Below are 288,358 nucleotides of genomic sequence, written 5' to 3'. Positions count from 1 at the left end.
TCAACGCTGTGTTAGTGCAGTCGTGTTTCTATACTTCTTTGCAAATTTAGTTACTTAGTTAGCCTACTGACTATGTGCAATGCCGCAAAGCAGTTGTTATTTAACAAGCTTGGTCATTAGTTTTCAATGAAAAAATTAACGTGAAAGAATTAAATCGAACGTTGTAAGCCAATAATGACAATGAACAGTGAACACAAACATTTGAAAGACCTGGTCAAGACATGGTGCAATCTTTTAGCTTCATTGTTAGCTGTCCAGGCAAATGATAAGGTTTTATCAAAGTTGACAGATTAGATAATCGTGCCATACCACTCGTATGCATGATTAGCACTCCGGAATACCAATTAGCTCAGTTTTTTTTACATTTATTATAATACCTTGCATACCAAGCACTTACATGCTTCACTCAACTAATCACTTCATGAAAAATTTAGAACATTTTAAATGTCTTCTGAATAAGGTTATTGTCAGTTGAACGTTCCGTAGAAACGATTGCTTGTATTGCTCATCACATTTTTATTATAAATTAATGAAATCGACCAAATAGTCCAAGACCGCCCACTATATTGATAAAAAATATTTTTTATCCAGGATATATTTAGCTATTTGGACACATTGAAGCAAACATCTTTCAACGATCTACTCATTAAACTAAAAATGCTTTTGTGTCTGGATTGGTGCTTTCTAGAAATCTAAATTAAAAATATTCCGCTAACTCACCATCCCCACCTATCGGTCACATTTTCTAACAAAGAAATAGAATCGTTTGCTTGTTTTTTCTGCTTGCATAAACCTATCTATACATTATTGACCGGTGGAAAAGAACTCTATGTTATGTAGCCTATCACAACATCATCCCAATAAACAAAAAGTATTTTAGTGTAGATTTCTAGTGTTGTCCCAATTTGAAACAACGCTTCAGTAAATCGATTAATTGGTGGATATTGGGAATCTTTATACTCGGAAAGAGAAAACTTTTTGGAGAGCTTAATCCCGTTTGACGATGACGGTGTTTGGCTTGAAAAACAGTCATTTGGTTCACTCTCAGTAAAAATTCCAATTGTTTTCTTGATTGTTTTTAGTTTCAGCAATATTTTTCCAACCCGTTCTCCGTAGACTCCTGCATAACGCAAAATAAGGTGCTTAACTGTCGTGCCAGCTGTGTCGACCAAACTTCCTTTTCCTTGTTTGGATGCATTTCGCGATCACTGCTGACACAGTTGGCTACCCATATGTTCCTAGGCCTGTAGGCCATCTTTGTCGTTTACATGCCAGTAGCCTACTTTTAGCTTGTCTAGTAAATATGATCTGTAGTTTCTAAAATTCGTTTGGTTGCATTCTAAATAAAGGATCCTTGTTTAATTATTCTTTCTTAATAACTTCGATCATCGAGAAACTGGAACAAAGATTGAAAGACCGTCCACTTTATCAATTACTTAGGTATAGCTTGTATTGATATCATCTTCGGTGGCGGTGCCTAGTTACAGTATATTCATCATTACAAATATTACCATAAAATTAGATCTTGTGCATGCACGATTGCACGTGTTAAACCATGATGGTTTTGCTACCTTTTCCTTTTGTTCATTTTGTTACTGTATTTTATTTCCATAGTATCGTTTCTTTTGCGTTTCTTTTGCGTTGCAAAAAAAAGAAAAATAAATTGAGTTGAATGTTTCACTACTTCATGGGATACTTGAAAGTGTCTCTCTCTGATTATATGAAACCTGGGGATTTCCGCCAACCATCGTAACATTTTTACTCCCTTTCCTTTCGTCCAATGTCCAAACGCCCAAAAGCACCGCTTTCGTCAAATGTACGCTCCTGTGTCCGGGATAGATGAATAACAGCCTTTGGTGATTTTTTCAGCCAGTCCAACTGCTTTTAATAATATGAGTTACTTCTGTTAGAAAATCGTCTGTGCTCACTGAAGTCTCCAGGAACTGAAATTCATCTTTCTTGACATGGTATACGTTGGAGACTGGAGTTTAATGTTGTTCTCGGTAGTCGATCCCGTCTAAACTGTCATTGTCTTGATGGTTTTCTGCTGAACAAGCGGAATAATTTCGTTTTTTCCTGGTGTATCTGGAATTTGTGGCTTGAGTGAGCATTGAACACACGATCATCAGCATAAACAGAAAACATTCGATAAATCATCGTTCCCAGATTTATAAATATGGATCCTTTCAAAAAAGAGATTTATCATAAGCATCAGAATGACCTCATAGATCACAGAGAGGATTGGAGAAGTAAATTAATCTTTTGTAACGGCTTTGCTTCGATACCGTTCTGGTTTCTTTTTTGTTTGTTTTTTGTTCTCTGCTTTGTGTTCGGTAGATGATTGTGAGTGAGGAGCTTTGGTCTTTGCTGATTGGCGTTTGAGAAAATAAATGATAAGATAACGACGCTAACTCCGGGTAAATTTTCAGGTCAACCGTTAATCTTCTTCAATAAAAGTCAAAAACTTCAGATCAACATTTACAAAAGCAAGCTTTAACATAACTTCCAGCTTACAAAAAAATATTTTTTAAAGTTTTGAACTCAAAGTTTATTTTATTCAACACCAATCCACCCCTGCTGACGCAAGACATCCACTTTATCAGTAACATTTGGTAGTGAAGATATCTAAATACATGCTTGGATATAAGAAATAAAATGCGCATACAATGATTATAATCGAAATAACACAGTAAACTCTGTTGAGACAGAGCGATCTTCCTGGCATCAGCACTACCTGACTACTCACGACAGAACAGCGAGCATCGCTTTCGCTAACCATACCGGTGTAGCCTCCACATTAGCCATCGAGACTTTTCTAAAAACATCTGTTTCTCGGCAGTCAAGTGCAGCAGGAATTCACAGCGACAGCGATAAACTCTAGTACCTTAGCTTCTATTATCATTACGTCACACAAGCCTCAGTGGGGCTTGTGACCTAATCCTAGCCCTGTCTGCGTTTTTAATAATCCTTAAACGTTCATAAACTTTAGCGGTTAGTCTACTTACTTTAAAATAGTAATTAATAAGTTAATTACAGTAACAAACAATTACTTTAAAACAGATAGTTTGGGTAGTAGTAAACATACAACTACATACTACGTATGCTACATTTAAGACAAGATAAGAGCCGCAAATGGACCAAATAAATCGAAACATATTTGATGTTACTAATTGTTACAATTATCCTTCGAAGTCGTAATTAACGGCATGCAAACGTAGCAACGTACTATCATCATTCTGTCTGCTTGCGTGACGTGCTGGTAGATTTAGCTTGGTGTTGCTTTGATAAGATTATGACGTCAGTATTTATTTACAGTATTTATTGTGATGATGGTCTACAGCATGTAGATTGTGTAAACGTTTAAATAAACAGTAACAAGTGCCAAGTTAAGTCATTTACTTTAACAACATCATCTGTTCTACAGCAAACGGCAAAAAAACGATTGCAATATCGCTGTCTTAGTTCTTGATTCAAGTCCATTGTCGCGCTTTGTGCTCAGAATCGGCGCAGTAAGCTGCTAGTGGCAATATTATAAGCCCGACAAAGCTGTTTATTTTTGTCAATTGTTTTCACGGTCCAGACCAGATATAGGCTACATGCTACATGAGTGTTTTAATGATGAAGAACTCAGATTAATTTGTAGTTATTGAGAAGGGTAATCCTTTAGAAAACTCTGTTTCTTAACCAGAGTAGACGTTGTTCAAGCATGTTTGGCAAATGGAGCAGGGAATTATAGATACCGTACTTCAATTCAATTTATTTTATCGTTGTCAGAAAATATCAGTAATGATAAAGTTACAAATAATTAACGGGAACAAGACCAACAAAAGGAAAAGGTGGCAAAAGCACAGAAGTCTAAATCGTGCATATGATGCAGATTTAAATGTTACGTAGATAAAAGTAAATTAAGCACCGCCACCAAACCTAACAGTTTAAAATAGATATAGTAGTTGAAAGAACCAGTTGGCACCACATGCCTAAAGCAACTGGAGGTGTGCCAGTTGATGAAGCCATGCGGGGACGACTGAACCTTACAACCAACACAAAAAAGAAATATGAAAAACACGAGCATTTAAAATGGACGTACGGTCATCATCATCATCATCATTTTCAGCCTGTGAGAGCCCACTGCAGTGCGTAAGCCTTCCCCTTTTTATGCCAATTTACATGATTATGTGCTAGTTGGTATCAATTGGTTGTATTGCATTGTTTGTCAATGTTGTCCCTCCATCTCACTTTTGGTTTTCCTTCCTTTCTTTTGGTTTCTCGTGGTGTCCATGTTGTTAATTTTTTAGTCCATCTGTTGTCCTGATATCTTGCTATATGACCTGCCCAGGACTTCTGACCATCATATCAAAAACAATACACGTCAACATAGCAAAGGTCGAGAAAAAGGTAGAAGCGACGAAACGCGAACGTTAATTTGATTTGATTAAACGTTAATTTCGTTTGATTTCTGATCCATTCGGCACTCTTTTTATCTCGCCATGTTAAACCCATCATGATTCGTTCATGTGCTCTCTGCATAGTTCTTGATTTAAGTGTTAATTTCTTTGTAAGGTTCCAAGTTTCTGCACCATATGTGGCAGTTGGAAGGATGCATTGATCGTAGACTTGTTTCTTGAGAGAAAGAGGCAGTTTTGACTTAAATATCGAACTTGCTCTTCCGAAGGCTTGCCATCCAAGTGATATTCTTCTTTTGGTTTCATCTTCTTTATTATAGTTGGTTGTAATTTTTTGGCCAAGATATATATAGTAAGGTGGGCCGTCGGAAACAGATCGCTTAGCAACTCGAGTTTCTTAGGAGGTTTGTCGAGTAAATGGCGAAATCGAAAACCATTTTTTAATTGAACGCCAGGAAGACGGCGCACAACTGGGACCTAATCGGTAAATCACCCCATTCCAGGGATATTGACAGGGTTGCCATAACGTCCTTATTTCTAAGATTTGTCCTTATTTTGAAGAACTCTATCTTAGAAAATATTACTGTCCTTATTGCTAGGAAATGTCCTTCTTTTTGACTTGAGTCCTTATTTTGTCTTATTTTCAACAATTAGTGAATAAACTTAGTGGAATGACAGCCAAATCCCTACTACAGTAAAAGTAAACCTAGACCTGAGTTGTCTTGAGATGCACAAAGTATTTTTTTACGAACAATGAGTTGCTGGAACACATTGTTTCTGGCAAACAATATGGCATGTGATATATAATGGCTCGTATAAATGCTGAGGTTTGTTCAAAAACGTTTGTTTTACTTTGTATGAAAATTTAATTTTTCTGTTGTCCTTATTTTGGGGTTCATGTCGATGGCAACCCTAGATATTGCAGTGGCGTATATTCAGAGTTTGTGTGCCGCACACCCATCAAACATGGTTGATTCATCAATCATCATACAGTTAAACATGCAAGTAGGCTACTTGGTAGTCTATATAAATGGTGAAGGCAGGGTATACAAGTAGCCTAAGTACTTGGTAGCCTATATAAAAGGTGATGGCAGGGTATACAAGTAAGTAGGCTTCTTGGTAGCCTATATAAAAGGTGAAGGTTTGGTATGCAAGTAAGTAGGCTACTTGGTGATGATGAAGGCGTATACAAGTACGATAGCCTAAGATGATGAAGGCGTATACAAGTACGGTAGCCTAAGTACTTGGTAGCCTACATAAAAGGTGATGGCAGGGTATGCAAGTAAGTAGGCTACTTGGTAGCCTATATAAAAGGTGAAGGCATGGTATGAGCATTGCAGGTAAGGTAGATATAAAAGTGAAGGCAAGGTAATATGGACTACTCACAGTATTCAGGTATCAGGTATATATTAGTGCTCAGAGAAGGCAAACAGGTAGGGTATTGGCCTACTGACTGAAGCAAGTATAATTGGGTTCTGTTTCAGTGAAAAGTTTATTCACAATAGTGGAGGGAAATTTAAAACAAAATTCGCAATTTATTACAGGTATTCAGTACAGTAATTCGTAGTGGTGGCGGTAGCCTACGTCGAATTTTACATTGATTGATTGAATACAAGTAATCAGTAGGCTACCGGTGGCAGTTTACCAATTAATTGCAGTTAATTGGTCTGCAATAGTTATAACATGGCCGCATATACTCGATCTGCTGATCCGGTGTTCGGCTTTGCCAAAGAAATGAATGAACTGGTTCTTCCCACCAGTGGTGACGTTCTCCGATATTGCGCCCAAGTGAAAGAACAATACAAAATCATGAAGAAGAAGGACACCGGAGATTGCAAGAAGGAAATGGGGCTGCGCGAAATGGCGGAAGCAGTGGCGACTAAGATAACAAGCATCTACAATTTCGCCACAGTGGCGATCATTACGCGTGAGGGAGTGATCAAGAAGATTCTGAAGCAATGGGCCATGGTTAAGATGAAGAATAAAATCCCCACGGCGAGAAAGACGGCTGAATGGAAAGCTTCAATGAAGGCCAGGCTTTGCCTCGACACTCTTTTCGACGTCGTTGACGACAAATCGCTGCATTCACGCGAGGTTGATTTTGTTAAAGACCAACGCGGAGCACGCATTGGTTTCATTGGAAACGTCGATTGGAAGGCGGAAAAATCTGAGAAGAAGAGGGACGAGCGGAAGGAGCAATTGCTTTTGAGAGAGAAGCGAGAAAAAGAGCGGGAAGAACGCGAAGAATGTACTCAAGACTCGGATGACGACAATACAGAAGAAACTCCTAGAAGGCGCTTCCCTTCAGAGTGCTCGATCGGCAGAGAAGAAATCCAAGAAGAGCAGGAGCGATGTACTTTCGATCTTCGTACAGTTGCGCGTGAGGCGGAAAGGTATGGAACTTCGAGTAGAGCAGCAGCTGCCCTCGCCACCGCAACATTACTGGACACAAAAGATGATTTCAATCGGATGATGGTAGTGGATAAAAACAAGCTCGTTCGTGCACGAAAACGGCTTCGTTTAGAGATGAATCACTTTGCTTCAATTTCGCTCGGCACAATAGTTGAAGGCCTTTACTTTGACGGCAGAAAGGATAAAGCCCTTACATTGAATGGCATAACTGGCTATCGTCAAAAATCAATCGAAGACCACTACGTGATGCTGAAATACCCAGGAGGTGAATATATCGACCACGTTTCCATTCAAGGGCGTTCAACTGGAAACAACATTGCCAAAACGATGTTGGCTGCTCTTGAAGTCAAGGGAATTGACGTGAAAGGCATTCAGGTCGTTGGCTGCGACGGAACTGCCGTCAATACAGGTAAGCACACAGGAGCCATCACCAGCATTGAGCAACATATCGGGAGTGCGGTACAATGGTCGATTTGCCAGTTTCACCTCAACGAACTCCCGCTTCGGCATCTCTTCGGCGAGTTGGACGGAAAATCATCAGGACCGCAAACCTTCAAAGGATTTATCGGCCGTGTCGTCGCTAATGATAAGTACAAAATGGGAGAATTTGCAGTCGTCGAGTTCGAGAAGATAAAATCCAACCTGACAGAAGTCGATGAGGTGATGGATATTAGCGGCGATCAAAAGTATCTGCTCGATATCGTGTTGGTCATCGAGGGAAGTCTGCCTCCAGAAAGCATTCGATTCCGTGATCCAGGAAAACAGGGTCATGCACGATGGCTTACTCTCGCTTCAAGGATATGCCGACTTTATATCTCGGAGCCAGAAACAACAGAGGCGCTGATAGAAATGACGAAGTACATCGTTAAAGTTTACGCTCCCATGTGGTTTACTATCAAGCGAAACAATAAGATTCACTTCGCTGCTCAGTCTTTCCTTCGGTTGGTTAAGCTGACTCGCTATCTGACAGGCCAATTAAAAAAAGTCGTCGACAGTTGCCTACAGACAAACGCCTTCGCTGCGCATCCGGAGAATGTAGTGTTGGCTCTTCTGCATGACGAGTCTAAGCCAATGCGTAAGCTCGCAGTTCATCGGATCCAGAAAGCAAGGGACGATTACACGGGTGGGATACGTCGTTTCGAAATTCCCAAAATAAACTTTGAGTACACAGACTTGACAACAAAGTCGTTGCTCCGGTGGAGCGAGCAGAAGCTCACTGAGCCACCAATTTTACGCGATTTCAGCATCCAACAGCTCACAGAGCTTTTCGTCGAGACCGATTTTCCTACATCGATTGACAGTTTTCCGTGCTGCACACAAGCAGTTGAGCGCGCAATCAAACTCGTCACCGAAGTGAGCGATGAAGTCATCGGCCATGACCGCAGACATGAACTCATTCTGACGCGAACTGCTGCTCGCTCACAGCGTTCACGTTTTGAGTCAAAGAAAGATTACGTTCTGTGATTGTTTTTGACTGTGTTTACGTCGTTTTGTGTATTTTTTACTTTTTTAATTACCGCACTTTTTATTTTTTTTTGGAAAAAAAAAAACGTTTTTTATTGTATTTAGGTGATATTGATTTTTTTTGTGCGGCGTCTTCCCGCCGCCCAATCTAAAAAAAATTTTTAGATTAATTGTTTGTGACCTAAGCCTCCTATCTGAGCCGAGTTGCTAAGTGATTTGACAAAAAAAGTGCATTGACGGCCCACCCTAATATATAGTGATCAACTTTTTCGATAGTCGCTCCGTCCAAAAGAATATTGCTGCCGATGTCTGCCAGTTTGTTAAGCATAACTAACTTTCGTTTTGTTAAAGACGTACGGTAGTGACGGTAATACAGAAAAACGTACAGTAGTGAGCTTATAATACAAAAAACTATGTACAGTGTTTTATTTTAAATAAAGTAAAGTGGAGTGTTCGCAGCAACAACAGTGGTATGGTTTTAAAATAGGAATCGATAACTGATGGGTTCAGGAATTTACATTAATTATCATTTTAGAATGATATTGCACGAAAACAACTATGGTATGGTCAATTATTAGTTTAGTACTTTAGTTGATATTTGAATCACAATGGTCCTATTTAGATTGGTTTTGAAACTTTCAAGCTTAAGGTTCTCATTCAGTAAATCAATCTTGTATTCTAAGTAGCTTTTTAGATTAACGTAACAATTAACGAAGGCAACATTTTATTTTCTTATTTATTTAAATGTATCATACAAGAATGCCCATATTCGAATCAGAAAAGAAACAGCACAAAGAAAGTATAAAAATAAGAGGCATACAAACAGCAGCAACGTAAAAGCATTCAAAATAAAATTACGAGCTCATTTTGATCAGACAACCAACCAGTAAAAGTTAACGTTATCAAACGATGAATACCCGGTATTGATATCTTTCAGTCATGGCAGCCATCAAGACTAGGTAACAGCATACCGGTACATAGTATTATATATTGTAATGAAGATGATAATTTGATTTACGATGGCAGTCGGACCTCGTCAGGGAGGCAACAATAGAGTTTGAAGATAAATCGCATCTTTCAACAAAAGAAAAAACATATTTCCGAAGTAATGCATCAAATGTTATAATGTTCACAAGACTTGATGTTCACGTACGCTATAATGTTTAGGCAAATTGTGTTTAATTCTAAATGTGTTATTGAAGGCAACACGCAGGCGATTAATGTCACGTTGATGATAATTTTCCGACAGATGACATGCATACATTGGAGTACATATGAACGGAATAGAACATTTTTAATATCACTGGAGCACTTGCAAAATTTTGATTTTGATTTGTTGGCAGAACAGTAGATTGATCGCACTTGTCGCTTTATATCCTTGTCGTCACACATTGCCCTGTCAAGAAAAACACCCAAATATTTTACACTATCTACGAATTTCATCGCACTTCCATTGAGCCGTACAATTGGATGCAAATTTAACTTTAAGTGATTGGTTTGGAAATAACAATCTAAACAATATATCAACTATAACAACTATACTGTAAATCAACAAAAAGGATCTATTCAATTATGCGATATATTGTGATATAAAGGTATAAAAGTCTTAGGTTTTTTGTGTTGAAAGAACTTACTCGTTTTACTTAACGACGCGATCGCGGATTGGATAAACGTAAACAAGTTGGTAAATTGCGCTCAGTATAGCGTACCTAGGGTATGGCAGGCATGGCTCGAGCCATGGGCGCCACATTGCTAGGGGCGCAAATATAGAAGCTTCAAGCTTCAATTTCGGTAGAAAATTTGTTTTGTACCTACCACAGACACACAAAGACAAGTAAAAGAGCCTGATTTAACATATATAACATACTAACATTAACGTTTATTTTTTACACTTATAGAATAAAAATACAATAAAACAAATTTTGACACCATACAGAAGCCACACTTAGCACACGTAGACACAAGCACACGTACAGTATATAGACACCACTTGGTCTGTAAGGATCTACTGTTTGCAAAAATTATAGCTGTGCCATGAAAAAAAAACATACTGTAAAATCTAGATTACATGGAAGTTTGAAAAGGAACAGTGGCTTACATTCGCCTAAGCTAAAATAGATATACAAAGGTCAATAATATAGTTTCGGGAGAGAGTTTGTTACCACAGACAAGGCACAGCAACTAAACAAAGTTGAGCATCATAAAAATATATTTCTTATTAGTTTGAACAGTATAAAAATAATTTAAACAATATTGTTGCCATGTCTTCATCTGGACTGTTTCTACTGCGCATGAACTGCATGATCGGCGCGTCCATTGGACGAACTAGGCATCCGCCTAGAGAGTAACCTTTAAGAGGCCGCAGAGCTTTATTACAGAGTAACTTATTTGAATATCATAAACAGATGACTGACAATAACTCAAGTGGTTGGTTCACGTCGTAAGGAGAGACGAAGATTATGACGGAAAAAGAATGAAACAATTGAGAGTCGGTAAAAGAAAGTGAGGAAGACCGAAAATAATATGGAGAGATTTTGTGACAAAAATATGGAAACAGTGCGAGTGAAGAAGGAAGATGCTGCTGACAGAGTGATGTAGATGACTGCAATCTGCACCGACAACCCCACTTGAAGTGGGAATAAAGCCAGAAAAAAAAGAAATTGTTCCCTTAGCTAGCGCAATACATAAAAATGTTGAGTAAAGGAGCGCAGTAGTGGAAGCTTGCCTAGGGTGCAAAATGGTATAAATGGCTGCTCTAACTATAGGCTAACAAAAACATTGATAACTGGATTTACATTTACCACTTAGAAAAATTAAATCTTTTTTTTATCCATTCGCTCGCCGTTTAAATCCATTCGCTCGTGGTTTCGTATTCATAAGTCACAAATTTCTAAGAGTCATCGAGGAAAATTCTCTGATTCAATATTTTAAATAAATATTTGTTATTATTCTACTTGAGACCTGCCAAGATGAAGTATTTCAGAAGGGCTTCTTAAAATAGAAGCATACTTTCTTATTACTGTTCACTCAAGCTATGTCTACTGTAAAAGTTAAACAATCTTTTATTTCAAAACAAAGCACACAGCCTTTCTCATTCTCTCAGCCGGCGCCAGATTAATCAACAGATGGATTTTTCTGAAATTTAGTGAATGTTTTATCGCTTAGACAATTTATCACTTTAAAATTATAGCGAAATGATTTCAAGTTGCATTCTCAGTAGAATTATTATAAAGGAGAAACAAGCACATATTTGAAAAGTTGTTCTTGTATCAAGTGATTGATTTATTGCTTAAACACTGATTAGTGATTACGTGGCTAAAATCGTGTTTACAAGTATCTTTAATGATATATAAGAGTCTTATTTTTGTGAAGCATTGAGGATTATATAAAAGCATGTGTTACTGGAGATCATTATCAGAGGTTATTTATATCACACATTGCAACGTATGGTAGTTTATCTAAATTCTTCCGAGATACAATGTGATTAGATTGAAATTTACTTCATTAGATTAAACAGTGTACATATCCTTGAATAGTGAGATTATAAAAAGTTATAAAATAGTTTAAATCAATCCAACCTACTCGAATTTTTTTTAGACTGAAATTACTTTAGATCCAGTCAAATACTTTGTGTCAGAATCAAAAGTGAAAATCGTGTTACTAGGATCTAAAAATGACAGACTTCGTCCATCCCTTAGTCACAATTTTGTTAAAGATAATATAAAGTGGAAAGCTACAACTTCACCGTGGTAGACGTAGTCTGAAAAAGTGGCACGATTTCACAAATTTCAAAAAAGGTTCATGAAAACGTCATTTTATAACGTCATTCAGTTATTTAAATATTGAAAATATAGAAGTTAGCTCTTTATTCTATTGAAACGAAAAGATTGCCACAGAAGTGTACTGATTCCTGCTTTTATAGAATGAATTAAGGCCAATGATAAAATTGATAGAAGTCTACAATAAGAAGTTTTGAATCAAGAAGTGTGATTTTTAAACTTAAGATTGCAGCCTAATATAGTTTAAAACATTTACAGCTTAAAAAACGATAACTTTAGAAATTTTGTTGCAGCGACCTATTCAGAAACTGATATTATTTATTTATTTATTGCTACTTTCAATCATGAAAACTGAGCTATTTCTGGTCTGGTTTTGCATTTTTGTTGCCAGATGCTCCTCACAAAACAGTAAAGGTACGTACAGCATTTGCAGTAATGCTATTGGAATACTTTGCAAGTGTTACTGTATACTTTTACGCTTTACATTGCAATTTAAGTAGGCTGTAGTTGGTAAATTTAAACGTAATGTAGGCAACTTTAACTGCTTAGTGTAGTTAAGTGTGACAAGTGTCTATCATTAAATCTGAATAACTTTCACTGCATACAAGTACGCTACATCGTTTTTATACATATGGTTCAACCAGCCTTATCGTACAATCAAATAGTTTTTTACTATATGATTCCAGTGTTTTATATGTGTTAGTGGCCTTAATAGTAAGCATAGCAGCGTTAAATTTTTGTCGTAAATGTAAGCGTTAATAATTATTTGAAGCGTTAAAACCTATCTACTTACGCATTGAGTAACTATGGCAGCCGCAATTGTGTATCTACGTACTGTGAATATAATTTCAACTGCTCATTGCAAACATAGATCTTGCACAGGTCTCTGTTTTGAAAGTTAATCTAGAATTCAATGTCGCTTCAGGTTGTGCTTGTGATGTTCCTTGGTTTAGGAGGACAGGATGCAAACAGGGACGTTACTTAGAGCGTGATGCCTGCATCCAAAGTGGATGCTGTCATCGGCAAGATACATACATTTTTAACGTTCCACCATGTTTTGAAAAAACTGGTAAGTTAATGATGAAGAGTAGAAAGCTTTCAATACAAAATTAGACAATTAAATTTAAATGCAATGAAGTAGATGATGACCAACCGTAAAAATTGTTGCTACTGTTATTTAAACTTCTAATGTACGAAAGCTAAACAATCATAATGAAATCGAAGTTATAAATTCGGTAGAAAGCAAAATTGTGTTTGTTTGTTGTTTCGAAGTCTAATCTCATTGTTGGATGGAAAGTGCAAAATAATGACATAGTTAATTGTAGGGCAGATAAACAATACCAAAGCGAACATTATATTTACTAGGTTATTATTGTCATCATTGACAGTTAATAATAACAATAATATCTTGATTGTCACGTTCTGGTGTAGCCTGTAACTCTTAATTTGTAGAACCAGTTAAAATCTGTCCTTTTGATTCAATAAGAAGTTTAAAAGTCTCAGATCAATTTCCCTTCTAAAGTTTGATTGAAACGCGTCTTCTAAAATCTAAAAGTTGAAATTAAAAATTAATTTGTTTGTTTGTACTACATTTTAGAAACCGATGATAATCTCAAATAATTCTTCACTTCAAGTTGTCTGTCATCACTTATGTGACCATGATTGGTCATAAAAATAACTCTTGTTACTAAAAATGGTGTAACACTTTGCTTAGTCAGAAGCGTGTCACAACGTGAGAGCCTAAGCTTCACAGGTTTTTTTGTTTTTGTTGTGATGGTCAGATATAAAAATAAGTTGAACTGATTTGGCCTCCCTAAAAATAGCTTGAAGTAAATACAATCGCCACAAAAACTGAAACCGAAATAGCTAAAAATATACTCGACCTACTAGCCTACTGTTTTACGGTACGTGACAAAATTGGCTTACGTTTAGTTAAAATAAAACTCTTAGCTGTTCTTTGAAAACATGTTCCTTCAGTACAAAACAAAAATACATATTTATTAATCAAAAACAATGAAAACTATTAATACTACAAAAAGTGCTCAATGCTAAGCAAAAAGGCAAAGCAGAGCGAATTTAATCAAATATAGTTATTACTATCTGAAGTAATAACTATATTTGATTTATTTATTAATCAGAGATATAATTTTATTTGTTGAAGCGTAATACAAAATTATATTTTTTTCGGACACAAAAATAATTATAAATTCAAGACAAATGTACGACTAGTCCAATTGATGTCAAGTTATCTTGTTGTGTATCGCGATTTCGAATAATAAATTCTCTTCAGCACAACTTTATAACAGGCATAGTAAAATCTTCAGTAGGTCAGTTTAAGAATGCAGCAGTTAAGTTTAGAAAGAAATCAACAATAGTGTTTTTCGGTTGCTAAGAAACAAATGAATTTAGTCTGCGAGCAGTAGTGACAATATTATGTAAATTATGAAGTAAATCTATATAAATAATAATAAGTAAATCAATATTATGTAAATCACTTTTGTGCGAGGATGGCTTGCCTCCCCAGAATCCCTCCCTGGCGTTGTCACTCCGTTTTACTAATGTATGACTTAATTCCCTTCATAATTTACATAATATTGTCACTACTGCTCGCAGACTAAATTCATTTGTTTCTTAGCAACCGAAAAACACTATTGTTGATTTCTTTCTAAACTTAACTGCTGCATTCTTAAACTGACCTACTGAAGATTTTACTATGCCTGTTATAAAGTTGTGCTGAAGAGAATTTATTATTCGAAATCGCGATACACAACAAGATAACTTGACATCAATTGGACTAGTCGTACATTTGTCTTGAATTTATAATTATTTGGCAGTGCATCCTATGGATCCGTAATTGGGCCTCTCTCTTGCATCAGCTTGCTGGGCGTGCAGTTGTTCTCTTGCGTTATATTGCCTTTTTCATTATTTTTACAAAAATAATTGTTTGATAATAACATAAATTTCTAAATTTTAAAAGCGACATTTGATAAAAACGATGTGATAAAAGGGAATAACACGCATGTAAACATATTTGCTGAACTACAAGGAAAAACATAAAAACTTAAAATTAGTCAATTTTCTTTTTTTATCTAGGCGTGTGCCCGAAGAGTGAATGCCAACTTCAACAGCCTGTCGAGGTCTGTTTCCCTGGAGTGCACAACCGTTTCATCTCAAGAAGAATGTGTGAAAATCAAGGATGTTGTTTCAACAGAAAGTGGAAAAACATCTGCTTGAAATCAGCTGATGGTAAAATTTTATCTGAAAACATTCTGCAAGTAATATTCATCACAAAATATTTATGTTTTGCACTTTAGAATAACATGGTTGTTTATAACCACGGCACGTGATTTTGCTGCCAGCAAATATATGATATCACGCAAAACACATATAGTTGACTCAAAACATTGAAGATAAAAATATCACAAAGTTAATATTGTTATAATTGCAGTGGAAGAAAAAAAGCCAAATTCGGAAATGCCACAAGACTTACCAAAGACCACTCAGATGACAGAGCCTGCTGATAAGCCATTCCAAAACTGTTTGTCCGAACAGCCGTGCAGAGATGGTCGCATTTCCGAGTATGAATTGCTATTGACTATGATCATTTTTAAACTAATCTTACCCTGCCAATTGTAAACAGATTTGTGAAAATGTCAAATTTGGATGAGAATAGAAATCCGGAAAAGATTTAGGCCAGCTTACTGCACCTGTTTTAGATTTAATCATAAATATTTCACGCTAAATGTCGCCTTTTCTTATAGCTATTTTACATAAGTAGCTGGTTAGTTTTATATGTATTTTGTACATAAATTTAGTTGAAATTTTCATCCGTCTTATGATACAATTGTTAACTAGGCTAACCTTTTTTTGCTTATTTAGCTATTTACATGTATGATAAATATGCAAAGACCGAATGAATGTTACTGTTTTTGCAGAAAGCAATGCCTAAGATTGGAGTGCTGCTGGGATGACGATTACACCAAAAACAAAACTCAAAGATGTTTCAAAGCAAACAACAAAAACACGGGCAACCCAGGTAACAAGGATACCTCTTTCGAGCATGCTTGAACAAATATTTTTAATAGCTTTCTTCCAAGAGTATGTCGCACGTTATTGGGTGGGATGACGTGTGATTTCTTCATTTCTATTTGAGTGTCAAGCATTTTCCTTTTCGCTCACAATTTTTCTCACAGGTTTATTTCCAGAAAATTGTCAATTTATCAACTAGGTCTTTCTACAATTGAAGAAGATAAATAATAATTACAATGCGTGTTGAGTCAGCAAACAATCTTAACAACTATGGAAATGACATTTACAAATGATTTAGGAACCCTTCAAAACAAAATTGAATACTGCAGCGTAGTGAAATGCAGTATTATGTTGTTACAACTGTAGTTGTTAGCTTCGCAGAAAAAACAACCACTGATACTCGGTAAATTGCAGACTTCGCCATCAAAGGAGAAAGTGCTATTCAATCACGTCAAAAAAATTATTGGCAATTAACTTTTAATGAATAAATAAACAAACCTTGGAATTATGTTTCGTGTTGTAAAACAAAATAAGCATATAAATCATTTTGTCACGATTTTGAGATGATGACTTTTAAGAACCATTTTCAAGGTCGCAAAACTTAAAAATATTGGTCTTGAAGGATCTGACATATCTTCGCTCCTATAGTTTACTTAATTTCTAAACACAAATGATTTACTATAATGACGTAAATGAAATCGATTATCTGTTTAAAGATGATTTAAACGAAATGTTTACTAACTTCTCTGAATTCACGATCATCAGTTCACTTGTAAAAACTTGAAACAAAATGAAGGAATATAAAAACTTTGTTTTAAAATCTCACACAGGGTCTCCGAACATGAATTACTTGCATGTTTCCAAATTAATGGAAATTTTTTGAGTTGATAATACTTGAACCTTAATAACTTCACTACATCTTTGTAGTGATAAAACTTTCAAGTTGGTCAAGGTGGACTCCTTGGACAAGGTGTGAAGGGAGGCCTTGCCTAACTGGCACCCAATTTCGAACAAGAACGTGCCGCTATGAGGAAGGAAAAAAGTAAGTTCTTATTACATAAAGCAACACACGTCTGGCTACAATTTCAGCTGCTACTTTGCAGCTTTAAAAAAATTTTCACCATATAATATACCTTTCGTTATATTTCCAATTTAACACTTCCTTCTTTACAAAAAATCATACTGTGGAGAATAAAGTATTTTTCGATATGTATAGCCTGCCTTCAGCTGTGACAAGATATTGTACGAAATAATCTGTCTTTATTTTAACGTTTTACTTGTTTGGAAAATGAACAAGCACAAAATAATTATACTTACAATAAATTATAATTTGTTTCTTGTTTAAAGATGCGGAGGAGCTGAAGCTCAACGGCGATTATGTCAGACGCCGTGTGGTCGTGATTATTCCTGGACATCTTGGGCTTCTGTAAGCGCTTGCGTGAGTTCAGAACCTCGATGCAAAGTCGGCACGAGAAGACAGCAGAGAAAATGCGTTGATAGAAATTTTAGAATTGTTCAAAGTGGCCGATGTGAAGATGGAAAGAGTAAAAGAGTAAGTAAATTTTTTTTAATAACAGCAAAACAATTAATTGCAAGTGCTCATTCGGTGTAATGAAAGACAATTAAGAATTCAGCTGAAACATACTTGCTATTCAATATTAAAAAAGACTTTTGTTTCGACCTTGCAATCACATGTACAAAATTTGTATTTGGATCACGTGTTCTCACTAAAACATTGTTTGTTCTGAAAAAGTTTACAACTTTCCATTTCAACATTGGTTTGACCTCATAAGGCTCATAGCGTGGTAGAACGACGAGAATGTGCTTCATTACAAACAATAATACAAAATTTACAGACTGCAAACTTTATTAATCTTAGTGGTTACTGTATAACAAAAAAATAATAATATGGTGAATTTTGAGTGTAGTCGTCTGTTTCAGACTGTGAGATGCAACACTCATCTTTGCTCGTCTTTTTCTGCTTTTACATTTCAACCATGCTCCTCTTCATGTGGCAAAGGAATAAAAATCGGATCAAGAGTCTGCAACAGCGTGGCCAGAAATTTGCCCTCAAAATGTTTACGCACAATTCAACAATGCGAAATCAATAAACATTGCGGTAAGTTTTTCTTTGCTACTAAATCAAAAAGAACTTGTGGGTTGTTGACTTTATAAGCCATATTTTACTTATTGAATTGAACTGCTCTACAGAAGCAGATTTCAGGAAGCATATAAGCTACTTTTATCAAGATTCTTATTTGGCATATTTTATGCGTGCATTTCACTTGTGTAGCAAATTATACGTATTTATGCAGCGATTAAAAAGAGAAGCTAATTTATTTTTTACGCCATAGATATGCTGTTTTACAATTTTAATGACTGACGCAATTACATGTAGGCTACAGTAGGCATAAAAAAACTTTACTAAATAGCTTTCAGTTACTAAATAGTAAAACGTTTTCACTAAATTCTGCATTAAAAGTTACAATGCAAAATACTATAAATGTTTCTGTGGTGTGCCATTTTTGCTTCTTACCTGCTTCACCACTCTTGATAAAGTCAGTCGAGCTGACTGACGAAACGTCAAAAATAAAGCTGGTTATCATTTCTAGCATCTTGGTAGCCTGGTTTGCGATTACCAGAAGAACGTAAAAATCATTTTCTAATTTTTTTGACATTTAAAAGCTTTTTCTTCAATAGAACAAAAAGCATCTTGGAGCGAGTGGTCCACAGATGGTGAATGCAGCAGTCCTGAACCTGACTGCCTTGCGGGAACTAGGACTGAAGTTAGGTCTTGCCAGGACGCTGATGGCCATCTTATTGATTTTGACCAATGTCCAGGTGGAAAAAATGAATCAAAAAGGGTATGTGGTATTGCTTAATTTGCATGGTAGTAAAACTTTCTATTTATAAATTAACAGTCACAGGCAAAAACTATGGTCGAAGATTAAACTTGTTATTGCACAAACTGCTACTTCAATTGTTAAATCAAGTATTAGATTTCTGACAGGGCTCTTATTTGTAACAAAAATGTTTATTTATCTAAAATTAAAACTTTTTGAAATTTAGTTTTGTTAGGCCTAACAAAAATTACAATAAAAGACTTAGCCTATCATAAAAATTATACATGCGCGAAGCCTTGAAGTATGCGAAACTGGCGGGATCAAGCTTCCAAAAAAGTTATCTCTTATTCCGTGGATAAAGATTCTCACCATCAATAAAACAATAAATCAACGATAAAACAACTTGCCCTTGTCCTGTAGCCAAAGACATGTTTTAATGTTTTAACCAACAATGGTTTACAAATGCTTGGCATCAAATACAAACTTAAAACGTGCAAAAAGTAATTTAAAGGGCAGAGTTTTTATGTTGCCCCTAAAATTTTGGATCGCATTTAGATTTCTAAAACATTGTTGCAAGTATGTATGTACGTGATGTTATGCGTTCATGCAATGCCTGATCATGCAGTCTCGGTTAAACATGTGCTCGATGATTGAAACTTTCCTTTCGGTTATCTTGAGGAAGTTATGTTACATTTGCCATGTTTTACAGACAACAATCTGCAACGAGCACTTGTGTAAAGACTTTACACCGTTCATATTCAACTCGTGCTCAACAACGTGTGGTGATGGGATGCGGATTGGGAAACGTCAATGTATCAACGGAAATCATGGGAATCTGCCTTTAAAGTGTATGCAAGTGACAGAGCGGTGCGCACAAGACTCGTGTCGTAAGTGGTTTTGTTTGTGCATTAAAACCGCCCAACGTTGTGATTAGCTAACAAAGCGAGCAAAAAAAGCATTAGACACTTGTACTCGAGAAAGGCTTTATCTCATATCGTGAAAAAGTTTACATTTTTTTCTGATATTGAAACCTCAGCAGTTTCACCACAGAAACAAGAAAAATAAAGTTTTTTCTTTACTTTCTTCAGTTGTAGGCTATAATGCATATTTCTTTGTTTTATGTAAAATTAATTTACAGCTATTTTTAACAACTTTATCCAAAAATTCCAACACAACCTAAGAGTATCAATGTAAATGCTATTCAGTTAAGTTGACAATCAAAATCACTTTACTTATCAGGTGATTAATCAACGGCCACTTTCTCAGCTGATTTTAAACTATGTTTTCTAGAGTTTAATTAACGCAAACTTTTTGTAGATCACTTTTGTAAACAATAATTTATTTTCTAGCTGAGACAAATCCATTGGATATCATTTTTGTTGTGGACGCATCAGCTTCACTTGGAGAAAGAAATTTTAAACTAATCACTAACTGGTTAGCTTCGTTGTCACTTCTTCTTGATATCCATGATAAAAATGAACAAGTCGGCCTGGTGAGACGCACGACTATTACTTTACTTTTAACGATACAAAGATAGGCGAATTAGTTCTCATCTTTTTCTGGCAGCAGTTTAATTATTATGTTTCAAACCCATTGGTGTTCTTAAGTGCTGTAGATTAGTTTTTTTTAATTTGTACAAAGTCTACCACATGAAATGTTCTCGGCTCTCGTTTGGTTAACTTGCATGGAACGATACTCCAAGAAAGAACTTTAGTAGACTATCGTTTATATGTAAATTGTTTCATTTAAAAGCCTGATTGGCGTGCTACTATCCATTGAATATGCATATTGCCGAGTTAGTTTGATTCAGTACGTTTTTTCAGCAATATTGCATCATTAGTTTCTATTTTGGTGAATGGTTTTTGACAAGTATTTAATCATATACAACTGCATTTCCAGGTGCGGTATGGTACTTCAACTAATACAATATTTCCTTTGGGAGCCCATCAGGATAGTAATGAGTTAGCAACTTCTATCAAATCAACAAAAGTAAGAAGTTATATTTTTTGTAAAGGAACTTTCAAACACATTTCAGAATGAGATGAAATATTAACTTGCAAAAATGCACTTAAACATTAAAAACAAGTTAATCTTAAATTTTCTGTTGTAGATGTCACATAATGTATTATAAATTAGAGAGGATTAGTTGTCGACCTGTCATGATTTGTTGGGAAATATTTCATTGACCAGAGTACAAAAAAGGTGTTGACCAGGATTTGTTATATCAACTTCTTGCCATTAAGCCTTAACGGTTGAGCTAATAGCCAAGCAATACTACGACAAGCCACAGTTGCGTTATTCAATCATGTACCTGATAATATGCAATTTTTCTTTTTTTAACAATTTTTATTTTTCCCATCAGTTTGAAGGTGGTGGAAGTGGAATATCACAAGCAGTTTTGATGACAACTTTCAGAGACTTTCAAGTTTCAGCAAGCAAATATCCTGACTCTAAAAGACGGATGGTCCTTATACACGAAGGAGATGTATCCAATGAAACGTAAGTCTTCTCTGCAGTGTCAAAAGAAAAGCAAAAGAAATTTGCATAATAATTTTTGAGTATAGCCTACAGTGAATGCAGGTCTCTTGATCAATCTGCACAATAGTATTTCTATACTTACTTTACGCAGATTCTTATTCGGAAAACACGTTTGTTTCAGATTATTGAGAAAAGCTGTCAAAGAAGCAGACGCAAGAGATATCGATATAATCTTTGTGAGCTTGTTCCCTGAAGGAAATGTTGTAGATCTATTCCTTTCTCTCGGTAAAGTCTTACTAATCGATGCCATGAACGACTTATCTACCTATACTCTGCCTTTATTGGAACTTGTTCGATCATGTAAGTTTGTATTTTGGAATTTGCAAATGAAGCACACATCGTGTTGCATTTTTGTTATTATTATTAATTTTATATTTGTCCTTGAAAAAAATACATTTGATGTTTTATATGCTAGCCGCTAGACTGCTTTTGACAAAGATAAAAATTTGCAAACATCTTATGTAATTATCATTAAGGCTACCGTACAGATTTTTGTGCTCAAATGCGACAAGATTTCAAATTAAAATGATATTTTTCATTGGATTTGCAGAATGTGGTTTGAAAGATTTTCCTCGTGTGGAATCGTGGACAGCTACTTGTGCAGACTTTCACTGTGATGCAGATTCATTGCTGCTTTGTACTATCGTGTGAAAAATATGACTATTGAGTCCTTTAAAAGTTGTTAACTTTCTTCAATAAATTTACACAGAGCGTTGTTCAACTATTTCTATAATGTATAATTATTTTTAACTGGTGACACAGTATTATTATTACTTTTTTTTTTTTTTTTTTTGTGTGACACAATATTAATGACACAGTATTAATTTTTGTGTTGATGGAAAGTGACTTTTTGCTTTAGCAGGGCCTGAGTTTTTAAATAACCGGCAGAATATTTATTGCTTTTCTTTTTTGTGCAAAGCTAATGATGCAGCTTCACAATATTGCACAAATGCGTGTTTAAAGAATCACTACTCAAGATTTCACTAATATTTATTTATATCCTGTGAATCTATACCTTTGTCTGTGATGATGTTTCTGTTCGTATTATATTTATGCGTCACTACCAAACTATTTAAAGTAAAGTAATTTAGAATAATTTAATATAATTTATTTAAGATCCAGCAGTCTGTTTGTTTTGTGCTGTGTACAAAAGAAGTCTCATCAGTTTCAAAGCGATAGTCTATGCCTTGGATAGCGTACAATTCGTCTTGTAGTTGTTGCAACTTTGCAGCAAAGTGTGGCTATTCATACAGCGTATGCCAAAATTGAAAACTAAACTCGATCTAAGTTCAATAGACTCACTAATTCAAACCATACAAATATAAAGACATAAACTGCATGTGTAGAGACAATCTGTGAACACTTATAGCACAAAAAGCTAACAAGGCTACAGTTAAGAAGCATGACGCATGGCCTGAAGAAGTCATTCATATCAGACTAATACGAAAAATTGCAGATAACCACACGAGTCGTATATCCAGCGACAGTTTAATTCTTTTCATAATAAGTAAGTTGCGTTCTTTAAAAAAAAAAGTAGGCTAATTCATTGTTGCGTTCAACAAATTTAAGATCGAAGAATCTTATTATCTTAAATTTCTTACAAGACATGCTTCATCATTGAATGGTGGTTGCATACTTCATTCTTCAATTAACTACCTTTAGACCAGTGGTTCTTAAACTGGGGGGGCGCGCCCCCTTTGGGGGGCGTGTGAGGCTCACAAGAGAGGCGCAAGAAATTGAAAAACTGTGCATGAGTTATGACTAAACATGTCTTCACAACTACGCTGGACAGTCGATTGTTGAAGATGAAACTTTGTGTTAGCCTACATTGGCACAGTGTTTGTAGAGCGTGTTGTTGTCACTTCTCACGTTCTTTGTGATGTTTTAGACGTTGCTAAATGTTTGCGCGACACCTTAATTCTCGTAACACAACGGCTTTCTGACACAGCAGCCTCGAGCTTTAGTTGTAATAATAATGGCAACGACTGATCAACAAGTAACAGAGGCTAGAAGTACAACAGTATCCCCAACTCTACAATAATAGGCTACCTTGCGTAAACTATTTTTTTAATTTTAGCATTGATTTAATTAGGTTTATTTTTAATTAATCAGTTCTATTGACATAAAATGAGTGAGGAAATAGAGAAAGTATGACAAAAATTATTTGAAGTTTGGCTTTATGGATGCCATCGTAAATGGCCAAGTTGTACCACAATGCGTCATATGTTTTTAAAACCTGAGCAACGACGGTTTGAGACCAATTCGATCGCAGCGTCATCTTGAAAAAAAAACACCTTGACCACCAAAGTAAACCTTTAGCTTTTTTCCAATGCAAGAAAGACTATTTAAAAAAAATTGGCATCGTCGCGTTGGCCTATACCTCGTGGACATTTTCGAAGCCCTTAATAGTTTAAATCTGCTCCAGCAGGGCAGGAATACTAATTGCATCAAAGACTATGAGACCATCCATGCTTTTATAACAAAACTGGGGCTGTGGCATCGTCGAGTTCAAAAAGGAAACGCAGCTTCATTTTCCAACCTTGATACTGTCCTTGAGAAAAAACAAATTGAACTGAAGGGCGAGCTTAAGTTCGAAGTGGAGTGCCACGTTTAACTTTGGAAGCAAGAATTTGAACGCTATTTTCCAGACTTTGGTGACACCGAACTTTTAGAATGGCAGATGAAAAAGAATCCCTTTTGTCCAAATGAGAAAATTCTTCCCGACAATTTACAAGAGGAGTTCTTGAAACTAAAATGACATTCTACTGCAAGGGACAACCTTGAAGCAATGCCACTAACAGATTTCTGGGAAAAATGTGAAGCTGATCTGAGATGTGCATTATCTGCTACTAATCCCCAAATTAAACATTTGGTATCCAAAAAAAGTTACATCCTTCGCATTAAATGCAACTTACCTGGAAATGAATTGGTGTTCTGCTTAATGTTTTTTGATTTTGAAACAAGGTGGGGCGCGAATTTTGTTAGAATTGTAAAAGGGAAGCGTGTCTCAAAAAGTTTAACAACCACTGCTTTGGACGGCTGTTGAGGTTTTATAACACTCGCCTCAGTTTAGAACAAATACCCAAGCGGTGGAGAAAAAGCAAAGAAAGCCGACGTTATTTAAACCAGGGAAAGGCGCAGCTAATCCTAAGCGTTTTCGGTACTTGTCCGTACTATTTTATGAAGTTGTTAGATAGGTTATTGCTAAATCGACTGCAGCTGTTTATTGAAGACTAATATAGTTTGGTTATAATTGTAAATTAGAACAAACAGAAAAATGGTATGCCACAAGGAAGAGTTCTTGCTCCCATATCGGCCCAAGGGACAATGAACTACAAATGTCCTAACTGTCTGAAAGCATATTGCAGAAGAACCATCAGTGCGTGCTAGCTTCAAAAAAATCAAATACGGTAGCCTACCTGTTTCACTATAGATTCTGCTGCTTTGTCATCCGATGAAAAAGTTCCTTCCCAGTGTTGGAATGCTCAGTACAGGCCAAGAAAATCAATTTTTACTGAATCAAAGCTTCTACTTTACCAAGGGATGTCTCAAATTAACAAATACCAACTCAAAGCGTGTGCGTTGTGAAATCCGCCACATATCACATATCAGTCTCAGAAAAAATGATCGTGTTGTTTCGATTCACTGCGTGCACGTACCTAACTGACGGACGGCAGCAGTGTTAGGGTTAATCCTTTGGCCGCTCTATTTTTTAAAAGAATTGTTCCACGTGTTGTCTAATTTAGGGTGAAAGAGCTGATTAAAAAATTAATTCCAATAGAAATCAGATGTGCGATGGTTAAGAATGAACAAGAAAAGTTTAAGAGTCATACCACGATGACTTCAGTTTGTCCAGCTTTAGTCCAGATTTCTTTCGGTTTTCAAAAGCATTTTTAATACTGTTTTTCTACTTACTCTAATTGACAAGTAAGTCGATGATATACTGTATGAAGAAAACCAATTTTTCTCTTGCATAGCTTATATTTTATGGTTTTGAATCCTGAGATAAGCAGACATTCTCTTAGAAATAAATTATGAAATATAGTATTAATATTTTTAATTGATTAGTTAAATAACATGTTGTGCAAACAAGTCACCGATTTTGACAGAGTATACACTACATTAAAAAAGTAGCTTTAGCCTACGGATAGTTTTTGAGTTCATTTTCTATTGTTTTACAGTTTATTATAACAGTTTGCCAGGTTTTGCTATCGATGATTTCACACAAACAGTAGGTAAATATTTTTTTCTTTTTTACTCTGTAGGCTATTTGATTGATTAGATCTTTATTCTCGAACTGGAAATACTTCTATGAGAGCTTAATCCTGGCAGGCTTGCATGCTTGCAGAGGCTTTGAACTACTGACGAAAGCCCGGTCACTGAAAATGGCAGAGCGAACTTTCCAATTGTTGTTGAAGTGTTGTCTGTGAATTATTTCATCCACTTGGTGCTGCTGAATGGAGAGCAGTCCTTGAAATGCCTTACTCAAACGCACACTCATGGCGGCGAACCACTGCCACTTGATCTTGAAGCTTCTTCGTCCATGAAGGTAATTTGATGAGGGGCACAACAAATAAATAAAACAATAACATTTTATTTTTGAATAATAATATGATCATTCAATCTTTTTTTTCGACATCATCCTTTTATTAAAACTCTTTGGAAATCAAGCATTTCTCAATAGCTGAAACATTTCTCGCTATCTATTACAATACTGTAACTAGCATCATAGTTCTGTTCACACAGAAAAGGGCAGAACTTAATTTCATCCAAATCAAGTGTATTAAAGCCTGAGATTAAGTCAGACACTATAGTTTTGAAATTTGAGTTCAGTTGTTGAATTCATCAGCCAATAATATACAAGTTGTTACAAAAATTATATTATTGACAACAAATATGCTACTAGAAACTATGAAGATTGAAGAAAAAGGACCAATTGTTACTCTTTGCAGTACGATCGTTCACAATTTTCATGCTCCTTGTCGTTAAGGTCATTGATTTTTTTTTTGAATTGCAGTAGACTAATTCTAAAAAATTAAAAAAACTCATTTCTTCTGTTCAGATATACGATGACCATTTTCGATTCTGCAAAACAGTGTAAAAGTATTGTCAGTGTGATCCAATAGTTGCACATATTTCCTATAATTATATAAAACAACAAGGTTGCCTGTCGTGTGATATACTGATAGTTCAGTTCACCTGGCTCATTTCAATGCTTGGCCGTGCAGTATGATATAGTGATATGAAAGTATTCTCTATAATTTAATTCTATTAAAAGCCTACGTATCGGTACAAGCATTAAATATATGTTTCAGTTAGTTTTGCAGGCCTACATGAAAATCAATGAAACATTATAATTAAAGTGTGTTCAAGTAATACTCTAATGAAACCTCTAGAGTTCACGACTGAAATTCCGAGTTAAAGCAAATGACAGGAGCTGGATTCGAACCCACGCCTCCCCTCCATAGGAGACTGCAACCTGAACATAGCTCCTTAGACCACTCGGTCACCCTGCCTGCTGATTTTATTGTACATTGACTTTCAATTGAAAAAATATCTTCTTCCTGAATAACCAGTCTTTCATTTTCCAGTGCGATTTTGCATTTGTCTTTCTTGTCTTTTAGACGTCATGTCATTAATGTACTTCCTTTCCCAATGCTGCAACAGCGGTTATTCCTGTTGTCTGGATTTTGTTCTTTCTTCGCAACATTTGAATGCATGATTTTCATAAATATGACGTTTATTACAAATACTATATCATCTATAAAGCAAAGCCATGCCTTTAGGCTACACACAGAAAGAAAACGTTTTTCAGATTGGTGGTAGTTTTTGGTAAAATAAAGCAAATAATAAAAAAAAGTTGGAAATAATTGATTTCACTTTCTCTATCTGTTCATTATATTATTGCTATCCATTAAATATTGGTCGATTTTATGTTTTCTCTCAATAAATAATTTTTAGCTCTTTTTATGCGCTTTTACGCAGGATTATTATAAATCTCAAGTTTTTACTGAAAAACATGTTTAAAGTTTTAGCTTCTTGTACAAAGTTTTTTACCTTTCTTCGTAAGCCAATGCTCTATTTCGTCTTTTTACAGCTCTTTGCTTCACGTACATGTCCACCAGTATCAATATCATGGTAGTCAGAAAGATAACAACAAAGGCTGTGATCTGGTCAGAGTTTTTATAAGTTAAATCGAGCTCAATGGAACCACAACATGCACTGTTTAAATATTTTATGCTTTCTTTCATTGAGTAAAGCATGGCTTTTGCCACTGAAAACCACTGTATCGTTTTGAGTACGGTGATACCGACAAGAGATTTTAACTTTTACAGTCGATTAAACAGCAGTGCAAAGTACAAGCTTATTGGAGAAATACAGTGCAATAAACTACTAACTTTAGCTATGCTGCTGGTCTGATACCACATCAATATGATCTTAGTCCGAAGCAAGGCTAGATAGCATGGGAGTGATGTCTCGGAAAACTCTACACTCGTGCACCTGTTCAAAAAGGGTGTCAATTTATCAATACTAAAATGCTAACATCCTTCATTTAAGATGACATTCGGTGATCACTGGTCATAAACATTTTTAAACTTTAACCTTTTGCGCATTGGGCATCTATTGCTCATTTGCAGTTTAGTTTATTACAAGAGGTATTGACTCAGATGTGGTTTTGCTTAATTTGCCCAACGGATCCGGCTGATTTATTTTAAATAGAGTCATTGGCTATAGCAAAATTGTTTTCTTGTTTTGACAAAAAAATCAATGTCTAATATCTGCAATGCAATATGCCCATCATCATAATGTTTATCAATTTTGGTTTAAACAACAATAAAAATACTAGCCTATAGCCTACATGTCACTTACTTTTCATACAGTCGATGTATTATCTCCTTTTGACTTCGAAAAACATTTTTTTGCAATCCTAGACCTTCCAAATCTTCCTCATTCAGGACACTCCATTGTACTTCCAATATGTTAGCCAAGTTGAACAAAGCCTAGAAATTTGAAAGTGTGAATTTTCCTGTATTTTAAACTAAAGCAAATCAATTGCAGTAAATCGTTTCATGAAAACGTGCAACATGTTAAATAAAGCAAATCAAATCATTCAAATCAACATGACTTTACTTGAGGATCATTAAGCTCTGCTGCATGTTTATAGTAAGTGAGCGACTTTCGGAAATCTTTTTTTCCACCATGTCCGTAGTAGTAAAAATCTCCCATTTTGTTCAAAGCTGAATAACATAAGTAACCCTTTAACCAAATCAGCTTTAAACAATTATAGTCAAATTAGTTATGGATTGCAGGAATCTTCGTTTTCATACCAAGAGATAGGCTACTTTCGGAAACTTGGCCTTGACCGTTTCACATGCTCAGAAAGGCTCAGGACCATTAGATAGGCCCGGGGACAGCGATTAATGCGAGGGCTGTTTGAAAACAACTATTTGTAGTCGAAACAAAACAAAATATCACAAAATCAAATTTAATTCGAAATGAATCGAAAGCGATTCAAGACACAGAATTTTATTTCGAAACGAGCAAATATAAATTTTTCTCAATACAGTACGCTATTTTACTTCAAAAATATTGTAAATTTTCAATTTGTCGTGTATATGGTGTAAACGTAGCCTATAACAAATTCGATCGATTGAGCTCAGAGCTCAGAGAGTTGTGATCAACACGGAATGTGCTCACAAACAATTTAGAATAGTTTAAGGAAGGTTTGTGGGTCATATTCCCAATTTGGAGGGATGATGCATCAACGTGGGCATCAATTGCTCACCCATAAAAAATGGGAAAGTCAAATAAGTTTTCGTATTTTCGGATTTTATGTGAAGTAGTTTATAATGAGGATTACAACGAAATGTAGGTCGTTATTGTTACCAAGTTAGGCTATATTATCTTTAACGGATCAGCTAAGACAGCAATAGGCTTCAGCCTGTTTTCTGTCAGATACACAACAATGAAAATTAGCAATTTCTTGATCGATGTAGATTGGGCAATCGTTTGTTTATTGACCACATTTCTTTAGCCTGTTAACGACAACAATGTAAGCTTTAACAAAATGTAGTTTGTTATGTAAGATATCCTAGTTTACATTTGGTAGATATATACTAACCGTATGGGTGAGGATCTCTCACTCTAGAGCTAATGTTCCAGTTTTTCCAAATGCATTCTTCTTTAATAAAATGAAGCAAATGGTTCTAAATATGCAAAACATACAAAGTTGATTCAAGCATTTTTAAACAATCTAATTTCGCTGTTCTAAAAAAAGAATAGACAAAGCAAGTGTTTTCTCAAAATTTAAATCAAAGATATCTTGAAGTGTTACTTTGTAAAACAAGAGAAATATAAAAAAGACCCTAATAATTAATTCTTGTGCATGGAAATGGGTGGCGCATCTTAATAAAGCCGAAAGAATAAAACATTCGGCATTATGTAAACGAAGATGACTATACCGCAGCAACGATATTTCGTGTTAGTCTATTTGCTGATTTTCATACTTCCAAAAGAAGAAAAGGTTAAAGCAGTTAAGCTGCAAAATATAGTGCAAGTTTGACAATATTACGACAAGAAATTTCTAGGAGCACTGTAGGAACCCTGCATGGGCACTGGGCAGTGTGTGACACCCGTGTCCGACAGCGCCTACATTTTGAAAGCATTTTTGTATTGCCATTACAAAAATACTGCTTATCGCACAACGTAAAGTAAACTATCAATAAATAGCACAAAAACAGTACTAACAAATTTCGTAAAAAAAAACATTATTATTGACAAGATTCTGAAAAAAAAAATCCAAAAATTCAGAAAAGCTGGGCAGTGTTGGGCTACCTCTCCTTCATAGGCTACTGCACTGATGAGTCCATTTAGGCTAAAACGGTGTATCACTTTCTGCAGTTATGTATAACCTGCATATGTAGGCTATTATATTTTCAAAGCGAATGAATTAACTTGATATATTTCACAACTAATAATCAAAGTTTGAACATTACAAGGCATTTTACGCTACAATGCCAACGTGGCTTTCCATGGTGATTCAAAAACCATAAACAAGTAAACCTGTATCCCCCTCCTCATGAAAATGAACAATAATTATAAAAAAAGGTATTGAGCTTACTGCTTCTCCCTCACACAGGAATGCGGTGTTGTATTGTGCTACTTCAAACCCAGTATCACCAATTGACATGTACATAAAAAGAGCTTTGAACCTGCGAAGACAACTTAATTCATGCCAAATATATTTGAACAATATCACTGCTTTTCATACTTGATTGTGAAAAGGTTAGATTTATTTCTATTGCTTCTTTTTTAACGGATTTAAGTTTGACTAGTCATTAAAATGTGATCAAGCAGCATTTCATTTGCAAAAAGCTAACATCAAGAAAATGCACCTTATTTTTAGTTGAAAGGTTTCTTACAAACAATTTCACTATTTAGACAAATTGCAAAATATTGGAAGTTGATGTGGCTTTTGAAAGAAATTGTAATGACGCTTACCATTGTTTTTTCCTATATGCTTGTAGTCCTTCCCGTACCAGTTCTCCCATGGCTGGATTTTTCTCTGATAGATATTGCGCCCACCTTCACAAAACTTTATTTTGTAATATGGACTCGTATTAATGTAATAGTATTTACATTTTCCGCACCGGTTTATCTTTAGAAAGCAAGAATATAGTAGGCTAATTTAAAGTTTGATAAATTGGACATCCAGCCTTAAGACTAGCACCATTATGACTACCGATCAGCTGCAAATATTGAGAGCCCTTATTTGATAGCTTCCTTGGTTGGTTGGTTTTTGAATCTTTATCCTCGGACTGACAAAGCCTTGATAAGTTATTCCTGGTAGTTTTGCATACTTGTAGAGGCTCTTGACGCAAGGCCAGTTACCGAGATTGGCAGAGTGAAGTTTTCCGATTGTTGAAGTCTTCTTGCCATAGAATTATTCCCTTCACTAGGTGCCGCTGAATGGAGAGCAGTCCTGAAATGCGTTGCAAGCGCACACCTCGAGAGCCAAACTAGCGCCACGTGATCTTGATCCGGGCACGTAAAAATTCTTATTTGATATTGTTAACTATTAAAACATTTTTGGTATTTTTGTTTTCGTTTTTAAGAAGATTCATACAGTAATATTTGGTAACTTCCAGTTGCATATTCTATTTTCAAAGTTAAATTAATAGCAGAAGACGACTTTATCTTTTACTTCTTTTTTTACTAATCTGTTACAAATTGCAAAATATAACTACGTTTATGTATCTCTGTAATCTTACTGAACAGCATCAAACGCGTTTCTTTGAAGATACTTGTGAATTCCAGTTGCCGTCAAGTAAGCAATGTTCAAACCAGCTGCGAGTTGTCCGGCAACCGCGGCTTGAAAATACTTGGAGAATGCCATTTTCTAAAATTATTTCAACACCATTGCATTCAAGTCCTGATAAATTCTTTTGCATAACCTAACGCATTGTAAAATAACGCAATACCAGCAGCCTACATTAGCTAGCGAGGAAATGATTAAACTATAAACAAAATTATAATATTGCTGTAGGATAATTTTTTATTTCTGTTTATAGCTTCCAGTAACTTATAACTTTAACATCTTGATCAACGGTTTATCCAGTGACGCCGGCAGAGGGGGGGCAGGCGGGGCAGCTGCCCCCCAATGTTTTGGGCATCATCTTTTTAATTTTTTTATATTAATGCATATTGTTGTTACTTTTTTAATATTTGGATCCCAACCTGAAGTCAAATCAACTTGCAAGGGGGGGGGGAGGGGGTAAAAACTTTCTCTTTTATTTTAAACTTGCTCTTCTCGCTGCTGTTATTATTACGATTTTGTGATTCTTTTCACGTACTTCGCCTGCTTTCTGTCATGTAACAATTTCTACCGGCTGTTCAGCAGATTGGCTCTTGCTTGGTTCTTGAGTGGTGGCAGTGCATACAGCAGTGGGTCATTCAATGTTTCAAGGATATAATGTAGATGTAACTCAACGAAGTCTACTAAAGTAATATAGTAAGTAACCAGTGATTTGATGACTATCTCTGGCTGGAGTAGGCCTATTCAGAAACTAAGGATGCCACATTTTGCTTTCCCTGTCGAGTTTTCAACAGCTTGGTATATGTTATAGTCCTGTTAATAGTAGTTGAAGTTTATTCTGTTAAACTGCAATTATGCTCCACCGGTGTTAAATGATTTTTTATTCCTAATATTTCTTTATCCTATCCACGAAGATTTCATGCGCAATATAAGGACGATAAAGTTTAAAACACAAAATGAACGAACAATTATATTAGCCTATATACCTATATTAGGATGCAAAAAATGGAGTTTCGTCAGTATGACGAAATAATGCAACTAAAGTCAACATGTTCCTACGTTTATTGGACGCTAAAATACGTTTTACTTGCGTGACCCAAAGTGCCATGACGAAACTTTTTCAACGTAAGCAAATTTAATGAGAGAAATGAAAGTAAAAAGATGGCTTTTTGTTTTTTTTTCCCCAAAATTCATCAAGGTAATCACGGACCCCCAAATGCTTTCTCACGGACCCCAAGGGGTCCGCGGACCCCAGGTTGGGAACCATTGATCTAGATTAACGTCTAAACAGCTATTCGTTATGCAAAACTTGAATATATCAGAAATAAAGTAACTTCATTGTCTCAAAGCTTTTTGTTTGACACTCATCAAGATGTATGACGTCTATGACGTTACATTTTCTAAACTTTGGGTTGACTTTAAAGCATAAAAGTTGGTGACTTACAGCAGTGACATCGCTTTTTGGATCAACCATAAGGAGAAAATTGATAAATAATAAAACTGTAATAATCTCGCAAAAAAAGCAATCAACCTATGTCTCTAAAACAAAGTTTGCCTGATTTTAAACGAAACTGCATTAAAAGAGCAAGTTTTGCCAATACCAAACATTCAAATATCTCAGCCTGGAATTAGCAACAAAAAAACATAGAGACTTGGCTTTATTTCCGAAAAATACCGAAAAAAACATGATCTTATCCTTTTGCTTTGCCACCGAACAGCACCATTTTACAGGCATATTCATACCCATAATTTTGTTGAAAATGCTCTCAGAATGAACCAAACTGAAAGTAATTTTTCAAATTTTTTTCAGTTTGGTGTCAACACCCCGTCAACATCCCTCTTTCAAAGTTTCTGACTACGCTACTGTCTTGCACTGTCAATACCTTGCCCCCCCCCCCTCCCCCATTGTTGAAGGTCTGGCGGCGCCACTGGGTTTATCATGTGCCATTTTACTGCTCAAACATTTAGATTGTTTTATTCACTAAAATAAAATAACAAACTGTTGAGTTGAGTGATTTTTAGAAAGACAGTAAAGAAAAAGTAGCCTAATAACAAAGCTTGTTGTTGGTTCTTACCAAATCGCGTTCTTTATCGGGAAATTTACCGGCATGGTGTAAATGCCCAAGGTTATAAACAGAATCTATGCTACCCAACTTCTCAGCTCTTTCAAAGTAATCTTTTGCCTTAACATAATTTGGTTCTTCTGAGAGGTAATACCTATTGAATAAAAAAAAAACTTTTGGTTTACAATTACTCTAAATTCTCTTCGAATTCGTACCCTCTACAATTTCAAACAGACAGTTTTCCATAAACTTACCAAGAAGTTAGTTCTTGGTATGCTACGTTGTAGACGAAACTGCACAATGTAGACTAGTGTAAAGTAGTAGAATAGTGCGTGTGCCATAATTTATTTTTGCAGTCACACAACATTTACAACAAATTAACAGATCTCTCTGCAATATAATAAACAAGGAACAAAACCAAAACTTTTCAGCAAATATAAACAGAGCTTATTTTCACTCGCTCAAAACTTTCTTAATAAACATGTTGTTCTCACCACCCAAGAGAGTTGAAAGCGGCTGGGTTTTCCGCTTCGGCAGCTTGATGCAATATTGCGAGTGCTTTTTTGGTATCTGCTTCAGTGCCTTGCCCCTATGCACAAAATAAACACGTCACAGAAAAGATTTGTAACATTTTTGACAACAACCTAAATTCTGTCCAAAATTAACTAAAGGTCCTTTGCAAACATTATGTTTTGTTTGAATTTTAAAATCTTGGCATTTTTCACAAATGATGACAAAAACTAAAATGAAAGCTATGATTTTTAACACTGAAAATGATAGTAATATTCTAGCAGAAAAGCAAAAGTTATTCATATAATATGTTACTTAGCATGCAGCACTAGGCCTATTACTCAGTGAGATCCTTGATAGCCTTTTGGAGTGTTCTTTTTTTTTAAAGGTTTTTCCCCGTGCTCTGCAGTGGGCACAAATAAACCTACATTTAAGACTAAGGGACGTTCCGTTGATGCGAATGCACAGGACTGTCCTGAACTGCCTTGCTTATGGTTCCATCTCTTTTAAAATTACAAAGATCTAATCTCATATAAAAGAATTGTTTCAATGCCTAATACTGCTGAGGAATGATTAAGAGGGATGGCAAGAAGAATACTTTACCTCACGAACAAAATAAACACATTACAGAGTGAAGTGTAATGAATGCACATGATTGTATAGGCTACTTACAACAGATGATCACATTTTCTACACACATGTGGCTTATACTTGAATTTACAATTGACAGCATACATTTTTGTTTAGGAAATACCCTTCAGGACCTAGCAACATATTCCTTTTGATAAAATAAAAATACTAAAAATTGATACCTCAAACATTAGAACCACATCAAAACAGTAATGACTTTCGGACAGGCCCTAAGTAATATTGAAACTTCAATTGTTCTTGGCATTTCAAAGAAAAAAGAGCCGTAATATGCAATCACCTGATGGGCTACAGTGATATGGCTTGTAGTAACAGTTTACTAAAGCTGTTAAAAGATTGAGCAGTCAAACTGAATAATGATTTACAAACAGAAACAGATTACCTTCAACAGCACAACTCCGTAATCATGCAAAGCCTGGGGATCACCATCTTTTGCTGCTTCCTCAAAGTATTTGAAGGCTGCATTTAAATTTCTTTGCAAACCCTGTTGTCCCCAATATAATAGGCTCGCCATGTTTTTCTACAGCAACAAAGCATTTAAAGATTTAGTCAAATTAGTCTGAGTACAACTGAAGAAACGTAACGGTTAAAAATACGAACATTTGTCATTATTCAAAAATACAAAAATATCTCTTTTTTGGTGCTCAAGGATCAGCAAACAATAATTTCGGCTACCATTTGTTTCATCGCTCCTTTATCGGCTATGCCTAAAACAATGACACGCAGCATTAGGCTATTAACTGTCTTTTTGTTTGGTGATTGCTTTATATTCCATTGTATAATGATAACACTATAAATAAAAATAGCTTGCTTTTTATTGTGTTTGCACTTATTGATCTAATTGCGCAACTTGACATGGTGTTCAGAATGAACAACACCTCCTGATTGGAACACAACATTGGACTGCAGACTAACAATCAACCGGTCTCACATAGACAGCAGACCGAAGTCTTACCTGATAGGCTATTTTTGTATTATTATAAGTTATAGGCCTAGTTGTTCTGCTGTATCTCAAAATTTGCCTTTTACCTTCGTTCAGAATTAGGCCAATGATAGGTGACCGACTTATTTAATTGTGGATCCTTTTTCGAAGATGTATGTGTAGGCCACTACAGATTTCTAAACTTCTTATAGTTGTCTGAGTTATAAGCTTGGGAAATTGCACCCACGTTCATACATAGGCTACTCGTATTTAAACGCTAAATAGTTACCGAATTAAACAAAAGAAATTGCTTGAACTTAAAATGATAGGCTACATGAAAATTGGTTTTTGAAAAATCAAGATTTGCCGAGAGTAGGCTACAGCTACATTATAACACAAATAATAACAATCACGGTACGGTATACGCAAACGTGAACAAATTCAATAATTAGGCTGCTGTTGCCTTTCAAGTGCACCAAACACAGAAGTGTGGCCTGGTTTCCAATAAATTGTTAACATATCACACCCGGCCTACAGTTGCCTAGATTGGCTATTGATAAACACTTTCAAGTTGTTCTTTCTGTAATGTGCAAAACAAAAAGTTGCATGTTATTGGTGCTGAAAAATCAGCAGTTCCAATGTTATATTTTCAAGTCATAAACTCATATAAACTCTACTTGTGCTGAATGGACGCCTCTGGTCGCTTGATGTTTCATCCAATGAAAAACATTGTCTCCTTCAGATAGTTGTTGTTTCATTAGATTTTCATCGGTTAATCTAACAGAATTAACTGAAGCCTATAAACATAAAAACTACGTTTGCAAGCAGATAAGCACTGCAACTATATAAGATAACCATGTTCTTCTTGACATTGTAACCTACACATGCATGTAAGGACGCTTTACACACAGAGGCGTGCAACATACGGCCCGCGGCCAAAGCACGGCCCGCGGTACCCATTTACGTGCCCCGCACATTCTTCATCAAGTAGCCCATTATTTTTAAATACTTTTCACTGTTAGATCGGAGGATGTTGTTATTTGTTAACATATTTCCTCATTTCAAGCAAAACTACAACTCTTTGATCTCAGTTGAGCAAAGCATCCCTGACTCACTTTCCTTGTCTGGAAAGTATAGAAGCGTTCAAATTCAAGACTGTGAAAAATATGTTGGAATGGTTGAAAAGTTAACTTCGGCATTTGAAACTCGCTTTGAAGGTTTTCGAAAACACAATGCCGACTTTCAACTTTTTGCTCATCCATTTGACCTGGTTGTGGAGAATATTCCATCCAGCTATCAAATAGAAATACTAGAATTGCAAGCAAACGTCGATCTCAAACGAGCCTACAATGAAAATGATTTGCTTACTTTTTACACAAGCTTCGTGTATGGAAATTACACAAATCTAGAAAATCACGCGAGAAAAATTATCTCTCTTTGCGGAAGCACATACTGCTTTGAACAGTTCTTTTCAAAAATGAAGCTGTTCAAGACAAAATGCAGGAATCAGCTTACAGATGAGCACTTGTCAAATCAACTTCGAGTTGCCACTTCTTCCGTCAAAGCTGACATTGGCAAGATCTCTGGACAGAGAAGATATCAGACATCTCATACTCACTTAATGTGTAACTTGATTGTGTGTAGCCTACTTTTCCATTAAATAAATTGTTCATATAAATTCATGTGTTATTCGATAGACTGGCCCTCAGCATCACTATAATTGTACGTTGTGGCCCATTGCGATAAACAGTTGCACGCCCCTACACAGCAAAATCAGACAACTATGTGTTTCTAGGCAACCGATTGTAGCAAAAATTGACAGCGATAGACACCGTGTTTCGCCCATGAGGCTGGGCTCGTTAGTATTGCACCACTAAGTTATGACACAAGGGTATTCGACCTGCGCCTTTACCAGTCAGTTTAACTCTTATCCTTGTACTAAATGTAATTGAAGAGCAGGAAACGATCAATCAAAAGTTTACAAACAGGTAACATTGATAAAAGTTACTTTAAAGTTAATTTTCAGTTTCCTCAACTTAAATTTCCAATATATTTTTAAGTTTCAAACAAAACGTGGCCACAATATGTTAAAGTTATGTTAAATGAATTAATTGTCGGTAAGCGTAGTTATCATACCATTTCTTCGTGATGTTCCACAAGAGCTTGCTGTGTCTTGTGAGCCACATTGTAGTAATAATCTATAAATAGATATTGCGTGGCGTTACTACAAAGTTAACTTCATTCTTCTAAAGCAATGAAACCCTATTTATTGCCTAATTTTGAAGCTATTTTGCAAACTTATGATGAGCAGCACAATCTAATCAGCCATCGACTTTTCGTATAGAGGGTCAACACCATCAAAAACTTTTTTGTTTATAGCTTACAGCCTAGATATCATATAAACTAATCATCACAACCGGATTAACATTATTTTATCAAATAAAAACAACAATAAATCGAACATTTTAACGTTGAACATTGCTTTCCTTAGAAATAAATAGTTTAATTAGTATAATTACGTTTGAAGAAGAAATAACAATTAGAACTCACACACAGTGAAAGTTTAAAGCTCTGTTCATGAGTTGAAAAAAAGTCTAAAAAAGCGTTATCAATTGAAGAGTTCAATTGTTTCGATCTTAAGGATTTTATTGATCAAGAACTGCATTTTTTCAAATAAACTACACAAAAAGTGATCTTGATCTTCAAAATCATGATCTTAATTTTCAAGATTGTATTGTTTTATTAACCTGATCTAGATCTTCAAGATCATATATTCTTGGTGATTTTGATCTTCAAGACCACGATCTTAATTTTCAAGATTATATTGTTTTAGTGACCTGATCTTGATCTTCAAGATCACCAAAACTGGTGACGTGGCATATGCTGTATGTCGTTGTTTAAAAAACGATGTGATCTTCGATGTAACTCACATAAAGATAACTCAATATCCACGGGAAATCCAGCAATACCGTGGAGATGATTGTAAGCGATTGCTTTAAGACAAGTCATGTCTCCCTGGTGTGCGCCTGTCAGAAGGTAGAATCGAGCCTGAAATATCAAGCTCTCTATATTTTCAACTGGAAATTCTTTAGTAGATTGTCTTTCATGAAATTTTTGAATTATTTTTCATGAATATGTCCATTATGAAGAATACCGTATTCTAAAAACTCCACAAGAAGTGAATGAAGCTATCAAGATACTCAAATTCTTATACTGATATTATTCTTCCAAAACCACAGAAAAACTTTAATAATTTGAAGGTTTGTTTTGTGTTCTATGGTCTTTCAGTAAAATATCAAACAACTCGTGTAGCGGCCTCACATTCCTCTGTAGGCTAATGCTGAAAACACATTTTCTTGACTACTCACTCACTAAAATAGTTCAATTTAATTATTAGCCATTGTAGGTGAGTAAGGTTTGTGTTTACTTCGAACTATTGCATTATTTTTGTACACATTGTACGCCTTAAATCCGCTACTAAAACCCCGCGTGTCCAATACCCCCGACGAACAATAAATTGAGATTGAGCGGCGAAGCGAGCAAGAAAAGTTTGCAAAAATATAGAAAAATAACTTTCAAGTAGGTTACCCAATCTGGGATTCGCTACAGAGTAATAGTTAGAGAAATCTTGTTCAATATTAATATTGTATGGTAGGCTGTAGGCTGCCTACATTTTCCTTCTATATGCACGAATGTCCTCCAAAACTACAACCCAATCGTGAAACCAGCTGTGTAGGTTATCGGTTAAACTTTTGAATACTCGATAATCCCATACGCGGTTATTCATTGCAACATAGTGTTTGATGAAATCATTAAATGTTAGACAGTCCATACACCATTTCAAGCCAAATACTTAGAAAATACTATTATGCAGCAACACAGAAAATTAACCACGTTCATACGCTTACCTTTATTAAATTTGTTTCGATGCCAATGCCATTTTTGAATATCGAATAAAGAAAGAAATAAGACAAGGGATAGCCAAGATATGCGGATGTTTCGAGAAGTTTTATTGTGGTGGTCAGGTTAGTTCGAGGTCCAGATGCTTCCTGAAATCAAACTGAGGTTTGAATGTTTTGAAACATTTTGAATCATCCCAATAAGGATATCAACGTGATCTCCATCTGGTTTATAAGAAAACAATTGAAATTTCAAGTGTTTTCTTATATCCTTTTAAAACTTGTAAGAAAGTTATGTGACAACGGAATATTGCTTTTCATCAATGTTTAAACACTTCACAAACAGACAACATGCCCATGGACAAGTCGTGAATTTGTGTGAGATAGGCCTACAAACTAACTAGCAACCACCGAAAACATGCTTTTTTAAATCTTTGTTATTGTACAATGTTCATGTTATATTGTTAAGTGTAACCAATTAAAAATCTTGCCAGAAGCAAACATTTGTAAGATCTATATCGGCTATCAGAATTTGATACAGATTAAGCAAACTACCAGATAAACATATTGCATTTGGAGACTTACAAGATTTTTTAGAACTTTTTTATACGTTGCTTCACCAGCTACAAAAGCAATGTCTTTTGATTTCACCAGAGCAGATAAGTCTTTCAATATTGTTTCAATGTTTTGCAGTCTGTAAAAAATTCACAGTTTGATCCGAAATTAGAAGTTACTGTCACAACAAACGCGACAAAAGAAGAACGAACATCTTTGTATTAAATTTTGTAATCATAGATATACTATTAATAACTGAAGATGGGAAGTGTGAACATGAAATTCTAAAACGGATAGAAATTGCAAGAACTATATTTGGAAAAATGAAAAATGTTTTAATCAATCAAAGTTTAAATTTATCAATTCGTCAACGAATATTAAAATGCTATGTCTGGTCAACCCTTTTATACAACTCTGAAACTTGGACAGTGTCACAAAAAATGGAAAAATGGATCGATGCCTTCGAGCTCTGGTCATACAAGCAAATGTTAAAAATTTCATGGAAACAAAAGATCACTAACGATGAAGTATTATCCAAATTTAATTCAAGCAAAATTCTATTACAAATAGTCAAAAGAAGAAAATTAAAGTATTTTGAACACACAATAAGGCAAAACTCGTTACAAAGATCATTAATAGAAGGGAAGATAAACGGTAAAAGAAACAAAGGTAGACCAAGAATGATTTGGACATCAAACATCACTAAATGGACAAAATTAAGTTATGAAAATGCAGTACAAACAGCTCATGGTCGAGAACAATGGCTCATTGTATCCAACCGTCAATACGAGGAAGGAACGTACTGATGATGAGATATAATACGGTAGCCTATGTGCTCATAACTGCTCAATGGAGACTGCACAAATGAATTGCCAAATGTAGGCTATACAACAAAGAAACAAGCCACATCTGAAACTGCTGGTATAGTCGGCTTTAAATGACAACGATCGCACTGATGAACACTTACTTTTGTCCCTCAAACGGTGATGAACTGTTTTATTTTGATCAAAAAGAACGAGCAGGGCCTCTGAGAGAAATTTTCATTAGAGCTACGAAGAGTCATTCCGGGCCCCCCTCTCACTCTGGGCCCCTTTGTCTTGGGCAAAAAGTGGGATGTTTGCTTAGACGTATTGCACACCACACAACATTTCACTGCAGAATTGGACATCTGTGCGCAATAATAGTTTGAGGCTGCAATAAAACTGTTATTTTGTATTGTGTAATCATGTGATCTGACCCTCGCTAATTTGTGTATCCTGCATTGAATTCGTGTGTCAGTTGTTGATGGTGCTGTACTGCTGTTGAGAGGTGTCGCTTATTGTACATCTTTAATGTAAAATTTGTAAATTCAATTTTTTATTTCTCTTAGATGTAGCTTATAAATATTCCTGAAGAGGACACTATGTGATGTCGAAAACGTTGGATTTAATAGTTTTTTTCATGTTTTTTTGTGTGTTTAATGTTAAATCCGTTAAAGTTACTGAGTGTTATATGTATCTGGAACAAGCCAAGCTCTCTACCAAGACTCAAACATAACATCTTGTTAAAACATAATCAAGTTAATTATCTGACCAATCCTAACCTTTCTTCATTAACTTTTGCATTCACCACATGCCCAGCACTAGCAGAGGTGAACAAGAGAAGTCACTTTTTTTGACTCCGGCTCCGGTCCTGCTCCGAAAGTATTCTCCGGCTTCTGCTCCAACTCCGAAATTCATTTTGAAGTGAAATAAGCGTGAAACTACCTTTGTCAAATAGTTTTAAAAAAACAAAAAACACCCGGGTTTTTTGTCTGGGTTTTTCTCAAACCTGCTTTTGCTACACTATGCCACTTCCCCCCCCCCCCAGGACAGGAGAATAACTAACTTTTATGATTCAAGTTAGGGTGCTTTTAACAGAACATTTTTGCATATAAAGCATTAAATTACCACTTTGGGCCCCTAATTTGCTCGCAAAGCACTCGATGACCTTTCTGGGCCCTTTTTCTAGATTACGGGCCCCCTAAGACTAAATAATAACAACTTTTATGCTTGAAATCAGTCGTTTAGGATGGTTTTAACCAAACATTTTTGCGTGTAAACTATAAAACCACAATTTTGGGCCCCAAACAAACACAGGCCTGGGCCCTCAAGGGTACGCCGTACCCTCCGTACCCCCCTCTCATAGGCCCTGCGAACGAGTACAAAATAATTGACATGGCGAGAACACAAGAAACATAGCCAGGTCAGACACTTTAACACTAGAATGCCCGGAAGTTCGATTTACCTACAATGCCCGAAGGAGTGATTTTGACTCCATGTAATTTTTTGCCTAACAGATATTGCGAATTTGGGTCTTGATAGCATTTTTGACTGTAGTTTATTTACATTGTGGTTATTTATGGTTGTTGTATTTAGGGGAGTAGTCAGGGGGGCAATTACTCCTCCCGAAATATTTTAAGCAAACATTTTACCTTCTGTTACAGTATCATTTGATAAAATTTCACCATGGATTTAGGCTGAAAGTAAGCTACTCTCAGAAAGCGCAGTTTTTAATGCATTTTAATAAAGAAATTCTGAGTGCAGTTTCCCAAACCTCCCTAAGTGCTCTGTTTTTTTTTTCAACTCGTAGCCGGGTTCATTGACATTTGCATTAATACTTATTTGCCCTCCCTCCCTCGAAGGTTTGTGCTGGCTACGCCCCTGATCACATCCAAGGAATGAAATGGCTTGAAATAAAAACCAAAGCGAAATGACAAATACTGTATAACGAAAATACTAAAAAGTCCCAAATGGACAATGGACATCTACATCTACATTTGCTTGCAAAGAGCTGTTCATCTAAACTAATGGAAGCCCAGGGTTTGTAACATGAATGTTGTTCTCTACAAGCCTATTCCATACCACTGAAAAGAAAGCAAATTTGTTTGTTTGCTGCCTTTGTGACCGATCAGCCTTGTTCAAGCGGAGGAAACGTAGTATTTCACCAAAACAGTTTCTTGATATAGCTTGCTTGCACAGCGGCAGACCCCATTTTTCCTTCCAAACAGTGTGCATGTCGTTTGCTCCTGCTACCCTCCTTGCATACATAACCGCAATGAATGCGAGCAACTCAAATTTGTAGAGAACTTAGAATTTCAGAAATTTCCCGCTCAGTATAAGCTGATCAATTTAAATATTATTTAAACTCAAACAGAATAACTAAGCAGGAGCACTTTCTACCTAGGTTGCCTTGTGACACATCGCCACTAGAAGAGCTAGATTCATCATGTGGTGGAATTAAATCAACTTCCAAACCAAGACCATTCATTTCTTTTTCATCCCTGTATTCAGACACATCCTCGTGAATATCATTTAGCAAAAATAAAACCTCTCGTGCTGTGTGACAATGTTTTGCGCTCATAGCGGACTTGGAAGGTGACTATACACTACAATGCACGCAAGAAGTTTAGAAGTATTTCAAATTTCAGGAGTTTTATTCGATAACTCAATTCTGTGACGAAATATTAGATCTACACAGTGCTATTATTCTAACATGCAGGTACGGCATGTTAGCCTTACCTGCTCTTTTTGATACTCACTATCTTTGCCTGACGTTTATTGCAATTTTACAAACAAATTCCTATAAGAAGTCAAAATGACTCCCTCGTGCATCCGAGGTACAGTAAATGTAGAAATAACTTTGTTTATGTTTTACGTACGCGCTTGTCATTCACACACAGTAATAAGCCTTAAAAATGATTAAAAGTTATGGAAGGGATAACCCTTGAAACAAGCAGGTGAGAAGATATGGGTAAGTAAAGCACCCAGAGGAGTCATTTGGACTCCATTGGGCATTCTAGTGTTAAAGAACCAGCCTGTCACACCCCGCGGCTGTGGGGAGCGGCTTGATTTTGGGGTGGCAATACACCCGGAATGGAAGTCCATCAGCTTAGGTTGCAGGTTTTTGGTATGAACTTGCAAAAGGTTGATTCTGCATAGTTTTGTTATATTCTTAAAGTTATACTTCTATCATTATCTGTAATTCTTATCATTAGGACTTGAACTACAGATAGTCGATAGAAGTATAAATTTAAGGATATATCTGTGTCATAAATGTTTAAAGTTGTTAAAATCTTTCACATTTCCTATGTTTATTCTGCCTCTGTAAATAAGATATCTCAATTCAATAAATTTTAAAAGTCTTTGGCAGAGAGTTTGCTTTGTTGAACTATGGAGAAATAAAACAGAGTAACCTTAGCGGGTTTAACATAGCCTACGTTTTTACACACAAAAAATATAGCATATTTAAAATAAACTCAAACGTTTTCGGCACTTACGTGTGTCCTCATCACGAATTGAATCTGCAATATACATAAAATGAAAAATCGTAAGATACATTTGACTTTGCACTACAACTGTAACGTCACTCTGGACTGAAACGCACAAACTGGACAAATGACATGGAAGCCTTAGGAATCAAACGTAACAATCCATCTCTCAACCGGCAGTTATTTGCCTGTGGCTAATCGTTCCTTTTGTGTGTGTTCTAATTGTTTGTCCAATGCCTGTAGTTTACACCTCATGTGATCTGTTTCCCACCGCATTTACTCGTAATTCCTGTATCATTTGTTCAGTTTCTGCTTTTCAGTCCAGAATGTCGTTACAGTTGTAGTGCAAAGTCAAATTTATCTTACGATTTTTCATTGTATGTATATTGCAGATCAAATTCCTGATGAGGACACACGTAGGCCTAAGTGTCGAAAAAGTTTGAGTTTATTTTAATGATGTTATATTTTTTGTGTATAAAAAGTATGTTAGATATTATAAAATTTTATAATTTTCAACACAAATATGTCAAAACTGAAATTAACAAGTCCACGAAACCTACTTTGTAGGGAGTTCAGTATTTTCCAATGAACATTGAGCTGTTAAATCTTTAGCTGTTCTTCGTTTATCTTTTATAATCTCCAAAAAATGTGCTTCACAAACACCTTAAGAAAATTAGATTGCAAGTTTAAAAGAGAACAACGATCACATTTTGACGAAATGACATCCAATGGCAACACAGATGTGGAGTTGTGGACTATATAGAGTTTTCAAAGTCCTTCATCTTTCTATTCATTCCAATTGCTACTTCCTAATAAAATTCGCCTTCGAATGTTCGAAATTGCCGAAAAAAATGGAAAAAATGCATAAAAAAGTTGAACTATGATATGGTCGTTCAACCTAGAATTATATAATTTTGAATCCAGCCCAAAAACAGATAACTAATGTCAAACTCAACTTTTCAAAAATTCCGAAAGATTAAAGATATAATGCAAATTCGGTAAAAATCTTTGCATTTTTGGCGTCACTTCTATCTTTTTATTTGATAAATTGCCACTCCTCAGACAACAATGCTTCTGACTACATTTCGACTTCATTTTCCTTAAAAAGTCAAAATCTAGAATTCCTCTTCTTTTATATTCTTTGTCGGCGCGTTGTAGTTTCTGAAATTAATCTTCCATGTCCTTTAATTTCACGAAAATGAGAACTTTTGTCCGATTTTTCCAACTTATAGTATAAGTTGGGAAAATCGGACAATACTACTCCTCCAAGCTTTAACACAACTTAAAGTAAGCTTAGCAGTGGCTGTGCGGCAAAGTAACCTATATTGAGAAAGTATGAAGTAAAACAAAAAATAAGCATTCTCGTGACACAAAGCTATTGTTAGGAACTGCAACTCAACTGCAAACGGAAATTTTGTCTCAAAAAGTGTTTGTTACTAAATGTTACCATTTCTTTACCAGGAATGCAGGTATAGCAGATTTTGTACCGATAGCTCAATTGGTTAGCGCGTCACTTCTGGAACGAAGAAACTTCAAGATCAATAGCGGCGCTGGTTCGACTCTCGGGGTGTGCGCTTGAGCAACGCACGTTAAGGGCTGCTCTCCATTCAGCGGCATCTAATGGATGGAATAATTCCCCGACAACAAGCCTTCAACAATCGGAAACTTCACTTTGTCAATCTCGGTGACCGGCCCTGCGTCAGTGATTCAAAGCCTCTACAAGTATGCAAAACTGCCAGGATTAAGCTCTCCAAGAAGCTTTCCCAGTCCGAGGACAAAAATTCAATCAATCAATCAATTAGCCTTACAAACTGTTATACCAAAGCTGTAAAAAGCGTGAGTTCGATTTTGATACATCAATTTTGATTTGTGGCTAACGTAGGGCTATGCTTTCTTACAAACTGGTAACACAAACAGGCAGGTGGAGGCCAGCCTGTCATGCTTTGTTACATTCTTAATAAAAGTTAATGTAATAAAGGAAAACAGAAGTTGCTTAACTCATCGCAAGCAAGGCGGGGAGACTGTGTAATTTCCACAAAAGCTCCATTATTCCTAAAACTTCTTGATCTCATTAAACTTAAATCCGATCCTAATGCTGATCTTAAGAGCTTGTTGAAATGAAGATTGTAAACCAGACATTGAAGGCATTGATATCAAATATTTTTGATTTCTACGCATATATTTACTTTCTTGTTTTGCCGCAGAGTGTTTGTAGAATTTCCAGCGTTTCTTTACTGAATTTTTTAAACTTCTTTGACGTCCTTTGAAAAATTTGAGAAACTTGTTGGTCATCATCGGCAGCTGCTCTTCTGGAAACTTAATCTAAAACAAACAATTAGCCTACAAGTGGTTTTGTCAAAAAGATGAAAATAAGTTAGCCTACAACAAAATGTCTGTAAACATCTTAAAACGTACTCTTTCCATGTATACTGCTTTATTTCTGCAGAACTTTGCAAATGATATTATCGCATTGAAACTTGGAAAGTTATGGATTCCGCCAATCGCAAAATGACCATCAGTCTCTTTGTATTGAACCGGTTTGTGAAACCTGTAATCAATATTGTGGCTTTTAGTGCTTTGTTGTATTGTTGAAATCGTTTTATGAAAACGTATACAACAAAAATAACAAAAAATATTTGCGTAAAGATGAGCAGTAGCTTGAAATGTTCCTCTTAGAATCAGAAATTTCGAACATTCGAAGAATACAGAAAATAAATATTTCTTTTACAGACCATAAGTGGTTGTCTATATCTACAAGCAGACAAAATGGTGTAATTATGATTAACGTAGGTCTGCTATTGCATACTGATGATACTACACTCATAGTACACGACCAAAACAACCCAAAGGGCTACAGCTCTAGTGAGCGTCGTTCCTCATAATCGTAAATTGAGTGTAAGTGTAAGTTAATACCACAAGCCTAGTAGGCCATGCATTTTTTGATGAATGAAACTGTCACAATCAATGTGCAAGGCCTCGCGATGGACTGCTTTGTGTCTTCAACGAGCGTGCTGTTTTGATTGTAAAATTCTTATGCTATAGGTTATCATCGGTTATTGACCTGAAGTAACCCTCGATTGCGAGATCTCTATTATGTAATGTGTTTCCAGAGCATTCGGGGCATTCATTCAGAACAAATCTGGATTGTTCTGTTGTTTTTCACAATTGCCGAGTGACGTTTGTCATGACGTCATAAGGATGTTTATCAGTAGATCTGTGATTGCGAAATCTTTATTATGTAACGTATTTTCTAGAACCTTTTACTCCTACGTGACTATCTAGAAGCTTCTTTAAACCTGCTATAAATAGTGGTGTGAATTGATTATTATTATGATGAGTTGATTATTATGATGAGTTGGTGATGAGAGATCATTGTTGTAGTAGTAGCAGTTGTTAATAGACGCAAAGATTATTGTTGATCGAGAGTTGAAGTATTGAATACGAGTAAAGCAAAGTTGATGCTAATATAATTTCTGATTGAAATTAGAATCGTATGAGAAGCTGTGAGTGGATCACGTTAGACTCGATCAAAAGCCGCAAGCGTTGGAATCTATTGCTGTTTACTGTTACTTTGATTAATTGCTGGGAGTGGTGAACCATTCGTTGGAGTCCTTCAAGCGTTTTCATATATATCATTTCACTAATAGAACTATCTGTGAATTTAATTGACTGCTTTTCGGTTTAACCCATTAAACTACGTCATTGAACTTTTCCAAGTCTTTTTTCTGGTAAGAGATAGAAAGAAATCGTTACAGAAACAAAATTAAACTTATCTGAACTTTGACAATAAAAGTTACTTTTCCTAAATCCAAATTTATTTTACTTACTCAGCTGTAAAGTACAGTGTTTCTGAATAATCCTTTCCATACATCAGAGTCAAATTTGTCTGAAACAATAAAACACTGATACTGATAGCAATCCTTTTTGTTGGAGGCTGCAAAACAATTTCATTTGAAGGTCAGTTTACTTTTAAAAGGTCATCTAACGCAACAGCGATAAGATTATTTTTTTGCATCATTATTTGCTTCAATTATTCTGCAGTAGTCGTCTAGTAGTAAATCAAAAATCTCAATAATTTTTGAACTGTTTTACAATAATTGACTTATTTGCTTTTAAAATGTATGATCAATGTTTTTAGTTATTATTAGGCTGCTTGCAAAGCAAGTGTTCTATACTTTACTCTCTTAGTTTAACGTTGCATTCCAAGTTACTAATGATGGCTATCCCTTGTCTTCGAAGATGTTGGTTATTGCAATAAAAATATTTTTCGAAGACGCCTGTGCGTAGATTGATTAACTTGGACTTGATGGCGCACGCTCAACAAGCACACATAAACTTGACAAGGCCATCTTTGTCCAAATCAGCTTTGTCCAATGGCCAGGCAAGCCAAGACGATTGGAGCTGGTGACATGTTGCAGCCTTCATTCGACTTCACAGTCGTTGAGCTTGATTGACTTCATCTGCCTGTTTCGCCATTGAGGACTTGGATACTTTGGACTACGTTTTGTCTGGCCTCTATCTTTCAACCAACCTGGCACGGTGACCCTTCTGGGAGCAGTTAGCTCCCGCCAGTAGGCTACAGCTCTAGAGGTCACCGAAGAAAGGATACTCTCTCACCACGTTAAGGTAGTAAATTACTAATACGACCAACGTCATAGTGACAAAGATTGATAATAAATTGCCACAAACCAAAAAAAATTCTGAGGCATTGGCATTGGTAGGCTAATGATCTGAGGCGTTGGGGCAAAGCATTTTGTTAGACCATTGTAGCTACCAACTTTAACCTTGAATTTTTGCAAATCATTGCATATGTCTTGACCAGCGTTTTAGTTTCACGTAGCTTATTATATATTTTCGATCCATTTCACTTCCGACGAAGGCTGTGTCAATTTTGCTCTATCTGCTTTTGACGACACACGTCAGCACAGAAATGAATAAACCTGATTTCAACTACGCTCTTCTGGCAACCATTCTACAAGTAGTTTAGTTTAGCCAGCCAAACCTATGATTGCACAGTTGTCTTGTGAATGCACCACTTTTGACTTTTTCTTCTGAAGTTTTTGGTAACACTGCAGGTACATGTTTAGCTGTTTAGATTAAAAGCTTCACTGTCCAATTTAACCATCTTTCTAAACTGTTACAAGCGTCATTCGGAAACAGTGTGATCCAACTTGTTATTAGCACCAGCACAACAAATGAACAGGGATTTATCTACACTTGCTGCATTAAACAAAAGTAGTCGCTGAAATAATACTGTTAATGCATCCAATCTTAAAAGATCCCAAGACAAAACGAATATTGTGGCTGATATTTTTTAAATCAATAAAATCTATTAATCTTGACTGGTGAGAGAACACAACTTTCACAAGACTCGTCTAACGTTACAAGAAAATATCACGAGCTTTCAGTCTGATTGGTGTATAGTATACTGTATGGTACTTCCTCATCTCCAAAATTTGAGTTCATAATTCGAGAAAAACTCGCCTCCTTCAAGTAAACGTTTCGTCGAAACAAGAAAGAAAATACAGAAGTTTGCAACATGTATTGATTATTGACATAATGGAAATGAAACTTAACAACTGTGCAGGTTGATTCTTCTGTTGCCGACGTGCAGTTGTTGAGTGGGACATATTTTGCAGTGTTCACAGTAAAAGAAGGTCTTTTAACTTTTTTAGTAAAACTTTACAACCCTTTGATTTGTTATTTTGCATTTTTTGTTATATTTTATTATTTGTTACCTTTGCATTGTTATAAAGTCAAATACGCATCCATCGACTCCGAAACGATTTAGAAGTCAAAGTCGCATATTTACGATATAAATTTACAACTCCTGTGTAGGCTAAGCCCAACATAGCCTACTGTAAATAATTTAAAGCTGAGTTGAAGCATGAGCGATAATGCAAAACAGCATAGACTATCGTTGACAAACTATTGCAAATTACTGCAACATTTGCATAGGCCTAGGCTTATTAATTTATTCCTGGAGAAAGTTGGAGAGTTTATTCTTTGCTCAAATGATGGAAAGAAAAAAATAGTTAATTTGATGCTTTCACGTCCAACTTTTGAACATGTCCAAACTTTTGTATGCACTGTATGCATAGTTATTAAAAAATAAGGCTCCACCAGCTGACTTTGGGACAAGGCCCAAAATAGTGCTCACACGGCACTGTTCACATATCACAAATCCATGCCAATGTAAAATAATTCAACTCAACATCTACATTCTAACCCAAGCACAAGTTTTTTTTATCGACAAGCATTCCCTCAAATGGTTTTGCATTTGCATTCAACAGCGGGTGATTATTTTGACATACCTGTGGCTCTTCTTTTCGGGGAATTCGTAAAACAAAACTTTCCTGTTATAAACCGAAACTTAACACAGGCATGCTCAGTGTAACTGTATCTGTTCTTTTCGACACTTTATCAAATTCTGTAGACTTGCGTTTTCACAAATAATGTTAAATCTGTCGCGCTACTAATACTTTAAATTTAGCATAAGCTCCCCATGTTAAAAAATATGGCACATTTTTACATTTGTTTGTGTCCCACCCCAACGTAAGATCATTGTAATAACATTTATCATTAACTCCACTTTTTAATTTTCTTAACACGACTTAGCCTATGAAATTATTGTGCTGCCACTGAAGGTTTATGAAACTCGCAAAAGTGATGTTTTTTTATAAACGAATACACATTTAACCAAACTAAATCTACAGAAACCTCTTCACGTTAGAGTCACTGAGTCACAGACCTTCGATATCAACAGCTCATTCAATCTAAGACCTTCACTTTTTTCTAGCATACAAAACCTAATAAATCAAAGAAAAGCATAATTATTGAAGAAAATGTTATATTATACAATAGCCTACGTTGCTCTGCTTTTCCCTAAATCGGTATATCATCATTTGTGATCATCATTATTTTGGCTTTCTTGCACTTTCTCCTTACCTATCGATGTCATGTGATAGGCCTACTTAAATGGCTTTTGCTTGCATTGTGTGATCTTCTAGCAAGTTCACACTATCGAATTCCTTTATTTTTTTCTAAATGCGGCGGCCTACTATCTTACTGATTAATTATTTGAAAATCCGTTGCCGTCAAGACAACTTAGAAAATTGACCAATGAAGCAAACAAGCGAATATCTTTTCTGTTGCATGATTGTAGCCGATTTTCTTACAGCTTTTTGTGAGTGGACATGGACAAATTAATTATCAAAAGGCTATCCTATCTAGATCTGCTACTGCTGCAAGCAAAAAATACAAACAACTTTTCTTTTTGGATAGTTTGTGCAGTAATGGTTAGTACATACCAATGTATTAGTTTGTACAAGATGAAGATGGACCCACTGTTTGAGAGGAACTGTCCATGGTGTCATATGAACATAAGACATCTGGTCGTTCAAGCGCACTTGGATGAAAACATTTCCTACATTGATTGTATACATTTCTACATAAGAGGAGCTCCAAGTAATCGAATTGTGTTAAGATAGTTTTATATAGTAGTAAGTACGGTCTAAGAGTACTTTTATTCATTTTAAATCAAATTAAATTAGCCCAGTTTGATCTGAGTTCCCCATCTTTTTACACAAACCTAAAAAACACCATGGATAATGCTATACAGATATGGAATACCTTTGTTATACGATTAACCAAGCCATATTTACTTTTTATCTGCAGGCTATAAGAAATGTGAAATCTTTGAAGCTACAACGAAACAAACAGTCAAACTCTTGATGAGCTCTGCTTAGTACCGAACTCACTTAAGTGAAAGCAGTAAGAATTGAAAGTAGTAGCCTACCAAGTTTTCATGCCAGCGCATGTGTAGCCTATACGTTTGCAATAAACGGATGTTAAACTGAGATGGTTTTACAAAAGCCTCGCTGCATAAACTTTGGAAAAAAACGTTTGTCTGATTTTTTAAGCTGAAGATTTTAAAAGTGGATAGATAAGATATAAATTTCACATAAGGACTTAAAAATTTTAAAAATGGCATCCACAAATCAACTTTATGCAACGAAGACTAAAATGCCTGATCAAGTAGGCTATATAAAGTTTCTGGAACGTTCTTAAACTGGTAAGCTACGGATGGGAATGTCGACAACAGTTAATTTTTATAAATGGTATTTTAAGGATTGCATTTGCATTTTTTCTAAAGAAATGATTTTTTCTTGCCTCATGTGATCAAACGTCATTGAAGAAACAAACCTTGCGCGTTGATGCCGACCATTGGTGTTTCAAATACATCAGTATCATCAATGTGAAAGAAAAATGTACAGAAATTTGACTTTTTGCAATTGGAAAAAATATACGCTTCCATAGACAATGAAAACCTTTGAAAAATACATTTACATATTACATTTCATTCATTCCAAATAAATACTCAAAATGAGAATACAAAATTGCATAGGCTACTATACTACTATTGCATAAAAACTAAATACTAGGCTATATCGCAAGAGCTTATTTTCGCTACCGGTCTTGATTCTAAACTGTAGCAAACCGGAACTTAAACCTGGTTGATCGCACATTACCTCAGTTTGTTTGTTTTTTTCTGCCTTTTTAACTCTGCGTTGTAGAAAGGTCGGTAGCCGTGAATGACTCCGTATGGTTCTTCGGACATCACAATGGGAAATCCAACGATTGTGGAGCATTCTAAAAACGTCCCAATTTTAAATAACTACTTTCATTTCAGCCACAATAACCGAAAATTTAATTAAAAAGGAGTTATTTACTTTGGAACTTTTGGCTAATTGTTGGATTTGGCACTTCTTCTGTGTGTGAACCTTTCTATGCCAGAGCACGAGTAAAAGCCTCTGCTTATTATCACATATTTCGTCAATGCACATTTTGTAATTAATTTGCTACTTTTCAACAAATGATATCTATCTCATTTTTATGCAAAACTATTGTGAATACGACACTTAACCTTAAGTAAGATACCCAAGTTGACAACTGGCCAAAAATTTGCAAGTTAAAGTAAGCACTAGCAAAATGGCTTGTGCGAAATATCTTTGCTTATATCATACAGTAAACACAATGAGTCGATGATACTTTTAACGGTGTTTAAAGTAGGCCTAACCTCAACTTTTCTGACCCCTCTCCCTTACTTTCTAAAAAGTGAACTAAAGAAAATCAACTAGTAAACGCAATTGAAAAAATCTTTGCAATCACAGATGCTTGTGCTATTTCTAGCAACTGAACCAAAAACCATGGACAAACACACGGCAAGTCCTGAAAAACATATGAAAGTGTGCATGGGCACTTTGCTTCAGCAAGTCCTTTTTCTTAAAAAAGAGTTTTCTGCTACAAGCACTGAACCGCGCAAGCAATCTCGGACAAAACTTTGGACTTTTTTAGGATAAAATTTTGGGTGTCTATTAGTGGCCAGCACTTTTTTAGAATTTTTTTCCAAAATTGATGTAAAAGATAAAAAATGTACCAGTTGATCAAAGTTTTCAAAAGCGTTCAAAGCAACCCCAGTTTACAGTATAAAAATATATTAGAGTTATCAACTCAAACTAAAAGTCCAAAAACTTTTTGTTTTTTTAACCTTAAAAAATAAAATTTAATCCAATACAAGTTAGCTGCCGTATGTTATTTGTTTACAATAACGTTTACCAAACAGGTTTTCTGTGTAACATAACAAAAAAAGAATCCTGCTTGCTTTTAGTCTCCCTGCCGCTTTTATGTAGGGTCCTCCCTTACTTGCATTGCTAAAATAATTTTAGAAACTTGCACAAATAGCCGCCTTAGTTTCAAGTGAAGGAAATGGTAATTTAGAAAAGCATAGACTTACAATGGAGCAAGTATTTTAGCCAAGCTTGCTTGTCTTTTGTGCATTGGAACACTGAGAAACCAAATAGGTGTACACTGTACAGTCTTTAACACCAAACTTGAGTGCTTGACCGTGACAAAAATAACAAAAAACAAATCACTAAGAGTAAAAAGCTCGATTTTGGTCTTGAAAATATATAAAAAGTGTGTGACACTGTGATTGTGGTACACATAGCTATGAAAATTAGCGTATAATATTACATAAACAGATGACTGACAATAACTTAATAGGATTGAATAGAATTCTACAAAACAAATACAATGCACTAACAGACTATCAACATCATACATACAAACGTTTTCAGCTAGAACTCTTTTTCCTCATCAAGAAATAATTAATACATCTAAACAAAGAAACTAAAATCATAAATGTCATTGCTAATTACATTTTTTCGGACTCCTAACCTACAGTAATTATCTTCCAATCAAAAAAGAATTATTTATCAAACTCCTTATCTTTGGCCACACAAGGTATATTTTTATATAAAAATAAATTACGCAAACAAATCGATTGCCTAACTATGGAGTCTCCACTAAGTCCTACCATTGCGAATATTTTCTTGGCACATATTGATAGGGGGGTGTGTTATTTGACGAATTTCACGATGGCAACGTGGTACGGTGCTTAAAATATGTGGAGTAGTATCCAAATCCGAAATATGAAAACAATTATTATATTGGACCACCCTAACCCCCATGTACATGCCCCCTAAAAAGGGGGTATCCATAAATTCACCAAAATATGAGTTTTTAAGCCTTTTCACCAAACGACGTGTATTTTAAGAAAAATGTGAACACTATAATATAAACGACGACTTTTTAGAGTACATGTAACATGTACTCTAAAAGGTCGTCGTTTATATTATAGTGTTCACATTTTTCTTAAATTTTTGATGCTTTTGTATCTGCTTTACGCGGATCCCCGATTGACTTTACGTTGATACGGGTTTAAAGTAATCGCCCCTTTTTTTAAATAAATAGACGTGTATTTTGACGGTATTTATGGTGCTCCCACAGGGGTTTTTGGAGTCTGTGAGTTCAAATATGGCATTAGAAATTACCTCCAAAAATCCAATATAATGGTAATCCAATATGGCGGCCAAAATGGCGCTTAGAATGGGAACTTTCGTAAAGTTCAACCAAACATAGTCATGTAATATGTCGAATTATAGGTTTTCGGGGGCGTAGAATACGAATTCATGATTATTTCAAACGAGAAATAAGCTGATAACAACATATTTTCAAACTTATGACGTATATGTAATTTAGTATAAAACACAGTATTTAGCTCTTTGTTAGATTCATGCCGTCAAGAACAGAATTTAAATCAGTCGTGGTAACATCCGCTTTGCAACTCAAATTACTCAGGTAAGCTTTCAGATTGGCTCCATAAACAGAAGATGGCAACTTTTTATTGCCTTTCAATAAACGAAAAATGTCACTTTGTTTTGGAACTGAAAGTGCAGTGTCACGGGCGTATCTGACCTCGAGGTATAACGCTTCTGTTTCTCAATCTCTGTTATATTACTATTTAGAATCTCATCCACATCAGAGTCCTTCGTAAAAGGACCGCCTTGTTTTTTCAGTTCGTTTGAATCATTATTTCGTCTTTTATCAAGTGCTACATTAGCTATTTCTTTGTCGGCGAGGCCCTGTTGTTGCAAATGCTTCTGTTGCTCATCCCAGGCTTTCATTATGACGGGAATCGTAAACTTTGCAATGTTGCCATATTCTCGGAATGAACCATAAGATTTTAATTCTATCAAGTCCTGTAATTTGGCCTTTACTTGAACAGTCGACGCACACTTTAAGTTCTTGGCGCCTCGTTGTTTGAGTTCATAATTTATGAATCCTACCGCCCGTTCTGAATCCAGATTGTGTATAGGGGCACTTTCTAGTTTTTCCGAATCCATTCTTGTCAGAGCAATCTCCGATACCTCATCTGAAAGTCCAAATCCAAATATGTCTCCTTTCTGGCGTTGGAAACCATCCGCTAGTTTTGGTAATAACATGGTAAGAACCTCACTTCAGGACGTGTGTCTTCAATTGCTTTACTAAGTAACGTTTGGATATATTGGCTGTATGTTGTCTGGTTGAAGCGTTCCAGGGAAATGAAGTTGCATGCAGGCTGTTCGAGATTGAGCAAAGCCTGAGCATCGGTTTCACGAAGGTTTTTATTCAGTGTTTGGAAAGCTTCTATTAGCTTTGAATACTTAGTAGTTTTTGCCGTAGTGAGGGATAGAAAAGGTTCTACCAGATGCAATTCAATCAGTGCTCCTACAACGTACATTACTCTCATGAAATCTACTTCTAGAAAACATCTTACAATACAAGCGAGCTGGTTTGTTACTTGCTCAAATTTTTGTAGAAATCTATTCACGTCTTGAAGATGGTGAACAACTACAGCGCAAGTGAGTGTCAACCGATTAAATCTTTCATCTTTTAAACATACGGAAAGATTCTTTTTCGGCGCTATGAAGATATCAAAATCCACTGCTCTGTTTCAAGGCTTAGGCTATGATTGAAGTCGTGGTTTAGTGGTTTACGAGCCTTGTTATGCAATCGAGTGCTTGCTCGGTCACACTTGAATGTGTATTACTTGCTTCAACGAGGAATTTTGAATAGATTTTGTCCTTTCCAAGAGCGTTCTCTATCTCTGCCCATAACCTCGCGATTATTCTATTGAACATCAATGTTGGATGCACATTACAAACGAGGTGATCAGGGATGTGCCCAGTCTCAAGTCTTTCAGCTACAAGTTTCTCTACCTCTAGATTGTGCGAAGTCTGATCAGTAAGAATGAAGTCAAGTTTTTCAAACAGAAGTTTGGTGCTGACTCCACTAGCAGCTGATAACACATTTAACACAGCAATTTTCAGTTCTGCTAGGTTTTCACGAGTCTCGGATGCAATTGGCAGTGTTGGTAGTGGTCGAAACATGCCATTTACCGTTACAACCTGAACTGACAAGGACCCAGCTCCTTGCTTTTTTGATCAGTCATCTGCGTACGTAACTGCAGATTTTTCATCGCTGTCCATCATCAGTTTTACGATTTTATCTAACGCCAAAGCTTCTAAAGTTTGCCCCACCTGTTTCACGTTGCGATTATCAGGCAACGTATCTCTGTCTATTTCATCGGGAGACTCATCATGAAGTTTCCATTTTCGACCAAAAACCTTATTGCCGATGGTCACAACGGCCGCTGCCACCTGTGTTTCTGACATGTGGTTGACGCTTTTTAATTTGTCCATTGCCTCGTAAGTCTCTGGACGCACTTTTTGTTCACCTAAACGGATGTGACGATACTGCGCTGGCATGTCATCATGTTCATCAGATATACTGAGACCAAAATTGAGCTTTCGTTTCTTTCTCTGTCCTCTTGAAACTTCCTCGGAATCACTTACTTCATACTCGCTTCGGTTTTCTTCAGCTGATTGTTCGGAGGAGCCACTTATCTCTGCTTTCTCTTCCAAGTATGATTTTTCTAAAGCAGCCGTCTGGCGCGATCTGTCGATACTCTGCATTTCCTGAGGATATTGAAAAACACAATGCAAAATAACAAGCATAACTCATCAGTATGAACATATATAAATACTCAGGTATATTCATTGCGCATGCCAGGAAAGAATAAGCCTACTTTTGGGATCAAATTCGTATTCTACGCCCTCGAAAACTTATAATTTGACATATCACACAACTATGTTTGGTCAAAATTTACAAAAGTACCCATTCCAAGCCCCATTTTGACCGCCATATTGAAATACCGCCATATTGAAAATTCTTAGGAATTTTCTAATGTCATATTTGAACACACAGATCCCGAAAAGCCACATATGAGTAAGATAAATACCAACAAAACGCAAGTATAGTGGGTGAAAAGGCCAACAATCTCATATTTTTCTGAAAATAGGAGTACCTTATATTCAGGGGGCATGTACATGGGGGTTAGGGGGATCGTATGTCGAAGTTTGATAAATATTCTAGATTTTGATACTGCTCCACAAATTTTTAGCAGCGTACGGTATGAATCGACAATTAACCGTATCTGTCACTGCTTCCTTTTGGCGTCAAGAGGTACTGGCCGAGACCATCAGGTCTACATCTCTCTTATTGCTAATTACTCCGTCGGCTTATATCAAATAACAACGGGAAAAAGTATGCCGTTGGTCAAAAACCTTATCTATCACTTCAATCAATTTATTTCGCAAAATATATTCGTGATTGTGTATTTTAGGTAGAAAAGGTGATAAAGACTCGGTTTTTGACCTATTTTCGCCATTTCTTGGTCAAATTTCTCAGTTGACATTTTATTTTGAAAGTCCTCTTGCATAGAACACAGAATTTCATCAATTTTGTTTTTCCGTTTTTGTGCAAACAGTATTCCATGCACTTTTTGCACTACAAAGCAATTTACGTAAATAATAAATTACCTTCCTAATTGATGTCTGCCAGCAAAGAATGACTCATATCGCGTCAAAGACCAACTCTCACCCAGACAGCAAAATCGACGTTGAATCAATGTAAAAATGACGGATTTTGCTGCCTGGGTAGTGAATGGAATTTTAGCTCCGTCGTGTTATGACTGACAGACACAAAATGAAACCGCACGCTAATAGTAAACTGTCAATCAAGCTATTGAATATCAGGAAATTTCTTGCATCTTATAACTGGCTGTGACAAAAGGTTTATTGTGAACTTCGCAATTATCCGATACCAACATAATCGGGATTAAAAGTTGGGGCAAGAAAAAAAAAGTAAAAGTCAAGAAGTCTCAGGTTTCTAGCGTCACTGCTTCTATGTGAAATTACTGAATTAGCAGAGGGCGAGACCATAAGGTCTACGCCAGTAACAAATACGGTTAACACACCCCCCTAATATTGAAACAAAAATTATTGAACAGTCAAAAGATTTCTATTAGAAACTTTACCTCAGTTATGTGGATGATATTTTTAATGATGATAAAATTAGTGTTCAATTTTTTTATTGTTTTAAATACTCAGCATAAAAATATAAAATTCACCCTGGAAAAAGCTAGGGAAATTATACCATTTCTAGACGTAGACCTACATAAAATGAAAATTCGTTCGATACCTAGGTTTGGCGAAAATCAAACACTGAATTTTATTAAATTTCAACATTGTTTGTCCTATTAAATGAAAACTTGGCTTAATTTTAGGTTTACTTAACCGCGAGCGTTATATTTTCTCAAACAAATATCACTACTACATGAATGAAATCACCAAAATTAAATCTATGCTGTGTGCCAATGGATGTCTCCGGCATTTCTTTGATAAGGTTTTACATTTTAATTCAAAATCATCAAATATTGACGTCGGAGATTTCCATAACTCTGTATCCATACTTTTTCTAGGTGAAGAATTAATTGTACATGCTAAAAAAAATTATCAAAACTCTTTGAATGTAAATGCAACATCGACATTGTCCCTCTATTCCAGTGCTTCCCAACCGGTGGGTCGCGACCCATTGGTGGGTTGCGAAGTTATTTCAGGTGGGTCACAAAGCATTTCTAAATGTTACTGAATGTTAAAATTTTCTAAAAATACCGACGTTACTATGGATCTCACAAGCCGCAGTTTGGTCTTGAACAGTAGCCTACTGTGCCTTCGCTATCGCTACTCTTATCTTCACTTCATTTGTCAATGCTTATCTCCAGAACTGGCGACTGAAACTCAGCGAAACCAAAACAGTGGCAGCAGCTTTCCACCTCCACAATCGGGAACCTGATCGTGAGCTACACGTCCAGAACAACAGAAAATCTCTGTCCTTCTGCCCCGAACCAAGATATCTTGGTTCGGGCAGAAGACAGATCGATCACATACTGTGATTGCTGACACTGGACAGATTGCTCACATGCCGCCAACATTTGGTGTCACTGCGCAAGAAACTAACATCCCGCGCTGCGCTAATCAAGCGCCTGGCAGGCTCTAGCTGGGGGGCGAAGACTGACACTTTGCATATAGCAGTGTTTACTGCCACAACATCGACACTGCTATAAACAGCGCCCTGCGCACAGTGACCGGATGCCTGCGTCCCACGTCATTGGACACTCTCCCCATTCTCGCTGGCATCCAACCCGCTGAGCTTCGTCGCGAAGAAGCCACCCTGTCCCTCGGTCGACGGGCACTGGAACCTAACCACCTTCTCCACCACAAGATCTATGCTCTCCCAAACGAGCTGCCCGTCGACTGAAATCAACACCCATTCGTGCCAGCCGCTCAACTTCTGCCAACCACGCTGAGATATCCACCAAAGCAGCGGCTAAAATCAAGAAAGCCATTTGTACGCGCTGCACAAGACCTTCTAGCAGCCTCTGGTGGAAGCCTTAGCAAACAGTGGTGCCACGCGGCATGGTGTAAACAATGGTCAAGCAGCACATCCCGACTTCGCCAAGTATTTACATCCCCGCCCGAGAACCAGCTGGGCCATGGCCTCTCTAGACTTGCCTCATCAAGGCGTAACCGTTTACTCACTAGTGTTGGACGCTATGGTGCAGACATGTTGCGCTGGGGCTTAGCAGAGAGTGCTGCTTGTGAGTGTGGTGAAATGCAGACGGCAGCCCACATTATCAAGGATTGCCGGCTATACAATCCACCTCATGGTAGGGAAGGCCTAGTTTCTATCGATGACACCAGGCAGTGACTAACCAACGGATGCCCTGACATATAGCGACACACGAGAGAAGAACTTCTGATCAACGAAGCTGATGTACAAGACATCTCTGCGGCTACTTGGGCGGACCATAAATGGAATTCTGAATGGAAGTCAAGCGCCACCAGACTCTATTCGTTCATCCCCATCGACCTTAAACTACCAAGACAGGCATGGGTGCGCCCCAACCGTCTCCGTACGGGCGTCGGGCTTTTCCGCTCAACCATGCACAATGGGGAATGGCCTCTTCCTCCTCATGTGAATGTGGTGCCGAGGAACAGACCGCAGACCACATCGTCAATGACTGTTCCATCTTCAAGCCACCTAACGGAGTGGACGGTCTGCGTGTCATGGATGATGAAACCAAAGACTGGCTGCTCTCTAGTAGCTTTCCAGTGTAATAGTAGTAGTAGTAGTAGGCATCCTTCCATCTTTTTAGATGATGGTAGCACTCTGGGTACGGCAGCTTCTCATGTGGCTCTGAAGTCCAATCCTGGCGTGGCAGTCTCGTCCACAGTTTGGACATATGAAATCAAAGGAGTTCTGAGGCTGCTGTCTCTCTTTTCTTCTTTGTCTCCTTTGCTCTAGTTGCTTCCTTCGCCTCGACTGACCCTTTGCTAGACCCACACTGACTTCGTAGCGCCATCTGTTGCCGTTTGCTGCGATCAGTTCCCAGCTGGCAGGGTCTATGTCAGTTAGCTTCAGGTCGCGTTTGCAAACGTCTCTGTAACGCAATGCAGGTCGTCCTACTGGGCGTTTCCCTGTGGCAAGTTCACTGTACAGAATGTCCTTTAGAATGCGCCCATCCTTCATTCTGGAAACATGCCCCAACCAGCGTAGACGTCGCTGGCAGAGGAGAAGGTGCATGCTCAGAGAGCAAGAACGTTCCAAAACAGTGGTGTTGGGTATTCTGACCTTCCAGGAAATACCAAGAATGCGCCTCAAGCAACGAAGGTGAAAGCTTTCAAGGCGGTTTTCTTGTCTGGCATAAGTGGTCCAGGACTCACTACCGTACAGCAGAGTACTAAGAACACATGCACGGTACACTTTGAGTTTTGTGTTAAGTGTCAAAAGATTATTGTCCCACACTCTCGCCCCGAGTTGAGTCATCACTTCTGCAGCCTTGGCTATCCGTCTGTCGATTTCCTTATCTAAGGACAGGTTGCTGTTGACCGTTGAACCAAGGTAGGTGAAGTGGTCTGTCACTTCGAGCACTTCTGGTCCTATGGTGATGACAGGTGGCTTGGGGACATCTTGGCCCATGACTACTGTTTTCTTGATACTGATGGTCAGTGCGAATTCCCTACAGGCGTGTGCAAACTGGTTGAGCAACTGCTGCAGCTCGTGCTCGACGTGTGCTGACAGTGCTGCGTCGTCGGCAAATAACAGTTCTCTGATCAGCACTGTACGAACCTTTGTCTTGGCTCTCAGTCGGGCCAGGTTGAACAGTTTCCATCACTGCGGGTGTGTAGGTGGACTCCTTGTGTGGAGTGACCGAATGCAAAGTTCAGCAACAGAGAGAAGAAAATCCCAAACAAAGTCGGCGCAAGGACACATCCTTGTTTCACACCAGATCGAATTGCGAAGGGTTCAGTGGTCTCCCCGTCGTAGCTGACCACACCCTGCATGTCCTTGTGGAAGGAGATGATGATGCTAAGCAGCTGTGGGGGACAGCCAATCTTCTGCAGTAGCTGAAACAAGTCTCTCCTGCTGACAAGGTCAAAAGCCTTCGTCGGGTCAATAAAGGCGATGTATAACGGCCTCTGCTGCTCACGGCACTTCTCTTGAAGCTGTCGTACGGAGAAAATCATGTCTGTTGTGGACCTCTGGGCGCGGAACCCGCACTGAGATTCAGGGTAGACCCTGTCGGCCAATACCTGAAGGCGCCCAAGGACCACTTTGGCAAAGACTTTTCCCACGATGCTAAGCAGAGAGATGCCTCTGTAGCTGTTGCAATCAGTGCGATCCCCCTTGTTCTTGTACAGAGTAATGATCTTGGAGTTGCGCATGGACTGCGGTACTTGGCCCTCTTTCCAACAAAGACGCAGTAACTCGTGCAGTGATTTTAGCAGGACAGGTTTCCCACACTTTATGACCTCAGCTGGAATGTTATCCTCTCCCGGTGCTTTCCCACTTTGCATAGAGTCAATGGCTTTACTCAGTTCTTCTAAAGTAGGTTCTGCATCAAGCTCTGCGATAACAGGTAGATCTTCAATGTTGTCTAGCACGTCTTGAGAGACTGAGTTTTCTGTTAAATATAGTCCCAGGTAATGTTCCACCCAGCGTGCCATCTGCTTGTCCTTGTCTGTAAGGATCTCGCCAGTCGATGCTTTAAGGGGGGCACACTTTTTGATTGGTTTTCCTGTTGCTTGTTTGATGCCCTCATACATTTTTCTTATGTTGCCACTGTCTGATGCAAACTGAATACGTTCTGACAGCAGATTCCAATGGTTGTTTGCACAGAATGTAGTCTGGGAACATTGTGAATCTTGGGTGGTGAAAGGATAGACCCTCGGCCCCAGAGGCTCACACGACGACGACTTCATTTGTTGACTTTCCATTTTCATGAACTGTGCACCCTGTTTTTTATTAGGTCGGTAAATTATTGCATTATCTTTACGTAACAATTATGCAACAATGTAACAAATATGTAACAATTAGATGTGTTGTGTCGCGTTAACTATTTTAGTACATACGCCAGTAGTAAAGATGCCATAATAAAGATGTCTTATCTCATTGTGGGTCGCACAATAAAACTTGCATTAAAAGTGGGTCGCGAACTGAAAAAGGTTGGGAAGCACTGCAGTCTATTCTATACAAAACCTTTAAAAATTAGTAGATATTTTTTGCTGAAATCTCCCATTCTTCAATCTCTTCGTTTCAACATTGTTTATAAATTCACTTGTTCGTGTGACACAAATCCGACATACATAGGTATGTCCACAAGACATTTGTCTACAAGAGCAAAAGAACACCTTAATTTGGTAGATATCAACAAACACAGTGCAATTAAAGACTACAAATGTGACTGCAGTATCTGTTGTGACGTCAATTTTACAGCAAAGTCATTTGAAATAATTCAAAACTGTCAATCAGAATGTGAAACCAAAATTCAAGAAGCACTTCAAATAAAACAGCGCAAACTTCAACAAGCAGTCATTCGCTGGAGAGGCATCTTTCTTATTGAAATAATATTAAATTACCTTTGCTTCCTTGAGCCAGGACATGCAAACCATCTCAGCTTATCTCCAGAACTGGCGACTGAAACTCAGCGAAACCAAAACTGTGGCGGCAGCTTTCCACCTACACAATCGGGAAGCTGATCGTGAGCTACATGTCCACAACAACGGAAAACCTCTGTCCTTCTGCCCCGAGCCAAGGTATCTTGGGGTGACACTAGACAGATCGCTCACATACCGCCACCATTTGGTGTCACTGCGCAAGAAACTGACAGCCCGCGCTGCACTACTGAAGCGCCTGGCAAGCTCTAGCTGGGGGGCGAGGGCTGACACTTTGCGAATAGCAGCCTTAGCCCTTGTCTACTATTCTGCAGAGTACTGTGCACCTGTCTGGTGCCGCAGTGCTCACTGCCACAACATCGACACTGCCATAAACAGCGCCCTGCGCACAGTGACCGGATGCCTGCGTCCCACACCATTGGACAATCTCCCCATTCTCGCTGGCATCCAACCTGCTGAGCTTCGTCGCGAAGAAGCCACTCTGTCCCTCAGTCGACGGGCACTGGAGCCTAACCATCTTCTCCACCATAAGATCTCTGCCTTCCCAAACGGGCACCCCCGCCGACTGAAATCAAGACACCCATTCGTGCCAGCCGCTCGGCTTCTGATCAACGAAGCTGATGAACAAGACATCTCTGCGGCTACTTGGGCGGACCATAAATGGAATTCTGAATGGAGGTCAAGCACCACCAGACTCCATTCATTCATCCCCGACGCCGACACACGCCCCATCGGCCTGACACTACCAAGGCAGGCATGGGTGCGCCCCAACCGTCTCCGTACGGGCGTCGGGCTTTTCCGCTCAACCATGCACCAATGGGGAATGGCTTCTTCCTCCTCATGTGAATGTGGTGCCGAGGAACAGACCGCAGACCACATCATCAATGACTGTACCACCTTCAAGCCACCTAACGGAGTGGAAGGTCTGCACGTCATGGATGATGAAACTAAAAACTGGCTGCTCTATAGCAGTCTTCCAGTGTAGTCCGGGAACATCGTGAATCTGGGGTGGTAAAAGGATAGACCCTCGGCCCCAGAAGCTCAGCTCAGACGACGACGACGACCTTTGCTTCATGTCATAACTGCTTCCCCGGACTGTCTTTAGTTGCCGCTCGCTAGCCTTGCAGTCTTGTTTTGTGATTACACTTCGATCAGTATAGCCTACGTTACAACAAAATGTTAACACATTTGGTAGGCTATCATTCTGTTCTTAAGTTGTGTGTGTGCTTAGCTCAGTGCGTATTGTAGTTATTTGTTCAGTCACTTATCATTACGCCTACCAATATTTACAGTTATTTGTTTAGATGTAGTAGGTAGTCTATTTCCTGATGAGAGCATAGAGTTTTTTTCCGAAAAAGTTTGAATTCATTACGTTGTTAGTCTGATAGTGCATTGTATTTGTTTTAAATAATGCTATTCAGTCGTATTAAGTTATTGTCAGTCATCTGTATAATGGTATAGTAAAATAACTTCTCTCCCAAAGGTATAATATTACATAAAGAACAAACCATCTTCGACAGAACACTTCAGCTCTTCTCCTTTTGCAAGTGTAGATAATAATTCCTTTTTCCACGTCTGGCACTCCTCCTTTACAATTGCGGGACGTTGAGAAATAGGGAGCAGTTTTAACGGAAGGATCAACTTGAGATCTGTCCTATTGGTAAAAGATTTAGCAAAGCCAAACATGATCACAGATCAATTAAATCTTTGTTTTAAAAAAAAATGTAACTCTAAGATAGTGGAGATGCTTGATAGGTCTGCTTTGAAAACAGTTTTGAATTGAACTGAATAGAAATCAAACCGCATGCAATTTTATTAAACATCATTGGCTCTTATTTGTGCGGCACATGGTAGCCTGTATCAGCACTCAGAGATTATAGTGGGCTGGGTGATCTGTCTAACTGCAAAAAAAACTACGTAGGCTACGGCACAAGAAAGAACACCAAACAATATTTAGTAAGTGACAGTTTTTACAGTAAGGCTAACACAAATTAATAAAAAAGTTAAATTTATTGCTAAAAGACATGTTTCCATTTCTTGGAGTTTTTTAATTCTATTGCTGTTTCAAAGGATTCACTGTAATCTCATCGCGGTAATTTCATCGCAGTAATTTCATCGCAGTAATTTCATCACATAGTAGCCTAATTACATCGGTTACATTGTCATCGCATTGTAATTACATCGCAAGACACCACATCGTCAGTAATTTAATCGTCTTCGTCAACGTCCACCCTAACCCTAACGTCCACCCACCCTAACCCTAACTTCGGAGGGAACCAGCTACTAGACGGTTTGATTAATCTTTCGCCCCTACGCCCAGGTCGGACGATCGATTTGCACGTCAGAATCGCTACGGCCCTCCATCAGAGTTTCCTCCGGCTTCGGCCTGCCCAGGCGTAGTTCACAATCTTTCGGGTCCCGACGACCGTGCTCTTGCCGGAGCCGGCCCTTTCAGGGCGCGGCCCTGCCGGCGGTGCTCCCGTCGCCCCGCAGCTGGTAGCCTACGCAGCTCTCATACTGCGATGTAATTACCTGACGATGTGATATACTGCGATGTAATTACCATGCGATGAATTTACCACGATGATATTACCACGATGAAATTACTGCGATGAAATTACTGGACACCGTTTCAAGGCAACGCCTGTCTGGAATTGGTATATGCGCGTAAAGCAAATTTAAAGCATGCTTTGCCTTCAAAATAAATTAGCCGAATACTGTTTTTTTTAGTACTTTCACGTTTTACCTTTCGTATAAAATATGCAATCTACTTCTTGTGATATTCTTCAATGACTTTACCATCCTCCAATCGGTTGGAGAAACCATGAGGGCCTGTCAAAGCAAAGCAAATTAATTTCTAAAAACACAAGAGATCAGCTTAACAACTAACTATCCACAAAGCGAGTCACGCAGTAGATTCACTATCAATGCACAAGTAAGCGTTAGCCTACACGTAAAAACAATAAGTACATTAGGTTTACCTTGAGGAGAATATCGTTTAAAGTTGATACTTTTTTAATCATTCCGCTTTGACGGTGCAAGAATCTCCTTGGGAGTGTTAGATTAATTGTTTTGAAAACAATGTCTGGAGTGTAAAAACACTTCCAATATCTTGTGAACTTAATTTGAGGATCATTTATTAACAAAGGGTTTAATGAATTTCTAAACACTCGGTCGTCATCTTCGTAGCCATCAATCATGATTGTTATAATCAGAGGGCGATTGCACTGATATTTTACCTGCAATAGAAACCTTTGACTGAGTATACTTTTGTGGTATTTTTTTTTATTTTATTAAAACAAATAGTTTTTGCACGGAGTGAAGTCGGGGGCGTTTTTTGTTTCCTTTGTCATATCAATTCGTGCTATCAGATTATTTGCTAATTTTCGTCACATAATCCCAGATCTACATCAACAACTTGAAAACAACATCACTCTTCGAAGGCAACTGCTTAGTGCAGGGGTTCCCAAACTGGGGTACATGTACCCCCAGAGGTACATTTTGACTTTTCAAGGGGTACATTAGATTATTTAAGTATGAGAATATTCTTTCCATAACTTCTAATCTGCCTTAAAATATTTTTTATCACCTGATGATGTTAATAATTTGAAGACCTGAGATTAAGAACTCCTTAGTAAGTCACACTTTCACCCGTGCAGTAGAAGCTTTAACTACAACTACAGTGACTACCAAGTTTACCTGACTTATTGTGTCCAATCACAGCACACAAGACAAAACAGCTGATTGATTGCTATGAGAAGCATACTGTAATTACAAAGGCTAGCCTGCACTGCAGGCTGGGACAAGGATGCAAGAGGAACTGATTGAACTCCAACATGATGGCTTTGCATGCGATGTGTACTCTGAGAGAAATTTAAGTGATTTTTGGTTTACGATGTGCAAGTCGTACAAAAAGATTGCGGAACCTGCTATTCATGCATTGTTGTTGTTTCCATCAACATGGTTGTGTGAGTCAACATTTTCAGTGCTGCTTGGAATCAAATCAAAGAACAGTTTACAGCTCAAAACACCTGAACATAATCTTCGTTGTGCTGTTGCTAATGTGTCACCTCGTATTATTGAGCTTGTTGCTAAAAAGCAGGCTCATCCATCACATTAGTTAGGATTGCTGGGCTTATTCAGCCGATATATATATTGTTTGTTTGATTGATTGTAGTGTTTGTTTAACCTTGGATTACATTGTTATGAATAACTTTGTGTGCTTTGATTGGTACAAAATATCATGTATGCAGTCTTCTAATGCAGCTCTACTATTAATTTGTTGCAATGCCGTATCTAAACTTTCTTAAGCCAAAAATATGACAAAATTTTGGGGGTACACGAGCGAATCTATAAATTGACCAAAGGGTACCGATGAACAGAAAGTTTGGGAACCCCTGGCTTAGTGCTTAACCCAGGCAAACTCTAAAGAGGCAATTAAAATATTGACGAATGTAAACAGTAGGCCTATAGCCTATTGCGTAAGCCTAGCTACCTTCAATACTGTGCCTGCAGTAAGTGTTAGTTCAGGGTTTTCGACTGTTAAAAAGTTGCGTACGGGCTCCGATGGAGATGTGCTGCCAGAAGCCAAAGTCTAAAAAATATAACAAAAATTGCGGTTACATTATATTGCTGTTAGAGTAGCCTTTATCAAACTCATGTTAGTGTTTGTTAGACAAAGTGAGGCTACTGCTTCATGTGTTGTTCAAGTTGGCGAAAGCATTCGCGTGACACTGGTTGCCTAATGTTCAGATTTCCATTGAACAAAATCGTGATCGTAAAATAAAACAAACAATAAACATGTCCGTTGTTGATTTCTATGGTGACGTGTCCCAATCCTATACAACGTCACTCCCGGATGTAACACAAAATACAGTTTTTAAATTTTATGCCTTTAAGCTGCAGGAAGCTTAACAGTGTCACCTTATGTAATGTCTGTTTTATTTATGTTTACGATGGCTGTGTCCATTTTTAACTTCGTGTCATTGTTCAACCCACATCTCGTGTACAAAGTGCATTGTTTTTACCGCAATTTATCCTTTGCGCAAGGCTTCTAAAAAGCAGTGGTGGAGACATAAAATAATTAGTACTTGACAACAGAGCCATTGCACTTGTAGAGAGGATGTTGTAGAGAGAGTCAAAAACGCATTCTCAAGAACCGATTAAACCAGTTTCCATTAAAATAGTGGCCACTCGAAACCTCGAAGTATTCATATGAACCACCAATAGGTTGCATTATTATATGATCCAACAGACAAATATAGTTTCCAATTTTAAATACACCATTGGACTTCATTTTCAAATTGATAGTTGATTGCTTGTTGCACCACCTGACCAATAGGAACCAGCATTTTGACTAAAAACTTTAGTTTGTAGTCTGTAGTTGTGACTGAATCATAACATTTTATTTCCAACCAAGACCTAATATGGTTTCAAGCTGTGACTGGTTTGTAGCCTACTAATAGGCTACCAACTAGCACAAGTTAGGCTACGAACCTTCATGCAAATGGTCTTTTTATAAACTGAGGTTTTGTATATCGATAAATTTGAAACAGATAAAATCATACAAGGATACGGTATTGATCGTACTACAGTAATATAAAGAAATGAATTAGCTGTTGCAAACGTTTTTGGCTATGCAACATGTTAGCCAATGTCAAGCATCAGAACAACTGATTTGCACATATACGAAACGTTAGTAATAATTACTAACGTTTCGTAGGCCTATATGTGCAAATCAGTCGTTTTAAGGACGATAAAAGAAGTAAACTAGAAATTAGTTTATTTCTTTTATCGTCCTTAAAACGACGTGTCTTGGTTGGATTATCTGCTTACGGCTCAACAAAGTTGCCTCTTTCCAAAGTAGGGGAGAGTGGGGCTAGTCGGAAAGATTTTTTTTTAAAGTGAAATTTAAAACAATTGGTGCATAACCTGACAACTTGAAGCGGCTTAAATTATCACCTATTGTGTCCTCTATCATACAACCAAAAATAAGTATTGAGTCAATTAAGCTTTTAATTAAAAATTTAAAATAAACAAACATACAATTGATTTTTCAACTAACCCCATGCCTGGGGTTAGTTGAAAAACGTCAGTTTGATGCCCACCAATGAACTGGATACTATTTTTTCAACCAACAAACATTTACATGGGGTTGTAAGCAAATATGTTAACTTGCTTTAAAATCAAAATGCAATGAATTCTACATCAAATCATCGTAAAAACATTTTTTAATAAACGCATTGTTAAAACTTGTGATGCCGCATATATAGCACTTTCCAAGTTATTCAAATTAAAATTTTACAATGTATGTCTGCTTAAAACAAGTACATTGGAGCTTATACTACTTATTATCATACCACGACGATATACTCGTATCATACTACATAGTCATACCGTTATCAAAACGTTTTCCAACTAACCCCACCCACTATTTTCCAACTAGCCCCATTAACATATGACAAACTATTTTCTTAAAATATTGAAACATGGTGCGTTGGACTAAAGTTTGTTTATTCCTTAGTGTTGTAGAACACCTACAGGTGACACACACCAAAAAACTTCTGCCTATCTTTAACAATATCGACGCATAAGATGTTTTTCAATACGCCAAAAATTTTACTTTGAAACTAAGAAAATACAAAATTGTCAGCCAAACAAGTATAACTTGACTTAACAAATCGAAACTAACATGGATTATGTGTTTTTATAAACTACTTCACATGTTGGCAGTAAATATTTAAAAAAGTTATCGAGAGTTAAAAAAATGACCATTTTTCAACTAACCCCGCCTTCCAACTAACCCCACTCTCCCCTACTTGATTTTGATCAGACCTCAACTGGAATTGCTACAAATGAACCACAGTGTTTTTTAAAGTTTGTCAGAACATTACAAAACTAAACATCGAAAAAGAAACTAAACAAACTAACAGACAGCAGATACGCAAAAATTGAATATCCTATGTGTTAGGGGTCTTTATTATCAACTCAGTGCACCGTATCTCTGCCACATCATTGTAATTTGTATTCATTCGGTTGTTTGAGAAGATCTTGCATCATGAACACAAATCTTGTTTCGCGGTTTCGAAATTACGGTAATTATATTCCAACATGAAGTTGCAGTCCTTCTGGAATTTTTAAACAGATTACAAATGTCCCACAAAGGTTTGCAAGCTATAGGGGAAGGGAAGGTAATTTGATACGGAAGGTAATTTGATACACCCCCCCTACAGAAATGTACAAAAAATATTAGACAAAAATATTGTCATTAGGTGGAAGATCTGTGAAAATAATGCCTACAAAACTTGCACCATGCAGCTAACTCGTGCTTTTATGGCATAAAATTGTAAAAGCCTGTTTTTTGAGTATTTTCGTAAAATTTTTAACTCATGATTATTTTCGTCTGGAAAATTAAAGAAAAGCTCCTGAAAGATGAAACCAAACTCATTTGACAGTTCATTGATAAGGCTTCAAGGGCTTGTCACGTTTTTTCTGCAATGTGCATCCAAGCATACAAAAATCAGAACTTTATAACTTTTTTTGAAAAAGGTAAATTGATACATGTGGAGAAGGTAAATTGATACAGTATATTAAACTCTTTTTTGTGACTGTAATAAATGTTGTCATTGATCTAGTTGATTTAAATAAGTTATTCTTTATTAACAAGACCTGCTACTTTGGAAAACAACAATTATATGGGCTTTCGTAGGCTTACACGCTATCTGCTTTCAAAAAATGAGAAAAGCGCAAAGCACCCCCCTTGAATAAGAACTCCAGCCAATGATCTTTTCCATGTCCATCCCGCTGCAGAAGCTTCGCCGCACACATGGTCCTCAACAGTCATCCTTGCACCCAAGCACGCCAACCACATATTAAATTTTCATTTATTGCTTTGTTGTCTAAAGGGATTTCTGTATTAGTTTTACTGTATCAAATTACCTTCCGGGTGTATCAATTTACCTTCCGTGGAAGGTAAATTGATACATTTGAGTGACGTTTTTAAAATTTCAATTAAAAAAAAAGTAACAAAAATAGAAAAGTGAAAATGTTTTTAAAAAGTGTGTAAGGGATCAGACTTTCATTTCAGCTTAAAATCAATAGTTTGTGTCACGTAATTTTCAGTTAACAGGCAAAAATGTTAAAAGTGTATCAAATTACCTTCCCTTCCCTAACAACTTGGCTCGATTAGCATGCTAAGTGTATAAGAAGTTATTTCTGAGGAATTAGTCTAGCTTAGTAAGCACAGGCTGTCCAGAAATGTTAATTTTAACGTAGATCTATTGTTTTACCATCATTATGTTTCCTACTAGCAACCTTATAGCCTACAATAGTGTAGACTAATTTTGTCAGCAAACTCATTGTAGAATCAATATTTTCTATTTTTACCTGATGATTTAAAATGGATTTCCAAACGAGAAAGAGAAGCATTGACCAAATATCAAGAAAACGTCGAAAAGTTTTCATTTCCTGAGTTTCTTGTTTAACTCAGACCTGTTCACATCAAACACCTTTTCCAAAGTTTATTAAACTTTAGCTTTTGCTCTGTAACAAACTTGATAACCTTTTTTACAGCTTTACGACAGCATGCTGTGACAATATTTTTACAGTAGCCTATCTCTCTTTTGTCTCTGTTAATCAAGTGATGAGGAAACACTGACGTGGAATACCGTTGCCTTTCCTAGAATGGAAGTCCCAGTTAAGAAACAAAGCTACAGCCTAGGCTACAGTATTGGAGGCTATGCTCGTTAGCAACTGGGGCATTTTTCACTCGATTTTAGTTTTGAATCGGAAAACATTACATTGTTTACATTGGGCTTTTTCTTTTCTCTTGGGACATTTTCATAACAACAATGTAATTCCAAATTGAAGAACTATGGAGGAATGGCACTCATTATGTCTCTGCCTCTAAAAAATAGATAGCTAGCTTTGCTTGCTCCAGTGTAGCTTACCTAAAATTTGTTCATCTAACATTATATTTTAAATGCTTTTTTTTAATTCTGATTCTGGAATTCATTTTATTGAAATTTTAGAATATCAACTCGACTGATCTACAAAGAAAAACGCTTTTTTGAGTTGCTTTCACTAAACGGCCTTGGGGAAATTCAAAGGCGCTGAATCCAAAAATGAATCCGGTTTTTCTCTATCACATCAAGTTTCCTTGCAATTTTTGAATTTAATTTTCCATAAGCTTTTTTACACCGATGACGTCATCAAATTATTTGCACTTAACCTTCTCGTAAAAAAAGCTTAATTTTAATCTGTCATTGCATCTTTTTTGTGACTGATATACTTTAGAAAAATCATTAGTCAAAAAGAAATTGGTTCCATCGATGCAAATTTGTTTAGTTTTGGATCCATATTTTTAATTTTTTTCTGCATTTTCGCTAAATGGCAAAATAAACGTATTTGTTAGAAAGATTACTTCATGTTGATTCAGTGTTGCTAAATGTTATTCAGCAAAAAAACTTTTAAATTAATCAGAATTTGGGTTTTATTAGCTTGAAAATTGTAGAAATACCATCGAAAATGTCATTGTTATTTCAAATATTTGCTCTTCAAAGATGCATGGGCGTGTGGATTTTTTTTAAAATAATTGTGCGAAACTGTGTATAGGCTACCGTTAGCAGGGGCTTCGAGAGGGGGAGAAGTCGGGCAACTTTCTCCCTTAGCATAACACTGTAAAGGAAAAACGAGCAGTTTTTCATTTTGTCACTTTAGAGGAGCCCATATTTACTAGCCTACTAGGCCTACAATAAAAATGTACCAACTTAAAAATAAACAAATTTTTTAATGAAATGCGTAGTTCCAAGTATTTTTCGATTAATGTAGGTGCTACTTCAATTCAAGAATAAATCATTCTCGTATTAATTAAGGTGCGGTAGGCCTAGGTAATGTTAAACTGCTTCAAGACATAAAATCTGATTAAGCTTAATGACTTCTGTATCACTGAACCGTTTCTGTTGTTTTAACTTGAAAACTGGTGCTGCTTTGGCTAAGCGTGTAGCCTGCTATTTTTGCTTGACCAACTTAACCTTGACTTCAAAAACTGCGTTGGCCGAGTAGCCTATATGATAATGGAACCAACATGTCTGGAAGGGGAAAGATGTTCATGCAAGATTAAAGGAAGGAAAACCTTTCGGCCTATTTTCTGCTTATGGGTGTCACTACGAAAATCTAGTTGGAGTTGATGGTGTGCAGTTGGGATTTGTAGAACAAGTTTAGACAAGTTGTAGCCAATAATAATGCCATTTTGGATGAGTTTGGTTTTGAATCTTTATCCTCGGACTGACAAAGCCTTGATAGGTTATTCCTGGTATTCGCATATTTGCAGAGGCTCTTGACGCAGGGTCGGTTACCGAGATTGGCAGAGTGAAGTTTTCCTATTGTTGAAGTGTTGTTGCCAGGGAATTATTCCATTCACTAGGTCAGCGTTTCTTTCTAACTCTAGACTCTAGCATCCGCTTCTGACTCTAGCACCCCTGTAAACAGGCCTGACCAGTCTAGCACCCCCTAACTATTGTTGACATACGACTACTACAGTGCCGACCAAAAGTTTAGTAGAGGTCGAAATTTTGACATGCCTTCAGATCGCTGGGGATATATTTTGTAATGAAGTCTCTTGTTGTTTAACAAATTGTGCAGTTGTTTTAACGAAGTTGATTCAGGATTTGGTATTTGACTTTCATTCACCAACAGAAATTCAATTATAATTATATGTAAGTGAATCAACTCTCTTAAAACAACAGCACAGTTTGTTAGGCGACAATAAAAAAACAAAATATACCGCCAGCGATCAAAAAGCATGTCAAAATTTCGGCCCCGCCATTAAACTTTGGCCTGCACTATTGAAAGGAAAGCGATGTACAAATTGATCAGTTTGTTTATGCTTTAAAACTACTGTCGTCATTGGTGATAAAAGAAATAGGAAAACCCGACAATAGTGAAAAAACATGGACAAACTTAAGCATACTTAAAGGGGTATTAAAGGAAAAACCTGACTTGGCGATTTTCCACGTTCTTTGTGTTTAACATGCTACCATAAAACGATTTTCAATAAAATTTTGCCCCATTGCGGTCTGACCACCATTGTGGGCGTGCTTTTGTCAGAGCTTTCAAAACGAGATTGGCCTGAGCAACGAAGCGTGCGACTGTAAAGAACGTCATAAAGTCTACGTCATAAAGTCTAGCAATCAACCGATCACGCAATAATTGTTACTGCGGGCGATTTGACTGTAGGCTATGTATGTATTTACATCAAAACAGCACATTTTAACATCAAAACAGCAGACAGTTTGCTCAAAACATCAGATGTGGTAACGTGGCTTTTGTTATTGCTGGACTTTATGACGTATTCTTGAGCTGTGTTTGCACGTTTTGGTCATTTTGAAAAAAATGAAAATAAATGAAACACTGGACTTTGGGCCTTGCCAGCGCCATTGAAAACAAATTTTTTTGGGTAATTGTTTTTGAAATGTATTCTTGAATGTTCAGTTTACTCATTTTAATGCTTAATTCCGGTTTGAAATTTTCCTTTAGTATGCCTTTAAGTTTCCCAGCTGGGTAACTAGTTACACATGTATCAATGGGATTTTTGTTGTTGCTTAAGTGTGACCAATTTCGCTATTCCAGGCTTCGTGTTGGTCAAAGCCACTCTCATATCGTGGAGCAACCCATGTTGAAGGCGATTCCTTTGTTTTTATTTGGAGCATGGTGGAAAACGCATTTTCACACGGGTAGGTTGTCGGAAATGGAATGATCAATTCCAGTGTTGCTCGTGCCAATGCAGAATATGCTGTCAACTGTTCACACCAGAAATCAGCAAGCGGAAGGACGAGATTTTGTCCAACAACTCTGATCAGGGATTCATAGTATAGGGATCGCCACTCGGCTGAAAATCCGACAATCGGAGTGTAAAAGTGTTGCCAGATAATTTATATATTTTTAGAACAAAATATTATTTTGGCATTTTAAAGAGTAGTGATCGCCCAAAACTTGTCCGTTTAAAACTAACCTGAAGTTTAAAGTTGCACAAGATTGAGTTAAAGTAATTTGTAGTTGTGTAACTTTGCAATAAGAATGTTCTAAATTTATGTACCAAACTTAAATAAAACTTGCAGGTGTAAAAAAATTATTAGAAACCAATTAAGAACAAAAAAATTGAGAAAATTAAAATACACCTCAGGAATAAAGAGCTTCATGTTTTAAGTGTTGAGGCCGGTAATTATTTTTCAAGTAGGCTTAATATGTTTTATGTACAAGAGAGGGTAAATTTGCCAAAAATATGATAGTTTGATAAGTGAACAAAAAAAATTGCTTTAGATTAGTTTTAGAATATTTATTTACGGGCAAGTTTTGGGCAACTACTACTTTAAAAATGCCAAAATAATATTTTTTTTTTAAATATAAAAACTGTCTGGCAACACTTTTACACTCCGGTTGTCGGATATTCAACCGAGTTGGCGATCCCTATAGTATGAATCCCTGACTCTGATGCACCTGCATGTCGATCAGCTCCTCTTTTAGTCTATTATCATCACTCACGTCTGCCAAGAAGGGCTGCTGTATCCACTCTGGATACGAGTGATTTGTGGGCATGTATTATGCCATGGTTAGCGCGTTGGGCTCGCAGTCGAGAGCCTGTATGTTCGACTCCAGCCACCCGAAGTTGCTGTTGTTTCTCTGGGCAAGAAACTTTACGATAATTGCCTCTACCCAGTGATCGATTTCGAGTAATGGGTAGTACCAAATTTAAGTCATAAGTAGATTAGACAACCGGAAACAGACATTGCCGTCGGCTGCAGCGTGGGTCAGGTGTACGTCGGAAGGCGTACACCGATGCATAGCGCTCAAGTCCGCTTTCCCGCAATGCAGGATAAAGATGAACAAACAAACAAACAAATGGTGGTTTCTAGAAGCGAGAGGTGAGCAACAATATTACAACAAAGCACCCACTAGGTACGTTCGCACAATCTACTACTCAGGATCAATTTGCGTACTTGGCTGGGAGATGATTACAATAACAGCAAATCATGTTGACTACTTCGAAACAGCAATCATTGATATGACAACTGCTGATACTGACAGAAAGATGAAAAAATGCAGAAAAGTAAAATGGCATTTTTTTGGTATTAAACTGCATTGTATTTAGCACCCCGGTTAAGAAACGCTGCACTTATAGTCCAGTCAAATTAGGTTTTGACCCAGAAAAAAATAGTAGGCCTACAAAGCTGAAATTTTGCCACAAGCATCAACACATAGTCTGAAACAAAATATCAAAAATCCGCATAATTCCACCTTGGGCAAAAAAAATTATGGCAATTTCGAAAAAACAAGGAAATTTATAAAAAAAATTATCAATAATGACCGAATGGCAACATAGGCATGTGACATATCCATTATTTTTTACTGCTAATTCTGTTTTATTGATTCTAAGTTTCTCTTTCAATAAGATTGTTTTGAATAAGAGTAAGTTGAGTAGGCTAATATTCTATTTGAGGTTTGATCTGTTAAATGTATACTGGAACTGCCAAGATTACGTCGCTAGAAACTACAGGATCATCGTCTTGTCTTAGAATCACTGCAGTTACTGCTTCACTTGTCGCAACAATGTACATCTTTAGACCAAAGCCACTTCACCTACAGTATAAAAAAATTATTGTAAAGCACACTTGTCTTGAAATTGTGCTTGTGCTTTTAAACCAGTTAAAACTTGTAAGTAGGCCTATACCGTAATTTATAGAGAGTGCTAAAAAAAAATGTTATTATAGGCTATAGGCCTAACTACACTACTCGAAATCTATTCCTTTTTGCAGGCTGTGATATGGCAGGCGCAATAAAGCAGAATGAGAAATGCATCATCTGTTTTCAAGGATTTGAGGAAGAGTGCCAAGAATATGGAAAACGGCAGCAAGTTCGAGATAAGGGTAAAAGGACCATGTTACATTTCGCTCATCTCCGCTGTGATGACAGAATGGTCGAAGAATTAGAGACAGAAACCGGTGTTTTTGTGCATGATAAATGCCGTCGAAACTACACTGACAGGAAAAGGATTAGAAGAATCACTGCATCCGATGAAGGAGGAACTTCCAAGAAATGGAGACGATCGCATACGTCTGGTTTTGACTGGAAGCGTGAATGCTTCTTTTGTGGAAAAAGTGCTAACTACGATCGGAAGCATCCAGATCGTAACACTCAAGTTCATGAGGTAACAACTATTCCTTTTCGAAAGAGAATCCTTGAAGCATGTGAAAAGCGATCTGACCCATGGGCGGCAGACGTTCAAATTCACCTAGATGATTGTTTAGATTTGGTTGCAGTAGAAGCCATTTACCATAATAATTGTCAGTTGAAGTTTTCTTGTGGAAAATCACCAGATGCAGCTTTTCTGTCACCTTCAGGCCGTCCAACTGATGTTGTAATGGTTGACCACTTCAACGCTTTGTGTAACTGGCTTGAAAATTATGGGGATTCAGAACTATACACATTGGCAGAAATACGTGACAAAATGATTGAACTGGCGGGAAGCTCCAATGTGTATTCGGTTAAAAGACTAAAACAAAAACTTGAAGTACATTTCGGTAATCACATTTATTTTGCTGAGCTGGATGGAAAGGAAAATGTTGTTTGTTTTCGCAACATGGCCAATTACATCTTGCACCGTTCCTGGTATTCTGAGCAAAAGGAGAATATTGAAGATGATGCAAGAAGAATTGTTAAAGCAGCTGCCAAGTTAATTCGTGCACAACTTCAGAATACCACAAATTATGCAGACATGTATCCAAGTGATGATGACATTCAGAACACTGATAAGGGCTTGAAGCTATACTACCACCTCTGCTATTACTTATGCTGCAGGCCCTGGTTCCTAATGTCAAACAACAGATCAGTATAGGTCAGTGTATCATAAAAGCTGCAAAACTACGGTCATTTTTACCTCCTGTACTGTTTGGATTTGGTGTGGAGGCGGATCATATGTTTGGCTCCAGGTGGCTCATTGACGAACTCTTCAGACTGGGATTCTCCGTATTGTACAGTGAAGTTAACCGTTTCAGGCAAGTTTTACTACACAAATGATAAATCTGTTTGCAGCGACAGGCCAAAACAATTGTGCCAAATCTAGTCGACTGTATCTACAGCTAATGCACGATCTTCCTAAAAGTCATCAATGGCTGTACAATCAATTTATAGCTCATGGACATCATACTGTTAGAAGGTCTGACAAATTTTGGTGTGGCATCTCCACAGACCTTGCGATAGAACAGATCTTGATGAGAACCCTAAAAAGCCGAGGTGGACTGACACGGGGACGTGGATTTACAGAAGCAGTTAGGATTTTATGGATCTATTGTATGCACCGGTGTGCTGGAATCCATCATTCCATGAGTGATTTTATTGAACTGCACGTGGCCACCAGTGAACAACACGCTGAAATGGGAGTCAGCAGAATTAAACGTGATTCTGAAGACATTAGCAAAATGATCACGTGGTTACAGAATCACAACCCATTCGATGACACTGACCCGGCTCTACGATCCTTGTCATCTGCACAAGCATCAGATGAGAAAGACGGCATTAATTGCGACATTGTGGAAGACAGTGGAATCATGATGCAAAAGAAAATGGGCAACAAGTCTTACACGGAAATGTCCTTTAAGCGAGCTGACCAAGTAAGGACTCTGGAGAATCTTCGAAAAGGAACAAAAATTGCAGATGACACCATACACATAGATCCGATGCTGCTGTTTTCCAGATTGTTGATTCAAGTTGAAAGGAGTGACAATATTAAGTCCCTTTTTGCTTATGAATTAGCTCCTATACCAACTTCTCTATTCAAGGATGACATGATGAGAAAAGGAATGAAATCATCACTTGCCTCCGTTCTAAAAGAGGATGTGCCACCAGTAGAGCTTTCCGAGTTAACAGATGCCAAATTTGTTATAGATGGAGACGCATTATTACATCGTGTCTATTGGAAAGCAGCTTCTTCATACAAGGAAGTTGTAAGTCAGTATGTGAGATATATGAAAAATAATTATGGAGGGGGTTCTACTGTTGTCTTTGATGGATACGCAGCTTCAACGAAGGATCACGAGCACAGCCGTAGAGAAGGTGGACGAACAGCTGCTTACACAAAGATTGCAGAACATCTCATCGTTCCAGATAACCAGCAGGCTTTTCTAAAAAATGACTCAAACAAGACTCAGTTCATAGCACTGTTGATGAAAGGTCTGGAACAAGATGATCATGATGTGTACCAAAGTGACAATAATGCAGACACCATGATAGCGAAACAAGCATTAACACTCTCTACTGCCGGACATCACACAGTGGTTGTTTCAGATGACACTGACATTCTTGTATTGCTCAGTCACCACTGGGATGGGCGGGATACACTACATGATATTTTTTTTTTTCGCACGCAACAAAAAAGTCGAAGGTTGGTTTGCAGATGTTCCGAATTCGTGACATTGCGGAAAGCATAGGTCAACAAATAGTAAAAAACATCTTATGTCTGCATGCATGGAGTGGTTGTGACACCACCTCGGCTACATTTGGACATGGCAAAGTGGCACTCCTGAAACATCTAAAAAGTAAAGAGGAGATCAGATCAATAAGCCAGATTTTCTATTCAACAAACGCTAACGTAGAAGAAATTTCAACTGCAGGTCAGAAGTTGTTTGTTTTAATGTATGGTGGTAAGGACGAGAAACTCTGTGAGCTACGATACAATCGCTACATGTCTGCAGTAGCATCTTTAACTGTTGGTGTTCGTCCAGAGAAGTTACCGCCAACAGAATGTGCTGCCAAGTATCATGCACAGCGGGTGCATCTACAGGTCTTGCAAGGGAAGCATCCTATTCCTGCTACGGTCATCAATCCTGAAAACTGGGGATGGAAGATTGTATGTGGAAAATACTTTCCTATCATGACGGACATGGAACCAGCACCTCCAGAGTTGTTGAACATTATTAGGTGTAAATGCAAGAAAGGGTGCAATGCAGCATGTTCCTGCAAGAGGAATGGACTGAAATGTGTTTCAGCCTGTACCTTTTGCACAGGAATATGTAAAAATATTGAGCCTCTTTCACTTGAATCAGAAGAATGCGAAAACACTACTACTCCTGTTGAAATACACAGAAATATATTTGATATCTTTAATGTGTAAGACGAAAATATTTGCTGTCCTATTAGTTTAATGTATTGGCTTTTTATGTTGAAAGGACTATACCTCGTTGAAATAACTTCATTTTGACCTAAATTTATCCTTATTGTATTTGCCTCATCATTAGCTTTAATTTCATATATCACTTGCCTATATTGCCATTCAGTCATTTTTGATAACTTTTTTATAAATTTTGTTTTTTTCAAAAATCCCATAATTTTTTTTGCCCAAGGTGGATTTTTGCGGATTTTTGATATTTTGTTTCAGACCATGCACTGATGCTTGTGCCAAAATTTTAGCTTTGTACTATTTTTTCCGGGTTTTCCAGGTTTTTTGGTTAATTTGATTGGACAATAAGTGCCGCTGAATGGAGAGCAGTCCTGAAATGCGTTGCTCAAGCACACACCCCGAAAATCGAACCAGCGCCGCGTGATCTTGAGCCGGGCGCGTAACCACTGAGCTAACGAGACGGAGAGTTGGTACTTTTAAAAAAAAAGCTAGACTGCAAACTTGAGCTGTAAACCAGAACGCACCATAAATCATTGATTGCCACTTTCGAAACAATTTTCTAAAATATTTTGTTGCTTTGAGAATTGTTTACGTGAACCGGTAGGCCTATCTCGAACGGCTGCGAGTTGAAGACGTGCTTTTAGCACATAGAGTCGGCTGCATAGCCGAGTGGTGAGAACACTGGAACGGCAATCGAAAGAGCGCCGATTCGACACCGCTCAAGAGCATGCGGCTGTGTTTGTGGCAGGACACTTAAAGGCATGCCTGAAGGTGGACACGAAGATTGGCTTCCTTGCCTTACAGTCCACTTAATCTAAATCTTCAACTACCGGGTGTAAGCCTGGATAAGACAAACAAACAAACAGCACATAGAAATTTGTAAAGAATATTGTTATTTACGCTCCACCATGACTCAACACCTATCGAACAGCGCATGCATAACTTATTGTGCATCAACTCAGACTATGCAAAACCTTTATTATTTGATGATGTGATCCGTAACTTTGCATTGCAAAAGGTCCGGAATGGATTAAAGGCTTTGTTGAGCTATTTTCATTGCCTGTAGGCGTATTGTGTGCAAAAAGTTACCAGCTATAACGATTTTGATTCGCATTTGAATGGAACCATTAGCCTACTGGCACCCAGGTTTGTTATGGGAAGGAGACCATTATCATCGACTTAAAAACGGCTCTTCCAGGACACAACAATAGGTAGCATAGCAGCTAACAGGATCATCAGCAAGCACGCTCGCACTTCCCAAACACTACATAGGTGTACAACTGTAGGGGGAGTGCCCAACAGTGCCCCGGGTGCCTACAGTGCCCCTCCCTTCGTTTTTCGCAATCCGTGACAAATTATTCACTCAACTGTACATTACCATGGTTACGTGGTCCGTAGAAGCTGCTGAAACTAAGTTAGGCAGAAATAAGTCATTGCTTGTTGTTGGCAGAAATGAAAGTTTGTTTTAGGGGGTAAAAAGTAAATTTTCAGAACTTTATAACTTTTTTTGTTGCAGTTTTTACGATGGCTTCAGGGATGCTTCACAAGTTTTTCATGCTTGGTCAGTCACTAGACTAGGTTTCAGTAATAACGTTTCAGATCGTAGGCCTCGTTAAAAAAAAAATGACGCCATCTTATCTTGTAGGCCCGTGATTCCAACAGTGCCCCACCCTGAGGTCTCCTACAGTGCCCCGGTGGAGCACTGTTGGAAGCCATAAAATTTTATTAATCAATATGCAGTGCCAAAATGATTATCAACATTTTATGTTATATCAACAATATTATAGGTGTTGCAGAGTTTTTGGTAGCCTGTGTTTCTAAGTTTCGGCTGTGGAAGAAGCTTCGTGCCTGAACTATATGTAGGCTAGGCCTATTGTTTAGTAATTTTGTCTGTCAAATTTGGTTATTTTGCTCCATAAACCAAGCCATTTCTTGTGAACCACATGCCAATATAGGCCTACCAAAATGTGTTGTGTCTGTATCTTGTGTTAATCATACCTTCCATATAGCCAAATCAATGATGTCTTTAATCTCCTGCATTGATTGATTGAATTTTTATCCTCGGACTGGGAAAGCTTCTTGCAGAGCTTAATCCTGGCAGTTTCGCATACTTGTAGACCGTAGAGGCTTTGCATCACTGACGCAGGCCCGGTCGCGAAATTTGTTTTCCCACGAGATTTCTGTTTCATTGATTTTAGTCACTCTAAAAGTAAGATTTTCCGAAAGTGTTTTGAGAGATTGGTTGATTCAGATTGCGAAATAACTATTTGCTAATGAAATTCTGCAATGATAATAAAATATAAGCTTTCCCTAACCCTACTTTTTTTGAAAAGCTCTTGTGCACCGCAAAACTTAATGTAAAGAAAAAAAAAGTTTAACTTCGACGGGCGTCGAACCCTCGTTCTCACGATCACTAGGCAGGGTATGAAGCCACTGAGCCAACCGTGCCAACGAGAAAATGTTGCATTCACACGGTTTTAATACAAACTTTTACCAAAATATGTAAATGAGACAGAAATCTCGTGGGAAAAAATTTTTCGCGGCCCGGTCACCGAGATTGACAGAGTGAAGTTTCCGATTGTTGAAGTCTTGTTGCCGGTGAACTATTCCATCCATTAGATGCCGCTGAATGGAGAGCAGTCCTTAACGTGCGTTGCTCAAGCGCACACCCCGAGAGTCGAACCAGCGCCGCTTGATCTTGAAGCTTCTTCGTTCCAGAAGTGACGCGCTAACCAATTGAGCTATCGGGGCTATTATTGCATGTTCTTTCACTGATTGACTGTTGAATAAACACCTTCCTTATTGCAATTGGTAGTTAGGGTTAGGTCATAACATCAAAGCTTTTAAAAAAGTAATTAGGCTACAGCAATTTGGGCTGTTCTAGTGTTCTATAAACTACAGCTCAGTGTGTTCGCATGGTTCCTTGGAACCTATTCGCATTATTTCGTTTAAGCGCAGTCACCACGACGGGCAGATAGCGTGTTCTACATGTTATGATAATTGTTGCTGTTATATTTTTGGTCTGTGATAATTGTGTAGCATATGTAGCCTACCACTTTTAAAAGGTTTTGTCTTGACCTGACCAGCTCAGTGACATCCATCATGTAAAACAATACCGGTACTAACACAAGTTTCATACATAGGGTAATCATTGCAAAAAAAGTGGCTCAACATTGCAACTAAAGACACCAATTACTTTGATAGGGGCACTGTTGGATCCTACCCGGGGCATTGTTGGATACCATATCCAACAATGCCCCACTTTGACAGGTGATTTTTAACGCCTGATTATGAAGTTTGTGTAAAACTTTTAAACTTTTTTTTATGTTGAAATACTAAAGAAAAGGAGGAATTTTCATAATAGAAAAAAAAAATTTGAAAAAAATCTTTTTTTTGATGTCTAAACCTCAATTTTCCAAAAAGCGGGGCACTGTTGGACACTCTCCCCTACATAGGTGGGGTAGCCTACTCTCAATAGCTCTGGATGCCAACACTGCGAATTCAACATTCAGGACGTCGATCACCTGATCAAGGATCGCTCAACCACCAAAATCAGTGGCGGATATGGAGCAGAAGGCTACATGCATGTGGCAACTTTTTTAAACACTGGTTGAAGCGCGCAAGCGCCAACGGCCCCGCATATGAGATGTGCACACACACCATACGACTCTAGACCTACAAGTTTTTTTAGTTAAAATAGTAAGCAACAATGGCAATTTTGTCGCATGTGTGGGCTACTCAAGTGATCTTTGTTGATTTCATATAGCTAAAACAGTGTTTCTCAACCTTTTTTGGCCCACACCCCCTCCATGAACTGGCAAAATTTTACCGCCCCCAACAAAAACGATTAATTACGAAAAGCGAAAAAAAAATACTATTAATACTACAAAAAGTGCTCAATGCCAAGCAAAAAGCCAAGCAGAGGGAATTAGCCTACATCAAATATAGTTATTATTCCATAAAAACCTCTACAGCTTGTTTCACCCTAAAAAGGAGATCATCAGAAGGTCCTTATTCAAATAGACTTCCATTTCTATTTGAATAAGGACCTTTTGATGATCACCCTTTAATCAAAACGCCCCCCTTTAAGCCGAGGTAATCATACTGCCCCCTTGCCAAATCAAAACGCTCCCCGGGGGGCGGTACCGCCCCCGTTGAGAACCACTGAGCTAGAAAGATGTTTTTTCATATCGAAATGTTTATTAAAATCTAAACTTTGAAACAGTGGTTCCCAACCTTTTTTTGGCTGTTACCCTAATCTCCACCCTGAAGTGAGCCAATTACCCCCACGATCAATTTTCAAAAACAAAAATTTTTATTGCTATGTATTTCAAAGGGCTAACTATGACAATCAAAATGCAATACAATACTGAATACAAGATAACAATGCGTGGTAAACATTAAATGCGAAGGTCAGGCCTGGACTTCAGGCGCCAGCTTTGTGATCCTGGGCTTTGTGGTAGGCTACTGAGGACAATTCTTGGGTCGCTTTCGACATCCTGGCGATTGCGCTTCTTTGTCTTCCTTCCCAAGACAGTTAAAAATCCTTGTTCACAGCGAGACGTTGTTGAAAAAAATGTCAGGATATTTAATGCCCGTGTCGCTAATGTTGGTGCGTCCTGGAGTCTGCTAAACCAGAAGGTTTCTAAGCCTTTCCCATTGAAATCAAGGTTCAACGCTTGGTTCATTCGGAGAGTGATAAATTCTTCTTTGGCCGAAAAGTCGTCATCATCCACCTGGCTGTCATCACATGTGTAGGGCTCAGTGCACCATTGAAAACTAGCCGTGTTCAAATTCGGAAAGTAGTTGTCCATCTTCTTGGCTAGCTGGCCTAAGTGGTCAGCTATGTCCTTCTTCAACGCCGCTGTCAACTCAAGTCCATTGCCTCCGAGATACATGTCAAACGTCTAAAACTGTGCTTCTTCCAGCTCGCTTGTTCCACAATTTAACCTTTGCGATAAATGCTGCTCCGGCTACTTTGGTGTCGATCACAGTTACATTCTTGCCTTGAATTAAAAGATTGCCTTTGTTCGATTCACCAAAGATATCAGTCAGGTAGCACAGCTGGGAAATCCACTGTTGGTTAGAGAAGTATTCAGTCAAGTCAGACTTCTTTTCTATCAGAAAAACATGGACAGCCTCACGAAGTTCGACCAGGCGGGTTATCCTTTGCCATGAGACAGCCATCGTACTTCTGTGTGGTACAGTAATACTTCGTATATTTCTCCCATCTTCTTGCACAATTCCTTGTAAAGACGACTGTTCCATTCCTTCGCTTTTATAAAGTTTACAACCTCCGGTCTCGTTACCCGCCGAAAACAGGCAAATTACCCCCCGGGGGTAATTTACCCCCAGGTTGGGAAACACTGCTTTAAAAGAATTCAATTTCACGCTGAGGAAAGTAAGCCAAGTTCAGCTGAAGACACATAATGCAAGGCATGATAAAAATTCGTTGCTTTTATTTTTTCTGAAAATTGTTTTTTTTGGGCCCATTTTTCTATTGTTTCCCGACCAGTCCTGATTTCTCTCGGAGGCCCTGACCGTTAGTTGCGTTATATGTTCTGCAACTCAGTTTTACAATCCAATATTTTTTTTGTGCATCAGCTTCGTCTCTACTATAATCAGTAGACGTGCAACTTTGTTTTTTGCAAAAGTTCACAACAAGTAAGCTGCATAGCCTACTTCTAAACTTAGGCTAATGTGCCCTGTCCCATTGTAGATTATTGTCGAACAAAACAAAGTCGAAAACTGGTTTATCGCAATTTTTAAAAGTTAACCCTTACGAGGTTGGGCTCCCTGGAGTCTTGCTCAGTTTGGGGGGGGCTGTCGATTCTTCTTATGCTTTAGGAGTGATATCTCTGTTATTTTTTAAGGTACGGCTTCAAACTTTGGGATTCACTTTGTAAAATTATTCACGCTGAGCATATCCGAAAATTAAACCTATGTGAATTTTAGAACTGCTCATAGACGTTGAAATGTTGAGGTGACTTATGACTTTTGGATTATTTTGCGATTAAAGCAATTGTAGCGTGAGTTTACACATTATTTTTTGGTAGAGTAATCAAGAACATGCATTGCCATGTTGTGATTAAATTTTTTTTACATAATCTCAATTTGAATCTATATTTTTCATGCAAAATAATAACTTTTCCCACGCTCAAAATAAAGCTCGCTTCTTGACTAAAAGAACAATGCTTCATCAATTACATGCAGTAATGAGATTTCTGAACGCGTGTCACACCAATTTGGATTATGATCTTGTGACCTCGGTTCCAAGAACAGCAACTCCTACGCTTTATTAACAAATTTAGACCAGCTGAAGAAGCAGGGTGGCGTTTATCAAATACTATTATGTAATCCACGAAACGAATGGAAGATCATGCAACAAAAAAAGCGGTTTAAATGCAATGTATTCATATGTATTCATATGTTTAAATGCAATGTATTCATAAGCTCTCTAAGATTCATATGCCACACACTAAAATCCAAACAATATTTAGATTTATTCAAAGTAGTATTTATTATGCGTCAAATCATTGTGAACCTGGAGAAATACTTTACAAAGAATTAGCTGCCTTTTTTCTTTTTGCCTAATGGGCGTTTATGCGATAAAAATGTCAGTTTGGCAGCAAAATATTGATAAGTATTTTGATTTGGTTACAGCAATACCGGACTGCAGCAATTGGCACAAGGCTCTTGCAGCAACGTTTTTCAACTTGATTCAATGGTAAAGCAACCTGTGTTCTGTCAGGTTATGTACACACAAATTCAGAAATATTTAAGAATATGCAATGAGGCACATTGAAATTACAAGTGGCTGCACATTTACAGTTCGATAATACGAGAAATTGAATACAACGCTAATACAATCATTTCGACGTGGATTCAACATTGCAAGACGATGTAAACATGCGCGGGTTTGCAATTAGATTACTTCTCTTCTGTCCTTGTTTGTATAAAAGTCATAAAATCAGTCGTTGTATCCGTGCTAAAATTCAGTTATGCTCAAACCGCATTATATTGATATTTTCTAAATAGAAAATGGATTTATAAAATATGAATACAATACTGTTTCAGCATATAGAAATGCTGAATTTTACATCGAGTATTACGATTAGTTTTATGACCCACTTTTTATACAAAAAAGGATAGATGATTTTGATAAGCAATCTAATTGCAAAACCGCACATGTTTACAAGTATTCAACGTCTTGATATGTTGAATCAACGTAAAAATAGCTATCTGTCTAATAAAAGGAAAAAAGGAAAATCTCTCATTGAGCTCCGCGTTTTATTTAGGCTGTGGTTGAAGCCAAAGTTTATAAAACCGCAATCATTCAAATAGTTTATTCTGCGCAAAAGCAAACTTGACATACTCGTATGGAATGTGCAGGGCATAAAGGCTTTTCACAGCATTGACATTGGCCACGGTTTTTTGGTAGTTTACTTTTTTGTGGCTTTGGCACCTTCTCAATAAGCAAACGCAGTAGTTGTCCACCGTGGGGACTTCGCTTTGCACGTGAATGAACCAACCCATCCTTTGGTCGATGATATCGGTGCCACCCTTTGTGAAGTCGTAAAGCTTATACAAGCCTGGCTTCTTTTTGCCGTCATCCTTGGTAATCCCCAATAGAGGTTGCATGGTCGTCAACATCAACACATTCCGCATGCCAGAATTCTTCGTTTTTACTACATAAGAATGTAGGCTGAGATCAGCCTCACTCGTCTGCCAATAAATTTCGTACGAAGATTTCTCCCTACCACTCACTTGCTTCACTTCCAGGGGTATTCCTCTACGTATAGCGTTGAGGGTTCCAGCTGACGTTATACCCCTGTCAAGCAACCACTGCGCGAGTGGTATGGAAGTGTAAAAGCGGTCATACAAAATATTCCGACCTTGAAGGTCACCGTGTTGTTCCAGGCTCATCACCATTCCTTTTACCAGTTCTTCTGTTCCACGAACGTAAAAATTAAATGGCTCTTCCTTCGGTTTACCTGAATAGACCGATGCCGCAAATGTGTATGGGAATCTGCTGGCGTTTACCGACTTGAACAGAAGGCCATATTTCGCAGGCTTGTTTGGATTATATTGCTTGAAGGCAATTTGTGTCCTCATGGGGTATAGCGTTTTGTCCAACGACAAGTAGTCACCTGGAATGACATGTTTTCCGCAGTTTTCGTTAAACATTTCGAAAACGACTCGAAATGCGGCCAACCGGTCATTCTTCCAACGTTGCGGCCTAGTATTTTGGTCGTCGAACGAAATGTTCGAAAATAAAAATTTAAAGCGGTTCTTGCTCATTGTTGCACTAAACACGGGATGTCCTTGGAGTTGATTGAACAATACATCCGTGGAATGACCAGCCTGTCCTAAAAGCCCCCGAAAATACTCCAATTCAACAAAGGCCAGCATCTCCTCGTTGTTGGTTGGGCCAAAATAGCAGTACCTGCTGTCATCTAAAATTCTCTCTGGCAATTGAGAAATGAGTGTGGCAATTTTTCTATTTGTTTCTTGAACAATAATGTTCAAAATTTTTAAAGAAAAAAAAAATAGTTCCCATGCTTGCCGAGGGGTCTTGGCTTCTTTGGCTTCTCCTCTAACACCAATCGGGCCAGATATAATGTTAGCCCGGCCCCTTCTCCCATTGTGCACCGGTCTCGCATTAGACCAAGTAATGCTGACGCCGCCCTCTTGTCTGTTCTTTGGCTTTTCTACAAAAGTTGTATAAGACTTCAGTGTGTCAGGAAAACTCAACAGCATCGTAGTTGTTCATGTCGAGATAGGAATCTATGCTGTTCACCAGTCTTTTCGATGTTATAATCCGTCCTGATGGCGCAAACTCCGGTTGAACATCGCCCATGGAAGGTAACTGGTCGTCAATCTCGATCGGAATCGCTGTTGCGGAAGTTGACGGAGAAGAATCCGCTTCTTCATCTGAATCGGAGTGCCATAAATCCTCCAAATCATCCGCCAGGCTTTCGTCGTCAGAATCCAGTAAAACATGTTGCAATATTTCTTCAGCACTGAATCCTTGCCTTGCCATGTTTTATTTAAAAGTGAAAAGGACGTAATTTTTTTAATAATGGCGTTGAAATACTAAAGAAAATGTATAATGAAACAAATTGTTAGTCCCATAGAAACTAGTTAGAAAAAAACTGTTACACAGAATTATAAAAATCGAGAATAAATCAAAACTTTGCAATATAATAAATTGTCAGACCGTTGTTAAAAATTGTGAAGTGCACTTTACATATTTACTGATGATGAAACTATATGAATGCTATGGTTATCTATGGTGATTCAGATTATCTTTTTGAGCAATGCTTCACGTTTATGATAAACTACACGTAGAAGGGAAATCCAACAGGCGTTTGCACAATATCGTCGTTTAGCGACGTAGATTCGACGAAAGCGGCGTAATAATTAGTAGGCCTACCTGGTATCAATATTGGCTGTTTCTGCAATGTTGCGTTATGACCATGAACGCCACGTGGCTTGAAAAACAACATTATAACGCTGAATGAAACCATGCGCATGAAACTGATATAATCTATCTAATAAAATTATCTCTGATGTAAATTCAACGATTGGGCAATGGTATGTCTCAACAAAATTACCAAATATTCCATCATTTTGACGGCTAGAATGCATTGTTGAACCTAAACCGAAAAATATAGATGCGCTGTTCATTCATAATTTTTGATATTTGTTTATATGTTTAGTGAAAATAAGCTGTCATTCTTGTTATTATATTGAAAACGAAAAGAGCAGTTTGCAAAACGTCTATATTACCATGAATGCGGTTTCATCTATTTTGATTGTCCCTTGCTGTAGGCCTACTCAGGCAAGTTGTAATTATCACAATCTAACTTTTCCAAACTGTAAGCACTATATCTCGATGCGCATTTGTGTATTGTGAGAAAATTTTGATGGTGTCCAAAAATCAAATACTATTTACAAAATAACTCGGTCTCTTACAATATCCTCATATGTCACATCAACAAATACTTTCCTGACTTACCAATAGGCCTAACTAAGGTAATAAAGAAACATTCTACTAATAGTCCAGTCGTTGAAGCGAAAAAAAGGGCCGAACCTTGACTTAATTGGTGTAAAGCTGAAACTTTGCACATTGTTTCAGTTGATTATGCACATTGACCAAAAAAAAATCCCCGTGAAAATCTTTTGGTGAAAAAAAGTTATCCGCCTTTTTTGAAAATCCGCCATTTTTTTCTCAAATTGGCGGAAAAACAAAATTTGAATATTTTTTCGAAGTATCGTCATACTATGGCTTCTTTAAAATATGATATTATCATTGTCACAATTAATAAGCAAGTAGGTACTCAACAACAGCTATATTTGACTTTAAACGAAGTGACATTAACAAAATATTATATAATAGCCTGCCGGTACGATAATGTATAATAGTTTCAAAAACGATAATTTTGTTCACTTACAGTCAGGTAAATATATGGTTTGACCCTAAAAAATTGCTACAAAAGGTTTTCTAAAGTTTTTTTTCTAGTATATTTCATCAAGAATAATATATTAAAAATATAGGAGCATCAGAGCACTGGAAAGTTGTCATTTTCAAGATGGCCGCCAAAACAGTATAATGACAATAATTCACTTAATATTCATGCTAGACCTCTAATTCTGGCGTCTATCCCTAGGTTTAAGGTGGTAAGGAATTCAATAAGACAATTCAAAATGAAATTAACTAATTAGTTTAATGGAAAGACTTATATGAAAAAAAAACAATAGTGAAACACTGGCAGTACAAGAATCGCACACCACTTATTAAGTTATTTACATTCAGTTGCTTAATAAGTCCTGGTCATCATTTTCATCCAGTATAATGACTGATTGTACGTATTGTCACAGGCATCAAGTAGCACTGTCCACATGCTGAGGTACAGAGTAGATTATTCTGCCTACAGCTACACCTGGCAGTGCTACAGGCAGTTGTGCAGTTGCAGTGGATAATCTATAAGAGGGAATCTGGGGCCGCATTCATGTCCGACTCTGTTGTCACAAACTGACTGCATTTCAGTTTCCAACCCCACCCGTAAGTTTCCATATCACTCTTCTGTCCTAGCCAGACCATTATTTGGTAGTAAACCCTTAGACGATGAAATTTTGTCGATGACTCAGTAGGTGGTAGGCGTTCTGGTGTCACAAATGATTGGGAAGAGACTACTTGTTTTCTTAGTACTCTGTAGTGCAATGACGAGAGGGAATCCGTCCGCGTGCCCCCAAAATCACAGCCATCGCTTGACAATCTTTGTTCACAATGGATGCTGCTGTCTGCTTTGGAAGAAGGAGGTAATTGGCACAGTCTTTCAGAATAGCATCACCCTTTACCAGCTTGTGAAAGACAGATTTCTTACCCACACCAAGGTCTTGATGTTGTGTCATATCCGGTGTAGGCATGTAGAAAAAGTAACTGGGAACATAATTCTTCACCCATCACCGTTTTCAGTTCGTTTATATGATACACTTTGTCAGCATTTTCCTTGTCGGAACGGAAATATAGATCTCTGTTTACTTGTTGCGCATAATGAAGAAGCAGGACCAACAGAGCTGTGTCTTCTCTAATCAACGTTGTCGAGTGTGACACTGCATTAAGAACAGTAGCCTTCACAATCGGAACATCAGCATCCCCTGGGGCATTGATCACTTCGCAGCCTTTAGACTACCCCGAAATGTTTTACTAATCAAGTCGATCATTTTTTCGTTTGTTTATGTTCATGTACATTAACGTTATCCTCGGCCACACCATTCACAATATTGCTCAGGGTTTGATCTTGAGAAAAAGGTAGGCTACATAACCAGACGGTGATGTCTTCTGCGCTTCATTGGCAAAGCGGAGTTTCATGATTTCAATCCTAGTCTTCTTTGTGATGTTGAGTTGTGATATGTTGTGCCTTGGAATTACACGGTTTGCTTTCTGACCCAGTGTCAAGGCAGCAATCATTCCCATCCCGTGGAAAGTCCCCTTCCTATCCAGGGTGAAAATATTATGATCAACATAATCAGCTGCAAATAACATTGTACTTTCGAGTAGGTCTATGTTCTCTAGAACAATGGATTCTGACGCTACACAATCAGCTGCATTCTTTTCAAACCTCAGGACTTCTGCGTAAGAAGAACGATATCCCATACTGTGTAAACTGTAAAGTATTAACAAGAAATCTCGACCTGTACAAATGATGTCCTTGAACAGCAAGACCAATTTGCAATGGTGCAATCACCGCTCGTGGTCTGACAACTTGGCCAATAGGCCTACTTGCAACCTTTTGCTTGGTGTCTTTTCCTACTAATAAGGAACTCAACAAAGTTTCAGGCAAGTGGGCTACATTAGAGCAGGACCGAGATTGAGTCTCGGTTGCGTAGCCGAGTGGTGAAAACGTCTGCGCGACGTTCGAAAGGACGTGGGTTCGACACCGCTCCAAAGCACGCGGCTGTGTCTCGGCAAAGACACTTAATGGCAAGCCAAAATAAGGGGAGCAGCTGACTCGAAGACTATGTGTCACTTCGCTGCTTCCTGTCGTCTGTTGTATCGCATCTGTGATCGCAGTGTTACTGTATGTTATGTATCGCAATGGGGGCAAATAAAACACGATTATTATTATTGAGTGCGTCTGTGCTTGGATACTTGGATAGTGATCATTAACAGATGGAACACCATTTTTGATGAGCTTTGCCGCAGTTTTAATTATTTCTCTCCTTTGTGACTCTTCATTATCCTCATGCCTTGTTTTTAGGAAATGAGATCGCAGGATTTCGGATGTCTTCTCTCTCATAGTGACAATGCAATGAAGGCCCTGACCTTCATTTACATAAATAGACTCACCGCACTATTTCTATAATTGGGTCTTCAGATATTTTGATCCATAAGGAAGGCAATCATCATTTGCTAAAAACTCCTTCATTTTAGATCTGAGGTCTGATATCGTTAACTGTTCTTCATCATTCTGTTCAACATGGGAACACATTTTTAGAGATGCCTGGTCCTGTTCCTCATCCTTCGGTCGCCCAAATTTTCGACGTTTTGCCTCAGGTACTCCGCTGCATTGCAAGGGTACGATCCATATATAAAAGTAACACTACAAGAATGATGGTATAAACAGTCTGCAGAATGCTAATCGCTACCGTAGTATTCAATACGACCTTTCACGGCGCATGACCAATCGTCAGAACGTCTCTCACAACACTCTAATATAGCCCTTGCAAAAACATCTGTTTTAACAAAACTAAAGCCAGGTCTAGTATCCGTGAGAACTCGAGTCCCACAAAACAAACAATGAGTCTTACTGTGGAAATTGCCATCAAGAATTCGAACACTTCGTTTCCTCGTGACACAGGACCCACTTTCCTCTCTGTTCTTCTTAAGCTGTACATCGATTGGCTTAGTAGGCCTATAACGTTTACGACAGTCTATGTGTACTTTTCGACCAGCTGTCGCAACAGTGTTGTCCCCTCTATTAGTATTGGCAGCATTAATTCCATCAGCACCCTTTTGACGCAGTATACTGGAGGCTTCGGAAGCTTGAATTTCCTTGTCACAGATCGTAATTTCTTTGCAGGCATTTTCCCTGAACTCTTTTTCCGTGTATCCGTAAACTTCCTCCGGCAATCACGGCGGACCAATGCTTTACCAATGTGAAATACTTGCAGTATGAAATTTACTTTTAAATGAGCACCAACACTAACAATAATTTCACAAAAATTGAATAATTCAGTATTTGTACATCCGCCATTTTGAAAAAAATGGCGGAATTTCGAAAAAAGCGGATAACTTTTTTTCACCAAAAAATTTTCACTGGGATTTTTTTTTGGTCATTGTACACAATGAAAAGAACCAATGTACAAAATTTCAGCTTTACACCAATTAAGTCAAGGTAAAACCCTTCAACGACTGGACTATAACGGACAGTTCAGTGATAAAAAAAATCCAAAAGTTTGATATTTCTTGCAAATGCAAACAATATAAGTTTTTCATAAAAAGATGAAGTTCAATAGCATTACAAGAATTCCATCACCATAATTCAAAAAGAACCTTTCCATTACTTGGGTTGACCCTTGCGATTACCCCGCATATGGGTTATGTTATGTACCACTATAGTTCACCGTACTGCCGATTGCCTAAAGCATGAAAAAAGTTGCATCTGTCTGCGGTTATAAGTTATATTTTTTTCTAAATTCAACTAAAACAGCTATTCGCATTATGAAACAGTTGGATAAGTGCCATAAATCAAACTATGGAATAAGTTTGTTTCTCTATAAAAACGCCTGCCTGCAAAATGATACCATGTTCATAAAAATTACTAGATGTACATAACGCAATATACTTTATGATATTATATTTTCTGATTATACATTTCCAGTCCTTGTCACAGACTGCATAATGCTTACTCATTCACTTTCAATGTAACTGAAAGTAGTTGTTAGATAAAACCTATATATCACACGCGCTATCAAGTAAAAGCGTTCTATTTTACATTGATTGGATTGGCTCAATATGAGATGGCTACTTCTAAACTACACTTATGAAGGCAGAGTCTGCAATTACTTGAATTTTTGCAGGTGTTACCTACAATAAATAATGCGATTAATCGAATACAATTCTCACACAACTCGTGAATATGTCTAGTCAATCAGCGCTGACATAATGCTGGATGATGCATTATTGTTTATTGAATAAATTAGTAAATATGCGTAACTTCATTTGTTTGTTATTGTGAGACGAAACTAGGAAGAATGGAAATAGAAATGGATAAAATAAAGGTATTTTTATTCAATGTAAACGCGCTGCCGCGTGTCATTATCTAACTAAAATATCTCTCGCCGCTAGCCTATGTCGATTCATCGTTTTCTGACGTCACGTCCATTCGATAATAAACGATTTCTTTCATGCATTCTCAGTTCAGTTTGGCAGTTACCCGCCTTTCCGTCGATTCAACGTTGCAAGACGTCGCATAAGTTCATTTCTTTAGTTTGGTAAACGGAGATAAGATTTCATTGTGACATTGCTATGCAAACTTATATTTCACATGAGACAACTTGACAAGTAAATACACAAGTTTTCACAATTTATGACGAGTTATAGCACATGGAAATGTTACGCTACAATTGCTTTGCGAGGTACTGCATCGCGGTTTAGTTTATCAGTGACAGTGAACCTGGTACAAGAAGCCTCGAATATATTGATTCAACTAAGCTGCATCACGTATAAACGTGGTGGAACGATCGTCCTTTTCACAAAAGCGTGATGTTCTGGTTTATCCTACACAAATGAGAAGCGTATTGCATTTCAAATCTTTACATGTCGACTTGGAAATAAATGTTTACAAGTATATGTGAGAAGCTTTGGGAACATCGACGCCTTTTCTGCTTTTGATAGTGTGTCGGACAAAAGGAAAGATTTGAAACCAAAATCATAATATGTTACAGAGCAGCTTCTATAGTAGGCAATAACGTTGTAGCCTATGCTTTGTTTGATTGAAAGGACATAATTGTCTGCGAAAAACTATTCTCGCTCTAGATGCATTGGCACCAAGTCTTATGTTTAATTTTACGCAATTTCAACCGCAAGCGACGGTAACTCATCGTATCAAAGTTGAAGCTTTTCTTGTATCGACGTCGCTTATAAGCCTTGGTGAGAACAAAAGGTCCACGCATACTGTCAATTTCCTTCACGCTGTGAAGCAGTTAGGATTAACGAGACATGGGCCAAATTAATTACTTTCATCCAGCTGGTGGGAAAATTTTGAACAATAGAATATGAAATATTTCAGAGGATGTGCTGAGAAATGCCTTATATCTCTCAATTTATAACCTTTATTCGCTCAAAATTTCAGCTCAATAGAGGTGAATGAAAGTTAGGAAAAGTCAAGAAATCTCATAGTCGCAGCCTCAGTGGTTTTAGAGATACAACTGTTGATGCAAAAAAGTTGAATTGACAGCCCCCCCCCAACCTTCAAACAGTTAAAGCTTTGGTAGAGAGTTTGCTTTGTTGAACCATAGAGAAATAAAACATAGTAACTTTAGCGGGTTTAACATACTTTATTTTACACAAAATATAACATATAATTAAATAAAATGAACTCAAACGTTTTCGACACGTACGTGTGTCCTCATCAGAAATTAAATCTGCAATACATAAAATAAAAAATCGTAAGATAAATTTGACTATATGCACTGTAACTGTAACGACACTCTGGACTGAAAGTTTTTAAAAGTTGTAGCCTATGTTGAGTAGTAGGCTAGGCAGAGATGTACGTATACGCCGCAAATTCAACTTTGTTTGTGCTATACGCTTTCGGCCACATTTTTTTGGATAGTTGTTGCTTGAGGCTACGCCGTAAATTTTTTGCAGTTTTTTTAGCGCATAGCGTCAACGCATACTTTTTAATGTTTTTTCTTCGCTACAACACGCCAATACCTTCCAGCGCTGCAGTTGAAGAATGTTTTCAATGGGCAAAGACAGTCTATGGACATATTGAAACCATAACGCAGCAAAATGTCAGATGAACACTTTCAGATGCTTGTGTTTCCTCGTGGAATTTCAAAACAAAACTTGTTTGTTTCGAGTGGTTTATAGCCTGTAAATGTTTGGCACCTAGCAAACAAAAGGAGTTTACGCTAGTGTATGCGCTGACGCCGCCAACTTTTTTTACAAGTTACGTTGACGCATACGGCGTATGGTTTTTCGAACGTTTGCGTTTACGCTGACGGAGTCAATATTTTTTGTATGCGCGTACATCACTGCTAAAATGTGCAGAGCATAGCCTACTTGAAGACTAGTCAAAAAATGACAAGTTTAACAAGACATAAAAGTCTTCTTTTTGACCTCCGTAAAGCCATAAAAAATAAATTTAAAATATGCAGTAAAATTATGGTTATATTTAATCTCTGTATTTATTTATTATATCAACGCTATATTTTTTACATTTTTGTATTATTTATCAGCCATTTTATGTATCAAAACTTAGTTTCGTAGCCTAATTTTTGACATAGCGAAATTGTTGCTAGAAGCCGATTACAAAATTGTGACAAAGTTGAGTTCTAAACTTCTTTCACTTTTGTTAGCGAAAACACAATTCCCACGAGATTAACTGCATAATTGCCAGTCCACTTGTTATGGTTCAATAATTTTTCTGAACAATAGCCTACATTGCAACACATCTGATCAAGCAGAGCGAATATTTGACGTCGTCACCTATTTTCTTCCAACTGCTGACGCAAAATCCAGTGGTGGGGTTAATCCCTCTTCTATTTCACGCTGATTAATTTTTTACTAGTTTTGCAGAGAATTTTGCGAGTAGGGTGTCAAAAAACTGCTGAAAATTAAAAAACTATGACGTAATACACAAAAATATCATTATATTACTAAACCAAAGATAAATAACCTTTAGGAAAAGTCACAAAAATTCAGTTAATTTGAGCCAATAGCTTTTATGTAATCAATGGAAGTTTTAGGTATGGACGGAACTCATTTACCCGTCAGTCCGAATAGGGATAATGCAACCAACATGTAGTGCCAGGTGACGAGTTGTAAAGTGGGGCCATGTGTTTAAGCTACTGAAGATTAGAAAAACGGCGGGGGCACGGCCTACTACAACACGGCCAAATATGTTGCTATTTGGGAAAAATTCTAAGAGTCTTAATTGTTACAATCAAAGCCATGACAAACCGGTCATTTTCCCACTTACAGAAGTATGTAAAATAAGTAGGCTAATATTTGAATCTAGACATGTTTTTGGCTTGTTTTGCCGGAGATTAGATATGTAGGCTATGTTAAGCAAAATTTATAAGATACAATAATAATGCAGAATATGTAAGACTTTCCAACTGCCCTGGAAGTAGTCTCATCATACAGTCGTTAGGTTTTTTGTGTAGCAGGATCTTTCACCAATTTTGCTTGCAAAAGTAAACTTGGCAAAAAATGAAACAAACTAAAATTTAAATTGGCACATCAAATGAACAGCTTTCAACATAGAATCCACAAAAAAATCCTTGATATTTTAAATGCAACATTCAATTGCACTAAACGCAACACACCAAACGATACTACCTCCTGGGTGCAGTTGGAAAGTCTTACATATTACATTATTATTGCGTAAACCATGCTCAACATACACGCCTAATCTCTAGTTAAACAAGCCAAACATATGTCTAGGTGCAAATGTTAGGCTACTTGTTTTGCTTACTTCTGGAAATGGGAAGATGACAGGTTTGTCATAGCTATGATTGTAAAAATTCAGACTCTTAGAAATTTCCTCATATAGCAACATATTTGGCCGTGTTCTAGTAGGTCATGGCGGGGGGCCTGGCGAACTTTCTCAGAAAATTTTTAAAAAAATGCATTTAATTTGGTGCATTCTAAGCGTATTTTCATCTTTAAATTGTAGCCTAATGAAAAGTTAAGATAAAATTTTGTGTGAGCCAGATATCATCACGAAGAGGCGAGCCGTTTAAGGCTCACGAGCCATGGATTCTCGACTCCTGGTCTGATAACTCCACTCATCAACTTAGAAGTGTACCGTACCAAAATACAGGCAACAAAACGTTCAACTTAGGTAAACAATTAAAGGCTGACTTGACTTTAATCTAGATTCATAGATCGGTCTGTCTCCCAATTACCGTAAATAAACCATCAAATTGAATCTTTCTTGCATCTTTCAAAAAAACTACTTTCAGTAAGCTATTTGATGTAGGCTACCGGTAGCCTAATATTACGATGAAATTATAGTCAATGTTTTTCCAGTAGGCCTACCATCATCACGATAACAACTGGACATTTTCTCCCAAATAAATGCATTAGTAAGATAGAAGGTTTCCGATGCTAAAACAGAAACCTCATATAGCCTACGCTTACCAGTAGGCTAGTCTATCCAGCAGGATTTCAAAATTTTATCCATGAAGAAATGTAGGCTATCCTAATGAATATCTGAAATAAGCTTTCTTATAATTCGTCCGCCCGGTTAGATCAGTGGTTTCGCGTCCGGCTCAAGATCACCCGGCGCTGGTTCGACTCTCGGGGTGTGCGCTTGGGCAACGCATTCAGAACTGCTCTCCAATCAGCGGCACTTAGTGAATGGAATAATTCCCTGGCAACAACACTTCAACAATTGGAAAACTTCCCTCTGCCAATCTCGGTGACCGGCCCTGCGTCAAGAGCCTCTATACCTGCAAGTATGCGAAACTACCAGGCTTTGTCAGTCTGAGAATAAAGATTCAAAAACCAACCTAAGCTTACATCTGCTTACAAATTGCATTTTCTGCAGATACTGAATCAGGAGCGCCGGGACGATTTTTGACTAGAGGGGCAGGATTATAATAAAAGGGCACTTTTGTTGCCGAAAGGACAATTTTTTTTCAAGTTTAAAGATAAGATATAGGCTAGCGTCCCAGCGATAATGCTCATCCATCAGCTCATTATTGAGTAGGGGAAGGTTTGGTTAGTTGAGCCGGGTAACGGTTGATCCATCCGGTTTTATCGCAACGTCGTGGATGATTAGTCAACCGTTTCATAACGAAAATATGGAAAAACGTGAAGTCCATCAGCACATGTAGTTTTAGGGATTTTCTACAAGCAGAAAAATTGTGAAGCAGTTAAATGTAAAATGGTAGGTAAAAGTAGTTTTGAGAAAAATAAGAAATGTGTTATTTTTTTCTACGATGTTTCATCGTTGTCTTAATGGAAATACTGGGATAGGTGAGGGTAACTTACCCAGCAAACATTGATTGCTGGGCCAGCATCGGCTATATGCTGGGTATGTTGGCACAAGGTCGGCAATTTCGTCCAACATTTTGCCAACAATACGCCAACAATTTCAATACATCTTATTAAGCGTTGAAAAAGGTCTCAAAGATTTTATTTCAGGTTTATTTGTTTTAAACTTGAAAAATACTAACACAAACCTCTTTTCATGTGGTATTGCTTCTAAACACAGTTGTGTGATTGGTTAACATCGGTCAGAAGCATTGCCAACGTTGTGCCAATTCAAAACAATTTTGGTGTTTTCTTTCAAATTATGCAAATGTATGCCATCATTTTGCTACAATTTAAAATTTTAATAATAGGCTATCAATGCTGTTATTATTTTCTGATACCGTACAAGTATATTATGAATATTTAAGACCAGCATTGGTCAGAAGAGTAGCCAATGCTTTGCCAACAAAGTACTTTCATTTCAGTTTGTTTATGCCAAACTGAGCAGAGGTCTAGAAAAAGGTAGGAGTAACAAAACGCGAACGCGATAACGTGCTTGATACCGAAACAGTTTAAAGTTTCCATTAGCCTACACGTTTCCACAAAATAAACAATTGCAACGTTGGCTATATGCTGGATGTGAGGGCACAAGGTCGGCAATTTCGTCCAACATTGCCAACAATTTCAATACTTCTTATTAAGCGTTCAAAAAGGTCTCAAAGATTTTAGTTCAGGTTTATTTGTTTCAAACTTGAAAAATACTAACACAAACATCTTTTCATGTGGTATTGCTTCAAAACACAGTTGTGTGATTGGTTAACATCGGTCAGAAGCATTGCCAACGTTGTGCCAATTCATAGCAATTTCGGTGTTTTCTTTCAAATTATGCAAATGTATGCCATCATTTTGCTACAATTTTAATAATATGCTATCAATGCTGTTATTATTTTCTGATACCGTACAAGTATATTATGAATATTTAAGACCAGCGTTGGTCAGAAGAGTAGCCAATGCTTTGCCAACAAAGTACTTTCATTTCAGTTTGTTTATGCCAAACTGAGCAGAGGTCTAGAAAAAGGTAGGAGCAACAAAACGCGAACGCGATAACGTGCTTGATACCGAAACAGTTTAAAGTTTCCATTAGCCTACACGTTTCCACAAAATAAACAATTGCAACGTTGGCTATATGCTGGATGTGAGGGCACAAGGTCGGCAATTTCGTCCAACATTGCCAACAAGTTCAATACTTCTTATTAAGCGTTGAAAAAGGTTTCAAAGATTTTATTTCAGGTTTAAGCTTATTTGTTTTAAACTTGAAAAATACTAACACAAACCTCTTTTTATGTGGTATTGCTTCTAAACACAGTTGTGTGATTGGTTAACATCGGTCAGAAGCATTGCCAACGTTGTGCCAATTCAAAACAATTTTGGTGTTTTCTTTCAAATTAAGCAAATGTATGCCATCATTTTGCTACAATTTAAAATTTTAATAATAGGCTATCAATGCTGTCATTATTTTCTGATACCGTACAAGTATATTATGAATATTTAAGACCAGCGTTGGTCAGAAGTGTAGCCAATGCTTTTATTACTTATTTCCATTTTTAAAAATATCAATAGCCTACAAACCTTTTTTATGCGGTTTTGTTTAAAAATATGTTTCTGTGAGCAAGCATCGGTTAGAAATGTTGCCAACGTTGTGCCAGTTGAACAACTATTCTAAAGTTTTCTTTCAATTTATGCAAATGTACACCATCATTTGCTACAGACCAGGCCAGTGAGAAGATAATTTGGGCCCGGTACCAATGAGATCTTTGGTCCTCTAAACAGTTTTAAAAATAACGCACTACATCTAAATATACGCGGTAGTTTGTTTGTTTTTCCGGACACCTTGAAGAAGTTACGGGCTCCTAACATTATCCAGGGCCCGAGTTCAAAAGTACTCCCTGAACTCCCCTGACACCGCTACTGGTGGGCAATTCCCAGCTTCAGGAGCAGTCATGTTGCGTCGAAATCTCTCCTCAATTTCTTGAAGCGAGATTTCACAAAACGATTGCTACTTTTACTTTCAACGATCCGGCAAATCGTTTTTCTCCTCCCGCGGTGCATAGAAAAACACTGCAGGCACAATAATTGTTGTGAAAACTTCATTATGACGTCACTACTTAAACTTTGACTGGGCAATATGACGTGTTGAAGTGAAATAGGCAACAAAGCTTTAGAATGCGGCGATGTGTTATATCAACGTGAGGAGATGCAATTTAGCAGAAGAACTTGGTTTGTTTTGATGAAGGAAGACAAAGGCCATGACTTAATCCTTTGCTAAAGGGATTATGACGTCACTCGATTCACTTCGACTGTTCAAGCATGGCGGTTGTGCGCAATACACAATTACGTGTAGAGCCGGAGAGGCGAAAGCACAATGCTTATGTGAACAGCGCTAAGAGGAATTTTCGCTTCTTGCATCGAAAATATAAAAAATCGAATTCAATTGAGATATTAGTTTTAGAAATGATCAATTAGAAATGAGCCAAAAGAAGTTTTAGAAATGATCAAAATGAAACTATAGGAATGACTTACGACAATGTTTATGAAAACCTGGTAAGTGAATGTCTTTTATTCATTGAACCTGAAATAATTGTGTAAAGTCGTGTTTGTCACTAGGCTACGTTTACACAATTTAAAGAAAGTTATAAAACTCAATTTAGAGAAAGTTATAAAACTCAATGACCAATGGAAAACTTTCATATGAAATATTCTCGTGACAAATTTAGTGCCAGTGCTCCTAGATGAGTGCTAAGAAGATATCAGCAAAGTAGCAGAGCTTGTGATGTCCCACAACATGTGTAGGGTTTTGCTCAATCTTTGATTTTGCTGCTCTGGCAGTGTTTGCCTGACTGCTTGAATGTGTTTGTATTTTTATGTCGTGTGGATAGGTCTGTGATGGTTGTAGAGTATTTGCAAATGTAGCTTTCATTGCCGTCAACTGAATAATAATAATAATAACATGTTTTATTTTGCGCCCATTGCGACAACATAGCCTACGCCCTACAGTAGCCTACACTGCGACCTACATACGCAACACACAACTGGAATCCCAAATAAAACTTTAAACGTTGGCTGTCATTTGTAACAGTCGAAAATTTCTGTAACAAGTGCTGAAGCTTTCTAATATGATGGATGAAACCCCTGTCATTACATTCGATTTACATTTTGCAGGTGGCAAATTTAAGTTAAGTTGTTGGCAAAAATGCAAGCGATTGTATCAGTGGACTTATTCCAACTATTATTATCGAACACAACACAGTTCAAGTCATGTAGAGAACAAAGAAAGAAAAAAAAAAACATTGTGAAGTCTAAGCACTCGTTCGATTGTTTAAAGAAGAATCTGAAAAAGGTTGTTCTTGGTGAGTACGGATAAATGTTTCTACTACGACTAAATGATTATGTCATAACTATGCCATTTTGCTCTTTTGATTAATGTATGATGTAATTGTGAAGAGTATTGAGTAATGTACGAAAATGTTTTAGTGGTGTACTCGCATTGATGTGAACAACGAACATGGTGGTTAGTAGGCTATGTCGGCATTATATGCTGATTTAACACTTCTTTTTTTACTTTCATGATTAGACATGGTGATGGCGCACGACAAAGCTGCTGCCGTGCAGCAAATTGATAAAGAGTTTCAGAGTGATTTCGAAATTAGAAGGACAGGCAAGGTGGCCGAAAACGGCAAAAACTAACTTTTGGTGAGCTTGTTGTATGTTTGAAAGACAACTGCGAATGTGTTGCTTTAGTTGTTGAATAACTATCTGTACACGCAATTAGAATGTATTGGAACTTGATTATCGCTCTGCGTGGCGCAGAATCGAATGATAAGTTTTTTGTCACGCACGTTGGAGAGAGGGATATTACCATGGATATTACATTGATATTGCAGATTGTCAATTAACTTCGTATTATCCTGGACAACAACTGATCAAAATCCTACACTGTTGCCAAACAGCCCTCTTAAATTAAATATTTTTGTTTCATTCACAGGAATTCAGAATGATAAAGATACGCAAGAAAAAGCTGCTGATGTGCAATGAATATCCATCTGTCAATACGATTTGATGTAGCTTGTTTCTAATAAATGTGAAAATATAAGAAGCTCGGCTGTTACTTTGCTTTGTCACAAAGGGAGTAGTGTTGCTTATAAATCCGTGTTGCTGCTGTTCTTTCGCCCAAGGATTAGCTAGGTTCAACAATAAACTTTTGGTGATGAGCGAGGTTTAGGTACAGAGACGTTTGGCAAATGTAAATGCCAATGCTGTTCAGATGTTTTATGCACCAGCTTGCTTCGCATGGCCAACCTTGGTCAAAGCGCGGCATCACAATAGTCAATAGGTCAGATGAAGCAGCGTCATGGTGCATAAAAGTCAACCAGAATTTAGGCGCCAGATGAAGCAAAATGGTGCACAAGCCATCTTGCCAACGCTGGCCAAATACAGATGCCAACGTTGGCAAGATGAAGCAAAATGGTGCATAAAACATTTTGCCAATGTTGGCAAGATACAGAAGCCAACGTTGGCTAGATGCAGAAGTCGACGTTGGCTAGATGCAGACGCCAACGGTGGCAAGATGCAGACGCCAACGCTGGCCAGATGCATCCAAATGGTGCATAAAACATTTTGCCAATGTTGGCAAGATGCAGAAGCCAATGTTGGCTAGATGCAGAAGCCAAGGTTGGCAAGATGCAGAAGCCAGCGTTGGCAAGATGCAGACGCCAACGCTGGCCAGATGCATCCAAATGGTGCATAAAACATTTTGCCAATGTTGGCAAGATGCAGAAGCCAACGTTGGCCAGATGCAGTAGCCAGCGTTGGCAAGATGCATAATCCAACGTTGGCAAGATGCAGAAGCCAACGTTGGCAAGATGCAGTAGCCAGCGTTGGCAAGATGCATAATCCAATGTTGGCAAGATGCAGAAGCCAACGGTGGCAAGATGCAGACGCCAACGCTGGCCAGATGCATCCAAATGGTGCATAAAACATCTTGCCAACGTTGGCGTCTGCATCTTGCCAATGTTGCGGCCAACTTCTTGCCAATGTTGCCCCAACAATCAATGTTTACTGGGTACTCTTTGTTTTAGTAGTTCTCGTTGCTTGATTAGCCAGTTGGTTCTTGGCAATTTTTCATGAATTTTGAAAATGGCGGCGATGTTAACAGTTGAGCCACTTGCAATGTTCACGGTTGAGCCATGCCTTTATCATAAGGATTGTAGTTTATGAGCCGATGGTCCTTACGTACTGCCCTAATTTTGTTGTACCGTAGGCTACTGTAATTGATGCGTAGAACTGGTGTCCTAGCTGGGGGCGGTCCACTGCCCCCCTTAAACTTCCATAAGAGTAGTTTTTTCTGTAATGCGCCAGTTTGAGGGTAATTTTTTTAGCACTCCCCCCCTTATATTTTTCTCGATAGCAACGCCACTGGTTGCTTATGTTCGTTTTCTTCACAAATCTCGCGAAATCGTTTCAGAAAGGTAAAAGCACCTTCGTGCAAAGTTTCCTATTCAATGATTCTCAGTGTTTTCAGAAATATAAATTTCTGTTCGTTCAGTGTTCACTGTTCTTTCATTTTAAGACACTAGACACAATACACAGTTTAAACTTTTTTTGATTGTTTATTTGCAAGATGTTCAAGAGAAGAGTTTATTGTGTTTGATGCAGATTGAGCTCTGTTTTGGGATATCTTTTGGAAGTGAAATAATGGTGGATCAACCGTGAACAACGGGTGGCTCAACCGTGAAATTTAGGGTATCACTTGAGCCGGCTAAATTTCAATTTTAAAAAGCCGATAAATGATATAAATCGGGGTCAGTCGCAAACACAAACATGTTCACAAGAACCGCATAAGACTGAAATTTATCATGATGGATTCGGATTTTTGGTAAAGTTTGTCGTTAAATTCTTATTGCAGAAAAATCGATTTCTGGCTCAACTAACTAGACCTTCCCCTAATAGCCTAATACAAGTGTCCGGTATATAAAGAACAATGGCACGGAAGGGCATCATGCTAGCCTATATGTTATAATGATGTAACCTTCTGTGATGAACTTACAGAATTTAGTGTCGTGAATAAGTTATTATTTTGAGGCAAAAATGTAACAGTATACAGTAGAACTCGGTTAATCCGGATTCGATTTGACCGGCGATTCCATCCGGATTAGGCGAAGATCCGGATTAACCGATGACGGTTTTTATCAAGCCTGACGTTACCTAGATAGAAGGGTATCGGTAAAAATCACCAAAATTGAACGCATTAGTGTGGTCATCTGTCAATTCCGAGACGCGCGATCACCATATTAGCGATAGAATTCTTTTGAAATGCAGTAGCCTATGCATGTAAAACAATTGTATTTGTAGACTCTGCATCTAACGCAAGAACACACTGGCAAAAGTTATATCTTCAGACATGCGGGTCAGAATAATCTGTAGTCACTCAAAACTTTTGAAAACAGTTACAGAAGACGAGTTTCTTCGGAAAACTTACAAAAAATCAAACAAAGTCTTCTATTGGAAAAACATCACCGACATCCTGCCGAAAATTCCACCGACATCTTTTCAAGTTTAACAGTACGAGTTTGGGCATTTGCGCACGAATTTTGCGTTAGGAGGGATTACTGTTCATGAAAAGAAAAAATCCGCAATAATTTATTGCGGCACATTAACGGAACAATAGATAAGAAATTTCTCGCAATAAGCCACGTTACTTTTTAGCATAAAATGGCAAAACTGTCGGGCAAATCCGGATTAAGCGATAGAGAAAGCGCAACTTTTGTCCGGAATAGGCGAAGATCCGGATTAAATAATCCGGATAATCCGAAGCTGTTTCTTAAGAAAAAGATGACAAATCATTTGTACTTCCAGTTTCATCCGGATTAACCGAGTTCTACTGTAATTATTAATGAAGCTAAAAGCGAATTGCAGAAATTGTTACTCCTTCCACAGGTGCCTAGACTCGCTAGCCTGGTCCCCGCGACCTAAGCTGGTGGACCTCCTTCCCGGGGCATCCCTATCCCAAAATCACGCCGCTACCCGGGGGGTATGGCAGACCGGTTCTTTGACCTGGCTTGAGTTCTTCTCGCCGTGTCAATTATTGTGAACTCGTGCGTTGTCAATCCAATAAAAGTTCATCACCGCAAGCTTCTAGAGAAGCCGACAGCAACATCTTTCTCTCGTGCGTTTCTACCGAATAAAAAAAATCCAAAATGCGAAAATTTGCAAAGAAAATGTTGAGTTTGTTTGGGCATATTTGTGTGAGCGGACGTTCTCAATACGGTATAAACTCAAACAAGAACCGCTTAAGATCAAACCCGAACAACTGCCAACTACTGTACTTGATAATTTGCTTGTCTACCACTAACCAGACCCCGCGTATTGAAATCAAGAGGTCAACTTCACCCTTCACATTGACACAACTGTGTTTTACAAAACTTCTGAATGTTTTAATTTATGATGGAGAAGCAGACATCTTATATAGACTAACTTGCGAAGACATGCGATGAGTTTGTTTCCAATCTACAACACAATCGCGAACCTTACATTACACCATAAACAGAGATATTATTTATTTGGTTAAATTGTAGCTTTAAGTGGAAAGTCAAATCTCAAGAATTTTTATCAGAATTAGCCAAGTCAAAAATCAAGAGAAAGTAACTGGCACCATGAACTCGTGTGCTCGAGCGCTTACCATTTGATTGTCAAGAAACTGCACTTGTAAATGTTTTGTAAAGGCATCACTTTCAGGACTTTCTACTGATTTTAGCTTCAAACTAGTTTTTTGTGGAACCATATTTAAGTTGGGAACAGCACGAGACAAAGATGACATACAACCAATGGTGGTAAGCATTGATTCAGCTGCATTGCGTTTAGCTTCCTTCTTATTTCTACCATTACCAGTGACTGATTTACTGTTTAAAGTACATTCAAAAACAAACTTAGTTTCAGGAATAGTCTTTCCTACTTCTTGTTCTACAAGAATATATTTGGGCTCGTCAATCTTTTGCGCCTGTGCTATTTGCAACAAGCGGCTCACCGGATGGAGATTAGGTGGTGTAGTAACAACAGTTTGTGAGATGTTAATTGACTGGTTATCTCGTCGCTTCTTTCCTTTTACACGAGGGGGTAAGTCTTTCATGTTTTCTAAGACACGAGCAGCTACGTTTTGCTTTGCAGCTTTTTTGGAAGAAGCAGAGTCAACTGCTTGAAAATAAGGACGCTCCTTGTCCAGTTCACCGTCCTTGTAAAATCCAACAGTGACTTCCAATGTATAATGTTTCAAATGTGGTGGACCTGATTCTTCTGCCAATTTAAACACCACGTTCATGTCTCTTGGTAAGGATTCTTCATACAATATGCTCACGTAAGACTTGCGAAATTCAGTCTCACTGTTATTTTGGACAGCAGCAGGTTTCGGTACAACAGGCTGACTTTCAAGAAAGGTGATGGCATGTCGGGCGGCATCATGACGTGCTGCTTGCTGAGTGGGGCCTTCCCCATAGAATTTGTCCTCTCCCACAGTAGCGCAAACAGTGAATCGACATGGACTTTCATAATACTTATGATGCATAGAATGCCGAGAGCTCTTAATTATGTTGTCGTGACTTCCAAGATGCCAAGAATGCTGTACTGAATGCATGGTATGTAGTGAATTAAGATTAAACTGTTGTCTGACGTCTTGTGAAATGTATCTTGATCCAAGAAACTGTTGCTGCTGAGCATTCCAGTGAGTATTGCGAGTAGGAACGTATTTCTTTGCAACAACAGTGTACATCACTTTCTTTCCACGAACCATCGCCATGCCATTCAGTTTTACTGTTGCTGTAAGAGCATTTTGGTTGACAACGGGTATCTTTTTTGACCTATTTTCAGGTGGTGGTGGCAATGCGGTACCTTTTAAAGCCCCTTCTGCTGCATTGCGTTTAGCTTCTTTTTTTGTGGTTCCAGACCCAATCCAAACTTCACCTCCTATATGCAACGACATTGTGAATCGTTTAGTCTTGTAATGGCCCTCTTCTTTATCTAGCCGGTATTCATGTTTCAGTTTATTGTGATTAGCAAGCTGGTTGATACACCACATTGGCGTCTTAAAGTTATCTTCGGTGCTCTTTTCTGAATCTTTGACATGCATCTCATTATCAGAAATCATTTTGTGTACAAAGCAAGTCCTTTACAGTGCCTAAAAAGCGGAGCACTTCTTTTAGGTGCAGACAGTTAGGTGCCTGCCAAATAGGTGTGCACATTGTGGCGTCAGGATATTTAGGTAAGGCGCATGGTCATTTAGGTGCTATTCCCAGTAAAATCTATTTCACTACACTACGTGCTTGATGATAATACTGCAGTAGTGGCGTCTGGCGTATGCAAGATTTTTATTTAAAAACTGCCCATTTGCTAATTATAACCAGCAGGGTTGGCCAAGGAGGTTTCCCCCACTTTAGTTTTACCCGGGTAAAACCCTGGGGGAAACTGGGAAAAACCTTTTGGGGGAAACTGGAAAAAACTGGGGGAAACCGGGAAAAATTTGAGTTGTTAAAATTTGCAAATGTGAATGAAATAATGATTACTCCTCATAGTTAATGTTTATTACCATCATATTTTGAATGAACCTATAAAATTTCCTGTGCTCATCCTCACAAAAAAAGAAAAATACTGTGATTTACAAATAGATAGGTCCAATCATTTGCTTACATAGATGAACAATTGAACATAGCAGTATGCAGTGTTGTACGTTGACGCCGTCAATTTGACGGCGTCATTTGACGGAGTCAACTTTGTGTTGACGCTGAGGCTAGCGCCGTCAATTTATTTTTCAGTTGACGGAAGTGATAGCGCCGTCAACTATTTTGCCGATTTTAAGCGTCAAGCGCTATGCGTCATTTTTTATTTTTATGGAAAAAAAATGAAAAATCTTGTTTCACAATTAGAGTTTCACCTATGGTTTCACAATGTATTCTGGCCAGCGCAACTCATCCGAATTACCGGCTTTTGCGTTGGTTGGAATGGCTCCCTGGAATACACGCGGAAGAAGTTCGCCAAATGGTGATCAGTCTAGGGCCATTTTTATTTTAACCTAAAAAAAAATTTTTTTGACTTTATTTTTATCAAATTTTGACTTTATTTTGACCTAACGAAATTGCTTATTTGTAAAGGTCACATTTCTTCCTTGAATTGATACTAGTTATCCAAACATAATGTTTTGTCGATTTCAGACCCAAACGTAATATTTTGTCGAAAAGTCAAGGTTTTTATGGATTATAAAAAGTGCGTCGTGTTTTTCGGCGATAGGAAAATCTCCACAAATCTGTCTAACTTTTGCTGAAGACGATTTAGCTTGGCTATTCCTAAAATCCAAACTGTTGATTTTCGAAAAGACTACGTTTGTGAAGATGGAGCTTTTTATAAAAAATATTTAAATACGTAACAATGAATAAACAATGGGCAATTTGCGATAAAAGGTACTGCTGATCCGTCAGCATTGTGACATATTTCCTGCTTTTATGGGTTAATATGGTTTAATTGTGTCGCAGTTCCTGATTTACAATGTTTCCACGAGGATTTTGACAAAAATTACTTTCAAGAAACACAAAAAGTTTGTCAAAAGCCATAATTTGACAAATTTTGACTTTATTGTCAATTTTGACTTTATTTTGACCTATAAACTTCTTAGAAACAGTCCCCTAGGTGCTAAAAATAACTTTATTCTTGGATTCGTGGATAGACGAGGTCCTTAAAAATTTTTGACTTTATTGAGTTTTGCGGGCCCTAGTGATCACCCATGTATTGAGAACGAGAGATCAGAGACAGAAAGCGAAAAATCTATGATCGGCTTCGCGGAACGTTGAAGATACTTTATTTCAAGAGCTTTATGCCTCTGAAAAGAGCGATGTTGGTGCAGTGAACCTGGTTAAAAGATTTATACATGCTAAACTATCACAGCACGTTAGGAACAATGATACCTTTCCGAGTAAACGTTTTCAATTTATTTTTGAAATACAACACACCAATACCAACCAGCGTTGCTGTGGAACGCATGTTTTCACTTGGAAAGGACAATAGCCTAGGCTATGCGTCCCAAACGCAGCAAATTGTCAGACAAACGTTTTGAAATGCTTGCTTTTTCTGTAAGGAAATAACTAATAGGCTAAGCAGCTAATTACAATACAGTCTCAAAACATAATATCTGCTCTTTATTTTTAGCTATTGTTAGCCTAAACTTGGTTGAAATATTTCCGTTTTATGAGACGCTGGCAAAAAATAGCGCTAGAAATTAGCGCTGACGCTGACGCCGTCAATTTCTTTAAGAGCTTACGCAGTACTTTACGCCGTAAAGTTTTTAGGCAATTCGCGCTGACGCCGTCAACTTATTTCAATGACGCGTACAACACTGGCAGTATGTTATCAAGTCAGATGCTCCCCTGTGACTAACATGCAGTCAGCGAACAAAATTGTAAACATTGAACAACAAAAGCCAAAAAAAGAAAAGATTAAGAGCCGGTATAATCTCAGTCATTGATAACATGTCAACAGTCTTCATTGTCCACATTGAACAGCTCTTCATCTGGGGTTTCAGATTCTTTCCATCCAAAGTGTCTATAAACAATTTAGCATGGCCAAAAAAAATGGAAATTTTTTATTTTTATTTGCACACCCTCTCATTTGAGGAGGATTCATGAAAAAATGACACTGTGAAAATTTGAAGTGAATCCGACAAGAGGAAGTGCTCTCCCACCGACATCTAAATTTGCTTTCTTTGGCATAATTCATCAAAATTCTTTGAATATGTGACGTAATTCTTTTTTGACTTATCTACATTGCAGTTGCATTTTTGTGTTAACCATTGTTTTACTCTGAATTTATGATATAATAAGTGTTTCCACGTGCAGAAAAACAGAAATAATGCACAAAATAGATCACATTAACAAGCGTTTGGTATGAAATTAAATGCACTGAACTTTAGCTAAAACCGCATAAAAGTACGTTCACCAGTCACGATCGCAACGCTTCAGGTGACAACACATTGCCCAGAAAAAGCAAAAGAAATGTTTGTAAAGAGTCAAGCCATTGATTTTATTTAATGGAGCTGTTGGCATGTTGGCTTTTACTTGCACTTGTTGGAAGCAGCTTTCTGTGGTGCTCGATCACCTGATAGAGGAGCTGGCGCTGTTGTTCATTTTCCGTAAGGACTTCATTGAAGTCAGTAGCTAATTTAACTGCCCAGTGCGGCAGTGCCCGCTCTGCACAATCATTGACGACTTTGAGATCATGGCATGCAAGAAATAGCAGCCTTCGATTACATGCCTGCTGCATGACAGTGATAGCTTCAGTGTGGATTCCCGTATTGCTTGATGTCGTGTCAAAACAAAGTGCAGCTAAGTGCTCTGCTACAACTCGTGTATGAATTCCACTACTTTTTGGCCCATTGGTGATCCCGTTCCAACAGGCAGCTTCGGAATGCCAAGCAGTATCTCAACATGCATACCAGAAACTACAATGGCCAAAGATTCGCACTTTGTGTCATTGGCATTAGTCAAATGTTTACCATGAAAATGAACAACAAGTGGAACTGTAACTGTTGGTTTAAATTTTTGCAGCACCGCAGCTGCCAGGTTTTCACGTGAGTTGTTTCGAGCATTCATGACAGAGGAATGTGACATTGTCAATTCATTTATATCAATTCCAGCTGCAGCAAGAGCAGGAGTGACGATCATCATTGCTTGACGACTTGATGTTATAGTTCTGTTCAGTGCTGCATTAAACAGTGGATTATCGATAATGCAGCGTTTTGGTAATGGCTGCTCCTACTGGGTTTTCTTTTGTTTTGGTGAAATTTGGATTTACGGTGCAAACAGTGGGTCACTGGAAGAATCTTCATCATCTGCTAATCATTTTCAGATGAGAAAGCAGCAGCACTTGATGGTACTGGATCAATGCGATTTCTATTGCGTCTCTGTTCATCATCTTTGCGCTTTTTATACTTTGCAGCAGCTTGCCGATGCATTGGGTCCTCTGTTGTCATCAGTATCTGTCATGCACCACCTTGGTCTATCAAAAACTGGCAGTCTTTTGGTATTGTTATGCGGCATTCCCAGTTAGCATGTGCAATATCAAATAATGCACTTAAGCTCTGGGTGAAGTCAGCTTCTGAGGTCAGCTGGGAAGCTGAATTTCGCCTCCCTTTGTGCTTTGATTCTCCTATATGCTCTTGATGGATGCGTTTTAGTTTGGTAACAACGTGAGTCTTTGCAGTGGTAGCGATATTAGCTTTCACTCACAAGAACTGTACTGCAAGCAAGTGGCAGTGTAACCTTATTGATCTTCATCTCGTAGAACCACACCCCATTCAGGCAGCTGACATAGCCCCTCAAGGGAGTCAACACTAGAGAGTGGGTGTACATTTGTTGACTCTCTTGAGGGCCATGTCAGCTGCCTGTATGGGGTGTGGTTCTTCGCTGTCTACTACGAGATGAAGGTCAATAAGATTACACTGCCACTTGCATGCAGTACAGTTGTAGATGAAGTAATATTAACTACTACCATCTATGCCACTTTTTGGTTTGCAGCACCATCAATATCTGCCCCTACAAATGACCTAGCAATGTTACAGCTCACAGAGGATTATAAAGAGGTTGACAATGCAATTTCTCAAGTGGCAGAAAAAAGTTGAGGTTCCGCTTGTGGTACATCAGTGAGGATCTTGCTGCACTGCCTTTATTCAGTGATAATAACACAGATGATGAAAAGAAGGCAATCGTTAAAGCTCTTAAGAAAGGGGTCTGCTACTATTCGGTGAGTCCGATTCGGTGAGAGCCTTTTTCAGTGAGAGCCTTTTTCGGTGAGAGCCCTATTCGGTGAGTTTTTTTTTTAAATTATTGCGCGCCGTAGCCTAATTATCATTGCCGTTAGAGGATAGGGGTTGGGGGATAGGGGTTAGGGGTTTTTTTTTTTAATTTTTGTTTGCTAAACCCTAATTAAAACCCCTAACCCCCAAACCCCTAACCCAAACCCCCAAACTCCTAACCCAAACCCCCCTAAACCCCCAACCCAAACCCCCAAACCCCAAAAACCCCCAACCCCCTAACCTCTATCCCCTAACCCCTAATCCCCCAACCCCTAACCCTATAACGGCAATGATAATTAGGCTACGGCGCGCAATAATTTAAAAAAAAAAACTCACCGAATAGGGCTCTCACCGAAAAAGGCTCTCACCGAAAAAGGCTCTCACCGAATCGGACTCACCGAATCGGGCCATTCCGTAAGAAAGACCCATTTCCCGAAGATGTTCGTCGTGATGCCCAAACAAAATTGTCAAGTTTAAACGTCTCTCTTTGGCACAGTTTGTAACACAGCGTTCACTTAACCTTTTCGAGTCACTGCTTCTGTTGACACATGGCGAGATCGTGATGATTATTAAGAAGCATGCAAAGTTTGGCGTCATCTCAAAGCCGTCAATGATTGTGCAGAGCGGGCAGTCAAATTAGCTACTGATTTCAATGAAGTCCATACAAAAAATGAACAACAGCGCCAGCTCCTCTATCAAGTGGTCAAGCACCACAGAAAGCTGCTTCCAACAAGTGCAATAAAGTCAACCAATGGCTTGACTCTTTACAAACATTTCTCTTGCAATTTCTGGGCAACGTGTTGTCACCTGAAGCGTTGCGATCGTGACTGGTGAACGTACTTTTATGCGGTTTTAGCTAAAGCTCAGTGCATTTAATTTCATTCCAAACGCTTGTTAATGTGATCTATTTTGTGTATTATTTCTGTTTTTTCTGCATGTGGAAACACTTATTGTATCATAAATTCAGAGTAAAACAATGGTTTACACAAAAATGCAACTGCAATGTAGATAAGTCAAAAAAGAATTACGCCACATATTCAAGGAATTTTGACGAATTATGCCAAGGAAAGCAAACTTTGAGGTCGGTGGGAGAGCACTTCCTCTTGTCGGATTCACTTCAAATTTTCACAGTGTCATTTTTTCATGAATCCTCCTCAAATGAGAGGGTGTGCAAACAAAAATAAAAAATTTCTATTTTTTTTGGCCACCCTAATAAACATGCACTAATTTGGCAACCCTCTCATTGCCCAGTCTATTTTGCATTGTATTTTGCTATATTGCTTTGTGTGGATTAAAGCCATGCTACTGAATAAGGATTCTATTCCAGCACTGGATGGTGGGCATGATGATATTGCCATCATCAATGAACAAAACTTCTTTACTGGCTCATTGTTTGCAACTTTTCTTATGTATTGCAAATATTTAAGTGATAAAGCTTTGGTAGAGAGTTTGCTTTGTTGAACCATAGAGAAATAAAAAATAGTAACTTTAGCAGGTTTAGCATACTTTATTTCACACAAAATATAACATAATTAAATAAAAATAAACTCAAACGTTTTCGACACGTACGTGTGTCCTCATCAGTGTATCTTCATCAGTCCTGATGTCTCATCAGTCCTCTGATGTTTGAGTTTATTTTTATCGAAAACGTTTGAGTTTATTTTTATTTAATTATGTTATATTTTGTGTGAAATAAAGTATGCTAAACCCGCTAAAGTTACTATGTTTTATTTCTCAATATTTAAGTGGTGACAATTTTTTCATTGATTTGATAAAAAAGATGTTTGGAAAAATAGATGTATCTTTAGTTTCATATCCTGCCAGTACGAGAATGAAATTGTCATCTTTTTCAAAAACAAAGTTGCGTGGAGTTTCTTGCTCATCTGCAGACAAAGTCATATATTTTTGAAACTGATCAACATTTTCTCCTTCATTTTTCTTCCCACTTTTCTCCTTCCATGAGAGTAGCACACTAGACATCGTTTTTGAGGCTTGTCTTTTTTTTCTGTGGGAGGAAGCCTTTTAGGAAAGTGCTTACCACTGAGGGACTCGGAAGGCTATGTGGACGACATCTACTGCTTTCCTACAAGTGCTGGAAGATATCAGTTGGTTTGCAAGCTGCAATTTAAACTGAAGCAATTAGTCACAACAGCACAACACTGACTGGCGTGGTGTTTGAGCTGGAGGTAGACAATCTGAATTCAATAAGAAATTACTATTGGTAGCTTGGTACTGCCAGCAGGCAGCAGACAGTGAGTCAGTACGCATTGAGAGAGTGTCAAAAGAAAAACCTGAAATATCACTCTGTGATGATCCGGAGCTTTATCTATTTTATCTAAGTATTGATGCAATTCACATGGAAAATGTCAACAGATAAACAGCTGGCTAGTCATTATATTGCCTAAGAAACTCCACAAACAACACATTTAGAAGTTTTGAGGGTTTCCCCAGTTTTCCCTTGTTTTACCCGGGGGAAACTGGGAAATACCTCCCAGAGGTTTTACCCAACCAACCCTGATAACCAGCAACTTATTGTATGAGATTAGCCTACCATACTCATTACTCAGCTTGTATTGACGATATTTTGTTACTTTGTAACAGCTAGGTTACTCAATACTCATTTGAATAGATTTTGTATCTAATTAAGTACCGTACATAATTCGACACACCTAGTAGCACCTAAATATCCTGATGCCACAGTGCGCACACCTATTTGGCAAGTGTACCTAACTGTCTACACCCAAAAGACATGGACCCTTAAAAAGTTAAGCCATAACAAATTAACATTTTAAGCCACTAATTAAGAGAGCAGCAGCAGTCTCAATTTTCCAATAAAAAAAAATTATGAAAACAAAACCTTATAATGTATACAGGCCACAGGGTTATCAATAATTAACGTTATAACTTCAAACAACTGTATTTAACATCAATACTTAGCGTTACAGTGTTAATAAATTGAATATTTCTCGATTTCATATTTTTTAGACCTAAATCTTATAGGCCATGAATGAAAATTTGAATAAAAGAATAGCTATTGTTAGGGTTGTAAAGGGGTGGAAAGTTTCCTGGAATTTTGAAGGACCCGAAAATATTGGGAAATTTTTATTTGGCATTTATTATGTTTAAAAAATTTGTTAAATATTTCATCAATTAGAAAAAAATATCAAAAACCTATCTTAAGCATTTCTTATTTTCTTTAATTATTCTTAACACTAATTTGGTGTTAATTAAGAATGAGGCTTATTATGCATACTTTTTCAATATTTAAAAAAATACTGATCATATTTGGGAACACTCACACCAAGGTCCGCAATAGGCTCGCAAATGAAAGGGTGGAAAAACTAGTATCAGTCCGGTCAAACTTGGCATTGTTTGAGCCCTGTGAAGACAAGTCAACTCAAATTGAAGTTGACTCTGAAGTCGATGATGCTGCCAGAACAGTCATTAGTACGGTCAGAGATAGGTGTGATCTTGATCTTCAAGATCACTTTTTTTTGGTGATCTTGATCTAAGATCACTTTTTTTTGTGTGATCTTGATCTTGAAAAATAATAAGATCAAGATCATTTTAAAATTGAAGTTTACTTACTAAATAGAGGCATTTTTTTAGAACTCGTACTGTACAAAGTAGTTAGTGGCAACTACTAACATTAAGCAACTGTTAATATGATATGTGTCCAACAAAAGACGATTTAAATTCTCCATCTAATCTGGTCAGTGTTGCCATTTCAAAATAGAAAAACTTTTCTGTGTTGGTCATAATAAAGAAGTCAACTTGCGTGTACTTTATGTTGACGTATAATAAAAAAGATTTAACTTTGTTCACAATTTCCATGTGTGAATTTTAAAAAAATGTTTGCTTTCTTTGGCCCAATTTTAGATGTTTTAAAAGGGTAGAATGGCGGTGTTAAAAAATCTGGACTCCAGCCGACTTTGGTCATGTAAAGTGGCTTATTGCAGCAAATCAACCAGACCAAGACTTGTTTAGGGTCTGAGTATGGAGCGGTTTGTCTGACCGCAAACCTCTGAACTTTTTTAAAGTATCAAGGTTGCCAGATGGATAAATGGTGCAATAAACATTGACATAATACAGTGAAAGTTAACACTACTTAGTAACACGTATAAAAACTTCCACATGAACCAGACAAAAATTTGGTAAAAATGATGCAGTTCAAAAATTTATTTATTATAAATAAAAAGTATAAAACTAATTGCAAATTTTGCGACTTTTTCAGTACTACTGTAATTAACCTTGGCCTTGGGTGTGACGTTGCGCAAACTACGTCAACAATTGATAGGCCTAATAGCAACAGTCACTAACTTATTACAATTCTTAGGCCAGCGATCAAGTAGTTAAAAGTATAGTAATTATTTTTTGCAACATCATTGATCAAAAACTTCATTTTTTTTTCAAGTACACAAAAAGTGATCTTGAAAGTGATCTTGATCTTCAAGATCACGATCTTGATCTTCAAGATCACGATCTTGATCTTCAAGATCACGATCTTGATCTTCAAGATCACGTAGTTTGGTGATCTTGAACTTCAAGATCACCTATACCAGGTGATCTTGACCTTCAAGATCACCAATACTGGTGATCTTGTAAATCTCTGAGTACGGTACATCATCTGAAGAAGCCGAGCAAGAGGAGATGCTAACCAGCTGCAACTAGAACAACGACTTTGTAACTGACTCAGTATTGTTTTTCTTTGTAAAAAACAGATTGGTGATGATTCATTTTTGGAGTTATTAAACTAAACCATGTGTTTGTATGTTCTTAAGTATTTTAGTTATACATAGTACTTTTATTAAGCCATTATTTTCCTGTTTCAACATCAAATTAAGATTGGTTTGAATGTTTCCGAAAATTCCCCAAAATTCCCGTTAATTCCCAAAATTTCCATGGAAAGTTTCAGCTCTGAAAATTCCCGGGAATTTTGCAACCCTAGCTATTGTAGAGCTCTTCAAATCGTGCAAGTCAAGGAGTGATATTTGCATTTTGCAAGGACTTAAAAATTAACAGAAAGTTGGTCTGGAGAAATCTCAAAAGGCACAAAGAAACTGGAAACGTCAAAAATCTACCTGGCCAAGGTCGCCCTCGAAGCGCCAGAATTTCAAAATTGATTAAAGCAACCAGAAAAAAGGTGCAAAGAAATCCCAAGAGATTCATTCAAAAACTGGCAAAGGAGGCGAATGTGAACTATGGAACCATGTTCACAGTTTTCAAGAAGGATTTGAAGATGAGCCCATTCAAAAACATAAAGAAACAGTTGCTAAATGCCAATACCATTGGGAAACGTCTCTTCAGAGCCAGAATTCTGCTCTCACACATTGAAGGAGGCATGCTGCCAATCCTTATGATCAGCGATGAAAAGAAATTTGATGTCTAGCATCATTTTAACAGTCAGAATGATTGTGTTTGGTCAAGAGATGGTGACGTGGAACCTCGGGTAGTCACTCGGAGACAAGGGGCGGCATCAGTGATGGTGTGGACCACAGTCAACGAATCAGGAAGGAATTCATTGACTTTTGTGGACCAAGCAGGCCTGGAAACAACTTTTTTTTCCGGTAGCCAAACGTGTCCGAATGAAGCAAGCTGTTCGGCGGCCAATCACAAGCACATGGCGGCCATCGGAACTTCGACACGCATCAACATACAGTCTTTAAAATTAGCACATTTTTATTTCGGCAGAAACGTTGCCGAGGTCAAACGACAAAAGTTGAAATTGCCTCGGCGATTGCTGTGAACGTTTATTACAAAACAATTGTATCAAAACATGTAAAACGAGAAGCGAAAAATATACTAGAGTAGTCTATCACGACCGCACTGTTTGATTTTTTATGATTGTGATGTAATACCAAAAGTAGCGATAAAGCGAGCAACAAGATACGCACGTCGCACGCTGTTACGGTAATTCACGTTAAATAACTCACGGGCGGAAAAGTAAGTTAATTTTGGGTTGTTTCAACGTTCGAGTCAGCACAAATCGATTTAATTTTCCGGGGGGTTATATTGCATAACAAGTTAACAACAATGCCAATTAAAAAATTTACGTTTGTTTTACATTAATTCCACATCTAACATCGTTGAATTATCATAAAATAACGTTAATTGCTCAACCAGGTACCGATAACAAATTAATAGCTCCCTGCGAGAAGATTGCCTCGATTTACGTACGGTATATATACACTAACATAATTTCGGCACAATTGGGATACTGCAAACAACAAAAAGTATGTTTGATAAAGAACTAGCTTCCAGAATCGGAATCATCAGGTGCTGTATCAGAGCACGAGGTTGTCGCGTCATCACTGAAATCGGACACATCAAGAGGCTCATCGCTTGGCTGTAAATCCACATCGTCTTCGCCGTTTGCAATGAAGCGTCCACGTTTTATGGCTTTGATACCAATCCACACGCTTTTTCGTAGAGCTCCATCAGGGTGTTGACTAAGGAACAAATCTATGGCTGTGCCATACCGACTGGGAAGAATGTCTAACCCTAACTTGCAAGCGCTCGTGTGGCCTCGGCATTTTTATTGCCGGCGCTAATGCGATATGTGTATATAATATACACTCTTCAAAAAAGTTTGTATAAGCTTTAACCTCACAAAAATAAATTCGATTGTCAAGATATTTACACAGTCAATAAAGGTGTCTGACGTTTTTTTCGTAAACAGTTGTTCGTAAAGCAATTGTTCGTAAGCAATTGTTCGTAAAACAATTATTCGTAAAATTAATTCTTCGTAAAACAATTCTTCCTAAAGCATTTTTTCGTGCATGCAGTTGAAATTTGATGTATACGAAGAAATGCTTTACGAAGAATTGTTTTACGAATTTCATTTTACGAAAAACAGTTTACGAACAATTGTTTTACGAACAATTGCTTACGAACAATTGCTTTACGAACAATTGCTTACGAACAATTTGCCTATAACCGTCAATAAACATTGACCTTGGCCATATTCTCTGAAAATGTTGTCTTATTTTGATATAAACTGAAGAAATGAGAGCAAAAAAGAAAAAAATGTCTAATAGGTCCTGCATCTCCCCTACTACAAAAAAATAGTAAAATTCAGTTTTTTGCTTATAACTATTTTTCAAGCAGTCCTAGAATAAAAAGTGTTCTTAGAGCAGATATAAACATGCCACTTCTGCAGCTTCTGATATATCATAACGTTCTTTTTTTTTTATCTTCAGTGGTTTTTGAAATATGACAATTTTTATGAAAATGGGCCATAGAAACGCCCAGCGCGACCGTGTGACGTCATTATTTTCAATTTTTTTTCACGTTTGTGTTTGTAAAAGTCCACTACAAAATTTCAGAAAGTTAAGGAAAAATCCCTGAACCTTGCCATTTTTTGGCACAGCCTAATGTACACACTGTGTGCAGCAGCATAGATTTAGTTTAATGCATACCGGTACAGTTTATTCTCGCGGGCTTGAGCTTGACACATTTGCATTAAAAGAGAGAAGTGAAAGTAAAAAGATCGCTTTTCGTTTTTTTTCTCCAAAATTCATCAAGGTAATCACGGACCCCTAAATGCTTTATAATCACGGACCCCTAAATGCCCCCCAACCCCAGGTTGTAAACCACTGCTCTAACCGGAAGCACTAGTTAGGCAACCATAAACTGTATTTGCTGTGAAAAAATGGCGACTGGCAGAGCACAACGCGTGTCGTGAGGAAGTAAAATGTGTTTTGGCATGGTTTGTTATAAGAGATGGAAAAGTAGCTACCACATTCGTTAGCATATGCGAATTTGTTGGTAGCTTTGTTTCTATCTTAGACATTGAGACAGTATTTGTTGGTAACAAAAGCAACTTTTACCTAAAACTTGACAGGTTTCAGCAAAGATGTTATTTTTTAAAGGCTATACTTTGGGGCAAAGAGGGACAGCTGTATTAGGGCAAAGTGGGAAAGTGCATTAGGGCAGCATGAGACTCTAGAAGTCTTGACTGTATCTGTGGTTCTTCTGTTGATTGAATTTTTGTTTATAACTCTTTTAGCCTTCAAGATTGTAAAATATTTATCAGCATTCATTTATATTGTACCGGTAAGCCTACACAATTTAATTCTGACAATGGTTCGTCGCTATGACAGAAAAAATGAAATAGGTAAATGGACGGATAGGCTATCAATATTAAGAATGCAATAAAAGATGTGAAAATCAAGAAGTTGTCTTTGAGAGAAGCGGCTAAACAGTACCAAATCATGCAAAAATGAAATATCAGCAAAAATGAAAATGACAATAAAAAAAAAATCTTTTTTGATTTGTACTATAACAGTAGAAAGATTCCGCTTGATCTTCGAACCAAATATGCTGACCAACTAAGGCTTTCGTTTAAAAAAGAAATTAACTAAATCCAACCATCACTGTTGCTGAAATTACGTTTTTACGAAAAGTCTCCTGCTTTGCCCCGTCTTCCCCTAATGTTAACAATTCAGGCATAGACAGTGTGTATTGTGATTTATGGGGTGCTTTGACTGCTTTCTAATCCTTGGTGATTATAAGTGGCAAAGTACTTTATTCACAAGGCCGCTTGCGTAAAATTTTCTTGGAACTTCATGGCGGACAAATGCGGCCGACGGAAGGACGAGACCCGGTGGACAAAATGTCGGTTTTTGTAGGTTAATTTTTAAGTAATAAACATATAGTATTATACAGTAAACACGATGATTATAGTAATCGCGATGGCCGCCTTCAGTTTCGAGGCCTGCCAAGGAGTAAAATTGAACCAAGAAAACTACTGAAATGATATTCTTGAGGGTTCATTGTTGCCTTGGGCATCATTTCCAAGGAAGAATGGCTTCCTTCATCCCCAGACCTGAACCCTTTAGACTTTGGCATCTGGTCTTACCTGGAGAGCAAGGTTTTGACTAAACACCACCAAAGTTTGGAAGTGCTGAAGGCTAATCTGAGAAAAGAATGGACATAAATACCTCAAAGAGTTATTCATGACTCTTGCAGGTCCTCATTGAAGCGTCTCCGACTTGTCATCGATGCAAATGGCAGACACTTTGAGTAAAACTTGTTTTTCTTAAATATATATATATTTATTTATTGGGTCTGCTACTATTTGGTGAGTCCGATTCGGTGAGAGCCTTTTTCGGAGAGTTCCCTATTTGGTGATTTTTTGAATTTGTTTTTGAAAATTATCGGGTACCGTAGCCTAATTATCATTGCCGCTTTTATATCGTTTTAACGTTGCTAAACGTTGAAATAAGACCCTAACCCTACCCCCTAACCCAAAAACAGTACATAATGATAATTAGGCTACGGTACCTGATAATTTAAAAAAAAAATCACCGAATAGGGCTCTCACCGAAAAAGGCTCTTACCGAATTGGACTCACCGAAACGGGCTATTCCGTTATTTATTAGACAATATAGTATGTTTATTACTCAAAAATTGTCTACCATTTGTTAAATACAGTTGTTTGAAGTTGTAACGTTAATTATTGATGACCCTGTAGGCCTGTATACTGTATAGCCATTTAAGATATCATAGATATTTCACAACATTGACTTGAGTCTTAACGCTGTGCAGCTTTAATAACTATACAGTATTATATATATCACATTTCAACAGTTATCAGATTTGCAATAAAATTCGCTGTTCTGTGACATAGTTGAGCATTAAGTGGGACAAACATTATTTCTTGCAATCTAGCCAATTACTGGAGCATGGTTGCTTTTGGTGGAACAATATTTTACAATGCATTTAAAGAAGGATTCAATTGAACTTCCATGTTTTGCAAAACTATTGCATTATCTGTATATTATATGTTATAGGAGTGGTTTAATCAACAATGTTAATAAACAGAGAGCAAATTATAAAAAAAAACATAGCCTATATATGAGACTGCTTTGAGTAAAGGTAAAGGTGAGTCCCATACTTGAATCCAAGCATTGTAGTCGGGTCAATATATGGTCAAAAATTCCTACAAAAGGTTAATATATGGTCAAAAATTCCTACAAAAGGTTTTCCAACGGTTTTTTGTAGTATTTATCATCAAGAATAATATATTAAAAATCTAGGAGAATCAGAGCACCAAAAAGTTGTCATTTTCAAGATGGCCGCCAAAACAGTATAATCACAATAATTCACATAATATTAGGATTATTAGCAGTGGGCTATAAATGGGCAATTTTTTGTTTTGCTTTAGGAACAGATTTTTGTATTCCATTTAGCCTATCTCAACATAAAATGACAAAATTTTTGGTCGGAGTTCCAAGAAAAAAGTGTGCAGAGCAAAAATTCAAAATGGCCGCCATTTTCCGCAAAAAAATCACGTTTTTAGCCATAACTTGGTCATTTTGGGGTATTTTTACTTGGTTGTGGTGTCTTACCCTATGTTTGTGAGATCAGGCAATCTGTTTAAGCAATAATAAGTAGGCTTTAGTATTTACATGTATAGTTATAATATAGTTTGACAAAATTACCCACTTTTTTAAACTTATTTTGTGGTTTTAATTTCGATAAAAACCACGAAATAAGTAATTAATTCTCTAATTCTGGCGTCTATATTTAGGTTTTAGGTGGTAAGGAATTCATTAAAACAATTCAAAATGAAATTTACTCATTAGTTTAATGGAAAGACTTATATGAAACAAAACCAATAGTGAAACACTGGCAGCATAAGAGTCACACACCACTTATTAAGTTCTTTACATTCAGTTGCTTAATAAGTCCTGATCATCATCTTCATCCAGTAATGACTGATTGTAGGTTTTGTCACAGGCATCAAGTTGCCACTGTCTAAATGCTGAGGTACAGGGTAGATTATTCCGCCCACAGCTACACCTGGCAGTGCTACAGGCAGTTGTGCAGTTGCAGTGGATAATCTTCAAGAGGGCATCTGGGGCCGCATTCATGTCCGACTCTGTTGGCACAAACTGACTGCCTTCCAGTTTCCAACCCCACCCGCAAGTTTCCATATCACTCTCCTGTCCTAACCACACCATTATTTGGTAGTAAACCCTTAGACAGTGCAATTTTGTTGATGGCTCAGTAGGTGGTAGGCGTTCTGGTGTCACAAATGATTGGGAAGAGACTACTTTTTTTCTTAGTACTCTGTAGCGCAATGACGAGAGGGAATCCTATGACGTAGTGTTGAGTTTTTGGTGGAGTGTCTCCTATGGATTCACGAATTTCCCGAACTGCCTTGGTTGCATAGTCTGTGATAGCATTCGCAAGTTGAGGCTTATCAGGCTTCCGAAATCCGAAGCACTTTCCTTGTTTCAAACAGTGCTGGAGGGAACGGGCTCAGTTCATACTTCAAGATATCTTCGAGAGCTAAAACCCCTAGTTGTGAAACAACTAGGAAACGTTGAAAAAGCAAACCTTGGTCAATCGTTCTTTCAGGTGTCACCTTCACTAATGAGATGTTTCCAAATGTCTTGGCTTTATCCTTCCGCTTAAAAGATATTGAGAAAACAAACTGTCCAATCATTTTGTCCATAATGTTCCTTCCGACTGATTCGAATTCATGTACATTAACGTCATCCTCGGCCACAACACCATTCACAATATTCCTTAGGGTTTGATCCTGAGAAAAAGGTACATAACCAGCCAGTGATGTCTTGAGCATTTCAAGATCAGAACTGTCTCTCTGAACCCTAGCCTGTGTTGCTTCCTTGTGTTGTTCGCTTGTTGTGTAGAAGAGTTTATTGAATTCCTGCATGGCATAGTTGTACTCAGACGTGACTGGAGTCGACATTGTCCACTAGCATCGCTGTTCTTCTGTCATGCCGGTTCCACGCGTTAAACCTCCCGACGTCTTCAGTGACCTCATCAAGCTCCGTTCAATAACTAGGTCTGAGCTGAGACCAGCCCAAAACTGATTCGAGCGATGGATAACATGGTACCTTTGTTGAAACCTTTGAGATAACTCTGGGTGTCGGTTCGAGAGTTGGTCCATTTCTTGGATGTAATAGAGAGCAGGTTTCAGATAATTGAAGTGCCCTGCAGCCGCGAATACTGGTAGACAGTCAGAAACTGCACGAAGGTGCATCTGCCATTTGCCTGTCCTGTCCGCTTCGATTAGTGCTCGCGCTACCCCAACCATAGACTGATAGCACAACTACAGTTGACTGCTCTTAGATCTTCCACGCAACTCAGCTTTCTCTTTTGTGACTCTTCATCATCCTCCTGCCTTGTTTTTAGGTAATGAAATCGGAGGATTTCAGATGGTTTCTCTCTCATGGTGACAATGCCAAGAAGACCCTGACCTTCAGCTATATGAATTGATTCACCGTATTGTTTCTGTAATTGGGTTTTCAGATATTGTGATCCATAAGGAAGACAATCATCATTTGCTAAAAACTCCTTCATTTTAGATCTGAGGTCTGATATCGTTAACTGTTCTTCATCATTCTGTTCAAGATGTGAACACATCTTTAGATATGCCTAGTCCTGTTCCTCATCCTTCGGTCGCCCAGATTTTCGACGTTTTGCCACAATACTCTGCCGCATTACAAAGTTACGTTAAATCCATATATAAAATTAACACTACAAGAATGATGGTATAAACAGTCTGCAGCATGCAAATCGCCACCGTAATATTCAACACGACCTTTCACGGCGAATGACCAATTGTCGGAACGTCTCTCACAACACTCTAATGTACAGTAGTTTGTGCCAACAGAGTCGGACATGAATGCGGTCCCAGATGCCCTCTTGAAGATTATCCACTGCAACTGCACAACTGCCTGTAGCACTGCCAGGTGTAGCTGTAGGCGGAATAATCTACCCTGTACCTCAACATGTGGACAGTGCCAACTTGATGCCTGTGACAATACCTACAATCAGTCATTACTGGATGAAGATGATGATCAGGACTTATTAAGCAACTAAATGTAAAGAACTTAATAAGTGGTGTGTGACTCTTATGCTGACAGTGTTTCACTATTGGTTTTGTTTCATATAAGACTTTCCATTAAACTAATGAGTTAATTTCATTTTGAATTGTTTTGATGAATTCCTCACCACCTAAAACCAAAAGATAGACGCCAGAATTAGAGAATTAACTACTTATTTCGTGGTTTTATATCGAAATACAAACCACGAAATAAGTTTAAAAATGTGGTAATTTTGTCAAACTATATTATAACTCTACACATAAAAGCTATAGCCTACTTATTATTGCTTAAACAGATTACGTGATCTCACAAACATAGGGTAAGACACCACAACCAAGTAAAAATACCCCAAAATGACCAAGTTATGGCTAAAAACGTGATTTTTTTGCGGAAAATGGCGGCCATTTTGAATTTTTGCTCTGCACACTTTTTTCTTGGAACTCAGACCAAAAATTTTGTCATTTTATGTTGAGATAGGCTAAATGAAATACAAAAATCTGTTTCTAAAGCAAAACAAAAAATTGCCCATTTATAGCCCACTGCTAATAATTCTAATATTATGTGAATTATTGTGATTATACTGTTTTGGCGGCCATCTTGAAAATGACAACTTTCCGGTGCTCTGATTCTCCTAGATTTTTAATATATTATTCTTGATGATAAATACTACAAAAAACCATTGAAAAACCTTTTGTAGGAATTTTTTTGAAGTTCAAACCATATATTTCATATATTGAGCCGACTATTGGGGGATGAGAAGATAAGGTTCTCATTATACTAAGCTATCGGCACTAATGAGAGTGGGGTGGCCAGTTCCTTTCTCTCGGCCGCCTTTACTTCAGCAATTACGCACACCCAATTTATTACATGGGTAAAGGTGAGCGGTGTTTGTCAACAACCCGCATAAGCCGGGAGTCGAACCAGGATTGCATGATTGGAAAGCGAGCGCCTTATCCACTGCGCTATCCCACCGCTACTGCTTTGAGTACATGGACCAAATTGTGGCAGAAAAATCTTGTAGTGAACCCACATTAACTAACCGTACCTCAGCTTGTAATAAAATTGTCCTGCATGAGACTTGGCAAAGTCTAACAACAAAACAATTGCTTGTGAGATAATGAGCTTTAGCTGTCTGACAGCTGATGAAGCATGAACAAAATATGCACAAAAATACTAAGTTCACCTTACTAAACTTGGTAACAAACATAGTCTCAACAAATGCTTGTAAATGGTCATTATTTACAGGGTGGCCCTGCAAAGTGTGGACTGAATTTCATATTAAATTTAAACACATTTCCCGACTACTAGTTTATTTGTATTTATTACAGATTTATAGTATAATCATGTCCTTGAAGACTAACTCCACTTCCTCGTAGTAAGGATTGGGAAACGCTGGGGCAAAGCTCTAGGCCAACGGAGCTCTGGCACTAACAATGGCCTGTGCTAGTCAATTTAAAACAATGTAAAAGCAGTGGAAATTGCGGTCAGACTTTTGCCGCGAATGAAGTTCCTCGCATGTTTGCGCAATTTACTTGATTTATAGCACTGGGCTACGAGTGGCAGAGTGGAGACAAACGGCGCGGCTGGACACTTTTGCTCGTTTAACGGCGAATCAACGTTGTTTAACGTTGCATAAATGTAACAATGGCAATAACTGACGAAAACTAATCGCTTAATTAGTAGGTCTAGTAGGGCCTATCATATGGCGACAAAACCTTGCGAATAAGGCAAGTAGGCTAGTATCAGAAGATGGCAGATGGTTACAGAAATTTTGGGACTTAAAATTACATTAAATTTTTTTTTAAATTCCTGAAATGGCCCGCCCGCCCGGGACTCGGCGCCGGTGGTTGTGTGCCATAAAAAGTATACTGCACTTAAGGATAACATGTTTGCTGTACAGTATAACCAATGTCATATTGCAGTGTTGCAGCCCATGTTGAGAAGATTGTTGCGTGCATAATACATCCTAAAATATATAAGACAACTAAGTCCTCTTTGAGACAGACAGGACTACACTTTTCAGATTGGAAAAGCTTGTTGACTCTGTTTAGCTCTTCTTCAACATTTATGGTTCCATACAACTCTTTCTACTTTTGCTGTCAGACAACACTATGTGAAAACCAGTTATAGGTTTCTGAAACCATAAATTCAACATTGCGTGGTAAGGTTTTCAGAGCGTTCTCTTCACTACATTCTCTCCTTTTAACAAGCTTTAACAATCTCATGTTGCTTTGAGACACATTACCGTACTCAAACCAGCCCAAAAACTGCAACCTTCGAAAAAATCCCTCAACTCAAGACGAAAACCAGCCCAACTAGAGTTGCCAGAGGTTAATATAAAAAAGAGCCCAAGCTTATGCAAAAAGTAGCCCAAAAGGAGCCCAGTTTTTGGGGGGGTTCTAAAATAGAGCCCAAAATGGAGCTCAAGCAAAGAGAGGCTATTATACAAAATTCTTCAAGAGCGCTTGAACATCAGTCCCAAAATATAAGTGTTTTTCCAGTTCTTCACATCTTTCAGACATATTGGCAACCATGCATTCACTCAACTGTTTGTTAAAATAACTACAAACAATTACCGGTACCTAAACACAAAAAGTGGTTTTATTGCTTTTTGTGATGAGCTAACGCATCAAGAGTGTTCCCCTCAAAACTATCAACAGTTTGATAACCCACCAAGGTCGATCAACGTAGAAACTATCTTTATGTCTTGTTTTTTTTTTTACTCATATAAAATGTTAAAAAATAATTCACTAGCCTTTTTTCTCATTTTTCTACATTTGTAAAAAATTTATTAAGGTGTTGCGACTATGCCATAACTGATTGTGCTGCTTTGGCATCATTCATTCATTCAATTTATTTTTCTTTGTCGGAAAAAAAAACAGCAATGATAAAGTTACTAATAGTTCACGGGAACAAACCAACAAAAGGAAACGGCGGCAAAACCACAGAAGTTTAAAACGTGCATGCGATGTAATATTAAAGCATACGTCGATGAAAGTAAAGTTAAGCACGGCCACCAAACCAAACAGTTTAAAATAGATAAATTAGTTGAAAGAATCAGTTGGCTCCACATACCTAAAGCAACTGGAGGTGTGACGGTTGATGTAGCCATGCGGGGACGACTGAATCTTACAACCAATACAAAAAAAAAAAAAAAAACACACGAGCATTTAATAAATGTATGTTATAGCGTCCGTGTTTTGTCGCTTTTACCTTTTTTTAGACCCCGGCTATGTTTGACATTTATTCTTTTTCGTTGTGATGGTCAGAAATAAAAACAAATTGAACTGATGTCCACTGCATTTTTATGAAAACCTCGATCACTTAAGTTGCCAAGATTGCCAGATATAAAAGCCTAAACATGCACATTTTTGAAAATTGGCATCTTTATACCAAATTGGTAACCCTGCCTGACTGAGGCCTCCAAAAACGTTGCTCCTCAATGAAATAACTACGAATTAGGTAAAAATCTTAAACATGATATACAATTTTTACATAAAAATTTATATTATATTTTTAAAAAAAGTAGCCCAATTGTGCACCATCCAAAAAAGCGCGCCCAACGCGAATTTTTGGCGCCTGGAGAAATCAAAAGTAGCCCTAAAAACCGTAAGGTTGGCAACCTTGCTGATTAGAGTTTTCGCAAACATTTTAAAATTTTACACTTGAATTAATCATTGCATACGCAAACACGAAAAAAAACAAGCCCAAACTGTTAGGATTATTATTTATTTGCGTCAGACAAAGCTGTCCATATCCAAAACAAAATAATGAGTCACTGGTATAGTTTTTCTGAACTGTGTTGCCGCTACTACGATCACAAATGCAACACAATAGGAAGGAGCGAAGATATATTTAGCCTAGTGTTCTAGTCAGCTGCTACCCTTATTTTAGCATGCCATTAAGTATCTTTGCCGAGATACAGCCGCAAACTCTAGAGCGGTATCGAACAGACGTCCTTAACGAAAGAATCGTTCTCACCACTCATGTTTGATATTGTTTAATACCTTTTATTTGTGAAAACTGAGGGAAAAGAACTACACGTGTGCTCTCTACCAGTGCATAAGTTGAACTGATCAAACTTAACATAAACACGTTGCAGTCAGCGCAAGAATGTAGCTTCGGGAAAATCGGACATTCCTCGCGCTGATTGCAACAAGCAGTGCTTCCAGCATATTATTGAAAATACTACAACACCTCCCCCTTAAGTTCAATGACACTACAAAATACAACACCAAAATTAATACATTCCATCAGGCAGGTTAAGGCCAACTCGGATCCTCAATGAGTCGATTCGGTCTCTTAACCTGTCTGCGTGATCGAGCAGGTAGGGGAGACCGGGGAGGGTTGTTACAATTTTCAGTAAATCTAAGATTTCTCTTTCAATATTTGTACAAAGTTGCTGAAAATTTTATGTAATCTTGCCACATCACCAGTTGTTATAAATACAACTTCAAAATTTAACAAAGTTATGTTTACAGGAAAATATTTGCATTAATATATCAATGAGTCAGTTGTAACAAGTCACCCCAGTATCGAGGTGACTTGTTACACAGATGGGGTAAAATGTTACAATTTCAAATAGGCTGTTCTATTAACTAATTTTTCTTACTAAAATACCTAAAACTGATGGAATACGTTGACACAACATTCTTGAATTTATTGAACATCCAAATTTAATAGAAAAAAATCATGAACAAACAAATAACATCATTATTGACAATGCATTGTCACCAGGATTGCAAACACATGGTCTCCATTCAACCATTCATGGTATTTGGCCTCAATAAGGCACCCTTTATTAGTTTTTGGCATGTTTAGGCACAGATACAGCAACAACAGATATTAGTAGAAGTTAAAAATGTAATCAACTATTCTAAATAATACAAAATTTGTTATTTAAGTACCACATTAAGTACTTTTTCCAGTTGGGATGAGCAAGCATTACACTGTGTAACAACTCACCCCAATAGTACTTGGCTGAATAAGATCAACATATGTCAAACATGTGACACTCAGCTTTAAAATATTTATAATGAATCAAAGGTATTGCACTTCAAGTCTGATTTAACTTTGAAGCCAGTTAAATATCACTCATAATTTTGTAGCAATAACATTTTCTTTGACAAAGCAAAAATTTACTTTTCATACCCTAAAACAGTTTTTCATCAATAATTTTCTACTGCAGCCTTCAAAATGGCTGAAGCTTCGTTTGCACATGGAAACTAAAAACCTGAATAAAACAACTTAATTCCAGCGGTTGATGTGAACTAATTTAAAAGTTAAAAGGACTGTAACAACCCTCCCTTGTAACAGATCTCCCCGGTCTCCCCTAAGTCCACGTTGACACTAGCGGAAGGTCTGACATTGTCCGGCGGCTCGATGGGCCAGGGGATAGACGCAGATATTCTCCGTCGAATGAATCTGCGGTTTCTAATTAACAATCAGCCGCTAGCAGTTTTAACAGTGTATTTCCGGTAGTCGTCCACAGCGACTATTTTCCCATAAATGTCCCACAGTCCGGTGTTCGAATTTTGTACTGCGACGTGAGTTCCGATCGGGAATTCAGGAAGACGATGAGCACGATTGTCGTAGTAGGCTTTGGTGTCTTCAATGGACATCTCTTTTCGCGTTTCAGCTTGTTGCATCTCGCTCTTCCATTTATGAGAGAAGGCCCGATGATGTATTGGAAGGGTGTCTTGAGTCGGTCGTCCGTACAGTTTCTGAGCAGGTGACAATCCGTCCTTCCTGCATGGCGTATTTCGATACTGCATCAAAGCTTTTGCTAGTTGATCTTCGTCGAGGTAGCGATGCGTCCATGAACGACGAATTAACCTTTTCATGCTCTTTACGGTTGCTTCAACATTTTCATTAGATTGCGGATATGTTGGAGTAGAAGTACGATGCCGCACTCTCCATTCATGAAGAAATTTGAAGAATTTCTCAGACTTGAATTGGGGTCCGTTGTCAGACCAAATAACATCTGGTATTGCAGTGCGAGTAAAATAATCACGTAAAGCTTTGATGATCACAATAGACGTAGTGTTATGCCTCATGAAATAAATTGACGGCCAGTCTGTAAAACAATCTACCATAATTAGATAGTGTTGTACATTAAATTTAGCTAAGTCAATCGCTAGGTCCTGAAAAGGGCGAATGGGTTGATTTCTCAACACCATTGGCTCTTTGCACAACGAGGGGAGGTCATCTTGACATTTTTGATACGATAAAATTACGGTTTCAATGTCATGGTCTATGCCAGGCCAATAAACGGCCAAACGAGCGCGTTCCCTGGTACGGGTAACGCCTTGGTGAGATTCGTGTAAATTAGCAAGTATCTCACTTCTAAGTTTTTTCGGAATGAATAATCGACCACCATACACAATAAAGTCATTGTCAACTGATAATTCATGTCGTATCTTCCAAAAGGGTTTTAACGTATTAGATTAGACAATTGAGATTTATAATTGGGAAATCCATCGACGATGATCTCCTTTAGTTGGCGATAACATTGGTCGTTTGATGCGACTTCTTTGAGATTGACAAGCCTTAAATTTAAATCTATGCAATCGTTGAGTTCTGCAAACCTGTGCGTAGATTGGATACCGTTTTCTGCTATTTCATCATCTGGTGTAGGGTTCGACACGGGGCTTCGAGACAGGGCGTCAGCGGCTTGATTCGATGCACCTTTTTGCCAGTGAGCAGTGAAGTTGTATTCCATGACCTTCATCCTCATGCGCTGTAACCGTGGATTCTCGATTTCGTCTAAACGCTTGTTAGTCTGAGCGTAAAACGTATTGACCTGGAATAAATTGCGACCTTAACAAATTAGGTATCGTTGGAAAGCTTAACTCCTCTAGATTAAGATTTTCACTCTCCTCCAATCAGAGACCCTTGGCAAAAAAAGTTATGGCCGTTTTTGAAGCAGCACCTTGCGCTACTAGTGGCGAAACTGTATTTTTCCTTTTGCACAAGTTTTTAGGCTCATTTTTAACTTTTTTCCCTATGTGTATAAGAAAGAGACAACTCACATTTGATAAAATATTATTTATATTTAAAAGACGTCACTCTGACGTCATCAAATTAAAATTGCTTACCTATTACTCTCACCCCATTGATAATTGCAGATCTAATACATTTGTTCTAAAAAATCGTTTTTAGACATAACGGAGCTTCATATAATGATTCAAGGGGGCATTTTGACCCCAGGTCCGGTTTAATGACGAAACTAAACGCTACAAGTGGCTAGAGTATATTATGGGCATTATACAAAAAATGCGAAAATTTTTAAAACTTTACTTCAATAATTATGCCGTGGAGTGTTTTTGTTTTATTATGTTTATCCTGCATTGCGGGAAAGCGGACTTGAGCGCTATGCATCGGTGTACGCCTTCCGACGTACACCTGACCCACGCTGCAGCCGACTGCAAGGTCTGTTTCCGGTTGTCTACTCTACTTATGACTTAAATTTGGTACTACTCGAAATCGATCACTGGGTAGAGGCAATTATCGTAAAGTTTCTTGCCCAGAGAAACAACAGCAAGTGCGGGTGGCTGGAGTCGAACATGCAGGCTCTCGACTGCGAGCCCAACGCGCTAACCACTCGGCCACTGCCCAAGGCGTGTAACTATTCTTCTTGTCGACGGTGAAAATTCGACTCACACTGCTAGTGGATATGCCATGTCTGAGGAGTACAGCTAAACTATCCAGTGGAATCTTTCGGGTAGCCCAAATTTGGGCAATAGGCTACACAAAAATAATATTTATTTGCATCAGACAAAGCTGTCAATATACAAAACAAAGAAAGAATACACAAACTGCAAATGCACAAAATCTCACTAAATAGGCTATCTAATGTTACAAGTTTACAGACAATGGTACGGTAGTGTTGCAAGTTAGAAGAACTGAAAGTATTCAGAACGATAAAAACAATCAGATGACATGGCAGCCATCAAAACTAGATATCAGCATACATAGAAAAATTATTATAATGAAAACGATAATTTGATATACGATGGCAATCGGACCTCATCAGGGAGGCAACAATAGAGTTAGACGATACTTCGCATCTTCCAACAAAAGAAAAAACATATTTCCGAAGTAATGCATCAAATGTTATAATGTTGCACAAGACTTGATGTTCACGTACGCTATAATGTTTAGGCAAATTGTGTATAATTCTAAATGCATTATTGAAGGCAACACGCAGGCGATTAATGTTACGTTGATGATAATTTTCCCACAGATGACATGCATACATTGGAGTACAATATGAACGGAATAGAACATTTTTAATATCACTGAAGCACTTGTAAAATTTTGATTTTAATTTGTTGGCAAAACAGATCATTTATTGAAACATGATCAAAATGTCGCAATCCTCAGGGCAGTCTTCTTGTACACAACTGAGATTGCAACAAGTTTCCTCACGACACTCTCCACATGCTGTTACGCACTTTAAGCCATGTTTTCTGCAGCTGCAAGACATTGTACCACATTGATTTTTTGTTCCTTCTTTGCATTTGCATCGTACAACGTTCAATAGCCATTCTGGTGGCGGATCTAAATTGGCCTTTATTGGCATAACTGCACCTGCTGCGTCAGCTTTCCATCCCCATTGTGCGAGATCCAAGATTTCAGTGTCAAGATGCTTCCACTGACATACCTGAAGCAACAGTTTTATATCAACTTAGATAAATCAAATCTTGCTGCCATAAAATTTTTGATTTGTAGTACACCACATGTTTATGCTAGTCATATTATAACGCAAGTTGTTTTGCTATAACTTGCATCTTTTCCTTACAGCAGTTTAATAGCGCAATTTGCTGTAATATTTTGAAGTTACCGACAATAAACAATTCTTGAAAAATATCTTCAAGTGGTATAATCTATAGAGCAAAGACGCTTTTATACTAAATGATTGTGTTACAATGTGTTACAATTATGTAATATTGTGTTACAATACCATTAGGCTACGCACTATTATTTCACCTGCAAATGTACTCTGAAGGAATGAAAACGAATTGCAGCTTCGGTGGGTGGCAATCTATCAGGATGAACAGTGGAAGCTGTTGCAACCATCTGCATGTACTAATTGTACTTGACGTACCGTAGTTGGCCAAGTGAATCGGCAGGTTTTGCACTAAAGCTTGATGGATCAACAAAATATAGTATTACTATCGGTGAATCTCATTCAGACTGGTAGGCTACTCAGCAACATTTTCATTTCTTCTTATTTAATTAACTGTGCAGTGTGCACCAATACAGTCCCAGTAACTAACCTTTTCAATAACAAATCTCTTCCAGCATCAGCTATTTGCTCACGTGTAGAATCTAATCTCCCAAATACATCAGCAGATTGTTGAAATTCTTCCTTCTTCAGGTAATTGAAAATCTTTAGCTTTCCTAAGCAACAAGACAGATGACATAATTAATCATTGTCACCAAATAATGTGTGCATACACTCCATACATTGGCATTCCAAATAAAAGTATTACAATATTAGAATAATATTGAGTGGATTTGGTAATGACTGCCATCTGAATTCTTGCATATCTTTTAAAAGCTGATCAGAAAATGGTAAAAATGTACTTTCAGACAAGCATGGTAAGCAGTTCAGGAATATATAAAACACTGTAACAAATACTATATATAAAACACTGAAAGCAAGATTAAAATGTACTGCTACCAAAGCTGATTAATTATATTGGTACCTTGTTGATATATTGCAGAAGTTGTATCACATCCACTCCAAGCATGAGCAAACAGCAAGTAATTTTTGACACACCTCATGCACCTTACAACTACTTTCGCTCTCTTCTTTTTCTGTTAGATATTGATAAAGATGACTGTCACCAATGTTTTGTGCATAGCTGATTAATGTCTTCAGTCCACCTCGTTTCACTTCTTGTAGCTTCGATAAATTATGAGATTGGCATTTGATGCATAAACTTTTATTATAAAAAGCTTGATTCTTCTTCTTCTCTCGTATTGTCGCTATATGTCAGGGCATCCGTTGGTTAGCCACTGCCTGGTGTCGTCATCGATGGAAATTAGGCCTTCCATACCATGGGGTGGTCTATATAGCCGGCAATCCTTGATAATGTGGGCTGCCGTCTGCATTTCGCCACACTCACAAGCAGCACTCTCTGCCAAGCCCCAGCGCAACATGTCTGCACCATAGCGTCCAACACCAGTGAGAAAACGGTTATGCCTTGATGAGGCAAGTCTAGAGAGGCCATGTCCCAGCTGGTTTTCGGACGGGGATCTGAATACTTGGCGAAGTGGGTACGTGCTGCTTAACCATTGTTCACACCATGCCGCATGGCACCACTGTTTGCTAGGGCTTCCACCAGAGGCTGCCAGAAGGTCTTGTGCAGCGCGTACAAAAGCTTGATTGTTGTTGATTCTGATTTTCCATTATTCAATGATTCTGATTTTCCATTATTCAATTATCTCCATAACATCTGAAAACTAGTCTATCAATTCTAACTGTTTAATAAACTAAGCTATACAACTTAGAAATCATTACCGGTATTTCATAAAAATCTTTAAAGCTGTAAAGAGAGAAAACTAACATCAGACCTGGGAAAAAAATGGCCACACAGAACATTTGCTCTTTCAAACTTAATCTATATCTGAATATGTTATTGCATGGATATCACTAGAAGCTACCAGGTCTCAATAAACACCCTTCCTTTGTCAGTTTGTGCACCAGTGCACTGGTAACAGTGACCTACTACTACTACCATACTGCATTCATTGGTACAAATACTTCACACCTGCATGCAATGCCATTTAAAATCCAAGATGTTAAATGAAAGAGAACTCAACTAAAAGAACAACAGGAAACTCAAAAATTTAACATAAGCTAGAGATGATAAGACATGCTGCATGTAAAAAACATTTAGACCTGTTTCCTTTAACTTTCATCATAGCCCGGCATACCGTACTGTACACAATTATAGGCCTAGTGTACCTGTGTATCGCCTGCTGCCCGGTACCGTATCTAACGTTTTGACTTCTGTTGCAAACCAAATTAAATGAATAACCTGACACAACTTACGGTACCGATGATGATGTTCTTGCAAATAGTTCCCAAAACAAATTAAACTACTGTAGGCTTGCCTGGTACGGTACTCAGTTCTGTGATATTTAGGCTAGTACTGCAGCCAGTGCAGAGTGGTAGATCAAGAATCTTTGCTGTACCAAACCTACTCAGTACTGCCTAGTTACTTACAAACCTCATGGCTATTTTTTTTTTCTTTTTGCGCAACGCTCAGAGTTCAAGATGGATACCACTACATGGCTAATAAGCTGGTCAGTGGTCACCGGAGCAACTTCGACTTTTTGTAAAATACGGTACTGCCGCCGGGGTGGAAGCTGACTTGGTGACCTCATAAGGTCTTTCGCTTCCTTCCTCTCTCACTTTTATGTAATGTACCAATGTATTTGTCGTGATAATTTGAGAAAAAAAATAAACTGCAAGAAATTTGTGGCATTTTTTTATCGCCCAGGTGACACCCAGCATTTCTTTTTCGACTGTGGCATACCTAGTTTCTGTATCCGTCAGAAAGCGCGATCCGGCTTGAACCGTACGCCAGGTGCTGTCACTGCATTGTTGAAGTAAAAGGCCCAGACCGCTGTTCGAGCTGTCAGTCTGTAATCGCGTTGGTTTGTTAATGTCGTAAAAAGCAAGAAGAGGGATTTTAGACAACGCTTTTCTCGCTTGTTTAAAACTTTCAGTAAATTCCGGAGTCCAGATAAATTCATTTTTACTGCTAAGCAGGGGTCTTAAAGGGAATAAGTACTTGCTTACAGTTTTGCTGTTGCTAGACAACTGGTTAGCGAGACCAAAAAACGAACGTAAGTCAGTGACGTTAGCAGGTATTGGGAAGTCACTAAGTGCATTACACAAGGAGCTATCAATTTTATAGCCTTCCTGGGATAGTTCGAATCCAGCAAACTTAATGCGTTGTTAACAAAATTTAAACTTTTCCTTATGAAGAGAGATCCCTCGTTCTGCACATCTTTGAAAATATTTTCTTACTTTATTGATGTGATCGGTTACGTTAGAGTCAAATATAATAACATCATCTACTATCTTTCGACAGTTGTCTAATCCAGAGAAAGCTTCAACCATTCTTCGATTATAATGTTCAGAGATTGAGCAAATACCAAATGGGGCACGTAGAAATTTGTACCGGCCAAATGGAGTGATGAAGGTCGTTGGCAGTTGGCTATTGTTTTCTAAAGGACACTGGTAGTAACCCTTTAAAGCATCAAATGTTGTCAAAAAACGTGCTTGTTCTGCATCAATGTCGGCTACAGCCGGCGAGGAAGATGTATAACGTTCACGTCGCACAATTTATTTAACTTGGAGAAATCAACGCACAATCTAATATTATCCGAATTCTTTTTTGGTGCGACCACGATAGGTGCACACCATTCTGTAGGTTCCGTCACGGCCTTTATTATTATTATTGTTGTGTGCGACGCGAACACAACAGGTGCGGTAGTTAATTGCGCCGGTGACGTCACGATTTTCCTAATCCACCCGGCAGGACTGAGCACTGTTAAAGCACGCCAACTTGAAGAAATCACTCGGTTTCCAATGACTGCTTCGCAGCAATGAAGTTTATACGGTTTTTCTGTCAAGAAATAACACAACATAAAACACTAGTCACAATTCAGCAAGCACAACAGTCGAACTGATAAACGTACCAAATTTGTTGACAAACAGTTCTCAATCCACTGTACGGTACACAAGTTCCACAGGTTGGCCAATGACGCACTGAATAAATAAATTCGCGATGTTACCTTACACAATTAGTACGTACCGTACAACCATTACGCTAGACCAACATTAAAAACAAAAAAACGTGGCAGTTCACATGGCCTAGTTAAGATCGGTTTACGAGAATTAATTTCCATTAGGCTGACAAATTATTGGTCAATAATTCAGTAGTAAACATGAATCCACAATTCACGACACAAATCAATTGATCATACAATTCAGAATAACAAACATACCGGTAGTATGACCGGATCAGTAATGCCAAATGATGCACTTGTACGCGAAGGATTCTATAGTGATTGACTCTGCAATATTTAAGTTTGAAGTATTAGCCTAACAACAATTTACGCACATCAGAGATACGTTACGTTTGTTTACGGTAGACAGTCAACATTCAGTTATACAAAACATTATTACATCACAAGTACGCTCACCAGTAAGTTGAACTTTGAGAGATAGCAAGCTGCAAATATGGAATTCAGCCTACACGCAAATAAGTATTACTGTACCATAGCAGTTGTCAAACTTAAGTCCTGTAGAAATACATAACAGAGAAGCAGCTAACAAAGCATAAACATCAATCAATCAACTTTCAGTCACAAACTACAGTAACTAACAAGTTCGGCTGGCTGGCAAACTAGCAGCAAAAACGAAAACGTCTCGAAAGTTCCATAGACAATCTCGTGGTGAGTGTTGCCATTTGCAAACAGCGATAACAATGAAGGGGAAACGACGCTAGGTGGCGAATACACAAATCAACGGGAGTAATGCAGTAAAACGAAAGGCAGGCTTTTCTAAGACCTGTTGAAAATCTAACAATTATTATTATTATTTATTTGCGTCAAACAAAGTTGTCCATATCCAAAACAAAAACAACGAAATAATACACAAACTGAAAATGCACAAAGATCACAGAGAGCCACCTTGGATGCCGTCGGTTTAAAAGCTCACTAAATGGGCTATCTACTGTTACAAATTTATATACAATGAGCGTTGGAAGAATTGAAAGTATTCAGAGCGATAAAAACAATCAGATGACATCAGGTCTGATATAAAGCGATTGGAGGAGTGAATGCAACGGTTGATAAACGAAAAGCCTTGAGATTCCAAAAGCTCTAACTCTTCTTTTAATTTATCTCTATAAGCATAAGGCACCACCCTAGGGGTACTCACACAAAATGGTTGCGCTTGGTCCATTAAGTCGATGTGAAATTCTTCTCCTTTCATTACACGGATCTTTCCATCGAAGACGGTTGGAAATTCTTCGACCAAGTCGTCCAGTGTAGTGCTTGTCGTTGCTTTCCGTGATACACTATTAATCTGCTTAAGATAAAACGATGGGAGAATTCGTAAAGTTTTAGCTGTTCTCCACGAGATTAACATGCCGCCTGGAATAGAAGGAAAAATGTGTAAAATGTCTTCAGTAGTTACCTCACCCAGCGTCAGCTGTACTTTGAGCTGGCCAATCTCCTTCAGTGTTGATCCATCGACTGTGTATATAGTTCTTGGTGATGTTCCGTGCATGCCATGTCAGTTGGACCAGGGCACCAAACCCACCATCTCACATTTTGATGAAACTTGGTTATCTGGTAGAACTTTTGGCACTGATCACGAAAAACTAAATTTTTTGATAATCGGACAAGTATCGACGAAGTTATGACCTTTCAAAGTTGGCCATTTTGGTGGTCACTCAAGCGGAACAAAATCAAGTCAAATTGAGGGGGTTATTTCCATGCAGCATAACTCTTGTGTTAAACCCTTACAAACTAGGCGAGATGCAGCAAATGTCATCAGCAAACATAATATGGTTATCAAACATCAGCAAACATAATATTAAAGAAAATTTTATTAATATTTCCATTCAAAAGTTCTCAAAACGACTAAAATAACGATGATCAGCTGGTTCCGTCGCCATCCGAAACCTCCTCTCACTCTTTTTCCTATTCTCGCCTTTCCGTCACTTGATTTTTATTCTTGCCATTTTGGTAATTGGACGTGAGTGAGTTAGTTTTCAGGGTACGAAATGAGGGTACCAAAACCAAGTGTACGAATTACAGGTTGCACCCATAATAGGGCTAGCTAGGCTGTGTATACGACACGTATAATTGTACCGTATGGTGTACAGTGTACACAGTCAGACTGAGTCAGTATCATAAATAGGCCTAGTATCTTAAAGTTTTTCATCAGTCTCAGATGATTGTGAAGACGTTACTGACAAGGAGAAAAAAGAGATAGCCTCGCCTTATAGAGTTGAACAAGTTAGCGCATCAAGGAAAACCGAACTAAACACAAAATTAAATTTGTTAATCGATGGATAATAATTCGTTACTGCACATTTACCACCTGTATATTTTCGGTGTTAGGGATAAGTTAAAGAGTCCGTGTGGGAAAGATGAGAGTGGTAATTCGTAAATGATGTCCAGGACTCCAGGTGATAAATATCCCAGAACCGACTAACTGACAAGCGGTTTTTTGGCTAGACAGTGAACAAAGGAAGTAAACCATGTTATTGTAAAATATGTGCTGCTTTTGTGTAGCCTACTGTTCTAATTAAACAACGTTGCTTCGACATACCGTTGCTACTGAAAAAAATCAAGCTAATCTTTGTAATTTATTCAGCAACTTTATCTTATCAGATTGGGTTTGTCAACTAAATCAGCCATGCTAGGTACTGCCTGCAAGGTTTTGTTTTTTTGTAGCGATTTAAATACTGTACCACTTCTTCAATTTACTGATTTTCTGTTCTTTCAGGTTAAAACATAACTTAGGTGAGATTAAAATAACTTTAAAGTTGTATTGGCACTTTTTTTACGGTAGGTAACTATAACGTCAAAAATAACCTCGCCTATAAAGGAAATTTTGAAGGATTTCCGACTGAGAAAAAAGGGATTTTTCAGGATAAAAAAGGAAACTGAAGAGGATTTATCAATTGTCAAAAGTGGAAGCACTGCAGGAGTCTCAAAATTTCTACACTAACGCAACTGTTTTCTGCTGTGGGAAGTTTCACAGGCGTTTTTCTTTAAGTTTATTTTTGCGTGTCATGTGAGCGACAGTGAATTTTCCTTGGGTCTTTTCTTTCTTACTGTGATACCAAAATTTAACAAATTTTGTTGCATCTTGCTGTAATAGCCTACTCGTATAATATAATTTAGTAACCAACCTTGCCGTATCATTATTACTCGGAGATCAAAGCCAGACATTGTGACGTAAAACTTGAACTAAATTGCGTGTGATTAGTGTGGAGTCTGTAGACCAGGGGTTCCCAACCTTTTTATGTTCTCGTACCACTTAGCCACCACGGATTGTCAACACGTACCACTATTTTCAAAACAACTAATTTGATCCAATGTTAAATTATTTGCAAGATGATGAATCTGGATGTAAAGTCAGCGAAAGTAGCAAAATTACCAACAAAATATCACAAAGTCCATTACACCACACAGCACAGAACGCATCAGAATAACAAAGAAAAAGACACAACTAAACACAAACACAATACAACTAAATTTAATGAGATTTTTGTTATTGTTTATCTTTCACCAGTTGATCGATGCGTGGCATAACTTTGCTAATAGCACATCTGAAGTCATGTCCAGGGGCACTTAGTCGGTTTCGATTTTTTAATTTGATGTTCTGAGAATAGAAAATCCCTGCTGTTCGCATTCCCTAGTAGTTGTGGAACAGCGTGGGAAGCTAGCGTTGGGTATGAAGAAGCCATACTAAGCCAGAAGTTTATTGCAGAACATTCTTTGCGTTGTTTTTTTGCTGTCTGGTCCTCCTGGATGTCTATCAGTTCTTCTTGTTCCCCTGTACCGACAGGTAGGTCGGCTGGGTCCACTGAGAAAGGATCTGTGATGTATGGGCAGCTTGTGGTATCTGGAAAGTAATGCTGCAATTCAGCAGTTAGCAGCGAGAGGTGCTGGGTAATTTCTCTGGAAAAGTCATCACTGATTTCCATTTCAAGGGCTGACAAAAATTTAAACATACCATAGCGCTTTTTTTCCACCTTTTTCCTCCATAATTCCATCTTTCGGATAAAAGCTCCCAGTTTTAAAACAAAGTCTACGACCGTGCAGTTTTGCCCTTGAAATGACAGATTTAAATGATTGAAAGCTTCAAATATATCTGACAAATAAGCCAATCTTGCAATGAATTCCTCGTCCTCCTGATCGTTTTGAAATTCATGGTCTTTCTGTTGGAAAAATAAAAGTAATTCATTCCTCATTTCAAAAAGACGCTTAATTGTATTTTTTCGAGAGAGCCAGCGCACTTCTGTGTGATAGAGGAGATAAGTGTGGTCTGAGCCGAGATCTTCACAAAGAACCTTAAACAATCGAGTATTTAAAGCTGATGTTTTAACAAAATTACGATTTTGACTACCCTGTTCAGTGTTCAAGCACATCAACAACTTTGCAGGAAGAACCTTCATTCCTCATTTCAAAAAGACGCTTAATTGTATTTTTTCGAGAGAGCCAGCGCACTTCTGTGTGATAGAGGAGATAAGTGTGGTCTGAGCCGAGATCTTCACAAAGAACCTTAAACAATCGAGTATTTAAAGCTGATGTTTTAACAAAATTACGATTTTGACTACCCTGTTCAGTGTTCAAGCACATCAACAACTTTGCAGGAAGAACCTTTGTGCAAAGAGCAAACCTGTGTATGAAACAGTGAACACTTATGACGCGAGGTGACACAGCTTTGACATGGGCTTGAAATCCAGACTTTCTACCGAGCATAGAGGGAGCCCCATCTGTCGTATATCCGACAAGATTTCCCCAATCCAGGTCATTTTCCTTGAAAAAATTATCCAAAGAGTTGAAAATATCTTTTCCTTTTGATGTAGTTGACACCTCATGATTCAACAATAATTCCGTTTTTACAGCATCGTTCTGTGCAAAACGGACGTAGACAAGCAGTTGGCAGCAGTTTGTGACATCTGTGGATTCATTAAGTTGTAAGGCAAATCCAAACTTCGAATCTCCTACTCCTGCAATCACTTGGTCAGTGATATCAATTGACATTTCCTCGATGCGTCGTTTCACAGTATTGTTAGAAAGCGATACACTATCTAACTTTGCCACTGAATCTTCTCCAATCAAATTTCTGACTAATATCTTTGCTGCTGACAAAACAAGTGACTCCGCAATGACATGAGATTTTTTGTTTTGGGCCACCAGAAGAGATACTTCATAGGATGCCTTCACAATTCCGGCATTATTTCGGTAAAACTGGCCTGTGTGATCCATGCACTGTCGCTTCACGTTCTCCCCAAGTCGCTCAAAATAACTCTTATTTCGATTCATCTTATCTGCATGATTGGACTCAAGATGCCGCAAACTTAGTTTCAAAGCTTCATTTGAAAGGGTTTTCATACAAATCACGCACTGAGGTGAGCTATCTCCACGATGTTGAATAGCAATAAAGCCATACTTAATATAATCTGCGCTATACTTTCGCTTCGACATTTTCAAATATTTAGACAAAAATGTAATGCTGTTCAGAATTCAGCCACTACACGTCGAAAAACCAACATCAGAATAAACGCAATTCTGCAATTGCACAGACCACATTGCACACGTAATAGTTTCGTCACAGACACCATTCACTTTATTTGACAATACTACTAGCCTACATATCGCATGCAACGGAGAGCTGCTCGCGTACCACCTGAAAAGCTCCCGCGTACCACTAGTGGTACGCGTACCATCGGTTGGGAACCCCTGCAGACTGTAGCGAAGCACCTGTACTCCTATCGATTCTTAGCGAAAAATTCACCTTTGTTACGCTGATTCAATGTCATCAATCGTTGAAGCAATGTAATGTTAAGGGGAAAAATGGCGTTTCGCTCCCAGACTATATTGCGAATGAAATGAAAATGCAACGAATCAAATGTAAACTCTTTTAGAAAATCATAAATCAAGCATCGTTTGAGCAATCTGCATTGGCCTTGCATGTGTAATATTGGAAATGTGCCTTCAAACTTGTAATTCTTTTGAGAACTTGCCTTTTTAAGTTTGTACCTTGTGTTTCGCATTTTTCCCTACGCGTTTTCTATGACCTCTTGATTGGCGGCTGTTAACCCTTTAAGGGACAATGGTACATATGTGTAGTGTGTACCATAATAATTTTGGACTTATGCAACCAAAATAAACATTTTTTTTTTAATTTTACGTTTTGATGGTATTCTGCTACATTGATTGTTCAATATAAAATTAGAATTTTGAAACTCTGGATCATTTTTCAAACATTTCATAGGTTGGTTTTTGAGCAGTTAGCGCAGTACCACGGTGACATCTATTCACTGTATGTTTGTGGAAACTACAAGCAGCAGTTTGCTCTATTTCATTCCGAAACATAACGGATAGTTGTTGTATTGTAATATATAAACGTTTTTACCATAGTTGAAAATATTTTAGTATTGAAAAAAATCATATAAATTTTATGGTACATATGTGTACCATTGTCTCTTAGGGGAAATATCAGATAACTGTTCAGATCTTATTGAGGTGCCTGTAGGCAGTGTGTTTTCGTGTTGTTGCTGATTTGAAGCTCTATACTATTATCAACTGTTAATAGCCTATAATGTACATATATGCAAACATTGCACCAGAAAAACACTCAAACAGAACAAACAATATACGTGTCGAGTGTAATGTCCACCTGTGCTATGTAAATGGTAGAAATTGCTTCTCATTGTACCATGAGTGTGGCTAACTTTCAGGGTTGGTTGGGTAAAACCTCTGGAAGGTTTTTCCCAGTTTCCCCCGGGTAAAACTGGGGGAAACCGGGTAAAACTGGGGGAAACTGGGTAAAACTGGGGGAAACAGGGAAAAACCCTCAAAACTTCTAAATGTGTTGTTTGTGGAGTTTCTTATGCAATATAATGACTAGCCAGCTGTTTATCTGTTTCAGAACGATAACGTGAATCTCATGACATTTTCCATCTGAATTGCATCATACTTGTCTAAAATAGATGAAGCTCCGGATCATCACAGAGTGATATTTCAGGTTTTTCTTTTGACACTCTCTCAATGTGTACTGATTCAGTGTCTGCTGGCAGTACCAAGCTACCAATTGTAATTTCTTATTGAATTCAGATGGTCTACCTCCAGCACAAAGACCACACCAGTCAGTGTAGTGCTGTTGTGACTAATTGCTTCAGTTTAAATTGTAGCTTGCAAACCAACTGATATCTTCCAGCACTTGTCGGAAAGCAGTAGATGTCGTCCACATAGCCTTCCCAGTCCGAGTCCCTCAGTGGCAAGCACTTTCCTAAAAGGCTTCCTCCCACAGAAAAAAAGCCTCAAAAACGATGTCTAGTGTGCCAATCTCATGGAAGGAGAAAAGTGAAAAGAAAAATGAAGGAGAAAATGTTGATCAGTTTCAAAAATATATGACTGTCTACAGATGAGCAAGAAACTGCACGCAACTTTGTTTTTGAAAAAGATGACAATTTCATTCTTGTACTGGCAGGATATGAAACTAAGGAATTAAGGATACATCTATTTTTCCAAACATCTCTTTTATCAAATCAATGAAAAAATTGTCACCACTTAAATATTGGCAATACATAAGAAAAGTTGCAAACAATGAGCCAGTAAAGAAGTTTTGTTCATTGATGATGGCAATATCATCATGTCCACCATCCAGTGCTGGCATAGAACCCTTGTTCAGTAGCATGGCTTTAATCCACACAAAGCAAAGAAATAGACTGGGCAATGAGAGGGTTGCCAAATTAGTGCATGTTTATAGACACTTTGGATGGAAAGAATCTGAAACCCCAGATGAAGAGCTGTTCAATGTGGACAATGAAGACTGTTGACATGTTATCAATGACTGAGATTATACCGGCTCTTAATCTTTTCTTTCTTTGGCTTTTGTTGTTCAACGTTTACAATTTTGGTCGCTGACTGCATGTTAGGCACAGGGGAGCATCTGACCTGATAACATACTGGTTCACCTATGTAAACTAATGATTGGACCTATCTATTATTAGATATTAGTAAATCACAGTACTTTTCTTTTTTTTAGGATGAGCACAGGAAATCTTATAGGTTCATTCAAAATATGATCTTCAAAAATTTCTTATTTTTATTTATTTATGTTTTCTTATCAATTGTTATTTGCGAGTACGGTATGCAGGGTTCGATCTTAGCACTGGTCCTCTGGCCAATGTCTAGTGCAAGTTCCCCACGGACCAGTACGGATCGTTTCGCACTGGTCCGACTGTCCAGTGCGAAACTATCATCGTATTATGTCGTTTGATCGTTTAAAGTGCATGGTTCTCGTTTGCGCTTCTCTTCAAACAACAAAACACGTGATCCGTGCATGTTAAACCGTAAGAAAAATGCAATCGCAACATCAGGTGTTAAATCGTAAGAAAAAAACAATCGCAACATCACGTGACGGTGTTAAATCGTAAGAAACAGGGTAATTGCAACAACACGTGAGCTCCGGTAACCTAGTAGCTACAGTACTCAAGAGATTTGATGGATAAAAATGTTAAGATTGTGCTAGAGAGCATGTGAGTGATGAGACATCAAATTAACTTAATGCAAGGCCAAACAAACACACATCGGATTCCGATTATGACCCCGTGATCGTCCCGTCATCAGATTCCGATTATGACCCATCATCGGATTCAGAAATTGAAGAAGAGCCCCAAGTAGATTTGAAGACTCAACGTAGATTGAATGTCTTGCCTAGATAATCTTTTGTTACTGTTATTGCCATTGTATATTTCCATGTTATTGCCACCATTCATTATTGTCGTTTTAAGGTGGTTTTCCCTGGGTTGGCCTCGTGCTTCCCACGACAATCTTGTTTTTATCAGTAAACGGGACGGACTAGTGCGATCTCGTGCGGACCAGTGTAAATGGTTAGCCACTGGTCCGATTGGCCAGTGCGAAAAAAAGTTAAGGTCGAACCCTGGTATGTTAATGTTTTTCTCTGTAGTACCATGTGTAGTTGTGTACTGGACCAGAATACAATATTATTATTATTATTATGATGGTAATAAACATTAACTATGAGGAGTAAGCATTATTTCATTCACATTTGCAAATTTTAACAACTGAAGTTTTTCCCAGTTTCCCCCAAAAGGTTTTTCCCAGTTTCCCCCGGGGTTTTACCCGGGTAAAACTAAAGTGGGGGAAACCTCCTTGGCCAACCCTGGTTGTGACTAAGTGCTTCAGTTTAAATTGCAGCTTGCAAACCAACTGATATCTTCGAGCACTTGTCGGAAAGCAGTAGATGTCGTCCACATAGCCTTCCCAGTCCGAGTCCCTCAGTGGTAAGCACTTTCCTAAAAGGCTTCCTACCACAGAAAAAAAAAAGAAAAGCCTCAAAAACCATGTCTAGTGTGCTACTCTCATGGAAGGAGAAAAGTGAGAAGAAAAATGAAGGAGAAAATGTTGATCAGTTTCAAAAATATATGACTTTGTCTGCAGATGAACAAGAAACTGCACGCAACTATGTTTTTGAAAAAGATGACAATTTCATTCTCGTACTGGCAGGATATGAAACTAAGGATACTGGTACATCTATTTTTCCAAACATCTCTTTTATCAAATCAATGAAAAAATTGTCACCCCTTAAATATTGGCAATACATAAGAAAAGTTACAAACAATCAAGCCAGTAAAGAAGTTTTGTTCATTGATGATGGCAATATCATCATGTCCACCATCCAATGCTGGAATAGAACCCTTGTTTAGTAGTATGGCTTTAATCCACACAAAGCAAAGAAATAGACTGGGCAATGAGAGGGTTGCCAAATTAGTGCATGTTTATAAACACTTTGGATGGAAAGAATCTGAAACCCCAGATAAAGAGCTGTTCAATGTGGACAATGAAGACTGTTGACATGTTATCAATGACTGAGATTATACCGGCTCTTAATCTTTTCTTTCTTTGGCTTTTGTTGTTCAATGTTTACAATTTTGGTCGCTGACTGCATGTTAGGCACAGGGGAGCATCTGACTTGATAACATACTGGTATAACATACTGGTCATCCATGTAAACTAATGATTGGACCTATCTATTATTAGATATTAGTAAATCACAGTATTTTTCTTTTTTTTTTTTTAGGATGAGCACAGGAAATCTTATAGGTTCATTTAAAATATGATGGTAATAAACATTAACTATGAGAAGTAATCATTATTTCATTCACATTTGCAAATTTTAACAACTCAAGTTTTTCCCAGTTTCCCCCAGTTTTTCCCAGTTTCCCCCAAAAGGTTTTTCCCAGTTTCCCCCAGGGTTTTACCCGGGTAAAACTAAAGTGGGGGAAACCTCCTTGGCCAACCCTGCTAACTTTACTGAACTGTCACCATTAAACTTGGAAGTTGTTTCTGTATGAATGTGGTAATTTCTGATTTCCATCATCAAGTTATTTTGCATGGAAACAACATTTTCATAGAAAAAGGGGTGAATATGGGGCTGAGTTGACCCCAATATGTGTTGAATGCAATGTCCACCTGTGCTATGTAAATGGTAGAAATTGCTTCTCATTGTACCATGGGTCCATGAGTGTGGCTAACTTTACTGAACTGTCACCATCATACTTGGAAGATGTTTCTGTATGATTGTGGTAATTTATGATTTCCATCATCAGGTTATTTTGCATGGAAACAACATTTTCATAATAAAAGAGGTAAATATGGGGCTGGGTTGACCCCCAACATACCTAACATTGAATCGTTGTGTGGGTAAAATCTTTAAAATCACAAGATTGTAAAGCGATAGTGCTTATGAAAAACAATAAGCCTCCTAATATGGAACAACTATAATCAAAAGACTTATATATCAATAAAATTTCCCCTAAGTGACAATGGTACACATATGTACACTGTACAGTACCATACCGTTTTATAATAAACAAACAAACAAATTTAAAAAAAAAATCTTAAATTCAATTTAAGTTGCCATTTTAAACTACAAAACATATTTATTTGGAAAAAAACTGTCTTAGAAATATTATATCCCTTAAAGGGTTAAATACGCTTTCCTGACAGCGTTGTGTCTTTTTCGAATTCGAGTTCCAATATTAAGTCGAGCTATGTGGGCGTTTACGTTGCTAGTTTGTGTTGAAGTCTGAGTACATGTTGATGATGATAATTATGATGCAACAGTTGGCTTGCAAGCTAGAAGTTCAACAACCCCAGCCAAGCACGACAGTGCCCGAACTAAATTAGAAGTGGAAGTATGACTTGGCTTTTGGCCAAGCCCACACAAAAGGAAACAGGTTGTGTCTAGTCTTTCGCGGTAAAAAAATGGTAAAAAGATAAATAAAATTTTAGTGCAACAAAAACTTGCCCTACTAATGAGTAATACACATTGACTGGAAGTTGGCTGAGTTATGCTGTTTTTTTTTTTCTTTAAGTGGTTCAAAGTGCACATGTTTTCACTGTTGTGTTTTGAATTGACCATGGCTTACAGTGTAAGCCTTACACAAAAGGTGGGTAGAGAATGATATTAAGTTTATTGTATCTCTGCAATTTTTTTACAGTACTTCCAAAAAGCGCACAAAATTGATGACCCCCAAAAGAGGCTAAGCCTGTCTGCCACGTCTCGCTTGGTGACAAGGAAGTTTGAAGTGAACATCTCGGAGTGTTTGTTTCATCTTGCCCATCTCAGTACTGGAGCCCGCCATGAATGCCCAATATACTGGCAGAAGTAAGTGTACTGTAGCGTAATACCATAAGAAGAGGTGTTTCGTTGTGAAAAAAAGCTGTGAAATGCAAACTCTATTGGGTATGAAATGAAAATGTAACGAATCAAATGTTAACTCTTTTAGAAAATCGAAAATCAAGCATCGTTTGAGCAATCTGCATTGGCCTTTCAATCGTTTTAGTGCCGCAGCTATGTGGGCGTTTACGTTGCTAGTTTATGTTGAAGTGAGTACATGTTGAGATTCAAATAAAGTTATTTGTTTGTTTTGCATGAAACAGGAGACGAAAAAGTTTACTAAAAGGTATACTGTAAATGGAATGACAATGTTTTGAAAATGGAATGCAAATACTAACTTAATCAATAATCATACACTTGAAAATATACCTGTTGAAAGTGAAATCATTTATGTTTTTTAATAAATTTAAAAGTTGCTGACATCCGTAAACAGCCCTTGAAAAATAGTTACGGAGAGACGTTTGATTTAAGTTTTTGACTTGGACATTGCTCTCTTTTCACTACAATATCGCGACTTATCACCTGCTTTCAATTCGCTGTAAAACGCCGGTTTTCGTGTTGCAGATAAAACAAAAGAAGCGCATATTCCCCGCCTTTGATCGGGTTTCTATGGCAACGGTCGTGTGTGCGCCATGCAGTTTGCGCGAGTCCATTGCTGCGTTGATGATGCCGCGTGTGCGCAGCGCGGTTTAATAAATCTAAACGCACGCTCCGTTCTACGTAATTGTTTTTGGGTGCATTCAACATGTGATGACACTGAATCGACTATGTCCCAGGCAGCAAAATCAGTCATTTTTGCATTGATTCAATGTCTGCAGACGTTAAATCGATGTAAAAATGACAGATTTTGTTGCCTGTTGTGGGATTGTAGCATCCTACCCGTTCTAGTGATTATTTATTGCGAAGCTGTTGAGGTTTGAATTCAAAAAATGTTGTCCTGCTGCCGATCGCTAGTATTCAATCTATTCTTTTATGTATCAATACAGCATAAAGTTGCCCCACGGCTTAGGCGCCTATGTTTCGAACGCATGTTGGATAACTTCATGATAATTGTGTCACAGCAAGCACTTATTGATAAATTTGAGTTGCGAATCTGGACAGGCCGATCACGATCAGTATCTCGCGTCAACTTGGCATTGACAGATGGTCCTGGTGCCTATTGTGACTTACTCTTTTTCCAACCAAGATTGAGGATCCCACAAAATATTTTGAAATAAAAAGGGACCGCAGACCTAACAGTTTAGGAATGCCTGGCTTTAGGATGCATTGCCATACTTACCAGCTCTACACATACTCTAGTCAAGTCTACCTACATGCATCCAATAGGTTGTACTCAGACTACAATTTGTTGTTGCAGATGAAAGATACAAGGCCAAAGAATGGAGCGAAACGCTTTTCAATTGCCTGACGTCATGCAGAACTTAAATGCAGTGACTGCAGTGCTGACGTATGTAATCTTCATTTCAATGTTAATAGATTATACAGACTACGTTTACCGTATGCAGAATTGTTTACAGAAAGACGCACAAAAAAATTACTTCAGGATTGTCAACCTGCATTTCGTTGAAATCTCCGCCACGACTAAGCCCTTAATGTTGTCACATGCCTTCAAGAAGGATGATTTCAAATTAATTAGTCATAACATTGGTAGCAGTACAATCGGTACGACTACTTTCAGTACAACCTGTACAATCACCGAATAAAATTACACTCAAACCACTCATCTTTCAACAGGTGCAACAAAAACGAATGAGCATGAAGTTACTGTGACATCAACAACAGCAGGAATATCACAAACCGGTGACCAAGATGAACACGAAATGAAGCAAGGATTATTAAACAAAAAACTTACCATTGACTCGATTGGCGGACTGATCTTGTTGAACCAGCAGTACTCAAAACTAATCTAAACAAAATCCCCGACACGGAGAAAGTAGATGTGAAACAAAATGATGTATGTCAGGCTATCATTATGCTATGTGCATACAGTCTTTTGCCTTTCAGAAACATCGAAAAAGTGTTCGCTTTCTTTTACAACGAGACGTTCTTTATGTAGCTGCAGTGATTATCTTGTATTGATTGCAGGTTGTTTGTATGAGCTTTTAAAATTTGTGAGCCACACGTTAAAGTCTGCATCGCGATTTCACTTACGTCATTGTGGCGTTACAACAACAATTACAACAACGATTGACTGCTGTTTTTATTCGCGCCAGTTTGGCACACGAATTGCTAAACTGCATGCCTTTACAAATCGACCAGCTACGCCATAAAGACATATGTGTGCATGACATAATAAATTGTCCAAATTCTAGAAGTATTGCGAATCATGTGGCCAAAATATTTCAATATTCTTGTTTAAATTGTTTGTGAACATGATTTTATTTTTCCATGAAATTTTAAGCATTTTTCTATAACCTTTTACCATTACTGATGACAACGTCCATGTTTCTTCATTGGTACGTAACTAGTCCAGATAATTCGTTTTCGAGTTTTAATGTTAATTTCGCGTGTTAATGTATTTTTAGTTTTACGAAGTCATTTCTCGCAATTTTTGTTCGTTTCAATACAGTCGTAGCGCATCTGCCATTTTCATAGTACCCAGATATCGTTAGATATTAAAAGAGCAGCTTTAGGTTTTTTTTGCAGGTTCTTTTCCATCCAGATATCGAAAGCGACTAACATAGAAAATTAGCTTGGTAGAAAAAAACCCTGTTTCCGAACTCCGGTTCTTGTTTTACTCTTAAGGGAGTGTTCAAATATTACGTAACGCCTTCGAGTGGGAAGGGGGTTATGCAAAGCGTTACGTTAGCGTCACATCGGGGGGGAGGGGGTTCAAGCAAAACGTTACGTAACGCTTTCGAGTACGGAATGGTAGTTTTTTGTGCTGAATTTGTAGTGAAAAAGCGTTACATGGGGGAGGGCGAGATTAAAAAAAGCGTTACGTTGGCGTTACATATAGGGGAGGGGGTCAAAAATTCGGAAAAAAAGCGTTACGTAATATTTGAACGTTCCCTAAAGAGAAATGCCTATGGCCCTTCTGAGGGCTATGGCCTACTGAAGTTTGTTGATTTTCAAGTTATACTCCTTTCCAGTTTTGTTCACGTTTTTTATTATTGTTTGAAGAGCTTCAGCTGATTCAGCCAACAAAACAGTATCATTTGCAAACCGCAGGTTGGATAGTTCTTATGTCCATATTTTATTGTAGGTTGTGTATGTTTTGTAAATTCATCAGTAACATTGGAGAAGCGTATATTCAAAATTCAACAAAGGTCACTTTGACCAAATTACAGCTCATTAATTTTTAAATTTTCATATATTGTACGTGCATCAATGTGCTTATCATCGCTATCATTCTGTTTTTTTCACATTATACGAATTTCATGATGCTCTATGAATTGTGTACGCTTTATACTGTTTGATCCGAAATAAACCAGATTCAGAAAAATAACTGTGCTATGTTATTTATTTTCCAATGTCACACCCCTACCCTTTTCACCACCCCTGATACACATAAAACATCCACATTACATGTATTTAGCTTCCAATGTCACACTCCCAGTTGCCCTTTTCACCACCCCTGATACACATGAAACATCCACATTACATGCCCTTTTCCCACCTCTGATACACATGAAACATCCACATTACATGTATTTAGCTTCCAATGTCACACCCCTGGTTGCCCTTTTCACCACCCCTGATACACATGAAACATACACATTAAATGTATTTAGCTTCCAATGTCACACCCCTGGTTTCCCTTTTCACCACCCCTGATACACATTGGCACACGAATTGCTAAACTGCATGCCTTTACAAATTGACCAGCTACGCCATAAAGACATATGTGTGCATGACATAATAAATTGTCCAAATTCTAGAAGTATTGCGAACCATGTGGCCAAAATATTTGAATATTCTTGTTTAAATTGGTTGTGAACATGATTTTATTTTTCCATGAAATTTTAAGCAATTTTCTATAACCTTTTACCATTACTGATGACAACGTCCATGTTTCTTCATTGGTACGTAACTAGGCCAGATAATTCGTTTTCGAGTTTTAATGTTAATTTCGCGTGTTAATGTATTTTTAGTTTTACGAAGTCATTTCTCGCAATTTTTGTTCGTTTCAATACAGTCGTAGCGCATCTGCCATTTTCATAGTACCTTTGTTTTCAGAGTGAAAATTCAAGCGTGTTTGCATTCAGGTAATTTTTAATGTCATGGTTTCTTTGAACTATTAGCATGGTTATTGGTTAGTCACCAATAGGCCTATAGGTAATAGCCTACTCTATCTCAGCTGTTCTCAACCAGGGGTCTGCAGACCCATTAAGCAGTAGCCTATGTGAAGCGTTTTCTGAGGATCCGTGAAATTTTTCGGCTTTAGCCTAATTTCACAATTTTTTTTTCCTTTTTGTAAAATTTTCTTGCTTGCTTGGTTCGCTCAACCACATTTTTTTCATCTCGGCGGTAGTCAATTAGGCATGCATAGTTTGTGATTACTGGAGTGAAAAGTTTTTGCGTCCCAAAAACACTAACAAATGAAATAATGCAATATTCCGAAGTAAACCATGCGCGCTTATATAAGTTAGTCTAGTTAATTAATACAGTAGAATTCGCCTATAGTGACTTTGGCTATAGTGACACCTGTTGCAAAGTCCCGTTTGCATACGCAACAGTTGAGTAGAATTCGTCTATAGTGACACTTCGGTTATGGTGACACTTTTTTCCGCGGTCCCTTCAGGTGTCACTATAGGCAAATTCTACTGTAATATAATTGATCAATTCCAATGTGAATCAAGATAAGTTATAAAGTGATAATGCTATCGGTGAAGGTGGGGACACCTTAGATAAATCTTTGAAGTTCTAGCCTGCTGTAAGGCTGCACTACACTAGCTATGCTATAGGCTACAAACTTTCAAGAAATAAATTTTTGAAATCCTTCTGTGATCGTCAATAAAAAAATAAAAATAAAATGGTAGGCTAACTTAAATTTTAAACCAAAACTTCTAACCCAATCCAATTTAAATTTGATGAATTTGGTTACATAGGCCTACAAAGTGTGCATCTTCATAAAAAAGCATTAGGCTATTAGGCTACTCCTAAAAATGCCTAAAAAGGGACCAAAACAAGAATACATTTGTCAAAAATTTGTGAGGGGCAAGCTTCTCACACTTCCTTTCTGTTGTAGCCTACTTTTTCGGACATTAAGTTTTGCATTGTTCATTTAGGCTACGGTAGCCTATGTTATAACTTAAATTTTACTTTGTTAAACCTCTGGGCCTTTCCCAACTTTTTCTATAGGCTATCCGCTACTGCGTTGTTGGCAGTGACGATCGGTGAGGGAAAGCAAGGAAAGCAGTGCTTACCTGAGCGAAAACTAGGCTATGCAAAATACATGTAGCCTATAATGACTGAATTCTAGGTTTAACTTCTTATTATTTTTATCACGTCTATTTTAACTTGAAAATTACTGTGTTCGTGACTAGAATTACTCGTAACGCTTGTGAGTAGTCTAAGTCCTCACCAAACCACATGTCTTGCCTATAAATGCCAATTAACGCAAACGCTCCTGTCAGAAACAACCACTGAGGCTCCAGGAAAGCAACTTTCAAAGTTGCTTTCCCCATGTTCAAAAACGTCAAAAAACGCTTTCGTTTTATCCAATCCTCACTCGTTTTGCAAAACATCACCAGCTGCTTAGCCAATCAGATGTGTTATGGTTAGAATTGCTTTCCCAGTGACGTCAATGCGTAGCCCACAATCGCTAGACTATCTCATCATAAGCACAGAATGGTCTCTCGTCACGATACACAGCACAGCATCATAAAGGCGAAAAGATTGTTGCTGTTTTTTGATGTCTCCTCGCCATGTAGCCTACTTTAGCCTAATAACTTTCATAGTCATGCCTTTGCCCTTTTTACAGCGTTGATATAACGTTACTTCGCCAATGAACGTTCAGGTGCGGATGCAATATTTAGTTTGTTAAGCTTCTATACGCAGAAGGCAAACTTATCCAGCTTTTTGTACAAATTGCTTGCGGTTGCAATGTTTAGGCCTAAGTGTTAGTTTTTGTAGTGTAGGCCTAACTGAATATCTGAGAATGAACATTCATGACGAATTAAATATTTAGACAACTATTATTCCATGTCTAACACTGGATTTTGGTCCTGCAACGTTAAAATTAAGATTGTTCATGACTTCTAAACATTAAATGGATGTATGATCACGACATAGGCGAAGCACAATTTGACAGATTTTTATTTTTGATTTGATTTGGAAATGCTCTCAGAGCGCACCAAATTGGAAGTGTTTTTCAAAAATTTAAAATGTATCTTCAACTTAATTCTTTTGAGACATCAGATTATTGTGGTCAATGTAAAGTTTGGAAATAGCCTACAAACGTTTGTCAACAGCCTATTAAAGCACGCACCGTTTTACCATGAGTGTAATTAGGCTACAAAAAAATACGGTATCGATTACAAATAAAAACAATAAAAAATTCTTTCTAGAGATAGCAAAAGTTAAGCAAAACTTTTATTAATTTCCGAAAAAACTATAGATAGGCTAAACACTAAATCAAACTAGGCCTATGCTATAGATCAGGGGTGGGCAAAGTTGTTTAAAGAAAAAGCCACTTGCGGATAAACCATAAACACCAGCGAGCCGCAAAATCAGTTGACACGGCCAAAATAACACAGGCCTAACAGCAATAAAAACACAAACACAATGATTGTTTATCCATATGAGTTTTGTACTTGACTCACTAATCTTCATTCAGCGGCACCTAATGGGTGGAATAATTTCCCGGCAACAAGACTTTAACAATCGGAAACTTCACTCTGTCAATCTCGGTGAACCGGCCTGGGTCAGTGATTCAAAGCCTCTACAAGTAGGCTATGCAAAACTGCCAAGATTAAGCTCTGCAAAAAGCTTTCCCAGTCCGAGGATAAAGATTCAATCAATCAATCAATCTCTGAAAATTTGAAAATGCTACCAAAATATTGGGGAAATATCCTCCCCATCCCCCCTACTTCGGCTCCACTGGTGGCTGTGCTTAAATTTACTTTCATAGACGTAGCCTATCCTTTAAATTTACATCGCATGCACGTTTTAAACTTCTGTGGTTTTGCCGCCGTTTCCTTTTTTTGGTTTTGTTCCCGTAAACTATTAGTAAGTTTATCATTGCTGTTGTTTTCCGAAAAATAAAAATAAATTGAATTGAGTTTTTATTTTTTCTGGATTCGTAGGACTGGACAAGGATGATGATTACTATCTTTACTCTTCCATGAATAAGCTACTATACCATACTGCATAATTTGATATTTGCCAGATAAGAATATATCACTAAGTTACTACCAGCTTGCATCTAACTACTCCCTGATTATTATAAGCTATTATGTTCGTTCAGAGGATCGCTTGACTTTTCGTAAGATTATTGTTTAGATTGGTTTGGAAAAGATGCTTGAAACAACTCAGACACTACATCCTTCATCGGCACTACCAAAGAATCTCCACCTCTCATTAGCCATACCAAAAACACTCCATCCCTCACTGACGCTATAAAAGATGATTCAACTCTTATTAGAAATACCAAAAACACGCTGCTATATCATCATGCTTCTTATGCTCTTACATGCGCAGGAAATTAATTTAAAAAAACAAAGCTTTTTTAACTATTTTATCTTGATAATGAGCTGCCATATTATGTATTTGTTCTGCAATATATAGGCTACTTAATATCGTTGCTGCGAACACTTTATTTCTGTATAAAATCTGTAAATAGTCCCTGTTTTGATAGTCCGTTACGTAATTTCAATATGTGTGTGTAACTGTGTATATTAGTTTGTTTTTGTGATGTTGTTGGGTTCAGTCGTGTTCTCATTGCTTTAAGAATTGGTGCTCCAGTTGTTCCGGGAACGAGGAGGCGACTGATTCTCAACTAATTCATCAACTTATTTTAAAGTATCAGGTTTGGTGGCCGTGCTTAACTATATTTATCGATGCATATACCGCAATATTAGATTCTTTCATACACGTCTTAAACCATTAAGGTTTTGCCACCTTTTCCTTTTGTTGGTTTTGTTACTGTATTTCTTTTTCACAATATCATTTCTTTTGCATTCTGACAAAGAAAAATAAATTGAATTGAATGTGTATGGTCACCCTGAGCCAGTTTCTTAATTTTTTCATCTTGCTGAGTCTTCTATGACATCACAATTTATTTTATCATTTCCTTTTAATACTCTCCAAACAAAAAATTCGAAAAACTTGTCATTTTTTAAATATTTTCTAGCGCAGGGTTACCAGATTGGCCTTTTTAAGGCCAAATTTCTCGAATTTGGCTTTTTTTAAAGCCGTTTGGCCTTAGAAATTATACGTTTGGCGTTTTTCTAGATTTGGCCTTAAATTTGGCCTTTTTTAAATTTAATCTTCAAAATGCATAATAGTCAATATTTCTCATATATCGTAACTTTACCAGATGTAAACCGTATTCACCATTGTTCAATACATGTTCTATACTTGTTAAATACATACTTGTAATGTGACGCCGAGTCAGACTGCGCTCCCCTCTAAGCCAGCCAGTGGTGCTAGATGTCACCACTGTAGCGGATTAAAACTCATCTGCTACAATATACTTGCTACTTTTAGAATTATTTTTGCTATAATTTATTAAAATCCGCTACAAGTCATAAGATATCGATAAATATGAATGTTATAGACATTATTTTGGAATTACAATGTTAACGCTCAAAAGTAGGTAGCCTATACAGAAATGTAACGACTAACGTGTTCACTTTTCAGTTCAATTTATTTTTGTTTTGTTGGCGAAAAAGAAAGAAAAAAACAAAAATATACAAAAACACAATAAACACAAATAAATGGCACAACAAGGATGGCAGCGAAATACCAAAAGGTCACTAAAGTCAGCTGCATTTTCGATCGATCGGTAGTCCAACACAACCGCTGGCTTGCCAGCAGAGCATGCTTTCAGAAATTCAGTTGTTGAGCAATACAAGTGATTCGTGGTTGTGCAATTGAGTGCGTTTCAAATTACCATTATTGTGATGCTTTGTGATGTTATAAATAAATTTGTGATGAGCAAATAAATTATTGATCATAGACTTGTTACAAAAGAATCTCTTTTTAATAATTACTGTAGTAATGTTCACTTAAATGATACATACATCATTCATTCATTTATTTTTAGTCATTAACGCGTCCGGGACGAAAAAGATATTAACTAAGTATAGTAACTACAATAGTCGATATAGGCCTACCAGGACGTTAATGAACGGAAAATGGTGGCAAAACCTTGAAAGGTTTAAAACGTGCCTGAATAGTAAATCATGTAGTAGCCTGTATGTCTGTAGTTAGCACTGCCACAAAACCCAAAAAACAAACAGAAGCACACATGTAGCAATAAATGATAGCCTAATGAAAAGTGTTGTGGTTCGCATTTGCCTGTTCCAATATTGATGTGGATGAGCAGTCATCATAATAAAAATAGGATGGAGAAAGAAAACCGGACATAAAAGAAACCCATCCTTAGGCAAAAGCCCGTTTTGATGCGGCCCAGGAGAGCAAAGTGTTGAGCTCTTCCCATGGTCAGACTGCACATCACGCAGTAGCCTACGACGATTGAGGAATTTAGACGACATGAATTTGACGACATGAACATAAATTATTCAATTATGACGATATGAATTTAGCTTTATTCACTGACGACATTTTAATATTGATTGCCTTCATATTTGACCTTCTTATGAAAAGTGTTCAGCTCTGTTCGACACTACAGTAAGACTCTTTCCTGTTGGACCATTCCTTTCAGACCTTGCTAAGGTATTTCCTTTGTAGCGGACGTCGAGTGGTCTGAACATCCGCCCATACCTAGCTGTAGCTGCTACAGCAACATCCCGGGTACTAGCGTGTAGTGGGGATGATCTTGAGAACAATACCTTGCTTCTTTTGCGAGTAGGAGTTTATTACAAAGAAATGAATGAACTTCCACGTCGGAACGTTGTAGCCAAATAATGCCTTGAATTCAAATAGAACGCGCTAAACTAATTCAGAACATAAAAAACTACACTACAACCCAGTAGCGCACCCAGAAAAAAGTTTAGGGGGGGGCTAATTCAGAAATGTCGGCTGAGTGATTTGCGACAATAGTGACAGCAGTGGCGTATCCTGGTGGGTTGAGCAAGGGAAGCAATAAAAGTCGTGGGGGTAAAAGCGTGCCGAAGGCACGCGTATTTTAGGGGGTCCGGGGGCATGCCCCCCCGGAAAATTTTTGCAAAATTACACTCAAATAATGGATTATAATGCTTTCTGGAAACATTTTTAGGGTAATATTTGTATGAAATTTATTAGCAGATAAACAGCTATTAACTTAAAATGAAAGATAGCTCTCACACGAACGGGCAAAAACTGCGGCTCAAATTAGAGAACACCAAAAATTCAGCTTAACTGCTCAGTTACAGCTACCTACTGCTGTAGTAGCCAGGAGAACAGTGTAAATCTAACATTAGGCTCAAACTTTTCCTTGCGAGGCAGATATAACCCCAAAGCCTTAGATTTTCTCATTACGTACCGGAATAATACCCAATAGGAAGCAACTCTGAGATTGCTTTCACAGATTAGTTAAAAGAAACGTAAATCGCGTAAACTTTGCTCTGCTGTTTTCCTTTGTTTCTCACCTTGTTTCTTCGTAGGCTATAGCAAAAACGAGAGCAATGGATGCGGTACGAATCTCTGCTTCCGTAAGCTTCCAACTTTTTAAAAATTAAAACCTAGACGGGGACATGAGTTAGAAACTGCTCTAATTCGTACCGGTATTCAGGTAAAGAAATTATAAAATCGTTTTACTGAAAAATATTATATTTTTTTTCAATTTTGGTAGGGGAAGCAATGCTTCCCTTGAGGATACGCCCCTGAGTGACAGTGACAATAGGCTACCCATCCCTTTGATTAATATTTAAGGCACTCACGGCCCACAACCCACCGGTTGCCGATACATCAGGATTTGTTCTCTCAATCAGATTACAAGTTGGCCTAGTGAACCCCATGCTACTAGCATCAGCATCCTCATTCCTACGTCTACTCTCGCAATCTTCTGTAGATCTTGACTTTTTTCTCATGTAGGCTATGACAAAATAGAATTAGCTTTCTGTTTGCCAATACAAATAAGTGTGAAAACAACAACTAGCACGAAAACAGTTTCAAACAAAACACTAATTTTGTAAACATGAAATTTGATGTGAACGTTTTTCCTACTTACAAAACATTCAAAATTAGTTCGTATTTTCAACTGAAGTCCTAGACGCCTTCGTCTTTCTGCTCAAATTCCGTATACAGTTTTACATGTCCGTGTGCTTCAGCATTGACGTACGGTACATCAGTATTTCCACCAGACATTTGACGACGAGAGCATCTGAACTTGAAAAGTGCCATCAAAGACCATATCATGGTATCATGGAGTGTTCTTTTTGTACCGATCGAAAATTCTCTGCTGACTCATTTAAAATTTTACACAAAGCGGCAAAGGAAAATTCCAATTTGACATCAAAATTCAGGAAGCAGTGTTAATCAGAAGCTACAACCCAAATTTAAACAAACAATTAACTTATTTGCTGGAGGCGCGTCTATTTTCCTCAACATTTATTTGATGTAGGTATCACGTCTCCTGTGGTGCAAATTTTTTTGTATTTATTTATGTAGTTGCCTTTTCCTAATAGTCGACATTTATTGTATTTTTACAAATATTTTCAGGTTTCTGATGAAGGCTTAAGTTAAGCCGAAAACGTTCGGTTATGCGTCTATTCAAAGCCGATAATTCAAAGTGGTAAATTCAAAGCCGATGATTCAAAGATAACAATTCAAAGCGGTCGATTGAAAGCCGATAATTCAAAGACGACAATTCCAAGCGGTCAATAGACCTTTTGCATAACAAACCAACAGAGCGTGACGTTGGAGTCGTGAACGACTAGCCGCTGTTTGCAATGCTGTGCAATAGAGTTAGTGGCGTAGTTTGCAGGCGAATAAATTGTTTAACGTTTGCTTAAGCTGTTGTTTTGTGGTCTTTACAGGCGTGTATTAGTGTTTCAGTATAATTTTCCAGAAAATAAAACTCCTTTAAGTTGTAAACTTAGGCTACAGAAGTGTTGACCTTCGACCCGTTCTTTACTGTATTGGAAGCGATCTTGCCCGGCAAAGATAGGAAGAATTTCCTGTATTACACAGCTTCAAAAGCTAAGCATGCAAATCAAAATGTTGATGCAGAACTTGATGACGATGCTACTTTCGAAATACCTCAAAATGATACAGGAGCACTGCATCTAGGCTACATAGACTAGCGGTGGAAGATGAATTTTTCTTGGTGTTGATGAAGCTTCGCCTGGGTTTGTTTTATACAGACTTAAGCACAAGGTTTGGTAGCCTATTACTTCTGCATTCGTACTGTACACCGTATTTTTTATTCATGAATGCATCTCAACTCATGTATTCAAGGTTGATTAGTTTGAACATATTCCGTCATCGTGATGTTATCATAGCAGCCATGAAGCTAGACTTCAAAAAGGACTAGCCTACTCAAGCACCATGATCACCATCGACTGCACTGAAGTACGTCTCGAAACACCATCCTCACTTCATCGTCAGTCGCAAACGTACTCGAAAAGTACGAACACTGCAAAGGCATTAGATTAGTGGGAGTTGATCTAAGAAATGGGGCTATTATGTTTGTATCTCAGTTGTAGGCTACACTGGTAATGTGAGTGACAAAGAAATACAGTATGTCAGAGGAGTGGATGTTTCACCTTTTGAAGCAGAAAATAGCTGCTAATGCACTGCACTTCAATGATGCTGTTATGGCCGAAAAAGGGTTTCTTATAGAAAAAGATTTAGCCTACATGGTATTGGTCTACATTTGAATATCTCTCCTTTCCTAGGTAGGCCTCAAATGAGTGAAGACAATGTGCTGAATACACGAAGTATTGCACGCCATCGCATTGATGTAGACTGTAGAGAGTGGGCCATAAAAAAAAATCGTCAATTTCACATCTTCGACAGGAAAATACCAGTGACTATGCTTGGCATCACCAATGAAGTGTGGTTGGTTTGTTGCATATGTTATGCAGAATGAAAAGAAAATGTTGCAAGACAAGGTAGGCTACCACTAACGTGATCCATAATTCCCGGTCAAAATGCACACGCTCCACAATGGCCGTCCTAAATTGCCTTTCCTAGTCTGTTAGCCAACATTATGATTAAAACGAACAAGAACTGAAGTGTACCGATAACCTACAACAATTCATAAACACAAAAAATTTACTTTCACCTGCTAGCGACCTCACGATTGCTTGCAATAACAAGAAACGCCTTCATAAACCGTAGAAAACAAGCGATTCTTAACCCTCAGACTCCGCGTAACTCAAACGTCACGCTCTGGTGATTTTGAATGTGCAAAAGGTCCATTGAAAGCCGATAATTGAAAGCCGGCAGTTCAAAGTTGACGATAATTAATCCTCTTGATTGGAAAAGTCAATAATTGAAATTAATTAATCTTATTGTGATGTGATAAGAGTGCGAGCTCGTACTGTACTCAAAAGTCCATCGTTTTGCAATGCTGAAGTTAGTCAGAAGTCGAACAAGGAGTAGTATGGACGTTTCTTTCACGAAAACGGAAAGAGGAAGGAATATAGCATGCCATGGCGGCTACTGCTATAATCACGACAGGGATAGTAAGCTTGGTGAGGGGTTAAGCTTCTGGTTGTGTGAAGAGTATTGGAAGGAAAACAAGTGCAAAGCTAGAATGCATGTCTGCAATGAAAAGGCAGTGAAATTTGTTGGAGAACATAACCACGCTCCAAATGGTCAGCGTAAGCAGGTTTTGGACGTTTGTGCCCAGGTTAAGTTGCAAGCAGCAACGTCTTACGCTACAACTCAGCAAATCATTACGGCGGCAACAGCGGATTTTCATTCAAATGCAGCAGCTCAAATTCCTGAGGAACGTGTTTTGAAACGCAGCATTCAGCGAGCCAGTAGGCAAGTACAAAATATTTTTGTGGAGCTGTCAAATGTTGAAGAACTGGTAATTCCATTAGAATTCAAGAAATTGGATGATGGTACTGTGTTTCTGCTTTATGATTCCGGGCCTGGAAATGATCGCATATGTATCTTCAGTACCCAGCGTAACCTTGAACTTCTCTCTCAGAGTCAAAGCTATTTCTCTGATGGAACGTTTATCACAGCTCCAAGCCATCTCTTTCAACAGCTATATACCATCCATGCTATTGGATTAGGCGCAATTGTACCTCTTGTCTATGCTCTTCCTCCGAACAAAGCTGCTCAAACGAATTGTCGACTTTTGCAGGTTATAAAAAACCTTCGACCTCAAATAAATCCAATGTCCTGGATGACAGACTTTGAAAAGGCTGCAATCAATGCCATTCAAGACAATTTTCCCGCAACTTCACTGACGGGCTGCTTTTTCCATTTACAGCAATGTGTTTGGCGTAAAATGCAGCAATTTGGATTGGTAGCAGCTTATAAAGAAGATGATGGAAAGTTTGCAATGAGTGCGTTAATATCAGCTTTGAATTATCGGCTTTTAATTGACGGCTTTGGATTTTCGCTTTTGAATCGTCGTCTTTGAATCAACGGCTTTGAATTTTCGTCTTTGAATCATCAGCTTTGAATAAACGGCTTTGAATTTTCGGCTTTGAATTTTCTGCTTTAAATTGTCGTGCTACCAAAACGTTCTAGTGTTAAAATTATTTGTAAATATGTAAAATATATTGTTATAATGATCAGCCCTGTTGTATTGTTGTGTCTTATTCATATCTAACCTGTAAGCAAAAGGTATAAATGGGAAACATACAAAAACTTGATTTTTGGTGGCGGGTTTGGGGGGGGGCTTGAGCCCCTTTAGCCCCATGCTGGGTGCGCTACAGCTACAACCATAATTAAACTAACACCGTGACTTCCAAGAAAGGCATCCGTGACAAACTGACTGAGAAAATAAGGCACCACACAACTGGCCGACAGAAACCATACTGGAAACTCACAAACTGACTGTGTTTAACGCTGAACGATTGATTTAGAGGGGCTTATTGCTTCAAGCAATGCAGCATGCAGGGCCGTAGCCAGACCGCAGAGCAAGGGGGTCCAACTGTTTTTAGGGAGGGCCGAAAAAATTTAAATGGGCAAAATCATTGTAATTGTGGCTGTTGCTCGAGAAAGTTGGGATTTTGCCAGGGGGGGGGGGCGAAATTTTTTTCAGGGGGGCGAGGCCTCCCTGGCCCCCGGCTGGCTACGGGCCTGGCAGCATGTGTCAAATGCGCAACACCTACAACAACGTAAAACTACGTATGTAAAATCAAACCCTGATAAGTGGTGAAAATTCCGAGGAAACGCCCTAATTTTCAGCCAGCGTTTCAAATTCCTACCAAGCACAAATTTCACAACGGCAATTAGACTGTCTAAACTCTAAAGCAAACATGAAAAAAAAACCGCAGGCGCTAGGCCTACACCTCCTAAGAAAATTTTCCACCGGATTTTTCTTGTATTATTTTGGCATTAAGACCTTTTCACAGTCTGACAACCCTGATTACAATGCTTATTTTATCTTGTTTAAGTTTGGCTTATTTTTGGCCTTTTTTTTACCTATTTGGCCTCAATTTGGCCTTTTTTCTTGTTAAGTTTGGCCTTTTTTTCAAATTTCAGTCTGGCAACCCTGGCCTAGCGAAGTTGAATCGCCCTTGTTACAAGCGTTAACTACATTGTTGTAAGTTACCGTCGGCTTTCATTTTGTAGTTTTGCAGCTTCCTCGATGACTGATCCAGTCTTTCGCTGCTTCCTGTCTGTTGTGGAATCTAGATTGTAATGGTGCTATTTAATTCGTAGGCTATTGTTTATAATTGTACTTGTACAGTACAGTAGCCTACTACTCTCGCAACAGACAAAATAAAAGTTTTTTTCGTTCTCTAAGTAGGCTATTGTTTTCTTTTTGGCTGCGGGGGCGTTGACAGGGGGTCTAGGTGGCACTTTTGGACCCGGAATATTTAAGGGGTCCGGATTTAAAAAATTCCCCGCGATTTTAAACATTATCAAGATCTTAATATAATCAGATCTAAAGGAATTGCCATTAGAGGTTAAAACAGCCACTTCAGCCGTCAGATGGTAAAGTGCCAGACCCCTTCTGGGTACAGGGCCCACTTCAGCTCTCGGTGGTAAAATAGCCACTTAGCCACCAAACAGTAAAATAAGAATTTAGTCTAGTAAAGTGATTTCCCTAACCACGAAAAGTGAAATAACCCGAAACACGAATTTCAAAATAAACAGGCTAACATTTGTTTAAACTGAAATAGCACACGTAAGAAGATTGCTATCCCTATTTCTGCTCTAAAAATTAGACCAAAATCGCTTTTCAGATTGCAGCAATCAGCAAATGTTTGACGTAGGCCCAAAAACTTTTCCCAAATCAAATTGAAAACTTTCTGACCGTCTGCACTAATTTTGAATTGAATTTTGCCAATAAATTAGGGCTACCATACGTAGGCTTACCATACGTCCCGTTTTAGGCGGGACAGTCCCGCTTTTTATCGTCTTGTCCCGGCGTCCTGACCGGTCAGCCAAACGTCCCGCTTGGGCGTTCAGCCAGCCAGCATAATACACGAACATTACCAACTAGCATGTTCTCGTTACTGTTGTTGCTGTGTAGCGTACGGTACCGGTAAAGAATACTTTGCAAAGAATACTTGAAATGTTTGAGGGATTGAAAAGTTACTTCAACTCCCAAGAAGGTTGTCCTACTCTCATCAAAAAATGCTTCGAAGAACCAGCACAAGAGCTCTATTTGAAATTTGTTCATGGGCAGTTGAAATACTTCAACGAGACTATTCTGGATTCGTATCTGGATCTTTATGATGGTTCTTATAAAGATGTGCTTCCTCATCTTTGGATCGACCTAAACAAAGAAATATCCTGGGTGCAAGTGTGTGCGTCTGCGTAAAAGATCAACATGATGTTTGGGAAGCAGGTGATCAACAGCGACTCTCTTTTCGACGAACAAGTACCAGTGAAACGGCACATGTCTGAACATTGTAACAAAGAGAACTGGCAAAATGCGTCTTTGGAACAAAAGTGGGTCGAGATGTTCAAAGAATTTGAAAAAAATGTATACGCGTTTCAAACTTTCAAAAGCTGGTAGAGTTTATATTTTGTTTACTCGGAACATCCGCACCCGTTGAAAGAATTTTTTCCATCATGAAGAGCATGTGATCTGAGAGCAGAAGCAGGATGCTGGAGCAGAACGTGAAAGCCCTTATCACATGTAAAATCATTACTGATTGGTCCTGCTCTGACTTTTACGAGAATGTAAAATTGAACAATGTCTTTTTGAAGAAGGTGTTATCTATGATTGGGCAAATAAGTAAATTTGCAAATGCTTGTACGCAGTGTAGGGTAAATTCAGTGTAATTGGGAGTTACTTATCGACTTAAAAACTGCAGGCTATTTTATTATTCTTTCTTCCTTTTGCTTTACAGAAAAAATCTAAATTCGAATTATTTTGTATCGTTAATGTCAACTTCTTTCTATTTTTTGAACTGAAACCGATATTTAGACAGAGAATATGCGCATGAACTCTCGATGCCAATACGGTCAATGAAAACAGCCGGGATGGCTACGTAACCTAGGCCAATGTAATAATATCGGAAAAGGTAAAGTTAAAAAATCACAGCTAAGTGGTCTTGGTCTTTGGAGGCGTCCCGTTTTGAAGTCTCAAAAATATGGTAAGTCTAACATACGTTCTCTTTTAAGAGGATTTGTCCTCTTTTTTCAAGAAAAATGAATTGTCCTCCGAAGACACTAAAAAATGCTCAAATGTCCTCTTTTTTGACAGTTTGGGTTTTCATGCTTATATTTTCAACGGGATTATATTGCTTGATGACGTTTCAGCGACGGCTTGTAGGCTATTTGCTTTCTAAACATCTTGTATAGGCCTATCTATGTAGGCTACCAATGGTACCAATGTAACATGCTGATTTATAAATTGTACAAGAAATTGGCGCATTTTATGGAAGTGTTGTTGAACGTTCATTGCTTGGTTCACTAAGATATTAAACGACATTTTAAAGGCCATGCTTACACTTTCACAAAAAAATATTCTATTTCCTTCATACGTTTTATGTTGATACAACACTTGTAGACGTTGTTGATTACCAACTCAGTTTGGTTCGTTTATTACTTGAAACAAATCGAAACGAATGTCTAAAAGTGCAATGTGTATAACACCTAACATGCAGCAAAAGAAATCGTGGCATGGATAGGCCTGTATCTAGGCATAGGCTACACACAGCTTTGCAAGGAAAGGAACAGCCTTTTAGTTCACGCCGTTCTTAGCATCCTAATGGTAATGTGCAGCCTACTGTTTTAGACATGTTTCTTGCAAATAATTCAAAAATTTCGTTAAGGCTGACCATTCCTTGTTAAAAAAAGTTAAGGCTTGACTACCTGGAGGTCGTGCCTGACTTGTCACATTTTGCAGATTTTTGCGATCATTGCTGCTGACTGAAACTGTCTAAAAGTTAGGTCTTTTTTTCACTAGCCTATTTGCTGACTCTTAAAAATATAAAATCATTTGTTGTCTTAAGGAAGCACTAGAAATGAAAAAAAAATAAGTTAAACGTTCAGTCAATCTTTTTTCTTGTTTGTTTTCTTTTGCTGCGTACTACTCAACAGTGGCGTACCGTGACCACTTTAACAGGGTGTTCAGTGACGGCTAAGCAACAGCGGGGGGTCTGGGGAGCCTCCCCCAGAAAATTTTTAAAATTAACATTGAATTTGGTGCGTTCAGAGAGCATTTTCAGCACAAATTGTGAACATGAACAGAACTGACAAAAATAATGTTGTCGGAATGGAGAAGAATACAAAATAGATATTTATTTGACAGCGCATTGAATGAAAGACTTAATAATATCAAACATTAAGTTGCATTTCTAAAGTCACATACTTCAGTTCACTTTTTATTTCCGACCATCAAAACGAACAATATTGCTTGCCATAACACAGCAGGAGTCTGAAAAAACGCGAAAGTTAAAGCGTGCTCGAGATGGAAATGATTTACTTCATGTAAGGATTAGGCACGGTCGCAACACCTTGAGAAATGTACAAGCGAATTAAAAACAAACAGGTGAAAGTTAAAACAAAAAACAATAGCAAAGCAACTCGATAATAAACAAGAAAAGAAAGTCGATTGCTATGTTGGTCGGCTGTACTTTTATCCGCCGTACTACTTAGTAAAAACGAAAATGTTTAACACCTCGACTACAGAAGGAAAATTCATCTATAGCATAATTCGATTCTTCTTGTTTGTGCAATAAATTTTTGAATTACATCGTCGTAGAAAGCTTGCTTTTGCTTCAGTTCTAGCAAAAGTTGTTTCCAGCGCTGATCACCTCAAACTCTAATCCAACAAGCTAAAACTTGCTATTGCCTGGGATTCCCCCAATGACGCGCCAAGGTGTGCAGATCAGCGAGTGCACACTGCACAGCCTGGCTGACCTAAAACCATTGCTGTTTTCGCTGCCTTGTGACGTCACTTTTCTTAATTGTTTATTTTAAATAGCACTCGCCAAGCTGTCAGTGCACACCCAGCTTAAAGGTAATGACCGAAAAAAATTAAAGGCAATGACCTCAAACGTTGGAGTATTAAAATTAGAAGGGGACGAGTTTTGCAATTGAAAAGAAAGCAATCAGCATGCAGCAAGATGTTAGAATATCATGAAAGTAAAGAACATCGACAACCGATGGAAGTTTTCTTTTTTTCTGGATTTCTTGGGGTGTGCAGTGCACACCTTGAACACCCTGAATATACGCCACTGCTACTCAATGATCTAAAAACATGTAAAAGATTCTTCAAGCGTAAAATTCGACTTGCCGGCGAAACGTGTCCTCTTTTTAGGTGATGAAAATATGGTAGGCCTACAATAAATTAACTTACAATTATTTTGGTTGACTAACGTTTCCTACTTTGCAGTGATATTTCACAAAAAGTTTACAATGTAATAACAAACTTGGTTTTCTTCAAATGGTTAATTTCAATACTTGCGTGCTTGATTCTACAAGACTAATTCACTGTGGTATCGGTGGTTGTTTGAAATACTCGTCTCTCTGACCGTTAGGGGACTCAAAAGGGAATAGCCTAGGGCCTTACTTTCTCTAAATCCGCCCCTGAATTAGCTATTGTATTAAGTAAAGTAAGTAAAGGTACCATACTCAGGTAGCCTACTGAGCTTTGGGGAATGAGAAGATAAGATTCTCATTATACTAAGGGAGGAGAGTAGGGTGGCCAGTTCCTTTCTCTCGGCCGCCTTTATTTCAGCAACTACCCCTACCCAATTTATTACACCCTGGGTAGAGGTGAGCAGTGTTTTTCAACAACCAGCTGAAGCCGGGAGTCGAGCCAGGTTTGCATAATTGGAAAGCCAACGCCTTATCCGTTGCGCCATCCCACCGCTATAAGTAAGAGTGTGAAAAAATTACTGTGAAGTTTCCGCTTGTTGTCTGCGAGTCATTCCATCCACTAGGTGTCGCTAAATAGGGAGCAGTCCTGAAGCGCAGAGCCGAAAGCTGAACCAGCGTTGATTGATCTTGCAGCTTCTTTGTGCAGTCGGGAGGCCTACTGCGTTTGTATCTATTTCTAAATTCATTTTCTTAAAAAACTCCCTATTATCATTTGTGTGGCTCTTATTGGTGCCTGACTCAAATTTTCCTCTTAGGGAACGTTCAAATATTACGTAACGCCTTCGAGGGGGAGGGGGGGGGGGGTATGCAAAGCGTTACGTTAGCGTCACATCGGGGGGGAGGGGGTTCAAGCAAAACGTTACGTAACGCTTTCGAGTACGGAATGGTAGTTTTTTGTGCTGAATTCGTAGTGAAAAAGCGTTACATGGGGGAGGGGGGGATTGAAAAAAGGCGTTACGTAATATTTGAACGTTCCCTTAAAGCAGGGGTTCTTAACCTGTGGGTAATTACCCACTAGTGGGGAATTTGAGGATTTCAAGTGGGTAATTTGAAGTTGGGTTTGTTGTTCTATGTGTACTCCAGTGGTTCTTAAACGGTGGGAAATTTCCCACCAGTGGGAAATTACTGAATATCCATGCAGTGGGAAATTCTTTCTGGTCTGGAAGTGGGAAATTGTTTTAAGTTTTACTCGAATATCCAAGGAAGTAAATCTGATTAGTTAGTCACAAAAGTAATATTTTTTAACAAACACCGAGTCCTAGTGCATTGTTTTACAATTCATCTGGAATCAGATTTGCGTTGTGCAATCTCAAAAATAGAGCCTGACATTGACTCGATCGTCGCTGAAAAGCAAGAACAAAAATCGCATTGACATTAATGGACAATCTTTAATGTTATTTTTCTCATTGAACTTGTTCTTTTTGTTAAATACCATTGTGCTTTGGGATATGTCACACAGGTTACTAGGATTCATTTTGATTTTTCAGTCAGTTTTAAAAGTATGTGGGGAATATAGGTTTATTAAGTAGCGGAAGTGGGTAATGAAAGAAAAAAGGTTAAGAACCCCTGCCTTAAAGGCATACTAAATGAAAATTTCAAACGGGAATTAAGCATTAAAATGAGTAAACTGAACATTCAAGAATACATTTCAAAAACAATTACCGAAAAAAATTTGTTTTCAATGGCGCTGGTAAGGCCCAAAGTCCAATGTTTCATTTATTTTCATTTTTTTCAAAATGACCAATAAGTGCAAACACTGCTCGAGAATACGTCACTAAAGACAGCAATAACAACAGCCACGTTACCACATCTGATGTTTTGAGCAAACTGTCTGATGTTTTGATGTGGAAATGTGTTGTTTTGATGTGCATACATACATAGTAGGGTGGGTCGAAATTTGGACTTTTTCTCCGATTTCATTGCTACAAACTTTTTTTTCTTTCGAATAGTCATAAAACGACATTCCTGAAAGTTTGAGCTTGATCGGACATCGTCTTCATTTCTAAAAATCGCGATTTATAAAGGTACCTGAAGCGATTTTATCGAGGCTTGAAAATGCATTGTTTTTAATAGGAAGTTGTTTTCACTAGATTTGAAAACGTCATGACTTACTTAATTCTTATTGTAAAAAGATGATTTATGCGTCAACAGATTCAATATAATTAGGAGAATCCAATTCATTGTGTACTGACTCCAGAAAATGATGACGTCATCAATGACGTCATTAAACAGTAATTTGCAAATAGCGATAAAACTGATATTCCTACATGCTTCATCTCTAAGTTACTTGATAATGAATTGATGTACTTTCCAAACATAAACATCATGCTGGTACTTGATGACGTAATCGATGACGTCACCTACATTATTAAGATGAAACTGTTAAAATAGCATCAAGAACAGGTGGCAAGGTTTTTGTTCGCGTAGAACACTACAGTATTGTTCAGAAACCTGGAAATCAGTATTTATACTGCTGTCAGTCCAATGTCAGGAACAGCTGAAGATATTACAAATGCTCTCATGGACTGTATCAAAAAATATAGTATGGTGCATTGTGTCAAAGTATTTGGGTGTGATTCCGTGAATGCAAACACTGGATTTAAATCAGGTGTGATAACTGGACTGAAACAACGCCTTGGTCGTCGTGTGAGTTGGTTTATATGCATGTTGCAGCCAATGAGTTACCCCTTCGACACGTCTTTGCTACATTAGATGGACCTACCAGTGGTGACACACCATTTAAAGGGCAAATAGGGAAGCTTCTAAGTAGAGTTGAATTTGAAGAAGTCAACCCTTTATTTGTGCCTGTGAAGATGGGGCCAGGAAATCGTTTGCTACCGAAGCACATAGTAAAAGACCTATCGACTGATCAAAGGTGTCTGTACGAGATTACCAATGCCATTAGGAATGGCTAGGTTTCATCTAAACTGATGTACGCAAATATTGGTCCGTTAAATCATTCGTGGTGGCTAAGTTTCGCTTCACGTTGCTACAAACTATACATCAGTGATCACCAATTGCCAAGTGACATTGCAGAAAACTTGAAAATAATTGTTGCGCATATAGTCATTCAATATGCCCCATGTTGGTTCAATATACTGTAAAATGTGAACCATTGTACAAAGACGGACCAAAGGATATCCTTAAATCATTGCAGTGCTGTTCACTTTTGCCTGATAAAATTCGAGACATTGCTTTAAAATATGTTAAAAAGAATGCCTATTTTGCACACCCAGAAAGGCAGTGTGGAACAAATCTTTGAAGAGCAATATTGTTATTTAAAATCAAGCGAATCATAACTAATTGATAACGATCCATTATCTATCACAAACACGCAATATTTTCCAGAAGCCATCACACTGAAATGTAATTTAATAATGTATATGACGCCATCAATTACGTCATCAAGTACCAGCATGATGTTTATGTTTAGAAAGTACATCAATTCATTATCAAATAACTTAGAGATGAAGCATGTAGGAATATCAGTTTTATCGCTATTTGCAAATTACTGTTTAATGACGTCATCACTTTCCGGAGTCAGTACACAATGAATTGGATTCTCCTAATTGTATTGAATCTGTTGACGCATAAATCATCTTTTTACAATAAGAATTAGGTAAGTTATGACGTTTTCAAATCTAGTGAAAACAACTTCCTATTAAAAACAATGCATTTTCAAGCCTCGAAAAAATCGCTTCAGGTACCTTTATAAATCGCGATTTTTAGAAATGAAGACGATGTCCGATCAAGCTCAAACTTTCAGGAATGTCGTTTTATGACTATTTGCAAGAAAAAAAGTTTGTAGCAATGAAATCGGAGAAAAAGTCCAAATTTCGACCCACCCTAATACATAGCCTACAGTCAAATCGCCCGCAGTAACAATTATTGCGCGATTAGCTGATTGCTACAGTCTTTAGTGACGTAACTGTACAGTCGCACGCTTTGCTGCTCAGGCCAATTTCGTTTTGAAATCTCTGACAAAAGCTCGCGCGCAATGGTGGTCAGACGGCAACGGGGCAAAATTTTATTGAAAATCGTTTTATGATAGCATGTTAAACACAAAGAACGTGGAAAATCGCCAAGTCAGGTTTTTCCTTTAGTATCCCTTTAACAAAACTGTAGAACGAGGTAGGCTACCGTAACCCAGTTTTCAAATTAATTGCTCATAAACTAAAAAAAACTAGCTTGCTTATTCTTAGGCCCACATGGGAGCAGAAAAATAATATTTCAAAAGTGATAAAGGGAGACAAAGGAAAGAATTATTTTGGAAACCACTGATTCAGCAATTGATGGAAACTTTTGTTATCTGACCAAAATGTTCCTTTTTGTCAGACCATGGAAAGTGATATAGGCTTAACCTAGCCTAGGTGATTCTTGTGTCGATTAATAGTCTATCTGTTTACTGTCGCATTGCAAACAAAAGCGCTCACAGAACAGGATAAGATTGCAAGATGCTGGTCGCAGAACACAAACTGCCTTGCCTGACAGCAAACAAACTGGATCATTCAAGGTTTTGTTGGTGGTGATTCACTTTATAGGCCTACGAGCTGAAGTATAAAAGAATAGTTGTGACGGTACTTTCCACTTCACAGTTTGTTGAAATGCAAATTTAATTTAATTTTTATTGCCGCAAATGCAAACATGATCTAACCTGGTAACAAAGCACACAAACGGATGTTTCACATACGGAAATAGTCGTTTAATGACGCAGTCAGCCAAGCATGGCGCATAAACTTCTATTGATTATATTATGGACGGAATTTGAACATAAAAGCAAAGGCGTAGTGTGCATTTGAACGTGTCCAACTAAAACGACGCAACGGTGGATAATGAAAACCTAAATCAATGTCGACAAATTTTGTGTGAAGTAGCCAACCAAAAAGAAATAGTTTTTAACCATACGGATATTCTATTAATAAAGCCGGAAAGGTGAAAAAGGGGTTCAATTGCTTGCGCAATAAAAACAGTCAATTTTTGAGGTGCTACAGTTGAAAACGTTCATTTCAATCGTTCCCGTAGAAAAGAATATAAAGAAAGGCAAACGGTTGCAATTGAGGCTTGAACAGCACAACTCACAATTTAAAGTAAGTTTCTATTTTAGTCAAATGGTAAAAACGACACCGTCGAATCATAGCTAAAACTGTCAATCGAGTTGGAGCAGAAAAAAGAGGTAGGCATAAGTGTGATATTTCACAATAAACAAAAACCAACGTTCACCTCGTACTGAGAACTATAAATAAACCACTGATTAAAAACATATCACGTGATCTCGGCATAATAGCATTGAAAAAAGGTTGACATTAACATATCACTTCCCTCTGGTACGTTCTGAAGTTGAGTGTTGTTTGATGTACAGAAAATAATCTAATTCAATTACAATAAACTGATTTCAAATAAACACAATCAAAACGTTACGTCAACAATATCGCTACATAGCCATCCTGGCACATTCCGGAGAAGAAAACACACTCTCAATTTCACACTTTATGAGAACATCAAAACATAAAAAGTTTAACCGTTAAACCTTTAACCGTTTCCCAATGCAAATAAAAATGAGGAATGGAAATTAAATGCTTGTTGATGGAATTTGATCTTGAATTTGAAAAATTTAGCAATTTTCTGTTTTATGGTATTGGAAAAAAGAATAAGTAGCCTATTAAGTAATGTCAAAACCACAAAAATGAAGCTTTGTACGCAAGAAAGCATCAAAAGCAAGTGCAATTGTCTCAATAAAACAGTCACAACTTCTCGAAATTCTTCACTCGACACAGTGTATACGAGAGAACAAGAAGCCGTCAATTTTAGATATAAACCCAAAACTAACCATACACGTATACTGGATACAGATTACAGATGTTAGTCGAAATGCTATTCACACGTGCGGCAAGCAATCTTTGTGAAACTACATCACCAAGTTTACATCTTTAAAGTAAAAAACAAAACATAAGAAAGGAAATGTCTATCGATGAGCGACAAACAAAGACACATGCCCTTGAATGCTTGAAACTGTTACAAAAACTATACAAGCCAGAGTAACTAAGGGACCCGCTGGAATCCCTCTTTCAGGCGGGGAAGCGTAAATGCGCTTCCTTCACCACTCATTTGTTATAAACAAAAGCAAAATTTCTAACTACGGAACTACTTGATCAATATTACAACAAGCGCTTCAAACAATCAACAGTAATAAAAGAGAATTGAAAAGAACTCTGCTAATGGAACAAAGCGATGTGACACTAATGATTTTGAAAAAAAAAATACCGACACATGGTGCTTCACAAATTTACGGCAGAAAGAGCATTTGCGAACAAAAGCGATCTTCTTTTACTACAGGTTGAATATACAGTATGGTGCTTACGTGAATATAACTTCCCACTATTCGCGCACTTTTAGCGACTGTATCATATCGTCAAAGTAATTAGCACATACACTTTACATACCGTTTATACACATCATTTAACTGTCACAACAATGTTCACTCTGTTTGTACGTAAGAAAGTTATGCACTTGAAATTGATAGAGGTGCGCACTGCGCACGAATGGATATGTCCCTGAACGTTCTCACAAACCACGACGGACACCGGTTCCAAACAAGTGCAGTCGTGGGAGGTTTTTTGTGGGAAAATTTTTTTATCAAGCTGATACTTTTCTCAGACCTTCCCCATACTATGCAAATGGCTCAGAAAAAAATCCAAATCAATCGGATGATGGGAAACCCCCTTTTGGGCCCTTTTTCCAAATGACGTCACAATATCTTTATGAAAATTTCAAGTTTTTCAAAATAGAACATATTACACATCATTTTTTAGCTTTTTTCAAGGGGAATAACTTTTTCTATTAACAAGAACCCTGAAAATGTACAAAAAAAGAGTTATTACCGATTAAGCAAAAGGATAAATCTATGAATTCCAGGCAAATTTGAAATTATTCGTCACTGTTGGACTTATTCTTCTACATTCGTCAACAAGAATTAAACAAAGTAAGCGAAACAAAAATTGAAGCTATCATTATCATCAAAAACGTCAAAGATATTGCTTTCCTCCTCGTCTTGTCCTGTTTCATCTTCATTGTAAGAGCACTCCTATTCGGTACCAACATCGACGTTATGCAAAAGTGAAAAAAAAACTTCATTCTTAGGTTTTTCGTCTAGTCTCTAGAGTAGGCTATGTCGTTCATATTAATTATACTTAGATACAAAAAAGATGTGAAACTATCTTTGTATTTCAAGCATACTTAGGCTACTATACTATTACATTCAACACCATGACTCCAGATATTGCTGATAATTGCAGAATTCTCTTTTCATCTATGGTTGTAGGCCTACGATCAACTCCTAACCGAGCAGCACACAGTAAAGAGGACAACAAAAAGCTTCACCGGAATTTGGAAAGATCTTGCGATCGAGCAAGCTCTTATGCGCTCAATTAAGTCGCGTGGAGGATTGACGGAAGAAAAAATATGCAGAAAGTGTTCGACAGCTTTGGGTTTTTAGTGTGAGTCACTCGGCAAGTATTCATGAAGCAATGACGCAACTAAACAAGGCTCAGTTTCTATGAAGTAGGCTAACCAGCATGAAAAGTTGGGTGCTTCAAGAAAAAAGAGGGATTACGAAGATTGTAAAAGTTTCTGGCCTGGTTAACAACGAAAAACCCATTCTTGGTACCAGATGTAAACCTATCTTCTCTTTCAAACGGTCCAGTGTCCATCGCTGGAAAAGATGACGTCAATTGTGAACAAGCGAAGCAAATTGGTCAAAATATCCAAAAAGGTTTAGATGGGGTAGCAATTACTATCGCATCAATCAATTGATCAAACCATTAGAATCCTTAATGGAAGTAAACAAAACAAAAAGTAGTGCAAGTGGTATTGGTTCGAAAGTCATGTTCAATAGGATGTTTGCTGTTGCTGAAAGCGAGGAAATCCTTGAGCAATTTTTCGAATTCGAGTTGACTTCAGAGCCAATGTCGATGTTCAAGGAAGGCATGATGAGAAAGCCTGACAAACCCTCTCTTCGAAAAATTTATTTGCCTGGTTCTTCGTCGCATGCCAGACTCTTAGAGGAAATCAACAAGCAACTTCTATTATCGACGGTGGTGCATTAGGCCTACTACATAAAGTTCGCTGGAAAAAAGGAATGAAGTTTTCGGAAGTTTGAAATTCGTATGTGAAACATATACAAAACCATTATACCCATGCTGTTGTTGTGTTTGATTACTATCATGACGAAAGTACTAAAAGTCACGAGCACTTGCGCCGAAAATTCCGTTCCACAGAGCACGTTTGTGAAAATTGATCCGAGCAATTCACTTCCTTTTACTCAAGATCGCTACCTCAGCTGCATCGAAACCAAGGCTGAATTCATCAAGTTTGTTTCTACCCTTCTGAGACAATCCATAGTTGAAGTTCACAACTGCTCTGATGATTTTACAATAACATCTACTGTACATTGAAAATAACTGATCTACACAATGAATATTGAAAAACGAAATGCACAAGAATGAAACTGCAACGCAAAGGAGAAAGGCACATCGCATGGCGGTTAATTACGCGAGGCAAAATGCTCTGATGATGCTGACGGTTCCATTGTAGCAAAATCCCTTGATTATGCTTCTCTTCGAAAAGGTCCAGTAAATGTCATTGCTGATGATATTGATGTAGTTACTATGTTACTGCATCATTGGAAGACTGACACTCATGATGATATTTATTTCGACCAAGGAGCGCTTCAACAAAGCCTGGAGAATCAAAGAAGCCCACCCAAGTATTAAAGATATTAAAGAAGATCTTCTTTTCCTCCATGCATGGTCAGGATGCGACACAACGTCATCGATATTTGGAAAAGGGAAAAGAAGTTTGCGAAAATCAGAAACGCTGAAAGAGAATTCTGCAATGTCTGGAGTTCCCAAAACGAGGTCGGAGAAGCCTCTATAACTGCATTCAAGATCTGGTATTGTGGCAATGAAGATTCAACGCTTACTAAACTCAGGTATGTATTGTTACATAGGGGTTATATAATAATGTTTACACTTTTAAGATATTGTCCAATTCTAGATACCCTGTATGTAATATTTATCTTTGTTTACTTATAGACATGGCAATTACAGTACATGTATATGGCATGCGAAGGAATAATTGCACCGGAAAAGCTACCACCGAGCCAAAGAGCAGCCTACTTCCATGGGTTACGTCTTTAGAATTTAAATTCAATGTTTGTGAATGGGGATGGAGAAACAATAGCAACAACGAACTTGTCCCAATAATGACGGATATGCCTATAGCACAAGAAGCATTGACCAAAGTAATTAGATGCAGATGTAAGAAATCAACGAAAAATCCATGTGCACCGAAAACTTGCACCTGTCGCAATTATGGAATGGCATGTGTTTCTTCGTGTGGTGAATGTCATGGTGTTGAATTTAATAGTATAGTAGCCTAAGTATGCTTGAAATACAAAGATAGTTTCACATCTTGTTCGTATCTAAGTAATAATTTGTATGAACGACATATTCCAGAGACTAGACGAAAAACTTAAAAATGAAGACTTTTTTTCACTTCTGCATAACGTCGATGTTGGTACCGAAGAAAAGGAATTCTCGTACAATGAAGATATGAAACGGGACAAGACGAGGAGGAAAGCAACATCCTTGTCGTTTTTGATGATAGCTTCAATTTACGTTTCGCTTACTTTGTTTAATTTTTGTTATAGAATATACAAGAATAAGTTCAACAGTGACGAATAATTTCAAATTTGCCTGAAATTCACAGATTTATCCTTTTGCTTAATCGGTAATAACTCTTTTTCTGTACATTTTCAGGGTTCTTGTTAATAGAAAAAGCTGTTCCCCTTGAAAAAAGCTAAAAAATGATGTATAATATGTTCTATGTTGAAAAACTTGAAATTTTCATAAAGGGATTGTGACGTCATTTGGAAAAAGGGCCCAAAAGGGGGTTTCCCATCATCCGATTGATGGGGATTTTTTTCTGAGCCATCTGCATAATATGGGGAAGGTCTGAGAAAAGTATCAGCTTGATAAAAAAATTTTCCCACAAACACCACTTTTTAAGTTCCCACGACTGCACTAAACAGGAACATAAGAACAATTAAATTACAATACTGTATAATCCACAGGTTTAGAAAACACAATCTATTTCATAAATGTGGCATTTCCAGTAATGGTGAAGAGCATCGGGTTAACGGAAATTGGCATACCGATCGTACGCTTATTGATCAATCAACTATACAAATCGCTCTTTACACAGATGGTTTATGACGAGAATCTTAGAATGGTCCATGAAACAAAGTTTTGGTACAAGGCAAATTTATATCAAAAAGAGATGAAATCGTGCATGGCGTGGAATGAAATGCAGCTATGCGTTGCTCCCACGTCTATGCGAGCAGACAGTCAGCGCATCCGCATAAAAGCGGAATTGAAAGCGAATGCAGAACACATGCAAATATTTCAGCTTCAAAATCTCAATATACTTATTTTAATCTCTTCTCGAGTTCCAAAATTAGTTTGTTCAAACGACGATGGTAAAGGTTGCAGTCTGGCGAACACTGACAAAAAAGTAGCGAAACGGCTTCAATCTGTAGATGTTTAAGATGGGAAGAAGATAATACTTTGTTGAACCGACGCTTAGTGAACAATCTTGGTTTGTCGTATCCAGTCTTGGTTTGTCGTAGCCAACTACACCTGGTGGTTGAAGATTTAGATTAAGTGGACGGGAAGGCAAGGAAGCCAATCTTCGTGTCTACCTTCAGGCATGCCTTTAAGTGTCCTGCCAAAGACACAGCCGTATGCTGAGCGGTGTCGAACCGGCGCCCTTTCGATCGCCGTTCCAGCGCTCTCACCACTCGGCTATGCAGTCGACAGTCTTGGTGAAAACTAAAAAGCTCTATCAAAAATCAGTTCACATAATAGTTCATTATTTACATGACCTCGCCAATGATATAGGCGTGGCCAGTGGGTTACTACGTCAATTTAGCGTAGATAGACAACAAATCAATAAAAATGCAGTAACATTGTACGTGAAAAATAATGATCGGAGAATGATATAGCGAACAAATCAAACAAAGACAACGATAAAAATTGAAAGCTATTAACATTAGTGCTACATATTAGCTACATTGTAAACCTTAGTCGGTGGATTTGGAACCAAGATTGTGGCTGGAGCGATGGGTAATGAAGCATGTCTCGTTTAAAGTAAGACACCGCGTTGCCCCACCGTTCCTCTGATACTGACATCGTTTGCATTCGACAAAGTGCCCGAAGCATTCGTTAAAACACGCAAGTCGGTTTCGCCGTGGGCGGGTGCAGAGCAAGCGTCTTTGGTTTCCCGAATCGCTAACCGGCGACGCATTTGCTCCGTTGACAAATTCGACACGCTAAGGTTCTTGGGATGAGTGCTTGATAAGCCACCGCGCGAGGGAGTTCGTATCCCAAGAAGAGCCAAAGTCGCCTCAACAGGGGTCGGGCTATGACCAGCCGAAGGAACCGATGTCCGTGCTATATCAACGTCACTGGATGACGCCATCGAGCCTCCAATTACTGAATGACCGATTGCAGTGCTTCGCGGCGACGGGTGAGTTGTCATCTCGATGGCATGCGCTATTTTTATACTTCCATCCGAATCCACCATCTGTATGGCCCTGGATCCAGGTAAAGTACCAGTTGGAGTAGAGGGATGAAGGAAGAGCGGAGGTTTCCCATCATTGAGAAGAGGAGGATAAGAAAGAGATTGATGGATGCGCATTGCAGGGTGTTGAACAAAAGGTCCACTGGTCGGGTGCGAACTCGTGGCAACAGGTTGGATGAGAAACGCTTCAGAACGATCTCTAGCGGTGACTCGCTTTCGAAGAGGTTCTGAAATAAATTATTTTTTACAGATGATATCATAAACGTAAAACAAACGACAACCTCTTGAAACTCATTATTATGTTTCCGAAAAGTTCAACAAACACGGTTTGCATGAGTAGCAATCTTCAATGAAAAGTCTTTTAAATATGCAAAGAAATATATCATGAGTGTTAACACAAACGTTTTAACATCATAGAGTGTGAAATATACGAGAAGACTGATTAGGTAAAAAATGTCCAGTGCGACGACAAGCAACCGGTTTGCAACATTGAATAAACATCACAAGTAAAAATTTTAAAGTAACATATTCGGTTTACCTTGACAGTCTGAGGTAGTTTTCCTCTTATTGATTATATTTTGCTTGATCGTTTGAGAGTCTGGCGTTCCTTCAAAAACATTGTCACTTGTTCGAAGCTCTTCCAGTTGTTCCCGAACGGTTTTTTTTACTCTCGCTCCGGTATAGCATCTTCGTAATTGCGAAACTGCATGAAAACACGAGCGTGAGGAATAAATGTACTTCGCGGCCTATGAAGGACGCGACATATTTGCATGGTGGTCTCACGACTGATGCTGATGTGGTATCGGTGGTGGACAAACTGACAAATCTGGGCATTCATCGTCATAAAACAGTTTCAAATAAAAGATTTCCTTACTACAAAAATAGCTGGGGATCGAACTCACAAACAGATGTTTATCAACGTTAGTCAGACGCTTGATTTTTCAATGCACTGCGTGATGTGGCGTGAAAAGATGCGTTGCTTTCCCGAATAAAGAAGCACAACACAGTTCACTGCATTACAATAATGAAGAAGATCTTGTTGCCAGATCACTTTTTGCCATGCTGCCACCGTCACATGTCTCCAGTAAACAAAAATGTTTTCCTTTTTTTTTAGTTTAACGCATTTTAGTGGAGCTCAGCCAAACGTGAAAGTTCCAGTCGTTTGACAATTGTCTTTAACGGGTGGCAGATAAGGTATGCTGACATGTACTAGCTGAGAGTTTAGCATCTACATAAATGATTGCACTAATATAACTGATGGCAACAAATCATCAACCACCAAAACAGTGGTAACTGGTAAGATTGAAATTGAATGCAATGACAATGAAGCTACAAAGCCAAAAAAGACCTGCATCATCATGCAAATCCTGTTGCTTTCTCTTACCTAATTATTTGTCAACGTAAGTGAAGAAGGTTTTTGCAACGAAATGAAAAGGGATTCGTGGCCTGTGCCAGGTGGATTTGCCAAAGCAGTTTTATAAACAAGGAAGTAAAGAAATCCTTTCTGTAAAAGGTTTTAGGTCTTTTATCAAATCATCAACTGTCGAAATAAACAAGTGACAAGCCTTTTACAAATGGATTAAACTCAACCTTTGTAATACTAACAGTCGTTCAATGAAAGCAGCAGGAACGCGTGAAATGTAATCATAAAACTAGTATGCAAATGATTGGGTCACAATCGGAGCGTGTGCGATAACTGGCGTTTCTTTTTTACATTTCTTTCTCTCGTTTTCTCATTGTTTGAAAAGCTGGGCACGGCCTCAGTCCATGAATGCAGTTCCTTGAACCGCTTTTCACAGCCTAGGCAGTGACCAATGCATGAAGTAAATTTTGAAGGGTGAAGTAAATTTTTATTGTTAGATTTTGAGTTTTAGTAAGGGCTTCGCCTCGTAGCAAGTTTGCAATAGACCTACGTTAACAACGATAGACGTAGCCTACATTGAATTGAGAAACAAGGATGCTCGCTTGGAAGAGTAAGTGCATCGAATCATGAAATACTGCAAAGGAGCAAGCAAAAACGTAGATTCAAACAAAAAGGAAGCAAACGCTAGCAAGATAGGTAAATCAAAACCAGCCCTAGTTTCAAGTATAGTGACAGGTCGGCGTGTTCAAGACGTACCAGATTAAGTATTTTCGACTATTTCAAAGCAATTAATGCAGCAAAGACGTAAGTCTAACCATATCACGGCGTGATGACACAATGTCTATAAATTGCGAGCTGTAGCCTATCACCACACCAACAAAGCTGCATGACATACGCTAGTCCAACGTCCATGCCTAACTTTGTTCAAAGGGGCTTGGCCCACGATGCTTGCTTGTTTTATCCCCAAAGTGTGTGTGTAATTCTTAATTTAGAAAAGTCAAACTCGAGAAAAATGAAACAGAAAGTGTAGACAACTCTAAAAAGTCAGTTGAGGTAAAAGACACTTGGCGTTTGTAAGCTGAAATGCATATAAACGGTAAAGCTCGAAAATGTTTCATATATGGTACAACAGTTTTTTTTTTTAATTTTGAACTACCCCCTTTGTAAGTGTGGAGGTAAAGATATTTGATTTTCTATCTAAATATATTGCAGACTTTGCAAAATTTGACGGGTCGCCATAGATCACAAGATCGAAAAGTATCAAAATGGCGGTGCTGTCGGTTATTGAACAAACTGAGTTTGTGATAAAAAAAAAAAACAGCGATTGAGATGAGGAACCGTTTCAAAAATGTACATTAATGCTTTCTATACAAAATATCGCCAAATATATAAAAAAAAATTTAGTTGGGTAAAATGTAAATTCTGCTTCGTCAATCGAAACATCAAAGCATCGCCCACCCCAACCAACTTTTAAATAAAAAATCAAGAAGCGAAACTCCAACAAGTTTTGAAGACAAACTGAGAGACAATCAATAACTGACATTGCTGTGTAAGCTTGTGTTTGCAGGAAGCAACTTGTAATAGGTTATTTCACTGACTAAAAGGCTGGCAGCCGTTGACCACTAAATTGTAGACGCAACTGTACAGCGTACAGGCGTCAGACAACATGTTAAACATTGAGTAAAAATTTCAATTTCTCTTCAGGAGTGATCTTGTTATTAGGTCGATTTAAGAAATAATTATATTATTTAGCGTAAAAAATCAAAACTGTAAAAAATAGTTCTATGATAATGTACTGAAAATGTAATACCGAGGCAAGCCATGACAGTCAGTTAGCCTACCTTGATGTGCTGTGTACAAGAAAGATATCAGTAGGCTATAATTAGCCTTTGTTTCTTAGTAATAGCTGTTGCAGAGTTTTTAACTGGTGTAAACTATTTGTTCTGTATTTAACAAATGTTTCGCTCAAAACTGTGACATTTTTTTTAAAGTTTAGGCAAACTAGCAGGTTGATGACACGAGAGGTCAAGTGCAGTGGCAAGATCAAAGGAAAAAACTTCTAGAATTAAAAACAGCTATAAAAACAATATAATCATTAATCTACCTTTTTGAATGCGGCTAGAGTGAAAATTTGCAATTAGGTTAATACGTTATCAAGACAACACGTGGCTTGCTGAAGAAGCGTCTTATTTGTAGCGGCCATTTTGTTTTATGTCAAGCTATAAAACCGGTCTGGCCCGGACAGCAAATCAATCGTTTTTACATTGATTTAACATCTGCAGACGTTAAATTAATGTAAAAAACAATTGATTTGCAGTTTAGGGTATTACCTCTTGAGTAATTGGAAGTGTATGGTTGGAATAAAGACGTAAGAATAGCATCCTAAAAATGGAGATATCTATGCAACAAGAACAGTTTAACTTCATAATAATTATGTTCGATACAGTACAAAACTAAGATCGGGTAACTGCTTTAAACAATTTATTTTATTGTGGCAGCTGTCCTGCATGAGCATTGGGCTACTAAATTAACATTTGAAAACCAAATACACTAACAACTGCTTTTCTATCGCACGCGTAAAAATTACCAACTGTGATTTCAGAAATAAGTTTAGCTGGCAAAGTTTAAATTTATTGCAAAGGAATCGAAATGTGAATACCTAACCGATTTCAAGACAATAGCATCAATTTGAAATAGGTGAGTTGCTTCTTTTGGAGTGTGAAATACAAAGTATTGTGAAAAGTCATGCTTTTTAACTTATTTGTTATGTTTTTAAACTTAATGCTACAAATAATATCTCCAGTAAGCTATTGCAAACATCATGTTAGAACGGCAAGCCAGTTTTTGTCCAAAATTGAAAATAATAAAACAAATTTATCTAGTCATAGACTGCTTTCCCAATGGTTTGAAGTAGCAGCAACGGCCTATTGTTCAAATGTTTTTTTTTTGTTTTTTTTTTAAGTTATAGTTGTCACATCCATTCTGCTATAAAAGCTTTTCCAAAGGAATATCAAGCTCAGCGTTCCCTATAAGGTGCGCAACTGCGCAGTAACACTAGTGAAATTGTATTCTTGCGCATTTGCAACGCTATGATTTAAAATTAAAAAAAAACACTCGCCACTATGCAAACGCAGCCTTAAAAGCATAATGCGCACAAAAAATTATTGTGCGCAGTTTAAAATTTTCTTAAAACAACACTGATCATGCTCTTTACATCGCAATGTGTTGAAGCAGGTGAAAGGTTTTCATTTGTTTTGATACTAATGATTTCCACTGAGCCTGCTCAAAGCAATAATCCTTCGTTTCGTTTCAAAAAAAAATTTCTTGCCTTGGTTTCGAAATGTTTCTAAAGGAACTTGTTTCTTTCGCTTCCAAATTCAAGCAATATTTTTGCGTATGCGCTTAAAATAAAATGTTCTAAAATTTAGGTATCCTTCAATGTGATCATGTAGCTTACTATGCATTTTTAAAACATTAATACTGTAATTATCACACAGTGGAAGAAAATACACTTATCCATTGCTATTTTTTTACTAATGCTACTCAAGCCGGTTTCACTTTACATGATAATTTAGCACAAAAATATTTGGAAATTTACAATAAAAGTATTTTTCTTACAGCCTACATTTTGTTTCGAATTAAAATTATGTATTTTTTTTTTTATTTCAGCTGAGAAATTGATTCAAACAACCCTAACTCATAAGTGAGTGCATTTCCCAAGGCTTGGTCAAATTTAAAACAATATTGTGTTAAAAACCATGTGATATAAATTGATGGCACACTATTGAGCAGTTTCACAATAGCGTAATGCACTCGATTCAAATATTTAATTCCTGCTTGCAAGTTTATTTTCATTGAAAATCATTTATTGGGGGTCAGTTGTGGCAAGCACTCCTAAGCAGTCCATAAATGAAGTTTGCGGCCATTTTACTTTAGAGGATTTGTTGATTCTGTAGTAGGCTACATCACGTTTGTTTTTGCAACTTTAATCTGCGTAACATGATAGTGCAGCTGTTAAGACTTAAGAAACACTAAAATACTTTTTCAATAAAAAATAACGAGTGTTAACTTCATTGAAGTAAATGTTATTGCACTACATTACGGTGTAACTACTTAATAATTTTATATTATTATTTCTCAACGTTTTCTTTCTGGTTAATCAGTAAATAAAGTTGCAACAGAAATGTCTAGAGCACATTAACTGCGAATTTATTCAAACTCTAATAATTTTCTAAGTGTGGTGATTTGATATCAGTTTGCGATTGATGTTTAGCGGTTTACATTACTCTGCTCATCTGCTCATGCTAAAACCTTCAGACACACACAGGACATAACTGTAGAGCAGTGGTTCCCAACCTGGGGTCCGTGAGAAAGCATTTGGGGGTCCGTGATTACCTTGATGAATTTTTGAAAAAAACGAAAAGCGATCTTTTTACTTTCATTTCTCTCTTTAAATGCAAATGTGTCAAGCTCACGCCCGCGAGAATAAACTGTACCGGTATGCATCAAAATAAATCTATGCTGCTGCCTACATTATGTGCATTGACCTTAAACTACACCTACCACGACGCATGTCGATTACAGTCAAATCAGGATTGGCTCGTCAATTACGTAATAGAAAGCATGCAGTGCAATCAAAGTTTACCTCATAAGTTTCGGCATGGCACTTTGGGTCACCTTAATATTAAAATACTGCTGACATTTCTTGAACAATTCATTCATTTTCATATTTGAGCAACTGTTTAACCTGATATTTGCCGCAGGAGTCATAGCGGCAATGCAATATGACACAGTACAGTAGTTGAGTAGCATAATTATTACAATAGTCAATAGTATGTTAATTGAGTTTCAGGCAAAATTTAAGTAGGGGTCCGCAGAATTAATAATTTGTCTAAAGGGGTCCGTGACAAAAAAAAGGTTGGGAACCACTGCTGTAAAGAGTACTAGGTCAAGTTAAGAAGCGGGGCATGTTTGTATTTTTGCAATACCAAAAGAGTGCTAAGCAAAAAATATTTAGGCTAGTTTATAAAACATTTGCCCAAGAAGTTCTTTGAAACCAGAAAATTTTAGTTTCATGTTTTTCATGCGTATAAAAGAATTAGTGATTTATGCAATCAGGAGTATTTTTTTGTATGTTTTAGAATTTGTTTGTATGAAGTAAAACAACGCCAAGTCAGACAGTTTGGCTGGTTTAGGGTCTCAGGACCAGAAAGGTTTATTAGATAGTGTGGTATTTGACAGGATAGTTCAAATCTATTTTTTGCAGGTGGTAGCTTACGGCATCCTTCATTGTTAAACAAATAATTCCTGTAAGTAGCCAATGTATTTTAGACGGTAGCGACTAATTTTTAGCCAATGTGCAGCTGATGTAAGAAGGGGAGTACAAGTAAGCAGATCATTGTCGTTTATAGCAACTACCAAATATACCTCCCGCTATACATCGTTTTCTCTTACAATCTTCTACACTTGGTAAGAATGTTCTACAAAATAACTTTGCCAAATATTAGCGCGAGGAAAAAAATTACCACAGTACTTTTAGCCACTTTGATGTCAGACTCTGTATATTGAGATTCAGTTCGTTTATTGTTAAATAGATTTCTGTAGAGTGTAGACTGTAGATCTATGACATGTGATACCCGCTGAAAAACAATTTAAGTGTTTGGTCTTGTTATGTATGAGGTGGGTGGCAGTCACGTTAGACAGTTTCATTGAGTTTAGCATTTCCACCTTGAGGTCGGTAGGCCTACATAGGACAGTGGAGTCTGATTCACGTGCACTAGATGTCAATTCGGTAAAACGCCATTAAGTGTTTGATGTAAAGTATAACTGGGTGAAACTGCGGGCCGCACGTTTATTTAACATATGATTTTTAGTAGTTGCAGGCACAAAAAAGTAGTTTTTTTTGTTATTCATGTTATTCTTATGGCATTATTAGGGATTATGTCGGCTGCATAGCCGAGTGGTGAGAGCCATGGGACGGCAATCGAAAGGGCGCAGGTTCGACATCGCTCAAGAGCATGCGGCTGTGTCTCTGGCAGGACACTTAAAGGCATGCCTGAAGGTGGTCACGAAGATTGGCTTCCTCGCCTTCCCGTCCATTTAATCTAAATCTTCAACCACCAGGTGTAAACCTGGATACGACAAACAAACAAAGGGATTATTTCCTTGCAGAAATGATAAGTTAAGACGCATAAATTTCTGAAGAAAATTGCTATTGGAATTTATTGTCACACCGCGTCTTTAAGCGAGTTCTGTGAGAAGTTTGCAGCTGGCTCCTTTTCCCGACGGCTTTTTCCAAATTTACTTTAATGGAAGTACTCGCAATTCAAGTTCATTTCCCAAGTGTTTGTCTGCCAGAACCGATCGATAGGGAGATTTTATGACGCCCATTTTAGAAAACAATTGTTCGCACAAATACGTTGAGCCAAACAGAGCCATTTTCGAAACCATGGATTTTTTCAAATGTAGAAAGTCATCTTAGTTGAGATGCTTTCAGTAAAAATCGTCAAGGTTCATTTCTAAATACTTTGCTTTCAAATCCGTTTTCTCTTGAAGATCAATCAGTTCAAGTTATATTTGCTGAAATAACTGGTGCTTTGTCAATGTCTGTGTTGAATGGCGAAGCGAATATACCAAACAAATGTTCATGAGATTTGAAGTTTTTGAAACGAGCCAAAAATTCATACAACAAATTTTCAAGTTGGTCTGCAAATTCAGTTTTCTTCTCAGGATGTATTCCGTAGTCTCTCAAAGTTGGAAAGTGGAAAGGATTTCTTGTCTGTACGTGAGCTTTCCAAAGTCGTAATTTGTTCATAATGCCTTTTATGTGACCATACATTTTTACATTCCAAATTACTTAAATACAATGTATTAGCGGTGGCCGGTGGGAGATTTCTAAAATGGTTAACAGAAGGTGCAAAAGCTGCAATAACCCACTCCACAATGAATTGTTCACACGTACCAGACTAAACTAAAATATAAACACGTTTCGCGGGCCGCACACAATTCAAAATTGGCACATCTTCGCGGGCCGCACAATTTTTCTTCGCGGGCCGCACGTTGCACACCCCCCGATGTAAACAGTTGATGTGATATTGCAAGACTATGCCCCAGTTGCCACATACTGGTACTAACTGATCCAAAAATATTGGGTTGATGCAAGTTGCACATTAACTATCGTGTATAAACAATATGACTTCAAGTAACTTAAATGTAGAATTATATTACTCATAAATAAATATTAAATGATCTTTGCGCTATTGCCTGCTTTGTTCTTTATCTTCTTGCTATATATTGGTGCATCGGTGGCAACTTTCAATCAGTAACTCAAATTTCGTTTTTGTCCAACTTAAAATCCAGCACATAACAAACACATCTATTGAAAGTAATGTTTAACTCTACCATAAAACAATACTTTGCCAATACAGGCATATCCTATGTGCAATTGAAATTAGCTTTGCCCTCTTAGAACAGCTCCCAAAATTTTTACAGCACACATGAAAACTAATTCTTCAAAAAAAAAATTCAAATGTATAGACGTGAGGCGAAGACAATCTTTCATGAAAATCTGCTAAAAAATGTTTCTTCTAAAGTGAACTTGGTTCTTATAGCTTATTTTTGTTTTTCATTTTGAAATGAAAATCACGTAGTAACAATCATTTTACTAAATGGAATTCCCGATACGTGTTGCACAACATAACAGTGAGGAGAGAAACCACACGTACACGATTACACAGAAAGAGCGAGGTTCTTTCTTACTTATATGCAAATTTTTTTTAACTTTGACGTTTAAGCCGAAGTTGGGCATGACATCAAACCGATGTAAAATCCCATAACCACGCGGATGTACGTTACGAGCGAGGTAATTTGTCACATGACAAATAACCGCTTAGCGCATCTCTTCTCATGCTGTACTGCAGGAAAAATGCAACGTGATCAAAAAAGCAATAATTTGAAACTTAGTTAAAACGCAATTTGGAAGTTACCGCGATCGCCTATTTTATGCAATTTTTTCCACTTCTGTTGTTGTTCACCAAAACATTTCAGCAAACATTGCATTGTGGTCAAATGTTTATTTAAATTGCTCCCAGCAATTTATGCGGTTTCCAGCGTTGCGTCTTGATGTGTTGACTGAAATCACTGGCCGGGGCATGACAAGTAATATTTAAATGAGCTACCCAATTATAGTGCTGAAATGCTTGATATTGGTGATCGACTTTAAAGAACTGCATATTGCCTCAATACGCGTCATGCACTGACAAGTGGATGCAAAACTAAACAGATTGTAGAATAAATGTGACCAATATTGCCACAATAGAGCAAAATGGCGCAGTGTAATATTTTAGCAGCTCTCCTCAAAATATGTGCATGTAAATCTAGTACAGCAGGCCACAATGTCCATGGTCACACTGCAATTTGAAGTTTATGTAATATTTAAACCAGTGGTTTTCAACATTTTCCTTTTGGCGGACCCCTTTTGGTGCCTTCGAAGCCGACCCGGACGCCAAAAAATTTTCATCTGAAACTTTGATATATCGCGTCTCCTAATGGAATTAAATGTTTCATAAGTTTCGAAGCGACACACTTAAAAGAATTTGCTAAACTCGCGACGCACTTATGACCATTGATGACATTGACGAAGTTATGTTATGATCCAAATGTTGACACAAAGAATAAAAAAATCGGTAATCTATATGCTGATGTAATGTTTTTCTATAAATTTTATCAAAAATTAATAGAATTTTGCGACTGTTACGAACAATTGCTCCCTTTTTTTGTAATCAATATTAATTCGCTATAATCACAGTCATGGTAAAACTGTGAGTCATGATAGACCGCTGACTTACGTATGCGTTTCTAAGTTAAGCATTGATCAACAATCTGATATCTCAAGAGAAAGAATAAGTTGAACATAGCCAACACAACCTTAAAGATATTACTTTTTTTAGTTAGGAAACCGAACCTTTGTGCGATGTCCATTGAAATTTCAAACGACGCACCAGGGCGTTGCAACGTAACCTACAGCTCGAGAATCACTGCAATACACAACTCAAGCGCAATCAAATTTTTCTTTTCGTAATTTATCAATTATGCTGCCAATTCTGATACTTTCACGGACCCTTTGGAAACGCAGACACCTGGTTGAGAACAGCTTTATATAAACTATCTTCGTTAGAGACAAATTTTATCAAAATTGTCTTCATTTGTAACATGTTTTGATCATGCATGCTGTTGTTTTCTTTTTTTGTATGAGATTTTTCAAAGTTTAGTGCAGCTGGTGTAAAGCCATGTCAGTGTAATTTCACAAAATGAGTTACACAAGTATGACAAAGTAAGTAGTTGGTTCCTATGCGACACATTAACAGACTGCTGAGAGCTAAACCCCACTACGCATACTGGAATGAAAGTGTGAGAATTACTATGACTGTTGCGCTATAATGGATTGCACTCAGATAACCCACAACAAAATTTTCAGTACAAACTTTAAAAATAGTAAAACAAAGGAGGCAGAGGAGTCAGCAGAGGAGTCAGCAGAGGAGTCAGCAGAGGTGCAATGCTGTTGTGCAATGGTGCGTTGCATCTCCAACAATACTTCCGTGAAGAGCACGTAGCAGCACATCGGGCAAACGAGTGTAACTCAAAGAAAATATTGAATCTGGGCCTTTCCAACAAGTAACAACAATAAGGCCGAGTACAAAAATACCAATGCCTTTTATAAAAGTTTCCAAGCGCATGAAACGGTGAAATGCTATGGATTTCCTGCTCACAATTATACTGTATCCCGAGCTTTATTCCACACGTATTCAAAAAAACACAGGCAACTGAGGCAGAAAACTTCCACTTTAGTTTTTGTTTTATTTAACAGTGAGGAAACAGCCCCTTGAAAAGAACAATAATTCTCATTCTTGATAAAAGCTTGATGAAAAAATTCCCCATAGATATATTATAAACCAGAATTGTAAGTCCTCAAAATTGTGGAGTTAAACTACAGATTACACTGCAGTTGGAATACAACACTGAAGAGAGCACAGACAACAGAGCGCAAAAAATGCTTATGGTCAATTTCTTACAAAAATGCTGACGCAATACTAAGCAGAAACGTACGGTGGAAAAAACAGGCTGCTTTTTCATGGAGATGGGGTTGAACGATGAAGATCAGCGTTCAGTGGACCCGTAAGCTAGGAAACTAATCTCTGTGTCCACATTCAAGCAAAGATACAAAGAAATTTTGATCGGCCACAGAGAAATCAGTTCAACTGTTTAAAAATATGAATGTCGCTGACTGGAGTTGTTGTACAAGAAAAAAAACACAAGACTTTAGTTAAACAATGTATATATCTAATTTCTGCAACACTGATGTTGCTGTTTACGTTTCATGTCGTAAAAGAACGCTAATGCACAATCTGGTGCTTTTCTTTGTATTTGTGGTTTATTTTCTTTACAGCCCCGGAAGATGGCTTGATCACTGGTCTACAAACATTTTTTTTTGCTGTTTGGACTCTGAAAACTGATTTAATGTCATTTTGGGGTGCTGAATCCGAATCTGAACTCAAATTTTTACTATCACGGTATGATAACAAAAATACTTTATTTTTGCCAAAAGTGGAAGATTTGGCGTTGCGTTTACCACCAACATAATATGCAGTGCCATAGCGAAAGATTAGTGTTAAACAAGCCAAAACAGCTTAAATAAGGTTACTCAACAAGTATTGCCATAAGCTTGCTTAAATCTTTGTTATGTCATGCAAAACATTGACAGGGGGGTCAATTACACTCTTAGCTTCACTTTTAGCTTGATATTATTGCTTTGTTAATAATGCTGCTTCCAAAACAAATCAGTATCAAGAATCAAGATAGCAGTTTGAAGATGTATTTCAGCTATTTCTGCAGCCCATGGCCTGGATTTCTGGATGTACCACAATGTGTATGTGTAATAAACGCAACGTCAAACCTTCCCGTTTTGGTAAAAATAACAATTTGCTGTTATTATATCTCACAACCTGACGTGATAGGATAAATCTGAGGTCAGATTCGGATTCAGCACCCCAAAATTACTCTAAATCAGTCTACAAAGTTCATAGAGCAACAATTCTGTAGACCAGTGAAGCTTGATCTTTGTTGAGTTACCAGGGCTTACCAAGAGTTTGATAACTGAACATGACTTTATATTCAACAAAACACCTTGGCACATGAAGAGTTATGACATCTTGATATATCGTTTTCAGCCTACAAAAGCATCACAAGCGTACAAGCACCTTCACTTACTTCAAAATGTAAATACTGCATATAACCCACTACCAAGGTACATATGACCTAAAAGACTTTTTGTGTACACTGTTGCTAATTTTACAAACATGTTTTCCGTCAAATTCTTATTTGGGTAAACATTACTGATATCCCATTGGTCCAATGTGGGCTTGTACCTTTGCAAGATGTTACAAACGATGGTGTGTGTGGGCACAGCTGGTGCACGTATTCAAATTTGGTTGTTGAGCATATTTATAGTTGAAGTTGGTTAATCACTTGTATGTCTCGGCTTAGCAGTTGTGGTAGGCCTACCTACACTCACTTGTTTTTCTGTTGTTGTTCAGCAAATTTCTTCTCCATACTCGCACAAAGTTGCGGCAATCAACACAAAGTATTAATCAAACATGAAAGTGGAAGGAAATGTGTCTGGTCGTGCCCAATGCAATATCTTTCTTTCATGAGCAAATACACTAACGAGGTAATGTAGCCTACCTGTACGTTTTTTTTTTGTATTTTTTATCAAAACTCTTTTCAAAAAATAACTGGAAACAAAATCAAGGCAAATGAAATTATAACTACGTTTTGTTCAATACATTATTACAGTATATTAGTGTTGACCACTCGAAGGTCAAAACATCAAGTCGCAAGGCCATTGACTATAAGTTGTGGTATGTTTCCTGAAGCAGTTGATTTTCGTTATTTGTTTCGAGTTAACAGCGAAACAAAAATGTCTTGTCTTAACAAAGTTTTCACTAACAAATACGATCAGAAATGAAGCGATACCAAGACAAGGGGTTTTGCACCAAAATAAATGTTGTGAACACCCCCAGTTAACAGAACATCCCTGTAAGCACACAGCGCTGCCAAAAATAAACTTACAAAGGATCTTCTTCCACTATAGATATTCTACATGACTCAATATACTGTTGCCTAGTACAGTCTACCTCACACGCTGCCTATACAGCAAGAAGCCTTGTTTACTAAAAAACACGTGTACTTCAATATCGCTGTGTGATCAGAACAAGCAGTGTTTTATTGAATCCGTGTGTAAAAACCGCACAGTACACATATGCACTAAAATTTTTTGAAACAAGGAAGTTCAATAAAACTTTTTTTGTAAATAAGTGCAACATGGAAGTCCTTCCCTAAAAGCAAACAGACTTCTATAATCTTTATGTGGTGCTATAAATTATAAATTTAGTCTACGAGTAGCTGTACGATACAGAGCGTCACCTATGGGCTTTTCTAGATTAATAAAACGCTAAAGTAAAACCAACAAAATCTTTAAATTTTAAAGAGGGAGCGCTCTTCTGAATAAAGCTAAGTTAAAATAACAAGATGCTGTAAGCCAGGGGTCACCAACTGACGGCCAGCAGAAGGTATCAGCGTACAAGTATAACCAAAAATACTTTCTTGGGGAGTTAAAGAGCATTAAGGCAAAAAATAATTTGCGGGAAGCGTATTTTCGCTTTGCATACGATTCCACCGACCGACTAATCAGATTGTAGTTCTAGGTGGGGGTCGCTTAAAGTTATTCCAATGCGATGTCCAACCATACTGTCCCAGTGGTTGATTAAAACGTCTGTTTTCGAATTTCAAAATTGTCTGTGAATATAGGGGTGCTTATTTTAAATTTGTAAATTACATGTAAACATTAGTGTGCGTGTCACCGTTATTGTGTTTCATGAGCAGTGTTCCCTTTATGCAAGTTTTTGTTGGCAAAATAGGTCGGTGTGCCAACTCAATCTATAATAAATTGGCAAAATATTATATATAAATTTAAAGACTTTTTCTGGTTGTAATACGAAAATGTTTAGCTTAGTGCTGCATAATGTTGTTAATCAACAATTCTTGCCATCTGGATAAGCTCCGCAAGTGAAAGTTGTCCAATAATCAAAGAAAGACGGTTTTAAAGACTCTCACAAAAAGGATGAAAAACCAATTCATTGCTTTTTTAGAAGGAACACTGCTCATGAGTTACGATAGAAACGTTTTTTCGGTGATTTCCACAAGCGTTTGTTTCATGGTGCCTGGTTTCTTTCTCCCTGTTATTGGAGCCTATTTTTCGCTGATGTTTGCAGCTCACTATTATAGCCTGTATTGCGATGTGTCAAACATTTCCTTGTTTACTGAAACTGTTAATTGCAAGATATCTTTTGTGAAGCGAAGTGAACTGACGACACCACTCTTTCTTGGCGATGAATATTCTCATGAAACCGCTCGCCTCGCTACAAGTGCACAAAACAAGTGGCCTCGCAGTAGCGTTGTTCGACTAATTTTGTTGCTGCGGTATTCTAAGATTAATATTAACAACATGTAACGCTGGATACTGGGTACAAAGTGCGTTCTTTTCTAGTATAAGAGTCAGCCTACCTAAAATTTTATTAGTGCGGCCCGCCACAGCTCTCCTAAGTGTTAAAGTAGCCCACATGCAAAAAAGTTTGGTGACCCCTGTTGTGAGCGATAATGTATATTTATTTTGACGTTTTGTTTAACAGACATAACTGAGTTCTTCAGAAAATGAGATTAGGTAATCACTACAAATTCCAACAAAACATAGTTAGTTCGCATAATTTGTTTTTCATGATTCAAGCCAGGCATTGTTTTCTTACCATATTAACTCTCATTCAAATTTGTTTGTTGACGGATAACAAACAATGTCTTTTTAATGGTGTGCTTTCAAGTTTCTCATTTCATATTTGGGTCGAATTTATGATTTACACTGAGCTTGTTTACTTATCTGTACTAACAGAATTCTGTGCTTGCAACTTGTTAGACAAGTAATCGTTACCTGATCTAGCCCTTTGAAACAGTCAGTCGTACGTGAAATGTTGGAATACAGATTTTTACCGGCTACACTACCTTGTGATATTTTAGTCTATATTAAACCAAAAGAAAGTTAAGTTTCTAAACAGGTCATATTGTGAATAGTTTCATTCTGTCAGCATTTAATGTCTCATTTTGAAGCAGCATCACGTGTTTATTTGTGGAATTTATATCACTCATGTGCAGTAAGCCTAACGATTAATTAAACAACAATAATATCCGAGTCTACAAAAGTGGCATCAAAAGTTAAATAGGTTTAGAGAAAACGTTGATTTGTTGAAGATTTCAAGTTGCAAAACACGAGTTGCGATGATTGTTCATGTTTATATGAAAAACTCTTTGAGCTGTCGTTTAGTTTGAGGGGTTTTAATCATGTTGCCAACGTCTGCAATGCTGCGGTTATAAACCAATGGCAATGATCTCATTGAAGTTTGTAAAGCCAGATGTTTCCAAATGAGGGACTGCAGCAACCAGTCGAGATGCTATGAAGATACAAGGCTGATGCAACATGAACATTTGTGACGAGAATTGATGACTCAACCATCGGATCCACCAAACATTTCGAGAACTTGAAAGCGATATTATGTCAAAATGTTCATCCGAGAACATTAATTCGAATGAATTTCTGTTGTTTTTCAGTGAAATACGAGGTTGCGGAAGATTCTTGATATCGATGTCAAACAAAAAATTCCATCATACTTCCTATCGGAGAAAACACTGAACTATGGAACAGTGATGAAAATATTGAAAAGGTTCTTTGAAAGCAATCATGGCAAGGATGGCAGGTTTCATTGTTATTTAGTAGCTAATTGTAAAAGTATTAATTTTCACTTTCTGAACAAAATGTACCACTGGGTGTCAGATTGTTACGTTTAGCATTTGGAAAAGGAAACCTAAGTTATTATTTGCGGATTAGACTGAGTTTTCCTAATTGAAACAAACTTTTGGTTTGTTTATGCAACCATATCCACCACATTCATTCACTGTTTGCCCCGGACTTTTAGTAATATTTTCCAACATTTTCTATGTGAGATCAGATTAGAAAATAACCTTTGCAATTTAAATTTACTATTGGATGGAGCTATAACACAGTACTTACTTTGCAAACATGCTGTTCTTCTAACGGCATAATTTAATAAAACGAGTCTAAATTGGAGAAGGGAAGCCGACATAAAACAATTTTATACTCTAACTTAGAGCAACACTGCCTCTAGTGGCCAACACATAATTTTCAATATCTTCCAGGCCTATACGTGGTGTTTAAAATGTTTAAGTTGCGTAGATGGGAAGGCAATTTTCATGTTCAACTTGAAGTCATTTAGTGCCATGACACAGGTATAGGGGCTCACGCTCAACCACGCTTTCGAGTGTCGAGTGGACGCTCTCAGTAATCAGCAGTGTAGCCGAACTATGAACTATTAAAACTATTGACCAAAAGGTCCAATCCATTTGCGTATATTACATCATATATTGAAAAAACATTCAGAGATGATTTTACAAACTTTTACTTAAATCATACAAGATTTGTGACACATTTGTCCCACGACATAGCTTACCGTTGTTCAAGGGCAGGTAGTTTCAAAAACGCTGCTCCAAAGATATGCAACCAATGGAGGCGACTAGGATGGTAGTTTAACAGACAATATGCGATTTGAGTTCGCAAAACGACGCTTCACTACTTCAGTCATTATGCCGGCATACGTTACTAGCTTACCTACGTTCTACTATCTACTGCCTACTGTATGCAATAGCGGAGAAATGAAAAGCTCAAAAGTAGCAAAGAGAAAAATGTACCTAAACAGTTGGAAACCACTGCTCTAAAATATAGTAGGCCTACATGGTTCTTTAGAATAGGCACGCCAAATATGCTTAACGGAGTTTTCTGCGGTTTCGTAACAATAAACAACACTAGAGGCAGTATGAATACAGAACCTTCCTTTGTAGAAATATTGGTCTCGCTATGTAGAACCGGAAGTTGACCGTTCAGATACTTCCAAGAGCAAGAGAATAAACGAAAATCCATAAACATATCGAATATATCCGAATACAGCAGATGATTTTAGCCCTTTTCTATCTGCTTGCATTCCCTTTACCAGCTGATCAAGTGCAAGGATTCCCAAACTGAGGTATATTTTGACTTTAAAGGGTAAATTATGTATGAGAAAAATTCTTGTGCTGTGTAACTGTTCTGTTGTGAGAGTAATCTATTAAATTTAGATGTGTTATATTTTCCTCATAATTTCTCTGTTTTCCAATGATATAACAAAATTGTGATGCATTGTCCAAATGGTCTACCGAGCGGTCTTCCAATAGAAAAAAAGTCATTTTTAATTTTTAGCAATAAGCATTATTGTGTTTTTCATCATTATGATGTAAAAAGCACAGTTAAGAGTGTAGCTGATAGTAACTTAGTGTTTTACTAATGACTTAAAATCGTTCGGACATTTTAAACAGCAAAAAGTTTAATTAAACTAATTGCTAAAAACAGTGGCGAAGCTAGGGAATGTGCCGCCCGGGGCGGATTCAGATTTTGCCGCCCCTTCAAGAAAAAGCATGTGAAAATGAAATGCGTTTTTTTATCAGATTATAATCAAAATCAAAAATCGTAGTCTGAAAGTGCCGCCCCCAGACGTGTCGCCCGGGGCGGTATTGTGCACACTGCCGCTTTCTTTTCTCTTTGTCCTGCTTCTCAAAATTTTTAGAGTTTACATTTCCTTGATCAGCGTAATTTCTATCACACCCAACTGTTTGTTTTTAAACACAATCACTTCACGAACTAGACTACTATGTGCGCACTGCCTGGTTTTCATCCAGTTTCTCGGTGTCCGACAAATTGTTCGTAAGCAATTGTTCGTAAAGCAATTGTTTGTAAGCAATTGTTCGTAAAACAATTGTTCGTAAAATTAATTCTTCGTAAAATAATTCTTCCTAAAGCATTTTTTCGTGCATGCAGTTAAAATTTGATGTATACGAAGAAATGCTTTACGAAGAATTGTTTTACGGATATCATTTTACGAAAAATAGTTTACGAACAATTGTTTTACGAACAATTGCTTTACGAACAATTGCTTACGAAAAATTAGCCTAAAACCCAGTTTCTCAACGTGGTGAATATTAAGCATGTGACTTACAAAAAATGTGAGATCATCTGGAGGCAAGGGCGAGTAATTTAGTTCCTCGCGCGAGCTGTGGTGATCGAAGCCATACGTCACAGTACCAGCATGCCTTATGGATCACAGCGTATTTAGAGTTTTCCTGCAGATATCTAGGTGACTTTAAAGCCTACCAGCAAGTAAAGAAATGTCGCTAGCAGTGGTTGGACTGAGGCATCTTGTGAACAGGCAGCAAATATCGTTTAACAGAAGGTCCTAAAACTGTAGGCTGACCATCTCCAAACAAGATAGTCGGAGAAATGTTCTGACTGCTTCAAATCATGTGATGCGACAAAGATGGAAATTTTTAATACGGTACCAACAATTTAAGATAACAGTCTCATTCCTATCAATTGTGCGTTAACTCAAGCGAGTTTCACCGAACTTTGTACGTGACATTAGGATAGCACTCTTTGATTTACAACACACGGTATCATATTTTTCTAAACTAAAACCGTCATTAAAAGTGGAACAAAGCTTTACCATGAGTTCCAAGTTCATGTCGCCTGATGTGCTCCTCAAACATGTGACGATGCCGAATGAGTTTTCCGCACCCCGGCCAAGTGCACGTCTGTCCGCCGTTTGTTCGCCGAGGTTTCCGAGAAAATGTCGCGTCAGGTCGCTTCAACGAAAGTGGCCCTTCAAATGGCTGGGAAGATCTGCTTGCAAGTAAAAGTTTAAGATTAATAAAATACAACATAGTCTGACAGTAAAAACACGAAGTACTCATAATGTATGTCGCACTATATCACTCATTTCGCAATAATATCACATGGAATAGACACGGTGAAAAAGCTCATTTTACCGTGAAAAATATACAAAAAGTTATGTTTGAACATGGAATTGTTCACTTTAAACCAAAATCAATGCAACTCATGAATTCTAGTCAATCACAATCAGCTAGTGGTAAGTATTTCGGTTTCATGCTTAACTTTTTAAATTTTTCGAGTTAAATTTGCTAGTCTTAGTACAAGTTGCAATCCAATTTTCGGAGCACTCGAGGAGTTTCTCAAACCCTTCTATGGACTCCAACAATTTCGCGGGCACCATGTAGGAAGCGACTACTAAATCACGTTTACATGCCTTTTCATTGCGTCGATAATTGTGCTTGCTTGCTTTCAGCTAGATTAGTGAGAGTCTGGATGAGTAGATGGAAATTGATTTTTAGCTAAATATAAGTTGAATGGCTTCGGTGAAAATATCTTATTTGTTTACAAGGCATGTAGCTGAGACTGCGAGCATTGTTGTAAGATTAACGTTTGTCAGAAAACACTTTCTTGTTTCTTGCTTTAAACCAGTAGTTTTAACCTTTTTTCCACCATGTCCCTTGAATAGTCGTCCTTTGGTTCAACCCCCCTCACTTCAATTAATAGGCTGCTACTACGCTGTAGGTTTCTGGACGACAGCCAGTGGTTAGGTTTGCAATTTGACATGTAGATTCCTCACCATTCGACGAAAGTACCGGTATTGTTGAATGATCTGTACTATGTTCCTCAACAGCACACTCGCAAAAAGGTAGGTAAACATGGTTATTGATTAGAAGTAGAAAAGCCTCATTTGAGATGGAAGGTTAACCTACAAAATACACCTACAGCATAGGCTATATTAGGCTACTTCACCGACATAGCACTTTTGGTAGATGATTTTAGAAATTTAAGCAGATTTTCGAAATTGCCAGTGCCGTATGTTTTCAACTCTAGAAACTCATTTTGTCAATGATGTAACTTCAGATTTATTCTCGAGGGGATAAACGTAACCCCATCAGTCGAATTGTTGATACAAAGCAAGAGAAAAGAAGTCAATTTCTAAATTTTGCTTTTAATGGAAGTGGTTTGCTCTCTACTCGTCCAATTCTCTTCAGCAAGTACATAGTAAATCAACTATAGGTTAATTTCGTGCTATCCAACATCCTTTAGTCCAACCAAATAGAAAAGTTGAGTAACAACATTTTAAAGGGTCAAGTTAAGGGTACCTAAACAATGTAAGCCCGAAAAAATTAATGTGAATTATTAGTACAGTGACTCAAGAGTTTTATTAAAAATGGTACAATAACTTTTTAACAGTTTGCCGTCCATTGAACGCAGCATAAAGCGTAGTTATACAAATCACAAAATACATCTTAAATTTCGTCATTTAGCCTACGTCCACCCTGGAAATCACTGACTCGTTTATGAGACACGCCCTCCCTGCAAGTTAAGAAATACTGCTCTAACCTAACACAAGGCTTTCTTTTTGGCAAAATCTTTACTTTTGGCATAAATATTAGAGATGTAATATCGTACATAACAAAATAAGATCATAAATTTGCAAAATTTATTACTTGATTACCGTGAGGTTAAAGTAGACGCTTGATCTTGAAGCAAAGAAGACTTAATGCTATTTTCAGAGGACAAGTCAGACCACTGTTCCGTCGGGCTTTGAGTGCATGATTGCTTGGTTGGTGATGGATTGGATTGTTTTGACATACCTAATGGGTCTGCTGCCACATGCATTCCAGAATCAGACGTGGAAGAGCGACTGGAATGATGGCTCTCGGAAAAACGCTTTTCCATTGTATCTGAATCGGAGTCTTGAATAGAAGTGTGAAGTGAATGGTCATTGGATGGAATAGAAAAACTGCATCTTGCACCATTTTGAGGCATTGATAAGTCAAGAACACCACAATTTTCCTCTTCCGTCTCTCCGGCATCAGCGTGATCCTTCAAAAATTGATGTGTCAAGTCTGTTTCCATTTCGAAAGCGTGTGAAGCTCTCAAGGGGTGGCTATGCAGGTCAATTGGAACAGGAACAACTTTCTCAAAATCATTATATGCTTCTACTTTGAGAAACTTAATGGTGTCATCAAACACGACATCTGCTGGATGGGAACGATCTGTTCGTTGCAGTTGACGAAGAGATCCATGTTTCGAACTGCAATCATTACCTGCAATGAAAACAAAATGACAACTAGTCTGTCATCATTTTGAACAACAACTAGAATATTTTTGTTATTCAATAGTATATTGCAAACAAGCTTTGATTACGAAGAAATTCAACTGTTTAACAGCTTTACGCCGAAATTAACATGTGCGTCAACAGTTTAAAATTCTTTGATTTTAGGTCATTTCAAAATCAAATTTGCATATTATCCTGCTTACTTACCTTCAGATGTGTTGAACGAAGCAGTGGTCGGAGAAGAGAAGTTGGGCGGCACAAATGTTCTCAATGCTGAGTCCACGTGTACTGGCCGATCTTCTGAACTACGGGCTCTAGGGACATTAATTAGGATCTTAGGTGTCTTAGGTGACAATGACGGCAAGCTTGAAGCTTTTGATCCAAAGGTTTTAGAGCTAATACTATTTGTTTTCAAAGACTTTTCAACGCCGTTAGAAATTAGTGAATGTGCATTTAAAAGATTGTTGTGATGTGGTGAAGGCTTGCTTTGGGTAACTACGGTCCATGGTGTGACAGACAGATCAGAGGGCGGCATGACTGATCTATCAGCACTCCATGCATTGTATTCACTATCTTCTTCACTGCTGATCTCGACCTTGTTTCCTGGCTCATCCAAAGAGTATTGCTCCAACAAGCTATCTCTCTACAGAAAGAATGTGAAAATCTCAATAAATGTTACTTTCGTATTCAAAGACAGGGAATTCTGAGACTTAATTTAACATCTTGCAACACGAACATGCCTCACATATTAATTTAGAACTTTTTGAGCATATTGTGAACTCATAACCGGATCTTACCCCACGTTGCATGAATGTTGTTGCTTCCCTCTCCTTGAAACCTGAATTGACAAAGCGAACATCAGTTAAAGTTGAAGCCAAGTCTAACCACAAGTTCAAGCTGCCGTCTCAAATCCCTTGTTATATAAATGCGATTTCAGTACAAACAGTAATTGCACCAAGCTCATTTTTAGAAAGCACTTCCCTTTAGAGAATCTTTAATTTCTCACGTCAAGCAAGTGAAAATGGTAAATCTCCCAAAACATTGCAAATTCATATATTATACTATTTCTAATAATGGAATGCTATACTGAAGGTTATCTTAATAAGAATATTCATCTCATTATTTTATATTGCTGATTACAAATTTTGATCGAAACGAGCTTTGTTTTTGAAATATCTTTGTTTTTAGCGCTTGCAAGCCTGAATAATTGCTAATTCTTCGAAAGCATAGGCTCAACGCTACCTGTTTAAAATTGTAATGTGATATCTGAGTTCGAATATTTTCGCTTGATTTGCTTTCGTTTTAATTTAACAACTAAACAAGCTTGGAAAGTTGCTTTTATATCTAAAGAAAACTAAAAATACTAGACCAGAGATAGAATTTGAAATTAAAATGATCATAACAAGAATGTTTGCGTCGAAATGAAATATTTTTTCTTCGAATAGCCCTAACACTTACAAAGCAAAAACTTGACGTTTCAAAACAAGTAGAAACTTTCTTCCAAAGAGACCATTCACCCACTCATGCATGCAACGATCTACAGATACGGCATATGTGGCACAGTATTGCAATTTGTAACGTTTGAAGAAATTTATTATTTTCATTCACTTGGTGTTGAAATTAAAGATGCTTCAAAAGCAAAGTGTAGGCTACACTACATTTCATAGCAAAATTGAGGTTAGTGCACCGATTTATGACCAGTGCACACACTGTTACGAATTTGTACCCACTACTTCAAGTTTACTCGAGTTTTCAGTAAGCCTACAAGAAAGGTTTTATTAAATTAGAGAGCAGTTACGGATTGAAATATTTCATACGGCGACATTTAATTGTCGCCGCGACAATTTACCTGAAAGCACCATTTCTGCTTGGGCAATCCCACTATTTCGTTCAGATGTGGTCGGCAAATGTACAGCTGAACTTGAAGTGGTAAGATCCTTGGCCGAACTTACCTTGCATAAGTCTATTGGCACTGGAGAAGGCAAAAAACCATTCTGCAAACATTAAAACTAATAAGTAGAGTAAAATTATATCAATAGTCAGGAAGAAATAAAATAACCTTGGTCCTATGTCATTAGGCTATATAGGAACTGATTATTTAGCAAGGCAAAAGAGAAAATATTACGCTGTTTTATCGAAACCATTAACAATTGTGAGTAAAAACTGGATTTCAACTAAAACACCAAACACATGTCAACAAACTGTGTGCACGCGGTACAACAGCGTCTCATAACCTTCTCGCTGTTAGTGTTACGACGTATTTGCGAATTTTGAATCTATCTAAGCCAGATATTTGCAATCGGTGTTATGCGGTACACACCATTGCCATTGCATTTCCCTCACTAACAAAGTTCGTTCTATTCAGATTCAATGTATTTCAGGTTCAATTCAAGTTTAATGTATTCAATTCAGGTTTAATGTATGTAGACGTTATATGAATGTAAAAAGGATAAAGTTACACTTCTCAAGAGTAAAGTTGGAAAACTGAGGAGGCTATATCACTCAATGTTGTTTCGTATGACGCTTTAAGTCTAAGCAGTTTTCATTATGTCAATCCATAAGAACGTTGTTGCTTTGGTTGGATGAATGCATAGCGCTCAAGTCCGCTTTCCCGCAATGCAGGATAGAGATAATAAAACAAAACAAACAATTCAAGTCTCAGCCACTCTAAGCCACTGCTTTGAGGCTAAAAAAAGGCGGACGCTGTCTTTCTAGATCTCACAGCTGCCCATGACACCGTATGGCATCGCGGCCTTACTTGCAAGCTGCTTCGCCTGCATCCTGACCGACATAATGGTCCGTATGATTATGGAACTTGTGAGGAATCTTCACCCTCACCACCGGCAACTCACGGCAAAGTTCTTTAAACTTTTCTGTTTTCGCTGTGAATTCTGTCCAGTGTGTGTACGGAGATCGTGGCGCAGTCAACTTACTTTCTCTTCTACCATTTAAATTTTATTTAAATTAGTGGAGACAACTTGACTTTGGCAAACCTATGAGCTTTTTTCGGTGCCTCCACGATGTAGCTTGCACATAGATAAACGTTGTGTGTTCGATAAACAGCTTTTGTACAATTTATACACCTTCAACACCACCAATCCACCATGAGAATAATTACTGGTTGCCTACTTCTAATTCCGACTGACTTTCTGCCGGTACTATCAGGCATTGCAAGTACTAGACTGCGTAGGAAAAACCACGTACGTAGTACTGTTTTACAAGCTATGTCAAGGGATGACCACCTCCTCAACCAGATTGTCCTAAGCTCTCACTTCAAGCCTTTTTTCCCACCAAGCTGCGGCTATCTGCAACTCCAACTTCCACTATTCCGAAGTTTGGAACAGTGAATGGCAAGTCACGATTCAATGCACTGTTCTTCCCAACAGGAATGCACGTCCACGTTCAATAGTAACATGCTTCAATGGGGCCTCGCCGACTCATCATCTTGTGCATGTGGCTCAGATTTTCAGACTGCATACCACATTACCTACCAATGTCCTGTATGCCAACCCCAGGATGGATATGTGGATCTAAGAATGCTCGATGAACCCACAATCCATTGGCTGCTGTGCCTGGATGTAACAACGTGACCTGCGGCGGCCTCAAAGAGGTGACCTGCGGCGGCCTCAAAGAGGTGACCTGCGGCGGCCTCAAAGAGGTATAGTAAAATGTAAACTCATGGAGCGCGTTAGAGTTAACGTTCCCACTAATTATTAAAGTAATTTGTCTATTACATTATTAACTAACCATTAAAGTAATTTGTCTTCACCTCCAAACAAATATTGAGTTCTTCAACGCAGATAACAATAATATTTTACCTGATAGAGATGATTATTCGCCGCGGGTGGTTTCATTGCAAGGCCATCGGCCAAGGAAGGAGTGGGTGTTGTCTCATGCGACGGCTGATGAAAGTGAGAATTGTTAGACCTGAAATTAACAAAATTTCACGTCATTACACGTACCTATTAAAGTACGGTATAACACTAACATGGAATTCTGCAATAATCTACACAAAATCCCGCCTATTGATTACATCCTTTGTTGATTGCGTTATAAACGCCAATACAGCAAAAGAGAAACTGATTTACATACAAGAAACGGTGCTGTGGCAGTGAATTAGTCTTTCCAACTTTGTAAAACCAAACATACGTGGTGTTAATACTGAAAATAAGGAAGCTTGCAATCACGGCAAAGTTTATTCAAAAACAAGTTTGCATCTTTATATCGGCCTGCAAACACAATAAACAAATCAAAAGTTGAAAGTAATCTGAAAAGGCAGTTGCCGATCTGACCGGACATATAACTAACCTGGGGATAATCTTAAAATATTATGTACCAAACAATGCATTTAAAAACAGAGAGAGACTGTTCACCAGGCATTTTATAATAAAAGTAATTTGCGTTCTTCTGGTGACTATTTACTAGGTTACCTCCTGATGTTAAAGATGATAACTAGCTTTTCAGGAGGTAACCTAGTAAATAGTCACCAGAAGAACGCAAATTACTTTTATTAAACAATGCATTTGTTAAGCACGAAGTCTCCCAAACTGTGCACAGTTGGACATCACAAAAATTTCTCGGAAGCATAATAATAGATGTTAGATGGCAGGCATACCTCATGCTACATTGCAGGCCCTCCAAGAATAATAAAAATCTTTCACATTAATGATATGTTTAATTGTTTATTACGGTAAAAATAAATTAACTATTATGTTTTTTCCTGTAACTACTATCAGGCGGCAATTAACTGATTCTTGCATATTGATTGACTCAACCATTAAAATTAGTCATGGCCTGCAGCAGTTTGCACGTACTTGCGGTCTAAAAACTTTTAGAGAGTATGGGCTTGCCAATTTCGATCATATTGCCAAGAAGGAAATGTAATACTAGTAAAACGCAGACAAAAAATAATCATCCCACTGCTGCAAAAAAGCGATAAAACGTTGCTTTGAATCATGTCCAATTACCGTTGCTTTAACATTTTCACATTAACAACATGATGACACTTCTTAAGTTGATGTGGTACTGCAGGCAACATCACCTACCACCATACGCGCCGACTTCCGGGGGGGCCGGGGGGCGGCGCCCCCCGTAAATTTATGGCTAAGGGGCAACAAAAATGGTTTATAACAAGTGGTGTTTCAAAGATAAAACACTTCGCGAAAGAGATTTTGATCATTTAAAGTTAAACGGACTTAAAGAATGCCGAAAGCGTAAAATAGCCTACGTTGCTCTTGCCCGCAAAACAGCAGTTGATCGCATGGCCTTCTCATACGGTATGGAAATTTCAAAGTAGATGGTAGAGTAACTTACGCTGCTGGAATAGGCACGCAACTATTCACGGCAATATTAAGTAAACCAGCTAAATTAGACGCTCTATTTTCAACAAGGTCTTCCCCGCTGTGAGATCAATTATGATTCAACAGAACGCATTGTTTTGTTCGCAATGTGTGAGAATTAAATCAAAAACCGATAAAAGAAAAGGTGTTTAATGGTCTTGGTCGCAGATATTGCCTGCATTAACGACGTCTCTTACCGCTATTATCACCTAGCTAACCTGACATCATTGTTTTATGCGGCCGTTCAGGTTTTACATCAACTTCAACGATCATGGAATGTTACGTAATGAGAACGATTATATCCTACACGCAAAAACTAAAAAAACTGATCTCTTAAAACAGCTCTTTCCGCTGTTTTGTGTCGTGAGCTTTGCATATTGTTCAACAAGTGCATAAAGTTTAGAATTGACAAGATATCATTAAATTTGAAAATTAAGTTTGAATCACCACAAATAAACGTATCCAAAACTTTTAGTTCGGCCGACGCCATTACACACTCCGTAATCTACGTCGGCAATGATTTTGCCGCAGCAAAAATGTGTTCATTTTGAAAACTGCCGAGCTTGTCCCGTGTATAAGTTGAATCTGTCTTTGTGTATAAGTTGAATTACTTGCGAACATCAACCTATACTTGAATCTTAGCTCTTGTTTGACAAGCTTCGTTTCGCATACGTATTTTGTATAATTTCGTATGTTACTGACGGGGGGGACCACGTGAAGGTGCTTGTCTTCTTCCCCTATACTTGAATATATACGGTATTCAATAAAAGACTATAAAGACTTTCGATAAAAAACAGAAGAGAAAACACTTCGCCGTTGTTAACGCTTTGAAGGTAAGTAATTAACAAAACGAGCGAAACGAAGCTAATAAAACTGATAGCGGGTTTCCACTCTGCTTGAGATCATGATTTTTTGCGTTTTATTTCGATAACTTCACTGTCTTGATCGTTGGTATTCACTCGCATGAAAAGGAAATGAATCGGCTTGTTTTCCAACTGTTCCAATTATGAGCTAACAATATCAAAATTTTTACGACTAGGCGTACTGCATGCGTAAAACTAATCGTTTCAAGCAGCGGTTCTAATAAATTCGGTTTGCGACCTAGGTGTCAATATAAGCAAGACACTAAGCTTAATCAAAGACTATTTTAATTGAGTAAAATAGCGTTATGGTTATGACGTCATCACTTTTCTCGCCCCCCAAGGTTTTTTGAAAAGTCGGCGCCTATGCCTACCACCCACAAAACACATCTTTTAAATTTCAGATCTATCTTTGAAGGACGAAAAACTAAACCCAATGCAAGACTTTTTACAAGAGCAACGTCACATACATTAATGGAACCACAAGAAACACCCCCACACCACTCTAAGACTCAGTCCATAATTGTACTTGAAATGATTACCTAGGCTACTTAACGTCATATTTTGAATACTTGTGGCGTGTTTGCAGTTGTTTAGAGGTCACATTAAAAATAGTTTCCATGTAGTAATTGGTAAAAGACACGCTTCAAGAATACGAAAAAGTCAGCTCTTCGATGTCAATTTCGTATGCACTACCATATCAAAAAGAACATGAAGTTGTTTACATCGGATGAAACTTTGCAAGATATTATTTGAGATAACCTGTATATAATCAAGATTAAAAAGGTGGTACCTGGTACGTCAGTTGGATATTTCTAGATGTTTGGTAAAAATAGAGCACAATTTTGAAGAGTGTACATCATTTCCGAATTACATTGTGCCGTTTACACTATTGCAGTTATACTCCTGGATTTGCAAGAGAAATCTACTAATTGCAATTCTAAAAAAGGAACTACTTCAAAATACATTAATAAAAAACATTGCTGGTATTCTGAATGGAAGCATAGAAAGGCACAACTGGCCGACAAATTTAATTTTTTAAAAGAGTTTTAGCTCTATCAAGTTGTCAATAATATTCTCACGCTGCTAATCAACCATTATAAATGACTATTGTCAGGGGCATAAGAAATGCAGCAAGACGTAACTTTTTTGCGGAATAGGCTATCACAAAAAACGTTTGCTTGGTGGACCCATTGTTGTACTCCTTATTTTGAAAATCTAATTTTCGAAACATTTTTCAAAACAATTGTTTCTGTAAAAAACGCTCCTTTCCCTGCAAAGCATTAATGCCAGCATTTTTTACAATTTGAAATCAGTAGATACAATGCATCGATCAGAGCTAACACATTAAGCTGGTAAAAGTTCTAACATACAGTTTATTCAGCCAGCAATTCATGTTGTAAACACTTTGTTAAGAGATAAATTTGGGTGGAATCAAACGTACATTTCAAACCTTGAACGTCCTCATATATGAGAGCGCATAAAGTACACAAAGCACGTGCTGGCGAGCCGTCATATTGCGTCGTACAAGTTGATGAAAAACGACACATTTGGCATCAAATAAAACTTCAACTGCCTGTTGATTAGTTGGAGATGAATATCATAATCTATTATATTGGACAATCACGTGTTAAAACTTGAAACTGAGAACTATACTGAAGAATGTTCAACACGGCAAACTGTAAAAAAAATACCTGTGTGTTTCGACTGCATATAAATGAGTGTTCTCACGAGCGGAATTTGACTCTAAGTAAAAGGTATATTGATTGAACCATTACACCCACTGTGTAAGGTTTCTGCGTAAACTATGCTGTAAACAAATGCCTTCATCAATTCTACCGTGGGCTGGTGCATGATATATGAGTCATAACCCAGATATTTACGCAGGTATCCAGGGCTGATTTGCAATACACTGTTCCCAACCTAAATGCGTAAAATTCCAAACACACTTCCCTACTTCACGCTTTATTATGAGGTTTAATCACGAGATCAATGGATGTTTTCGCAAAAATAAAATACAGAATGATGTTTGCTTCTTTTCATGCACCAGTATCAGTCATACGCTCATGCAAGTTGAGTTTCACCAACCGTGATTTTACCCAATGTCGGATTTTTGTATTTTAATGCACAATTGTATCACATTATCATCGAAGAAGTGTCAAATAGACCAAGTACGGTACTTCGAAAAAAGTTGGCTTGGTGGCCACAAGGCTTGTCAATTGATGGATTGGCTCAAATGAACAATTAGTTTCAGCACATGACATTTGAAGAAAAGTTATGCCACATAAGTTAGTTGTAATGAAAATACGTGTAATACACAAATTTGGCTGAAAATTTTGACATGGGTTGATTATCATCTTTTTGCTGTTACACGTTGCATGTAACGTTGTGCAATACTACTAGTGTGTAATTCAATAAACGTTTTTAACAGACCAAGAAGCATTGTCTGCTGCAGAAAATATGACTTCAAAAACATGCTTCAGCTTTGGAGAATTCTATTTTATTTTTGACAATAGGCGATTCATTTTTATCACCTTTATTTCTTTATAATAATTACACAGGTAAAAAAATAACTTTTTTTCATACTGTTTGGATTTTAAGAATTAATTTTGGGGTGCTTAATCCGACTACGAGCTCGCCTTTCTTCATCATACCCAATTACCCATGCTTGGGAGATACATCAAAATTACGCTATTTTTTCCAGAAGTTATAAAACAGTTGACATTGCGTTTACTATCAATATATTATGCAGTACCATAGCAAAAACAGTTAATGCAAAACAGGCCGAAATAGACTAAATAAGCTTACTAGCCATATGTTTGCTTCAATCTTTGTGATTCCATGCAAAACATTGGGAAAGAAGGTGCCCAGTTATGTTTTTAGCTTCCAGTTAAGGTTGCATTACTTTTTGCTAATAATTTTGTGTTAAAGTAAAATGGTATCAAAATTGTAGTTTGTTGAGTGCATTCCAGCTATTTGGACACCTCCATGACGCAGATTAATGGATACATATTATAGCACAGTATTTAGGGTAGGTGTACAAAACGTAAAATCTTTCAATTTTCGCAAAAACAACAATTTTTGATATCCTATTTCATATCTCAATTTATGGTAGAGTCGAGGCAATTTTGATAATTGACCCAATCCGTTAATGCAGAAATTCTTAACTCGATTGTATCCACTCCGGGGTTTGGCATTTGCCAAGCTGAGATAGACGCATGTCTATTGTCTAGCTTACAAACATTGTGCAAACTAAACTGTTAGTCAACCTTCCAGCTTGGATAGTGCTAGTTTTTATCTTTAACACGAAGACAGTTTTCATACGACAAAATGAGCAAAAACCACTTTTATGAACGCATAGAATGGGTGGCTGGGTGCTAATAACACTATTTTCCAGGACACTGGGCTTCGTAGTTAATTAATATTTACTGATTATAATATAATTACAATAACTGTAGGCTACCTCAAACTTCAACTAATGATTTTGCAGAATAGAACACGATAGGTGTGGCTTAGTTTAACTTGCATTGAAATCACCTGCACGGGTTTACTTGGAGAACTATGTCTGGTGTTAATGTAAAAAGTGTATAATTTTATTGAGAATAAAACGATAGCATGATGGGTTTCCAAAGATGGATTAAAAGTAGACTGAATTCTGGTTTTGAAAAACAATTTGGGGAACAGTTGACACAATATTTTTTATATTCATAAGTGACTGTTTTTCTTTATAAGAATGGGGCAGTTCTATGTTGGGTTAATCAATACCAAAACGAGCAGTAAAATTAAAAGTACATTAGTCAGTCAAAGAAAAGGTTATTTTGACTATAGCGTCATAGCGATCTATATACACACTAGACCAGTGGTTTTCAACGTTTTTGGTGGAACGGAACCCAATGAAACATTCCAAAAGCTCGAGGAACCCCTGTTCAATAATGTAATTGCCTTATGCAAAAAACATCGTTTGATTAATAAAATTAAATTAAAATACCCGAGTTCAGATTTATTTATGTACAATAAAAATACAAACTGTAAAAAATTACATTTATTCAAATAACTTAATTACATTTATTAAAATCACTTAATCAATATTTGATTATATTTAAACAATATGCATATAATAATAAAATAAACCTTCAGATTTGAATGTAAACTTGCGGAACCCCTGGACCAGGGATTCTTAAACTGGGGTCCGTGGACCCCCAAGGCCAAGGGGTCCACGGACTAGTTTTAGGGGGTCCATGAAGGCCCAATGGAAATCTTGGTGTATAATTCAAAAATGAAATAATTTTTTCAAAAGAAAAGAGATTAAGTTCAAACAACGCTGATGATTTTCCTCAGGTCATCGTTACTCATTGCTTTTTACATCGCCATGCATTTGGATCGAAAATTCTCCCAACAAATTTGAAAATTTTTTTGTCTGGTAGTGTGAAAATCGTTAATTTTATCAGAGCTCGTGCTTTGAACCATTGAATATTCAAGAGGTTATGTCAAGAAATGAGAGCGGAACATGAAGTTCTCCTCTATCATACAGAAGTTCGCTGGCTGTCAAGGGGACAAGTTTAGAAGCACTTATTTGAGCTTCGAATGGAAGTTCCTTTTTTTCTAAGAGACAAAAACATTAAACTCACAAAGCAGTTTAACAGTGAAGAGTTTATTCAAGGGTTAGCTTACTTGGCAGATGTTTTTACTCATATGAATGAGGTAAATTCTATTCAAGGCCCTGCCTTTACAACTATGGACGTTTCTGAAAAACTTAAAGCTTTTCAGGACAGGTTATGTCTGTGGAAAAGGAGATTGGAAACTAACAACTATTCTAATTTCTAAACGTTGGAAGAATTGATGCTTCAAAATGGAACTGCAGTTTGTAATGCTCTACCATCTTCTCTGCACACAGACATGTGCAGACATCTGGAAGCATTGCAAAACTCTTTCAGAAGTTACTGCTTAGCCCCAGAAGATATTAAAGATACAGCATGGATAGTGGATACGTTACCCTTTCCTCGAACTGGAATCTATCAGTGGTGACGACCTTGCAAAAGATGAGTTCATTGAACTAAGGGCAATGGAATCAATGTCCTTCAATTCGAAAAGTATTGGCGATTTTTGGAGTTCATTCACGCAAGTCTATCCTCATTTGGTAAAGAGAGCCATGGCTGCTTTAATCCCTTTTGAGACTACATATTTATGTGAGTCAGGATTTTCATCCTTGGTAACTATCAAAACAAAGAGTCGAAACCGGTTGGATGCAAAGGATGACATGCGTGTTGCCCTATCAAACACGAAGTCACAATTTCATATTCTTGTTGAAAACAAACAGCAGCATCCTTCACATTAATAAAATTAAATCGAAGATATTGAAAAACAATCTGCATTCGCTATTTCTTAAATTTAATAAAACATAAATTTTGTTACCAATTCATTTTAATTTTATTGCGTTATGTCCAATTCATGCTGATCAAAAAAGTTTCTCGGACTAGGCCACAATGGGGGTCCACGCAAACTTTTTTTTAAGGGGTGGGGTTAAAAAAGTTTAAGAACCCCTGCCCTAGACTTACTGGCGGAACCTTAGGGTTACGCGGAACCCTGGTTGAAAACCACTGCACTAGACACTATACAGGCATTGCCATCGTGCAAACTGGAGGCCTGACAGGAGGCCGATGTAATTTCGATTTTGAACTCTAAGCTAAATTTACTTTATATCCCTTTAAAATGATAGTTTTGAGAATTCAAATTGCCAGAAGATCACTGAATCAGGGTTGATCTCTAAGTGGTCAAAACTGGTTTTGACCAATAAGCGGTTTAAACCTGGTTTTAAGCGGTGAAAACTAGGCTTAAACCGGTTAAAACCCAGAAAATATTTTTATGTAGTGAATGATCGGCTACCTGGGCTATGGGCTATTTAGGAAATATAAAAGCAGTTGTGAGTTGTGACCATTTTGATATGCAGGCCTCGAAATAGCTGGCGGCTATGGCCTCCTGAACTTTCATTAATGGCCACCAATACCGACCTGTCAGGCAGCCATAGATGGCTGCCGTAGGAAAGATTATATTTATCTTGGATTTTTCTCTTGTTTCAGCGCCGCCAAAAACAAGACATCAAACAGCGTTAAGACTACTACCTTAATTACATGTCGCTACGTCTTATGTGCTACGCAACGGGAGGGCAAATGTTGCAAAAATTTTATGGCAAATGTTTTTCATAAAAAAAAAATTGTTGGAATAAATTCTTGTACTTCAGTTGGCTGTGCAAGTGGTTCATCGTTCTACCAAGCATTTCTTGGTTCATCAGAAACTTATTATTAGAATTTGAATTTTCTCAATGATTAAAATAACCAACTGATTGAAATATCAAAAATAAACAGAGAAATTGAATATTTTTTGTTCCAAATCCAGCATTTAGGTTATTGTTGACCAAAACAAAATATAGTTGAACATTATTACTAAACATGGAGGATAATATTTTAATTCAATTGAAAAGCAACTTGATTCATACACTAAAGGGGTTTTGACCAGTAATAGGTGGTCACAACTGCCCGGTTTAAACCAGGTTTTAACCGGTTTAAACCGATCAACCCTGCACTGAATCTCAAATCACTGCAAAACTCCTAGTTTTACGTTAAAAAATTAAACATCTTTCCCCATTGTCAGTGTTGCCAGACGCTTTGTTCAGCAAAAGTACCAAGTCCATTATTTGTAAGGTAACAAACAATGGCACAAAAGTAGCTCAAAATCACACAAAATATACACAAAGACTAAATGTTTTAACTACTACTTAAACTATCAACTTTAGCAATTTTGGATAGTAACAGATCGGCCAGTGGTTGAATTCTAAACTACATGAAAAAGTTTATTTTTTCTGTCGACCTGCGTATTATGTTAGGACCATAGGCGCCGACTTTTCAAAAAACCTTGGGGGGCGAGAAAAGTGATGACGTCATAACCATAACGCTATTTTACTCAATTAAAATAGTCTTTGATTAAGCTTAGTGTCTTGCTTATATTGACACCTAGGTCGCAAACCGAATTTATTAGAACCGCTGCTTGAAACGATTAGTTTTACGCATGCAGTACGCCTAGTCGTAAAAATTTTGATATTGTTAGCTCATAATTGGAACAGTTGGAAAACAAGCCGATTCATTTCCTTTTCATGCGAGTGAATACCAACGATCAAGACAGTGAAGTTATCGAAATAAAACGCAAAAAATCATGATCTCAAGCAGAGTGGAAACCCGCTATCAGTTTTATTAGCTTCGTTTCGCTCGTTTTGTTAATTACTTACCTTCAAAGCGTTAACAACGGCGAAGTGTTTTCTCTTCTGTTTTTTATCGAAAGTCTTTATAGTCTTTTATTGAATACCGTATATATTCAAGTATAGGGGAAGAAGACAAGCACCTTCACGTGGTCCCCCCCGTCAGTAACATACGAAATTATACAAAATACGTATGCGAAACGAAGCTTGTCAAACAAGAGCTAAGATTCAAGTATAGGTTGATGTTCGCAAGTAATTCAACTTATACACAAAGACAGATTCAACTTATACACGGGACAAGCTCGGCAGTTTTCAAAATGAACACATTTTTGCTGCGGCAAAATCATTGCCGACGTAGATTACGGAGTGTGTAATGGCGTCGGCCGAACTAAAAGTTTTGGATACGTTTATTTGTGGTGATTCAAACTTAATTTTCAAATTTAATGATATCTTGTCAATTCTAAACTTTATGCACTTGTTGAACAATATGCAAAGCTCACGACACAAAACAGCGGAAAGAGCTGTTTTAAGAGATCAGTTTTTTTAGTTTTTGCGTGTAGGATATAATCGTTCTCATTACGTAACATTCCATGATCGTTGAAGTTGATGTAAAACCTGAACGGCCGCATAAAACAATGATGTCAGGTTAGCTAGGTGATAATAGCGGTAAGAGACGTCGTTAATGCAGGCAATATCTGCGACCAAGACCATTAAACACCTTTTCTTTTATCGGTTTTTGATTTAATTCTCACACATTGCGAACAAAACAATGCGTTCTGTTGAATCATAATTGATCTCACAGCGGGGAAGACCTTGTTGAAAATAGAGCGTCTAATTTAGCTGGTTTACTTAATATTGCCGTGAATAGTTGCGTGCCTATTCCAGCAGCGTAAGTTACTCTACCATCTACTTTGAAATTTCCATACCGTATGAGAAGGCCATGCGATCAACTGCTGTTTTGCGGGCAAGAGCAACGTAGGCTATTTTACGCTTTCGGCATTCTTTAAGTCCGTTTAACTTTAAATGATCAAAATCTCTTTCGCGAAGTGTTTTATCTTTGAAACACCACTTGTTATAAACCATTTTTGTTGCCCCTTAGCCATAAATTTACGGGGGGCGCCGCCCCCCGGCCCCCCCGGAAGTCGGCGCGTATGGTTAGGACCACAAAAGTAAGAACCCAATAAACTGGTAACCAATATCGGATTATCGGTACGATGACAAGTTAAGACTTTAATTAAACCTGAGAGTGAGAAGTAAATATGGAGACAGCACAGATCTAAGACAAGATCTAATTCATTTCAGAATAAGAAATTTTATGGAACCTGCTCAGAGTTTGAAGTTCAAAAACCAGCTAGAGCGTCAATTAGAACACACCAGAAAAAAGTCAGCAAAAACACTAAATACGGCACTGGTTTATTCCATCACATACGCACAACTTTCATACTTATGGTAAAAGTTGGAAGAAGATGAGCTTCCAGGATTGAATGTAGACGCGCAAGAATGGGCTTCGCTGTTGGAAATGATGGACACAGGGGGCAATGAGCTACCCACACAACCATGTATCTTTTGAACTTGAACTGCAGCTTTCTGTTGACGATGGAAAGCTGAATCCAACTGGGTGTCACTTGGAAGATCGTTGGAAGCAGCTAAGTGATGTGTAGATGTTCCTGTATTTGGTATGCAATTAGCTTTTATTTTTAAGAGAGTTTGCAAACTAAAACCATACATATGGAATTGCATTGCAGCCTTGACTATTAACACTTAAACGGTTATTAACGGCCACTAAATGACCACCTTTGACATGACTTTTAACTTTTTTAGTTTACAATTTTGCAAATTTACTTTTTTGGGGTGAAACAGATAACTATATACATAGGAAAAAGTTTATTTATCAAACATTTTCAATTACCTGACTGCTTCTGATTAGATGGCCTATGAAACGCATCTATTACCATACTTTTGAATTCGGCTTCTTTAATACTCTGAGCGGAAACAATTTGAAGTTGATCCTAAACAAAGTATACACGAGAATCACAGTTATACAGAATCAAAAAGAGAATGTTTGACTTAAATTAATTATATTTTTTGTTGGCATATAATAGCTAATAATAGCAACCACAAATAACCAAGAAAACAGATACCCATGATGTGTAAAACACTTCCAAAAAAATGAATTAGTGTTTGGGAATACGGTTCGTGCGTGTGAAATAGTATTTTCGTCAATGACACACACCAAGAGCTAATAGTAATATAGGACAAAATTTTTGACACTTGCAAGATGCTTCGCCTCTTTTACATCGAACTTAAACTACTATCGGAACTTTAAAAACTTTTAAACCAAAACAATATCAAAATGCTGCGTATCAACGCTGCAGTATCAGCAAAATGCATCTTGTATTTCCTGTTGTCGTTACAAACATTTTAATATGAATAAAACTTTATCAATTTGCAAGTAAAACAGTGAAGGGAACTGAGTGGTGTTGTAAGTGAAAATTTAGCACGGCTCGTTGAGACCTTAGAGTTTGATCTGGTCTCCACAGTTGAAAAAGGTTGCCAGCCCGGATGATATTTACGACCATCTTCCAGTATTTTCTTTTACACGTGTTTGCAAACAACGACATAAAGCCTATAGGAAATTTTGTGTGCGTGAGATGAGTAGCTTCAGTTTTGAAGCATACGTTGACGAACTTGTTAGCCCGATTAGCTCAGTAGTAACGTGCCCGGCTTAAGATCACGCGGCGCATGTTCGACTTTCGGGGTGTGCGCTTGAGCAACGCATTTCAGGACTGTTCTCCATTCAGTGGCATCTAATGGATGGAATAATTCCCCGGCAACAACACTCCAACAATCGGAAAACTTCACTCTGCCAATCTCGGTAACCGGTCCTGTGTCAAAAGGCTCTACAAGTATGCGAAACTGTCAGGAATAACCAACCAATCAAGGCTTTGTCAGTCCGAGGATAAACATTCAAAACCAAACCAAACCAACTTGAACCATGCTCAACAAACCTATCGACGTCACTCCTAGTCTGTAAGAGCGTAAGTAAACGAAAGTGATCGAAAAACATGTATCAACAAGCAAAACAACCTGTATTAACGCATTCACGCAAACATCATAAATCAGTTTTAAGGTTTTCAACATTTTTTAAACAATGCATTGTAATCATTTGTGCAACATAGAGCATATTGTAACACACCTTACGATGCAATAGCTGCAGCACAAAAAAAAATACGTAACCAAATGTGTCGAGGTAAATGTGGCATAAACAATTAAACAGGAACCAAAATGTCCATACATCCTCAATACAAAATAGCACGTAGACAACATTTTGTGTTAAACTTAAAATTTCAATATTTTCATACAATATAATACACACCAAAGCGCCGGTTCGACAGCGCTCAAGACCATGTAGCTGTGTTTTTGGCAAGATACCTAAAGGCATGTCGTCGATTGCGAAGTGGCACCCTTTCGACTAAAGTCTTTGATTTTTCTCATGTTTGTGAGCAGTAAACTATTCTAGAGAGAAATGTCCACGGCCCTTCCTAGGGCTATGGCCTACTAAACAGAACAGACCGAAAACAAGGAACAAACGTGCTGTCTGCAACCAGGTTGGAATAACAAGAAATTTGTGCATAACACAAACATTTCACTGTTATTGAGATGGGGAAATTTTCCGCCAACAACGATGATTTCAGATCAAAGCAAATTAAGCCGATGAATCAAAGTTCTTGGAATTGTCTTAGCTACCTTTTCTATTATCTATTATACACTATCTAAATTCTAATACATCGCTAACCAACGATTTAAAATCTTGTACTAACACAAACCATCAACCACATTTCGAATATTCAGCAATAAGAATAATATTGGAAGTTATTTGCAGCAAAACCTGTTGACTAATAGAAATATCTTCTCGAACTTGATAAGCCATCATGGACTATCAAATAACGGTTATTTACTTATAATCTTCATATACATGCTAACTGCATGGAAAATCAAAGTTATATCACAAAGTTGTGCAATCGATAGAAACAAATTTGAGTAATGGCAAAGATTAGAGAGTTGAAACAGGTATAAAAACTGAAGAGGAAGAATTTGGAGTCATGCTCAACTATCAGGAATTGTTCAATGTGATTAAATTGTCCTTGGGAAAGTGCCATTGAAAACTATTGTTCGTATTATTGCGCATTGCATGGACACAAGTATTAGGCTGAAAATCTATTGTATTATACACAAAAGATTATAATTGAATTCACAAATTAAAAACTGGTCAGGCAATTTTTGAAAGGGAATAAAAGATATATATACAGTACACTGTAGTCTATTCATAAAACATGGCTAGATTGACAAGCAAAGCACGTACCAAAAAGAGAGACTGAAAACGACTGTCATGTATCTATCACAATCTTTGATAATGAAATAGATTGTAAAATCGAAGTTCTACGCAAAGTTAAAAAAGAAAAGTAAAATAAAAGTAATATAAAACTTACAATAAGCCCACTAAAAGAAGTTGCATAGGAGTTAAATGATTTACCTTGCTGTATAGAAATTAAAAGATTTACCTTGCTGTTTGACATTCTACATGCAGTGTTGTGAGTGGGGGAATGCTTTTCCGTGGCATGATTAGAAAGGGCTAGTCCTCTTGGAGAATCGGTAAACTGTTTGGCAACAGTAGGAAGTGGGGTGGGTTCGATGGATTTGCTGATTTGGAATGATGATCTCATAAAACTTAAACACGTTTCCACGACGTTGGTCATCTAAAACAAAATATTATCCACTGCAAAGTTATTTCTTCTAATTTGCGTGCATTTATTTATATACAGTATTTGTACAGACAAATTTTAGGAAGGTTTAGGGGAGACGGGATTTATCTCTGGTCAGAATTAGGCGATTCATTGCATAAGTCTAGCAGAGCATTTTTTAGATAAGCTTTGGAATAAATCTTGACTTCAATCTCAGTTTCAAACGCCACTTCCCAATATTTATAATCGGTAAACACCTTTTATAATCACTTGCAATGCTTTGGTTGAACTGGCTGTCAACTATTTGTACATTCTTTGGGGAGTTAGTTCTTTGATAAAAATCACAAACTACAGCAGGACTCTCCAGGCTCCCGGGGGCCATGACCGCTGAGAAATCGTAAATGGCCTCCGAAACTACCGCGTGTTTGGCCGCCGTCTTCAGCCTTTGAATTTGACGTCGGCAATTGCCGAAGTAATCGAACAAAGTGTCAATTGCGTATGCAAAAAAGTGCCGACGCAAATTTTGAACACAATATGTGGATTACAGAAACTCAGTCAGCAAATCAGTCTGTAGACGTTGAATCAATGTAACAAAACAACTGATTTGCTACTTGGGTCTCCACTCCGTTGGTATTTGAACCTTTTTTTCTCCACTCGCGTTCGTTCATTCGCTACCTCAATGTATTTTAATACAACTGCAAATATGTTTCAGGGCCTTATTTGCGGTGCTTACCTAAACGCAAAAACACACCAATTAACGGATTTTTATAATCACGCATTTCTAACGGACTTCTTATTTTGGCTGCCGGGAAGAAGCTCTGATAGGCCATGCTTGGTCGCCGGAAAAATGAAGGAGTTTAAAATCTAAAATCAAATCTAAATGTTTAACTAACGGTGTAGCCTAGTTACGACAAAAAGCAAGCACATCAAGACATTTAGACTATACCTAACGTTTTTGCTCATTTAAAAGAAACTAAAAACTGCGGGTCATTAGAGACTTATAAACATTGATTTTAAACAAAAACATGCCAAAGTTGAAATAGCAGAATCTAACCCTCGCAATTTTTAGGTCTAAATTGTCTGCAGCAAAGTTTGCAATAAATAGTTTACTCTTTTTTCCATGGGTAAAGAATTAAACTGCCGGTGCCAGTACTTTAAGAAGTGTCTCTTATAGTTTATAACTTAACTGAATAACTTAACGCATACACAGAACAGTGCGTTGCAAAAATATACTACAATGTTTTCAAGCATGAGTAGTGAGTACATTGATAGTACACCATCAAAACTCTTTTAGTACGGTAATGTGTTAGTACTTTGTAATATGAATGAAGTGTTTGAAGATGTTGTTTTTTTTCAAGATGGGCCACAAAATAACAACGCAGCAATCAAGCGCAATAAAATATTCTAGCAATGAAATGCCATTAAGAAACTTTCAGGCTTATTGAAATTTTTGAAGGCATAGATTAACATCCTCATATTGGAATGACACGTTAATGTTGCTGGCTTACAAATTAGTTTAGTAATTAGCAAATTATAAAATACATGGCACTGGCAGACTTTCGTAAACAGGAAGTAATTTCGTTCCTATTTCACTGCGGCAAACATTGCTATGCAGTCAATTGTCTTCGTTTCTATACAAATGCCTCAAAACTAGTCCAAAGTCTATCTGAAATGTTTAAGATGTTAGTCTCTAGTATCGGCAACGTTTCAGACATCAAAACAAACACTTATAAAGCAGGAGGAGGTCTACTGTATTCGTGGCCGCACTCTACTTCAAAACGCCGCAAATGCGGAGGGAAACTGTATATCAAAAATCGTTTTTTTACACACATCTAATTCACTGAACATGCTTAATACAATTATTCTCTAATACATCATATTTATTTCGGTTTAAACTTTCGAAAGTGTGTGTGTGAGTGTGGCACGAGTGTCAGCGATTTTGTAGTACAGTATCACGCACACCATTTAATACCAATAGGTTTGTTTCGTTTACCGATTTCATATGGATTTAAAATTTCATAACGCTTTCAGCCCATGTTCACATGTTGGAAAAGCAATTTTAAAATATACGATGATGAGATTATTAAAAGGTGTCGTTGGTACTTGATAAAAATATAGAAACAATTTGTCCAGTTGAAAAATTCAAAAAAGGTGTTACTTTACCATCAATACTAGACCTTTTATGGGTAGATATATAAGTCTTTATTTTGCAAATACACGATAATGTGAGTTTGGAAATAACTTACAAGTTACAATGGCATCAATAACAGGTGAAAAAGATTCAATCCAACCACAGTTCCAACTAAAATGTCTAACATTGCCAGGGCTCTAAGCTCCCGGAGTCATTAAATGGCCTCCGAAACTATTGCGCCGGTAGGCCATGTTTGGTCGCCGGCTTCCACAAGCCAAAATTTTTCCACTCCGTTGGTATTTGAAACTTTGCTTTCTTCACTCGCGTTCGTATTTCAAACTTTTTTCTCCACTTGCACTCCTAGGTAAAACTTTTTTTCTTCACTCGTATTCGCACGTTTTTTCATAAGCAAGGAAGAATCTCTCACACGCCGACGAGAAATATAGCTGATAAAAGTTTTGCAAAAATACTGAGGGCCTTGTTTACATTGTCCTTACCTGAGTGAACGCAAAAACACGATAACAATTAACGCGTTTTTAAAAACACGAATGTTTAACAGAATTTTTATTTTGGCTGCCAGGAAGAAGCTCTGGTAGGCCATTCTTGGTCGCCAGAAAAAAAAGGAGCTCAGAGGCTTGATTGCAATTTTAAATGATATCTTCACTGTTTTCACTGTTAAATGTTATCTTTACTGTTTTTTCAAACCAACTAATCACCTGTAAGCAAATTGCTGCTGAGAGAACTTCAGAGCTGTTTTCTGCAGTAATTGCCAAGCTTCCTGAATACATGTAATCAAGAAGAACTTGAAAACCGCTTGGAGTCAGGGAGGTGAGGTTCAATGCCGCAGATTCCTTTGAATCCACGTTAGCAAATAAAGCCCTGCAATTAGATCAAGATTTGTAGTAAACACAAACCACAACAATGTAAAGCAAACCGAACATTTTTATAGGCTACACTTCCGTGGCGATGATCATATGATAAATACGCACATCTGAAATGTTTTAGCCAAACTTAGTTTACCGACATTGACCAATTTCACAATATTTTTATTCGAAATACATATCTAAATACCCATCATTGACTTAAATTTTTTCGAATGATTGGAGCATTTCCTATAACTCCCGATCTAGTAAATAACCAGCCAGGGTTTTATAAAAGAAGTTGTAGATGGAGCTCAGACTGAAATTATTATATATCTCAATTAACTCGGAGCTCTACGTCACTATGTTTTAAACAGTTTTTTTTTTTAAGTCAGCATAGAAATTGTTGGGCCCACCATGCAGGCTTGAGGCAAAAAATTTAGCTTTTTTGGTTCTTATCAAACGTAGATCAAAGTTTGTTTCCGCTGCCCCATTGCTCAAGATCACAGCACAAATGGTCATAGAATTATTCATTATTGCAAAAAGGTCCGTCAACTATGTTCAATTGTTCACTGTTAAGACAATCACGGTAGATAGATTTAAATTAAATATTAATAAAAAATGTACTACCAAACAAAGTTTTCATTGTAAGAAATCAGAGCCAGCAAACATTTAAATATTAACTTGAATAGATGACTTAGTCGTTCAACAGTTTTTCAAGCTGTTACACATTGAAAGAATGAACCGATTTGCTCAGTTGTTTCTTTTAAACACAAATTAAAATCACCTGAAAGCAATATATTAAAAGTTAATGATTGATCAATGAAAATGCATGTAAATGCAAAATCACAGTTCCGCGTCGTAACAGCATCTAAATTTGACTGTCGGATCTAAGCAGGACTAGTTAAAGTTATGTTCAATCAATAAAACTGTTATTCGCATTGCTTAACTTTTCTGATTATAGCTCAGTTATGATATGATTCAAAAACAGTACCTGAAATATAAGCTACAAGCAGCAAGCAATGGCTTGTGAGCTTTGAAGGAGTGGTCTTTAACATGGATTGTTATGTCACACAAAAACCCCGCCCGTCGCTGGAGCTGCAACAACTGAAGTACATACTGTGCATGCAAAGCTTTCTGGGCATTCAGACCTCCCTCTGGGTTACTTTTATAGTTCTTCCGTGATACAAAATCACCTTGCAAGTGCACGCCATTCATTGCTTGACTTGACATAACTTCAGCGGGTATTACAAGGTTTTCAGAGTTCTAAAAATAACAAGACTTAATGTCAAATATCTTTCAAAAGCATTCAATTCAGGACAAATCGATTTTCAAGTTTTTTATTTAACACTAACAAAAAACACCATGCAAAAACAATAAAGTGATAGGCCTACTGCACATATAGACGTAACTAAAGGGGTCAACCCTTCAAATTTCTAAGGTTTAGAAAAATTAAACCATCAATAACTACTTTCTAGCATTTAAAAGCAGACGGTCAGTTATTTGGTCGGTCATCATTACAGTTACACCCGTTCCATACAATGTTCGGTCACAGACCACCTGTAGCTTAACTGACCGATTATTGGTTTTCACCACTAGTTATGCCAGCACTCTCCATCCCTCCTGGAGCAGACCTCTCAAGAAAGGCATGGGTCACATTGAACAGGATCAGATGTGACGTTGGCTGTACTGGAGCTAATTTGTTTAGGTGGGGGTTGCATAATTCGCCGATATGTGTCTGCGGAGCGGTAGAACAAACAATGCAACACATACTCCACGAATGTCCCATCTTACGACCCCCAAGTGGAATCACTGGTATTCGACAACTGGACCCAACTACCGTATCTTGGCTGCACGAGGAGGCATTGCCAATCTAAGCTACTGCAAGTCAAACGAGAGAAGAAGAACCACTAAAAACAGTTGGACGTTTTTTCGATCTCGAAGTCGAAATTGTACTCTGCATGGCACTCTCTCTGTGATTTCGAATTTCATACGTTCAAGCTATTCATCAGGAGTTTGTGAAACAGAAATTGCCAATAACATTCAGACAAGTTTTTTTGTTTCTCTTTTTTCATTTATTTTGTGATGATATTGTTGCTTGATTGACCATTGAAGTCCTGAACAAACGACATTCACTGCGTTGCATTTGATTAAGTCCCACATAAGCGATAAGCATACTAGGGTTTTCGTCATGTGTCTTCCGAATCGTTTGGTCAACGTTACGCAATTACGGTTAATTAAATGGTGCGCAAAATGATGCACGACAACCGCGACAGAGTGACATGTGAGTCTACAAACAGTGCATTTAGAACTAGAGGGAAAGTTTCGCCCCTCCCGAATGAACTCACTTAAAAAAATCGACGTCAATGGTACTGTATAAGTGTATATATTATAGTAAGTACCGTATATAATTAATTAGATATAACAGTATACTAAAACATTATTTGTTTCAGAAAACTTCGACATAAAATAGGAATGTTTTGACCCAGTAATCACAAAATGAACTCAAACACGAAGGAAGATGTGCACATCAACGTTCAGGTATAACTAAAGCATTAATTACAGGTACAACAGTAAAGCCGCCAAATAAAAGTTTCAAATTTCACAAACTGAAAGCATATTGAACACTTTAAAACATTTTTCGCTCAGCTTGAAATGTAAACTAGATGTAGCCTAAAAAGTGACACAGTATCACACAACAAAAGCAGTTGGTCTGAATAGAAGGAATTTGAATAAAGAAATAAGTGAAAGCTATGTGTACTTTAGCTTTATGTCAAAACTCTATTGTCCAAGGTATTCACTTCACAAAGCCTTTCAAAACTAAAGAAAAGGCATTTTGAAAATAAAGAAAAGCAACACAGGGCTCATTAACAAATACAAAGAGATTTGGTAACAGATAAACACTTAACAGTCAGCCCTGCTTAATCAGCGCAACCACTTATCCAGACCATTTCTCTAATGCAGGGCTTCCCAAACTTTTTTGCTCGCGACCCCTTTTTATCTCTTAAAACTTTTCGCGACCCTTCACGGTTAAAATGATAAACAGTGCGAAATATAGCCTACCGTACATTTGTGATATTGATGGAAAGGTTTTCAAATGAAAACTTAAAACAAGCTAACGGTACTTTATGACTGTTAGCCTACTTTACAGTTTACACGCAGCCAACTGGAAACAAAACAAAGAACCAAACAAATTTATTCAGATGGATATGAGTGTGATGGATGCGACCGTTTTTTGTTACAAAGCAAGTTCAGCCGTGGCTCAATTGGCTAATGCTGGTCCCAAGGCGATTTCAACGATGCTTAGTTTTGATGATGTCTGTTTATCAACGTTAAAAACGCTGACTCGCAAAAATTGTTGTCGTCGGTTCCAGCTCGTGTCCGAGCATTGGTTTTGTTTTCAAGTTGTATGTGGCTTTGGAGTTTGGAGGACTACTCTACAGTAGAAAAGACGTGGGAAAAAGTCACATTGTATGGAGAGTTGGGAACGTGGTTGTATTAGCTTTTTTTTTAATGCTTTATTTTTTCTAAAACTTTTGCATCCTGTTTTGTTTTTTTTCGAAAAATTCCGTGCCTTTTCTCGTTCTCTTCTTCCAGATTGACCTATCGCTGGCAAGTTGATCCACGATTCTAAATCAATGTTTGCTGGGTTGAGGGAGACTTTAACTGATCTTTGTACTTGCGTCATTGGTGAGACGATCCTCTCAACGAGTAGGCTACCCAGCATTTACTTCAGTTTTAATCTGCTGGAAATTTTCAAGACAAACACGTCAAAACAAACGACAGGAGTGCGGTTAGGCCTACTGCATAAAATTTATAAATTTCCACAAAATTTAAACTTTAAGTCAGAAGATAGATCAGTAATATCTTCTTGAGAGAAGTGCTCGGTAGGTTAGCTACTTTGTTTTTGCGTTGCAAATAGGTTTTGAATTCAGTAGTCTACAATTTGGTATTGTCCAATTCTGGAAGAAAATACTTCAGAAACTGTTTCAACAGATTTGACAAATGGTTAATAACCAAAGGCTTAACAACGTTTGATTTTACATCATTGTTAACCAAAACCTTTTCAGTAAATGAAAACATTTCAAATGCATCATTTTCAACTTTTTGTTTCCAGATTTCTAATGTGTTGATGAATGGTTTAATTTTAGATTTCCTTGTAAAAACATAGATGTTTTCTCTATGGAGGGACAAGTTTAGTTCGTTCAGTTTTTTAATAAGCAAATCTGATAAATAGCATAATTTTAAGAACCAGATGTCACTGTGAAAATGGTGGGCAAAGTCTGTATTTGTTTTTTGTTAGAAAAATCATTACTTTAATTTTCAACACTAATAATCTTTTTAGCTTCAAATTTTAAAAGCCACCCTACTTCACATTGCAATAAAAGGGTTTTAATTCCGATTCCGTTTTACCACAACAATTTGCGAACATACGCGTAGGCTACTAAGTGCGTGACTCTCAATACAGTTAATAACTTGCACAAAATGTTAATATGCAGTACTTTGGATAAAATTGGTACACTCTCTGCGACCCCTCAAGTCCGTTACGTGACCCATTGTGGGGTCGCAACCCCCAGTTTGGAAAGCCCTACTCTAATGGACCCAAAGCCAGATCCACTTTTCTGCACCATTTTTTCCACTTAATTCAAACAACATTCTGCTTGAAGTAGTGATGCACCAGAGAAACATTTTGGCTAGATGTTCCTGCTAGAGAATTGTAACTCTGGCCGAAGCTTCTAGCGTTGGTGGTATCTATTAAATTTCAACAGAGCGGTTGTTGGTACGCCACGCTCACCAAGCAGTGAAACGATAAACAAGCGCTCTTAAAGAAGGTGCTTTATGGCAATGCTTGGGGTCATCTACAAGGGTCCATTTAGGAGTGAACTTTTGGGTAGGTTTAATATTTGGCAATGTTTTCTATTCACCCGATGTTGGATTGTTTTTAAGATATATAAATTGAAGATTTTGGATTGACTTCCTTGATACTTGTTGTTTTTAATTCTCAGTCTGCTGCTGGGCAATTCCATGTTAAATGTACTCTGATAATAAAAAAAAATAAAAAAAAAAGAGCAACAAAAGGTTTTAATTACTACTACACATCTTGAATTTTCACAAAAACAAGTTTTCATAAGCTTCATCCATCAAAATAACAAAATATTGTTTTTTGGTGCCTTTACTGAAGTATGGTACCTTGAAGGATTTAAATTATTCTTTTTTTTAAAGTAAATTTTCAAGAAATCGAAAATAAGTCTAGATCAACATATATAATATAATTAAAATCTGATTTGTTTATTTGACAAAGCTACTATTCTTTCAAAGATTTGCAGTGTTAAATTAGTTGAGAACAGTTTTATGATTTATTTTTGAAAGTTCAAAGCAGACCCAGGAGGGGGCAATGTCCCATTAGTAGTCCAGTCAAAATGGGTCCACGTCTTTTAGGCGCTGACAATTAGGCGCTGGTCTAATAGGCGCGCACACTGTGGCGTCTGGATATTTAGGTGCAGAGCACTGTGGCGCCCGGTCATTTAGGTGCTATTCCTAGTAAAGTCTACAGATTGTATCAGCTTGGCAGGTAGGGGCGTAGGGCAATGCTTTTCACACAAAATATTGTATTGAACAGAAAAATATATTGTTTTGTTAATGCGTGTGCGTTGTTGGTCATGGCTTCAGTGAGTGAAGTTGCTTAAACCGGCAATGCTTTTTCACACAAAATATTATATTCAACAGAAAAAATATATAGGTGAAGGTGCTTAAACCGAGAATTCTTTTCACACAAAATGTTATATTGAACAGTAAAATATGTCATGGCTTCCGTGAGTGAAGCTGCTTAAACCGGCAATGATTTTCACACAACATATTATATTATTACCGTAGCCAAAAAAGGACAGACAAAGACTATGGATCTGCCATGATTTACAACGTAGAATTACTTCCAATAATGTTCGGAAGCTTAAATAATTTATTGATAAAGCTTTCACCAACGCAAACCTGGACTAACAACAAATAAAACAATAATAAATCAAACAATATATTTTTCTGTTCAATATAACATTTTGTGTGAAAAGCATTGCCGGTTTAAGCAGCTTCACTCACGGAAGCCATGATATAATTTTCTGGCAAGCTGTTACAATCTACAGACTTTACTAGGAATAGCACCTAAATGACCGGGCGCCACAGTGCTCCGCAGTCCGCACCTAAATATCCAGACGCCACAGTGTGCGCGCCTATTAGACCAGCGCCTAATTGTCAGCGCCTAAAAGACTTGTTCCCGTCAAAATAGGGTTTGACCCACCACTAATTGCAAATGTTTCGACCCATACATTTTCTGAAAGCTTACATCATACAGAATAACATACTAAAAATCTGCCACGAAAAATTTAGTGGAACCCTCTTTTTAGGGGTAAAAACAAAATGGCTGCCATGTGTCCTAAAAATCTTCATTTTTCCATATTTTTTCACCTAATTCATATAATTTAGGTCTGCAAAAGAGCTGGTTCTATACAGGAATCCAAAAACAGACATTGGAAAGTTGCAATATGAGACAAAAACGTGTCTTTTTAAAATTTACAACAATTAAAAAATAAAATGGCCTCCACAAGTCCCAAAAATCTTTAATTTAACCACCATAATCGGAAAAGTGGTTTTGAAGATTTTGCGTGTTTAGTTTTGTCCTCATATATGAGTGCTGGCGGTCAAAGGGTTAAGGTTCCACGTCCTCAATGGTCTGGCTTCATGCAACTTATCCACCAAGGAGAACATCAAGACAAAACTTCCGTCTTGTTCCTGCCCATGATTGCAATGGACTCCAGTGATCTCTCATGAAATTCATTTCGTCTCATGCAACCATACAAAGTGTGTCCTGTCATCACACTTGATCAACCATTGTGGCTAAAGACATTTAGCATGGTTGAAAGTCAGCCAGATCTTCAACCATCTGTGATAAGACTCGGAGGATTTCACACCAAGATGAGCTACCTAGGCAGCATTGGACATTTGATGAACGGAACTGGACTTCAACAACTCTTGGAAATAGTTTATGCACCTAATTCAGTGGTCCACATGCTGTCCGGAAAAGCAGTGAGTCGCGCAGTCAGAGGACATTTTTTGGTGGATGCAGCCCTTAATGCACTGTTAACCTCGTCAGCATTAGATATCAACTTGTCTCATATTCCTGAATCTGATGGATGCTTTTTAAATGACCACGAACAGGACAACCACTTGATTCTTCAGTTGAGGCATCTAATGAAACGACTACCATTAGGCGCAGTGTCTCCATCAGATTTAGATCAGAATGAAGTGCTTCAGTGCTTAGAACAGAAAGTACAGAAAACTATAGACACCCTAAAAGAATTTAGAACAGCACGACTTTGGCTACAATACATTTCGATGGTCACAATCCTGTGCAGATTCATTAAAGCAGAGCGACTAGGCTTATGGCCATTGCATCTGCAGTCCATGTATGAAATGCTTCCGTACTTGGGAGCATCAGGCCACAATCACTATGTGAAAAGTATCTACTTGTACCTAGCCAAGATGTCCAAACTTCAGAGTGAGATGCCTCTTGTCCACAAGCACTTCATGGAAGGACATCACGTTGTTTGTCGCACAGACAGATGCTGGGCTGGTCTCTGGACTGACCTGACGATCGAACAATGTCTAATGAGGAACCTGAAGTCAAGGGGTGGACTTACAAGGGGGCGTGGATTGACAGAGACACAACGACTCATCTGGGTTCTATCTGCACCAGCATGCGCTCAAGTAAATGAAACCATGCAAGAGTTCACAGGGGTGAAATTTCTCACCAGTGAGCAACACAAAGAGAGTAGCCCAGCAAGGATGAGCAGAGATATGAAAGATCTTCAAGATCTACTGTAATTCAGTATTTGACGTGAGAAATCCATTTCGAAAGGATGGCCCATTGGCCCACCAAGCCTGAGAAGCATAGTGACAGGCATTGCAGCTCATGGCAGTGTCAACTGTGACTCAGCATGGGATGTAGGTATGAAAATCCTTGCACTAATGCCTGGAGTAAAGGTGACTGAGCATTCCTTCAGAAAGAAACACCAAGCCATCACCATGGGTGCAAAAGAATCGGTCAAAGTCAAGGACAGGGAAGTGAGTGTTGATCCCATCCTCCTATTTCAACGTTTTGTCTGTGCTGGCACAACTACGAATCAGCTACCAGATGTATTCCAGTATGAACTTTGTCCATTTCCATCAGCCTTGTTTGAATCAAAGTCCATCATTAGACCAGCCAACAAGGTCTCCTTTGCTGACTTCTTGTGGTCTTCATCAATTGCGTCTGCTCCAAAACCATCTAAGCCCTTAGTCCAGCATGTACTAGATGGAGGTGCCCTGCTCTAGGCTGTACCCAATTTTGGTAACTTTGTCAGATTACTTAGCAAGTTTCCCAAAAGTTGTGGCTTAGGTACCTAATCAAAATGCCATATCTATTTTTTGAAAAAAAATTGGTCTTACGCCTCCACAATGCTTGTTTCCATGACGACGGGCCCAAAATTGACGAAACAGCTATAACTCCGGAACCACTGGAGGTAGAACCAAAATTTTTTTTCAAAAGATGCAGAACACCCAGGTTCCTATCTGTTGTCAATACATTTTGTAGGCCTATGTGCAGCACTTTTCCCAAAATTTACAAAAAACGTGTTTTAGCCTATCACAAAGCAATGAAAATGAATTAGTGTAATACTATAGCTAAAATCCTATTTAAGCAAATCAACACATCTAGTGAAAGAGTGACTAAAAAAGTATTTTCAAGACCATGAACACCAGCACTCCAGCACCTATGTTGAAGCTGCAAGGATGAGTTTTGTGATGAATTAAACAATCAATTGATTGTGGACCACAGCCTGTTGTGTTGCATTGTACTTTCTGGCATAAACTAGTTATTGCTATGAATTTTTAAAGTTTGTTGTTGAAACCTATTCTGCAATTCTATTCTATAATGGTATTATTGCACTGTGTAATGTTTTTTGCCTGGAAATATCAATATTAATTTTACAAAGCTAAACTTTTTTGGTTGCAATGTGAGATTTCAGCTTAATATTGCCAATCGATTGTTGTTTAGTTGTTGCTGACTGTTTGTATAGTATTTTATGTTTCTTTCAAGGTAGACATGCTGAAATGTGCAAGTTTAGAGAAGTGTTATTTGCTAACTGATGTGTGAAACTGTTTAACCTTTGTTGATTTGCTTAAATAGGATGTTAGCTATTATACTAATTCATTTTCATTGCTTTGTGTTTGCAGTTGTTGCTGATAAATAGGCTAAAACACGTTTTTTGTAAATTTTGGGAAAAGTGCTGCACATAGGCCTACAAAATGTATTGACAACAGATAGGAACTTGGATGTTCTGCATCTTTTGAAAAAAAAATTTTGGTTCTACCTCTAGTGGTTCCGGAGTTATAGCTGTTTCGTCAATTTTGGGCCCGTCGTCATGGAAACAAGCATTGTGGAGGCGTAAGACCAATTTTTTTTCAAAAAATAAATATGGCGTATTGATTAGGTACCTAAGCCACAACTTTTGGGAAACTTGCTAAGTAATCCGATAAAGTTACCAAAATTTGGTACAGCCTACCCTGCTCCATAAACTTCCTTGGACAAAAGGAGCTGCATGGGATGAAATCATGCAGATGTACACTGATTATGTGATGTCCAAATATGGAGCCAGTATTGTTGTGTTTGATGGTTACACAGATTCGCCTTCCACAAAAGATGGTGCTCACTTTCGAAGAACTGTTGGTAGGATTGGGGCTGAAGTAATCTTCGATCCAACAATGAAGCTCCAAACCAAAAAGGAAGACTTTCTTGCTAATCATAAAAATAAACAGCGACTAATCCATATGATGGGGGACAGACTCGAAAGAGCAGGATGTGTTGTCCACCATGCCAGAGGAGATGCAGATGTCCTGATAGTAGAAACCGCGATGTCATCTGCACAGCAACAAGACACTGTAGTTTTAGCAAGTGATACTGACATTCTGATTTTGCTCATACATTACAAGAAGAGTAATATCACACACAACATCTGGTTGCAAACAGCATCTAAAAAGGACACTAAAAAACCATCAAAGTGCTGGAACATTTCAGTCACCAGAAAACTTCTTGGAGACACTGTGTCAAATAATCTTCTCTTTGCTAATGCACTGTTTGGGATGTGATACCACTTCAAGGGTATTTGGAATAGGCAAACAGAAAGCTGTTACAAAACTAAGAACTGATGAAAACTTCAGAACAGCTGCAGTAACTTTTATGTCATTCTCTGCAAATGCAAATGATGTTGTAAAAGCAGGGAAGTCGGCTCTAATTGCCATGTACAATGGAAGGCAAGATGATAATCTTGCCGTTGAGAACAGCTAAGATATCAAATTTTCTGTGGAAAGACAGCAAGAAGTACGACTGCAGTAGACCCATGTCCTCTTCCTCCCACGTCATCAGCAGCGAGGTTTCACAGTCTCAGGGTATATCATCAAGTGCAGGTGTGGCTGGGTCATGAGACAGATGTTCCACCGGAACAGTGGGGTTGGCGTTTTAGTGAAGGCAGTCTGGTGCCTGTGATGACAGACAAACCTCCAGCTCCATCTCAGTTCCTGGAAATGATTGTCTGCAACTGCAAGACCGGCTGTTCTACACTTCGATGCACATGCCGAAAATCTGGTTTAGAATATACAGTTGCATGTGGTGAATGTCATGGGTCATGTTCAAATTCGTCATTAGGCCTAATGGAAGACATTGACTCTGATGATGATGCCTTGGTTTGAACTATTAATTGTTTGATAAAATTAGGTCTTTTACAGAACTAAATTGTGCGAATTAGGTTAAACGATAAGGAAAAACAAAGATTTTTGAGACTCATGGTGGCCATTTTATTTTTAAATTTTGTTATAAAATTTTATTAAGACAAATTTTTATCTCATTTTTCAACTTTCCAGTGTCTGTTTATAAATTTCTTGTACCAGAAATATAGAACGAGCTCTTTTACAAAACTAAATTACATGAATTAGGCGAAAAGATACGTTAAAATGAAGATTTTTGGGACACATGGCGGCCATTTTGTTTTTACCCCCAAAAAGGGGTGTTCCACTAAATTTTTTGCAGTAGATTTTTAGTATGTTATTCTGTATGATGTAAGCTTTCAGAAAATGTATGGGTCAAAACATTTGCAATTAGTGGTGGGTCAAGCCCTATTTTGAGCCGGATTGACTGGACTATAGAGGCATTCCATTATAATTCAACAAATCCAAATAACCACTAAGTCTTCAATTTTGATGACTAAAGCATATGTTATAGTATGTGAAAAATGCATCTCGGCAAAAAAAAAAATTTTGAAAATTGGACAAGCGGTTTTCAAGAGATCGCGTTCTGAAGTTTTGTGGCTGTCACCAGGTGGCACTGTTGATGTGTCCAATGTTTTTTGATTTTAGGGTTATATTTGAGGTAGATAGTCGGTTGAAGTGTCTATTCCACCATTTTTCATGATGCAGAATTCAAAAATGATGTCAATTTTAGTCTACAAGAATTAGCTAAGGAGTTGTGTGGCATTTAAAAAAAATTGGGGGACCAAATGCCAACCCTCAAATTTCCATGTGGGCAACAAGATATCCTAAAAAAATGTTTTGTTCTTTAAAGTTTCTTGCGTATACTTCATGATAATATACTGTTTATTTATGAGACTTTTGTCCTTTTTTCACAATGCAACATTTTATCAAAGACTTGCATGAGAAGTTATATGATCTATTAATGCAATATTTGAATGACGCATGCTCATGATGTCACAATAACAAATTACAGATTTCCCAAAAAAACTTTTTTCGTTGTGAAAATTGCCCGGGAAAACCAGCCCTTGTTTCAAAATTGCAGTCAAATTTTGTTTTCCCAGGCAATGTAAGCAAGCATCATACAAATATTGCATTAATAGATCTTTGATATAAGGTTGCATTGTGCAAAAAGGACAAAAGTCTCATAAAAAAATATTATACTATCATGAAGTATATGCAAGAAACTTTGAAGAACAGAAATTTTTTTTGGGATATCTTGTTGCCCACATGACAATTTGAGGGTTGGCATTTGGTCCCCCAAATTTTTTTAAATGCCCCATAACTCCTTAGCTAATGCTTTTAGACTAAAATTGAGACCATTTTTGAAATCTGCATCATGAAAAATGGTGGAATAAACACTTCAACCAACTTTCTACCCTAAATATAGCCCTAAAATCAAAAAACACTGGGAACATCAACAGCGCCACCTAGTGACAACAACAAAATTTCAAAACGCAATATCTCAAAAACCGCTTGTCCGATTTTCAAAAATTTTTTTTGCCCAAGTTCAAATTTTTAAAACAACAAAATATATCAAAACCAACATTTTCTGAAACCTAGTGGTTACATTTCTTTCTAAAATTTGTTGAATTACAGTATAATGGAATGCTTCATTAGTCATATATTTTACAAAAAAATTTTTCTTGAAAAAATCTTAAACTTCTTCTTCTTCACTCCAGATTAATTAAAGATTCCAAAAATACTTTATAGATATCTTCCACTTTTTTTGAGAAACTGGCCGTGCACTTATATTTTAGCAAAAAACATGTTGTCCAATAGTCACAATGTCTCACTAGTCACAAAATTTCTTGCTATAATACAGTAGTGTGATTTGAGCATATTAGAAAGGGACACTGTGCAAAAGCAGTGCAGTTGTGTCAAATAAGTTGACATACACCAAAGTTTCTGTCATTTAATCTTTTAATCCCAAGAAGGCAGTGATGTAAAGCAGCTACAAGTGTGGAGCGATCAATTTAAAAATAAATAGATTGCTTCTTCTCTAACCTTGTTCAGGTAAAATTCCAGTTCTTAGATGTTATTGAGAATAATGAAAAGCTATTCAAAGATGATACATTTAGGATGCAACCGAACAATTGAATATAACAAGTAAATGAAAATAGCCAGGAGCAGAAACTTGTATAATATAATTTATTGATGAAGCTTTCTCAGCTGCAAAGGAAACTTCTTCAGTATTTTATTCAAATAGAAGATACTTTGAAATTGTTACCAACAGTCACCATAACTTTTTCTTCATTGATGAACTAGCTGCTCAGTTTGTATTTTTCAACGTTCCTTATGCCGTGCAATATCCCAAAGTGTTCTTAATTGTTTAATTGATTTATTTTGTCAAAATTTAGATAAAAACGTCATTCGCTGTCTGCCACGAGCATGTCTCCCGAGAAGACGACCACTTAGAGATCTTTGAACTCTTTTTTTTTCTGATGACGTGAAATGTGAGTTGCCTTTGAGTTATGTTGTTGAATAGTTTCTTATATTGATGTACTTGGTTTAAAACTTCTGCATTTGTGATATCATCAGCATGTGAGATTTGGAGCATCATTACATTGATGCAAATAAAATTGCCAGCTTTGGTTCAGAGAATCTTGATGATGTCTAAGGCTCAAGAAGTGCCGTAGAAATCAAGAAGTGCATAAAAAATCTCACCACTTATATAGTTTTGGCTGACAGTCGACAGGCATTGGAGCCCAACCATCTTCATGAGTGCAAATCTCTGCTCCTTTAAACGAGCACCCCATCGACTGAATCATGATACTCATTCGTGCCAGCAGCCCAACTTCTGCTCAACAACGTTGATCGACAAAACTTTTCTGTGCCTGATTGGGCTGCTGATAATTGGAAGTCAAGCACCACTAGATCATCATGAATCTGGGGTGGTTAAAGGATAAACCCTGTGCCCCAGTGGCTCACATGACAAAGTTCTCATGAGGCCATACAGTATTGCAGTAACTATCAGTGGAAATGGTGAGCAAGAGCTTGCGTGATGCTCTGGGCTACGGCCGTGTGACACACAATGAAGAAGTGGAAATGGTGAAAAAAACTAATTTGCAGTTCTGATAAAAGAGTGCCATTCAAGAATGGAAACTTGGCAAAATTGTATCTGGTCTTTTTGAACGGAATGGCCCGTTTCAGTGAGTCCGATTCAGTGAGTCCGATTCAGTGAGTCCGATTCGGTGAGTCCGATTCAGTGAGTCCGATTCGGTGAGTCCGATCCCTTAACGGGAGATTTTTTCAAATTTTTTTTAAATTATCAGGTACCGTAGCCTAATTATCATTGCCGTTTTAGGGTTAGGGGTTTAGGGTTAGGAACTCACCGAATTGGACTCACCGAATCGGACTTACCGAATCGGACTTACCGAATCGGACTCACCGAATCGGACTCACCGAATCGGACTCACCAAATCGGACTCACCGAATAGTAGCAGACCCCCTTTTGAAAGGTTCTATGCAGTTGTAATCAGACCATCACATGAAAATGAAGCAGGAGTTCAATATTTTAAGAAAACCTTTGGAAAATTTGCGTTAAAAGAAAACGATTTTAATTAAAGACCCCCTAATGAACTCAAAACAAATTAGTGCAAAAATTGATCATAAAGGTCGATACACCTTTTCTTAGGAGCAAAATTAGAGATCTTAATTCCCAGTTGTTTCTCCAGAAACAAAGACAGTTTGTAATGTACACTATAATGTACTGTTGTATTTGTTTATTGATTTTGAATTTTTATTACGTTTGTACTTGCCATGATTAGATTTACCACTTTTGATTTATTTCATATCTATTGTACCCCCAAAATGTTCCTGGCACCAGTACAAATTTTATCTAGATTCACCTTTGGGATTCTTTTTAGTTTATTAAACTCTTAAAAGTTTAGTGATTAATGCAAAAAAACAGCAAAAAAATGTTGAAGTAAAAATGTTTCATTGGTCACAAATGCTATGTCCCGTTATTCACGATGACGCGCTTCATTTATGAAGCAGCCACCGACATACTACCGGAACTGATATTTCAAATCAAACAATTTTTTATAAATAAAGTAAACAATATCACACCAAATCAGAAGAATCGGTTTATCTAATTAATTTCTTCTGATTTGGTGTGATATTGTTTACTTTATTTAAAATGTTTTGTCACACCGTGCATCCCAGTGGATCATCAGTTGAATTATAGGAAAACTTGATGAAAAGTTTAGGAACGAAGTTTTGTTTTGGAATTTTTTATAAGTCTAAGTTTCTGGGCAGCCGATTTTAGCATCGAATAGACAGCGATAGACACGTGTTTCGCCCATGAGGCTGGGCTCATCAGTATCGCACCGTGTATCAGTATCGCACCGCACCATCAGTATCGTACGGTGCGATACTGATGAGCCCAGCCTCATGGGCGAAACACGTGTCTACTGTCTATCGCTGTCTATTTGATGCTACAATCGGCTGCCCAGAAACTTATCGTTTATCGGAGGTCTTTATGGCTAGCGTGGAAGCTACACCGTTATGGTTAGCGAAGCGTTACTGCTGCTCGCTGTACTAGCGAGTGATCAGCCTTGTGCTGATGGCCGGGAAGAACACCCCTTCTTCACATATATAAGTCTAGTTAAAATGTCTATTTAGTTACATTTGGAATTGCCCTGAGCCTACCAATAGTATGCCTGAAATATGTACAGTGCTTTCAGTAAAAGAAACAAAATCTGACCAACTTGCCTTGATCTGATTTAGTGGGTTTAACTGTATATTGATGTCAGCAATTAAGTCTTGAAAAGCAAAGAAACAAGTTCTCACCTCATGCTTATCACAAGCCTCATAGAAGTCTTCGTTTCAAGCAACATTTTATCAAAACAACTAAATCCCAAACAACCTAATTCGAGAAACCTAATCAGGTAGAAAATAATAAAGAGCTGTCCGATGTCCATAAAAGATGTCTGCGATTAAGGGGAAGTTGCAAATTGCGGGCTTTTGTGGACAATGGGGAAGTCGAGGTTCCTGGGACGCAGACATCCTTCTTATAATACAAACAACAAGTTATTTTACATCTCACCCCGCATTCCCATAGCCTACTAATTTCACAACCAAGCTTGATGTCTAATTGTGGAACCTGGAGTAGTTTAGACACACACAAAAATTAACAATGTAGCAGGGATGTCCATGTCAGAATAATGGATTCCTAAAGAAGCGATTACAAATTGGAATCTGATCCAAATCATGGAACCAGAATACTCGTTAACTGTTTGTCGCTGGGCTGCATTCTGACTCCAATCACTAGGGCAAGTTTTTGTTGCACTAAAATCATGAGAAAGTTGCACTTAATTTTAACAAAAGTTGCATTTTTCGCTTCTTACTTGCAAAATAACGAATGCATTTTATAAACACACAGTTTAACTAACTAGTAACTACCGTAAGCTATCTCAACAAAACTTGACCTCGAAAGACTAGACACAACCTGTTTCCGTTTGTGCCGGGCTTGGCCAAAAGCCAAGTCATACTTCAACTTCTAATTTAGTTTGGGTACTATCGTGCTTGGATGGGGTTGTTTGAACTTCTAGCTTGCAAGCCAACTGTTGCGTCATAGATAACTTTGAGATGCTGCTAATCCTTCACATAACTCTCTTTGTTATGCAAATCAAAGAGAACAGAACCATACTAGAAATAGTTTTATAGCATGTTTTTTAAATCACTCCTTTACATTTTGCGCAATACTTGACAAAAGTTGCATGAAAAACAGAAAAAAGTTGCAAAATAAAATTCCTACAAACAGCTTAAAACATCATGCTACATAAAGTCTGAGTATTTAGGAAGCTGCCGAAAGCTGTAAAAAAAGTTGCAAAAGTTGTAAAACTTTGCCCTACTAATCAGACAATCTTTTTGTGCAAAAAATTCGATGTTTGTGTGCAAAGTGAGAGGTGCGACACTTGCGGCACATCTTAATCTTTGGCAACTTGCAATAGGCTTATAAATGCCTGATCTCACTGGGACTAAAATATCTTTTAAGGATGTTTTCTATACAATGAGGAATTTTAACATTGCCCCTATTATTGATACTTTTAAATAATTGTGCATATCACATCACTTTCAAAGTGCCACTTTGTTATGTATATTGACGCTCTTGGTTTATGCCAATTGAGCACTTTACTGGAGGCACCTTGCTATGCATTGCGCAAAGCTCACTGCTTGCAGTTTGAGCACTTTGGCAAGGTTGGCCGTAGTACCATTTTTGGTTACTGATTAGGTACCACAAATGGGAAAATGTCACATGGAGGTATATACATCTCCATGGCCATTATTCCAGTGTAACTACTGCACTGATGAGACCGGGAGGTCGAAACGGTGTGCACTAGGGCAGGGCTTCTCAAACTTTTTTGCTCTGCGACCCCATTTTGAAAAATATATTTCTATGCGACCCCATTTATTTATTTATTTATTTACATCAGACTCAACATGGTCCATTTTACAATCAAACATAAAATGTAGAAACAAAGCAGATACTCAACTCCGAAGAGCTGAGTTGCATTGTACCACATACAAAGATTGATAGTAACAGTCTGTTGGCATTATTTCATAAATTCATTGATTGGAAAACAAGTTACATCGTGTTACAAACTGGTATAATTTTTACGAATGAGAGCTTGAAAAGTTGTGGAGAGCTGAGTTGCATTGTACCACATACAAAGATTGATAGTAACAGTTTGTTGGCATTATTTCATTAATTCATTGATTGGAAAACAAGTTACATCGTGTTACAAACTGGTATAATTTTTACGAATGAGAGCTTGAAAAGTTATGGTATTGTTATCAACGAATGCAGAGGTGATGCTGCGTCGTCTCCGCAGATTAAACAACATTCTGCAACAATTATTGTATCCAACACGTAAGCGATTACTATTGGATGAAAGATAGTTGCACCATAGTTGACAGGCATATAAAGGCATACAATAGGAACGAAACAACACATTTTTAACAGCAATCGAACATTTGGAAAACCTTGCTTTTAACATGTTTCCAGCACAATACAACGACCGTAATTGTCGTTTCATGTCTTCATCATCGGATAGCAAGTCGTTAATTATTACTCCTAAATATTTCACTAGGTCTCAAAGCAGATACGTTTTTCATTTAAATATATGATCGGATTAAAGTCAAGTTTCAACATCTTGGATTTAAATAAAACACCAACAGTTTTGTAGCAATTAAAGTTTTGTTGCATTATGGGGACATCCACGTTAATGACATTAAAACGGATCATTTTGATCATTATATTTTCTTTTTCTTTCTGACTTATCAATTGTTTTCTTTGTGCTTGCAATTGTTACCGCATAAATCTACGAAACCTAACCACTGATCCGTAGTCAATTAATCTTGTAACTGGTTCCTTCAGAAACTAGTTGATAAGCTACTCTGAAATCATAATGCGAGCGGTAAGGTTACTTTTGGTCAGCACGTTACAGCAATGATAGTGTAACAATGCATCAATTGTTACGATTGGTTATATTTTATCGTTCGACATTTCATACCGACGGTTGCGGTCAATTGACATCATGGCAAGACTACAACCTACCGGCACTAGAATTTCATTACGACCCCAAAATTTCATTACGCGACCCCATTTGGGGTCGCGACCCATAGTTTGAGAAGCCCTGCACTAGGGTGTTGCAGGCGCCCCTCAAAAAACTAAACTTCATCAAATTCACTTCTACTTTTTTTTATATGTGCCTTTTGGTAAAAAAACACATTGTGTACAATTTCAACACGATTGGTTGAAAATTGAACTAGCAGATTTAATTTGAATTTTTCAATGCTTAATTTCACTATTTTCAAGAAAAAATGTCAACTCACCGCCAGTAAATGAAAAAAATTGGTGTTATTTTTATATGGTTGTTTTTCAATGGTGAAAATGTTTATTAATTGACACTTGTATTTGATTGTATCATATCCATACTTTAAAAATTTTGAAAAAATTACTGCCTATGTCACTGATTTTGAGTTTTTTTGCAAATAAATTATATCTTTGAACACTCATCTTCTATAATTAAGTGTATTTTTGGATAATTATTAACTCAAAATTGATTGGTCACAACACATCCATGCCGACCAACATGCAATGACTTCCTTGTATTTCTACAACTTGAAGAATGTTCTGGTAGCGTTCTTCAAGCTAAGCAGATTGAAGGAAGTCATGTGCCAACTTGACACCCCGCTCTGCAGAATCATTAACAACATGGAAGTGATCAACTTTGTTTTTTGCTTCTGCATATGAGTGTTCATGACCCCACTCATCCACTGATTTGCTAAGAAAAAATGAATCGATCTTCATCAGTTGAAAGAAGTTCCATGAATCGGGACCTATGAAGCTGCAAAGCATTCTATCATTTGCACATTGTGTAAGATCAGGAAAAACCGGTTTACCAAATCCAACTCCAAATCTTTTCTTGAAAATACCATCACCTTTTGGCTGCTGCATTAATGCCTGAGCAATGATTGTCTTTCACTGTTGGACACAACAGAACTAAAGAGAGATAGTGGAACCATTTCTTCTGTCATGTACCCGAGTTGTTTTAAAAATGCCTTCCTTGTACTTTTTGCCACCAAAGAATCTGTGTCAGTGTATTGTGACAATGTTTTTAAAAATTTGAGATCATTTGAAGGAGCAGCTCTGCTGATAGGATATGTAAGCCACCAGGGAACATATATACACAGCAAATTGAACAAATCTTTTCAGCTTCTTCAGCTGATCTTGCCTCAAAACTACATAAGGCTTTTGCAATTTGAGTATCTTATTTTCCAGAAGAACAATAGATAAGCTTGCTCATCCAGTTGGCTCGGTGCAGTGCTCCTGGTGGTTGCAATGTAACACCAACTGAAGAAGTAGTTCCCATATACAAGTCACATAAATTTATAAGTTCTAGATAATCATTTCTTAAGAACTTAGTTGAATCCGGATATTGCTTCATCTGATTAAAGAGTAGAGATAATTCATTAATTCTTCTCGACTGTCTTTCCATAACGAATTACTTTCATGTGATTTCGATATGCAGAAACTATCTGGCGAGTTGTAACAAACACTTTCAAAGTTATTGTGAAATCGCTCAAACACAAAAATGTTAGGGCGTTTGCTGCTTTCAATTTTTAGATCACTCCAAACATGACTCAGGATTACTTCACGAACGTGATGCCTGCATGCTACCCAAAGCAAATCCTTCTTAACATCATTCTGCAATTGTATGCAGGCACCAGTTTTGTGGCCAGTATTGCTACTAGCCGTGTCAAAAACCATACCTGCAAGAGTGCAAGGCAAGCCCTGCAGTTCCAACTATCCAAGAGCTCTAGACTGGCATTTGCAACTAGCCTTCCTGCAGCTTCTGAAGAGCGTGTTGGCAAATGTGGAATACTGAGTAGTTTTGCACCACCTACACCGGACAGCAGTATAGGAAGCCGGTCAACTTCTTTATTGGAATCTTGCAATGAAGCCATTAACTTGCCATCCCAGTGGATGTTGCCAACTTCAGGGGGTGACCAAGATGCTGTAATGTCTTGAGTGATTTTGAAAATAGTCTTGATTCTACATCTGTGAGTTGCAGGGTGCAGATTTATCCGATTGGTTCTCCAGAACAACTTTGAATTAATAAATGGATGATTGTGGATAATGCGTTTGGTGTTATCTTGTTGCTTATACTAGTAGCCACTAAGCCACGTGATTGCAAAATATCATGGGGAACAAAAATTGTTGTTCCTGTTTTCATAGTACGCTTATGTCTTCGTTTAGGTTCGGCAGATGAAACTTCAATACTATCCGTTAAATCTTCTTCACTGTTATTATCAGTTGAGCTCTCAAGAATGATGGTTTTCATGTCTTCTTTCCGCTTCTTTTCATTTTCCTTTCTTTGTTTCTGAACTGCAATTCTCGATAGCTTCCTTTTTACTTTTCGTTGAAGTAGCCTACTTGATCACTTCCACCCATTGTCGCTTTCCTTGTCATTTGCATGCTCCTTAAAAATTCTCTATCTTCTATCGGAATACGTTCTATTGCATCTCGAGGCCAGAAGGGAAAGGTCAGTTGTAGCTTGTCTTTAAATGATTTGATCTTTGTAGATTGCTTGCCTTCATTCTTTTTGTAGTATTCCAGCTGAATTTTGAGAACACCATTTATTTCATCGTGAAATTTCACTATTTTCTGAGCCATTTTTACTGAGTGTAGTGTGGGAGTGTTAGCTTTTTTATAAAATATCAGAACATCATTTGTTGTCTGATTAGCTGCTTGTGTTAACAATTCTCTTTTAAATTTCTTTATTGAAGTTTCTTCTTCCATCTCTTCTAGGAAAGACAGAAAGCTAAGAATAACTTGCCGATATGTGGGAAGTTTGCTCCCCTTGATTTTTTGGTCGTCTTTAGTAGGAGATGTAGACAGAAGGAAACGCATTTTTTCTAATTTTTGTGATCCACTGGTCATAATAGTAGATTATAACACACAGTGTCTACACTCAGAATGGCCCATTTCGGCGAGTCCAATTCGGCAAGTGTCCTATTCGACAAGAGCCCTTTTCAGCAAGTTCCCTATTCGGCGATTACCGATTAATGAAATACCATAGTATAAATCAGGATCATTCAAAAATGGAGTTAGCGTATCAGGCATTGTAAAATATTTCATGACTTGTGACATAAGTTAAGATTGTTACAGTAGTGTATTACCAAAATTAGACTTACCCGAAAATTAACGCATTAGCTAATGCCCACAATGGTGGGAATATGGCAATTTTGTACTAGTAAAATTCATTTGCAATCTGCTCACTCAGTTTTTCTGCAATCTCAATAAAACTCCACAAAGTGTCCTAATATGCCAAAAGGAATACCAAAAAAAAAGTAGAGTTGTTTTTGACCACATGAGGGCGCCTGCAACACCCTAGTGTGCACTGTCTGCAGTTATGCATTGCATCTGTACTTTGATGACTATAATGAGCTTGAATGACAATATATTGTTAAAGTCTACACTCTACAATACTATACACTATACAGGCTTCGAAATTCACAGCAGACATGTCTGCCGTCACAGCATGTGATGTCCGCGGGAAGTACCATCTAGATTGGTCATATTTGTCCGCCGAAAAATATTACAGGAACAAATCGTCATTGCATAGCACGAACAATTATTGCAAGAATATAATTTCCCGCGCATCTACAAAATGTGACTACTGTATCATATCCCTTAGTTTCCATTCAAGCAGGAAAACTTTCGATTTTTACGTTGCTTTAACGATTGATGACACTGAATCAGCGTAACAAAGGTGAATTCATCGCCAAGAATCGATGGGAGTACTGGTACTTCTACAGTTCTACACTAATCACGCACAACTTAGTTCTTACGTCACACCGTCTGGCTTTGATCTCCGAGTAATATTGATATGGCAAGGTTGGTTACAAAATTTGTTAAGCTTTGGTATTACAATAAGAAAGAAAAGGCTCAGGGAAAATTCACTTTCGCTCACATGACATGCAAAAATAAACCTGAAGAAAAAAGCCTATTGAAACTTTGCACAGCAAAAAACAGTAGCGTTAGTGTAGAAGTTTTCCGACTCGTGCCCAGAGCCTTGTGACGCAAAAAGCCACACGACCTCGTTCGGTGGAAGTTAATTAGTTATGATATATGGCGTATTAAGCAGCTACACGGCATGGCGCTTTAACTCTTCAAATGCACTTCGTTGGTCTGATGAAAGCCTTTCAGAGTGACTTCACTGAAATTTTAAAAAGCCTTCTAAACCGTAGCTATAGTTCTGAAATGGTGAAAAATTATCAAGATAAAGTGATTAAAGCATGACGATCGACGCTAAAACTGGTGTGTCCGCCGTGAGACTTAATTTGTCCGCCGAGATAGCTGCTCAGGCCGGACATGTTTGTCCGCCGTCAACAAAAACAAATTTTGAGGCCTGCTATACATGTATGGAAGAAGATGGATTGAAAACACCAGTGAATAGTATCAAGCTCACATTAGAATTACAAAATATTGAGCAAAGCCCTGCAAAAAACTGAAATGATTACAGCCAACATTTAGTTGAAAATACCAGTGAATAGTATCAAGCTCACATTACAATAACAAAATATTGAGCAAAGCACTGCAAAAAACTGAAAAAATTACAGCCAACATTTAGAATACTCCACCAAATATAAATCTATCACTTATTCATGGTAACAAATGCATGAATCTAAAATATTATTTTAAACCTTTAAAAATTGCTTTTTTATTACCACTTTTGCGCTCTTTATACTACACCGGTGCTGTATTTTATGTTGCAATTACAATATCATATGAGTAAGACTTCTTAGTAGCCTACACATGATGTTGATTTCTTAAAAATCTAACTCCGGTTGAACTTGATTTGATGAGATTTAGAACACTGAGTCCTATTTTTTAATATACATCTATTCTTGGTGTGGGTTATCCAAATTAAATTGAGATGAAGAAAAATGTCAGTGGGTGGAATTCCCAAGAGATGTAAGAACACAACCATAAACAATAATTGAGCACGTGGAAAACAGCGTATCACTGTTCTCAATGATCATTAATCACTTTTACGTTAAAACCACAACTACTGTAAATTCAGCTAAATACCGGGATAAATGGAAAAAACTGTGAATGAATGCCTAAGCCTGGAACAGACATGGCACTCAAAGAAGAAGAATGTATTAAGTATGTTAATCAAAACAACGTTTCCAACTTGGAGATCAAAATAAAGGCTTTCCAGAAAACAAATTATTGTTTGCTCAATGCAATAAGATCTTCAGCTGCCAAACTATAACTTCGACCTGACCCCAATGTCAAGGATAATGGTTGCAGCACTCGAATAATGTTGTTTGTGGGTACCCAACAAACATTGTCTCTTGTGGGCCAGTGGAAAGTTGTTCTAGGGCAGTGGTTCTCAACCTTTTTTCTTTCGTGGCCCATTTTTGTTTGCATGAAAGTTCTGTGGCCCATTCAGTTTTTATGTAAGAAAAAAATACACAAAAGGTTCATAAACAAAAAGCAGCAGAACATTGCATTTGGAATATTGCTGGAATCCTCCTGTTGAATCTAAGCGCTGACGCTTCACAATATCTTCTTTTCGTTAAAAAAATTATATATATCTTCATCCTTGTAATTAGGATGAACTTTTTCCAGATGAAGTTTCAGTTTTGATGGCCCCAATGAATGATGACTAAGAACTTTACAACATAATACACATTGTCCTTTTTCTTCACTGTTATCAAAAATTGATGTAGAGTACATACATACTGAAAGTAATCTTCATCAAACTTAATGCTTCAAGTATTGTCAATTCCTCCCCAACATAATCCACAAAGCAAAATGCTGCACGTACTAAAACACGGATCTGCAGAAGTTTAACAAGGCTTAATTGTAATCACAAACTAGTCTATTACAATTACATCATAAAGTCTTGTAAAAACTGAGTTGATATAAAACTGTATGTTGCAATAATTAGAATGATGATTGCCACTTTGTAGCTAAACATAGCAGCATCATTCATTGTAACTAAACAAACACACAAGTGTAGAATTGACTATAGTGACAAAAATGAAATGAAATGTTTCGATTTTTCAAATATGTCTGTGGCCCACCTCAAAATGCTTCTATAGCCCACCTCAAAATGCTTCTATGGCCCACCAGTGAGCCATGGCCCACTGGTTGAGAACCACTGTTCTAGGGCCATGTGGAGCCATAAATTTAATTTTAACTTTACTAATTTGAGTGTTGTTGACTACCAAGCCAATTCACCAGTGGTTGTCATACATTGCAGCTATATAATCTTGAAGCTTTGGTGTCAACAACTGTGATGTTGTTTGAAAGAAGTGGTGTTCTCCACTTGCTTCGTCATCTTCAGCCGTTCTTTAGAAAGCTACTTTAGCCGTTCTTTTGAAAGTGTCACAATCAATGTGCAAGGTCTCGCAACGGGCTGATTTGTATCTTGACAGAACGTGCTGTTTTCACTATGGAATTTTTGAGCGATGTGTTATTATCGGTTACTGACCTATAGTAACCTTTGATTGTGAGATCTCTATTATGTAATGTGTTTCCAGAGCATTTGAAACATTCATTCAGAACAAATCTGGAATGTTCTGTTGTTTTTCACAATTGCCGAGTGACGTTTGTCATGACGTCATAAGAATGTTTACCAGTAGATCTGTGATTGCGAAATCTTTATTATGTAACGTGTTTTCTAGAACCTTCTACTCCTAGGTGACAATCTAGAAGCTTCTTTAAACCTGCTATAAATAGTGGTGTAAATGATTATGAGATGATTATGAGTTGATTATGAGAGTTGTATTATGAGTTGAATATGAGAGTTGTGGATTGGTAAAAGGTGCAGAAATTATTGTTGATTGAGATTTGAAGTAATTGAATACAAGTAGATGAGAATTGGTGCTGATATAAATTGTGTTCGAAATTAGAGTTATTTGAGAAGCCGTTCGTTAAAGTCCTTCAAGAATTTTCATTATCATTTCACCAGTAGAACTTATTCGACATTTAATTGACTGCTTTTCGGTTATACCCATTAAACTACGTCATTGAACCTTTCCAAGTCTTTTTCCTGGTAAGAGATAGAAAGAAATTGTGACATTCTGGGGGCTCGTCCGGGAAGGTCCCGGGTTCAATTTCTTGTTAGTGAAAAGTCAGATTGAGAAAATTTTTGTATTGGCCAGTGTTCCCGACAATTATTCACCAAATCAAACGTCATATAAAACCGTTATGGTCTACTTAACCTAGCTGGCATCTTACGTCATGGAAATTGCTAGAAAATGTCCAAATATTGCACCATCGGTCGTAAGACCTGATGAAATATTGCATCAGCCGCTTGAACACCTGTTTGAATTGCGTGACAATGTCTTTCACTATTACGTCACAGTACTGCGTCTGTGAGTTTGAGATATTGATATCTATTCTGATCATTCGTAAAATTGTTGCTTGAAGTTAGTCGCAAATTTAACTGTTTCGCTTGGTGCTTGCTAACTGGACAAATTTTCCATCTTTTATCTAAGTAATCTGTTCTGTAGTGACAAGTTTTAGTGGTGTACGGCGTTGCATCCAATTTCGACAGCCAGGTGGCTAATTTTACAGAAATATAATTTTGAATAGACGTTTCAAAGGAGTGTTTCTTTTTCGGTCATTACATGCAGACGAACGGATTCGGAAATCTTATGTTACAATTTTCCCACGAAGAGATTATGGTTTACCGCTGTGACCAGCCAGCATAGCCATCTTAAAAGTAGTGGATTTGGGTCAAACTGGAAGTAAGAGATTTAAGATGAGAAGTAAAAACACTCAGCATGTGATGAACAAATCCAGTATCATGGTTTAAGTCATTTGAGATGAAACAAAATGAAGACACCTTTAAATCTCCGGACAAATTGGTGTAGTAGCGTACGAGTGGGTAAATAGTACATTGCAGTTCAGTCCAATGCCAACCTTGAATTGCATCTTGGACAATCATGGCATAGTTTTCTGCAAAATCAGCTAAAACTACACAGCTGGTTGGACACAAGCGGATGCAAAGAAAGCCCTTTCTTTAAGAGTACTGTAGATAGATACTTGGATTGGCATTTTGCCAAAACTGAAGAAATTTGGCATACCCATTACAATGCGCACAAGTGTCATTTGGTCAGTTGATACCCACTGCTAAGATGCGATTTCTTGATCAATTTTGTCAGAAATTAATTCTTGCAAAAACAAAAAAAGATTTGAAAAACCTGGACAATGATGTACCATGCACAGTTTGCTTTGTACGTTACACACTAGCTTGGTCACCAACTCTTTGTATTCCAAATTAATTGCATTACTTACAAGCAAGAATTGCATTTTGGTGGATCACACAAACACATACATTATGACCACCAGAAGATCCAAGTGTAACACACCATTAGGTCGCAATGAGCAAAACTTGGAAAATAGGAAGGAAAGTGTAATTGGTATTGGTAAGGAAAGTGTATGTTGTTATTATAACTCCTTTACTACCAACAAAGCATGAGAGTTTGATAAATGATAAGATATAGTCATTCCCCTAAGCACGAATTTTTTTTCTGAAACACGAAATATTTTTCATCACCCACTCTTTAATTCTGAAGATATATTTTTTTAGTGGTAATCCACTTCTAGCTACTTGCGTCTACCTTACAAAACAATTTATTTCAGGCGAAAACTCTATCAACTTCGGAAATACAGAAGAAGGTCGTGAATTGGGAGCAGGATTTTCGTGGAAGGGGAAAAATCCCTAATGCGTAAATGCGCAATTGGGGAAATTCGTGGATACAACAAATCTTTCAATTGCACGTTTATTTTGGAATAAATTTGCTTCTATTTGACATGGTTAGCTCCTGCATACCTACTGATTATTTTCACATAGTTTCATCCAAAAATAAAAACAAACCTTGTCGTAATGGATCCCGAAAACGATGTTGGTCTGTAGGAAAATATGTATAAATTACAGCGGATCCGCAATTTTCCTAATTCTTATTTATTTAGTGAAAAAATATCAATCCAAACATTTTAAAGACTTGAGAACACAATAGCAGTGATGACATTCACATTACTCATTAATTCGTCGTCGTCGTCGTCTGAGCTTCTGGGGCCGAGGGTCTATCCTTTTACCACCCCAGATTCACGATGTTCCCGGACTACACTGGAAGGCTGCTAGAGAGCAGCCAGTCTTTAGTTTCATCATCCATGACGCGCAGACCTTCCACTCCGTTAGGTGGCTTGAAGATGGTACAGTCATTGATGATGTGGTCTGCGGTCTGTTCCTCGGCACCACATTCACAGGAGGAGGAAGAAGCCATTCCCCATTGGTGCATGGTTGAGCGGAAAAGGCCGACGCCCGTACGGAGACGGTTGAGGCGCACCCACGCCTGTCTCTGTAGTGTCAGGCCGATTGGGCGTGTGTCGGCGTCGGGGATGAATGAATGGAGTCTGGTGGTGCTTGACCTCCATTCAGAATTCCATTTATGGTCCGCCCAAGTAGCCGCAGAGATGTCTTGTTCATCAGCTTTGTTGATCAGAAGTTGAGCGGCTGGCACGAATGGGTGTCTTGATTTCAGTCGGCGGGGGTGCCCGTTTGGGAAGGCAGAGATCTTGTGGTGGAGAAGATGATTAGGCTCCAGTGCCCGTCGACCAAGGGACAGAGTGGCTTCTTCGCGACGAAGCTCAGCAGGTTGGATGCCAGCGAGAACTCATTAATTGATTGATTGAATCTTTATCCTCGTACTGGGAAAGCTTCTTGCAGAGCTTAATCCTTGCAGTTTCGCATATATACTTGTAGAAGCTTTGAATCACTGACGCAGGCCCGGTCACCGAGATTGACAGAGAGAAGTTTCCGATTGTTGAAGTCTTGTTTCCAGGGTATTATTCCATCCATTAGATGCCGCTGAATGGAGAGCAGTCCTTAACGTGTGTTGCTCAAGCGCACACACCGAGAGTCGAACTAGCGCCACTTGATCTTGAAGCTTCTTTGTTCCATAAGTCATGCGCTAACCAACTGAGCTATCGGGGCGGACGCCATTACACAACGCAACAGAGAAAAAAAAGAAATTTATTAAAGAAATTAAAATGAACAACACAGCACAAGAAACACGAAAACAACATGGAGGAATTAAAATGATTTAACAAAGTCTTCAAATATTTTGACTCGGTCTGCGTGACGAGTGCGCACTAGACGTAATATGGCATCATAGTTAGTGCATTGTCATTTGTTGCCTTTAAGAGGCAGCATAGATGCAACAGAAATTACGTCACATGCTGGGAAAATGGAGATGTCCGGATTTAAATCATCCGGGACATTTTGCATATTTCAAACAGGTGCTATGTTCCTGTTACTGACAAATAAACCATTGATTGATTGACATCTGTAAATTTGCTTCCGGCTCTGAACACCCCCACACTAGCCTGTATAATATACATGTTTAAATAAGTTTCTACATTCTCTAATGCGTATATCTGAATTATATCTGTATCCTAGGCAAAGACTAGGTAACTCTTCATTACACTTTCTTACCTTTTCCATGACTAGATCAAAATGGATAAAATAAAAGCATGGCTGCTCTTGCGCAATGGTAAAAGTGCTCGAATGCGCGACATTTACTACCGCCATCTAGCGGTTGCTGTTTTGAACTTTTATTTGCCACATGGCGCTAAACTATTATTTTCCGATTTTATTGATGTTTCAATGGCAATTCTAGGTTCACCAGAAGAGATTTAACAGCAAAGTTAGTGCAGACGATCAAAAAGTTTTAAATTTTATTAGGGACAGAGTTTTGGGCCTCTGAGGTGAAATATTTGCTGACTGCTGAAATCTGAAAAGCGGTTTTGGTCTAATTTTTAGTGCAGAAATAGGGATAGCAATCTTCTTACCTGTGCTATTTCAGTTTTTGAGTTTAAACAAACATTAGCCTGTTTTATTTGAAATTTGTGTTTTGGGTTATTTTATCAAAAATTCGTGTTGAGAGGAATTTCTATAAAGTTTATATATATATAGTTTTCTTATCACAATAAGGTTTGTCCTCCTTCAGGAATAGTTTTGTATCAAGTCTAGCACAAAGTTATGAATTTACCAAACTCTTTCAGAGGCTTATGTGTATGCGGTTATTAGGTACCGGTATTTATAAAATATTGAAACATGAATAATTGAATATCTAAAAAGTAGAGCCAATTCTGAAATTGAGGCAACATTCTGATTCAGCGCCCTAAAAATATGCTAAACAGTTGAAACATCTTCGGCATCAGAATTTTGTTTTTTGTTGGACTGTGTAATAGGGCAATGTTAAAAGTGAAACTCCTCATTGTTTAAAAAACATCCTTAAAAGATATTTTAGCCCTGCAGTGAGATCAGGCATTTATAAGACTATTGCAAGTTGCCAGGGAAAAAAATGTTGAATCATGAGCAAATTGGGGGCATCTGAAGTTGGGTACCCCAATTTATATTTAAGACCCCTTACACAGAAAACTAAGCATTGTTTAGTGTTTTTGACTTCATTTTTGAGATTCTTGATGCCAAAAACATACATACAATTATGATAGACATTTTGTTTAGAAAATTTGAGTCAGAAATGTAGATTTTAGGCCAATTTTGTAAAACACTGAATTGTGCAATAGCGCCACTAGTGGCAAAAATGCAAATTTTAAAAATGCGATTACTCTAAAACCAAGTAAGATAGAGAAAAACTTTAGGAGCTGGTATACAAGTCCCCCCCTCCCCCTTGGTAACTCATGACAAAGACAGGACTCAACCAAACATATAAATTATAAGGTGAAACTGCTTTACCTTTGCTTTACTGTTCACACACTTCAATCCACATGTTTTGGTCAATTCCTCTTTGTCATGAGTTGCCAAGGGGGGTGGGGGGAGACTTGTATACCAGCTCCAAAATTTAAAATACATTCTTGATCATTTCTTTGTGTCTTCAAAATATGAAAAAACAAGAAAAATCTGAGAGGTGAGGGTGTTCACCATTGGTTAAATTATAATGGAATGACTCATGTATCAAACTATCGATTGCAAGAATGCGCTCAAATTATTAGCTGGCGTTCTAAATTCCTAAGATTCCTATTGATGGAAAAAGTGGGTTATTATTCGACAAAACCTTGAAAGTATTTCGGCTAGACTACCAAACATAAAAATTCAGGTTGGCTTCAGCATGGCTTCCAGGTTAAATGACTAAACTATGAGAATGTCGATAAAACACCTACCGGTATCAAAAAAATCCAGTAAATTTTTTAAAAACTACTTTATATTTCAGTTTAATGCTGTCATTTATTTCACTAAGTACCGTATAATACCGTAGGTTATTTCTATAGGCTACCAAACAGCCACTCAGCAGTGAGATAGGCTAAATAGCAAAACATGTTTTGAAACCTCTTGTTTCAGTGCAAGATTGATCATTTTTGCTGCATTTCAAAACTGCAAAAACAAGTTTTCAATAAATTGGAAACCATTTGCAGAGTACCGTAGGTTATTTAGCACAAAACTGCTTTGCTTCAACACAAAACCTGTTTCATTTCAAATTTAATTTGTTACAAAATATTTGTTTTGACCAACCTATGAATAGCCCTATTTAGTCGATCTAAAACTCAGGCTAATAATTGATTATTAGGCCCAACAGTTCAAATCTCTCAAAACTCCAATTCTGCATTCAGCACTTAAAGAGAATAAGCTTATGGTTAACGTAAAGTTTTTCAACTTGCATAGTTAAACCAATTGCTCTTTGCTTGGTTTCCATTTATCCCTGCAGACTCTTATACCAGTCAAAATCTCAAGCACTCCAAGCTACAAATCAGTTTAAAAACTGAATTGATAGGCAGTCTTGCTTGTATTGACGAATTTGCAAAAGTCTGTTCTAATACGTTTGAGAAATGTGAAATATTTGTTTAGAACTAGGCCTACAGTAACATCGTTTTTAATCTTTTCCTCCTGACTTCCTCACAAATTTCCTTTTTCATCAACTTTGAAGTCAAACTTCCAACAAACTTTAGTTATCCACAAATGATGTTACCCTTACCCGTTGCCTTTCGCTTAGCTCTGTGCAATGATGCGTGACGTGGAAAACAATCATGCTGGCTTATTCATTGTCATTCTTCACTGAATTGCTTGTGAATACCACGGACCAATAGAGTACGCGGACGAGAAAGCTTTTTCTATCGTAAGAGAGAAGTGACATTAGTAGTCTCGTTCCATCGCTCGTCTTTATGTAGCGCGCAATCGCAAGAAAAGCAAGTCTTTCGCAAGGTTCTTTACGCAGCGTTAGCTATGTTTTTGCTTGGAATGAATATTGATTGGTTTTTGTCATTAGTTGACCTGTTTGATTTAGACAGGCTTAAGGCTCGGAAAGTGAGTTTTAAATAAGTCTTCAAAAGGCCTTTGTTTTAAATCGCTAAACAAGTAGGATAGGCTACGGTATTTTGCAACGCAAAGTTTAGATAACATTGTGAAATAAAGACAGGCAAGACACAACAATACAGCAGGGTTGAGCATTATTGCAATATAATTTACATATTTACAAATAGTTTTAACAATCAAACTGTAAAATATATTGTTATAATATAGTGATAATGCTCAACCCTGTTGTATTGTTGTGTCTTGCCTGTCTTTGGTAGGCTACAAGAACGCAAACTCTCTCCCGAAACTGTATTGTGCCATAACGTGAACAAAAGACATTCAATTCAGTTGGTTTTGCTATAGAAGCATGGCAGCTAGCATGGTCTTCGGATAGGTTTTCTGTGTCTTAATTTTTTACCTGGAGTAGCCTGGTAAGGCAGTATTTATTGTATAAAGAGTTTCAGTTATTTTTAAGGTTGACTTGTTTCAGGGGGTGCAGCAGGTGCATTCTGGTGAATTTTTTGGCTAATACGATGGTAACAATGTGATTTGAAGTAGCCCTCCTGTCTACTGAACGGAAAGTTTGACTGTGGGCCTGGCCTATAGCTAGGGTAGGCATGCCCGAGTTATAGCCTATGCCAGGAAAAATGCCACATGTTGAAGTAAAGAATTACTTTGAAACATTTTTTAAATATGCAGAGATTCTTATTAACCACTGCGCGTCGGCGTTTTCGCTAACCTACGCAGCGGCGTTTTTTTTTTGGGAAAATCTTTGCCGGCTTTTGGGCTGTACCAAGGTCTTGTAAACCGATATAAAACTACTTCAAATGGCAGATATTGTTCTTCAAACAGTAAATCAACCTCTTTTACATAGATTCAACCTATTCAGGCCTTCAATCAACGTAAAATGACTTGTGTAAAACCAGTTGTGAACAAACAAGCTTTCTTCAATTTTGAGACTCCTCAAAAGCATGTGAAACGATTTCCGCTGGGTAATCTAGCCGGCGTGGAGTAATCAGCATTTTTTACGTGGATTCAACGTGTCCAGGCCTTGAATCAATGTGAAAAGGCTCATTGAATGTGAATAGCCAGTTTGAACAGACTTTTCTCAAAACTGCCCCTTCAGGTTGCAACTAAGACATCATATATCGCGTTTTCGTTTGCAGAGGGGGCATTGGTCCCCCTGACCCCCCTCTCGGGAGCCCTGATTCTACTGAATAGCGTCATTACACCAATATATAATGGAAACATAAGCTACCGGGACGCATCTTTTGAAAATGTACCATTACATAGGTGTATAGAGGGAATGGACCAATCAGAGGGTTAGGGAAAAGGATAGTAATAATATAGTTGCTAAGATCGAGTTTTCGACCAACCAACATGGCGTAGAGAGTATGCTATTGGCCAGAAGACTGGAGGTCGTTGGTTTGAATCCTCTATTTTGGTTAAGATGTCTTTGATTTGGGAATTTGTAGACAAGTTTCCTTTTAGGAAACGTATTGTGGTACACTTTCAAAAGGTGCTACCGGGACATCCGCCACTACATGTAGTATTCATTACACACTTTGTATTTTTTTAGTGTCTGAATCAACAGTAGGCTACAGAAGATGTGGTTACAAATTGGTGGTTCACTTGATAACTTCACTGATGCAGCTCCCCAAGTAGCAAAGATTGGCGTGTAGCCAGCTCCACGCTAGCGAAGTTATTGGCGACGCGCCAGCGATAATCGCCATCTAGCCGCCACCGATCTGCTCATCGCATAGCCGGCGTAACGCTGGCGAAATTCGACAATAAAGTCGGCTGTGCGTAAGCGCCTCGATCGCGAAAGTCGCTCAAGTTAGTTAACGGCGCGCTGTCTGTACGCCAACGAATTTCGCTAAACTTACTGGCGCGTTTTTGCGGCTGCGCGCGCTGTCGCTTGGCTGACGAATGTCGCCCTGCTGAAGCCCGCTTTTTTTCGGCCACCAGCAGCAGCTGTTGTTTGCGAAATTATCAAAACAAAACACTAAAACTTCTTGAGCATTTCGTGTATTAATTGTATTTTTGTGGTTAAAGCGAGACGCAATTCAAGAATGTAAAACAACGAAAACAATGAAGATTTTTAATAGCCTACACTGTCTTACCACAGCTCCGTTTTCGTAACACAATGCTAAAAAATGTTTCAGTAATATGAATGGCGGTTTTTCTGATCATTTGTAATACAAATAGCAGAACAATTTACAAGTCCAAGCCATGGGAGAGCAAAGCTAAAGACTATAAACATGAAATTATTTGTAAAAGCCCAGCAGCTGTTAAGTGAATTTTGACAGTTTTCGCGAAACAATAATTTTTAAGCAAAAAATTCTATTAAAAAAAACTTTCTTGGTTTTCCAAACTGATTAAAATCTTTGCTTGCAAGATTTACCTTAGGCCTAGGGTAGGGGTAAGTAAAATTTACTCCCGGTTAGAAACCAATTGTGTACTACATACGACAGTGTCATAATTATATAAGCATATATGATAGGTATTGCAATACGTCAAAATCACAGCACTGGAAGAAAATACACAGCAACATCAAGAACACTACTATTGCTTGCACTGTACTCTATGATGTAATAAAGATTAATACGTAGCCAGCAGGGAAATTCAAATTAATGAGTTTTTTGTGCTACCTGGCCTTGAGGGTTGCCAGCACGGCAACCACAATTATAGGGAAGGGCCGCTTGAACGACGACCATAACGCATTTTCGTTTGCACATCTGTTGTGGCTGTCATGCTGGCAACCTTCAAAGCCAGATAGCACAAAATTCAAACCCTCATAACATACCATTGCATGAAAACAAATGTAAATCCACGTATGATACATGCAGTATACCAACAATCATAAGTGATTATTGCGTTCCGACATCCATTAGGTAAATATAAAAAAAATGGGAACAGGTTGTTTTGACGCCAAAGAGCTTTGGTTCGGGGTAATGTTAGGGATTAGGACTGGCGGCAAAACACCCCTCCGAAAACACGTTTGAATAACAACATTAAACATATTAATTAAATGATTAATAACATTAAACTCGACTTCACTACAAGAATTAATATTAGTGAATAGACGGCACAACAGTGTTTGGCAATAGCTTGTCGGGATAAGATTTTCCCAAATACAACTACTGTACGAAGGAAGCAAACCGAATAAGAGGCACAAAAATAATAATTCGCAGCAAGATGTTAAAATAGAACACTAAAAGGTCAACAAACAACCAAAAAACATATAGCGTTCATGTATCGTCCATGTATCGTCGTTTTTTTTTCATTTCTGTCACCAGCCGCCTTCAAATACCGCTTCACTGCAGATTTGTAAACTTTGTCCGTCGCCTCGGCTTGCCTTCGAATCACATCTGTAATAATACAATATGAGCTCTCTGTGAAAACAATTTCGCTCACAACAACAACTTAATTACACTACTAACTCATTATTAGGGATCGAACCGATGGCAAGTATCCTTAACCTGCATGAGGACATGAGTGGGGTTCATTACAATTAAATGTACTGTATAAACCCCCCTATGACGTAGCAAGACGGGTAGTAATATAAAAAAATTGTAATTAGGGAACGTTCAAATATTACGTAACGCCTTCGACGGGGGAGGGGGGGGGGTTATGTAAAGCGTTACGTTAGCGTCACATCGGTGGGGGAGGGGGTTTAATATAATTCATCAGTGATAATACTCAGCACTATTGAAACATCTTTTGTCATAAGGTGCTGCTGAAACCCGTGTTTTATCTTGCAACAACAACCACGCATGTGATATTTGGAAGGCATGGCTAAATAGTAGAAACTGATATAACTTATTACAGGACGTTGTCACATTTTAACGTTTATATTACAGAAAAATATTCCATTCCTTGATAAATCTTCCAATTTGTCAATCCTCAGTTGATTTGATTTATATTTAACTTCCATTCATAAAAACAAAGAAGCCTGGCATTTTCCACCATCGTACTGTAGTATGCATGGTGTTAGCAATAGCATTGCAGCACTTATTACTGACGGTAGCTCGTAAAACTACTTAAATATAGACTACAATTATATAAATACAAACTTACCAAATTACATTTTTTTATTTTCAGATCAAGAAAGGCATTTTTTTCGTTTTTTCCACTTCAATTAAACTGAGCGGCCAGATCGTAATTCATTAAAAGTCGCATAACTCTCCACACAGTTTCTGTACATTTTCATCCAACCGTTGTTATTTTCCATTGCTGTTAAATGAACATCCACACGTTACTCAATAGTCAGTTTAGAACTGAACAAGGTAACAAGCGAAGTCTAGATCGTGAACACAAACCAAACAACCACACGTTCTATATATTGGTTAATCGTTAGGTTATTCTTTAAAAATCATCATAAATTGGTTTAATAAACATGATTCTATTTTACAAACTAAATTATTTCTGCACACAAAATGTATGTGGAAGCATTTAGAGCAAAACAAACAAGTTTTAAAAATTGAAACTGAGCAGTAGAATAGTTAAAAGCCCAGACAGCAAAATCTGTCATTTTTACATTGGTTCAATGTCCGCAGACGTCACATCAATGTAAAAATGACGGGTTTTGCTGTCTGGGAGGTTCTAATCTTTTTTGAGTATGATTTACTGTAGTTACCACCTGCAAAGCGAAAACAAACATGTAACTAATATGACAACAGTTACTTTATAGGTGCAATAACAAATATTTTGTCAACACGTCATGTTAGAATTTAACTGATCGGTTGTTGCATGACATAAGACTGGTGTAGCCATGTCGGAATAGGATTGCATGTACCTATTCCGACATGGCCTACCACACATGTAGCTTGTGGCATAAAAGTGTATAACAAATGAGTACAGTGACTTACAATAGCTGCCAAAACATCCGCATCTTCTTCTAACTTTTCTTCCAGATCAAAAAGAGAGCGTTTGTTAGCTTGCTTAAATCTTCATGTAATTAAGGTTAAAACACAACAGACTAGGACACAGTTCCCTCTTTCGACACTTTCTTACATGCTGTAGGCGTAATCGGGTACAGCAAAATAAGTGCAAAGTAAGCTTTATTGTACAGCAGTCTACCACTCTACCCAATAACTGAACAAGCGCAAATGACAATTAATCAAACAAACAGGCTCTTCAAATCAAATCAACCGCGTGTTTGAAATGGCACGTGACTTCAATCAAGCGCAACTAAACGGTATGATGGCGAAATTTTTCTAATCAAGCGCGAAGCTCGGCCTTTCGTACGAAACCAACACCATCTGACGAAACTCGACGGCGCGTTGCCAGCGGAAAGCGAGCGAAAATCGGAAGCGCGTCTCTCGCTCGAAAGTCGACGGCGCGAAGCTAGCAGAAAACGCTCACATTGGCGACATCGAAAATCGTTAGCTGTAGGACAGCGCCTGACTGGCGAATATCGTCATGACTTTAAAGAAAAAAAATCATGACGATATTCGCCAGTGAGGCGCTGTCCTACAGCTAACGATTTTCGAAGTCGCCAATGTGAGCGCTCGTCGCCCTGATGACGCCAGCTGCACGCCGACTATTGCTACCTGGGTCTTCAATATTACATTCGTGCATTCGAATCCACCACAAATGGGAGCGAACTTTTTCACAAGTTTAGCTGTGATGCAATTGAAGTGATCCCAGGTTTATTTCACGGAAAACTTCAACGTATGGAAGCAGTGGAGCAAACAAGAAAATTGTTTGATGTGTTTCTGAGGTAAAAACCAAACATATAGTGGCATTTTCATTCTATACCGATGCTATAGCTTGTTTAACCAATGTAGCTTATCAACAGTGATTTAAATTTATTTCAATCATGTCTGTTACGACGAACGACAGTTCTGCCAGATTTCAGAAACTGCCTTCAATGATTAATATGCTTATCCAGTGATCTCGTGGGATTGCTGTTGACTGAGCCAATCCCAATCTCTCCGTCTTATCTTCAAATACGAAACTTGTCTTAATTCAGTCTGTATTTATTGGTCGATATCCAAAAACTTCATATAAAGTCGCCAAATAGATAACGCAATTGTCTATACCAGCCAGTAAATGAGACATACCGGTACTCAAGATGCATAAAACGGGGCAAGATGCATATTTTAACTTTGCCTACATTACCGTAAAAAATAGCACGAATTTACGATTTGTATACCATTAAATACTCTTGCCAGCATCTATGTTCAATACACAAACATTAACGTTTTGAAATTTACATTTCAGAGATGAAAATAGCAAAGTTTCACAACAACAACAAACGACTAATACGGTGCTTACAACTGATGAAATACACATAATAGAATATATTGGGGGATACTTGTTACGAAAATTGAAGCGCAGTGCCACAGATGAACAACAAGGCATTTTGTCTAAACTAGAAAGTGACACCAGTTGCACAGCGGGTTCATCTATGATTGACACACTACAAAACGACGAATACGGAACATTACTGAATCCAAGTCCTTCTCTGATAAAAATTTTGCTGAGGCTGGAAGTGGATTTTCGAAAACATTTCAGCTTTTGTAATACAATGCAGACTGTGTTTAAGGAGATTGATATAAACAGTTTGTATTTATTAACCAACGACTGGGACATTGTGTCATATATTGTAAACCACATTTGCAAGCTATATTTTAAACTTCGTACCTATCAAAAAACGAAGATTTTAAAGCTCAAAGTCATTGGTGATGTTCAGAAAAACAACATCAGTCTGCGTAAAGCGTTACAGTAAAGACACTAACGTACAGAATATTGCTCGTTGTTTTACAATAAAATGTAAATGAAAGTACTTTATGTTGTAGTGCTACGCCTTCCCATTGCTTTAGACTACGGTTTTTTTCATGGAACGTCATTTTTCATAAGGTACTTTTCATGGAGTGGCCGCTTTTAGCGAGCGCCGAATTAGTGTTGTGGGCAATACCAGTGATTTTACATCAAGGCTACTGTGCAACAAACTTTACTCAGTCGAATTTTGTTAGGGCTGCACTAGAGTTTAATTTTAGGCTTCTGACAATAACATAATGTTAAATAATAGGTTGAAAATAGCCTAACATGTGGATAGCACCTTACCCATGGTACAAAACTATATTACTAATTAGCCAAGCACCTTAGGCGGTGAGATAGCTCAGTGGTAGAGCTCAACGCACATAAAATCGAAGGAACATCCCATCTAAAACTCTTGTGATGTCCGTTTAAACTACTGCGCAAGTGTCTGTAGTGAAGCGTGACGGCCGACACGTAAAACGGAGCAAAAAGAGGAGTTTCAACTCATTGTGTTATATCTCGTTGGTCAGATACACATAAAGTGTGTGCAAAACATTTCACGAAGAGGATTTTATACAGGTTTCTTCAGATATTCGCAAGAATAGACGTCTTGCCAGAGACACGCAAAAGTTAAAGCGCTTACGCATAAAATCCACTGCTGTTTCAAAAGTATTTCCAGATACCTTTCGAAACTATCTTCTTGCTACTTTTGCTAGTACTGCGCCAGCAAGGCGATATGTGGAAAATGAAAGAATCCAGCAGCAAAATCAGCGCTTGCTTCAGCAAGACGTTTTTGATAACTTTCCATCACTTACAGCCAAACTGAAAGATGCGCATCTTCATCTACTTCTGGTACTTCCTTCTGGATTTGTAACTGTTTTTAACTCTTTCGCGCCCAGCATCATTTTAAAATGATTTGCGGTTTAATGCGAAACGCCCAGCATCATTTTAAAATGATTTGAGGTTTAATGCTAAACGCCCAGCATCATTTTAAAATGATGCTGTTTGAAGCGTGATATAAAACTTTTTCTTTGTAGCAGAATATCTATAAATTTACAGGTCCCTTTTAAAATGCTTATTTTATTGATATTCTCGTATTTAAAAAAAAAAAAAAATGCTCAAATTTGACAAAGTGTGGTTACTTTTAGCCAACAGTTAAAAGAAAAGTGTGTACTAAAGGAACAAGGCATGTTTGATTTTTCCTTGATACTTTATATCATTAGAAAGTCCACTGAAGAAAAAAAATCCTTTTAGGTTCTACAGAAAAGGTGGGAGTATTTTTTTTGTAAGATCCTTCATTTTCACAAAATTTGTAACAAAAAAAAAAGTTAAAAAACTACACATTTTGAAAATACTGCATCTTCAAATGTGTTGTATTAGGAAAGTAGGTTCTTACATTTATAGTCAGAACTTGAAATTATCTTTACAATGAGATATTCCATGTCAAAATACGCAATCGGTATCACGCGTGTCAACTCGTTAAAGTTAGAGAAAAAATAGTAAAAATGCCTGGGTTTTGCGGTCAAACCGTGCAAAATCGCTGGGCGCGAAAGAGTTAAAGAAACCACAGTTGTCTTTCATTATGTAAAATATGCTGAGGATTTTGCAAGTGCCCCCAGCTGCTTGGATCTGTTATAGTGACTGAGAGCTTGAAAGTTACTGCATTTGTTTCTTTGGCTGTAGTGCCACCACATTTGAATAGGCATTTGCTGCAGTCTCAATCATTGAAAACCACCTCTAAATTGGCGAATATTCTAGCTTTCTGCAAATATATTATGGATGAACAAGATTCTAAAAATACCAGCAATCGTATAAATTTTGTCAGCATTGCTGTATCTGCATTACAAAACTATCTATCAGCGGAGACACTGCCTGACTGCGGAGATGATGGCCATTCAGAGGCATCACTAATTCTGTTTGTATGTGAACAGCTTAACCTGCCTCTAGTTGCAAAACAAGGACGCCGTTACTCCAGCAATTTAATAACTGTGTCTTACTTGTGGCAGCTGACGAGCACTTCTTTGTACAAGATATTAAAGAAGTTTTTTATTTTGCCTTCTATAAGACGACTTCAACAGCTTTCTGTTTCAAACACACTGTGAATGGTGGACAAATTGATGTGCAGTACATAAAGCAACGCACTGCTTCCCTACGGAACGAAGAGCAAATTGTCACTTTGATGATAGATGAGGTTTATACAGCGCAAAGAATAGAGTACAGTAATGGAGCCTTTGTTGGACTTACGGAAGATGGGACTTCTGCAAAGACGGTTCTCACATTTATGGTGCAGTCAACATGTGGAAAATATAAGGATGTCATCTGCTTGATACCTGTCAACAAATTGGACACTAAGTTGCAGCGCTTCTGGTTCAACAAGATAATGGTGGCACTGCATGACATTTTGGTCGTGATAGCTGTATCTGTTGACAATCATGTTTGTAATAGGTATGTAAATCAATTAGGCCTAATGTATATATATAATAGTTAATTATATAATAGGTACATTAACTTTGTTGGTTGAACTACAATGCATGTGAATTAAGTAGACTAGACCAGTGGACAACATTAAAATATTATCAAATATCCTCTATGGTATGAACTTTTGAACGGGTAATTCCATCTTTGATTTCGATTTTTTTTTTAATTTGACATTAAATATGTGCCATAATTGTTTGATTTTTTAAACAAGGAAAAAAAATCAAAATTTCTATTGAATGGTTTTTGCGGATGCTAAATTGTTGCGGCAGTTTTATTTTTTCTACAACTTCCTCAATTGTTATGTACCGTATAGTAGGCTATATAGTACCAATATAACCGTAATAGTTGTGCTTTGCTGCTATTCTATATTATTTGTTTGAACAATTTGTCATGGGTTGTATTAGACTGTCACAATTTACTAGTGCTGTTGATAAAGTACCGTTACTAAATGGAAAATGGTAGGAGGGTGCACATTTTAAAGATACATGTAATGTAACATCTAACCATCAATGGTTGGATGCATCCGTCGTCGCATGGTGTATACCTTGACTGGTAAGAAACAGTGGTTGTGGAGCACTAATTGCAATTCATTTGTTTTAGGAAGATCTTCATGGACTTGTGTGGAGGCAAACTTCCACACAGTACTGTCCACCCAACAAAGCCGGACGAACGCCTCTTTCTACTTTTTGATTTTACCCACAATTTCAAAAACATATTCAACAATTTTGTCAACAAAAATCGCATGCATATTCCTACTGCTGGTCATGAGAACATTCTTGGAGAAATCTGCACACCACTGTTTGATCACGTGAAAAGATTGTATTCTATAGAAGAGCACAAAACTTTAAAGATTGCTCACACACTGCAAAAAGCATCTTTAAATCCAAGCAATCTTGCAAAGATGCGCCTGCCACACTGTCAAGTAACCGTAAAATTCGCAAATTGACAGGAAAAGGTTCTGTTAGAAAAGAATCTTTGTAATGCCTTTTGTTGTTTTCTGTTTTATTTTTGTATGTTGGAAGAATTTTTGGCTGTAGCGCCTGTTCTGAAAGTTATAAGCTTTCGATTTCTTGCAGTAAGTTGTCTACTGCTGGTCTACTTATGCTGTTTATTGACAAGAGGTTCAACCTCTGATGTTTCTACATACTTTGCTTTTGTCGTGTCTTACCCCTACCCGGTATTTTTTGAACATTTTTTTGTCTAAATGTTCCCCGATAAACTTCAAAAAAAAGTCAGAAGATATCAGCTTCTTGCATGAACCGTTTTTACTTGGTAAAACATTTATCGCAAAAGGAGGGCCAGTATGCGCGCCGGGTGGATATGTATTAACCTCCGATGAACCTTTTTTATGTTTTACCAATTTACAACGTCCAGGTTGCTATTATTATGCGTTTAATATACTTCTGTGTTGGTTTGTGAAGCACCATAGAGCTACCATAAATGCTGTGTTTTCCACTGTGTAGATCTGGTTGCAATACTGCATGACATCATTGACTTAGGATCTATGCTATGATATCCATTTGTTTAGTCACAGTTATTGTCCTGTACTATGCTTAGTGCTGGCATGATTTACCTATACCAGTATCAAGTTATTCATGCCTTTTGTTTTTGGTGTATAAAACGTCTTAGTTTTTGTTTACCATACTGTCACTTGTCAGGTTTGGTAGTTTATCAAGCATGAATCTTGCTTTGTTGGGTTTAATGTTGTTAAGAAACTGATCTTTTTAAGATCTTCTTACGTTGATTTAACGTTTAGTGACATTGAATTGATGGGAATTATGACGATTAGTTGTTAGGTTTGTATAGCGTACACTTCTGAAACATAGATCAAGCTTTACTGCAAGCTTTACTGTACATGGATTTCATTGTACATATTAAATTTTACGTTGAAATTACGAAAATAAACGTTTAATCAACGTTGATATAAGTCTAATTTGTATTCACCTGGTGACCATTATGCTCAAAACCAGGTGTAGAAGAAAGAATTGCTTTGGTTTTACTCAAATACGATTTTGACTAAGTAGGACTACTAATGACAGGGCAAAAAAAGCTTTCTCGTCCGCATACTCTATTGGTCCGTGGTGACTACTTGATAACTTGTTCAGCAATTAGTAAAATCTTCTTAAAAAAAGTAGAATCAACGTGAAAAATAAGGAACTGACTGTTGTATTATATTCAAGATAATTTTATAAGAACACCAGGCCAAGTGACAGTTGACATACCGTAATGATAAGCCACTTATTGATGGGCTCTCGAAACTTTGCATAAGCAATGTTCAGTTCAGTTCAGTTGTTTTTATTTCTGACCATCATATCAAAACAATACACGTCAACATAGCAAAGGTCGAGAAAAGGGTAGAAGCGACAAAACGCGAACGTTAAGACGTGCTTGAGACCGAAGTAAGTTATTGATTTGAAAGAAATTTGGCACGGTCGCAACACCTTCAGAAAAATTTAAGATATAAAGGGAAAATAAAAAAAGAAAATGTTACAAAAAAACAAAAAACAAATAAACAACATATATTTATGCTATAGCTTTATTAGCCCACATAGCTTTAGCTGATATATTTAAGATTTGTATGGACAGTTGCTATGAAGATCGGCCATGGTGCGTTATCAAGAGTGCTGATGGTCGTAAGGGGAACACGTCTTGATGCGTTTAGCTCATAGCAAAGAGGAGCAAGGCAGGCAAAGAAAACCCCACAAAAAAATCCTACCACGGGCAAAGCCATTTCAAGCGCAACGCACCATAGGCCTTGCACGACTCACAAAATAGATAGGCTATAACTTGACGACAGGAAAACAATGACAAAAACAAATAAAACAAACTAGCAAAAACAACATCATCATCTTGCGGAAATTCAATTATACCCAGAGAAGTTATATCTTGAAGATATCAAGCGTGCTTTGATAAAACTTGCGTTGATAAAGCGATAATTTTAGACCCCAGTCAGCTAAACTCGTCACCTCCACACTGATCCAACGTTAGCAAACGTTGAATTAATGCAAAAACGACAGGCATCGCCAGCTGGGATGTAGTAGTGGCATGTCACAGTAATATGATAAATTTGGGTTAGGCTACCGTATGTTTTACACGTTAAACCATAACAAAAGTGAAAAAAAAAAATCCAATTCGGCATGTTAGAAAAATAGATAAACAATCAGACAATAGCATGACGATCCAGTCCAAGATATTGATATAAAACAACTGGTTGGAGCACATGGCCACCGCTTCATCGAAAGATGGTGACTGGTCGAAGAGGATGGAAAAACTTCTGCAGACTCTGTAGAACTTCTGTGGACAAAAAAAACACAAGAACCAGAAGACCAGTAGGAGTACTTACAACCTTACTATTTTGCTAATAAATCTACACACATTGGCCTATCATTTCTGGGCAAAAAAAAAAAATATTAGTAAGTTTGGTGTATGTTATACTTAGATAGGATTATTTCAAGGAAGATTTAGCTTGTTCATTTTTGATTTAAAGCCTTTTTACAGTTTTGCATTCATTTCTGATAGTAGGGGGAAGCTTGTTCCAAACTGTTGGCCCCATGTAACTACCGTATTGATTGTTTGCAAGAGTTAATTCTGCAATATATAGGAATATAAGGAGAATTACTTCTTGTTGTTAGGCTATTTGATTGTTTACACATAATTATATCATTAAATGTTGTGGGAAGAAGGTTTTTTGAATATTTAAACATGAAAGTTGCAATCTCTGTATTTTTCATGTGGTTAATTGATTTTTAATTATTGAGTTCCATTACACCTTTTATGCTTTCTCTGCGGTCAATGTCAAATACAATACGAAGAAAGTTATTGCATGTACGTTGCAGCTTTTGCAATGAAGTTTTGTTTTCATGACACCATGTTGAGATACAATATAATATCTGACTCTCAACTAGAGAATGGTAAACGGAGAGAAGTGCTTGTTTGTTTAGGAAAGGCTTGATTTTTTTGTCACGCAGAGTGTTGATCTTATTTTTTGAAGCAAGATTTCCATATGAGATTTCCATGACAAATGCTCGTTTACAATTATTCCCAGAAACTTTATTGAGGCAACCTGTTCTATGTTGTTTTTTTGAATTGCTTCCTTGACTTGAAAATAATATATGTTTGGTTTTGGTGACATTTAGAGACAATCGATTTGTTGATAGCCATTGATCTATGCATACAAGCTCTTGATTTGCCATATCATATACAGTAGAAACGGTTTTATTTTTATATATAATGGTGGTGTCATCTGCAAACATTATTGCAGTTCCGTGTTGAAGGCAGTTAGGAAAGTCATATACATATATCAGGAATAGAAGAGGGCCTAAGATAGACCCTTGTGGGACACCCAAAGATATGTTATTAACATTAGAAGATAGTGTGCCATTGAAAACCACTCTTTGTTTTCTATTACTCAAGTAACTCATGAACCAGTCATAGGCCACGCCTCTTATTCCGAAATGATATAATTTAGCTAGCAATATTTTATGGTCAATGGTGTCAAATGCTTTAGATAAATCAAGAAAGATTCCAAATGCAAGATGGTTGTCATTGAGTATACTAGTGATACTTTCTATTAGCATTGAAGCAGCATGGCTTGTGGAATGATTTTTTCTGAAACCAAATTGATTGTTATAGAAAAATTTATGTCTAATTAAAAACGAGTATAATCTGTTGTACATGATTCTTTCTAATAGCCTATCTTTGAAAAAACAGGTAGTAGGCTGACTGGTCTGTAGTTGTTTGAATCTTTGCAGCTACCCTTTTTAAAGATAGGTATCACCTTCCCCAACTTAAATGAATTTATGAATTTTCCACTCGTTAAAAATAAGTTAAATATATGAGTTAAAGCATGCAGTATATTGTTTGGGGTTGACTTTACAACTATGGATGGTATTTCATCGATGCCACTGCTAGTTTTTGCTGGCATAGCATGAATAATATTGTTAATTTCATTCAAAGTAGTTTGATAAATATAGATTGTCTCAGAGCATGGAGAATCAAGATATGTTGAAAATATTGTATTTGATTTGGGATTTTTTTTTGTAAGGGAATGGGCAACACAGGAAAAGTGATCATTGAAGTGATTTGCAATAGTTGATCTGTCAATGACTGTAGCCTACTATCATTTATTTTGATAGGCTGCCATGGTTAGTCTTAGACTGGGATTTACCTAATAGATTGTTGATTGTTTGCCAAGTAGCTTTCATATTAAATTTTTGCTTTTCAAATTTAGATTTATAAAATTCCCTCTTTTTTGTTGAACTGTATGGAAGTATAAGTTTCTTGCAGAGGTGTAGTTCTTTTTGGAGTGAATAGTTTTATTTGCTATGTACTTTTTAAACAAACGCTCTTTTCTTCGTAATAGATGTAGTAGTTCTCTATCAAACCAAGAATTATTCTTTTTTAAAAGTGTTTTTTGTAAAGGAAAATGCTTATTAAATTGACTAGTATATTCTCCTATGAATGACTCATAAGCTTCATCAGCATCAGTTTGATTTAAGCAACATGTGATGTCCATATTTTCCAGAGCATTTGAGAACAACAATGAACCCTCAAGAATTTCGGTAGTTTACTTGGTTCAATTTCACTCTTTGGTCCACAAAAATCATGGACTCCTTCCTGATTCGTTGACTGTGGCTCACACCATTATTGATGTCACCCTTTGTCTCCGAGTGACTACCTAGGGTTTCATGTCACCATCTCTTGACCAAACACGATCATTCTGACTGTTAAAATGATGCTGGACATCAAAATATGCTTTCTACCTTAAAACACATGACGTTAAATCACCGAGGCACCAATGTCATCAAGTTGCCTCGAATGGCAACAACGAAACATGCAAGCTTGATCTGAAGATTCTTCAAGATTGCCAAAAGTCTCAATTACAGTAAATGATGCGAATGTGGCACTTTGCAGTTTATATACAAAGTAAAGAAATAAAACTGGGATCTGACTTGTTGGCCACCCTTGCTTTAGTTCAGTAGTTCTCAACGGAGGTGGTACCGCCCCCAGGGGGCGTTTTGATTTCACAAGGGGGCGGTATGATTACCTCGGATTAAGGCGAAATGGCCCGTTTCGGCGAGTCCGATTCGGCTAGTCCGATTCGGTGAGTTCCCTATTCGGTGAGTGCCCTATTCGGCGAGTTTTTGAAATTTTTTAAATAAAATTATCGGGCACCGTAGCCTAATTATAATTGCCGTTTTTACATCGTTTTAACGTCGCTAAATCTTGAAATTGTGCAAATTTAAATCATGATGCCGGCCCTTGTCTCCGAGTGACTACCCAGGGTTCCATGTCACCATCTCTTGACCAAACACAATCATTCTGACTGTTAAAATGATGCTTGACATCAAATTTCTTCTCATCGCTGAACACAAGGTTTGGCAGCGTGCCTCCTCCGTAATTAATGCGTGATAGCAGACTTCTGGCTCTGAAGAGACGTTTCTCAATGGTATTGGCATTTAGCAACTGTTTCTTCATATGTTTGAATGAGCTCATCTTCAAATTCTTCTTGTGAACTGTGAACATGGTTCCATAGGCCACGTTCGCCTCCTTTGCCAGCTTTTGAATTGGATCTCTTGTAACGTATATTATTGATGACCCTTGCCGCCTATATTTCAAGCGGGCTATCACAGCAGTAAAGGAATCATTTTTTATGGTTGTATTAAGCTAGACTGCCATTCAATCAGGGCCGTAGCCTAGCTTCGTCAGTTGAGGCTCCGATGCAATTAGGCCTATTGGTTCTCCCTATTTTTTCTGTGCATATTAGATATGCGTATAAAAAAACGTGCATATTGTGCGTTGAAATGACATATGTAAAGCTTGCATTTGCTACAGACCATGCAACACAGGTGTCTATCGCTGTTTATTCTTGCTACAATCAGTTGCCGACAAACATTTATTGTTACCATTTAGCCTAGCTTGTTTTGGCCGCTTTTTGGGCTCAATAGACGAACTGGTTAACCCATTGATGAAAACGTATGGGCATACACTTTGCATTTTTCTGAACTCATTAGATAAAATTTTTATCCCGTTTTTATTAAAAACTGGATTTCCGTAGAAGTTTGGTAATTAGGTTTGAAAACGAAGCTACGTTTTAAACATTTTTTATTCCGACCACAGAAGGATTTCAATAATTTGTTTGTTTAGCCTACCCAGTTTCATGTAAGCTATCCAGTAAAGTTCACATAGGGGTGCAGTAGCCTATTAAGCTAGCATGATCACGTTTTTTTGCTCCCATTGCGACACCATTAGAGTACCGTACGTAGTCTTCACTGCAATTATAACACAATCGGAAGGAGCAAAGAGGTAGCCTAGTTTTCGAATCAGCTGCTGCCTTTAGCATGCCATTAAGTGTCTTTGCCGAGACACAGCCTTAAATTCTGGAGCGGTGTCGAACAGACGTCCTTTGCGAACATCGCGCAAACGTTTTCACCACTCAATCATGCAGCCGCTACATTACGGTACTATAAATCTTAGCCTACATAGGCTACTTAATTACTAAACTGCAGTAGAAAAATCTCACAACAGAGAAGCGTGGCGCCTCATTGCCTCAAATCCTCGACGAGAGGAAGGAACTTGATGATGATGATGACGAGAGTTTTATAATGCTAAAAAGTCTAAACTTACGAGATCCTTTCGTTCAGTGGCCCGGTGCAAGAGGCTATAGCACTGTGTTGGCTGTAGTTAGGCCGATGATGAGCTACCACCGTGCAGTAATTTTTTTTTACATAGACAACTTAATTGTAATGTTCAGTCAAAAAAGTACTTTTATTACCAAATGTACGACTATAATGAGCAATTGTTCGATCAAAGCAACAACCAAAACGTTCAAAAACTGTGCTTCACTTGTTGCAGACAATCATTTCCCAGACAAAACATAAAACCTTTTACCGTTATAATTTACCTGGCGTCTACGCCGGGACTACAGACCGTCTACGTCATGGAATATTGCTGTAAGCGATGAGGTCTTGCAACTTTCCGAATTATAAAATATTGCATCAGCTAGATTTAACTCGTGTGACTTATAAACTATTGCATCAGCCAGATTCACCTCCTGTGAAATTGCACAACAAACCATATTAACTGTTACGTTATAGAGGCGAGTTATGTGCGTTTGAATGTGGCATCAGTGTTACGGACAATTTTCAAATCAATTTTCATTTTCAAATCAAACAATTTTCAAATCACATAGATAGAACCGTTGTCTACTGAACCTGACGTCTTACGTCATGGACTGTTGCTAGAAATAAGCAAAGATTGCATCACCTTTGTCACACCTGTGAAACATTACATAATCGTTAAATCTTGAATTATACGAGATATGGTGTAAGCCAAATTCAACAGGTGTTTGAATAGCTTCATAATGCTTATCATTATTACGTCACAGAAGATGCTTACGTGCGTTTGAAATATTGCAATCTATTCTCGTCATTTTAAAATTGTTGCTTGAAAAGTTGGTCGCATATTTAACTGTTTTGCTTATAGTGCTTGCCAGTTGGACGAATTTTCCGTCTTTATCTCAGTAATTTGTATTGTAGTGACAAGTTTTAGTGGCGTACGGTGTTGCGTCCCAATTTCGACAGCCTTGAGGTTAATTTTACAGAAATACAATTTTTGAATAGACGTTTTTAGAAGAGTGTTTCTTTTGGTCATTACATACAGACGAACGGATCCGGGAATCTTACGTTACAATTTTCCCACGAAGAGATTATGGTTTACGTTGTGACCAATCAGTTTCGTCATTTTGTAGATTGTCAATCAGAAAACTGGTCAGATACTAAACAGTTCTGCTTTAGGCTACGTAGGCTACTATCTAGACGAAATTTCCGTTTTTCATCCAGAAATCTGTTTTGTGATGACAATTTGTTTTGTGCGTTAGTGCGTATCGTGTTACGCTCTATTTTTTAACAGCCTGTGGCTATTCTTCGCTGAAATACAATTTGTGAAAAGACTTTTTCAGAAAAGTGTTTCTTTTGGTCATCGCATAGCCTACAGACGAAGGATTTGGGAATTTTATCCTATAACTTTCCCACGGAGATATATGGTTTACCGCTGTGACCATTACTATTAATTATATTAATAACAATATTTATAGGCTATAGCGCCACATCCACATTCCACAGTGCAAACTATGCTCCTGGGCGCTGTACATTAGGGTGCGGTGAAAAATTAAAATTTTAGAATTTCAACAAAAAGTATGTCTTAAATGGTGGCCCTACACCTAAAAACATGTCTGATGGTGTTTTGGAGTTGTTGCACCCCTAACTGTCCGTGCAACCTTGAAAAGTTGTATGCGGGGGGCCAAAATCATAAAAAATAGCATAACTCATGATCCATGCGTCGTAGAAAGTTAATTTTTGGCTCTGTGGAATCAGAAACACCATGTTTTTATTTGTTCCAAGAGAACTTTTAGCTCTAAGAGCAATAGAATTTAAGTTATGCTCAAATATCTAAATTTGAGACATATTGTGGGCAAAACTGTCACAAAATTGACAACAAGTTTAGACAAACCAATGACAAAATTAAAACAAGAAAAATTTTCATTTCTGTCATTTGTCAGTGCTTGACTGTTGAGCTTACACTTCAAATTTCGATAATGGAGCACTGGCTTATAGTATACTGGTACTGTAGCCTACAAAACAATGATGCAAAATTGTGTATGATGCGCTCAAATAACTTTGGGACAAGAAACTCTGTAGTTTGGGCTAATTACCGGTACTTAAGCTAAGCTCTTTAAATGTTGTCACTTGACTAATCAACGTGTGGGACATTAATCATAAGCAATACATTACACAATCATAAGCAGTGCATCAGTCAACACTATACGATGTGTTGTCAAATTTATTTTCAAAGAGAGTTTGTCGACAGTAAATTGATGCTTAGTATGAAACTTTTTCATAAGTTTTCTTGATTTGATTCGCTGGCGTATCATGCCATCTCGTTTTTCAAAACCAGCTACTGCTCCAGCAGCTTCAGTAACAAGCTTGACATGTCTCTCTACTCTTTGATTGTGACAGGGATGCTTTAAACTCAACGGTTTGTCATACAGCACGTTTAAATCAGCATCACTTAAGTCCTTGACAGCAGGTGGCTCTGTGATGCTTTCGAGTGCCAAATCAGTAAGTTCATGATATGACTTTGCCTTGACATTAAGTTTTGGTAAAACAAATTTTCGAATTGCTTGGTTGGAATTATCAACATCTTCAACAATCACATCTTTTTCTTCTCGATGCCATCCAGAAGTAGAGCCATCTCGTAATGCTCGTATTTTATTTACACCCAATCTTCGAATATCATCATCCTCCTCGTCCTCACACAACATTGCAAGCAAGGTGTTTTCGTGGTGGCCAAAATAAGCATTTCTTTGAAGAGTTTTCAAGGCCTCATCTTTTACTTGCTGATTTTAAAATTTGATAACACGCTCGTCGTCGTCAACATTCTGAAGAAATTCTTGCTGTCATCAGAAATCTTGTTATTCAGTTTGATGTCAAACCAAGAAGAAAAATATACTTTCAAACAAAATTCAGCCAAAACTTTAAGGTTCTTGGATGGTGTTGAAGTTAAAACATATCTTCGAAGAATTCTACATCCAAGAGTTAACCACCGAGAGTGCACGATAGGTTCTACTTCCATAAATCTCAAATCCTCATCCACTTCTCCTAAAATGATGCTCCAACAAATTCTATAAGCGTAGAATTGGTCTGAACTTAGATCATCAGTAACGTCATTTGGTAAAGTCGGGAAAGTGGAATATGGAAGTGGCTGAAACTCTGCAATAAGCCATTCGGAAACTGAACCGCCAATTTCTTTTCCAATTGCACCTGAAAAGCTGTCAGGACTTTTTGTGCAACCATCTAGTAAGGAAAAAATCGTAATGGCAGTTCATTGCAATGAAGTAAACAAATTACCCATTGCAATGGGCGTTGAAGGTGTCTCTCCAGGTTTACAATACAGCCATTGATATTGCCAGTGTTCACAGCAGTTCCATCAGAACCAATAATTTTCAGTTTATGCTCCAGATCAGTTCCTGACAAGACATTATACAAATTTTCAGCAAGTGTTTCTCCTTTACTATTGCTTGTTGTAAAGTGTGTCAAATAAACTAAGTCCTCTGGCTCACCCACAACAACAATGTAGTGTTCTTCCAATTGTGTAGACATTGAAGTTTTTCCTGTTTGTTCTTTTACCAAGGTTAGAGTTAAATCCTTTCTGCCATCAAAATAAATCGCATCAACCAGCTGAAAAAAGTTCTCTTCGTTTACTCTGATTTCTGTTCTGAACTTTTCTCGTTCTCTTGGGCCTGAAATTCGATTTTTACGCATAACTTAAATTCTATTGCTCTTAGAGTTAAAAGTTCTCTTGGAACAAATAAAAACATGGTGTTTCTGATTCCATAGAGCCAAAAATTAACTTTCTACGACGCATGGATAATGAGTTATGCTATTTTTTATGATTTTGGCCCCCCCGCATACAACTTTTCAAGGTTGCACGGACAGTTAGGGGTGCAACAACTCCAAAACACCATCAGACATGTTTTTAGGTGTAGGGCCACCATTTAAGACATACTTTTTGTTGAAATTCTAAAATTTTAATTTTTCACCGCACCCTACTGTACATGACAATGGTGATAAATATTAGCCTACGGTACTTTCAGTCATAATGTAGCTTATAGTGAAATAGAAACAGTGGCCGAGGCCGAGTGGTTAGCGCGTTGGGCTCGCAGTCGAGAGCCTGCATGTTCGACTCCAGCCACCCGCAGTTGCTGTTGTTTCTCTGGGCAAGAAACTTTACGATAATTGCCTCTACCCAGTGATCGATTTTGAGTAATGGGTAGTACCAAATTTAAGTCATAAGTAGAGTAGACAACCAGAAACAGACATTGCAGTCGGCTGCAGCGTGGGTCAGGTGTACGTCGGAAGGCGTAGGCCTACACCGATGCATAGCGCTTAAGTCCGCTTTCCCGCAATGCAGGATAAAGATAATAAAACAAAACAAAAACAACAAAGTTTTCAAGCGAGATTTGAATTCATTTAAATTTTCAGCTTCTTTTACACAAATAGACAACCAATTCCAGCTACTGGTAGCAACAACTGAGAAGGTGCGATTTCCATATTGTGTCTTACATGAAGGGTTGCACATTGCACAAGAGCAATAATGTTGAGAACACAAAGTTCCGGCAGGTTTATAATGAACAAGCAAAGTGTCCAGATAGTTCGGAGCAAAACCATGGAAAACTTTATAAATTAATAGACATATTTTGAAGCGAAGATGATACAATATACTGAAAACCAATGCAAGGATTTTAGTATAGGAGTAATATGCTCACGTTTACGTGTTAAAGCAATTAGCCTAGCGGCCACATTCTGAAGTCTTTAAAGACGCAAAACAGTAGCCTACAATGTTGAATGTTATTTAACCGTGAAGTGGTTTGCTTTCCACGTCACGCTTAATTGGTATGCTGCGAGAAACTTCTTTGCAATGGAGTAGATGATTGTGGAGTGAAAATCAGGATTTAAAAATGTTCAGTTTACTTGTTTTCATTTCTGACCATCACAGCGATAACAATACACGATGACACAGCAAAGGTCTAGAACAGGGGTGGGCAAAGTTGTTCAACGAAAGAGCCGCTCGCAGATAAACCATAAACACCAGCGAGCCGCAAAATCAGTTGACATAACATAACAGCAATAAAAACACAATGATTGTTTATCCATATGAGTTATGTACTTGACTCACTAATCTCTGAAAATTTGGTCGATAAGTTGTTAATGCTGTGCGAATTAATTCTTCCATTTGTCAAGGTTGCACGATGTTTTGATTTTACAAAGTTATAAATTCTTGTAAAAATGAATAAGTAAGTTCTGGTACTAGTTCTAAGCAGGGGCGCCGGAACGATTTTTGACTGGAGGGCAAGATTACGAAAAAAGGGCACTTTTGTTTACTAAATGACCAATTTTTTTTCAAGTTTTAAGATAAGATATAGCGATAATGCTAATCTATCAGCTCACTATTTATTGAGTAGGCCTTCATTTTCCTATGGAGATATTTTTTCCTCCTGGGAAAAGTGTGAACCGCTTGCTGCTTTCTGATTGGTCAATTTCGCCTTATGGTGCCGTCCAACAGTAGGTTTTACAAATATGCCTACCGTAATGATAGCCTACAAGTGTCCGGTATACAAAGAAGGGCATCATGCTATGTTATAATGATGTAACCTACTGTCAAGCCTAAAAGCAGCCTGCGGCCATGGCCGCTAAGTAGTGCTTGAATGACCGCCGGTGCTACCTCCTCAATCGGCCAAGTTTGGCCGCCGGTTTCTTCTAGCCAATTATTTAATTTCGCAATAGAATGATCGTGGATTAACTGTCGAAAATATGTAGCCTAGTATCAAAGAGTGACGCAAAATTAGGTCAGCGCGTCATAATCACCACTGTTGCATTGTGCCGAAATATTTGTTATTGATGGAATATATCCATCTGTGATCACCAGCGCTGTAAGTCTTGTTTGTAATTCCCGACGTTTATTTTAACAAAGTCTTAATCCGAAGTGCTAATTTACATTGGCTGGCAATATTGTCGTTTTTATGTCGATTCGATGTTGTCGGACATTGAATCGGTTGTTAAAAAGGAGAACTAGGTTAGTTGACATCCGGGGGAAAAACATTTTTTGATCATATTTTGCAAAAATTATGCTTCTTTTAGTACCGGTAATGTCCTTTACATCATTGATATACTTATTTTATTACCTTGCCGTCATCGTCAACACATGTCGAACGTTGTTTTTCGTTGCTAAAAAGAATTCTAGGGGAGTGGCGAACTTCTTTAAAATCAGCCACATTGGAGACACTCGTGCGCGTGTCGTTAGATGGTCCGGCAGTAGGCTACTGGATTGCAATCCCGACAAAGCAGTTATTGCGTGGTGCAACGATTCTATTGTAGAAAGTCGCTCAGGCCCAGACTTCAACAACGCTAAGTGATCATTTTAGCATTGTTGCAAGTTTAACCCTATCTTAATACGAGCTGTTTTCGTACGCGGAAAGTTCGACACGGGCTATTTTAGCCCCGTGCTAATTAACCGCTAATAACGGGAGCTATGAAAATCACAGAGCCAAAATATTTTGCAAGATACCGTACTAGCCACGTGTATTGTGCGTATAGAAATTAAAATTTTACCCCACAAAATTATTGAAATAAAGTGGTAATGAAATTGAACCGCACAGCTTTATAAGTAATATTTCGATCAATTTATAGATAGAAAAATATCCCGCTTTTGAATAAAACGATGATGACCAAATACTGTGATTAAAATATCTAACCCAATAATCAACGACAACATGATAAGAACAAATCTTATGACAGCCCGCTATTTCATTATGAAAACCACTGGTAATAGCAAATTTGAGTTTGCTGCTAATCTATGGTTTCGTCCCAAAAATATTGACATTGTATGGCGGAGTGATCCACGTAGAATAGGTACATCATCCAATCTTCTAGACATGTGTGGTTTGACTAATGACATGGCTAGCTGCCACCCCTCCACAAAACTTTCGTCTCCATTGGCTTGTGAAAAGGATAACTCGCGGTTCAAGCAACTAATGGTCATCGCATTGACCCGCGCAACGTCTAAAATGTAAGAAAATGCAGACACAGTCCATTTTGCTGACTTCGGCTTGACGCTATAATATGCCATCTTCTGGTCGACGATATCAGTCCCACCCTTGGTAAAATCGTAGAGCTTGATTATTGCAAGTTTTTTCTTTCCGTTATCTTTGGTTACTCCAAGGATTGGCTGCATGGTTGATAAGACCAGAACATTGCGTTTACCGGTAGATTTTGGTTTGACTGCGTACGACGTAACGGTAATGTGGTTTCTCGACTCCTCCCAGTAAATTTTGGTACTGAAGGCTTCCCAATCAGTGAGAGATTTTAACTCGCTAACCCCTTTTCTATTGCTTTGCCATTTTCCAACTAAAGTTATGTTTTTGTTTCAAAGCCATTCTGCCTAATCAAGTGAAGTGTAAAAGCGATCAAGGAATATGTTTCGTCCTTGAAGCGAAGAAACTCTGTCCAAATTGTGTACCAACGTTTTCACATATTCTATAGTGGAAGTCCGATAGTGTGGTTCTGGTACACCTACTGGCTTACCCGCATAAGCTATGGCGGCAGAGGTGAATGACATACGCGCACTATTTATGCTTATTAGTAACAAATCATATTTAGCAGGCCTATTTTTTGCCTGAAGCTTATTGCCTGAAGGACACACCAACGCGGAATGGAAACAAAGTCTCATCCAGTGAAAGGAAGTCTTCTGGTATTAAAATCTTTTCACAATTTCCAGTAAAATATTGGAAAAGTTCTCTGATTGCTGTAAATCGGTCACTTTGCCAGCGATTGGCCCTTGTGCTTTTATCATCAAAACAAATATTTGCAGACAGAAATTTGAATCGGTTCAACGACATTGTCGCACTAAATATAGGATGTCCATATAAATGGGAAAAGCAATGTTAATTCTGTGAAATCTTCGCTTGAGTAGTCCTCTAATATTAGGGCTACCATATGTCCTCTTTTAGGAGGATTTGTCCTCTTTTTTCATAAAAAATGAATTGTCCTCCGAGGACACTTGAAAATGCTCAAATGTCCTCTTTTTTGCATTGCTATTATTTTCAACAGGGTTTTACTTTTATGTGACGTTTGGCGAAAGCTAAATAAAGCTAAGCAAAGATACCAAATGGAAAAGTATGTTTTCTGTAAGCTGTAGGTAGCAAAAGTAGGCTTATAGGAAAAGAGTTTATTGACTTTGAAATTGAGAATACATTGCTTGCTGTGGACATGATGGATACATTTATTTCTGTGGCAAATGAAGGCAGTGTTACTTGATGACCATGTAAGATGTATTTTTCTTGTTTGATTTTTGTGTTGTCTATTTGGGTGAATAGACCACTAATTTCATTTTTCGAGTTTACATCCTTTGATTGGATGCTTATTCTGTCTTCCACCAAAGAATAGAATAACGCTTTTCAGCAGTGTGTGAAGTATCTGTCAGAGAAAAATGTTGGCATTGATGATGCTAAACTGTTTGATCCAGTGGCGTAGCTAGGGGGGGGGGGGGGGGAGCGGACGTACCGCTCCAGGCGGCACGTCTGGGGCGGCACTTTCACTCTACGATTTTTGATTTTGATTATAATCAGATAAAAAAACTCATTTCATTTTCACATGCTTTTTCTTGAAGAGGCGGCAAAATTTGAATCCGCCCCGGGCGGCACATTCCTTAGCTACGCCACTGGTTTTAGTCTATACCAAAGCTAGTGCAAATGTGTCTTAAACATGATAGCTAGCTTACATTATTATTTTCTTTTTAATGAAGGCACATTGGAAAAAGGATAGAATAGTTCAAACATTGCAGAACTTATTTAATGAATTGTTAAAAATTGAGCAATTCTTCGTCTGCAACAGTCTATGGCTCAAAATGCAAATGTAAAACTTTTTTTTTTCTGTGATGAAAATTAAATGAAAAGCAAAATGTTCATCGACTGAATCTGACAAATAAATATGTTATGTTTTAGTTGTCACTTTCGCTACATAGGCCTATAATCATCTAAGAAGATGTAAAAATTGTTTAAACGTAAAAATTCACTTCCATTTTACTTGCTTACTAAACATCGCAGGGCCGTAGCCAGACCGCAGAGCAAGGGGGGCCAACTTTTTTTTAGTGGGGCCCGAAAAAATTTAAATGATTTTAACCTCTTAAATACCGGTAGGCTATCCACAAAAATTGCAATATATCAGATTAGTGTTAAGACCAACCCTGGTCTCTTGGTATATCCGCTAGTTAGGTTAAATCACGGCAACCATATTACAATGACCAACATAACACAGCTATTGTTGACTTGTTGTATAAATAGCGGTGCTTGTTATGAGCAAAAAGTTTAACTGGCTCGAAGAAGCTAGTGCCGAGGATTTTGATATATATGATTGCATTCCGCCTATACACCCGTGAGCTAGTCTATTGCAATTGCAGTCGCGCATGTTTGGATGCAAACCGTCTCACAAACAAGTCTAAATCGATAGATTTCGATACAGAATGTTCAAAGGCCATAAGCACCAAGTTTGCCTGTCTTGGTTGTAACATGCTGCGTCTAGTGGGAGCGTCAACCCTTCTTAACACTGAAAATCCACACTCACAAACGGCAGTGCTAGATCCAAATGTAGCAATATCTGCTGCAAGGTAGAACACTTTCGGAAAGGCAACTTTTTGTTCATGTAGTTTAGCTAATACAAAACCACTTGCTTTACCACTGCACATTATGCGATTTATCACTGCACAAATTTGGTTTATCACCGCACAAATTGGTTATCACTGACCCTTAGAATTAGGTATGGTACCGAGAATAGCGACAGTTGATATCAAATAGCCTAATTTGTACCGGTTTGTAGGCCTGCTGGAAAACCATTCCCTCTTTGTTAGGTTATCATTCTTTCCCAAAACATTTTCATTTTGCACAGTTTCTGACAAGTTTTCGACCAACTTAACAGGTGTTGGCCTTGGTTGAATTGAACATGTTGAGGTTTCCAAAAAAGGGGGTAGGGTGGGGGGCGAAGTTGTTTAATCATCTTAGCTGTTAACTAAACAAACCAATTGTAGTTAATTGGGCCTAGGTTGGAGCTCTGCAACGGGAAAGATGGGCAAAATGAGTATAATTGTAGCTGTTGCTCGAGAATGTTGGGATTTTTCCAGGGGGGGGGGCAAATTTTTTTTCAAGGGGGGCGAGGCCCTCCCTGGCCCCCGGCCTGTAAACATGTCCTCTTTTTGGGTGATGAAAATATGGTAGGCCTATCTAATATACCACAATCCAATGAATGCTTCTAGTTCCGTGGCATCAGTTTGCTGAAAATGTGAAGCATGCCAAGATGTTCGTTGAGCCTCCTATATTCGCGATAGCCTCTCTCGTATACATGTGCTGGTGCTTGAAACAATGATGTAGATCATCTCTGCAGTAAATAAGAAATGCCATGCATTATACGACGTCGTTGCATATTGATAATCGCGCTTTACTCCAGGTAAACTGTGCACCACATTAGCAGAGTTTTGTCTTCCTCTTATTGATGGTTGCTTGGTACTCCAAACAACTTTCACTTTACTTCTTTGGTCAACAACCACCGACATTCGCTCCTCTTCCTGCTCAGGCAATGTATGGTAATTTTCAGGCTTGTCCATGGGAAATGTCCCATGGGATGGGATGGGACAGCACGAATTGCATTTCCCATGGGACAGTAGCTAGGCATTTTTATTTAAAAATATATTAGACAGATTGTCATAATTACCTTTATGTCACAGAAGTACAGCTTGTAAATCCATTAAAGTTAACAAAGTCAATAAATTTTGTCGTTTTGTATCTCTTTTTGTACATTTAGTCCTATCTAGTAGGCTACACATTAGACTTAAATTTCCATAAATTTAATAACATTTATTGAATTGTATTTTGATGGGAATCCCATGGGATGGGATGGGATGGGAGGGGACAGGCATGAATTGCTATGGGATGGAATGGGACAGAAAAAAATGTCCCATGGACAAGCCTGGTAATTTTCCTTATCCAAGGCGCTATCTAATGAATTGACGGCATGGCTCCTACGACGTTGGGACTGCCTATGTCTGACGGTCACGACCTCATCGTTACTCTTGTCAGATGTTAGCGGACCACCTTCACCATCAGATAAAGGCAAATCAACATCACTATCCGAAAAATTTGCATCTCTTTCATCTTCGGTTGCTAATAAATCTGCCGTTTGCCTTGCATCATAATACACATTCGAAACCATAATTTTGAACTGTGGTATAAGGTACACACGGGCCACTTGCTGAAACAAAATGACTTCATTTTGCAAGAAAAATAAATCCAACATAGGGTGTGAGAAGATTTTTTTCTTCAACTGTTCGTGTTTTGAGCAATTTAGAAGTTAAATTTAATAATACAATAATTGGAGGAAAGAGCACACATTCGTTACAATTATTATTCAGACGCTATACTATCCCTTGCTGGCAGAGTCAGCCATTTGCATTGATTCAACGCTGGCAGATGTTGAATCGTTGTTGAGTGACTGATTTTGATAGCCGAGGTGACTCAACTATTGTATCGCATTTTTCGCTCGATTTTGTCATTGTAAAAACATAGCTTCATTCTTACTTTTGACTGACGATGAAAACAGCAGTTTTCGAAACGTTTGAATAAAATATTCGCTAATATGCTAGCTTTGATATTCATAGTCCGAATTTCCTCTAAATCCTACGGTTATGCTCCGAAGTTTATTACTTTACTTCTGGCCTTTTCAATATCAAATTAATTGGGCCATAAAACATATTTTTTTCATGTAGCCTAATGATGTAACCTGACTTGTAATATCGCCATGGTATTATGTGCATTTCTACATTACTCCTGTACGCAACGTTGGTCTTTAGCATACTAACATATCGTAGATGTCGTTTTATTTGGACAGTTGCTCATATAGTACTCCCAGAGCTAAATATACTGCAAACGTGTTGCAAATAATCTATATCGCACCTTTAGAGGAATTCATCATTACGATTTTACATAATTCAAGAGTTTGCCGCAATAATCAGGAATGCTTTGTGTCTTATTCAAAGTATTCTTCATCTCATAAATAACAAAGTGCCATGAGGCATCAAAATGACGTAGCATAGCTGTAAAGTTTATAAGTTTTGCGCAAAGAAATTAAAATGAGTCAGGATACTTTGTTTTATGTCCGATATAAACTCATCTATATTTGTCTAAATAGGTTGAATGACAGTAAATTGGCATAATTTGACGGTTACAACCGATTACACAAATATGTGAAACGTATAATGATTTTTAGCAATGATGGGACCGCTTGAAGTACCTCTCATTCTTCACTGTAGGGACGCTATGAACTCATAACGAAAATCAATGACCTAGAATTCATTACACCGTGGTGCTGACAAAACACGTTAGGCTATGTATGTAGCATGCCAGGGTTATATTATATTGTATCGACGCTCTACGAGATAAATATAAGTGAATATACTTACAAGAATCTAAGGTACGATAAGACGTTGTGAAATCAATAATCGAGCAATTTTGTTATGATTATGGGAATACAACATGCATAAAAAAAAAATCAAATCAAAAATAATTAAATTTGGGCTTCAGCATCTTCTAAGAAACAAGCGTATTTATGACTTCGGCAATGTCGTCGAACAAGGGTAGAGCACATAAAAAGATAAAATCGTAATGTTTGATTTGTAGTTTGTGCGATAGGCTACAATCAAAGTAAGCAACATATTTTTACAATAATGATCAAGCATGTCACGTTGATTCAACGTAGATATGCATTGACGAAATATCAGGGACAGACTTTCTGTAACGGAATAAAACTTGTTTATTCTATCTGGAAAGCAGCGAAATGTGGAAAGCAGTCGCAATTCTAAGGGCATTGTTTGAACACACACAAGATTGTAATTAAAACCCCACAATCCTATTTTACGCTTTTGCGGCAAAGCA

The 288,358-nt window shown here is 37.6% G+C and overlaps 6 protein-coding genes across 7 annotated transcripts; 2 read left to right on the top strand and 4 right to left on the bottom strand.

Moving 5' to 3' along the window:
• The first annotated feature begins 12,362 nt into the window (after window positions 1–12,362).
• LOC145771272 (uncharacterized) lies at window positions 12,363–22,434 on the top strand. The gene is made up of 15 exons (XM_082583007.1): window positions 12,363–12,472; window positions 12,984–13,127; window positions 15,152–15,304; window positions 15,507–15,636; window positions 15,994–16,094; window positions 17,015–17,129; window positions 17,435–17,639; window positions 18,029–18,206; window positions 18,788–18,951; window positions 19,640–19,817; window positions 20,280–20,422; window positions 20,830–20,919; window positions 21,293–21,429; window positions 21,590–21,768; window positions 22,019–22,434. Coding segments are annotated over exons 1-15 (1,989 nt in total). The 5' UTR covers window positions 12,363–12,402; the 3' UTR covers window positions 22,021–22,434.
• A 5,363-nt stretch (window positions 22,435–27,797) lies between these two features.
• LOC145771010 (protein sel-1 homolog 3-like) lies at window positions 27,798–31,864 on the bottom strand. The gene is made up of 7 exons (XM_082582750.1): window positions 31,740–31,864; window positions 30,970–31,053; window positions 30,590–30,680; window positions 29,591–29,675; window positions 28,600–28,706; window positions 28,339–28,469; window positions 27,798–27,969 (listed from the first exon to the last, which is right to left on the bottom strand). Exons 1-7 carry the CDS (start codon window positions 31,862–31,864, stop codon window positions 27,798–27,800), a joined length of 795 nt encoding a protein of 264 aa, XP_082438876.1.
• A 76,943-nt stretch (window positions 31,865–108,807) lies between these two features.
• On the bottom strand, window positions 108,808–110,536 carry LOC145770462 (double-stranded RNA-binding protein Staufen homolog 2-like). The gene has a single exon (XM_082582118.1). The coding sequence runs from the start codon at window positions 110,491–110,493 to the stop codon at window positions 108,988–108,990; it is 1,506 nt and encodes a 501-aa protein (XP_082438244.1). The 5' UTR covers window positions 110,494–110,536; the 3' UTR covers window positions 108,808–108,987.
• Window positions 110,537–145,226: 34,690 nt separating this feature from the next.
• On the bottom strand, window positions 145,227–146,306 carry LOC145771009 (zinc finger BED domain-containing protein 5-like). The gene has a single exon (XM_082582749.1). The coding sequence runs from the start codon at window positions 146,304–146,306 to the stop codon at window positions 145,227–145,229; it is 1,080 nt and encodes a 359-aa protein (XP_082438875.1).
• A 1,651-nt stretch (window positions 146,307–147,957) lies between these two features.
• On the top strand, window positions 147,958–156,685 carry LOC145770204 (uncharacterized). 2 transcript variants are annotated; one of them, XM_082581793.1, is made up of 5 exons: window positions 147,958–151,498; window positions 152,354–152,520; window positions 152,642–152,691; window positions 153,890–153,979; window positions 154,267–156,685. In XM_082581793.1, the coding sequence occupies exons 1-4, from the start codon at window positions 151,427–151,429 to the stop codon at window positions 153,955–153,957; spliced, it is 357 nt and encodes a 118-aa protein (XP_082437919.1). In that variant the 5' UTR covers window positions 147,958–151,426; the 3' UTR covers window positions 153,958–153,979; window positions 154,267–156,685. The 2 variants fall into 2 exon arrangements, with proteins under 2 accessions (XP_082437919.1, XP_082437918.1); XM_082581792.1 differs by having other exon boundaries at window positions 152,642–152,741.
• A 20,507-nt stretch (window positions 156,686–177,192) lies between these two features.
• LOC145769884 (uncharacterized) lies at window positions 177,193–242,609 on the bottom strand. Its single transcript, XM_082581425.1, has 14 exons — window positions 242,522–242,609; window positions 227,892–228,163; window positions 226,754–226,916; window positions 223,727–223,921; window positions 221,074–221,173; window positions 220,609–220,831; window positions 209,535–209,643; window positions 207,566–207,710; window positions 206,514–206,554; window positions 205,924–206,359; window positions 205,111–205,705; window positions 203,266–203,441; window positions 184,733–184,897; window positions 177,193–184,421 (listed from the first exon to the last, which is right to left on the bottom strand). Exons 2-14 carry the CDS (start codon window positions 228,128–228,130, stop codon window positions 183,757–183,759), a joined length of 3,252 nt encoding a protein of 1,083 aa, XP_082437551.1. The 5' UTR covers window positions 228,131–228,163; window positions 242,522–242,609; the 3' UTR covers window positions 177,193–183,756.
• Between the last annotated feature and the right edge of the window lie 45,749 nt (window positions 242,610–288,358).

This window comes from Aplidium turbinatum, chromosome 5 (assembly GCF_918807975.1).
Source record: "Aplidium turbinatum chromosome 5, kaAplTurb1.1, whole genome shotgun sequence".
NCBI classification, from domain to species: Eukaryota; Metazoa; Chordata; class Ascidiacea; order Aplousobranchia; family Polyclinidae; genus Aplidium; species Aplidium turbinatum.
The sequence above is the reverse complement of the archived record's forward strand: the minus strand, read 5'-3'. Positions and strand labels throughout refer to the sequence as shown.

What these genes read in the sequence shown, in the direction of transcription:
- LOC145769884 (XM_082581425.1), bottom strand. Translation starts at nt 228,130, where the DNA reads ATGTCAAGTCAAGCAATGAATGGCGTGCACTTGCAAGGTGATTTTGTA. An exon ending in AGCAGAAATGGTGCTTTCAG is followed by an intron (nt 206,555 to 207,565) that starts GTAAATTGTCGC and finishes TTGTCAATTCAG; the next exon opens with GTTTCAAGGAGAGGGAAGCA. An exon ending in TTCGTTCAACACATCTGAAG is followed by an intron (nt 205,706 to 205,923) that starts GTAAGTAAGCAG and finishes TTTTCATTGCAG; the next exon opens with GTAATGATTGCAGTTCGAAA.
- LOC145771010 (XM_082582750.1), bottom strand. Translation starts at nt 31,864, where the DNA reads ATGGCATTCTCCAAGTATTTTCAAGCCGCGGTTGCCGGACAACTCGCA. An exon ending in AACGCGTTTGATGCTGTTCA is followed by an intron (nt 31,054 to 31,739) that starts GTAAGATTACAG and finishes AGTTTTGTGAAG; the next exon opens with GTGGGCGCAATATCTATCAG. An exon ending in CAGAGCTTAATGATCCTCAA is followed by an intron (nt 28,470 to 28,599) that starts GTAAAGTCATGT and finishes TCAAATTTCTAG; the next exon opens with GCTTTGTTCAACTTGGCTAA.
- LOC145771272 (XM_082583007.1), top strand. Translation starts at nt 12,403, where the DNA reads ATGAAAACTGAGCTATTTCTGGTCTGGTTTTGCATTTTTGTTGCCAGA. An exon ending in GTGCGCACAAGACTCGTGTC is followed by an intron (nt 19,818 to 20,279) that starts GTAAGTGGTTTT and finishes TTTATTTTCTAG; the next exon opens with CTGAGACAAATCCATTGGAT. An exon ending in GGAGATGTATCCAATGAAAC is followed by an intron (nt 21,430 to 21,589) that starts GTAAGTCTTCTC and finishes CGTTTGTTTCAG; the next exon opens with ATTATTGAGAAAAGCTGTCA.
- LOC145770462 (XM_082582118.1), bottom strand. Translation starts at nt 110,493, where the DNA reads ATGATTTCTGATAATGAGATGCATGTCAAAGATTCAGAAAAGAGCACC.
- LOC145770204 (XM_082581792.1), top strand. Translation starts at nt 151,427, where the DNA reads ATGATTGTGGTAATTTATGATTTCCATCATCAGGTTATTTTGCATGGA. An exon ending in ACATTTTCATAATAAAAGAG is followed by an intron (nt 151,499 to 152,353) that starts GTAAATATGGGG and finishes ATTTTTTTACAG; the next exon opens with TACTTCCAAAAAGCGCACAA. An exon ending in CGTTGCTAGTTTATGTTGAA is followed by an intron (nt 152,742 to 153,889) that starts GTGAGTACATGT and finishes TTGTTGTTGCAG; the next exon opens with ATGAAAGATACAAGGCCAAA.
- LOC145771009 (XM_082582749.1), bottom strand. Translation starts at nt 146,306, where the DNA reads ATGTCGAAGCGAAAGTATAGCGCAGATTATATTAAGTATGGCTTTATT.